Source organism: Apodemus sylvaticus, chromosome 1 (assembly GCF_947179515.1).
Source record: "Apodemus sylvaticus chromosome 1, mApoSyl1.1, whole genome shotgun sequence".
NCBI lineage: Eukaryota > Metazoa > Chordata > Mammalia > Rodentia > Muridae > Apodemus > Apodemus sylvaticus.
Genome location: NC_067472.1, coordinates 138,124,384 through 138,412,741, shown reverse-complemented (window position 1 = coordinate 138,412,741; position 288,358 = coordinate 138,124,384). Strand labels below are relative to the sequence as shown.

General features: G+C 42.2%; 1 protein-coding gene, 3 long non-coding RNA genes and 1 pseudogene across 7 annotated transcripts; 2 read left to right on the top strand and 3 right to left on the bottom strand.

The window, feature by feature from the left end:
* Positions 1–81,799: 81,799 nt before the first annotated feature.
* LOC127667646 (uncharacterized) lies at positions 81,800–112,123 on the bottom strand. Its single transcript, XR_007973910.1, has 4 exons — positions 111,986–112,123; positions 88,726–88,778; positions 83,043–83,157; positions 81,800–82,631 (listed from the first exon to the last, which is right to left on the bottom strand). It is a non-coding gene; the product is annotated as an uncharacterized LOC127667646 (long non-coding RNA).
* Positions 112,124–127,235: 15,112 nt separating this feature from the next.
* On the bottom strand, positions 127,236–141,452 carry Nr2f2 (nuclear receptor subfamily 2 group F member 2). 2 transcript variants are annotated; one of them, XM_052160774.1, is made up of 3 exons: positions 140,786–141,452; positions 132,414–132,941; positions 127,236–129,568 (listed from the first exon to the last, which is right to left on the bottom strand). In XM_052160774.1, the coding sequence occupies exons 1-3, from the start codon at positions 140,826–140,828 to the stop codon at positions 129,294–129,296; spliced, it is 846 nt and encodes a 281-aa protein (XP_052016734.1). In that variant the 5' UTR covers positions 140,829–141,452; the 3' UTR covers positions 127,236–129,293. The 2 variants fall into 2 exon arrangements, with proteins under 2 accessions (XP_052016734.1, XP_052016725.1); XM_052160765.1 differs by lacking the exon at positions 140,786–141,452 and adding an exon at positions 134,582–136,437.
* LOC127667629 (uncharacterized) lies at positions 139,950–275,809 on the top strand. 3 transcript variants are annotated; one of them, XR_007973905.1, is made up of 15 exons: positions 139,950–140,186; positions 160,622–160,842; positions 162,842–162,940; positions 164,083–164,205; positions 166,003–166,130; positions 174,554–174,688; positions 177,386–177,496; positions 181,716–181,847; positions 184,392–185,641; positions 187,435–187,548; positions 217,508–217,632; positions 224,824–224,928; positions 263,664–263,804; positions 268,609–268,724; positions 275,266–275,808. It is a non-coding gene; the product is annotated as an uncharacterized LOC127667629 (long non-coding RNA). The 3 variants fall into 3 exon arrangements; XR_007973904.1 differs by lacking the exon at positions 263,664–263,804 and having other exon boundaries at positions 181,716–185,641; positions 275,266–275,809; XR_007973907.1 differs by lacking the exons at positions 224,824–224,928; positions 263,664–263,804; positions 268,609–268,724; positions 275,266–275,808 and adding an exon at positions 223,791–223,939 and having other exon boundaries at positions 181,716–185,641.
* On the bottom strand, positions 141,892–150,751 carry LOC127667640 (uncharacterized). Its single transcript, XR_007973909.1, has 3 exons — positions 149,981–150,751; positions 147,998–148,073; positions 141,892–142,580 (listed from the first exon to the last, which is right to left on the bottom strand). It is a non-coding gene; the product is annotated as an uncharacterized LOC127667640 (long non-coding RNA).
* Positions 275,810–276,098: 289 nt separating the features above from the next.
* On the top strand, positions 276,099–277,472 carry LOC127688252 (glyceraldehyde-3-phosphate dehydrogenase-like; annotated as a pseudogene).
* Positions 277,473–288,358: the final 10,886 nt, after the last annotated feature.

Sequence of the window (288,358 nt, the reverse complement as noted above, 5' to 3'; positions counted from 1 at the left end):
ACTCAGACAGCATGGGGAATTCAACTAAGAGATGCAGCTGTTGGGAGCAGAACAGGAATGTGAGCCTAGATCGTATCTGCTCTGACGCCTGCTCACTGAGCAGCCACATTAAAGCCTTCTTCCTGCTCCATGGAAAAGGCTGCCATGGAAATGGAGGTGGGGCTGAGAAGACCTAGCGAGAGCTGATACTAATTGGGTCCATGGAGGTTGTGGAGGAAGCCAGTGACTCTCGTGGTAAGCTGGAAAAGAAAACAGCAGTCAGTTGAACATGAAGTGCTCTGATGAAGAAGAGACTGTGAAGTGGTTGGCTCATAAGGGAAGTCATGTGATCCAAACCAGATGCCACACTGTGAGAACTGGGGATTTAAGACCATCACCTAGTCTTTTGTTAGATCTAACTAATCCACATCTCAATACTGCCAACACCATGACAGATAAACTGACAGCACATCAAAGATGGTGATCTGTCTCACTTTGCTTTGAATCCAGGACAAGTCCTTGTAGTCTGAAGGAAATCCAAATATGATGAATAAGTTAATACCTGTATCATGAGATTAGCATGACAGAAACATACATATCCTAAACTATACATATAGTCACATATTACTAAAGCGCACATATACTGACACACATGTACTTAATTAACTACAGGTGTACTGAACTATACCTGTGCTGAACTGCACATATATTGAAAAACATACTACTGAAACACACATATTCTAATTTCACATGTCCTGGACCACACATTACATAACCATATATATATACTGATGCACATATGTATTGAACCACATGAACACTGACAAGCTCATATCCTGAACTCCACATATACTAAACTGCACATTACTGAACCACACATATAATGATACACACATGTATAGAACTATATGTGTGCTGAACCACTTGTTTACTGAATAGTAATGTGTACTGAACCACACATATCTGAGCAATATGAACACACACACACATCATCATCCTCATCATCATCATCATAATAATAATAATGAAAGGATTTAAAAAAGATAATCTCAACAAATACTATGGTAACAACTGGACAGCCATATGTGAAAAATGAATCCTTGACAATATTGACAAAAATTAGCTAAAATAAATTTAATTAGAACTAAAAAAAAATAGGATAGAGGCAGAAACTAGTTTTCTAAACACCAAATTAGACATCAAGGAAAATGTTTAAATATTCTTCAAAAGAATAAATAAATGAAAAAGCAAATATTAAAAATAGTTGGGCCAATATTTTACTAGGGTGAAGAAAGCATTTGCAAACTATATTTGAACATAGAACTTTTACCAAATAGACATAGGAACTTTACCATACAATTTAAACTGCATTCAAAATGCTACTGAAGACCTGTGTATTACAAACACACAAAAAGATGTCAAACATCATACAGCATAGGGATATGTATGTCAAAATCATAATACTGCACAATTAAATGGGAATAATTTAAAATTCTGACAATACCACATTAACAAGAGGGAGAAAAATTTAGAAATACTAGGTGCTGCTGGGGTGACATGAGACAATATTGTCACTGAAGAGTGTGGTGGTATTTCCTTGTGACTTGTGTGCACTCTAATTCTATGAGCCAGCAATAACTCTCTCTCTGTCATTCCATCTGCAGGAAATTATAAAAAGGGCAAAATGATAGTGACCAAAACTATTGTATCCAACAGGGGACATGCAAAGAAACCCCACAATGAGGTGGTGGCTGTCCCTGTAGGATAATGACTATCAAAAGGACAGGAGCTCACAGGAGCTGGTGAAGGCATGAGAAAAAGTGTGGCTGGAAGCGCATAGCAATGCAGCCATTGAAGAAAACAGTATGGCGAGTCTTCAGAAAGCCATAAGGGTTGTATGACCAGGCAGATGTTTATGTATGTATATGCTGAAGAAAGGGATTGCACTGCCCGATGACCTCTGCGTTCCTGGGGGAAGGGGGGGAGGTTGCAGCCCCATGGGAAGACCGACGATATTGGCCAACCAGACACCCCAGGGCTCTCAGGAACTAAGCCATCAACCAAGGGGTACATATGGTTCCAGCCCAAAGAGTGGCAGAGGAATGCCTTGTTGGGCATCAGTGGGAGGAGAGGTCCTTGGTTCTGTGAAAGCTCAATAGAGGCCTCAGTGTGGGGAAATCGAGTGGGGATCGTGGGAGTAGGTTGGGTTGAAGAGCATATTCTTGGAGGCAGAGGGTGGAAGGATGGGTTGGAGGTTTTCGGGGAGGGGGAAATTAGGAAGGCATATAACATTTGAAATGTAAATGAATAATATATTCAATAAAAGAAGAAAAAGAGAAAAGAAGCTGGTATAGACATGTAACAGGATACTATCTTGTTTTTATAAAGGAAATTCTGCCTCAGTGAGAGAAGACACACCTAACCCTCTAGAGACTTGAGGACCCAGTGATTTGGGGGGGGGGGTGAGGGGGTTGATGGCGTGGGAGGGAACATCCTCTTGGAGAAGGGGGAGGAGGAATGGGATGAGGAACAGTTGGAGGGCAGACTGGAAGAGAGATAACAACTGGTCTTTAAAAATGATTAAAGAATAATAATTTAAAAAGGAAAAAAAGCTACTGAGATAAAACAGAAAGTGTATGCTGTGAAATAACTAAGATTCAGAAATAAAAACATTGCATGATGCCTCTTAGATATAATGTCATTTTTTCAACGTCAAATACATAGAAATAAAGAGTAGAACAAAAAGAGAAATGTTGTGGTACACACTTTTCATCAGAGCACTAAGGAGGCAGAATCAGGTGAAGCCAGGCTGTTGTTCTACAGAGTGAGTTGTAGGACACTGAGAGCTACATAGTGAGGCTCTATCTCAAAATCTTAAAATTTAAAAGAGTAGACTAGGAGCTGAGTGGGAAGACTGCAAGCATGAGGAACCAAGTTCAAATCCCCAACACACAGGTAAAAAGCCAGGCATGTCTATGTCTGCCTACAACTTGACCAGTGAAGGTCAGACACTGGGGAATTACTTGTTGGACAGCCAGACTACAGGAAATAGCAAATGACCCTAGCTCAAGGCACTAGAAAGAAAGCAGCAGAGGAAGAAGCCCAATGCACACACACACACACACACACACACACACACACACAAACTTAGAATCGTGTTTACTGAAGGGAAGACCATAAAAAGGTAGGTCAAAGGGCACAAATCTGCTGTTATGACTAATGACAGGTCTACAGCTCTAATATGCAACATAAGAACTGTAATTAGCAATAGTGTTCTGTATACTGGAAACTTGCCAATGGGAGGTTTTACAACTCTTACACACAGCCCCGTGATTTTTTTTTAAGTAAGTAACTACATAATGTCTTGAATAAATTAATTGGTTTAACCACAGTCCTCATTTTAACTAGGCATGCCAATATCAAAAGATCATGTTATGTACCTTAAATGCATGCGATACAAATAAAAATCCATGCTTTCACAGCACACCAGTGTCTGTCACCATGTAAAAGCCGAGGACACTGATGACGTGGGAGCCTGAGGGGATTTTCTTGGTGTTATGGAAATGATCTAAATCCCAATGTTCTCCCAATGATCATGTAAATGCAAGCTTTGTCACAATTCATCAGGTTATCTCTTAAAATAATGTTTCATTTTCACATGCACAGAGTCACAGTCACACATTAGGCTGAGCTTGGCGAACCCCCACAGAAGAGGAAAAAGTACTATAGAAGCCAGAGAGGCTATAGATGCCACAAGGAAACCCACAGAATGAACCCATCTGGGATCATAGGGGCTCACAGAGGTGGAACTGACAACCAGGGAACCTGCATGAGACTGACCTAGGCCCTTCACACATATGTTACAGTTGTGTGGTTTATCTACTTGTGTTATTCCTAACAGTGGATGAAGGAGCGGTCTCTGATTCTATTGTCTGCCTTTTGGACCCTATTCTCTGACTGGGTTGACACATCTAGTCTGAATAGAACAGGAGGTGCCTGGTTATACTACAATTTAATATGCCAAAGCAGGTTGATAGCCATCCATCAAGGAGTGCCCTCTTCAAAAGAGAAACAGGGAAGTGTATGGGGTAGGGAGAGGGCAAGGGAGGGGAAGGGACCAAGAGGAGACTGTGGACCTAAGGGGTCAGGGGAGGGACCAGTATCAGGAGGAGGGGGGAGAAACTGAGGTAGGGATGTAAAATAAATATTTTTTAAATCAATATAAAGAAAATAAATAAGCCCCTTTGACATTTTGAATGAAAAGGGTTTCATTTGTTATATGGAGACAGGTAAATTATACTTCAAAAAAGTTTTTTAAAATGTTTTTAAAGAAAAACAGTATATACTTGCATATGCATACACATCAGACAAACATACCACATTAGGATTCTGTCTAAGCACCACCCCACAGCTACCTGGCAACAGCCAGGTAGGCCTGGCCTGCTGTAAAAGGGGCTGCTCGGCCCCTCCTCTCTCTCTTGCAGCTCTTATTGTCACTCTCAGCTTCTCTCTTGCCTTCTCTCCATGTGGTCATGGCCGGCCTCTGCTTCTCTACTCTCTTCCTCTCTGTGTCTCTCTCTGCCTCTACTACCCCCTTAGCTCTCCTCCCAATGCCCTGGATAAACTCTATTCTATAGTATACCATAGTGTGTCTGGTCCCTCAGGGGAAGGGATGCCTCGGCATGGGCCCGCTGAGGCACCCCCTTCCTGCACACCACTGTAGAACATATTCTCATAACTCTTTCTCTTTTTATGATCTCAACAACACATAGTCACCAATAGACTTCTTGCACCCATGAAGAATTGCTAATTGCCCCCAAATAATATAACAGGCTTAAGAAGACAAACCTTTGATAAAGTCTAAATGTGCCTACCACTGGACACAGTGTGATACACAGTAATAGTATACAGACCCATAGATGTGGTTTCTGTATATTTTGTTTATGTCAGTAGCATATAAAATAAGCTTGAATGGCAACCCACCCTTAGACTTACTCATACTTCCTCTCTATGGTAACCGTAGTAGTCATCTCCCTAGATCTTTTCTTAGAAGACAAAGCTAAGACTGTGGTTGGTAAGAAGCTTACTCTCCGTGCATACCCACACACATCATCTATCAAACTATTTCACCTGGCAATGTGGGAAGAGGTTTTCCATTGGTTTGAATAACTGTCTCCTAGAGAAAACCTCAAAGCCATGATGTTTCATTCCCTCATTGGGTTGTAGCAAGCACTTGCTTTTTTTTTTTTTTTTTTAAGATACTGGACAAGATTCAAGGTTAAGGATAGAATACAAAGATTGCTCCATGAGAAATTGTAAAGGCAAAAGAACCTTGACTTGGGTTTATTATATTACTTCAACTAAAACAGACCTTCAATGTAGGAAGCTCACGTTAAACAAATAAATGTCTGAGCTTAAATCTTTTATTAGACTCAGAAACAGTAATTAGCATAGATACTTTCAAGGCCACAATCTGTCTTTTAATTCAAGCTACAGATAGAGAAGGAACTGAAGTCAGGAAGATACCACAAGCCAAAGTAACCCTTGCTCCTTGGAAATATGAAACTATGCACTAAGGGATCCCTTTCTGCCACTCTCTGAAATGATCAAGGGTTATCAGATTTATCCTGTTAACAGGCTAGATTTATTGTCTGTGTATAATAATTTGGGGCCAAGCTGCATTGATGTGTTTTATGGCGTGTAGTCAACTCCGATATATTGCCGGTCTATAACAACGCCATAAACTACAGATGCCATCGTCGAAATGAACGAGCCAGAGGACATACTGAGCTGCTTTTAATTATATGTTTATCTTTCCTCATTTCTTTGACTTGCATTTTATTTATACCACATGTGGTATAGAAGCAATTTTCAGGGGTTTTGGAAAACCTTAAGCAATCATCTTATTTTACTGAGCAAAGCCACATTACTTACATTGACAGCAATTATATCTCTATATATCATAACATTCATACGATTTCTGGTCCTTTCTAACCACATGATTTCCATCTGAAATTCTCATGAGGACAGAAGACTTTCAGACCAAGCCTAGTCACCAGTTCTGAGTGTTTTAATTATTCTCTTAATTGTATTTGTTGTTGCAAGTAAGACAGGATATCTCAATACAATCATTTAATTAGTATGTTGTGTTACATTTAAAAATTATAAATATTTAGTGAACATTTTAAATTATTACAGGCAGAAATCACCTGTAGATCTGATTTAAACAGCTATCTTGTTGAACACATTTTCTCAATAGACCCACTGCCATTGCCTTGTCTGAAAATGACTCTGGCACCTAAAGCAATTCCACAGCCACAGATTCCATAAAGGAAACTACCAGTTCACACGGCCACCCTCAGCCCATGGTAGAAACAGTACTACACAGCTAAGCCGTACACCCTTGGCTGCATTTCATGCAGAGTGGATTACCGCCTTCCACTGCTTACTAGAAGTCCAGCTCAGCACCAGGTTGTTCCTCACGATGGATCTAACTACTAAGATTCCAACAAGAATGACAGTCCTGGGAGGATGGAGAGATGGCTTAGTACTTGTGAGAACCAGCTGCTCTCCCAGAGGAAATTGAACCATGGCTCAATTTCTAGCACCCACACAACAGCTTACAACTACCTGTAACTCCATTCCAGGGGAACACTCTTCTGTCCTCTGAGCACACCAGTTATATAAGTGGTGCATAGACATGCATACAGGCACAATACCTACACACATAAAACATTAAATTAAAATTAAGAGCTACAGTTGAGGCTTTGTCAGTCATGACAATACTCATCCTTGTCTTCCATCTGGTTCCAGGCTCCTCTGGCAGAAACTCCACTATAAACTCTACAGGCACAGCATTCTTGTCATATTTTGCATATGGTCAGCTGCTGCTATATACTCCCATCCCAACTTTCTGCTTCTCTCAAAGTATCTTGCTTTCAAGCCCACACTCACTTTGACAAATGGCTTTGAGATATCACACTGCCCTGTGTTTCCACTTTGCCTCAAGCACCTTACCTCTTTTCTTTACTTAAGCTGTTACTATCTCATTTATGGTTTCTTTATCCTAGACTAGTCTTACTGCTCAGTGTCATAGATGGACTATCGGTTATCAATTATTCTGGAAGTTCCGTTCACCGCTACACCACATGCTTAGCATACCCAAGGCCCCAAGTTTGATCAGCACACAGACGATAACATGAAAGGAAGAGAAATAAAACAAAATGTCACTTGAATGACTTTATTAAGGAAAGCAGGAATCCTTGCTATCTCCATAAGTCAGACTGGCCCTGTAGAGTGTCTGAGTTAAGAGAATGTTGAGACAGATTCTTATCATCGAGACAGAGTGCCTGAAAGAAAAAAAATCTAACAAATTGCTTAAAGACTGCCGAGATTAGGCAAGAGTGTCAAGATATTCGGAATAACCATCACCATAAGCCCAGTTACACAGCTGGCACTTTCAACAGGCAAAGCTAAAAGCTTGCCAAACAGTGGTGTCCAGTGTGTCCAGAGAGCTGGACATAGCCCAGCCTCCTGTGTGTAGTAGGGGCTTTGCCAGGTCACCTCCCTGTCCACTTCATGTTTACCTTCTTTCTTAGTCAGGGTTTCTATTCCTGCACAAAAAAAAATCATGACCAAGAAGCAAATTGGGGAGGAAAAGCTTTATTCAACTTACACATTGCTGTTCATCACCAAAAGACGCCAGGACAGAAACTCACACAGACTAGCAACTTGGTGGCAGGAGTGGATGCAGAAGCCATGGAGGGATGTTACTTACTGCCTTGCTTCCCCTGGCTTGCTCAGCTTGCTTTCTTATAGAACCCACGTCTACCAGCCCAGGGCTGGCACCACTCACAATGGGCTACACCCTCTCCTTAGATCACTAATTAAGAAAATGTCTTACAGCTAGACCTCATGGAGACATTTCCCTTGAGGAAATGTCCTCAAGGGAAGTGTGTCTTCTCTGTGATAGCTCCAGCTTATGACAAATTGACACACAAAACCAGTTAGTACACCTGCCATAACTCAAACACACCCAAAGAAACACACAGGGTAATGGCTCTTGCCTGGGTGCCTTTCACACCAACGGAACCCAAATCTCAAAAGGCATTGGCAGTGGAGCTGTTCAACTCGTGGTAGACAGCAAGTTCTGTGTCTTAAGAATTCAGGGAGTGCACATATCTGAATATATCCTTTTCTGAGTATGGTTTTTGGAAGAGTACACAGTGCTATTTTCATTGTTCAAAGCATTTCTTTAGGGAAGTGTATGTGTGTGTGTGTGTGTGTGTGTGTGTGTGTGTTTGTATACATGTTTGCATGTGTACATGTTTGTGTGTATACATATTTGTGTGTATACTTGTTTTGTGTGTGTGTGTTTGTATACATGTTTGCGTGTGTACATGTTTGTGTGTATACTTGCTTTGTGTGTGTGTGTGTGTGTGTGTGTGTGTGTGTGTACATGTAAAGGACAGAGGACAACTTTGGCTGTCATTCTTCAAGTGTCATTCATCTTGCGTTTGGAGACAGAGTCCCTCACTGGCAAGGAGTTTACCAACTTGGCTAGGATCTATCTGGCTCTCCATCAGGAGAACTGAGATTACAAGCATGTGCCATCACTCTCTACTCTTTTACACTTTACTTTTTCTAAACTGAGTTCAGGGAATCAAACTCGAGTCTTCATGGTCTCAAAGGAAGCAACTTTCCTGACTGAGCTATTTCCCAGCCTCATCCAAGGCATCCGTGAGAGCTAGTTTCAATCTTAGAAAAAGTAGCATCCGCACTTAAGCTTTGAGATGCATTCATTCATCTGCTCCCTGAGCACTCATCATATGTAGCAGGCTCTGAGGACACTGAAGGGCAAAGGAACCCCTTAGCTACCCTCTTCGGGATGTATAACACTGTGGTAGGGGAAAATTGAAAAAATGAAAGTGTGGTGGGTGACAATACATCTCACAAAAGAATGAAACTAGGAGGCAGACTAGAGAAGACAGGAGGGGCTGTATCACAGCACCACAGTGAGCAGAGTCGGGAATGGCCTCTGGGGAACTGGCAATCGAACAGAGACTCCAGGTCTGAGAAGTGACCCTGATAAAAGCTAGAGAGAAGTCATCCAGCAAGGAAACAGGAGGTCAGAAAGCCTTAGGGTAGGGAAAATAGCCCCTGTCTGTTCAAGGAGCAGCAAGCAGTCGGAGAGCCTGGAGCAGAGGCCGCATGGAAACAGGGTTCATCACCTCCAGCATGCTGAGCTCACAGCACATTAAACATTTTTTTTCCACAGCACTCCCAGTAATGCTGCTTTGAATCAAGACCTTTCTTTCTTTCCATTCTAACCCCCAACCTGACTGAGAAATCACCTTAGTATGAATTAATTATTTAATCGCTTTCATCGCACATGACTTCAAGAACTGCCCGGTGTTTAATTCAAGACAGTTGCCTCTCCCTTTGAAGACAGATTAAACACGAAGTGGCAGAATAGGGAGGTGTCAGCTGAGGCTGAGAGCTGCTTCAGAGCAGGGCCAGTGAGGGTGAGTGGTGCTTCTCTTTGATTTGCAAGAGCTGACCCAATGCTGTTTGTGATTAGTTCCAAATTTATCAAGTGGCATTATGTACTTCACATAAAGGGGATGAGAACCCCCAAGACAGACAACAGATAGACAGACAGACAGACAGACAGACAGACAGACAGACAGACAGAGAAGGGCAGGCAGGCAGAAAGATGTATGAAAAATAAATGAAACATTGATGAGTGATGGAGAGATGATCAGAGATAGATAGATAGATAGATAGATAGATAGATAGATAGATAGATAGAAAAAGAAATAGGTGATGGAGAGATGATCAGAGATTGATAGATAGATGAGAGAGAGAGACAGACAGAGAGACAGAGAGAGACAAAGACAGAGAAAAAGACAGAGAGACAAAGACGGAGAGAATGAGTTAGTCAGAATGCTCAGAATGCTTGCTAGGTACCTGGATTACAGCTGACAGCTTCCTGTATTAAAGATCTGAGATTTTGAAGAGGGAGAGTGGGCAGGGTCCAGCCCTGGGAGAGAGCCAGCAATACCTCATCACTCAACTTCCTTCTCAGTCTACTCTATAAGCTGCCCGTGACACCATTGGCTTTATCTGATTTCCTGTATTAGACAGCTGTGATCTCCTTCTTTCAAACCCTTGTCACCACCACTTGCAGGTACATAAGCGATATGATTAGAGACTGTGGCATCTTATATAATCGGTCATCATCACCATTTGAGGGGTTCGGGAACATGACCTGTGTTGCTTCCTTGGGCCAAGCTACAGCAGGTATGCTTGGTGACAAGACTGTGCACATCTCCACAAGCAAGAGTTGGCGCCTCATTGCCAGGACACTGCCTGAAGCCTTCAAGACTAGTGGGGATGGTGACCCACTGGAAAGGGGCCCCAGATTTCTAAGACATCCAGGTGTTTAGGAAGATTATCATTTTATTTATTGGATGAAACAGTTGCACGTTCGTTCATCAAATTATTCTGTGTTTTTCAGACAACTGAAGAATTTAGTTTGATGGTTGCAAAGAACTCACCTTTGAATGATTTTTTAAACCTCTTTGTACTTCTTTTTTCTTATTTCATTTTATTTATCCATTGGGGAGGGCCACCAGTGTGTCCCAGGGTACATGTGTAGGTCGGTGGACAACTTGTACCCAGTCAGCTCTTTCTTTCCAGCTTGGGGGCCCTGCTAATTAGACTCAGGTTCACAGGCTTGGCAGCAAACATCTTTTGCTGAGCCATCTTTCCAGACCCTGAAACCTCTTTAAATGTATTCTGCTCATAACTTAATGTCCCAAACCTCTCTCTTCTCTTTAAAATAAGTAGAGGATTATTAAGCATTACCTTGAGGGCAAAGGAGCTTCATTTCCTATTATAAAGCTGTATAAGGACATTCCCCCCAGGACTTTTGTAGTCCAAAATCTTTTTCTCCTTCCAAAATCTGTTTCTCCTGGCTCTGCCACCCCACCCTGCTTGCTCTGTAATTTCTGTCAAGTAATTTAAATCTCTCTGAATGCCTTTTTCCTGTCTGTAGTAGTGCACATGGGTAAACGTGTCTCTCTCGGAGCTGGCAGAGCATTTGCACTAGTCCTGAGTCCTAACTGCAAGTCAGAGAAGGTGATATAGGCTAATTTAATTAGAAATAAATGTTGGAAAGATATCTGATGACTGTGGAATTCAAGAAATTATGGGAAATGGGGGAAGTAGAATCAAGAACTTGGGGAACAACTCTCCTTTCTATCAGTACTGTGAGTCACGGTTACATTCTGTACCTACTACCCATGTGATTCTGTTGTCTTTTGTTATATTGTTCCAAACTAAATCAATGCCATATGCCACTCACACAACACAACCACAGTTCACCTATCCTGCTGCAAGAATCTGCAGAGAAAGGTTGTAGCTCTCAGTCAGTCTCCCTAAAAAAGTTCACTCTCTGTTTAACATTTCTGTGTAAGCCAACTTTCTGTTACTATGACACAATATCTAAGAAAAAAATTAAAAAGGAAGTTTGCTTTGACTTACAGTTATAAAGCATTCAGTCCATGGTTGGTTGGCTCTAGTAATTTCAGAATTTTGAAGAAGTAGAACATGATGACATGTGACAGAAGCAGACTAATTACTCCCTGACAGTCAGGACTCAGAGTGATAAGAGAAGAATATACAACCTTTGTAAACACGCACAGTCACATACCCCCCAATATCCCCAACTAATAGCCCATTCAGCTATGATCTCATCAATAGAATAATCCATTAATGAAGTTAGCACCTTGATGATCCCATCACTTTTCCTCTCAAAGTCACCATCAAGGAAACCAAGCCTTCAACTGATGAGCAATTGAGAATATTTTGTATCCAATTCTTAACAAGCACCCATTATTAACCCATCAGAGTTTTCACTTCCAATTACTATTCCACACACCCAAATTCCTAATTCTGATAGCTAAGGTCTTCATAATTTACAAAACTGCCACCTCCACTTGTGAGTATTCATTATCTGTCAATAGTTAATGATAATTTAGAGATACTAAATAATCCTTGAAATCTCTAGTTAGGCTTCTTTTGTTTCAGAATAAGTCACTGTCTTAGATTTGCAAAGTCACTAGCCTGTTCTAAGCACTCGCCATATACCAAGAGTCCTCAATTGTTTACAAGCATATGTTCACGTTAGAATACTGAGATTGAAGAGTTAACATGGTTCAGAAAGCGCTTGCAATGCAATGTGAGAGACAGAGATGAGACTAATAGATTCGGGGAGCACCCTGGCCAGTCAGCCTTGCTTACTTAGCAAGACTCGGACCAGTAAGAGACCCTATCTAAAAATACCAGAATCAATGGCACCTTAGGGAAAAGTTCCAAGGTTGTCCTATGGCCTCTACACATATGCATAAATTTGTGCTACATAGAAACACACACACACACAACTACTTTCTTCCATTTTGTTCAAGATTGGAACTTACCCCAAAGCCCCTTGCGTTTTGGAGACAGGAAGGAGCTAGAAGAGCTTCCTTTCATTTTTCTAATGAGGAAGTGGGTTAACTGCAAGTTTCATGGTCTTGCATGACAGAAATATCAGAGCAGGACAGCATCTACAGTTCAGATTCCATCACCTTCTGCCTACTTAGGTTATGACCTTGTTCACATGGAGGCCCATGGCCTCACTTGCCCTAAAGCTGCTGTAGCTACCTCCACAGCTTATTTCTCTTTTACCTAAATGGATCCAAAGCAATCATAGACCTCCCTCTTCTTACAAATCCATTCCAGCACTTCATTCTGCACTTCATTCTGCCAACTCCTAGTTTTCATTTCTGTCAACTTGCCTGCATTTACTATTTCACCATCTAATTAAAGTTTTTTTTTTCTGGTATAGTTTCCTGCTAGAGACTTTGTTCCCATCATGGGATTGTATGGACTTTCTCTGAGAACAACCAGTTCTTGTTGAGATCCCCCTCGCATCGTCTGTCCCAGAAGTCTCTTGAGGAACAAGCCAGGTACTCTGTAGACTTATGTTAAATTGTGGTGAATTGCCGCAATACTAACAATTATCCTTTGATCAGTGATGATGACTTCTCTCACCCTCTGCTGTAGTATATTTTCAATTGTTTTTGCATCTGGCAACATCTTGATATATAGAAAGATAATTTCAGTTTAAGATTCTGTGTTCACCCTTATTTTGGATGACCAGAGGCCAGATGATTTTCTTCAGTTCTCTTCCAACAATTGTTTTAAAATATTAATGCTCTTTCACTTTCAAATATAAGTACAGTACTTTTGTATCAATTCTAAGATGGGTGGTTTCAAATGCACTTTTCTGATTTGAGGCGATTTGGGTCAAAGCTTAATAGAAAGCTGTGTATATGGATAGAAATGAAGTCTGTAAATGCCCTGTCTTTTGCTAATGGATTGGGGTTTTTTTGTTTTGTTTTGCTGTTTTGTTTTGTCCCCCTCCTTCATTTTTTATTTAGATAAAAAGACTTGAACAATTCTTTAACATTTAGATACACAGTGCAACTGGGTATTAGTGCAACTGATCAATTAGAATAAGGAAATAGAACAGCAAGTCACGTAAGAATTATCAGATAATGTTGAATAAGAAAAAGACAAACTAGATGAAATTCTACATTCTCTGAAAAGGGGTATCATTTGCTTTATCTTTCTACATAGACAATAGCTTATTTCCTTGTTGTGTTTTTCTAGCTCTTCAAAATGAGGGATTAACTACCTGCCCCAAGCCTGTATTAAGAAATTAACATATGATATTTTTTACTTGACTGTGATCACAGGAAGCCCTCACTAATTTCATTTGGCACATTACCCATCATATTTATGGAAATTCTTCATGAACTCTGGCCCTGAACTATAACAGTTGCATAAAACAGTGTGCAAGATGTGGCTGTAGTGTTCACAAGGTATACCCTTGACCTTGGCTACTGGCTGAGTCTTTGCCTGGATCTACTAGCCACCCTGGAATCCCAAAATGAAGGAATGATGAAACAGCCTTCCAAACACATGGCATGGGCTGATTAGCAGTCAGAGATGTGAAAAGGAATTAGTAATGAGGGGAACAAAGATAGCCAGAAACTGCAACCAGCAGGGAGCCTATTTCCACAGAAGTTGAAAATAAAGTAACAATAGAAATAGTAGTCATCTAATTAAATAATAATTTTTCCTCTTTAATGATATGTCCATGCTAGTTAATGTCATGACTTCTTCAATCAGTAAGATGATAATTTAAGCATAGCTATCAAAAGGCAAGTTGTGAAACTTTAAAGAAGCCCATGAGCTAGCCATAGTAATATCTTACAAATGGGAAAAAAATCTTGAAGAATCAAGATACACCATAACAAGATGGGAATTTGAAATCCTGTTAGAGGCTTCAAACCAAAGCATGTTTTTGACCTTTGTCATCTCCTACTTCTGTGTAAACTAAACTTTATTAATACATCAATTGGATTGAAGAATAAAATTTTAGGGTAAAAGTAGACAGAGAAAATATAGAACAAGTAATTATGACGTTCTTTCAAACTTGGCAGTGTTGGCTGACGCAGAATATGTACTAATGTTTGGGATCTAATATATACAGTCAAAGATGTACTTCTTTGAGGCATGGAGTCACATAGTTCAGAGAACAAAGCCAGTCTTTCTGTTTCAGAGTCCCCTTCTGTTTGTGTCCCTAGGAGTATTGCTTAACCTTTCTGGACCTTCATTTTCTCTTCTCATAGACCTACCTATTCTCTTGGAGTGTACATGAAGACTAAAACTAATATCACATACTGAAAAGTGCTGGACACTGGGCCTGGAATGCAGTTAGGGCTCATATATTGTCGGCTTCCTTCTCCCTCTTCCTCCAGTTCTCCCTCCTCCTCTTCCTTCTTCTCCTCCCTAAACTCAACCTTTGTTTTAAAACCAGGACATTGCCTCTTGACCCTCTTCCAGTGTGTGCCTAGATAATGCAGCCAGTACAGCCACTACTTTACATCCTCCTTCACTTTTGACTGTTGTTGCTGTTGCTTTGAGACAGGGTCTTTATGTAGTGCAGAAAGCTCCCAACTCACTTGTTAGTCAACAGTGACCTGGAACTCCTGATATTCTTGCTAATGTCTTCTATGGGATTCTGGGATTATAGGTATGCACTGCTGTGCATTCCATTGTTTTTAAATAAATTATCAGAGACTTCTAGAACTATTGTTAGTTATTGTAAGAAAAAATGCCCTCACGACTGATAAAGAAACTACACCAATACAGTACCCCACCCCACCTCAAAAAATAGAAACCTTTTTTACTTAAAAGGTTTATCCAATGTGGAGCATCTTTTACATGCAGACCACCAGTTAGACCAGCACTTGTTTGGCTTCAGTGGGAAAGGATGTGCCTAATAGAGACTCGATGGAAGGTGGATTCCCGGAGAGGACAGGGGGCACTCTCAGAGATGAAGGGAAGAAAAGCAGGGCAACATTTGTAAATAAATAAAATGATTAATTCATAATATTAACCTTAAAAAGTTTTATCCTAGAAGCAACAACTTCAGCTGCTGTTTTCTCAAGCAAAGGAAGACATCTTTCACACCTAAATATTATATCAAGTCTGCTCTCATTAGCCACTGGTGGTTTACTCTGAAATTATGAGGACCTCGGAGGCTACCAAAAATGTCCGGTTAGGGACTAGGGAGATGGCTTATTTTTCAATGCACTTGCTTCCCAAGCTTGAGGATCTAAGTTTAGATCCCTGAAGCCTCATACAACTCTGAGTGTGATGGATCAAGCCTCAAAATGGCAAGAATCTAGATGAAGATGGGGCAGTCCCTGGAGATGCTGGCCAATTAGTTCTGCCTTCATGACAAAGTTTTAGCCCAATGAAAGACCCTGTGTCTCAGGGTTTTACTGCTATGAACAGACACCATGACCAAGGCAACTCTTATAATGGCAACATGAAGGGCCTTCATAGGCCCTTGAAGAAAATCTACTGATGCTGTTTTCTCTAAATGGCCACGTTGTCAAACTGCCTTCTAAATATGATTGTTTATAACCATAGACTTGTGCTTCTCCCAACCTTGGTCAAAGGAGTTTATTATTGTAGTGAGTGCTGGCTAACAGATACATTGCTGTTCAAAGTGACAATGAGAGCTCAGCTATAGATGGAAGATCTATATCAACTTCTCTACCAAAGACTCTGAGAACAGCACTGAAGAGAATTCAGAAGTCATCTAAGAGCCAGAATATGGGGAGGAGTGCTGTGAAATCTGTCCTCCTGATATGACAGGTTTTGCACAATAGCTGTGAATTCCTACACAAAACCAAGAGTTGATAATTCAGGATGGGGAAGGATCCCCAGAAGACCGGCTTCTAGCTGAGGAGCTATTAGCAGTTGGTGGCAGCTAGAACAGGAAACATCACTCTCTCCTGGAATGTGGCTACTAATTAGAGTCAGTGGGTTAAAAAATATCAGCTGTTATAAATTAAAAGTTATAAAAAGGGGGTCATGAAATTGGGAGAGAGATGTGATGGAAAGTCCTGAGGTGTGGGTGGGGATAATCAAAATTTAGAATATACATGTATGAAAAGAATAAGAATGATAAAGAACACTCATTTAATAAAAAAAAAAAAAAACAAGACCTGTGGTTGTTGAGCCCACCATTGGATCCATGTTGCTTTATAGCTTTTTAAGAAAATTAACTCTTCCTATTCTAGACACACACACACAAACACACACACATACACACACATACATACACACATACATACATACACACACACACACACAGAGAGAAAGAGAGAGAGAGAGAGTTTAAAAACAAAACCGTAATAAAAATTTTAATTAAAAAAGAAATTGTAACTTAATAAGCCATAATCTGGAAAAAGGAAGGGCCAAAATTAAGACTCTTTATCCTCTCAGTACAACTCCCTCAGAGATGCTTTGCTATATCTTCATGGTTCATACACCTTTTTAGCTGAATTTTTTGTCTGAACCTACCACTCTGGACTCATGAATTATAGAATATTAAAAGCAACCACTTGAATATTGGGTTTCATTATAAATACAAGGACTTGCTGGGGCTAGGACTATAAAAAGAACTCCATCTGATTGACCAACTTATCACTACCAGAAATGGTGACAGAAATAGTACAGGATATCGATTACTGGCATGGAAAGAGACTGAAGGTATTCTAAAAAAGAAAGGAAGAAAGAAAGAATAAAAGAAAGAAAGAAAGAAAGAAAGAAAGAAAGAAAGAAAGAAAGAAAGAAAGAAAGAAAGAAAGAAAGAAAAAATAAAAGAAAGAATAAAAGAAAGAAAGAATAAAAGAAAGAAAGAGACAGTGAGAGAAAGAGAGAAAGAAAGAAAGAGAGAAAGAAAGAGAGAAAGAAAGAAAGAAAGGAAGAAAGAAAAGAAAAGAAAAGAAAAGAAAAGAAAAGAAAAGAAAAGAAAAGAAAAGAAAAAGCAAGGAAACGTTCTGACAGCACTAAACTGGTTTTCCAGCTCTCTTCTCATCTAAGTTTCCACATGGTTCCTTAACTTGGAGACCATAACCTGTAGGAAAGAGCTTGATGAAAGACTTCCACAAGGTTTCAAGTAGTAATTATCAACAATTACTAATGCAAATGGTCCAGAGGTAGAGTCTGCCACATAGTAGTGTAGGAACCAGAAGCAGCTTTCTGGAAGCCATCTAGTCTTCAGTGGATGACCTGAGCTTGGACAACCTTAGGGCTTTAGAGGGATGCTTTTTGAGGAAGTGGGTTTTCAGCACCTGATCACCATTCAATAAAGCAGTAGTTTAAAGAAAAAATATTCAACAGTTAAACACTGTTCTGCATCCCGTTCCAATACTGTCCCATAAGCATAAGGGTTTCAGTATGTTAGGAAACTAAATGAAAAGAAAATTTCTGATGTTGGGATGCTCAATATATACCTTCATGCTTACAATAATGGGTAGTGGCACCCACCTTTAATCCCAGAACTCGGGAGGCAGAGGCAGGCAGATCTCTTCTGAGTTTGAGGCCAGCCTGGTCAACAAACAGAGTTCCAGGATAGCCAGGGCTACACAGAGAGATAAAATAAAATAAAATAAAATAAAATAAAATAAAATAAAATAAAATAAAATAAAATAAAATAAAATTTTTAAGGTAGGATATCAAGGCCAATAGACTGATTAGCTGGTCTTGCTGTAAACTTGGGTAGCTGCAAAAACCCAGTAGCTCAAGCAAAAGTAAAAAGATGATTGGTGTACCCAGTATTATAATTACTTAGTGGAGCTCAAGATAAAAAAAAAATGTGACAAAGGCATTTATGATGTCAATGTCATATGCACTTTGGCCTCCTGAGTTAAACAGGTTTGTTCAGGCTAAAATTTTACAACCCATATATTCTAATTACATCATTTAAACAGGACTATAATGATACTGAAAACGTTTTATAAATTATGTCATGATTGGCTTACATATTTTAGGAAACATGTGCTAAGCCAAGTTTGGGATAAATCCTCAGCTCACAAAGGTAAAAATGACCAAACTGCCTGGGCATATACCCAGAAGATTCCCCACCATGTAATCAGGATACATGTTCTACTATGTTCATAGCAGCCCTATTTGTAATTGCCAGATGCTGGAAAGAACCCAGGTATCCCTCAACAGAAGAGTGGATGCAAAAAATGTGGTATATCTACACAATGGAGTACTATTCAGCCATTAGAAACAATGAATTTATGAAATTCTTAGGCAAATGGATGGAGCTAGAGAATATCATACTAAGTGAGATAACCCAGACTCAAAAGGTGAATCATGGTATGCACTCACTAATAAGTGGATATTAACCTAGAAAACTGGAATACCCAAAACATAATCCACACATCAAATGAGGTACAAGAAGAAAGGAGGAGTGGCCCCTGGTTCTGGAAAGACTCAGTGAAACAGTATTCAGCAAAACCAGAACGGGGAAGTGGGAAGGGGTGGGTGGGAGGACAGGGGAAGAGAAGGGGGTTTGCGGGACTTTCGGGGAGTGGGGGGGCTAGAAAAGGGGAAATCATTTGAAATGTAAATAAATTATATCGAATAAAAAAAAAGTTAAAAAAAAATGACCAAATTGTTATTCCACAGAGTGTTCTTTAATATGTCTTAAATATCATATATCATATAATGTCCTGGGGGAAATTATGTCTAAAAAAGAATATCTGCAGTCCCTGGTAACATGAATAGAACTTTCCAGCACTGTGAGGGCTAGCCAGTAGAGATGAAGCTTTCGGGTTTTTATCAGCTTGATTTCTGCTGACAAAATAATAATAGTAGTGTTTGGAGGAGGCTAGGGTCTTAAAATCAGGAGTGGCCATAACTCCAAAAGTGGAGTTTTTGTTGTTATTGTTGTTGTTGTTGTTCAAGATTGTTTGTGGTATCTTGAATTTTATTTTTTTACAATTTCTATAAGAATTGCATTAAAATTCAAGATATATTTTTATTATTTTCTAATCCTGTATATATGAGAAATGCAAATAAATGCATATGCCATGGAGGCATCAGGTCCCCTGGAGCTGGAGTTACAGGAGTTGTGGGCCACCCAATGTAGGTGGTAGGAACTCCATTCCTCTGAAAGAGTGTGCCTATGTGTTCTTTACTACTAAGCAGTCTTCCCAGCGCCCTGCATTGGGGTGTTGTTGAATGATCTATAGATTGTTTTTGATAGGATGACACTGATTTTATTTAAGCATTGATCTTGGCTCTCAGTGTGTGTGATCTTTCCATCTACAGTATCATCTTCACTTTCTTCCTTCGGAGACCGTAAGTTTTTGTCATAACCACTCTTTCATTTACTTACTCCAAAGGGCTTTGGGTTTTGGTTTTGTTAGTTTGGATTTTGTTTTGTTTGGGGTTTATTTAGCATCTTGTGGAGAATTTTGTATTTCTTTTTTTTCCGTCAAAGGATAGACTAAATGGTGCATGGTCTAGAGAAACATCTTGGAAACAGTATATTGGGTTTTGCAGAGTAAGAAAGGGAATTCTAGGAAATAAAGCAGAACGGCCACCTGAGCAGAGACTGGCGCTGTCACAAGGGGCACAGAATGCCATGAGGCTAGAGGACAGGAGCCCTAGGCAAACCATTGCAACGCAAACCTGGAAAGACTGGCATGGGCTAGAGTCTCATCCTCAAAACACATTCAGCCGCTGATCAAAAAGCCAATTTCCATATATAAAGCTTCATTCCTCTATGCAGAGAAGCTATTACATCCATCAGAAGCACAGATACTAAAACGTATTTTTAAACTATCCAAACCTGAAGGTACTCTGAGGAACAATGGGCCAGATGCCCATCTTGAATCACATGTTTTCTTCTCATTAAAGCTCCTCACCGGAAGCTTTATATGTGTAAATAAAAAGCACAAGTAAGATCTTGTCATAAAAGTTAAGAATTGTTATTCAACCTCATAAATACCCCCAAACTTTTCAAAGCTGATTATGTTTTCTTTTATTTAAGCAGAATTTTCTCTATGTACCTAATAGAACAGAACGCTAATCAGCCCAGTTTATGTTTGGACATCATGGTGTGATGTGCATATAAAGCTTAGATAAAGATGGCTGATGCTGTACATAGTGATTAGAGATGGTGAGGGCATAGGCTGACGCCAGATGTCCAAAGCACCCGGATGTCAGTAATGACATAGTCTTTTATGTAACTATTGTTGGAAAAAGTCTACATTTATGTAAGTATGGTCTTGAGGTAAAAACACAATTCCTTTATTTCTTCGGCTTTGCCAGAGAGCCTATCTGCAACATATATACTAGTCTACATGTATATTTATGCCCACCGTTTGTGTGGCCAGCATGTGCTGTTGTGCATCTATGTGGCTGCGGGTGGCTGCCTGCCTAGCATCCTATGTTCCTGTGAATGAAGTCTGTCTTAGGTGTGCATGATTCTTCACATTCTCTGCCTTCCCAGTTTCCTGTGAGCCTCCTTCATTCTGACTTTGGAGTTAGGACTACATAAAGCCACTCTTGAGATCTTACTAGTTTTGTTAACATGGAGTTTGTATAATAGTGCTTTGTAAACTAGGGTTGGGAAGCTGGACATGGTACAGTATACCTATATACAGGAGGATTTTGAGTTTAAAGCCAGTCCGGGAAACTTGGCAAAAATCGTGTGCTGAAAAGATATGTATCAATGTTAGTTTGAAAACATAGTAAACCCAGTGGGGAAGACAAGTTGTTTTCTCGAACAACAGAGAAGTTGGTGGCCACAACCTGGGATCTGGGATGACCTGTGCGTAATGACCTCAGAAGAATACTGAGCCTTGGCCAGTTCAGTGTAGCAGACTGACCACTGCTCTTGCCAGGTTTGCAAGCCTTTGTGTTTCGCAAGCCATGCGTGAGGCATGTGACATCTCTAGGAAAACAAGTTTCTAAAAGTTTCCCAAATCCTCCTTCCATGGTGACTGTAACAGAGGAGGTTTTGAACCCCAAATGACAAGGAAAGGGCTTGAGAACTAGGTGTATCCCCAGGAAAGGAAAGAGGAGAGTTTCCAACAAGTAAGATCACCCAAGGAGGGTCTCCTCATAGCAACCCAAACTAACAAAGCTAAAGACTTACTCGGTCAAGCTAAGAAGTGAAGTTAAACGTCCAGGCCGTATATGCTCTTTGGTTGATGGTTCAGTTTCTGTGAGCCCCCATGGGCCGGAGATTGGGTGGCACTGTAGGTCTTCTTGTGGTGCCCTTAACACCTCCAGCTCATTCAATCCTATTCCCCACTCTTCAACAAGACTCCCTGAGCTCCACCTGATGATATTTGACTGTGGCTCTCTGCATCTGTTTCCATCTGCTGGGGGGGGTAAAGCCTCTCGGGAGACAGATATACTAGGTTCCTGTCTGCAAGCATAGCAGAGTATCATTAAGAGTGCCCAGAGTTGACTCTCTTACAGGCCAGGAGTCTCAAGTTCAGGCAGTCATTTTGTTTGGCTGTTCCCTCAGTTTCTGCTCCATCTTTATCTCTGTGCATCTTGTAGGGCAGACCATAGACTATACCTAGGCCCCCTATACATTTGTAGCAGATGTGCAGCTTGTTCTTCATGTGTGTCCCCTAACAACTGGAGTAGGAGCTCTCTCTGACTGTTGCCTACCATTAGATCCCCTTCCCCTACCTGGACTGCCTGGTTGGGTGTCAGCATCAGCAGGAGAGGATGGGCCTAGTCCTGATCCAATTTGATGTGACAGGGTGGAGTGGTACCCAAGAGGAGAAGGGGGGGCGGTAATAGAGGGATGGACTTCAATGGGCTGGACTGAGAGGAAAGGAGGGAGGGGCTGCTATCATGATGTAAAGTGAATAAAAGGAAGTTATTGAGAAAAAGTTGAAAACTGGATTGAGGGTTAACTTACAACTCGTGGTTAGTTGTAAATTGTGCCAAAGTCTTGCTTCTGCTATGACTATAGGTGCATTTTTACTCCAGGTGTTCATGGAAAGCAGCAAACAACTCCAGGAGACGGGTCAGAGCTGGACTGTAGAGTTAGGACTCTAGAACTGAGGTATCAGGAGCCATGTTACCTAAACTCTGACTGTCCGACTGCATGTATGCTGGCACTTTTCAGTGCCTTTCTCACAGGACAAACTGTAGACCAATGAAATAATAGCTGTCAGATTTGAGGCACAAGACAGGCCTCTGTAAGTGGACCGTTTATTTTTTTGGGTGATGTTCATCTATGTGAAAATGCCTGGAGATTAATTCAATGAGTATGTTTAGGCTTCCTAGAACTCCCAGTGTCACTCAAATGCACTGTACACATGTGTGAAGCTGTCAACGAACCAATTTAATAAAAATAATAATTTTTAAAAGGTATATCCAAAGTTCAGAAACAGGTTCTGAAATGTTATAAATACATGAAACTTTTCATTACACATATACTAGATGATATGAACTTTAAATTGATTAAAAATGTTCTCTTTGTGTAGATTGCATTTTCATTTGATTAACAGAAATAGATTAGAAAGGCAATGCTTTATAGTACCAGAGGTGCGTTGGATTGTACAACCAGAGAGAGAGAGGAAATGACTCAGGGCATGGACTAAACAAAACCCAGCAGCTACTAATGAGGCTTGTTAGCGATGCTAATCTATGTAAATATTATTAATTGAGAACATCTATCTTTTATCTGCAACTGTTTAGTAATCAGGCAATTAAAAAACAATGACAGTCCCACTGGTTGTTCCTCCTGGGTTGTTGGGTTTGTTTTGGTTTTTTGGGTTTTTTTCTTCCTTCCTTTCTTTTTTAAGTGATCAAAGAGTTTTAAAATAAGAAGAAAGAAAGTCCCTTATCGAGAGGTGGGCCTTGCCTTGGGCTACTTGGCCTCATTAAAGGCAGAAAAGCTCTGCTGATCACCAATTAACCTGATTTGTAGGAACGCTGATAGAGACCTTGAACAAGAGTTTTCTTAAGATGGTAAAAGGCACAGTTCGTTGACAAAAATAAAGGCAACTCATTGGAAAAAAAAAAAAAACTAAGAGAAGATGACAAAGGATCCACTGGAATTGCAAGGTTCTTCAGAGGTCCTGTAGCTTGAGTGAGAAGAGCTTTCTCCTAAGGTGGCCTCACCTTTGTCAGGTGGATCCAGCCCCCAGATATATCCCTCTGACCACACCGTGAAGTGAAATCTCTTCCTCCACCTACACTTACAGAAAAACCACTGATACTGCCAATTCTGTGAAGACTGCCTAGACCCCTGGGCTGAACCTTACCCTGAGATAATAGCATTTGAATCCAACGATTCAAGTTTCCAAATACTTGATTTTCCACTCATACCCAGATGGCATATATGTATTGTACTTGAAGGTATTGCTAAGTGTAGGAGTCACATTAAGCAATCTTGGGCAGTATTGCAAGGGACAATATTCAAATCTTTGAGCTCTTTGCAAGGCATCGTTCTCACCAAATCTTCCCAATAATTCCACCACTTACTGGTGAGATGATGCTATGGATGGGTGAATAGGTAGGGGAGGGAAACAGGGGAGGGAAGAAGAATGGAGAGAGAAGGAAGGAGAGAAAATGAAAACATGCGTATCTGTCTCTTATTCAAAGTGATAACTTGGCAAATACACTTCTGAAGCACTTACTCTGAAACACTGAGTCTTTTTTTGTTTCTTCTCTTCTCTTTTCTGATTTTCAGGCTGTGGAGGGCGGGGGTAGAAATTACCAGCAAAAATGTTAGTTCCCACAAAAGGCAGTTTTGTGGAAGAGAGAATTCAAATGTGCAAAGCTTCAGTGAAGATACAGGTACAATGTGACAGGAGACAGCTGTGAACATGGCTCCCTTTTATTTCTCGTGTCCCCTCCAGTGAGGTCATCTCCATCCTCTGCATAGCCCTAAATAACCCAACTCAGGCTAAAGAACCAGAGCATAGTGGTACCCCACATTCCTAACAATGCTATTGTATCCCACTGGGTAGCACAGAAAGAAATATTTTATTAGAACATAGAGATTCTCTATTTGTATCTACTTTATATTAATTCTTATGGTATTGTAGTTGTGAATGATTGTTTTGAGTCAGTGTGAATTTGGACCTATTGACATTTACAAATATCAGTGTTTGAATATAAACCCTCATAAGACAGAGAAGGTTAAAAGATTTGGCGGAGAAGAGGCTGTTTCCTTTCTTTCGTTTGATGGTCAAGGACAGCCTCAGAACTGAAAGAAAGCTATCTGAAAAACACACTTATTCACAAGTTGGACTGAGCTCAGACCAACTTTGATTGAATTTCTGTAATTTGATAAATGGGTGAAACTGAACAATCTTTAGGCATAAAATTGATTCCCTCCAGCCTTAGAGGTACAAGGTAGGAAACTAGGGTAGGTGGTTATATTTGTGTCAGGGTCTCTGGGAAGCAGGGTTTGGGGATGAGGGGGAAGGCATGGGGGCAGGGGGGAGATGACATCTTATGATCAGGGACTTAGTATACCAGAGCAGCTAGATCCTAAACTTTGGATGAAATTTAGAGCGGAGGGTTTCCAATTCAGAGAGTAGTGCTTCCCAAACTACTTCATATGAAAATCTTCTGGGAACTTGATAAATTTCAATAAATCTGCTCCAAATAACCTGAATTTTAACATGAAACTCCTTGCACACACACACATACACACTCACACACACACCACAGAAAACATACACACACTCAGAAGAGTCAGAGAGAGTGTGTATGTGTTTGCTACATATAGGCCTCTCAGTGTAAAATAAGAAGGGAGGGGCAAAAAGAATTATCTTTCCTTATCCAAAATACATCTATCTTAAACATTTATTATTTATAATGGAAAGTATCTGGAAACTCTGGAAGCTCCAAGAGATGGAAAATTAATTTTTCTTTCACTTTTATCTAGGGACAACTAGAAAATGAACTTCAAACAAGGGGACTTGGTGACCCATTGTAAATTGTATTTGGTAGCTAGAAGAATCCATCTCAGGAGATCTGGATTTGTGGAAAATAACAGTTTGGCTCTTGCATTCCTTCCTGACATATTTTGCAAAAAAGAAATTAATCACATTAGCCCTCACATCCCGTGTATTGGAATCGATTTCCATTTTAAGTACTTACTTAGTAATACTAAGGAAACACGAGGAAGAAAAAGGAGAAGATAATTGATTTATTGATTAATGATTTGGGAAAGCCACTAAGCAACCCTGATTGTGTGCACAGCATACAAATGGCACCCTTGGTTGTTTTTAAAGACTCTTCCTCTTCAGCATGTTAATATGGTTTGTGTGAAAACTGTCCCTCAACACTTGCCTGGGGACTTTGGCTTTGTCATGTAACAAACTATGGTTCTATAGCTATGTGTAGCTGGAAGTGACTGAGGCGTGTTGGCGCCTTAAACACCCAGTCGATGGGAGGCTGGAGTCAGGTGGGCATAATCAAGAACATATTATCTGATAGGTGAAAGGTAGCAGGGCTCAGAAGAGGGAGGGTTGCTTGGTGAAGACGATTCTGACAGCCGCAAAGGGAGCTAGAAGAGGAGAGATTAAAGGTGACATAAAAAGGGATTGCCTGACTAAAGGTCTTGAAACCAATAGGTAACAATTTGAATATGACCCAGGAGCTAATGGGAAGTCATTTGAGGGTCTTGAGAATGGGAGAATGGAAGCAGCAGGCATGAGAGATTATCTGAGCTGCAGAAGATTGGGCCAATTGGAGAGAGGAGAGGCCAAGGACTGAGGAAGGCTGGCAGGGAGCCCCAGATCACAGGGCTGGCCTACAGGAGACAGGACTTGATTATTACAATGAGGAAGCCAAGCCTGACAGGTTAAGTGGCTTGTCCCTGCCCTACTTCTAATAGCTTTGCTTGCTTATTGTTATCCTCAGGTACTTACAGAAGACCTGACTTGATCAATGTGTGGTTTACTTATTGGGTATATCTACTGTACCAGTTCTGAAATGGCTCATCAAAGAAGCTATAGAAAAAGAATTCCATCAGACTTTCTGAGAGTTGATAGCAGACTTCATAATAAATTTAAAAGTAGATTTTTGTTTGTTTGTTTTATTTTGTTTGTTTTCAGTGGCTACACACAGTTGGGGTTATAAACCACTTTCCCAGCTGCAGCTCTCCTGTCCTGAAATGCTCAATATCTGTGGAGAGTGAAGGGTGTCTCCAGCCACTGGAGGCCAGTCAGGAACACTGAACAGTGCCCCCTTCTGCAAAAGGAAACTGTTTCTCCTAATGAAACTTCAGGACAGAGAGTGGGATGCCTATGAGGGTTTTAGGAAAAGGTTGTAAATATCAGCCACTCTTGTTTTGTTTTGTTTTAAATCCACACAAATACTTTGTAACTGTGTTGTTACATTACCCTGGGAAAGCTGTTTCTGAAACAATAAAACCTTCTAGATATGTATGAGATATTTGAGCACACTTCTAGCAGATGCTGAATTGCCAAGAACTCATGAAATAACTCTTGAATAAGAACCTAGAGTTAAGAGTGCTCACGATCTTATTTAAGCTGAGAAGCTTATGCTCTAATCAGTAGACCCGAAGGAAGAGAGGTTATTAATCTGTGCAAATGATTTTTAAGAGCGAATTGAAGGATTTCTCCTTAAATTCTGGAGGAGCTACCCCACCCCCCATTTCAGCAAAACAACAACAGTGAAAGGTTTTTGTCCAGAGAAATTGAATATTTTCATTTGAACCCGAGTCACATTTCTTCTTTTCCGTGCAGATACTAGGTTGAGAATGAAATCCGTGGGCTCTCCCATTGTAGAGTAACTTACTAGCAATCCAGCCAGGGCTGCCACCTGCAGAGGTGTCATTCTGGACTTCCTGTCCGGAATACTGCCCCCATCTGCCTTCCAGCCTGCAATCCCTGTCAGATGTTAGGATTAGATCTGCAACATAAATACAGGGGAAGAAGGAAGAGAAGGAAACCAGAGAAAACAAGATCCAATTGTAGTGTGGAAGAAAGAGGAGACAATAAATACGGAAGGGTAAAATGTTGGAAACTGCCTGTGTTTATCTAAGGCCAAATGGAAACTGATTCTAAAAAAGTTAGCCATTTGAACACTTTGCTTCGCTTGTGACACTGAACGTCTGGTCACATGGGAGAGCTAGAAGACTGTATGAAATCTTAATATTTCATAGGAATTTTAGACATCTTTACTCATGGAGGATACGACAACAAACGACCTAAGAAGAGGAAAGACACTGACATAATTGTCAGAATTCAATTAATCCTATTGACCTGGCAGGGAAATTCTAAATAGGGTCTCTGGTTCAGTAGGGACCAACAGCAAATATGTTATAAAGGACCCTGTACAAAACGCAGCAGTAATTATGGCCACATCAGGACATGAACTGGAAGGACAGCAGCAAAGCAGAGACCGTGGCTCCCAGGCTGGTGAGATTGCTGCAGCCATATGAAGACGACTTAATTATATGATTGATGTGGGTTTCAAACCAAAGCTGGGAAGCTGTGGTGGCTCCAAGGGCGTGTCTGTGATAGAAAGGATAGAGACTGCTTCCGCGGAAGAGAAACACTCGAAGCCGAACGCCTCTGAGCGTCTCACGGCAGAACAAATCAATAACATCTCGGTTTTATCTACGTTAGATTTAATAAAATTGGATGACATCTGTGATGAAGGATCACACACACAATTATGGCAACATCAAAATTATTCTAGAGTGTATGTGCATCCCATCCCGTGAAGAATGCCAGTCAGAGCCTAAACATGTCTGCATGCTCGCTCTCCGTGAGAACACAGTTCCCTGAGAAGGACTTGCTAAGCACCCTGGCCTTTTCCGCTCATATAAAGCAGGCGCTGTCACCGACCTCGCGCCCCACCCTTGCCTCTTCCCACGGCTTGCTGAGCTCAAGGTTTTCAAGAAGTTAGAGCGAGTCTATAACAGTCATTCTAAACCGGACAAATGCAATGGGCCACCCTGCACCCATCTTCTCCTCATCTTTTAGTATGAAGCCTTCCCCACCACCCTCCACTCCACACCCCCAAAACTAGATCATTTCCAAGCAAGCACCAGGGTGGAACTGATAAGTATTTTTTTTTCACCTATTCCTTTGCAGAAAACAATGAATAAGTAAATAAATAAATAAGAAGTGGGGTGGGGTTGGGAATTAGATCATTGTTGTCAAATTTCATATGGGGCTCTACAGAACAAAAGAAGAAAACGAGACATGCAATTACCTCAGATTTGAGGCCTCAGTGTAAATCGCTTAAATCCCCTGGACTTTGTGTCGCTGTCATATTTTATTTTCTCTTCAACAGGTGTACAAATTGTTTGGACTGGAACTAAAAACAGCATCCAGGCCCTCTGGGCTGAACACAAGCTGCTTGTGTTTAGCTGCTCAGTCTCTGTTGACGGACTGGTTCTTTCTTTAAGAAAAGGGATTGAGGAGCTGGGGAGAAGGCTCTGCTGGTGAAGTGCTTGCCGCACAAACATGTGGACCTGATCTCTTAACCCTAGCACCCACATAAAAGTCTGAGTGCGGAGGCACATACAGACCTGTGAGGAAGAGATGGCTTTCTGGGCAGCCAGTCTGGCCACATAGACAAGTACCAGGTTCACTGAAAGACCCTGGATCACAAAATGATGATGATGATGATGATGATGATGACAATGACAATAGCAACAATGGTGGTGGTGGTGTTAATGATGGTGATGATGATGGTTGTGATGATAACGATGACGATCATGATGTGAGAAGTGACTAAGGAAGATACCTGACATTGACTTCTTGTCTCTACAGGAATACATGTGTACCTGCACACACACACACACTCACACATACTGCACACACACACACACACACACAGAGAGAGAGAGAGAGAGAGACGGGGAGAGGAATTTATTTGGCAGAGGTCTTTGATCAGCAATAGAGGGTGCTTTATTCAAACCCACAGACCCCTCTGAGTCACCACAACTGACCACCTGTCATCTCTTCTGCTCTTTCAATTTGCTTAGCCATAGACTGACGGATGCTCACGGTTGAAACAGTGGACAACTGAGTATTAAGGACAGCCCTCGTCTCTAAAACACCAAGACTGATTCTGAGGCAAAGACATCTTAGTTCTTCACTTTCTTTGACTGCCCCAAGTCGCATTGGAAAGGATCTCCCTTGCCTATGGGTGAACTGCCAGTGTTGACCCTGTTTCCCGTGTTGACCGTGTTGACTGTGTTGACCGTGTTGACTGTGTTGACCGTGTTGACCGTGTTGACCATGTTGCCTGTCCTTTAGCTGTTGATCCCAGCACTCAGGAAGCAGAGGCAGGTGAAGCCAGGCACAGGGACATAGCAAGTTCTAGGCCAGCCATGGCTTACACAGTGAATAGATAAATAGATAGATAGATAGATAGATAGATAGATAGATAGATAGATAGACAGATAGATAGATGTAGATAGCTATAGATATGGATATGGATATAGATTAGATATAGATATAGATATAGATATGGATATGGATATGGATATGGATATGAATATAGATATTTTCACAAAAGGATCCAGGAAGTAACAAGATCCCTGCCTTTGTCTCAGTGGTCTAAAGCAATTATCACATACTAATTGGTGTCTCAGACCTAAGCTGGGGTTCAAGGTCAGCATATGTAAAGCTCACTTCTAAGCCAGGTGCCTGAGTGTGAACTGACAGCACACATATAGAAGCTGGATTTCATTTTGTTTTGTTTTTTTAATTTTGTTAAGTTGTAGATCCTCCCTAAAGGTCATAAAGTCATTAAACAGTGTTTTACAGATATGGACCCAGTGGTAACAGGTATAGAAACCCGAAACAATACACTCTACCTCTGTTAGAGTCTGAACTGGACCTCTTCATCATCATCATCATCATCATCATTCCTAGCAGCTTAGGGTACTCCATGGAAGAGGGGGCAGAGAGAGAGAGGAGAGAGAGAGAGAGAGAGAGAGAGAGAGAGAGAGAGAGAGAGAGAGAGAGAGAAGAGGGGAGAAAGGGGAGAAAGAGGGGAAGGGAAGGAAAAAGACAGAAAGAGAGAGGGAGACAGAGAAAGAGAGAGAAGGGGAGGAAGGGAGGTAGAGAGAGGGAAGGAGAAAGGGGAGAAAAGAAAGGAAGGGGGAGGGAGAGAGAAAAGGAGAGGGAGAGAGAGAAAGAGTTTGAAGTAAGGTTTTAGACCTGCAAGTTGTATTCCATCATACAACAAAACCGTTCTTTTTATTTTATCTGTACAAAATCATACTTCAAAAAACACTCGATATTTGCAGCTTGTTTCATGAGACTTTCTATTACTTACTAGAAACTTTCTGAGGTGCCTCAGGCACCAAAATCAAGGGACCCACTCGTGGCAGAGTACAATGTCCAGCATTTGTATCCCTGCAGGTCCCCTGGTATGATTCGTCCTGCGGGAACCTCAACCGGTGAAGTTAGCACAGTTGGGGACTGCTCTGGAAGAAGTGCATCAGGGTATAATGGACGACCTGCGGAACACACTGCGGCCGGCCCGTTGGAGGGTTTACCTCGCTAAGAAGACGTCCCACCCTTGTGTTAGATGCCTTATACCTCCTCGCTGTGTTTGCAGACACTGTACACTGGGCTTTCGGGAGCCTCCGTTCCCAGTGAAGAGCCGTGTTATTAGTTCTGATTGACCAGGTCTGACGGTAAGAGAGTGGGAGTTCATGCTACAGGAATTACACAGCGCGCGTATCTAGATGAAAATAAGAGCGCCGAGGAGCAGACAGGAAGGGTGAAGGGTCCATTGAAAATCAGAGAGATTAGCAACTCATCACATTATTTGTGGGTTATCAGGAGACAGAGGTAATGAAAGTGAGACCTATATCCTTGATCAATAAGAGTTTGACTGCATTTTGAGTTCATTTTCCCCTGCCGAGAGAGAGACAGCAGGCTTGCTATTGATCACCGTGTTAATCCATAACCAGACTGGGCCTTAGCCTGGTAGAGCAGGCAGGAAAAATAAGATAATAAGCAGGAACTCTTGATCTTTTATTATGGTGTGCTAGATAAAGAGAGTGTGGGGGTTCAAGGTAGCCTGCTAAAGTTAACCCTTCCCTTCCCTCTTAATTTGGAATGTATGAGAAGAGGAATTGGGGGCCACCCCAGTCTGACTCTATTTGACCTAATTTTGCCAGTTTCCTAAGTAAAGTGTATCCAGGGCCCTCTATACTGATTAGAGACAGATAGTAACAGGACCAAGGGAGAGTCAAAAGTGGCAGTAGACCCACAGGGATGAAAGCATCTCCTCCAAATGCAACTCAAGACAAAGACTATGGAGACTTAATGGCATCTGCGTTTGAGTGCTTAGATAGGACACTATCTTTAATACCCGACAGTCCACTGCTGCAACAGTTAGCACCAGTTAGTTTATGGGCCAGCAAATAAACACATTGAAAGAAGATGACTGTAATTCAGAGGAGTGCGTGGGGTCACTAAGGCAGCCATTATCACGGAGCAAGGGTCATCTAGGAACAGTAGGCCATCAATTATTTGGAAACTTCCAGAATTATCAGAAGTTTGTCCAACCTAAACTCTCACTACAAATTACCTACTGAACGTTTAGAAGGTTAGATGGAAAAGACGTTCAGTCCTTATGATCTGGATTCATTTCCACGTACTCACATAGTAGACGATGAGTGCTAAATGTTGCCATAGTGTACACACACACACACACACACACACACACACTCCAATACATCTACCTACACAAAGACCAAGCAGACAGGAATTTCCATTCTCAACCTCGTTCCTTCTGGCACAGTTGGTCCTCAGTGGTCATCGAGATGTTGTCTACACAGCTGCAAAGCAGGCAGGGTGGTGCTGGCAGGAGCAGAGCCCTTGTACCTGACACAGACTTGCCGGACTCATTCTTCACTCTGCCGACTCAGCCCAAGCCAGCCACTTCTCATTGGCAGTTTCTGTACTTTTCCAAGTATGTTTCCACCTTAATCTGGGTGCGCTTAACCTTCCATTCCTTCCACTCCTAATTTCTCTTCCCTTCCCTCTTATGGCAATTTCTGTCACCTAGAGTCAGGGTGTGTATGAGTATAGCAGGTTGCATGTAAACAAGCAAAAATGACTGGTAGTGTGTCACTTTGGAAACATGTCACCTAAGCTGCCCTACTTAGAACAATTGGGAGATCCATGGAGAAACAATGAATTTTTCTAAAGCATTCTTGAATTAAATGTACATTTAACTGACCCACATAAACACAAATATTTAATAGAGTCACAAGGTACCATGGGACGATTTGATCTATATGTACCGTGGGTAAACAGGTCGTAGCTCAAACACTTATCACTGCTTTATCATGAAAACATGAACAATCCTTTATTCTAGCCTTTTGAGATAGTCAATGCACATTCCACATCTATGGCCAGCCTACTGCACAATAGCACACCAGAATTTCTTATTGCTATCTACCGGCAACCCATTTCCCATTGCTCAACTGATCTGTCATTAAATGACACATGTATACACTAAGCAATTTTTAATGAAATGCCTGTCGATCATTTAGCACCTTATCACTGGATAACCAGGGAAGTCAAACAATTTGAACAAGTTCATATCGTCATTTTGTGGAGAACTGGGCTTCAGTTCAAACTTCTGTAGCTAAGAATAATCAGAATGATTTTCAGAGAAGTCAGTTTGTAACAAGTACTAAAGCCCAAGTAATCTATTAAGGAATTCATCTCAGAAACAGCTAATACTGTCTTTGAAGTCCCACACTCCAGCTGATGGAAACTAAGCACCTCTTCAGTTAGGCATGTGGTGACTGTGGTCAAAGCTTATGTTTTTAAGCTAGGAGAGGGGTTGCTTGTATAATTTGTGAGGAAAATGTTGCTTAGGAAAAATAATTTTCCTGTACTTTAACATGGTAAAAGACAGCCCTTACTGGTCTGAAACCTCATAAGACACACAAATCAAGTCAAGGAATAACTTGAACAAATGATTTGGAATCAATTAGCAAGCCTTTCCTGTGATGTTGGGCTTGAGGTTTTTTCAATTAGAATAATGGCTGATGAGCCGGCTGAGCTGCGTTGACGAATAATACTTAGTTGTGCGTCCTCCTCAGCTGACTTCGCTAAGTTCTCAGGAGCTATACTCTTTCAAGTTTCGATCTTCTCTCGTCTTCTTTGGAGAAATGACCCTAGCAGCTTAGTATAACCACAGATTCTGGGTGCCACCAAAAGAAGAGAAGAAAAATGGCTTCTAGTCTGGTAAGGTGCTCCTATTCTGACTTGGGCTTGATCAAAAGTAAGTTAATAAGCAGCTGTCACTGGAGGAAAAAAAATCTACAATTAGGAGGAAACCTTAATGACATCTTGAAATCATTCACTGCTGCAGAGATGGATGAGGAGATAAGAGTGCTTGCTGTGCATGCTTGAGGGCCTAAGTTTGAGTCATGCCACACACATTTAAAAAGTATGTAAAGGCCCAGCATGACCTTTCTCATAACTTTCACAGCACCGTGGGGAGCTGGGACAGGAGTTTCTCTGGATCTTGCTAGACACTGGCCTAGCTCCAAGTTAGTGAGAGACTCTGTTACAAAGAAATTTTATTATATCACAAAATACACAACATCCTCCTCTTCTGGCCTGAGTATACATACGTATGTAGACACATGGAAACCTGCTGATGCATATGCACATTGTACTGGCTGGCTTTGAGTGTCAACTGGACACAGGATGGAGTTATCACAGAGAAGGGAATTTCAGTTGGGGAAATGCCTCCATGAGATCCAGCTGTGGGGCATTTTCTCAATTAGTGATCAAGGTGGCAGGGCCCCTTGTGGGTGGTGCCATCCCTGGGCTTGTAGTCTTGGATTCTATAAGAGAGCAGGCTGGGCAAGGCAGGGGAAGCAAGCCAGTAAGAAACATCCCTCCATGGCCTCTGCATCAGCTCCTGCTTCCTGACCTGCTTGAGTTCCAGTCCTGACTTCCTTTAGTGATGAACAGCAGCATGGAAGTGTAAGTTGAATAAACCCTTTCCTCCCCAACTTGCTTTGTGGTCATAATGTTTGTGCAGGAATGGAAACCCTGACTAAGACACACACACACACACACATATGCATACATGCATACACATACAAAATGAATATTCATTTCTAACTTGATTTTTTTTTTAAACTCAGAAGTTCATTTTAAGTGAATGGGGTGTTAAAGATTTCTGTGATTTAAATGTTGGTATCCCTCCAAAATTAATGCTGAAAATGAATCCTCAAAACAGCAAAATTAATGGGTACATCTTTTGAGAAAGAGAGTAACTCATCAGGGTTCTGCCCTTCTGAAGGGATTAATATCCTTATCAAAGAGGCTTCAAGGCTCTTCATGTCCCTTTTCTTCTACTGCCACTGAACACATGTAAAGCCCCTAGGGAATCTAGCAACCAGGCACCATCTTGAAAACAGAAAGTGAGCACTCTCCAGGCACTGACTTAGCCTCTAGGCTGACCTAGAACTTCCCAGACTCCAGAACTCAGAGAAACAAAGTTCTATAGGTATAAACTACCCAGGCAGTAGTATCTGTTAGGGAGATGGCTCCTCAGAAGAAAGCATTTGCTACAAAAGTTCGGTGATCAGAGTTTGGATTCTCAGATGCCACATAAGAGCCAAGCCTGCCTGGTAGGCCCCTGGTAATCCCTGAGGCAGGGGCAGGTTATCTCTTGGGTGAACTGATGAACTAGAGAAGCTGAATTGGTGAGATTTGAATTCATGGAGAGATACTGCTGAGAACTTTTGCCTCAATGGAGAGAAGCTTAGGGAAATATTTGTACTCAATTTCTTGTCTCCACACACATGCAAAAGCATACATACATGCATGAATCCACACCATACACACACAGATACACCCAGACACATAAAGACACACACACAGCATACATTACACAGCCAACACACATACAACACACACAAGAAAATAATAAAGGACAAAATAAAATCATTGTTGATATTTTGCAATATTAAGTCAACTTATTTTTATTCTTTGAAAAATTTATATGATACAGCTATACCACTCCTGGGCATATACCCAGAAGATGCTCCAACATGTAATAAGGACACATGTTCCACTATGTTCATAGCAGCCATATTTATAATACCCAGAAGCTGGAAACAACCCAGATGTCCCTCAACAGAGGATTGGATACAGAAAATGTGATACATTTACACAATGAAATACTTCTCAGCTATTAAAAAACAATGAAATTCACAGGCAAATGGATGGAACTTGGAAATAGTATCCTGAGTGAGGTGACTCAGTCACAAAGGAACAAACATGGTATGTACTCACTGATAAGTAGATATTAGACCCAAAACTCAGAATACCTAAGATTCAATTCGCAGACCTTATGAAGCCTATGAAGAAGAAAGACCAAAATGTCAATGCTTCAGTGCTTTTTAGAAGGGTTAACAAAATATTCACAGGAGGAAATATGGAGACAAAGTATGGAGCAGAGACTGAAGGAAAGGCCATCCAGAGATTGCCCCACCTTGGGATCCATCCCATATACAGCCACCAAACCTGGACATCATTGTGGACGCCTGGAAGTGCTTGCTGATGGAAGCCTGATATGGCTGTCTCCTGAGAGACTCTGACAGAGCCTGACAAATACAGAGACAGATTCTCACAGCCAGCCATTGGACTGAGCACGGGGATCCCAATTGTGGAGGTGAAGGGACTGAAGGGGCTGAGGATGTGTGTAGCCCCATGGAGGGAGCAGCAGTGTCAACAGGCCAGACCCCCAGGAGCTCCTGGGGACTGGACCACCAACCAAAGAATACACATGGAGCAACCCATGGCACTGGCCACATGTGTGGCAGAAGATGGCCTTGATGGACATCAGTGGGAGAAGAGGCTCTTGGGCCTGAGAGTGTTTGATGCTCCAGTGTAGAGGAATGCCAGGGTAGGAGGATGGCAGTGGGTGGACAGGAGAGCACCCTCATGGGGGGGGGGGGGGTGCGATGGGATGGGGGGTTCCAAAGAGGAGACCTGGAAAGGGGAAAACATTTGAAATGTAAATAAAGAAAAATATCCAATTAAAAAGAAAGAAAATTCCCTATGATACATTGTTATCATATCCTTTCCTGTGTCCTAACCCCTCCTAGATCCTCCACCCATTCTGACCCACCCAACTTTATTTCATTTCTCTCTCTCATTAAACAAATAAAGAAATAAAATTCATGTAGTCAATTTGTATTGGTCTTACCTCTGGATTATTAAACCAGCCCTGGAGTTTGATTGATATCTCCAGTGTCACTCCATTAATGAAAATTACTTTCCTCACCCAGTAGGCAAGTATAACATCTTGGCTAGTGATGAGACTGTCACCTTTCCCCATGCTGGGGTTTAGTCTGTGTCGAGCTCTTGTGTATTATCACAGTCTCTAAGCTCATGTGTGTATATAAAATCATCTACACCTCCAATTCTTATAACCAAACTTTCTGCTCCTTCCACATAAATTCTTGACCCTTGAGGGGAAGAGTGTGATAAAGATATCTCATTGACGATTGAGGAGTTAAAAATCTCTCATTCTCTGAATATTGTCCAATTGTGGATCTCTGTGTTAATTATATCTAAGTCAAGAAGCTTCACTAGTGACAGCTGAGTCATTCCCATGAGTATAGCAATACGTCCCTGGGATTCGTTTCATTGCTATTTGTTCAGCAGAACAATGGTAATAGTTTTCCTATGACTTACCTAGTCTCAGCTTCTTGACCTGAGTCAAGTATGGGTTGTCAGGTAAGAGTTCCATCTCAGTGGACCTTAAATCCAATTTTAAAAAGTGGTTGGTTACCCCCCTGACATCCATGCCATTATTGCACCAGTGTTCATTATTGTACTATGCTATAGTAGCACCAATGTAGACAGGTCATTATTCTTGCTTTTGGAGTTCATCACTGGGTGAGAATGAGGGTTACTTTTCTCCTTTGATAGCATGCACATCTTCCAGTTATGGAAGCATAACTGGGTAGCAGCTATGAATGCTACCCAGTAAGAGTGAAGTTTACAGCTGGCCACCAGCTAGGCTTCTCCGTTTTCTTTGCCACGTGCATGTGGTGTAATAGGATCCTGCCATCAAGTTGTGGGCAGGAATGAATAGAATTATCAACATGTTTTGAGTTTTGGAAGGTATCTATGGGACCCTTTTGGCCAACAGAAAGTCAACTTTTTGCTCTAAGCTCATCTATCCATATTATTGATGAAATTTAAATCATATTATATGTAAGCATTTTTATTATATATATGATTACCTCTCCACATTTTTTTTAATATTTAGAAAGCTTTTTAAGGCTATCCCCTTCTACATCAAGATTAAAAACTATTTTTCCTGCTCTAAATATATAGGTGTGGCTGGTTCAAATTTAGATAAACATAACAGGTTAATTTTCAATTAGTATCATTCATTATTTGGGACATTTATGTTTTTTATAAATATCAGATGGCCAGGCCTGGTGTTATAGGTAATTCCAGCTACTCAAGAGGCTGAAACAGGAAGGTTGTAAGTTTACTTGAAAGTAAACAAAATAGCAAATAAAAATGTAGCTCAGAGGCAAAACACTTGCCTTGAAACATGGAGGCTCTAGGTTCAACACCTGGTACAGCAAAAATAATGAGAAAATTAAATTATTTTAAAAATGAGCATTTCTAATTCACATGTATCTGACATTGTTTTCAAGCAATTGAAATTGTCAATTCCATACAACAAAGACTTATCACACTGGTCAGAATGTTCTTTCTAGTAACAATACAATAGTTATTGCTTTAAGATTCAGTTTGACCATATAAAATTATCCTTCTGATTGATTTTTGACCTCCATTTTTAACCAAGCTTTTTTTTTTCATGATACAGAGTAACGTGGTTTCTAGTTCCTGTTTGATAGGGGGAGGGTGGGTTATTGCATCTGTTCAGAAATTGTCTCAAGTTTGGTGCAATGCCGGCACTCTCTTAGTCACCCAGGACCTGCCATTTCTTGAAAACAGACCTTTGCCCACTGACATCCCACTGTGCTTTGACAGCAGGCCTCTTCCACCATGCTGCCTGTTACATTTGTGTTTTCTGAGAGCAGGTCAGTGATCCTGACCTCTTCTTCAGTCAACAGACTCATATCAATTTTGGTGAGTGGTGTTTTTTCTGCGGTGCACTACACTTTGAAAAGAGGAAGAAACTCATGCAGTAGAATCACAAGAAAGGGCCTAAGACCTTTAAGGATCTTTAGCACAAAAATTAGCAATTTTTAATTTGTTCTAACTCTTTAAATAAGTATTCAATGTAGGCAGCGATAGTTGGCAGATTGTCAAAAAAAACACCCGATTGAGTCATATGCAACCCATAAAGATATAACAATTTGCATTCTTATCTTTTGCATGGAAGGTTAAATTGATACCCAAAACCACAATAACAAAGCAAGAATGGTTACCTGGCATGTGAGACCTTGTGATTCCCAAAGACAGCCTCCATTTGAGTCCTCTCAGAGAGGCATCTACAACAGTAGTGCACAATCTCCACCCATCCCTGCCCTGACATCGAAGTACTATATAGTACCCAACAGGGCAACTTGGTTGGATGTTTTCTATTTTAACTCAGTCCTGTCCTAGCCTGGAACCAAAAATGCATTTGTCACCAAGATGATCAGTCCAGATATTAGGAAACCTACTCAATTCCTGAGCCTATGGCATTGCAAACACTGGGTTGTCTTTAAAAAATGGAACGTTGTAAGTACTCATGATGAAGGAGGAAGCAGTGGTGAGTCTATAGTTTATTATCTCGGTAAAGAAAGTGGTGTTACTACTGTATTTTCCATCATGGTAAGTTCTCCTTTTACTTAGATCCATAATTCAGGGCATCCATCCGAAGCAATGAGGCTTGCAAGTTCACAAACCATGGTCCTGAGAGGGAGGATAGGTAAAAATGGAATGATCTGTTCAGATGGGCCATACAACCAAAGGCAAACTCTCCAAGGCTAGAAGGATCTGACTTCATAGATGCCAACCCTTTTTATTCTAAGGCAGGAAGTAGCAAGAAAGAACGTGACCTAAAACGTTTATACTTAAAAATAGTTTACAATTTCCTCAAGAAAAATTATTTCAGTACACTTTTAAATTTAGATGACAAAATATTTACAATTGTAATATCACAAAAATTACCTCTAAAAAATACGGGGCTAATCTAATGTCTTATACAATCCTTTACCATGTGAGCAGCTACCTATCTTTAATACATATAAGCCTACAATGACAGAGAGAATGGTAGAGTTTATTAAAGCGGTAGCACAGTCCAGAAAATGCCACCACGGTATACTAGAAAACTAGATTCTCCTGGTTCCAAATGTTTTAAATAATATGATGATGAACCATGTCTTTAATTCCAGCACCAGGAGGGTAGAGAGTTCAAGACCAGGAAAGGTCCATTCTCAAAATGAGGAAAGGAGGAACAGGAACAAATAAAGGGGAGAAGAGAAGGGAAGGAAAGAGGGATGGGGAGAGGGAGAGAGGGTGGGAGGAAAGAAAGGAGAAAGGAAGAAGAAAGATTTCAAATATTTCACAGGAAATTATAATCACAATAATATTATACAGAGATTTTGTTTCCATTCCATCAAACATCAAGCAAGGATCTAAAAGGAATAAGTGAATGAAAAAATTGTTTAGCTCAATAATAAGGTCTAATAATTAATATCTAATAAAAGCTTCTATAATAACCACAACAGAATGGATATTAAATGAAGATCACACTCGCTGTCAGCAGTCACCTGTGTGACATTGACCAATCACTGAAACCCTCTTCATTTCCTTTGGGTTTTTTTCTTTATAAAAAGTAGTTGGAGTTAAATGTATTAAGTTCTTTTGCCACAAGATATCAGAAACTTTAATGATAATGTATCTCATAATTTTCAGTTGAGTCAAAAATACTAGTCTGAAGATCTCATGCATGATTGAAACAGAAAACTCAAAGGAGAAAAAAAATGTTTTCATCTTGTTCTGTCACCAAAATAACCTCCATAGAAATCGCATTATTAATGATTCCCTTCTACAAGATAGCAACTGCTGGCTTAAATTCAGATGGATGACTGTAGCTAATGTAAAATTTTCAGCATCATTTCACTTAAATTCAAAATTCAAATTCAACAAACACTTACTGTGCCAGAAGCTATTTCATGTGCAGAATATAAAACAATGACCCTGTCCCCAAGAAGCTGACAGCATAGTTAAGTCGTTTTCTCACAGTAGGTTTTCAACACAGAATGGTTCCAGCGTAAAATAATAGGACTGAGTAGAAAGACAGGAAATGCTCAATTCAAAGAACAGCATTTCCAAGCTGTCTCAGAACTGAGACTCAGTTTTAGAAGTTTCTTGCATGTTTTCCTTAATCTCAAATTATTATTAATTAATAATAAAATGTATCAATTTTACATGTATTGCAACAAATGATTTTAGATGACTTGAGCTGTGTGTGCTATGTATCTATGTGTATATAATATATATGAAGTCTTAGTAAAAGCCTTTATGAATTTTAGTTTAAGTTATGCTAAAATTAAATATACATTTATTCATGCCTGAGCCATATTTTCAAAGTTAACAGAGAAATCTGATTGACATTAGAATAGTCACGTTAGGAAATATAATTACTTAATTTTTAAAATTAATTCCATATAATTAACTAATACAGGAATAATTAAGAAATATGTAATTAAGTAAGTTATAGTCCCTGACACTTCACCATTTAATCATAAAAGGAGAGCATATTTTATAAACAAGTGAAATAAATATGAAATCTACATTAAATATGTGGTTGCAGCTAAGAATAAACATTAGGAATAAAAATTATCAATCTCTACAACCTGTGTAATCAGAAAGCATGTTTTACAGTGAAATGCATAATTATTACATTAGTATGGAATTGTTGGTGTGATTCACTCCCTCAGTTTGAACAGTGGTTCTACCATTTATCAGCTATGGTGTGCAGTTCAACATCTCCAAGCTTTTCCCAAGCTTGTCACATTTAAATAAGATAATACATGGCTAGCACTCACTCTAACTCTTGATGCCCAAAAGGCCTGTTCACAATCATTAGCTAGCCAGTTTGAGAAATGGAAAACTCCATATGGCCTAACAAAGAAGATCAAGAAGAAAGAAAGAAATTATGCGAGCAAAAGTATAGTGGGAAAAAACATGCTAGTAGAAACCTGTTTGCCAAACACAGGCATGTCAGACTTGGAAGAAACAGACCAAAGCACAAGTGGCCGTCTAGGGCCACCTGGAGTCTGTGTGGGCCACTCTACAGCAAAACGGAGCTAATCAGAAACACCCTCTATATAAAATCTTAGATTTTTCCCCTAAGGGGTCGTAAAGTGAGGACATGTGTTCATTCCTACCCAGAAGCAGAGAAAAGAAACAGCCATTCCACTGGACAGCCCTTCAATCCCAGAACCTGAGTCGGTGAGTGCTTTGAGATGTGGGAATGGACTCAGAGAACAACCTCAGAACATGGGGTTTCAGCCCTCAAATATATGAAGAATCTGTGTGCTATATATACAAGGCCCCTTGTTCACATTTTGGTTCCCAGTTAACGTCTATACTGGAAGGTGGTAGCAACTTTAAGAGGTAGGGTATCTCTAGAACTCCTAGGGTGTATTCCCTGGTGGGTTGTGGAACTCTGATTATTGCTTTGTTTTCATTTTAACTTCCAGAGCATGAAAGTCAGTGGCTTTGTTGTCCTGTCTCCCCGCGGTGATGTAATACTTTGTACCAAGCATAGACTGGAGCTTCCAAAACTGTGAGCCAGCTGTGAGTTGACTGCCTCTGCTCTCTGTTATAGTGGTGGGAAGCTAACTTGCTACAGAGCTTTGTGGAAGCATACATATCACTTGCTGGAGAAATGTCAATATAAGCTCCGATGTTACAAACTTTAAAAACTGACACCTTTTAGGATGAAAGAATACAATACCAACAAAATGGCATCATTAGTAAGTTGCATCACACCATGCGAGTATAGAGAAGGAGAATCATCTGTCGATATCTGTTAGACATGTAGACACATTTACAGAAAATTAATTGTAGATAAGACGTCTTCCATCCGGTGTTCCTCTATCTGCCAGCCTGCTTTCTCTTGACAGTATCATGCTTTAATCATAGGGGGAAAAAATAGATCCACACACATCCAACATTATAAAACTTCGCAGTGTGGCTTCCTTCCGGAGCTAATTGGCAGTGCTCGGGTGATGCAGAAACGGGGTCCAAGCACGGGAAATGAGTTCTAACGAAGCTTGTCACTGAAGAACTCATCAAGCAGGGATCCAGGAGCGTTTCTGACTTTGGTGTTAGGAAGACTCCCTTGTTTGCATCTGTTATGGTTTCAGTGCTTAACTTTTCAACGCCAAGACTGTCAAATTCCCAGGAAATGTTTTATTCACTCTGCTCCCTTTGTCTATGAAATGAAGCTATCACTGAAATATTTCCAAGGAAATCCCAGTAGAGATCTTTAGAGACGGAGAGGTAATTGCACAGACAGAATGAATTGGCTCAAAGACTTTGCACATGCAGAAAGACAGATAATATTCCAAGGAAACTGAAGTCAACAGATCTGGGGATTGAGATGCAAAATTCCCTGAGCAATGTTAGATTAGTGGTGGAAAGGGACGCTCAGGCAGGTCTAGTGAGCATAAATTAAGCCATGTAATCTGAAGGAAGGTTAAAAAAAATTGATACATTTTGCAAATATCAGATTCCAAATGATCCTAATTTTCTTAAAAGTGGAGAAAATCAAGCTGTATTTATTTTCTTCACACTAACTTATGTTTTTTATATTTAATTATTTCTTTCTTAGATAATCTGCCTATCATTTGTTCTTCACTGCTAGAAACAAATAATTTTCCATGGTCAATATTTAATTATTGTCTGTATATGAAATAGTCTAAAGGCTACATTTTCTCTTGGATACATATTTGTTATAGAACATTTATGGAGAATATTTTTCCTTCTTGTCATAAAATTATTCTTTGTCCTTGTTGGAAATTAATTGGCCATACTTAGGTAGGTCTCTTTCTATAATAATCTATTGGTTTCAATGACTTATTCATCTAGCTTTACCATGCCTAATTTTTTTTCTGTTTCAGTCTTTACATTTTAAAATATATTTCATGGGAGGTGGTGGTGATGCATGCCTTTAATCCCAACATTCATGAGGCAAAGGCAGGTGGATTTCTGAGTTCCAGGCCAGACTGATCGACAGACTGATTCCAGGACAGCCAGAGCTACACAGAGAGAATCCAGATCTATGATGATGATGATGATGATGATGATGATGATAATAATGCAGTAACTATGCTGAGAGATCTTTCCCTCAAAGCACATTTGGAGAGCAGCCGTAGAAAACACCCAACACTGACTCTTGGTCTCCACACTTACTTATGTTCATACATACAGGCACATCCATGAACATGCATGTATATGTGGCAGGAGAATGTAGAGAGAAAGGAGAGGCAGGAGGTGTGGACAAGAGCAATGAGTGCTAATGGGTCTTGAAGTCAACACATAGCTACCCCTCACCAACACAGCCCTAGAATTAAATAAACTTGTTATGCATGCCTTGAATTGTTTGTTTTGCTACTGTCTGATTTGAAAAGCAAAAACTCATTGGATAAACAATGTGTCTCTAGCTATGCATTTGTGTGCAGACTCCAGGAGGTGGCACCTGCAAAGGACAAAATGACACATTCCTAGCACCTGCTCTGCTGGAGAATAGGAACTCTGAGACAGGGCATTGGTTTGCTTTGTTGGCTTTTTTGGTGGTAAGTGGTTTATTTTTGTTTTACACTAGCCAAGCAACACGGTTAAGCAAAAAGGAAAAAGAAAATCTTTTCAGACTGGAAGTAGTTATTAAAAGAAACTGAGAAACAGTTGTTGGTAGGTGAGAAGTACCTAACATTTTCTGGAAGTCTGGGTAACATTCGGATGCTATGAATCTGCAGACAGCCAAAACCAGGCCAGTCTCCCTATGAACATCCGAAGACTCAGCATGAACACTGGGGTTGGAATGTGATGTTGAAAGATGACTCAAGTGATCCTGTTGGCAGAAGATCTGAATTCCTTGGACGTGCCTTCCAGCCTGGGCTGAGCCTCTGCTTGGAGCTGGATAGCTGATTTTCACAGCACGTGGCTGTGACCCCATCCCATGAGTCATAGGGCTGCTTCAGAAGCTGCTTGGCTGCTTCTCAGATGGAAGCTTGGCTCTGGTGCTTTGAGGATTACCCCTGTTCCTCCTTTCCCCATCTCTGAGTTCATCAAAATGCTAACTGACTAATGCTTTTGCAAGTATTCAAGACAGAAATGTTCAAATTTGGTAGAACACCAACCTGCTCATTTTCAGATAAGAAAGCTTATGTTCCTTGTGCTCTAGAAAACAAACAAACAAACAAACAAATAAATAAATAAATAAATAAATAAATAAATAAATAAATAAATAAATAAATAAATACGTGAAAGACATTTCTTTGCCCTTTATCAAGAATACTTCTTTTGTTATTGTCTTATCTCCATTTTTTTTTCCTCTTACTTGCTGGGGGTTTAGCCGATGACTCCTCTCAGGCTAAGTTCTACCTCCTTACTAAATTCTACCTAGATTCTATCTTTCCAAACTCCCTCACAGCTCCCCCAATCTTTTGTTTCTGAAAACATCTGTTTTAATGCCCATGTCCTGTTTGAACCAACCAAATGCACTGACCCTCTAAGTGAAACTGGAGAGTGAAGTGTCAAGGGGTATTCTAGAGTCTATCTTACAATTGGTTTAAGAAATGTATCTGAAACATTATGATCAGCCTGGTGTTATGGGTTTAATGACAAACTTATCTGTCTTTGGTGCTGTGACAGATAGCATCACAAGGAATTAAATGATAGAGAACCCTGACTTCAGATTTACAACTCCCATTTGTTGCCTTGGATCAACGGAGTGTTACTGGCTGGCATCCTGTTTTCCCCATCCCACAGATGCAGGGTGTGTCCATGAGCACCACCAGAGCCATCCTTGATAGTCCCAAGAGGACATTGTAAAACTGGAAATCAAGACAAGGATCTTTGGGGCTGTAACACAGCTCCATTCCCATTTGCATCTTCTTTGCTTTTGCTAACCTTGTCAACAGGATGTCACATGGAGCCCTTAACGCCTGCCTCCTCATCAGAAGTTTAGAATCAAGTTCAGTATAACTGGCAAGATAATAAAGCTTTGTGGATAAAATTTACACTCAATCTTCCTTTTCTTATTGTTATATCTCATGTCATATCTCGTATCTCTTAATCATTTTATTTGCCACTATAATTTAAATTTCTGTTGATCATGTTGAATCTTTTATAGAGCAATATATGACATATATTTTGTCAATGATTATGGTGTGTGTATGTGTGTGTGTATGTGTGAGTGTGTGTGTGTGTGTGTGTGTGTGTGTGTGTGTGTGTGTGGTGCAGAAAGAGAATGAAATCATTGGAATCATATCATCATCACGCTTCATTTTTTTTAAAAGATTTTTTGAGAAAGGAGTATTTCAAAATGTCCGGGTTAACCTTAAATTTGAGATCCTTTTACCTCAATCTACTATCTGAGTAATTGGATTACCTGCATGCACCACGACATACAATTCAGTCCTGTTGTAGTTTGTTCAGTGGTTAGTTGACTTGTTAGTTAGCTGGTTAGTTATTTGGTTAGTTAGTTATTTTGTGACAGAATCATGGTATGCATCCCTACCTGGCATGAAACTCTGTGATTGCTTTGAATTTGTGGTGATCTTCCAGACTCTGCCTCCTGAGTTCTGTAGTTACAGATGTGAGCCACCACAGCCTGCTTTCCATGCTGCTTCAGATCTCTCTTCTGCAACTTACTCACTTGGAAACCATGATGAACATTTTTGCCTGTAAGAGATTTGGTTTCTCAAATAATTTTTCAACTGAGGAATATTGAATGGCTGAGGAGCACCTAAAGAAATGTTCAACATCCTTAGTCATCAGGGAAATGCAAATCAAAACAACTGAGATTTCACCTCACACCAGTCAGAATGGCTAAGATCAAAAACTCAGGAGACAGCAAGTGCTGGCGAGAATGTAGAGAAAGAGAAACACTCCTCCACTGCTGGTGGGATTATCAACTGATACAACCACTCTGGAAATCAGTTTGGCAGTTCTTCAGAAAATTGGGCATAATACTAGCAAAGGACCTTACTATACCACTCCTGGGCATATACCTAGAGGATTCTCAAGCATGTAATAAGGACATATGTTCTTTATATATTCATAGCATATTCATAGCATATTCATAGCAGCCCTATTTATAATAGCCAGAAGCTGGAAAGGACCCAGATGTCCCTCAATGGAGGAATGGATACAGAAAATATGATACATTTGCATAATAGAATACTACTCAGCTTTAAAAAATGAATTCGTGAAATTCTTAGGCAAATGGGTGGGACTGGAAAATATCACCCTGAGTGAGGTGACCAATCACAAAAGGACACACATGGTATGCACTCACTGGTAAGTGGATATTAGCCCAGAAGTTTGGAATACCCAAGAAACCTTGAAGCTCAAGAGGAAGGAAGAACAAAGTGTGGATACTCTGGTCCTTCTTAGAAGGAGGAACAAAATACCCACAGAAGTAGATACAGAGACAGAGTATGGAGCAGACTCTGAGGGAAAGACCATTCAGAGACTGCCCCTTCTAGGGATCCATCCCATATACAATTACAAAACCCAGACACTATTGTGGATGCCCAAAAGTGCTTGCTGACCAGAGCCCGATATAGCTATCACCTGGAAGCTCTGCTAGTGCAGGACAAATACAGAGACAACACTCTCAGCCAGCCATTGGCTCCAGATATGTAGGCAGTGGAGAATGGCCTTGTTGGACATCAAAGGGATGAGAGGCCCTTGCTCCTGGGAAGGCTCGATGCTGCAGTGTAGAGGAATACCAGGACAGGGAAGTGGGAGTGGGTTGATTGGGGAACAGGGAGAGGGGAGATGGGTTATGGGATTTTTTTTGGGCGGGGGAGAACCAGAAAAGGGGTTAACATTTGAAATGTAAATAAAGAATATATCTAATTTTAAAAAAGATTTGGCTTCCTCATTGGTGACTTAGGAATTAAGAATGAATGACACCTGTGCTGTGTTATTAGCTGTAGTAATTCATGAAGCGTCTTCATTTTCAAAGTATTTAGGGATGAATAAATCTCACCAACAAGATAGAGAGTATTCATCCAATCAATGAAGCTGTGTCCAACAGTGTGATTCCCCCTACTACTTCCCAGTATAAATATGAACACTCTAATCATTAACCTGGGATGATATTGGTACAGGGTAGGAAGAGAGCCCCTTGAATCCTGAAATGGGTACAAGTGATTGACAAGCCAGAGCAGCTTGGTAGCAAGGTGGCTGGCTGCCTACTCTCATGCTTACTAACAGGTTAGTCTCAGCTCAAATGGAAAATGTACAAAATACTAACAGGAAGAGTCTGCAGTAACCCCTGGGTCTGTGATTCAATGAGCTCTCCAGGTAATATTTTGTTGGGGGTGGGGGGTTGGCAAGAACTTTACTCTACTGAGACACATCCTTAGTCATCTCCTGGTGACTGTTAGAGACTATGATCCTAGAGTGTTATCTTCCATTGTTGTCAACCTGACATATGAATAAAACTATGGACAGAACGAGCTTCTCATATTTATCCATCTAGATCAACAAAATAATTTTCTGAATGACTGCTTTCAAATTTTGAATGTCTTGTGATATTAAAACTGAAAGGATGAGCTGGAGAGATGGCTCTTTGGTAAAGGCACTTGTCTCAAGCTAGAGCCTTTATGTGCATCACCATGGTATGTACACACACACACACACACACACACACACACACACACACACACCACAGAAGAACAGAAGACAGGATTTGAATAAATTCAGTAAGCAAGTAAGGAACTGATAATCTACTGTATAAATGCTACCTGACATAATACTATTGACTAAAAAAGGAAAATAATTTGGACATGTGAGTGAGTTTTTTACTATTTTCTGTACAGAGGTTCTGCTGTTCTCAGTGCTCATTTTTATCTTGGCATGCGAGAATGTTACTTAAAGAAGGGATAGTGTGGTTTGCTGAGTTTCAGAGGGGACAATCAAAGAGCAAGCAATCCTGCTCTCCCAGTGACTGCTCTCATCTCAGGATAACATGGCTCATGAGATAACGGTGTCTCATTTCTAAGAAATACAAGACATTATAGTTGTAAATGGCATGTTTGCGTCTCCAAAGGAAGGCATTTCTTGGATGATTGTGATGCAGATATTTAAAAAGTTTCCAGGGTGGTTCCATTTGTGCAATCACTGTTGGAAAACAATGATTTGAGTGACTCTAGTACAATCTAAGTGTCCCTTCCCTCCCACCTCTGACAAACAGCAGCATGGTCTTGTTCAGTGCTGTCACTGCAGTAAATTATAAGGAAGTCCTCTTTGCCAGGTGTCATGGTGCATACTTTTAATCCCAGCACTCAGGCAGAGGCTAGCAGTCCCCTGTGAGCCCCAGGCCAGCCAATCAAGACAACATAGTGACTCTATCTAAAAACAAATGAGGATAAAATCCTCCTGGGATTGAGCTGATCTCCACTCAATAAAGATGCATTATGCTCTCCATATTCAGAAGACAGTATTAAGGGTGTTGTTGATTTGGTTGGTTGGTTGGTTGGTTGGTTGGTTGGTTGGTTGGTTGGTTGGGTTTATTTTAAATGCATTCTGTACCATATAGAGAGACTACAACTTTGGGTCCCATCTTGGTATAGAAGTAGATTGGATTCTTTAGCTGACAAAGATCAAGACTCGAAGTAGTTCTTTTAATAAAAACTGTGTAGGCTGGACAGGCTGCCTAATGATTAATATCAGCCAACATTCTCCCAGCAAATCTGGGTTCAATTCGAAAAAGCCACATGGTGGTTCACAACCGTAACTCCAGTTCCAAGGAATCTGAGGCACTCATCAGACATCTAAGAGTACCAGACATGCACATGGTACATAGACATGCATGCAGACAAAACACTCATACACGTAAAATATTAGAACAAAGTTAAAAGTTTTTGAAAGTTTTGTCAGTCAAGCACATTGGGTGGCTAAATATGAACATAACCATTTTAAAAGTAAAATTCTTCCATCTAGATCACTCTGCTTCCAGAATAAAAAACAATAAATAAATCTTTGCTTCATTTGCCTTAGACTCAACCTCCTCCCAGTGCATGCATTCCCAAAATGTGATGTATTGAGACAGAAGCAATTTGGCCATGTATAAGTATGTGTGTGTATGTATGTATGTATGTATGTTTGTATGTATGTATGTTTGTATGTATGTATGTTTGTTTGTATGTATATATGTATGTATGTCTGTATGTTTGTCTGTATGTTTGTATGTATGTATGTTTGTATGTATGTATGTTTGTATGTATGTATGTATTATGCATGTATATTGTTTGCTGAGCATGGAGGGGTGGTGCATGTATTTATTCCAGCACTTAGGTGGCTAAGGAGGTAGGTGGGTCTCTGTGAGTTCAAGGTCAGTTTGGTGTAAGTCTCAAGTTTCAGGTCAGTCAGGGATATGCAGTGAGAATTGTTTTTTTTTTTTTCTTGTTTGTTTTGTTGTTGTTGTTCCTTTTGGTTGTGTTTTTTGTGGGGGGAGAGTTGCTTTAGTTTAGTTTAGGTTTTAGTTTTTTGAAACAGGGTTTCTCATGCATGATGGCACATAATTGTCTGTTTATGGGGTAAAACTAATAAAACTAATGTATATCATGAATAGAATTTTATTTTGGGTAGTTCCTCCTCTTGCTGCATTTTTACCTCAATTTTCCACTTCAGAATAATAATGAAGATGTAAGTTAAAAAGCAATTGGGCCAGTGAGATGGTACTTGGGGAGATAAAGATATAGAAGGATTGTGAGTTTGAAGCCAGCCTGGTCTGTGCTTCACAAGACTGTATCTTAACAACAACAAAAAAAAGACAGGAGTGAGGAGTGGTATCTGAAACTCAGGGTTCTGGTGCATGTAACTGAGGCATGTAGTCTTTTATGTGGATAGTTTTCTGAGAGGGAAAACATAAGGACAATTTTACACTCCTACGTGTGTTGGGGCAGTATGGCCCTGCTCAAAGTGATGATATAATAATTCCAGCGTCTTCACGGGTCTGTAAAAAGATTTTATTACAAAATATGGTCCCTTCTGTGACAAGGATTGTACTCGAAAAGCATTTGGGAAAATACAGCTTTTATACTATGTAAGAAGATTCAAACAAACATGTTGAACATTACATGGTAGATACAGCCTGTGTGTAATCTCTCCAAATGTTTAGCCAACTTATATAATAATCAAAAGAAAATTAAATATGGAGTTCAATTTGTATTTTTATTTTTAAATGGCTGACACAAATTGATTCCTTTTTAATTGAAAGTTACATGGCTTGGTTATACAACCTCAGTAACAAAAACAAAATCAGTTGTAATCACTTGATTTATCTGAGTTTTGCTGCCCAGTAAGCACTAAATTACTTCACTTTCTAATAAAAATAATTCCTAATGTTGAGAAAATACAGACAAGTAGAGGAAAGCTTTATTAAGATCATCAGTATTAAAACTAAATCCTTTTTTCTCATTAAAGAAGATACTGTCAATTTAATTAATGCACATTAATCCCTAGTTGACATTAAATTCATCTAAAACTCTACATTCATATAGATAATTAATAACAAAGCACAAAAATGTATAAATTGATTCATATATGGAAAAAGCACAGGCCTAGAAATTCATGTGATCACATTTTTAAGTATTCTATAGATGAAGTAATCATTGAAGGTCATTTCCTCAGTTTATGAAATACTTTCTAATAAGAAAATCAGAAATAAATTTACCAGGATATTAAGTTAGAGTTGCTATTTCCTTATAAATTAACCATAAATCATTAAACTATAAAGGTTGAGCCTCAAAGTACAATAGCAATAATAAAAATAGCTGGATTTTTACTTCAAGAAATGGCTCTACTTGGTGACACATCTGATTTTCTTTATATTTTTCTTGAAAAGAAAAATTTGCATAAAGCAAAACATACATAGTTCACTCCCAGCCTTTAAACATTTTATTTCTTTTTTTTAATATTTTTATTTGCTATATTCTTTGTTTACATTCCAAGTGATTTCCCCTTTCCCGGATCCCCCCTCCCCATATGTCCCATAAACCTTCTCTCCATCCCTTCTCCAATCACCTCCCTCCTTTTTCTCTGGCCTTATATTCCCTTCCAATGTTAGATCAATCCTTTCCAGGATCAGGACCCTCTCCATACTTCTTCATGGGAGTCATTTGTTATGCAAAAGATTTATTTTTATTTAGGTGGGTTTCAAATGTGTGTGGATACCCTCACAGGCCAAAAGGGGGCATTGGGTTCCCTGGAGTTACAGGTGGTTTTAAGCCCCACAGTGGGAACAAAACTCAGGTCCTCTGAGCTCCCTGAGCTAGTTCTCCAGTCCAAATACCCAACATGTTAAAAATCATTTCTTGTTGTTTTTATTTGGTTTGTTGAGACTTGGTGGTGTCACATACTGATGCCAAATGCACTATGAAACTGAGAATGGCCTTGAGTTTTGGATCACCCCAGCCTCTGCCCTCTGAGGGTTAAGGTTATAGGTGTGCACCTGTTTGCCTAATTCATACAGTACAAAAAACAAACCCACAGCCTCATTTGTGCTAGGCATTTCCCTACCGACTTGGATGCAGCTCCATAGTCAATTATTTTTTTAATGCCTTTATTATGCATTTACATTACCTGGAGTTCTAGGACAAACCAAGCTCAAATTATTAAGTGTATGCCAGGTAGAGTATTTTTATTCCCAACCTTATCAATTGCTTTCATGCCATAGTCCTCTTTATAAAGTATGTCATTGACCATGTATTTTAAATAGTGTTCTATTCCAAGAACACAGAGCAGTCCTATAAGGATTAATTTGAGCTCAAGGGATCCTTCTTATGGACACTACGCTTTGCCATGGGGCAACACAGGGCGAGCAAAATAACTCTCTTTTCCATGTCTATGAACCTGAAGAACTTACCTCTCTTGCTAAATCACAACTAAAAGAAACAAACTTGTATGTTATCCAACTTTTCAACTTCATGATAAACTCTGGAGCTAATTAATTAAATAGACTACAGGATGCCAACTAACTTTATTTACCCTCTTTGTCTTGATAAACATGAGTAAGCTTGGACAGACACCTCTATTTTCCTTCATGTCTGAAAGCTTCCTTTCACGTGTGTGAAAAAATGGCTAACCATGTCAGGGTTTATCAAACAAAGCATTGTGTTTGTGGCCAGTCCCTTTCCCCTTATCTGGCAAACACATTACCCTCTCCATCAAAATGGGACAGAGCAAACACCACAGCCACCCTCCTGCATAACCAGGGCTAACTCAAAGAGCCTCAGAACTCTTTAAACTCAGCAAGAAAGGTGATTAGGCTCCAGATCTTTGGGCATTATCTTATTTTTGATAGCTCTGCTATGAAAAAAGGCAATAAAAAGCAAGCTGTCGACGATGAAAGCCTGCTAAAGTGTCTGCTTACTTATGAGCTGTGCTTAAAAGGAAGAGAGGAGAAAAAGAAATATGTAAACTAGTTTAGCTATTTAACAACTCTCAAAGGGAGCAATGTTTAGAAAAGAATTTATTTATGAATTAGAGAAGAGCTCTAGTACTTCCTTCAACCTCACATTCTGCACATAGGAAACAACAGATCTTGGGGATATGCCTTGGTGTTTCAAAGGGAACTTTAACACTGCTATTTGCCTGAATATGAGAAAGTCAAAGATTCATTTCAGGCTTGTGGAACAGTGGTGAAAGATGTAGGAAGAAGGGATGTATAGTTCAATGATGTCGCCTTCACCCTCTTCTTAGAGATAATTAGGGTGGGGCTGGAGAGATGGCTCAGCAGTTAAGAGCACTGGCTGCTCTTCCAGAGGTCCTGAGTTCAATTCCTAACCACACCATGGCTCACAACCATCTGTAATGGGATCTGATGCCCTCTTCTGGTGTGTCTGAAGACAGGTACAATGTACTTCTATACATAAAATATATAAATAATTCTTGTGTGTGTGTGTGTGAGAGAGAGAGAGAGAGAGAGAGAATTAGGGAAAAGTAGGAAATGCCCAACCCTAAAGCTGAGGTCAAACACCTCAACGCCATTGTCAGATCACACCAAGCAACAACAAACGCCATCTGGAAGAAAACATTTTTTCTGATGTACAAAGTCCATCCCAGGTTTGGATCAAGTTAACTGTCCACAAAGTCTGATGTCCCAGGACTTCCTGTTTTTCTGGTACACATACAGAATAGAAACAGACCTCCTTACGATGGTCAAGGCATTGTAAATAAAAGAACTGAGTAGGACACTGAACACCGACTGAAAGAGAAGAAGGGTGTGGTTCCAGGTGCGAGGTTAATGCTGGTGAGCCTGAGGACACCAGCTCCTGGTTCAGCTTGATCCAGGTGTTCATGGGAGGAGGGACAAAAAATGGAAGCTATTCATCCCTGAAGTCCTAGGACCTGACTGCAACAACAGAACGTCTTGTTCTGTAGTGGCCAAAGGTGACCCGAAGAGAGGGGAGGGCTTTGTCCACCACCTCCCAGGAACTCCATTTTCAGTTGAACTCTCAAATTACTGCTGCTAGAAGTGGCAATAGACCAGCTCACAAACAAAGAGACACCACAGTCAGATAATGTTACCACACTTTCCAGTTGACGCTGGTATCCTTAAAACCCCAAACTCAACATGTGGGTCAGGAAACAACAGAACTTAAATTTTTTTATTATTTAAACCTACATAGTTTTTACATTAATGTCCTAGTTTTTAATTGGTAGTCTAATGTGTTGCTAGAACATATCACTTTCTCCTAGGAATAAATTCGGCCTGGTATAACCTAATATGCATGTCTAAAACACATGTTACAAAAGGATGCTTTTAACAGAGAAAGCTGAAATGCCCCTGCGATGCTAGATATTAACAGAGAGACTTCAAGTATGCTACGGAGGACGTAGGTACCTAGCACACTGCAGGCGTGAGAAAGCATGCTGGTGTCCTTAAGGAATAACTGGAAACGGGCTGGAAACTGAGGACATAGCTAGTTGACTATTGAGGAGTTTCCGGCCAACTGTCTCTGACTCAGTGTGCATTTGGTGTGTAAACATTTTGGTGGCATTCCCACCACTTTCTGGGGTTGAAGTTTGTTCTTGCTACATAGAAGGCTATTTAGTGAGTCTTGAAATCTAAGATACATGACAGACAAAGATCACCTTGCCCTTTGGGGGTAGTTTTGTTCTGCTGACACTTGAGTACATACTGTACTTTTTTTTAAAATTTTAGCTGCTTAAACTAATTCATTATTAGTTTGAGTATTAGCATCTGGTCATACAGCATCACAGGTGACCAGGAAAAAAGAACATATTTTCAATAATGATATTAAAACATCAGTGTATACCATGGCCTATAGCAACAACTGCTGGGTGGCTAGGAGCTATTGCCTGCCAGTTCTGTTTTAAGAGCTTTTGGGAGTTAGTTCACATAAACCTTTTAACAATTCCTGATAACAGGTGTGATTAATATTTTGCTACATAAAGGAACTCAGGAGCAGAGAAATGGAGTAACCTGCCCAGAGCTATACAATTAAGAAGTAAGCCAAACTTCAAAGAGGTTAATTTGTATGTGTATGTATCAGCATGTATTTAAACTAATCAAAATATTCCTCAGGAAACAACATATGTGATGGTTTTATTCATTATTAAAGAATACTGGTAATAGGTATTTTTTTTTCAAAAAGTTTATCCACAGAGCCAAGATGTGGTTCAGTTTCTAGAGCTCTTGCTGATTATACACCAGATCCTGAGTTAAATCCCAGCACATGTCTGTCATCCCAGGAGGTAGGGGCAGGTCCCAGAAACTCATCCTCTGAACTACACATCAAGTTAGAAGTCAGCCAGTGCTACATGACACCCTGTTTCAGGAACACACACACAGAGGGGGGGGGGGGAGAAGGAAAGGGGAGGGGGAGGAAGGGAAGAAAAGAGGGAGGGTGAGGGAGAAAGGAAAAAAGAAAGATCATTCTCAATGTAAATCAATGATTTCTAAAAGCTTTGAAAAAATGAGCATGAATAGATTCATAGGTTACCTCTATTTTCTTAGCACGAGTGATTAAGTTGCACAGAATTTGTTTACTACAGACAAACCACTGTCCTTTCCTTCCATATACTGGGTCTGCCTTAGTGCCCCTGGCTGCCATGGAGGCATGGGTAAATATTTCCTTTGCCAGCCTGCCCTGTCTTTCTCTCTAGATACTGTGTCTGCACTTACATTTGATCATGACTGTTTCTCAGCAGAGAGATGCCTTTCCTGGAATTTTTCAAATATTCTGAGTTTTTCTTTTTCATTGAATATCATCTAAGGATAAATAGCAACATCTAGAGATAAAAAGAGTGGATGAACATGGTATTACTGGCAGAGAGAGGATACCACTGAGTTCTCTCAGACATGGCCTGAGTATGAGATGATAGAAGAGAGGCTCTAGTGGCAGCATTAAAAACAAGGGACATTTAATCAAAGAAATGTTGATTAGAAATGGGAGGATATAAAACTTGGCTAATGTTTTTATCTTTATTTAAAGGCATACATCAAGCCCAAAGATAGCCTCTATGAATAATATTCAAAAATGAAGAAGAAACGAATAAGGAAGTTTTAATGATTGCTACCATCAGTATCTTTTATCACTAGATTGACTTTTTTTTATTGTTTTGCCCCAACAATAACCCAAGGCGTGAAAGAGGGAACTGCATTAGGCATATTGACTTATAGGAGGGCAATAATTCCCTTAATGTATTTCTTTAATATCTACATATCTACACCCTGGAAATTCATGCCAATGACCATTTTGATAATGACCATCCCTTCCAGTTTAGAATGCCAAAATAAATTCCGGGGAGGGAGTTTGGTTAGATACACGATGCTGCCAGGGTGACCTTTCAGGTTTCAAGATTCTCTAAAAGACAAATGCAAGACCACCAGGCACACCAGGCAGCCTCAGTGTGTCACTGGAAACAACACACATTTCAAACTTCTTTTCTCACCCCTTAAAAAAAAAAATTTGCTAGCCAGAACAACAAAGATACAGGAATATGTGTCCCATTATTACCACAGCCAAAACAATTGTCTAAACGCACACGAGTTAAAGCATGAGCTTTTTCTGGGGCTCACAAAAATAAGTTTCCCCAACAAGCTGCCTTGTTAGAAATCCCTTAAGAGAAGATAGATTATTTGTTGGATTCTGCAGTAGTTATTACTAACTTCAGGTTACATTTTTGCAAGGCAGCTGGGGTGATTTGCTTTTTTTTTTTAAGTACACAAATATTTTTGGATGCTTCTTAGGTACACTGAAGAGTTTGTCCTCTGAAGGAAAACAAAAGAAGGAGCCTTTACTCGCTTGTGCAGTTAAACAATGGTGGCAATTCCAGCAAAAGACCTTATGAACTACATTCCAAAGCCACACAAGAGGAGCATCTGTGGGAAAGGTCCCTTCTTTTCTCTCTGCTCCTTCAGCACCCCAAGCCCGCTATTGGGAGAGAAAGAGAAAGAGGAAATAAAGCGGTGTCCTCACCACTTCACCCCTAGTTCAAGAAATACTAACTGGTCCAGCCACAGACACAAAATGAATTCTCTGATACCACTTGGGGGGGGGGATGGGGTAAATAGGAGTTGGATGTTCTGTGATTGTTAAGGTATTAAACTATTTGGGGGTTTCAGGTACAGAAAGGTTTCCTGCCAGTAGTTGTTCACTGAAATCTCTTACAGGATTCTTTTTTTTTTTCCCCTAGTCTGTGATGCAGAACCTGCTGTGCTAAATTATGAACCAAAGGCTTTGGGGTGGGAACAATCAATCAAAATACCTGGGGTAGTGTGTAATGTGCACGCTCTTGTCAGCGTGAACAGGCTGCCCCTGAACACGGTTCCCCAGCAGGTTAAATAAATATGATACTATAGACAAACCGACAGGATCACACGGGCATCAATCAGCTGTTGATAAAATACAATCTTCCTTTAATACACGCTGGGAAAGTTATTTAACGGTTACAAAACCTATATCCATTTCTTGTCTTTTTTTTTAAGTCCTCGTCGAAAGTGTAACTCTTTTATAGGGGCAAAAAAGAAAAAGTTGCAAGATCCTGGCGGGGTTCGGAGGGGTGCATTTAGTGGCGCCAAAGACTGTACTGAGGCTCAGCTCACTAAGGAGGAGGGACAGACTGGCCAAAGGTCTATGACCAGCAAAACACACCTGAAGCAATGAGGAGGATCTGGAATACAGGGTTAGCTTGTTGAAGCAATCTCCGCCTGGGAACCCCTGGAGCGTTTCAATCCCATTTTTATTTCCCTTCCTTTGGGTCCTGATGTTTGGGTACCCGGAGACCAAATGAGGGAATAGCAGCAGCGCTGCTTTGGATTGATTCCGGGAACGAAGAGAAACTGGGCAGAAAACAATTTAAAGAGGGAGGGGGGAGATGGAATAGGAACGGAACGTGTCCCCCGCTAAGCGAGTGGTAAAAGGGAGGGAGCCGCAGACTGCAGGCCGTGGCAGTGAAATGGGAGGACTCAGGACTCGGTGGCGAGCAAGCTGCGCCTGTAAGCCGAGCGTCGAGGCTTTAAAACCATCTTTGCCTTTCTTCCCTCTCTAAGAAATAAAAAATAAAAGGGGAACCCTTCGCCTACGGTCCTGGATTCCCTTAACCTCCTTCTCCCCCCTCCCCGCCCCCAGGATTCTCTTGACTGGCAGCAGGACCCGCCGTGTCGCCGCTTTGCTCCTGCGGTTTGCTCCCCGCCTTGCAGGTCCCCGCGGTCCAGGTAGCGGGTAACCGTCCAGGTAGCGGTAACGGAGCTCGGAAGACCATCGGCCTTCAGAAGTGGGAAGGCTCAAACAAGAGGAGATTAATGTCCCATCTAAAAACTAAGGTCTCCTAAGTGCTGTCGGTACAAAATAAATACTGCGAGCAGGCAGACCCGTCGCCTACCACTCAATTCTGGATCGTTCCCAGCGGGTAAGAAATTACTCGCAGCACAAGGTGTGGATGACCACGTTTGCCTGCGTGCGCAGACCTCCCCAGCGGGGACCCCTGATTTCCAAAAGGCCGGGTCTGCTCCTCCTGCTGCTGGAAGGACTACTGGGACTCCCCACAGTCTACGCAGCGCATCCCCCGACCCCCACCCCCAGTGGTTTCTGGAAGATTCCAGACTGAGAAAAGGCAGCGCTGGCGGCTCCAAGGCCTAAACTCAGAATTCGCACAGCGCTGTAAAAACACTGCCCTGATGGTTTAGGCTGGGGGCGGAGTGAACTGGCGCCCAAGGGCCAGTTTATGACTCGAGTACTGCTCCAAAACCCTGGAGGTGACCGCAGCTGTCGGCAAAAGGAGCCCAAGCCGAGGGCTTGGGTCTGGGGTTGGGGTAGGGCTTCAGGAAAGTGGGCATGGCTCTAAATGAGATTGGGAGCCTGACTTTTCAGAGTACCTCTTTCAACCCCAGGATGCCACTTGGAGTTCGTTAACTCTTTGCCCCTCCCCGGGTCCAGGGAGCGGTGACTGGAGGAGGCACCCGAACCACTGCAATCTTTTTGGAAACCTGGCACTCTCAAGAGCTCTGTGCCCGAAACTGACACCCGCAAGCACTCTCCAGGGGCCTGTTGAGCAGATGGAGTGGCAGGGCCAGGCGGGGCCTGTTGGCGAGACACGGGGACATTTGTCATGGGTGACCCTTACGCCTTGGCTTCTGAGCCCACGCCGGCGTGGGGAGGCCAGCGCTAATGTAATAAAGCGAGAGCGACAAGAGAAAAGGCCTCTTTCGCCCCGGGGCCGCCACATGCTCACTCCGTTTTACTGTCAGGGCTGGTCGAGGCTGTGGCTTCATTTCATATTCCATTAATATTTACAGCAGCTATTGAATTTCCCATTACAAAGTTCACCATACACAGTGCTAATATGAAATTTTAATAGTATTGTGCACATTATGAAAAGTCCCACCATTAAAAGGGGAGGGGGAGGATCTCAGGGAGAAGTTATCCTGAGAAGTTACTTGCCACTGACTGCTTGAAATGCTCCCTAGTCGAGGGGGGAGGAGGAGCGTCGGACTCATTTGCAACTATTATCATAAAGATGCGCAGCAGTGAGCTTGTTATCAATATTGAAATCAAAAGAGACAGAGGAAGTGGAATGTGAAAAGCAGGCTGGCTAAAATTGAGTTTTCCAAGTTGGGTGCGCTGAGCTTTGGCCTCACTTGGAGAAAATGATTCTGTTCTGCTTTGTAGGAAATGAGTGGGGACCGAGCCAGATGCTTTCCAGTTTGGGCCAGGGTCTAGGCGCGGTCAGTCCTCCCCGGTAGTCCTTGGGCTGTGTGCAGCTGCTGAGAAAAACCAGTCAGCTCCAAGATCCTCAAGTTCCCAAAACTGTAGTCCTGCCTGTAGCTCCAAGGGTGACTCAGAACTGTGAAAATATCCTATTTCTCTGTGTGATGGGCAGCTTCTCTGGATTGGTAACCTAGGGCAGTTATTTTCAGGAGCTTCATTTGGGCTGGTGAATGGCTTCCTAGGGGAAGACCAATAGTCAACTCCGGGTGAAAGGGAGTAGGGACACGGGTTGGAAGTGAGGCTGTACAAGAAAGTACTGTGGAAAGTGGGGAATAGGGACTTTGGAGCCCCAAGTCAGGATTCTCTCTTCTGCACGTCAAGGGGCTGCTTGGTGGGCAGGCCTGGTTCAGCAGCATCCAGCATACAATTCATAACTCACCTTCGGACACCCAGGGCCAGCTGGCAGAGCACGCCCTCAGCTTGAGGGCTCTGAACCAGTGCAAACCGTAAGTCCTCAAAGGCACATACCTATGTCCCCAACTCTCTGTTATAATGAAGAGATCCTTTTCTACCGCTGGTATCCCTAAGAGACTACCCCAAGTTTCTTTTTCCTACAGAGTGGGCAGATGAATACAAAAGTTTCTCTCTCTCTTTCTCAGTTTGGGGGGGGGGGGTCCGAGATGAACTGAGATTGCTCTGCACCAAGCTCTCTCAGCCTATCCACCCACCGTCACACTTTCCCTTCCCACACTCCTTCGGGTGTGAATTATGACAATACTCTGAGCACTACTTCAGTATCTTAATAGGCTGCTATTTCTGCAAGGAGAGGGCAATTTCTGACTCTTCAGATTACTTTACAGCTAAAGGAAGATGCCGGTGACAGAAGGTAAGGGTGGGTGGCAATTCCTCTGGAAGATCAGTCATTGACCGCCCCCCTCCCATGTAAAAATTATTAGTGCTATTACTATTCCCCATATCCTTGTGAGGTCTGCGTGTGTTAAAACCCCTAGATGTGTAGCACTTTGTCACACCCTCTGTGTGTGTTTTTAAAGAACATTTGAATGAAAGGCTCGATGCCAGGTATTGGTGACACAGGGGGTGGAATTTTCAGCCGCTCCACAAAGAGTTGGCCGCCTCTATTTGCATAAGGTCAGAGTAGGGCTTGTGATAGAACTTTACCAGCATCTCTGTCTCTTAGCAACACTCCTGCACTCTTGGTCCCTGCATTAAATTGACTGGTCCCTTCCTTTTCTTCCTTTCATTGGGAGGCTTACAATAAAATGTCACCCTTCCAACCTGTGCCTGTCACCCAGTAGGTCATCTGTATCTCCCCCACACACACACATTTTCCCTCCCTCCCTTTCCCTTCTCCTCCTCCTCCCCTTTCTCCAAAGCTCCAATTAGAGTCTGTGAGGATTCACTGGGTGAGATCCCAAAACTGTTTCATTTTATGGTGTTAATTAATATTAATACCACTTCTCCCTTTGTTATTAATTTTAAAAACTCCCTCATAAACAGGCAAGATAAGGAGTAAATTGCCAGCACCTGCCAAACAATGGGTCTGCAGAGGGGCACTAAGGCAGATGGAGATGGAGGGAATGGGTTTAGGTTAGGATCCTCGCCTATTCATTTGGTGGAGGGTTGAATGAGCTTAGAATCCTAGGACTCTAAGTGCTTGGACTATGCCAGGCAGCCTCTTGGCTCTGGGATGGGGACCAGTGACAGGATCCAGATGCTGATAGGTAGTGTTAATGGAGGGTCACGTTTGGACAATAGTATCCATCACTTGCCTCCTGGCTCTCCTGTCAGATGGAGTCATTTCTGACTACTCCATCACTCAGATTTAGGATAGATTCAATAATTACCTTTGCCTTGGCAACAGGACATACAAATTGGTACCCAAAGGGCTAAAGAGTAACAGTAACAGTAACTTGTCATTAGCTTACTGTACATCCCTTTCTTAATAATTTTGAAAGAACATCCTAGATATTTGATGAATCCTCCCTATTTTAGTACATCAATAGCTGCCCAGAAATACAAACCCAACGGATAATAATGGTTTGATTAGTGTAACACACACACACACACACACACACACACACACACTTTTGCCTGAAAACCTGAATAATTTTCGCTGATTATTTTTATCATTTTATTAGCAGAGCAAATTAAATACTCTCTGAGTTCTCCACAGTTTTACAAAGTTGTGACTTAGGAAGCATCATCTGTGGACCATGACCCATAGCAAAAAACAAAATTCCTCATCATTTGAGAAGTGCCTGTAACTGAATGAAGGTAGAAGTTGTATCCAAAAGGAGAGAAGATAGAAAAAGCCGCCTTGATATAGCTTTGGTTCCTGAAGCTAAGAACTGATTTAAGTGAACAGAGGGATGTTTTAAGCTTAAGAAACTCTGAGTGTCTGAGAGTCAGCGTGAAGATGCTGCACTTTCTTCAAATTCATCTCTTTCCCCTTGGACTTAGAATCCAACCCCCTTCTTAAAGGAGGAGCTAATTTTCTGAAATGTATTACTCATCCATTTAAGTGTTGAAAATGGTAAGATATACATCCTGCTTTCTCATCTCTCCTTTGTGGCTCACATAACCTGTAATTCGTCTCCGTAGAAATGCACAGGTAATGGCGTCTGAGCCGTGCACCCAGGGTTAAGAGTCAGCCAGCTGCTCTTTAATAATCCACGTGTCACGCTTCTTCTAGGATGTCAAGCTTGCTAAGGAAGATAGACAAGGGTGAGGGCAACCACTTGAGTTTGTTATTCCTAGTCTCAGAAGGGAGGAAAAGTGCAAACAACAAGTGTCCCCCAACTGTTTTACCTAGAGTGAGTGGTGTTCTTCCCTTGCTGGCCATTTTCCAGAACTTCAGCAAGATAGTTGAAATGTTTGCAAACGTTGGGACTGGAGGAGGGATCCTGGGATCCCATTCTCGTTGATAAGTTTGCTCACACTTCATGCCGCCATCATACAAGTTCTAAGGACCATTCCTGCCAATCTTCTTCCCACCGCACCGACCACCTAAGCCAGAGCAATTCCACTTACCGTGGTGCTCCTTCCTTCCTTCGACAGTCTGGAGGTGACCTTTCTCCGCGGTTCTTGTTCCACCGCCTTTGCCTCAAATCCTCCCCTCCCGTTCTTTCTAGAAGGATCAGGGGGAAATTCAAGATGTATGCTCTTTCTTTCAACAATTTGCCCTTTCCAGGAGAAGAGAAGGACATGGTGCGTAGACACAGATAAGAAAATGAGAGCTCAAGGACCGGAGTTATATTCTGGAGTGTAAATTAGAACAAGATTCCAGATTGAAAGAGAGAGGGGGGAAAGAGGGGAGAGAAGCTTGAATGTTAAGCTTTGCTTTGCTTTTCCTCAGATGCACACAGGGTTGGAGAGTACAATGCCCAACCTGGCCCCTGTTCCTCTAAGGCCCCTGTCACCCTCTCAGATATTTAAGGATACACATTTATGTAAACCATGCCGAGGACGTAATTTCGTTTACAAAGTCTTTCTCCCAACCGTTTCAAAATCAAAATATTGAAGCAACTTTTTAATAGGTTTTGAAAAATTATTTCATAGGCTACTTTCTAAATGAGAAGAACCACACCATTTCACAAAGCTCTTCCCACACACACACACACAAAGCAGATAGCCTTTTGGAGAACAACTTCTCTACATTTGTTTAGTTCTAAAATATTTCTTACAAAATAACACGCAAGAGGAGAGAGAGACAGAGTTTTCTCTTCATGGTCCAGTTATTGCTAAGGGTTCATCATGACAGAAGCAATAGCTCTCATTACATCCATCTCACAACCTCATTCTTAGTAAAAATCCTCTGTCTTGTGGAGTGTTTCCCCTCATGCTCTTAAGAGTTTTGAGGCTATCTAATTTTAATAACTATTTTTGCAGCTGTGATTCAGCACACAATAGGGACCCAGGGCATTGTTTCAGACTCAGTTCTAACCACATGAACTTTCTTTGACTTTTGTTAGACACTGGAGATGGGGGGTTGCTTGTACTCTGATGCAGGTGCTTAGGGAATGTAGCAGGGTTCCAGAGAGAACGAATATTTAATGTTTACCAAAATCAGACACGCTTTGACAGATAAAGAAGAGCCGGTTCTGAAAAGAAAGGGAAACAAGGACATAAAAGTGCGTGGGGAGGGGGGGCTGAGAAAACAAACTTAGGAAGTGCTGCTCTGTTGTGTGGTGGAGGGGACCTGGCAAATGGGTCCAAGATCTTGTCTGTTTGGAGCCACAATCTTTTTAAACATTGGATTTTTTTTTTTTTTTTACTATTTCTCCAATTAAACAAAAACCTAAAAGCTTCCAGCTATGTTTTGCTTTATTCTGTTTTGTTTTACCAAGGAGGACACAGGAAGTGGAGGAACGTTTGTGCCATAAGCTATGAATTTATAATGTATCCACTCTCTCTGCCTTGATTTCAGATTTAGACAAGATTGCTCCCATTTCACTTGCATTAAGTTTTGGGAAAGGAAGGGGAAAGGGGAACTGCGGGTTTTCTTTTAACCATTTGCACAGTGCCCTGAGTAATCACTGTCAAAACTCTTTCTACTTTGGGGCTTGGCTTGAGCTGGACCCTTCAAGCAAACAAGCTTGGTGTGGGGGCTAGCTTTGGCAACCACCAACTCTGACTCTCTCAGAAGGGATTCTGTCTAGAGCAGAAGGTGGGATAAACACATTTCACCTTGTGTATTACAGGCTTCCTCAGAAGCCCCTAGAGCCTTCAGCCTTCTCCAACTGAGCTGCCAGCCTCAGGCCAACCTGAATCCTACAAGGTCCACATCCAGCTGGGTGCTTATGTTCGGGGTGGCAGCTCCTACTCCACAGTGCGCTTTAAACAGAGAAAGTTCTACAGGTCTGGACAATTTTTCGCTGGATATAGGTGACTTAAAGCATTTACAGAACTGCTGGGAGAGGAGGGCAGAGAGAAGAACACACTCTCCAGCCCTCAGTACCTTGAAAAAAAAACCCTAAACCAGAAAAAAAATGGAGGAAAAAATATCTCTGCCCTGGAGTCTCTCTCTCTCTCTCTCTCTCTCTCTCTCTCTCTCTCTCTCTCTCTCTCTCTCTCTCTCTCTCTCTCTCTCTCTTCCCTAACTTCAGGAGAAGAGGAAACCTCAGAAGGTGTGGGGGGGGGGGGGGTAACGCGAATAAAATCTAAAAGAAGTTTGTAAAAGGCTGGTGGTGGACTACAGAAAGGCAACTTCTCTCAGAGGACCAGGAAGAAAACAGCCAGGGAGAGCGAAGCCTTCCATTTCCCTCCTGCGAATGAAAAACAAAGTTGCACATTTGGGGAGGGTATAGGACCAGCATTTTGTGGGACATCAGCTGCAGCCATGGCTACAGAGAGGGTGCTTTAGGCCATGGGCTCTGGGTGTTGGCTGCAAGGCCATCAAAGGCTCAAAGGAGCGATCTGATCCTCCTCAGCTAGCAGTGTCCGCCGCGCGCGCGGCTCCCACCCCGCCCAGCCTGCAGCCGCGACCCTGAGTCTAGCTCACACCTATCATTTGGAGCCATCTTCCTTCGCTCAGTCTTCCAAACATTCCGAACGTTTTTTGATTCCACTCGCCGCTACTTCTTATTGAGTTCTCCGCGGTCTCCCTGCAACTTGTCATAGCCTGTAATAAAATGCCCTTTCTGTCGGGAGTTAAAGTCCAGAGGGCAGCGGTTCTATTTGCAGCTGACAGCTGAGAAAAGGAGCCACGCCGGCCTAGCTTTTGTCTGTCTGGGGCTTTAACTCCTGCAGGGCCGGCTGCCGAGAACTAGCATCTCTAAAGCCCCTAGCACTCTAGGAGGCCTCTGGTAGGGGTGGCGTTCCTAGACACCCCAAGCCTGCATCTCTTGCCAGCATCAAGGCCCATCCCTCACCAAGGAGCTCGGTGGTGAGAAATGCTGGACCTATGTGAAGAAGCAATCCTCAAATAAAGGACCCTGATCACACTTTACTCTTTGGACAAAGTGAGCTTGAGGAAGAGAAATACTTTGTAGGGCAGGGAGGGAAGGGAAAAAGGATTTTAAGATACCCCACGGTCAACATCCCAGGAGTTTCACCCGGCTTAGTTATCAAATGCTTCATCTTTTTCCTCAGCCAAACTGTCCTATAAGTATTTCCATAACCCTGGCAATCAAAGTAGAAAGAATTATGCATGGTTTTCTGCGTCCCCCACCCCTCCCCCTCCACGCACATACGAACAGGTAAGGTGGACAGCGTTCTGAATCTCACCTGCTTGGGAAGTGCCCAGCCTCTGAGCTTGCATCCCCAGCTGACAGTGTGCTCCAAAGATACTTGGTGTGATGCCGGAGCTCTATTTTGGCTTCCCAGACTCCTGAGCAACACTAATGTGATGTATTTAGCAAGCTACATCACTTCTTACCTGCCCAACTCTTCCAGAAGGCACTATAAAATATTCTAAGTGAGGGTGTTGGTGGTACCTGAGTCTCCCAGACATTGTGCCCCTATCTTCAACCCTTGAGTGTAGGGAGTCAATGGTGGTGATACCACCTGGTTGGGGAGGCGAATTAGGAATTCAGGTCAGTGAGGGCAGCTGACTGGGAAAGGGGAAACAAGGCAGGGCTACTGAAACTACATTACTACTTTGTCTTTGAGACAAAGGAGATGCTAGCCATATTAGGAAATGATGTGACAGGCATTACCATATCATCAGCTCTTCTCCATTTATACATCTTCACTGTGATCCTAGAACTCCTTTTCTGAGTTCCCAAAGAGAGGAGGGTAGATGTGAGACAGTCTTCATCCAAGATAACAGCCCACCTTCCCCAGGATTTCCGGCTAGCCCTTATACCTTATCTAGTACACGTAAGTACATCTCTCACAGTGTGCATCTCACATACAATGTATATACGATATACTTGAGTACATCTCTCATGGGTGTCCCCAAGGAGATAGGCACCACCACCCCCATATCTGATTCCTGTGTGCCTCTCTCAGTTCACACACTACCCTCCTGTAGCACTGAGAAGCTACTAAGGCTTGAAATCAATACTGTCAACATGTGGGAAACCCGAGAGATCGACCAACTGAACTCTGCAGATGATTTCCTTCTAGAAGATGGAAAACTTTGTGCCCCAAACTGATAAAATAGAGAAACTGAACCGATTCTGTTTGAGAGTGGGGGCTCATACAATATTCCTCCACAGAGAGTCCATTGTGCACAGCTTGCAAAAAAGATATTTGAGCATTCTACAAAAGAAGTCAGTGGTGTGATGTAATGGGGAGATACAGTGGAGAAAAGTTTGTTATCTAGGAAAACTTATGCATGAGAGGTTTATTTTTAATCTCCTAAAGAAGAGAAAAAAATGAATCAATAGCAACACGGGAAAACACTTTACAGCACTCTACTACCTTGTCAGCCACGGTCCCCACTTCTCTCTGTTCACTTCTCAAGTTTGATCTGTGGGTCTCTAGCAAGACTCTTCACGCAAAACAAAAGTGATAGCTTGTCAGTTTTCTGCCTGCCTTGCCACCAGCTTTGTGAAGGTGGGTGCTTCTGTCCCTTTCCATCCTTAGAAAAAGGCCAGAATTTTCTCCTCTGCCCCTGCAGCCAACTTTTACAGAAATCACTGTTCATTTAAAATACTCATCAGAATACTCAGGTCGTATCTGACGATTTAGACAAGGATGTCCTCATTCTCCCAGTTAGCTGGTGGATTCTATTCAGAATGAAGCTGTTCAGGGACACATAAAAGTCAGTAAATTTCCTCATCTACAAAAGAAGATGATGCTTTCTGCCTTCTGCCTATTTCCACTCAAAAGTGAATAATGCCCCAGTTACCACCAGGCCTGACTTGATTTATCTTGGTTAATAGGATTAACGTGTCAGCCTCTCTCAAGAACTTCCAAGTGCATACCCAGAGTGTCACTGACGGGCTAGTGTCTTTTCTCCTCTCTGATGGGCATAATGACTCACCTACATGCAGAGGGTCTTTGTCCAGTGGGAGCAAGCAGATTATCTGTCTCCAGTGAAATAAGGCGTGTGGTGGCCTCCCTTGCCAAGACTCAAAGCCAGAAGCCAGTCACTACAAAATAATTGTGTCTCTACCTCACCAGCACACTGTCCCTGCTTCATTTGTCCCTTGACTGTAATTGAACGGTTGAAGAGCAGAAACGTAGACAAATTCCAGCTGTATGGAGATCTGTTTCTTCTTCCACTACCTCGGCCCATCATTAGATAGTTTCCCTTTCTGTGCAGGAGGTCAGAGTGTATAAATATAAATTGCATTTTGCATTACTTCTAGATGAGTGAAGCTGTCAAAGCAATAATATGAGCTTTCAGTCCCACATTCTACCACTTCTTTCCCATTTTTTTGGCCAGGAGGTCATGTGCAAATTGAACGTGACAACCCAGAAGACATGTCCAACAGACTCATATTGTTGCCCGTCTCAGCTGCCTGGCCTGTAACAACATTAAACCCACATTAGTCCCCAGTCTCTGCCAGGCAGGAAGCTCCCAAAGGCAGGGCCCAGGCTGCTCTGCAAGTTCATGTTAGTGGTGACTTATCATCTGCAAGTCACTGGCAGCAGCGACTAAAATATTTGCCACGTAAGATTTAGAAGGATGTTTCCCTCGCAAAGATAAAAATAGGAGAAATCACAAGGTGAAGTGTCAAAAGGGCCTTCAGTACTCAGATTCTCAAACACAGTACACACACACACACACACACACACACACACGGTGGGAGCAGTTAAGAGATATCCTTGACTCCATGGGAAAGTATGCGTGTTTTCAAGAATCTAACTGTAATGTGGTTGGACATCACTTTTGTGTTATCTCCTCAAGTAGAATGCCATTTTGAAAACCACCTGAAAATACCCATTGACTTTATCCTCTCACTAGCAAGTCTTGATAACGAAATCCAATTCCATAACCAAGACAAGTCTCAGTAGCTTATAAAACAGTCCTAAAATGGTGACTCTCCTCCTAACTGCACTATACTGACAGGACAGGAAAAGTTTTGATTTCGAGGACACTGGGAGAGTTGGAGGATCTGATCAGCAATTATCTGTCTGTGTGACCCATTCGTGTCTTGCCCATATTGCAGTTAAGAGAGAGCTGTTGTTCTCAGACAGGGTGTTTGATGGTTTCTAGGAAATGAGTAGCTGTTTTCATTCCTGTTCCAAATGGACAGGTGTCGACATCAGAATTGGCAACCTGGTTGGCAGACTCAGAGAACGGCCAACGGACAAATTGTTTATGCAGAATAAACTTCCATCTCTCCCATGATGACAGTGCATATGTGAGTACGGGTGGTAGGTAGGGAGGAGATATGGAGATGCTGGGGCAGAAAGATTGATTCAGGTCCACGAAGCATAAAGGGGCTTCAGCCTTTTGGCTCCAAGTGGTACCATGTGCAATGCACTTCTCCTGGACTTTAGTGTGCTTTTAATGCACTGAGGGAAAGTCACTTCACCTTCCATAAGATGCTCATATCAATCTCAACAAACAAAATTAATCGAGTCAAGGGTTTGTGCAGACATTGTTAAATGAGCCACATTGCCACACATCCTTTCTTTCTCAAAGAAAGTGTCCTTGTTTTTAATCCCCTTGAGTGAACTGGATGTGTTTATATGATGAGAACATGGGTACTGAGAAACACACCTGGGAATACCCAATTCCAAGATTTCCTTTGTCATCAATAGACACCATCATAGGCCATCACATGCTACCTAGGGTGACTACTGAATTTATGGAGGTATCCATGTCTCCTATCATTTGTACTGATAATTCTTGCAATCCTCTAATTTGTGCTGAATTTTGCTTCCTGGGTAATTCACAGTAGTTATATAATATCATACAGTATGATATTTGTGCATCAGTAAAATAATACTATACTACCCCAGGATCCAATGTCTTGCTCATTTTGGTTTGTTTTGGTTTTGCTTTGCTGTTTAGGATAGGGTCTGTGTAACACTAGCTAGTTTCAAACTCACTATGCAACTGAATCTGGCCCCGAACTCCTGGCCTTCCTGCCTCCACAGGCTGAGTACTAAGATTGAAGGTATGTGTATGGACCATTTTATTGCTGTGTGTAGCAGGTACATGTGTGTACTACATGTGTGCAGGTGTCCATAGAGGCCAGAGGAGGGCATCAGATTCCCCTGAAACTAGAGTTACAGATGGCTGTGAGCTGCCTTCTGGATGCTTGAAACCAAACTCAGGTCCTCTGCAAGAGCTCACTGTAGAGCCATCTCGCCAGCCCCTAATATACCCTTATTATCATGTTTTGCTATCACATAAATTATGGTTGTTTTAACTTGAAAAATGTTGGTAACAATATTGGAAACTCCATTGAACTGACTAAAGAACAGAAGGAGGCATGTGTTCACACACACATACACACACATATGTAAATACACATACCAACACAATCTGCATATAATTACAGACACTTTTTGTGGTGTGCAGAATTTAAATTACATTTATTTGTGTGTTCATGTGTAGTTCAGAAAACCACTTTGGGAGTTGGTTCTCTCTCCTTATAGCATGTAGATTTCCAGGAATCAAACAGGTTGTTTGATGTAGTCACCAGCCCTTTAACCCTCTGGACCATCTTGCAAGTACCTAACTATGGTTATTAAGAATGTCTAGCTGGAAAACCAGAACGGGGAAGTGGGAAGGGGTGGGTGGGAGGACAGGGGGAGAGAAGGGGGCTTACGGGACTTTCTGGGAGTGGGGGGGCTAGGAAAGGGGAAATCATTTGAAATGTAAATAAAAAATATATCGAATAAAAAAAAGAATGTCTAGCTGGGCACTATAGCACACACCTTTAATTCCAGCTCTTGGGGGGCATAGGAATGTGGGCTTCTTTGAGCTCCAAGTCAGCCTGGTCTATATAGTGAGTTTCAAAAGCACAGACTGGCCAGTGGTGATGCATACCTTTAATCTCAGCTCTTGAGAGGCAGGGTAGACAGATCTCTGGGGGTTTGAGGCCAGCTTACAGCTTGATCTACAGAGCAATTTTGAGGACAGCCAGAGCTACACACACACACACACACACACACACACACACACACACACACACACACACACACACACACCAGTCTCAAAAAGAAACAAAAAAATGTATAGATATTAAAAAATATAAAACATTAGTCTTTTTTTTCTTTTCTTTTTTTTTTTTTTTTTTTTTTTTTTTTTTTTTTTTTGGTTTTTTGAGACAGGGTTTCTCTGTGTAGCCCTGTCTGTCCTGGAACTCACTCTGTAGACCAGGCTGGCCTCGAACTCAGAAATCTGCCTGCCTCTGCCTCCCAAGTGCTGGGATTAAAGGTGTGTGCCACCACTGCCTGGCTACATTAGTCTTTTGATCACAAGTAGAATATAGGTCTTTTCCTTTATCCAAAGACTTTGATGGAGCTAACTCCTATATTTCAAAAAAAAATGTCCTATACTGCCTTGAATATACAACTTAACTTTCTAGTACAGGAATATCGATAGTTTTTAATTTATAAATGTATTCAGGGATTCTTGAAGTCATGTTTTACAGAAGAAGAGGATCTTCCTGGGGGCAGGTACAGTTATTGCTGCATTCATAACAGTCACAGCAAAGACATTGAAGGTGGTACCTCACTAATGTCATTCTCTTCCTCTGTGAAATGGAAGTATTGATGCCCAAAGTGTTGTTAAGAACAAAGAAGTTAGATAAACCACATAAAGCATCCATCCATTATGGTGAAGACACTGGGATTTGCTGGCCTAGCTCCAGATTCAGTGAGTGGTGCTATGTCAAAAAAAGGAGAGAATTGACAGAGAACACCCAAGTCTTCCCACTAGCCTCCACATGATGGGTGCACACACCACACTCATGTAACACACATACACACACACACAGGAACACACAAACGTCACATGCTCTGCCGACCCAAAACTGTGTCTTAGAATCTGAAGGAGAGTGCAGAGAGTCAGGGTATATTATTTACTCTCTGACGTTGCTGATTCATTTCTAGAAGCAGGGCTGACATTTCTAGCTGCACTTTTAAACTGAAGGATCATTTAGAGGCGTGCACTGAAGGAATGCTGAAGCGAGCAGCCTCCAGCACCTGCTAAGGTTTATGTCATCTGAAGAGATCACAGCACTTCTGGTGCTTGGAGAACTTCACGCTGAACCAACAACTCAATTTTGTGGGGAACTCTCCGGGACACTCCATATATGCTAAACAAAAGTTCATTTTGATAATAATGCCTCCTGGCTTAGTGAACTTCCCGGCAAGTCAGAGCTTATGGTTGTACTCTACTGTGGTGTGGATATGTGCCTTTCAGAGACACTTATGTTGAAGTTCTGGTGGCAGCTTGCTGTGAAGTTGAGAGATGCTCGGGCCCAGTGGGAGGAAGTCAGGTCAGGCTGCAGCTCTGTGTTTAAAACCAAACATCCATTAACCAATTAGGTGAAAACCAACTGTTCAAATAACTACTGATTGAATGGTGCGTGTGCGTGTGCGTGTGCGTGTGCGTGCACATGTGCATCTGTGTGTGTGTGTGTGTGTGTGAACATTGTCCCGTGGTATTTAAACCTTAGTTATATGAGTCCAAGAAAGCCAAAAGGAATGGACTTTGCTCCATTCTCCCCAAGCACAAATGTCTAATTCTATGACAGTAAATTGGATCCGGAGAACATTAACATGTAGGCAAAGAGAAGTCACTCCTCTCTCAGTCACCACTCAAGGCCCCAACAGCCAAGTGTCTGGCATTTGCCTGTCAGCTGCTATTCTGACCGTAGGGAGCAGCCCAGATGACAGCAACACAGATGGACATCCTGAATGATTAATGCGTCTCCCAGACCCAGTAGAGGGGACGCAGAAAATGGTGGCAGATAGGAGCTAGTCTCTTTGTGTGGTGCTCCTTCCAAGGTTGACGTGGAGAAGAACCAGGCAAAATTCCAGCTCTGTCCTTTGCTGGAAAATCTGATGGCAACCTTTCTTTTTCAAGACCCAGTTACCAAAACCTGGCTTTTCAGCGGAAGCTGTACCAGCTCCCCCTCACCCCCCCCACCCATCACAATGGTTGGCATTCCCTCTCTCTCCTCCCTCTCCCTCTCTCCTTTCTGTGTCTCTGTCTCTCTCTCATTTTCCTTTCTTCCTTTCTGCTGCCCTCTCTCCCTCGCTTTGTGAGATGATGTATCCTTCATATGCCCCTCTGCTCAAGCACAGACTCCATTCAGTGGCCTCTGAATGCTGACTAGACATCCAGGGCCAGCCTTCCAACGTGAGGAACAAAGGAAACCGTGTGATACTAGGAAGGGTAGGGGGCGTGGAGATGGGAAAAATCTCTGACCTCTTTGAGCACACCCACCACTTCCTACCCAAGTGGGCCATTCCTAAGCAAGGTGTTCCTAATGTAGCAGAAACACAGGACACAAAGAGTTCACCATTGGAAATAGGTCCCACATGAGCGCATAGCCTCGGGGCTTCCCCCACACTGGGGCCTCTTTCTTCTGTAGTGGTTTCCTTTGTCTTGTTTGGGTTCTGGATATTGAACTCGGGACCTTACACATGCTCAGCATGTATTCTACCACCGAGCCACACCCCCAGCCACATGGCTTTAATAGTCACAGCGTACTATGAATATGTAATAGAGACACTTACTTTTCTAAAATTGATTTGTTTTGAATAGGCAATAAAAACATGGAATAGGTAGAAAGGAGAGGGAAAGGTTCTGCTGGTCCTTCCTTTTCATTACTGCCTCTGCTTACCCACACTCTATTTCAAAAAGTTAATGAAGACTGAAGGGTTGTGCTGAGCATGTGTGAGAACATGCATGCGCGTATATGTATGTGTGTGTGTGTGTGTGTGTGTGTGTGTGTTCAGTTTTAGGTAGATAGAAAGCCTAAATGGGAAGGATTCAGAGGTCACGTTTTTCTCCTACCAGCTTCTCTTAATATGTATATTTTGCTTTGGTACAACGCATTTTATGATGGCCACATCATGATATGTGTGTGAGTGTGTGCCTGTTACAATACTTAAATATTATTTCAAACTGGTTATAGAAAAAAATTAAGTGACTGCAATTCAGCATAAACCTTTTTCCGCATTTAAATTCCTTTTCCAATACATAAACAATGTTCATTATATGCATAACAATCCACAACTTATTTTAATTTAGAAGTCCTAACATGTTAGAGCATATATATCACATGAAATTTTAAATATTTTTGGTATGGCATTGTGGTGGCTTAAGTAAGAATGCCCCCCCATAGACTCAAGTGTTTGAATGCGTGGCCTGTCATGAGTGGAGCTATTAGGAAGTGTGGTCTTGTCCTAGTAGATTTGGCCTTGTTGGAGGAAGTGTCTCACTGTTGGGGTGGCCTTTGAAGTCTCCAACGCTAAGCCTAGGCACACAGTTCTTTTCCTGTGACCTACATATTAAGTTGTGGAACTCTCAGCTCCTTCTCCTGCACACGGCCATGCTTCCCACCACGATGATAATGGAATAAACCTCTGAAAATACAAGCCAGCCTCAATTAAATGTTTTCCTTTGTAAGAGTTAGCATAGTCATGGTCTTTCTTCATAGTAATAGAAACCCTAAGACAGACGTGATATATTGTTGTTGAGAGGTTTTTTGTTTGTTTGTTTGTTTGTTTTGTTTTGTTTGGGTTTTTTGTTTTTGTTTGTTGTTTTGGTATTTTGAGACAGGGTTTGTCTGTGTAGTCCTGGATGTCCTGAAACTTGCTTTGTAGACCAGTCTGGCCTCAAACTCACGGAGATCCTATTGCCTCTGCTTTTCCAGTGCTGGGCTTAAAGGAGTGTGACTACCCTTGGAGAGAAATTTCTATAGCTTACGTTTGGATTCACTGACAGTGTAGTATAGTCTGTAGATGTTCACAGGCTGCAATGGCATGTATCTGCCATTACTGTAACATATAGAGTTCTTCCATCCCTCCCAGTATCCTGTGTTCTCTGCCTGTTTACCTGTCTCTCCCCATCAACCCATGGAAATAACTGACATTTTTCCTATCCCTATACTTTTGTCTTTTTGCATGAGAGTCTTACATTATGCTGCCTTTTCGGGTGGGCTTCTTTCACTTGGCGCCATGACTTTAAATTTCCTATGTCTGCTGATGGCTTGATGGCTCATCTCTTGATTGGTGAATAGCATCACCAATCAGAGTGTCCAGATTGACACAGTTTGTTCCCTCACCTGTGAAACACATTTTAATTGCATCCCTGTCTTAGCCATTAGGAACAATGTTACGGTATTGGCTACTTAGACAGTCATTGTGGCAAAATACATGATGGAAACTACTTGGAGGCAGGATTTATTCTGGTTTAGGGCTTCAGAGTGTTCAGCCCATTGAGGCGAGGGAGGAAAGTTTGGGTGGGTCATTTCTACCTCCAAGTCGTTGTGTTGGAGGCTGTTTCCACTAAGGTGGACCAGGAAGCAGAAGTGTAATTACTGAGGGTAAGTAAACCTTTCAAAGTTCACCCTTTAGTGACCTACTTCCGCTAGTTAAGCCCCACCCTGTAAAGGTTCTGTCTGTCATTGCCACCTCGATCTGTCACGCCAGTTTCAGATTGCACCTTTAGCAGGGGACAAGCATTTGTAACAGGAGCTCATTGGATACACTTCAAACTTAAACCATGACAGTTACTCTAAACCACAGAAGCATAAAGTTTTCCTGGAAGTGTAAGTTGTTCAAGGTGTCCAAGGTTATGACTGATAGAGCATGTGTTCATAGTGTATTCACGTGCCAAATTGTCTTCTGATCTAGTGCCTTTTGGCTTAAAGAAATGTAAGTGGGTGCTTCCTGAAGGCGGCAAACCAGACCTTGCCAATATCTCCTGGAACACTGAGACAAGAGCTGTTTGCCGTTGCAGAAATAAGGGATCACTTAAGGAAGTGACTTGATTGCCTACAGGAACTCTCCCTTAGCTTTGAAACCTACTAACCTGGTGACCTCTGGGGAGTTATAAAGAGTCCCATGTTAGGCTTTCTCAGCTGTAACTAGGCCTGGTAAGAGCACCCCAATATCAGGATCCCAAGAGTCACCTAAGAAGCCCCATACAGATCTTAGCACAACACTCAGTCTAAGTAAGTGCTCAATAAACATTAGATGCTTTAGTGTCTTATTACCTAATAATCCTCTTAAATCAAATAGCCGGCACATCTCTTAGGTATGCATTTGTGTGGCAATACATTCAGAAACACCGAAGACAGAATAATTAAATATGCTGAAAAAGTTTGATGGGGAAAACCAAAGCAGAAGGCAGGTAAGAAGAAGAAGAAGAAGAAGAAGAAGAAGAAGAAGAAGAAGAAGAAGAAGAAGAAGAAGAAGAAGAAGAAGAAGAAGAAGAAGAAGAAGAAGAAGAAGAAGAAGAGAAAGAAAAGAAAACCAGAAAGTAAGAATAAAAGTCAAGGAAAATTGCTTCCTCCTTTCGAGGTTTTGGTTCATGAAATAAACTTCCTTCTTGTACTCTGAGCCTTACTTGTCTATGCTTGGCTCAGAATCCTCTGGGCCAAAGCCTGAATTATGAAATACCATGCCGCTGGTGGCCTGCCAAAGCCTGCTCTGCAAGTACCCGGGTTGACTGGCATTCCCACATGTGAGTAGACTCCTCACCCTCAGGGCCTGAGTAAGGCTGGCACTGGTGCCGCTTCTCTCCTCAGACACCTCCTCAGGCAGGTGGGAGGAGATGAGTGTTAAGCAATCCACATGGCAATTTTGTTTTTTATTTCTTTGGGCAGTTCTTACATGATGATATAACGGAAGGCGCTGACAATGAGAGATGAATACACAGCAACTGTAGCTTCTGGTGATTAGATTTCTATTGGAAATTAACAAACAAAAGGCAAATTCTCTCCTGTGCATCCTAATTAATAATCTGTGGCTCTCTCTGCAGTGCTAATGCACCAGTGGGAACAGAACTATTCCAGTGTGTACCAGCTGATTTGTCATTGTAATATCAAATAACTAGTCTTCTTGTTTTACTTGTATGAGCAAGGTTTAAGTGTCATGAGGTCAGAACATATGGAAATTTTTTAACTAAGAGTCAACAATGAAACTTAATAGCTTAGGTGGGGTAAATGGCCGCAAGACAAGCAGACACTGGAGAAATCCTCAACCATTACCAAAGCACAAGACCAAAGCCATCTTTAGATCAAAATAAGTTTTGGGCAACTATAAGACTAAAACCTGTCAGCAGAGCTCATTATCTTCGCTCAGAATTACAGACAAACTAGTTTTGAAAGCTGCACCACACAAGTTGGGATGGCAACAGCCAGGTTCTAAAGCTGTCTAGCCCATGTCCTCTGCGAAGGAGACTAGAGGACGGAGGACTGCGAGGAACTGGGTTTGTCTTGTTCATCTCCTTCAACCCACAGGTGTAGCCACAATAGTTCCTGCTATGTAACTTGTAACGTGTTGTGAGGCTGGGCATGATTAATGTGTGCCTGAGATCCCAATGCATAAGAGACTGAGACAGGAAGATTCCTGCAAGTTCAAGGTCAACGTGAACAAAATAATGAGATCCAGGGTGTCCTAAGCTATAGAGTGAGGCCCTCAAAAGAAAGAAAGAAGAAAGAAAGAAAGAAAGAAAGAAAGAAAGAAAGAAAGAAAGAAAGAAAGAAAGAAAGAGAGAGAGAGAAAGAAAGAAAGAGAAAGAAAGAAAGAAAGAAAGAAAGAAAGAAAGAAAGAAACAAAGAAAGAAACAAAGAAAGAAACAAAGAAAGAAAGAAACAAAGAAAAAGAAAGAAAGAAAAAGAAAGAAAGAAGGGAGGAAGGGGAAGAGGAAATGAAGAACAAATGAAAAAAATGGAAAGATAAGCAAATCTCTCATTCTAAATTTGCATTAGATGTACAAGTGACTAAAGAAAGATTACTGTTTTTCTAAAATATTTTATATTGCCTGGTCCAGCCTGATGAGCCAGGGCACAGAACCCAGAATCAGACCCCTGAATTGAGCTCTGCCCCTCCCCAGCACTGCTCCTCTGAGTTACAATTTTCTTATGTAAAATAGAAGGTCTAGCAGGAATATGCCTTCCGTGTTTGCTGTATTGATTACCTAAGATAACAGTGCTTAGCAGAATCTCTTACCTACAGTAAATGTTCAGTCTGCTTTGGCATTGCAGTTTCTTATCTTTGTTGCTGTTATAAGTTGACTAGCTCCTTTATGGAATATTCCTCTACCTTGAAACAGGAAATGGCAGAAAAGAGGTCAATAACCAAGTTCAGGTGTAGACACTGGAACTGGGTATTTCAGCATTCTTTGATGTCACTAACTATGCTGGAGCATCCATTCAGTTCTGTGTTGTGAAACTCTCCATGGGAGACTCCATGAGGAGTTCTGGAGAATGTGTCAGCATGTGGGTAAACAGAATGTCCCTGCCTAGCAATCACATGACCTACACATGGAAAGTCCCAAAGGTAAGTTGTACAGTCAAATTTGCTGTCCTGTAAAATGCCCTTGCAAACAATATCACCAATGATATAACAACTGCTCAGCATAGAAGATTAGCTTCCAGCAGGGCAATGGTGGTGCACTCCTTTAAACTCAGCACTAGTGAGGCAGAGCCAGGTATATCTCTGTGAATTAGTTAAAGGCCAGCCTGATCTATAGAGGGAGTTATGAGAGAGAGAGAGAGAGAGAGAGAGAGAGAGAGCTCCTCTGAACATTTATCTGTTGGCGGTGACACGGTGAGAACTGGGGTACTCCTGTGGGGTCACACTTAGGCCTTGTGAGATCTGAGGTTCAAACTCAAGTAACCAAGCTTGGTACTTGCCGTTACCCAGTGAGCCATCTCAGCAGCCAAGATGAGCTTCTTCAAACATAAAAGAATTCTCAAGTTATCTGAAGCCTTGTGCTCGCTAAATTATATAGTATTGTAGTTTAATAAAAATAATATCAGTTTAAAATATTTTTAAATTCTTCTCTGAAACATCTTTGAAATGTCTAAGCATTATAACCTCCCTTGAATAAAAAAAAAAAGCACTGCTCCAAAAGTTCAGACTTTCTATTTTGCGTAAGCATGAAGGTATATCTGAGTGCAAAGTGAATGCATATCTGAATGGCATGTCTCACTTTGCATTCAGAATATGTATTTGCCACTGTATGGATGTGACTGAGCTATGACTACTTCATAACCTGACACAAGTCATCTGTTTCCTGAGCTTTGAATTGAATTGCTGAGCTAAGAAAAAGATGGTGACTGGCTGCAGGCCATTAAAAATCAATAGATTAAATTAAAATATATATTAAAAATTGAACCCAAAGTCTGCATAAGAACCCAGGACCTTATTATGATTCCCCCTACCAAGTTTTAGGTTATATGCTTCTTGTCTTTTTCATTCTTTCTCTCCATTTTAAAAAATGTATGTGTGTTTTCATATACATGTTTATGTGGCATGTGCACATGTGTTCACATGTATGTGAAGGTTGAAGATCAGGGCAGGATGACTTCTTCAATTGTTCTCCACATTTTTTGGAGACAGGGTCTCTCACTAAACCCTAAAGCTGGCTAGGGTATCTGGCCAATGACCTCCAAGGATCCACCCATTTCTGCCCTTCAACTGGATCCCACTGGGTATTCCAGGTAAGCCTTCAGTCTGCTGTTGCGGACTTCTCAGAGTTAGGATTGCAGGCCAGTGCCATCATGCCAGAGTAAGAGAATATATTCCTACATTTAAATAGAGACAACATATATGTTTCAATACCTTTTTGTTAGGCCAAACCAAAAAGAACATGCACCAAAGTTTCAACCAAAATGGTTAATCCCATCAACAGATAAGCCTATGAAAGTGTGAAGGTGAATGGTTGAACTGATCCTGAAGGATTTAGAATGCTTTGGGAGGAGGGTGTGGCTCACACTGCTGCATTCCTTGTGGATAGTGAGTCAGACCTCAGCCAGGCACATCTCAGCCTGACCCTGCAGAGGCATTTTCCAACAGAAGTTTCTTTCCTACTGGAAACCGCAGCAGGAGTGGGGCTTTTACTTCTAGCACAATAGGAGCTTGAAATTAATTTTCTGAACCAATAGGACAATAGGTAGAAGAAATATGAGCAACCTCTAAGTCCCCCTTATTGTGAAAAAAAATGACTCAGTGGGGTGTGGGGATCTCAAATTGCCTACGATTTTATTTGTATGTGTTTGATTACTCCCAAATAAAATAAATAAAAATAAACAAAACACACCAAAAAGGGGGTGCATGGGTGGGGACAGAAAGGGAAGAAAGAAGTTGGTTTTGTTGTTGTTGTTATTGTTGATAGCTGGTATTAAAAGTGTTAAGTGTCTGAGCCAGGGGTGGTATCACAAACATATGATTACAGCCTTGGGGTGTGTCGGGGTAAGGTGCCCATTCAAGCCCAGCCCATGCTACAGCATAAAACCAAGGACTAGGAACTTAACCTTTACGGCAGAACTCTTGCCTAGTGTGCACAAGGCATTGGGCTGAACTCCCAGTACTTAAAACAAAAGCATTAAGCATCTGGAAAGCGTTTTCTGTGGCATCTCGAAGCCATGAGTGTTGATGCTGAAAACTTGTAGGTTTGCCTTGGTGAACTGCACGCCTGTGGAGTCAGCTTTGCCAGTTCACAGGCACAACCATCTCTACTGCTTACAGTCAGCCTTCACTGACTGCCTTGTCAGTTTTAGGTCTTTGCTAAGGAAGGAGGATACAGATTCAGATATTTCACATAATCCGGAATTCATTGATACATAATGACTCAGGATCATGTGCAAACTCATTCTGTAATAAAGGGTGACCTTCCACTCCTTAACCTCAGCTTCCGCCTCTCAAGGCATTAGAGGTATGTACTCCCTTGACTATTCTTTGCAGCCCTGGGGATGGAACGCAGGGTTCTGTGCAGCCTGCAGGAGAACTTCAACAACTGAACCACCTGAATTTTAAACCTGCTCTTTGAGGTTCTATTCTAAAGCTACATCAAAAGAATTTTGTTTAATAATTTCCACTCTAACTAATCATTAGATTTAGGAATAAGTACACTATCTCTGTCCCAGCCTCCTCACTTCCTGTGATGGGGATCAATCATAGAGCCTCATACAAGTAGGACAAATACTCTACTACTATCAATGCACAGCATGGCAGCTCTTCATGGCTTTCTGAGTAGGGGCGGGGGCATTGTCTGTTCTAGCTTTGAAGCATACACTGATTCTCAAAGATTTAACAGCCTTGCTGGAGAACTTTCCACCTTCAGCCTTGCTCTTCAGGCTTCCTGGACTTCCTTCCCAGAAACCATTCTGTGTTCTCCCTCTCCCTCTCCCTCTCCCTCTCCCTCTCCCTCTCCCTCTCCCTCTCCCTCTCCCTCTCCCTCTCCCTCTCCCTCTCCCTCTCCCTCTCCCTCTCCCTCTCCCTCTCCCTCTCCCTCTCCCTCTCTCTCTCTCTCCTAGGCTGACACCAAGCACATTTGCTTTTTTGTTTGCCTGGTCCTACGTCTTTGCCTTATTTATCCATGAGTCCTCTTGCCTCGCCTAATATGTAAACATAGTAGCTATTGTGTCATCTTTCCTTAAAGTAGAAGGTAGACAGGGTTGAAGGAAAGAAGAAAAGGGGAGTAACAAAGACATGAAAGAGGAAGTGACGCTCTAGACCCACTTTCTAGCTATCTTCTCCCTAACACTGCGTCTTCCTTCTCTCCTCTTTCTTTCTCATTGTCTTCACAATTAACAAATGAATAATAATTTTAAAAACTAGCACGTAACCCTGCCTCAATATACACCCTCAATTTGATCCACATTTCTGCTTTTGCTTGTTATATGAGAATGTATACATTTTGCTTCTGTTATTCTACACCCTGACTCCACAAAGTTCCATGTATTTCCAAGCTCCATTGTCTCAACAAACAGAAAGAACCGGGATTTCAGCATATACATGTCAAATAATGATGAAATAGGTTTTATCAAAACACAACTTTTATTGAAGGTTTAAAATATTACAAAAGTTTTCTCGGGTAAACAAATGGTTCATCTTGATACTGACATTGTAAAACTAATGAAAGAACAATAGCAAGAATGATATTATTTGAGGGCAAAAAGAGAAGAGACTTATTTGGGAAATTCTGTTGAAAACAGAGTCCTTGGATGACTACATGTTTTGTTTGTATTTTGCTTCATTAGTAGCAATGCCTGAGGCATCTATTTCATAAGATAGAAAACCATTCTATTTAATTATAAAGAAGGTTTATTACTCTCCTCACGGAATGTAAAAATTAAAATCAAGATAATCCCAAGATCCCTGGCTGTATTTCCCAAACACATTTCCTGAAAGATGCTATGAATTCAGCTCAGCCTTTACGTGTTTGCCTGGCTCTGCTCAGCCGGTGGCTTCTGCATTTGCGCCACACACATACAAACCGTAAGGTATTTAATGCTATAAGGGGTCCTCTCACACTGTATATGAGGAATAAAGCAGATGTTTTCTTTTTTTTTTAAATAGGGTTTCTCTGTGTAGATCTAGCTTTCCTGGGACTCTCTCTGCAGACCAAGCTGGTCTCAATCCCAGAGATCTACCTGCCTTTACCTCCCAAGTGCTGGGCTTTAAGGTGTATACCACCACACCTGGCTAAGAATGAAGTAGAGTTTTTAAAAAAAAAATACTTTCAAAGAAAATTCCCTTTGCATTTAATGAATTTCCTCATTTTTATAGAGATATTTTCCTTTGTTTTCCGTGAAAAGGATGTGAACAAGGAAGATCTCACTCCAAGAGCATTCTGGGGGAAGCGATGCTTGTCCATTTAAATTGTTGTCTTCATTCTTTGCTCAAACAATGCTCTTCAAGATGAGCCATAGAGAGATCTCTGTGGGAAGAGATGCTTGCTATGCAAAAAGAATGACTGACCTCCAACTCCAGAACCCAATTGGAAGGAGGAAACCTACCCCTATCCAATTTTCTCCTGAACCAAACATACAGGTACATACACGGTAATAACAGTAAGTTAATTTAAAGATACAAGATCCATGTAGTGCAGGGATGACTGATTTCAGAACAGGGCAAGGACATGAATGGCACAGAGATATGATCACGATGGGAGTTTTTCAAAGTTAGAATGACTAAGTCCAGACTACACAGTATGAGAGATTTACTTAGGCATTAAAGATATGTACTAGGCAATAAAACTGATAGATTCTACTGTCTCTCCTTCCATGAGAGACCAGGTTGTTAGGAGACACTAATGCTAAGGAAATTTAAAGCAAGTTATAGAAAATACCTCTTCACCTGCTGGAATTCTTGCTGAGGAATTTGCAGTCATGGGCAGCTGTAAAATCAATCACTGAGTTGGATTTTTCAGATGGGGCAGGAAGATGTATGATCCATTCCTGTGGCTAATTGAGGAGGAGAGAGTCAATCAATTCGCTTGCCTCTAGGAGATCACAGTTGATTATAAGTAGGTCAGCAAAGGGATGCCTCCCATACTTGAGCAGGATAATAAAAGACTGTTTATCCATGCTTACAAGTCCTAGAAGAACAGTGGACATAGGATATGAAAACCAAATGACTGGCTCTGAGGTCGCAAATATTACTTGACAGGAACAACAACAAAAAAGTTAAATACCAAAAGCTCAATTCTAAGGATTAATGATTTTTCTAAAATATTTGTTTTGCAGTATAAACATCCTCTGGTAATATAGATAAGATGTGATATTTTGTTGTGTTTTGTGTTTTTGCCTCAGGATTGATCCCAGGGTCTTGTGCTTACAAGACAAGCCCTCACCCGCTGAGCCACGTCCCAAGCCCTGATTTGCATTTCTCCAATCTGATTCTCTGGCCATCGTTGTTGAAGTACACCCGACAAATATGAAAACAGTTAATACGTATGACATATTTCTCCTGAGGGAGTATACAGTCTGCTTGAAAGGCTGCAAGTGCAATACAGATGTTATTAGGAAGCCAACGTTAATTTTGAGGTTGTCATATTGAATGTCAGTAAAAAAGCCCTCTATAAAGTTATCAAGATTTGGGATTCAGCCTTTTTTTTTTTTTGGTTGGTTTATTTGGTTTGGTTTTGGAGGACAGGGTTTCTCTGTGTAGCCCCGGTTGTCCTGGAACTTGCTCTGTAGACCAGGCTGGCCCATCACAGACATCCACCTGCCTCTGCCTCCTGAGTGCTGGGATTAGATATACACTGCAATGCCCAACTGGATTCAGTCCTTTTTTTTTAAAGACATTATCTTGTTTAGCTCCTTCTCACTTTTCCCTTCCGTGAAAAGGAAATGCAGCTTGAAGGACTTCAATGCCCACTATTATAGATGGGTCAGAAGCAGTATTGTAACTTAGGCATGCTCCCAATGAACTTCTGAGAGAGCAGCAAAGACTGTGTTTATGCATGGGGTAAAAATACTGTAAATAATATACAGAGAAGAGAAACTTTACCAATACAGTACAATAAAGTCCTTAATACGTTATGGTAAAATCTAGTCTTAGAATAAAATCTAAAAAACATAATAGTTCTGAAAAGGCAAAGGTATCAGCTCTTGAGAACCAGGACATGTTACTGACTCTAAGGGACAATGGCATGTCCAGTTTTATCATGGGCAGTAAAGAAAAAGTCAAAGTAGAGATAGAAGGAGTCTGGAAGCACCTCAAAGCAAACTCTGTGGACCCATAATTTGGAGCTTAAGATCATCTTTCTCTCGGCATACAGCATATACCTATAATCTCATTACTCAAGAGGGTGAGACAGGATTGCCACAAGTTTGAAGCCAGCCTGTGCTACATTACCATCTAACAGACCAGCCAGGGCTACAAAAACAAGACTCTGTCTCAAAACCCAGATAAATAAATTCTTGTTTTATAAGACGTATTTAAACATCGTCTAGATTATCTCCACAAAAAGGAAATTAATACTAATAGATGTGTATGTATGTGTGTGTGTCTGTGTACTTACATGTGTGTATGATTTGGTTGTGTGTGGTGTGTTTATATGTAATGTGTATGGTGTGTGTATGTGTGGTATATGCATGTGTAATGCATATAGTGTGTGTATGTGTGGTGTGTATATGAGTGGCATGTGGTATGCATGTGTGTGTATGTGTGTATGTGTGAGTACTTACATGTGTGTATGATTTGGTTGTGTGTGGTGTGTATATGTGTGATGCATATAATGTGTGTATTGGGGTGTGCGCATAAGTGACGTGTGGTGTGCATGTGTGTGTGTGTATGTGTGTGTGTATGTGTACTTGTTTGTGTGTGTGGTGTAGGAGTAGGAGGTGTACTTGTGCATACTGATAGGTTTGTTATGGCCAGTATGTTCTCAAGCCAGGCATCAGTATGAGGTTCCTTCCTTGATTATTTGTCCGCTTTATTTTGGTTCTGTCATTGCATCTGGAGCCCACCATTTCAGCTTGACTGGCTTGTTAACAAACCCCTAAGATCTACCTAACCTATCTGGCAGGCACTGGGTTTACAGACATATGGCACTATGCCCAATTTGTATGTGGGTGCTAGCAATCCAAACCAAAGTCTTCCTGCTCATACAGCAAGCATTTTACTCCCTGAACCATCTCCCTGGCTCTAATAGTGTCAGATCTCTCAGTGCTAGGACTGTTTATATTTGGCATCATACTGTGTAGAAAATTCTAGAGGGCATTCCATCACGGAAGACTCCTAGATGCTTCAGACCTTTGTGGAGAAGGCAATCTGGAGCCAGAGTACCATGAATGTGTTGTGTTGTGCTCTACCTCCCATTAGCTTGGTTTCCCTGGGAAGGGAGAGGACAGCAGCCATTTTATTCATCAAGCATGCATACATTCATCTTTAACATGAACAGGGCCACATCTTCTACATCATAGGGCCATTGTAAGTTTACATGACTGGAAAGCAGCTGTCACTGTGCCCAACACATAATAGGTTCTCATTCTTGTTATTTGTATTCAGTCTCCAGAAAGCCTAGTTGTTCAAGAGGGAAAGTGGCAGTAGAGGGACAGCAGATTTTATGGATTTGAGCTTAGGAGTCAGAGGTTGTCATTGTGTTTGACTCTCAATCTGACTCCAACCACTTCTTACATCCCGTGCCTGACAGATTTGCCCCTGCAGAATCCATTCCATGACCCAGATGACTTCATTCCCTCCATTTGTTCTAGAATCCTCCTTAGGCCTGGGGTAATTGCCTCTTCTCTTTCTGCACCAAGTCCTGAACTGGATAGAGTCATCCCTCTGCTTAGTAATCAGTATCTTTAAGGAGAACTCCCCAAATCTTGGCTAGACACTTCCTCTACTTCTACTAACAGTGACCTTACTTTCATCTGTCATCTTTGGTTGTCTTTTCTGTACCTGCTGCTAGACTATAAGCTGCCATGTCTGAAAGCTGGCCTTGTTCTTGCACTGAACTCTATTTCTGTGATGTTCGGTGGTCCTGCATAAATGAAAGTAGCAATGGGTCACCAGGACAGACTTTGCCTCTTAGGAACATGCATTTCCTCTTCATCTGCCTTTACTCTACAAGGCCTCTTGCTGACCAGAGTCTAATCCAATGAAGCTGATGCCTTGACCATTACATTCAAAGTTAGCATTATAAAAAGCACCAAAATCGGATGTGTACAGAAATAACTGGTCTCTCTTTCTTGTGAAATCAAAACTGAGAAAATCTAATTGTAGTATGATTTGGGAAAAGTTCAAAGCAAGGCAAAAGCAAGAAAAATTATTTGCATAGAGTTTCTTTAGTACATAAAGACAAATTCCAATAAACTCGTATAAGTTTTTATACCTGTTTAAATTTAATTAATCAAGCCTCAGAATTTCTATTTGTCTTGTAGAATGATCAAAATAGTCTTGATCTTCTAATCAGGAGAGTGCATGTAGTAAATACTTGGATTTGAGGCAGATGATCAGAATGAAGTAAAACACAATTAGAAGGTAAGGTGGTGAGGTAAGCAGGCCCCACGAGGCAGCCTAGCCTCCCATGGCGCCCAGGCTTGAAAGATGTGGCTGGCAGAATCAGAAGCATGGTACAATCCAGTACAATTCAGTACAATCCAGTGAGTCAGCCCTTTATTTCTCTTTGGCAATACAAGTTGGGTCTGGATTTCCAGATACATGATAATAACAGGAACAATAACTGGCCTATGTAAAGCAAAGGCAGCGATCAGAGCCACGGACGAGCACCTGCCCAGCATTATTTCACTTAACCATGTAGACTCTCATGAGCTACGGAATGCTCCAACAGTGTAGACAAGTAACCTGAGGTTAGATAAGAAATCTGGCCAAGGTTGCATGGCGAACAGTCAACCGTGCCTGGCTTCAAGCTCTTCCTCAATGATTTGATTGCAAAGTTTTTCTGTTAGCTCCTAGTTAACCCTACTGGCCTTACACAAAATAAGATACTGATGAGCTTTGAGGAAAACTGGAGATTTGAATCTAGAGACCAACTTTAGTTATTGCTTATACCAGCTTGAGTAAGTCATCTCATTTCTCCAAATCTCTAGTCTGCCATCTAGCCTAGCATATGAGAAGATAATATTATCTGCCCTTCCAAAGCCTCCAAGATAATTAAGTGATATAGCTCATGTACAAGAAGTTAGGAAATAGGAATGTGCTACATAAATATCAGCTAATAAGATTTATTTAGAAGCACAGCCTCTTGTTGGCATTATATGATCATAGTTGTTATTTGTGATAATATCACCTTAATTTCCTCTTAAATGCCATCACCTCCTTTTTTTTTCCATTCTCAATCCTTAAAATTTAAAAGACTTTACTGTATCTAACTTTTGGCAAATGACTGAAGCTAAATCAGTCAAAATGAGTGTTGTTTGTTTGTTTTTCAAGTCTGGATATGTAATGTAATCAAGTTCTACAGATGCAAACAGTGGACTGTCTGAGGCAGCTATTGGGAAAGAGCTTTAAAAGGGAAGACAGAATGTTTGAGATGCTGGTAGACGTCTCCACTGACAGGTGAAAGGAATCTACTTGGCAATAAGTTAGCCCAGAAGGACCAGGTGAAGAGGAAGAGTTTCCTAGTATCATCATCAACCCATTCAGATCTTCTCCTGGGCCTTTTAACCACATAACTAGTCTGTTCTCCTTTAAAAAAAAATATTCATTTATTTATTATATGTAAGTACACTGTAACTGTCTTCAGACACACCAGAAGAGGGCATCAGATCTCATCACAGATGGTTGTGAGCCACCATGTGGTTGCTGGGATTTGAACTCAGGACCATCTGGAAGAGCAGTCAGTGCTTTTAACCACTGAGCCATCTCTCCAGCCCCCCTCCTTCTCCTTTTTATTGTACCAGTCCCTACTGAGGTTCCATTTCTTGCAACCGAAATTAGTCTTGCTCCTTTAACGAAGATTTCCAGATATAGCAATCAATGCTCCATATAGTATGTGCATCATCTGTTGGGGTGGGGCCTCAGTGGCTGCCCAGATTCAGGAAACAGAAATAGTAAAATTTTAAGAGTTGCTTCCTTTTCCATCTCCCCCTTGGTTATTCCAAAATGTTGAAAATTAATGACAGAACTCACCAGAAAGCACACAGGGTAGGACAGAAACTTTTCCAGTGGCTAGTTTTTGGTACAGTCTTTAACTATATCTCACAAACAAAGGCGATCAAAACGTTTATTGCATTTTAAAGACAATCCAAACACTGGAGAGGATTAGTTAGGTGTCGATTAGCACCTTGGAGATATTAACAGGGATTTTATTCTTATCAATGTTAAAATATAAAGAGACTGGTGAGATGGGCTCCTTGCTTGTTACATGAGCATGAGGACCTCACTTTAGCTTGCCGCCCATGTACAAACTGGGCTTGGCATCAAGCTGTGGGGCAGAGACAGAAAGATGCTGAGGACTTGCTGGCCAGCCAGTCTAGAATGTAGCCTGAGCCACATAGTGAGATCCCTCAACTCAGATGAATGTCAACAACAAAAAGGAGTCAGATAGCCATACTCACCTCTACCTCAGGAAAGTGCTAATTACCCCTCTCACATTGGAAATCTATGGTCTCTGGAAAAAGAAGAACATGATTAGCCTACGCCTTGGGATCTGGTTCGAGTGTCATCCTTAACTGGCTGTGTAAGCTTGGCATGTCACATCATTTCCCTATGTATCTGTAAAATTAAGATAATGACACTGATTTTGTGTCACTCAGATAAATCATGCACAGAACTCAGGAAAGACATTTGAAAGTGCTTTGAGAAATTCAAGGCTCTAGGTATCTGAAAGATATTGTTACTATGACTACCCATTAGCAGTAATGCCAAACATTCACATTCGCTTGTGTATGAGAAACTTCTCACTTCACGGCATTGGAGGAGATGACCTAGAAGTCACTGTAAGGGGATGATTCCTTTATTTATGCTTAATGCCATGTATTATATAGCTTTGCAATATTTCTGAGCTATCATTCCCATGAAGAAACAAGCTAATGCCTGTCAAACAATGAAGCAATACTTTGTAGCAGGAGACCCAGATTCTACACCTGGCTCTGCCTCAGTTTATTTCATACCCTGTATTCCAGTTTTTTTTTTTTTTAGGCCTCAGTTTTCTTATCTACCCAATGCTGATGACATCATGTGATGTGGAACATAGTGGCCACCTCTGATACTCATAAACAGGTAGGTCACCTACCTTTCTAGACAGACAACTGACTCTCTTTCTCAGGCCATTTAAGTTTATGATTAACCAGACAGCAGTCCAAGTCAACAGGACATACTCATATGTCACCACTGAAGAGAGAGTTTTCTTCCCTTGCTAGGAACTAGAGGACATTGCTAATATGAAATGATCTAGTCACTGGAGACAGTCTCCTTTTCCTCGGCTCCCTGAGGGTGTGTGGATCAGAGTCACCCTGCAGACCCAAAATTAATATGTGTTGTGCATGAGAACAATCCTGTGTTGTGATAAGTCATAGACATTTTAATGTTTCATTCCTAGGAATATCTTGAGCATGTCAGCTATAAAACTGACATTCCCTCTACTTCCTTGGTCAGCGATATTTACTGAACACAACATCTGGGTTTTAACCTTTATCGGCAGAGAGGCTTAAAGTGAGAGACTCATAAATATCCCATCCACAAAAGCATGGCAGATGCTCAATTAAACTCACAAGTATTTCATAACTGAAGACACTGATTCACTGACAAATAGAGGCAACAATAAATATTTGTCAACTGAGTTAACTTTTAATAATTAAAGACATCTTGCCCCAGAAAACTCTTTTGTGAAGCCACTTTTAAAGAGGCTATCAAAATAGAGAAAATTATGGAAGGATATAACTCAAACCTTGTACTTGTGCATCTTAATTCAAATGTCAACAAATGTTTAGTAAGTGCCTTTTGTAATCAATGCCAGGTAGCATATGAGTTCCTTCCTAGGGGTTTACTAGTTATCTGTTCCTGCCACAAATTAACCAGAAACATAGTTAAGTTCAAACAATGGGCATTTTATTCCCCCATAATTTTTAAAGGTCAAAAATGTACAGTCAATGTTCCTGAGTGGTCTCTTTTTAAAGTCTCTCCTGAGGCTGTCAGCAAGCTGTTGTGTAGAGTTGGCATGATTTTAAGTCTTAATGAAGATGTAGAATCTGCTTTAAAGTTCACTCTCTCAGTTGGTGGGCCATCAGTTCCTTGCTAGCCACAGATGATGCACAAGTTGCTCGCTCCTTAAGTCTTCCCTTAAGGCATCCCCAAGCCAGTGATGCAAGAGAGAGACAGAGACAGAGACACACACAAGGAATCCCCCAACATAGATGCCACAGCTGAATTTTTAGTCTCTGGAGTCATGCAAACCACTTCCAGAAATTAGATAACCCTTCTTAAGGGGTGGACAAATCAGAGAATTCATGGAAATGATTTTAAAACTACAAGGGGGGCTGAATAGAAAGACACAAAATGTTAACATAGTCTTCATTCATATTCCATATTTTTGCTAATATTAATCAGCATGTGTTGTTTTGAAACTCGACTTTTTTTGTCCATAGACAATATATATTGTTATACGCTTGAAATAGGATGAGAATGAGTTCGACATAGACCAAGGATAAATCTGCTCTCTCACGGCCCTTCTAGAAGAAACCAGAAAGCATCAATGCCTCATGAAGATGCTGCCAATCTTTCCAAGAGAGCTGTTCTTTTCCGTTCACGTGTCAGCACACTGCACATATGCAGAATTCTAGTAGGGGTGGGTAGATCAGTGCCTCAAAGATACTAAGGAAAATTAAAATGTCTCGGAATCTTAATTTCACATTTTGTTTCCTTATGGGGGACAGTAGGTGCATGCCACAGTACCTATGTAGATCAGAAGACAATTAATATGAATTGGCTCTTTGCTTCCACTATGTGGTCCCAGGACTGAAGTCAGCATGTCAACCTTGTCAAGCTTGATGGCAACTACCTTACCCACTGCTCCGTCACAGCAGCCCAGAGAAACTTAAGATCACTGGAGAACCCGGAAACTTCCACTAAAAATATACTTTCCAGTGAATATTAACTCCCCAGTTTATTTAACTTCTAGTGGCCTAACTCTATTTTGATCTGCTGAACTATCTAGTAGACTCAACTCTTCACCATTGTCCTTCACCTCCTGTAATGAATTCTGAAGCAGAAATTCCATCTGTCACTTTAGAGGATGCAGCATCTCATCTCCGAATTGAAATCAAGTTCAACAGCCGAAGTACCACTTCATCATGAGCAGTGTGGGAAGCTGCAAATCAGTTAAACTCCCCTTGCATCCAGAAGAACCTGAGAATTGCACCCACAATGACTTTACAAGAAGGGGTGAGGGCTCATGGTTCTCAGCAGTGACAGAGGGGTCAGGTCAGGGTTCAGTGGGAGTCAGGGCCTCCTCCTCATTTGTAACACTGCACTGCCACTGCCACACCAACACTGTAATATTCCTCCTCGTTACTCTAGTTACTCTATTTAAATCTAAGAAGGAAACCACATGCAGGTTTCTGAAGAGCTTCGTGTGGCTAAGAAAGCCTGGGGTTGGAATGCAGCCCCGTAATCCCCTCACAGGGGTGGAGAGGAAACAAATCCAGAGAGGACTCCAAATGCCACCAAGACCCCTTCCAGCTAAATTTTGCATTTCAGGTTTTTTTTCTTCTTCTTCTTTAAAACCTCTACTGGCTACACATCTGAGAAGGCTTAAGAACATAATCTATTCCATATAAGGTTCCCAGTAATTTATGCTTACTAAATTGGCAACATAGGAAGAATTTTTTTCATTGACTACCACGGAAGATTATTAAAGACGGTCTTGCACAAGTAAAGCCTGCTTGAAGCAGCCATACGAGTCACATAAGGAAATCGCCTGGCATCTTAGGTTTGAATGAAAATCATTTTTTAACTTTAGAATTTATAAATTGATAATGTAATTTTTTTAAACAATTGTCCCTTCATACATAACCCTTTTCTACATAGTCGAGTTCAGGGATACACTTCATATTCCCCAGACAGAGTAAATACAAGAAAATCTTTTCTCTATAACTCACTCTATTTCTGTATTTTTTTTTCAATTTCAGATTTATACCAAGATAATAGCTCAGTGCCCTGCAATGCTTGCTTTCTGACAGGTAAATATTAACTATTTGCTCTCAGCTTTGCCTTTCTCAGCAAGAGATAGAATTAGTACCAGCTATTTCGTTGTTTTGCCTTTAGATGAAAAACAGATTGGATCTATGTGTACAAGGTCAAACCTATGCTTGCAAAGTAGGAACTTGGCTCCATTATTTAAACAGGAAATCTCGAACATTTAGATATTTATAGTTTATACTCAATGATTAATGCATTTTTAAATTTCCCTCCTGGTTTTTTTGCATCCAGAAAATATAATCCAGGGTCAAAGAACATTATATGTAATTATTAAATAACAAAGTCATATATTTTCCTTTCCTGTTGTCTAGTAGGACTCTATGCATTGATAATACCAAACTGACAAATTTGTTGAAGTAATCATTAGGATTCCTTGCTCATTTCTGTGAGGGCAGATTTCTCCAAGCTAGTAGGGGGAAAATAACACTATTGGCTTTGTATGACTATAACAGATACCTGAAATAATCAATCTATAAAGAGAAAACGTTAGCTGGGTTCACAGTTTTGAAGTTTATAGTTATCAGTGGTCCCTATTGCTTTGGAGCCCTTAGTGGTGCTGTCCCGTGGAGGGAGACTATTGACAGAACATATCCCAGGTCCAAGAAGGAAAATAGCCAGGATGGGGACTGAGGCCAGCATCCCCCTTAGGGGTATGCCCCAGTGACTTAGGACTTGCTCCTAAATCCATTCTCTTAATGATTCTGCTACTGGAACAGGGTGTATTAATGCTGGGAGACTTTGGAGGGTACTTGAGATAGAACCACAGGAAGTTCATATCAGAACCATAAAAGTAAAGTCAGTCCACGTGGCAAAGCCTATATGGACAAGAGAGTTGGGGTAAAATGATCTGCTGGATGTATGTATGCCCGTGTCATCTACTTCCACCTGAATCTCTTAGAATAGGCTACGTAGAACTATATTGTAGTATTGATAGCCAGAGTTTGATTCTGTCCTGTGAGAGCTCCTAAGTCTCACAATTTTGCCTGTCTTTGAGTCATGTGTGAGTGGCTAGATATTCATACATTTCCTCAATCATCCAGATACCAAGACGCAGGCAAGTACCTGGATGATGATTATTAAGACTACACAGACTTTTCAACTTAAAACGAACAAAAGCCAGAAATTTCTTTATTGAAAATTTCAACTGTTCCCTAGAGCTGTGAACACCAGAAGGCACACTGTCCCCCCCCCAAAAAAAATTACCCTGCTTCTCTCCTGAAGCCCTTTGCAATGTGAGTTCTTAAAACTCTTAAAAAGCCCCATGAGAGATGAGGCGGTGTAGGAAATTTTAAAGGAGGATAGTGTCTACAGAAGAATAAGAAGATCTCTTGCCACTAAGCCAGTGGGAATTTGAATTTACTCCAAGCCAGCCAGCCAGTAGAGTAACTAAACATAAGGTAGAATTCAGAGGAAGCTGATCATGTTTTGATTTAATTTAATGCTTTTCTCTATGCTTGTTTCTGAGCTCTAATTGATGCCTGTGTTAGAAAATGTTAACACGGGCAGTGTTATAAAACAAAGGGCATTAATGCATCTTAGGTACATGGGTCTTCCCCTGCATCAATCTCGCCCTCTGCCCATGACACTGGCCACAAGACATTAGCTCTGAAGAATCTAGGTTATTGCCATTTTCTAGGCCATTCAAAGTCATAAGGAAACTATGTGAGAAAAAAAAGTCTTCTTCCACTCACTTTTTATCTCAACTAAGAAAGTGTCTTCGACGTTGCCAAGGCTATACATAAAGTGATAGACATATACAAGATCAGACTGTGGTCTTGTGAGGTTTTAGAGATACCAGTATGGAAACCATGGTTGAACTCTGACACTGAGCTAAGGCCTGACTCCAGCCACAGATCAGAAGGCCTGGATTTGACATGAGTTACTTGGAAGTGCTTGTCCTAGGTGAGGTCAAGTGTACAGTTCAATGTTTCTACTCAGACTCTTCCATTCCTCCATGCTGGCCCCACCATAAATAATAACCAGTTGACAATGACTATTTTATGCAATTGTAATTACAAATCCCAAATGGCAAATGTACAATGATATTCAGATGCTCCCACCCTCATTACACAAATAAAAAATCTATGTTCTTCAACTTCTACCATTCATTCATTTGTTCATTCATTCATTCATTCATTCATAGTATACTGAGCTTTAATTATGAGACTGGCACAATGCCAATAGCTGGTGATATAAGTGAAATCAGGTAGCCTCCCAGCCTCCAAGGAGCTTGATTCCCTGAGGGAGAGACCCACTGAGAACTAACCAAAACAGTGCATTTCATCTGTTCTGGTGGAGGCACAAGCTCTGAAGAGGAAGCCAAAAGCACCAACATTTTTTTGGCACCTGGGCCAAGTTAATAATCCATTCTGGCAGGATTGTTTTTGGACACTGTTGCCTCCTGTACTAACCTCCTCTGTGGCTTCTACATTGTGTCTAGTTTGATGTGTTCTTCTTGCTGCCTTAATCTCACATATCAGTATCCAGGACACAAAGAACCAAATTGATCCTATCTAAATTTGATGAAAACAGAAACTTCAATTTCTAGGTTACAATTTTAACTCTTTGCACACTAAGAAATGACAGAGAGAAGACACATTGTGAGTCAAAATGGTGTAGAATCTGGTAGTTTCTTTACACAAAACCCAGTGATCTAAGGAACGATGCTTTTGACCACTTCCCCCTCCCAGAGAGGAAGAGGAACATGGCTGTTCCCAGCCTTTGCTCTGTGCCTCCGGGCCGCAGGACCCTCAGACTTGTCTGACATCCTTATCTTTGGTCTGTCCCCCCCCCCACAACTTCTGAGTCCCAAGTCAAAGCCACTTCTACCATGTCACTTTCCTCCATGTGGTTGTGTCAGAAGGAACTCCTGTTCCAAGTTTCTTGGCATTAGCTGTAAAAGTACATTATAGTGCTATGTTTTCTTCCTCTCTTTTTGGCATCACGAGATACATCTCTTATCCAATAAGTACATAACAGTAAGTGAGCATGTTCCCCTGAAAAAAAAAGTAATCATTCTTTCTCTGCTACTAGATCCTTACCCTCTCTGCCCCAGTTACAGTCCCACACTCTTCAGATGTTCAAATTCAGGGTAGCCTTGAAGAACCAATTTCATCTTGACTTTGAATATTTTCCTGACATGTCCTGACCTTGAATTCAGTGGATAAATAAAGAATACAAGCAGGGGTGGGTTCTTCCTACAACTTGAAATTTTGAGTACTATCTCATTTTGCTATTTTGAATCAATAAATCAATAACTAGATACCCTGAGTTTTCTTTCATGAAAGCTTTATAAACAAAACCTTCAAGGATGTGTTATACTGCTCTTGTACAGGAAACAAATTTGACTCTGAATCACTACTCGTCTTTGTCCAGTTATCCCTTATGTTTGGGTGAACACGCCCATTCAATGTGCTTCTAGTCCCATCACTGATCAGTCACACAGGCCAATTAGAGGAGGCTAGAGTTATCCCAAGTTGGTGAAGCAAGGTTTGAAATTTTTCTGGGCACCTCAGTATGTAGACTTAGCTTGAGGCTGACTCTCCAGTGGACAAGGTAGTGACTGCCTAGCTTTTGGGGGGGGGCACATTCATTTATACATCTCCCCAAACAATCCTTTGTCAAGTACTGCATAGTGCCATTTCACAGATTTTCTTCTTTCTTTCCCATTGCCTTGTGAATGCAAGGCTCATCTAATGTGCTCTCACAAAGAATAGGTATCCTAATTTTTTTGAAAAAAAATCACAACTACTAGTTCATCTCTAAAATATGTATAAAAAATGGGGTCACAGTGGCCCAGCCCTGAGAACAATCATCACCCATCTGTGTTCTGCTTTACAGCTGAGCAGTCTAAGTGCTTAGCTTTGACTGTCTTCACTTCCTGCAGCCTAGCACAGATTTCTTGATATGAGTAGTGCTCTGTTCCCTGTGAGACGCTTTCCCTTAGCATCTACAAGAACTGAATTCTCTCCTGAACCCCTCTGAAAATGAAGTTGGCTCCTGGCAGGGTGAGCATGACTATATTCGGGATAAGTTTTATCCTAGACAGTTCATCTTGATAGTGAGTTATTTACCTCCCTATACAAGTTTTCCTAGCAGGCATAGGATGCAGATGCAGCTTGCTGTGGAGTGCTTGTTTTGCATGCATGAAGTCCTGAGTTCAAGTCCTACTACTGGGGATGGAGAAAAATCATTGGGGGCTATAGGTGTAGCTCAGGCAACAGAGTGCTTGCCTAGCAAGCCTTGCATTTGATTTCCCTCTATGCTAATGCACCATGTACAGTCAGGCCTGGTGGTACATGCCTATACTCCCAACACTCAAGAGGTAGAGGCAAATGGGATCAGAAGTTCAAGGTTAACATCAGTTATAATTTTGACACAAAAACAAAAAGGAGTAGTGGGTGGAGAAAGGGAAGGAAAAGAAGAAAAGAAAGAAGGGGAGGAGGGGCAGGTAAGGGGCTTAGCTGCACAGGGCTCAGAACTCCATTTGGCTCTTCTCCTTCCTGTTTTCTTAAATGTCTTTTCAAAAAAGGCTTGGCAGTGCAGGACAATGGTTTTTATTACGAACATTAAACTGTGAATAAGTCAGGGGATATGGCACAGCAAAGCCCAGAGATGAGCCATGGTCAAGACTGAAAGAATATGGCAGGGGCCAGAACAGACCAGAGTAGTGAAGCCAGAGCAGGTGACAAGAGTGCTGTTGCTTTCCCAGAGTGTCTGAATACTCAGCCCATACAAGAGGGTTTTCTCTGGACCCTTAAGGGAAAAAGGGAAGCCCTTTCTCCCTTGAATACCTCCCTGTACTTGCAAGGGAACCTAGAACCCCCCCCCCTGGTGGGGTGGAGTTGGGAGTGTCAATTGTGTAGCATATCCATTCTCTCTGGACTCAGAGGCACACACTCACTTTATAGGATGCTTTCAAGAGGGGTGGACCTGGGAAGCTCAACTGAAGGGTTCCCAACACACTGGCCTGTGAAAGGAGCCAAAACCTGCCATGGTTTGCATACTTCTCCCCAACCTTGACCCTTGAATCCTTCCAAGACGGCGGCCCTTGCCCCACACACAGTCAGGTACTGAGGTCCATTGTTGGCTGGAAATGTTTGTGTAAGACTGAAGATGATTAAGCTAGTTTGTACCTCCCAGCTTCTTTGGCTGTTCCCAACCACCATCCCAGGAAGCTTCCCAGGATCCTCTTGCTGCCTTTTCCATGGAGTCTACCAAAACCCACCATAAGGACCCTGAGACTGCATGGTGGACGAAAGGCATCCTAGGCACCTTTGTACCTGAAGCTGTGAGGGAGCCCAAAGCTACACTGAAGACTGGGAGGATCCTAGCTGTCCTGATAGAGGGAAAACTCCAAGGTGTGCTATGTACCCAGAAAACTCTACATTGTGAGGGTGGGGGGAGTCGTGGAGAGTGAGAGGTGGCAGAGAAAAGGGTGTGTCCTTTCCATTAAAGAACAGACAGCAGAGGAGAGGGCAGTATTGGGGAAGAGTGTGAAAGTTGAGTAAGGGCTGGGTGCAGTGGTGGGAATGCACCGGAAGTTGAGAATCAAGGTAGTCAGTCTCTGGCAAAACAGGAGGAAAGTGGAGTTTGGGAGGTGGATTCAGTGAATGAGGTGGTGTAGGGCACTGTATGAAGCAAATAGTTCAGCGCTTGGGAGGTGGGGGTAGCTATCTCGGGCCCCTGACCAATTGACAAGCAACCTTATTATCGGAAAGTGGGTGCGACGCTCTTCAACTCCTGTGGCACCAAATAGCTCTCGAGTTCAAATTAAATCGAGACGGAAAGGCAAAAGCCTATGTGGATGGAACTCCAACTAAAATAGATTTCTTTCCCTTTGCTGTCTGCCTTACCACGTCTCACGTTGGACACTTCTAAAGTTCAGCTTTGGATTCCAGTTTGAGAGGGGCATCTACCTTCCCAGGAGAACAAAGGCATTCGTGGCTCAGCATGAATTCTCCTGGGACCCGCTTGAGACTTTCACACAGGGTCTGCCAAGCGGTGCCCCATCCCTGTGAGTCAGCTCTGCCTGGAGTGTGGTCTGCTACTCCAGCAGGGGCACAGGCAGCCTCAGGCCGCAAACACAACTTTTTTTTTTTTTTTAAGGCATTACTGTCCCCTGAAAGGTGTTATAACAGCAATTCAATTACAGTAAATGGCGCGCATGGTCCGCACAGCTGGGAAGTCGGTAACTAACTGCAACTGAATCTGGCTAGACACAAGTCACCCTTTTTAAATCCCCACCCTTAGGATTAACTCCAAAAACACTTAGTCTATCTGGACGAAAATCAAACAAACAAAAAGTTAGCACGAGGAATCAGAAAGATCTCCTGAAGTTTCCCCTTTCTTCCTCAGCTCCGAGTGGAAGAAGTCGGTAGAGTCTGTGGTCAGGTCACTTGGGGTGGTCCCTGAAGCTGCCCTGAACTCACTCACCTGCCAACTGGTGCAATTAACTGATAGAGTTTCCTATGATCCCCAATGAACCCCAGCCAGCATGGTCTGCTGGTCCCTGAGGAGGAGCCCAGTTCACTCCTGCTGGGTTTTTAGGTCTAGATTCTCTGCAGATCACAGACATCACGGATTCTTGGAAAAATCAAGAGTCATGGCTTCCTCCACGAAATGAGTATCAATAGAAATGAAGCAGGGAGAGAGGCGCTGGAGGAGGAAGAGACGACACGCTCCGGTCGCTCCAGTCGGCCACAGCACGCTTTTAAGAAGAAGATAAAATTAGTGTTCCTCCCTTTGAAGTTGATGTGAGGATAGCTTGAAAGAGGATTTTGTTTACTAGGTGTCATACCACTCACCCACCAGAGAAAAAGAGAAAGGAAGAAAGAAAAAGAAAGAAAGAAAGAAAGAAAGAAAGAAAGAAAGAAAGAAAGAAAGAAAGAAAGAAAGAAGAAAGAAGAGAGAAAGAAAGAAGGAAAGAAAAAAGAAAGAAAAAAGAAAGAAGGAAGGAAAGAAAAAAGAAAGAAAGAAAGAGAGAAAGAAAGAGAGAGAAGAGAGAGAGAGAGAGAGAGAGAGAGAGAGAGAGAGAGAGAGAGTGGGTTTGGGGGGTCTTCATACTTTAAAAAATAGATAAACAAAACATTCTTGGGATGCCCAAATGATCACTCGGGAACTAGCACGTTGTCCCCAATTCAGCAGGACAGCAGGGCCAGGGGTGAGAGAAGCTTTCCTGTGAGAGGTGTGATAAAGCTTCAAATAGTTTGGAGTTACTCTCTTCTCACCCATCTCACGGTTACCGCCCGCCAAGGCTTTCGGTGTTTGCCTTTCGGGAGGGTGCCCTTTATGGTGAGGCCACGCAGCGGCTGCCTAGCCTCAGGTGCCCCTTACTGAGTTCTCTTGAGCCAGCTCTGTTCTGCTATGGGCTGTGCCCTTCTTTGGCAGCCAGCTTGTTGAGAGGGTGAACAGTCTGTGCTCAGGGTCCCCTGATTCCGGAGCCACTGGGCAGAGCAGAGCCAAGGCCAAGCCTGAGACTTTGGATTCCTAAAGTGTCCCGCCTTCGCCTTCGTCCTGCCCCAAAGGCAACAAGGGAACCCAGGTCCGCGCAACAGCGTTTGGGCTGATTTCGGGCTTTGTTTGCTTTAAAATGTAGGGACAGTGTTTCACCCCAAGCTCAGAGAAGACTCTGACCTCCTGTATAAGATCTCTTTCTAAGTTCTTGTTTTAGGGGGTTTTGTTTGGTTGGTTGGTTTGGTTTTGTGTGTGTGTGTGTGTGTGTGTGTGTGTGTGTGTGTGTGTGTGTGTGTGCGCGCGCGCGCGCGCGCACGCGCGCGCGTTGTTTTATTTTATTTAAAGAGAGAATGGAATAGTGGAGAAAAGGTTTTCCTAAGCTGGCGGTGGTTTTAAAAAAAAAATGTTAACTATCATCAGAGTCTCTGGTTGCCTGTGATCTAGGTTTGCTGCCCTCCAGGGTTCTTGCCCCTGGAGACCTTGGTTAAGAAGTAGTCAAAGGGACATCCCGCGCCAGTCCTTCGCAAAGCCCGGGTCGCGTGGGTCTCTTTTCCACCCAGGATGAGAACACTCCTGTTTTATGAACAAAGTGGGTTGGCTACTAAATCGATACACTGAAGTGTTTTTGTTGTTGTTTTTAAAGAGAGTCAGGCAAGCTCTAAACACTGTAGGACTTGCGTCTAAGACCTCATTCTGCGTGAAATCTCTCCGGCCTGTTTCGGCAAAACTCTGGGGCTCTAGGCCAGCCTGCCGCTTCCCTGCTCTACCCAGATCCTCACAGAGACTTGGTTCCTTCTCTTGCTACACTCTCCAGGGCAGGGCAGAAGCCCCTCTGCCGCTCATTCCCGTAAATTTTTGCTTCCTGCCCATTTTCTAACGCAAGCGCCCATCCAGAACTCCAGGAGAAACCCCTGCAAATTCAAGGGGCAAAATCTTTCTTTCAAAGCTCAATTGAGTACCTCCATTCTTCCCAGCGGGAGCTGGGGAGCCTGGACGCCTTATAGGAAGGTGGACCCTCTCCGAACACACTATATACTGCCCCTCACCGATTTGCATCTCTGTTCAAGCGTTTTACAGTGTGCTTAGAGCTTCTTTTTGTCCTCTAGCGTGGATTTGACTTGAGAGTAACAGCAGCTCCCACAGATATCCGACCAGTCTTCTAAACTCCCAGAAAGCAGAAGTTTCCTGGCTCAGACATGCTACTCAGACATGCCTTTGGTGGTCTCTGGATTGAATTGCGACCGACCCGGGGCCAAATTTTTTTCTACTTTGCACATGGGACCTGAGCAGTCTGTCAGGTTCAGCCTTTGCACCCCAACCCTACAGTGTCTCCCTTGACCAGGACAAGATTCAAATCTTCAAAGATTTGAATTTAGGAAACCTATCAGAACAATATCTGCATGTTTCTTTTTTTGTCCAATTAAGTACATTATTGTGTTCAAAACGCAGGGAACCTCCCCCTCCCTGCGACCATCTTCTCTTCCACACTTCTCAACACATAATATGTGCACTGCAGGGACACGCACAAAAATCTCTTTTCTCCTGGTCATAGTTTGGGGCTCAAGAAGATTCTGTTCTAATTCACTATATATATATATATATATATATATATATATATATATATATATATATATGTATTCACTATATACATATATACATGTATATAATTCACTATATATATATAATTCACTATATATATTCACTATATACATACATATATACATGTATATATATATGTATATATATATATATATATATATACACACATATATCCTACCTGTTTCCCACAGTTAAAGTTAACAGTCAATGTTAAATCAGTTCCCTTTTCTGTTCCTAAAGTTTGCCCAATTATATATAATAATTGTTTTTCTGGTTCTCATTTTTGCTTCTTTGCAAATTTTGTTGTTGTTGTTGTTGATGATGATGATGTTGTTGTTTTTCCCAGAGTAGTGTCTGGATGCTCTCCTGGCTGTATACCCCTTGCTTCTCCTTTCAGAGTTTCTTAAATCGTTCTATTCACATATAAGTCATCTTATCGGGATTCTCTTATTGTTTTCCCCCTGGTGGGCCAATCATTGGGACAATTGATTTATTTGATCCAGGAAGTGCTGATATCTTGGAAAGAGGGAGCAAAATTTGAGTGAGCATTTACCTCTGATTTTTTCTTTTAAAAAAACGAGACTGCTGGGTCAATCTTTTAAGGATTGAAGGGGGCGCCTGTGTTTAAGTGTATATTCATGCAATAATTCCTGTAGATGCTGATATATATAGAGTTGACAATGTTGACAAGTTGTCTAATATCGACGTGGATGCTAGTCTTAGAGTGTAAACTAAATGAAGTATTATCCCATTGAGGGGAATTGAGAAGCAAAAATCTAAGCATGTAGAAGTCAGTCATTAATTATGAAATCCAAACCTCTTTTGAACCTACTATGCTTGCTAGAAATGAACTCTTCAGGGTAGTTTTGTTGTTGTTGTTGCTTTTGTTGTTTTTGTTTGTTTATTTTTTCTCTCTTTTATTGGAAACAAGAACCTAAATTCTTGCTGACTAAATGGAAGTTTTAGTACTAGGATGTAGTTCTCTTCTCTCTCTCTCTCTCTCTCTCTCTCTCTCTCTCTCTCTCTCTCTCTCTCTTTCTCTCTCTCTCTCTCTCTCCCCAGCTTTGTCATCCACAGGATCACAGTCATGTCAAAATATCTAGAGAGAAACAGAGACAGACAGACAGACACAGACAGAAGGAGTGGGAGAGACAGACAGACAGACAGACAGACAGAGAAACCCAAGGAGAGAAGCCCTACAGCCATGGCCATCTTTGCATCAAAATTTTCCTCTATTTTTATTGTGGTCCCACTGATCTGAGTCTGAAATGCGAGCGCAGTGAAGCCCCTAAGCCTTCAATCCTGTGAAATTTTCAAAAGATCTCTAGAAGCAATCTCAAGCTGCCTGACCCCTGACAGGCACCGATCTCTTTATTCCTCCGGCTGCCAGCACTTCATTTGTTGGAATATCTTTCAGATTTGCACCTCCAGATGACAAACCTGAGTGTTTATTATGTGAACATGAATCGGAAATCTCCACGCCCGTACAAAAGCACCATCTTAAACATAATATTTAATTTCTCAGCCTAAGTGCCGGCTTCTCTATTTGCTTTCATTAGCTTAAATATTTTTCCAGGTCTCTCCGTGTGTCACTTTGATATTTAGATGATTCTCTCTCTTTTTTTTAATCATCATTTCCCCTTGAAAAAAAAAACTTCTGTCTCCAGTGTCTGCAAGTGCTCATACAATGTCAGTGCTGCAGCTGGCCAGGACTCACTGCCTGACATCTATCTAGCCCTGGGAACGGGGACATGGGACATTTCTTCAAGCAAGATGAGAGATTAGTAGTGCTGGCTAATGATGACCCTCTGTTTGATTCCACTTTATTTTCTTCCTGGCCTTTCAGATTCATTTTATTTTCATTTAAAACAAAACAAAATCTCAGAAAGTGTGGGGGCGGGGAACCTTCCATGTTTCAAACATGCCCAGTTTGGGGGTGATGCATCCCTGAGTGTATCGAGTTTAAATTTTCTTTCTAAATCAGTGACTCCTGCCCTGGGCATTCATTCATTCCTGCCCTCCTGCAGTGGGGATAGAGGGTACTGGGGGGGGGGGAGAAGAAAATGGGCATATTTCCTAAGTTAGAATTGCTGCATTTAAATGTCCTCTGCCAAATAAATATTCCACCTACAAGGCAATAGGGGTGGAGACATTGGAGGCCCTTGTCCTGGTTTCAGCCTCTGGCAGGAGTTAGAGCCCAACAGGTCGCCCTGTTGAATGAGTTAAGACAGAGACAAAACTGCACCCAAGCGGACCCTGGGGATGAGTCACCAATGTAAGGCAGTCCCGGGTCCAGAGAAGGTGGGCTGACACCCCCGCTACGTGTTTGGATGCCGTGTTGCTATGATTAACTTATTAAACCCCCTCGTAATTATTTTAATTTGACTGGAAAAAATACTTTGGGCAGAGATAGGACGTGTTTGTATTTATCTCCCCCCACACCACACACACCCATAAAACCTGTGTTAAAACAAATGTTACTTTCCTCTCTGGGTACATGGGCCCTCCCTTTTTGAAATAGACCAGAGGAACTGCCATTAGATCGAATGGCAAGTCTTTATGGAAAGTGTTTTGCATAATTACATACCAAAGCCAGAACAGTCACCTCCACATTTTATGGGTCACAAACCATCAACAATTGCCACATTATTGTCCACGAAACCTTCGTCCCTTCATTGATGGAGCAGACTCCACTGCCTAATCTAGAACGGGAAAGGATGGAAATTTCTTCTAATAAGAACCCAAGAAGATTATGTCCTCAGTGACGCCGTGTTTACATATAGTTATAAAGTTCAGAGAACCGAAGGGGAGAGGAAAGGAAATCGGACTAGGCCTGATTAAGAACATGCATCCGTGTAATATAGATAGCGCATCAAAAGAGAAGGCTGAATACCTCTCTCCTTTCAGTTTCGACCCCTTTTCTACCTTTGTGATGCTGTAATTAAGATATTCTTATTTAGACAGACAGCTTCTCTGGTAACTGAATAATATTAGCCCCTTTGATGTCAAACTTTTGACAGTTATCACACCAGCACTGGGTAATTTAGCACAAATGCCCTCCTTTAAAAAGAGAGAGAGAGAGATAGAAACCCCCAGCGTCTTTGAAGAAATCTAATAAGTGTGATCCTTATCACCAGACGATTTAAATCGCGGACGACAGCCCGCCTAGCTATGAATTACATTCGGTTATACATAATAAAGCCGAATTTGGGTTTCAGTTCATTACTGCGGTACTTGGGTGGAAGAACCCCTAACTACACCACCTCTCGTCTGAATCCCTAAGTAGTCGCTCAGATGAAGAGAAAGCACCCAAGATTACCAGGCCAGGCAAGGATGTTGGGGAGATGGGGACTAGTGAGGGCAGATCCAAACGCCCTTTCCCCAGTTCCGGGGAGTGGGGCAGGGCCAGACACCCACTCTCCGGATGAGAAGTCGCTGTTGCTTTCCTAGCCTGACCGCCAAATTTGGGATTTGCCAGATGGTGGGATTATCTTCGCGTCTGTTATAGTGTGTGTGTGTGTGTGTGTGTGTGTGAGAGAGAGAGAGAGAGAGAGAGAGAGAGAGAGAGAGAGAGAGAGAGACCGCGGGTGCAGGGTAGAAAATAAGAATCAAGACAGAAATTTAGAGACTGAGCTGACTCCTTTAAAATGCTCACTCGTTTTCCCTTTACCCGCTTTGGACCCTGCCACCTCCTGGACCCTCACCCGAGCCTTTGGCATCTCTGATTGGCCTCGCCTCAGGCACAAACAACACCAGCGCCATCCGGGTCCCTCCACGTCGGCTCCCTGTCTAAGCCTCGGGACCTGAAGCCTAGTGCCCAGATGCAGAGCATGGAGTTGGGGGGAGAGGGCGGAGAGGGGGAGGGTGTACGAACAAGTCTCCGGGAAAGAAGAGTGGGGTGGGTAGGAGAGTTGTTAAGGGAAAGGAGCAAAGAGGGCGGATTGGGAGGGGTGGGACTGGAATAATGACACCTGGAAGGCATTGTCTTTGCTAGAGACACCTGTCAATCTCTGCTCAGGGGTCTTGGGGCCAGGGGCGGGGAGGCCGCGGTTCTCCTTGGTGATGTCATCTAGGAGTCTAGTCCCTAAGGACGGTGGGAATGGCTCCGAGGGCGCAGAGCCCAGAGGGCTTAGGGAAGCGTGGGGGGGGGGGGAGGAAAAGGGAAAATAAACAGAAGTAGCTCTCTGGGCTGGCAATTTACATGGAAATCAATAATCCAACTTTAATGTTATTTTTAATCTTCCCTGACCGTCTTGCCTTTTCACTGGGGGAGGGGATGGGGTTACAGCAGCCCATCCCCTCAACCCACACAATCGCTGGGGAAGTCTTGTTATCTCAAATCCCGATGCAACCGACCCTTCCCCCAGATCCACACCCCGCCCCCCCCTTTTCTGCGGGTCGTTCCAAACGCTGCCTTCAGGCTTTGAGAAGGAAACACTTGGGGACGAGTTTTGAAAGTCTTCCGATACTGCACTGGGTGAAGGGGGAGTTAATTAACGCCAGGCATGCTCGGCGAGTGGGAGAGGGGGTCTCGGCGTGGGTGGGCGGGCCAGGTCGAATGCGGAGGTGCACGCAGTGTGGGAGGCGCGGGATCTGGAGGCCCGAACTTGCAGGCCTTTGCTGGCAGGAGGTGATCGGAGGTGGCTCGGGCAGGGAGCGCTGAGATGCCCCCAAGGAGTCCCTTGGTTAATCCTGGGGAATTCTGATCTCCCACCTACTGGGCCCTCACACCCAACCCACCGTGTGCTACAGAACTCTCATTCTTTTCGGTCGGAGCTAATTAGCAGCCTGCCAGCGGCCTGATTTATGGAAACGCTCGGGCGGGCGGAGACGCTCCGTTTGCGGAGCTCTGGCTGCCTCCGGGCGGAGCGAAGGAGGAGTCTCCACCGACCTCCTCCGACGAATTTCCCTCCTCCCTGCCGAGGGAAAAAAAAAAAAAAAGAAGTTGCTGTTTCGTTGCTTCGACCTAGCTGGTCCAGGAGCCTACCCCTCGCCCTAACCACCTTAGCCGAGGGCTCGAGGATGTTTAGGTTCCTGTGGGTAAGGCGGGGACTGTGGCCCAGCAGCAGCTCCCCGCAAGGGTTGAGGCCACCAGGTTCCAGCTCCAGCTGACCAGAGGCTCAGCTAAAATCGGAGTCTTCAATCCCTGGGTTGAATCTCAGTCCAAGGTCCCCAGTGAAGGGACATCGGATCTGAAGGCTCTTAGGGCGCCAAAGGAGCACCAAAACGGAGGCGCCAGGAAGACCAAATCAGATTTCTAGGCTGGATGGGCGTCTGCAAGGGGACAGACTCAGATGTCTTTGTCTGGATCCTAGAGGCCACTGGCCGTGGTCCTTTCCACTTTCTAGTTGTTTCTTATTGGTGGTGTTCTCCAGTGAGATCCTCTCTTCGGTCCAAGCGAGTGTCCAGCGAACGGCCACTCTTTGCTAGAAGCATTTCGCCAGGCCTTTAACCAAAGAAAGAGTGCGGAAATCTGATGCTTGCCTTCCTGGGTTGGCGTGGGTGACCCAGGAGGAAGGGAGAAGTTGATCTCCCCCTTTCCCGTGGGACCCCAGTAGCGAGGGTGGAGGGGAGGGGGCCTTAAAGGACAGAGGAATCTCAGCATGTACCTGTTGCTGGCCCTTAAGCAGTCCTTCTGCTGTCAGAAAGGCACTGTTTGCCAGTGTTTCTCCAAGATGCACCAGAGGGATAAGACCGTGAGAGCATCTGTGTCCGCTAGAAGCCTTTGGAAGGGACAAAACAGGCAGACCCAGAGGCCAAAGGCTTAGGCAGCCTCTCTGGCTCAGGGTTGAACTAGAAACTGGGCAGCGCGAGTGGGAAGCATGGAGGAAGCTGAAGTTCCTGGCAAGATTGTCCTGTAAGCTTGTTTCTCTCTCAAACCCTATCCCAGCACCCCAGGCCTTTCTGTGTCTGAAATGGAAGTGGTAGAGAGCTGATTATCTCTACAAGCTCGTGATAACTTAAAAATACCATCTTGTTCTGCCCTTTTCAGAAGTCGTTTTTTTTTTTTTTTTTTTTGAGCTCCTGGCTGACACAAGAGCAGCATCAGCAACCTTCACCTCAAACCTGCAGACACCTGTCATTTCCTACCTTTAGGCCCTCAGTTCCCCCTCTCTTTGAGGAGACCAGTCTGTGTCATAGAGAGCTTCCTCTTAGACTGAGAAAAAATTCCCCACTGTCCTAAGGCCTGTCATTTGCCTGGCCTGGACATATTACCGTAAGCCAAATCTATCACTGGCATGCGAGTGCAAGTGGGGACCCACAGGCCCCCCAGCAGGCTCACCTGGGCCCTTTGTAGGACTTGATCATCCCCTCGTTCCCAGCCCACTGCCATTCTCCAGACCAAAGCCTCATTGCCTGGGTTGCTGAAGGGCCAAGTGCAGCCCAGCGAATGCAGGCGGGTTAGGTGCCCCCTCCCCGCCCCGCCCCATTTGTCTTTCTCAGCTCTGATTTATAGCAATCGACAGGTTAAAGGCTCCTCTGACATTATTATTTTTAAAAGCTGTCTATTTCTCAACTGTCACCTTTCATCACTTAGCACAAATAAATACTTAAAGAAATGAATTGGAAGAGACTTTCAGATCATACGTATAATTCTTGGTTGTCCGTTAACATTCCTAATGACCTGGCCCTCTGAGTTTGTGTGGATTCCAAAGCAGGGTTTGAAATCCTGCCATTTCTACTTTGAAATGTCCAGGAAAGTGGGTGAAGTGGGGGGCTATAAGAGACACAGCTAAGCGGCAAGTTTGCAATGGGGTGAGGAGGAAAAAGTTTCCTGGCAGGCTGAAGGTACAGGCCTGTAAGGAAGGGCACTGGGAAAGGGGCATCGCAGGAGTCAGGGGGCTCAGTAGAACCGGAAGTTGAAAAGAGACCCTCAGAGCATGAGCACACGTTTTGCATGATTGTTGGTCCTCCGAGCCCTAGTGCAGAAACCACGGTGATATCCCCATTATACAGGAGTACTGCTCAGAGGGACTGCGCCACTATTCTATCATCGTTGCCAAAGGGGTCTAAGGAGCATTTCCTCTCCTGCATCTTTAACTTGGCGTTTATGAGCCTGAGACCCTAGAATGTAGAAGCGAGGAAACGAAACCGCATGGATTGAAATCCACGCAAAAAGTAGAAATCGTTTCTTCACCTTTACTGCCATTTATTCGGTTCTCTCTCTCTCTCCATCTCTCTCTCTTCAGCATTGGGGTGCAAAACTAACGAAATAGGGGAAGGAAAGAAAATGTACAGGAAGCAGAAGGGAAGAAATGGCAGTAAAGAAAAAAAGAGAAAAAAGAAAAACTAGAAAAAAGATCCAGTTTGGGAAACAAAACGAAGGACATGGGATGCACACACTCCATACTTCTTATTTCTCCTCATCCTCCTTTTCTTTCTTGTTTCTTCTTCTTCTTTTTATTTTTATTCATTTTTATTATTTTTTTTGGATGGGGTGTATGTGGGGGTGAGAGGCTGAGGGTCTGAATCAATAGAGCTGGGTGGATGGGAAAGAAACTTCGGTGATTTTTAGCCAGTCCACCGCAGATAGGGAAAGAGGAAAGATGACTCCGGCCCGGCCGAGGACCCTCTGCAGCATTCTAGACCCGGCTCCAGTACCTCCAAGAGTTGGAACCAGGAAGATCCAACACAGAGCCTGCCCGGGCCTTGGCGGGGCTGTCCTGCCTGCAGCCACCCTCTTTCCCCGTCAGCCCGGCGAAGGGGTTCTCTCACTCATGTAGGCCACTGGGCCTGGGAGGGTCTGAGTACCCCTGGACTCTGCACAGAACGTTTAGGAACTCTACGTTTACATCGCTCCGGGACTGCTGCCTTCCAGAGCAAACTCTACGAAGCCAGCCGGTAATCTGCTGCGGAAACCCGGACGCAGTGCAGTGCCCTGGAGCGCCACCTCGCTTCGGAAACTGGAATAACGCGACCAAGCCTTCCACTCTCCCTGCAGCCTAACACGTTCTTTTTCCTTTATTACAATCTCCAAAGAAGCCGAAACGCACAGGCCTCTTTCCCCACTGGTGCAAAAAACAAAAAAACAAAAAAAACAAACAAACAAAAAAACAAAAAAAACAAAAACAAAAACAAACAAACAACAACAAAAAAAACATCATCTGTGACCCACACATTTCAAAGTAGATGCGCAATGGAAGAAAACTACAGAAGCATACTTTCACTAATAAACGGTGGTCACTTAAGCTGCATTCAGAAAAATAAATAAATAAAATGAATGATACACGTAGTTAGGAGGCCACCAGTTCAGACTGCGTTGTGTTTAAGCCCTTCCGCTGTGGCCAATGCAAATGTCTTCTATGATGCGGGGCCTATGAAGTTAGAACCTCCCAGTTATGATTTCCACAGAAATCCATTCATTCTGACCCCAGTGGTGTCACAGAAGCTTTGCCAGGACGGTGGCTGGCTTTTTGGAGCCTGGTTCCTCTCCATTCTCAGCCTTGACGAGACATAATCAGCAAACGCAGAAACAGTCCTCAGCACGTCTGCCTTTCGACCAATGAAAGTAGCAACGGCCGGGAATTATGAATTACACAGCATTATTTTCCTCCAGTGTGCAACTGACTACTTGCTTTTGTTTGAACCAGTTGGTCAGTTAAGATGTTTATCTTCCATTAAGTATATCCACTGTGTATAAAATACACAGAAAATGAACTCACTGCTATGCTATGGTGAGTCTTTGTTTGATTTTCTTTTCACCCCAAAGCTAAGTGTAATAAGAAACAACACCCTTTCCAAGCTAAAAATACATTTTGAATGTGGAACATCTTGCTTTTGGACCAGTGAAGAGTTGTGTGGTTTATCTGTTTTGAAAGGAACATGAAACTTCCATCTAATCATCTAATGTAGTTTTCACTTTTGTGTTTGACTCTCTCTCTCTCTCTCTCTCTCTCTCTCTCTCTCTCTCTCTCTCTCTCTCTCTCTCTCTGTGTGTGTGTATGTGTGTGTGTGTAGGATGTTCAATAGATTCCACAGGTAAAACAGTGGTCAGCCTGAGGACTGTGGCTAAAGGGAGAGATAAGGTGATGGAATCTAAGTCCCTTTATTTTCTACCTGAGCAAGCCAAGCTAAGCCTTTTAGGAAACCTTGTGCTTCTTGGTAGGGTGGAGTTGGTAGGGTGGAGTTGGTAGGGTGATCCCTGGGCAGCCCAGGAGAGAGAGACCATGAGTGCTCTGTGTCTCTACAACCCGTGCTCCATGCATGGCAGATTAGAAGGCTCTCAGGGCTCCTGCTCAGAAATTATAGGGCTGCACCAGGAAAATAGGCAGTTTAGTTTTCTGGCTGGCTTGTCCCTTTTCCACTGAGTTAAAGCAGGTTCCTGAGAGATCATACTAGAGAGAGATCTCAGATTCCTAGCAGGACATAGCGGACCCTCCAAGGGGCCAGCTGCGCAGGGATAGCCAGGTTCCGGGGAGTTCCTACGCTGCTATGGGGTGAGAGTGCTAACTTGAGGAAAAGATGGTTGCTGACAGATTCTGGGAGTTAAGAGGCATGTCCTGAGAGGGCCCTAGCATCCATTGAGGAGTGGCAATAGGGTTCAGAGACAAAAACAGAAGGAAGAAAGTTCATGAGAACTTCAAGCCACAAGGCTCCAAGTTGAAGAAGGTTCTGAATTCTAAATCGGAAACTTTTACTCTTCCCTCTTTCCCCGTCCTCTCCATTTCTTTCTCTTCCACACGCCTCTTTGCCTCTTCTCATGACATATTTTCTGAGATCAGTCAACCCCCCACTCCCACCCCACCCTCACATACAGGCATACACACACAAAATAAAGACCGGGTATTAAAAAAAAAAAAAAAAAAAAAAAAAAAACGATCTTCTTGCTATTACACTTCCTACCGCAAGATGCGGAGCGGAGCAAGAGTTAGTGTAACAGCTACACCAAAATGTTTCCCCATGCAAGCCATGCATGTGTGGCTAATAACTCCTAAATTAGAGTGAGCCTGGGCCTGGGAAAAGGAGGAGAGAAGAGGGGAGACAGAACTACCAAGGAGAGGAATAATTTTCATTAGAGAACTGGGGTGGGGGCGAATCACCATTTAATCAAGTCTAATAATCTCATCAGCATATCAGATTTCAAGCTTCTCTCTGCTTAAAAGTGTGAGCTAGAGAGAATCCAGTATCCTTTTAACCACCACTTTTTTGGGCATATTAATATCAATTATGTTTACAGTTATATGAAAAAATTCTCCTTTGGGAGGGATCAAACATTAGAAATTGTTTAGTACTAGATTCAAGGCTACTCCAGGACTCAGGCCCTTTGAAGGTTGTAGGGGCCTGGTCATCAATTACCCAAGGGCCTATATGCAAGACAGGGAGACCAAAGAAACTCAAGGCTCACTCCTCTATTGGGGCACACAAATGAACAAACGCCTGTAAAGTAGTGGGGGGGACCCAGGGTGACCCCTTCAGGCTCTGGAGCAGCCGGCAGGTGCAGTAGCCAGCGGTCGCCTGCCTGCCCTGCGCTAGATGTTGGCGAAATGTCCCTCCAGGCTCGGAACTCCCCTGTGCCCTCCCTTGGGACCAGCTATTTAGGGGTGCATGAGGTTTCAAGATTCCTACCGTGGCCCAGGCTGGTCCCACCGCCCTGCAGTCTGCTTCTGCACCCCGGGGCACACGAGGAGGGCATCCCCTCGGGGCTGCGGCCCTTTGAACCAGGGAGCCCTTAGCTCCCTCTTGGACGCGCGGAGCTCGCTGGAGGCCCGGCAGCGGAGCGGAGTGTGGGTGGCGGGTGGGGTTGAAGGGGAGTGGGGGAGGCGGGAGGGACAGAGGGGCGGAGGCGGGAGCGGGGCGTTAAGCCTGGAAGCTTGGCTGTTTACCCAAATGATTTTCTTTTCAGGCCGGAGACGCCAATGAGACAAGATCAAACTGCCCTCCAAGCAGTGCGTGTGGGGCGTGTGTGTGTGTGTGTGTGTGTGTGTGTGTGTGTGTGTGTCCCCTTTGCAAGCGGGGCTTTGTGAATGGGGGCTCCAGAACTCTGGCTGGGAAGAAGGAGCCGCGCGACCCGGCCACCAGCGCCTCCTCCCGGGAGCTGGGAAAAGCTTGGTGTGGAGCACGCCTTAATACGTGGAAGGACAGCCCAGGAGTGCATTAGTCCGAAGAGAGTAAGAAAGAAGGAATTACAGAGGCGAGCTGCGGAGAGCTAAGGCCTGCATCCTTAAAAATCAAGACGGGAGATTCAAGGTCATGTGAGGGTAGAAGGACAGAATACAAACCCCATCCTCCTGCCAACCCGCTGATTTTTGACCCATCTAACTCCTTGGACCATTGGTTCTTCCTGAATCCCTGGCTGGCTGCATATCTGTTGCCTAAAAATTGGGGCAAGGTTTTGGCGATTTAGGTTCAATGCAGACTGTGAAGTGCACTGTTAGGATGACGCCTGGGTTTTTGCACCACAAATTGGTTAAGGATCAATAGGGCAAAGGTTGTCTATCTTAACAAAATTTTTGATTTTTAAAGGAACCTAGATCCCAAAATTATCCATTAGCTGGGCAGAAAGGAAGGAAGGAAGGGAGGAAGAAAGGAAGGGAGAAAGGAAGGAAGGAAGGAAGGAAGGAAGGAAGGAAGGAAGGAAGGAAGGGAGGGAGGGAGGGAGGGAGGGAGGGAGGGAGGGAGGAAGGAAGGAAGGAGGGAAGGAAGGAACGAAGGAAGGAGGGAAGGAAGGAACGAAGGAAGGAAGGAAGGAAGGAAGGGAGAAAGGAAGGAAGGAAGGAAGGAAGGAAGGAAGGAAGGAAGGAAGGAAGGGGGAAGGAGAGGAATGGATGAATCTGGTTACGTTTGAGCTACAGTCCTGTCATCCTGGATGTGACTCCTGCACTTGACCCAAGGAGCTGCAGGGGCTAAAAGGTCCTTTGAAATAATAATGGCATGATATATGTGCCAATAAAAAGAACGGTAAGACAGAATTGTATTTCTTGAGGTCGAACTACAATTAAAATACGGCAATATGGCCATTGTACCAATATTTTTTTACTTCTCATAGTTGATTCTCTAGAAAGGGCCACTCTGAAAGCTTACCAAGGAATCTGGAAGAAAACTTCATCTGGAAGAAAGCTTCATTTCAATATGGTTAAGGTCTCAGTCTCATTGCTCCATGATGGCCTCATACTTCTCCCTCATCTACTTTGCCACTGGATTCCTTTGGATGATTGGGGCTAGACTGGAAGCCAGGTTCTGTTTCTTCTTCTTCTTCTTCTTCATCATCATCATCATCAAGAGTAGCACCCTGTTCCCCCCCCCTTTTGAACAGAAACTTCATTGCCCCATTCTCAGAAAGCTCTTATTTAACTAAAACCCTCCTTTCTTGGTGCTGACCCAAGGTGGGGCCCATTGGGGACCTGCTAAGATTTGCTTCAGCCTCCTATGGACTCCACTGTGGCAGCACAGGTCTACACCAGCAGAGAGAGAGAGAGAGAGAGAGAGAGAGAGAGAGAGAGAGAGAGAGAGAGCTCTACCTTTCTACCTTCCTGCCTTTCTTACAGAATGCTTCAGCTGTAGATTGTAAGTCTAGGTCTGAAGGAACAGAGGCAGCCAATACCCCAGTCACCCCAAGACAAAGCAAAGATTGGTCTGAGGACCTGCCTGTATGGTGGCTGGTCTGAAGTGTGTGTGTGTGTGTGTGTGTGTGTGTGTGTGTGTGTGTGTGTGAGAGAGAGAGAGAGAGAGAGAGAGAGAGAGAGAGTGAAGTAGTAGTAGTAGTAGTTGTTGTTGTTGTTGTAGTAGTAGAAGGAGGAGAAGGAGGAGGAGGAGGTTGCTTATAAAGAAAGATGGCTGCCTAATTTTGGCATGAAAAACAGCTACATTTATTGAGGCTAGTCTCTCAGCGTACCCATCACTGACCTTTATCTGGGGTGGTTTCCAGACCTGACAACAAATGGTTCTACCTAAAGAAGGGCAGGCCTTGAAGCAAGGCAGCCAGGCCAGGGAAGCAAGCAACCAGAAAAATGAGATTACATTGGCTAGGGTCTAGATCATGGTTTCTATGCTGGACATACTTCCCAATTCAAGGCAGCAGGGTACTGTGGGACATCAATGAGGTTCCAAACCCAAGGCATGTCCATATGGAATCCCAATTCTTTCCTAACAATCTTGACTCCTGTGGCTCCCAGTCTCTGGCCTGGGGAGAAAGAAAGGCAGTACTATATCTCCATTTCTTCTTTGTGCTGAAATCCTGAGAGGAAAGTCTGGTGTGGACTTGTCCAGGTGTGGTCAGGTGCCAATTGCTGGTCACCCAGGGGCCATTCCACATCTTGGGCTTCCAAGTGCCCAAGTGTCTGCTCCGAGCTAGATGGTCTTCTCCTGAGGGCGCTGGACTGACTCCAGTGTATGACCAGCCAGAGAGAGGTCTCCAGTGTTGGCTTCTGGGTACATGCCCAAGCAAGGGTCCAGGGAGAAGGGACTAGGACAACACACAAGACACTGCTCTGGCAACACACAGGTCTTTCGAGGTCCCACCCTGCTGGACTTCTCCAGCTTCCGGCCACAAGGAGAGTCTCCCCCATTTTCCTAAAGCTGAGGGCCTGAGACTAGATGGTAACCCGGTACCTTGGCATGTCCCCTGAGTATGGAAAACACCAAGCGCTGCGCTGTCTGGAGACAAAAGATCTGAGCTGGCTGGCTCCAGCAGGCCCAGACACTGTCTTTCGCACCCGCCTCCACCTTTGCAGAGAGAGCAGGAGCAGGGGCGCTAAGGAGCAGAGAACTTTTATTGATTCCCTAAATTGAACACCTCCGAGTCCACAGGCAGAGGCAGGGCCAGGCATCTGTTCAAGAAAAATAAAATCTGCCCCCGGAACCCATCCATCCATCCTCCTATAAAGGCTGCTCACTGCTGGTTTTTTCCTCCTACACGTCTCACAGAAAATCACCTGGCAGCTAGGAAATGCTCTCCCCTGGTATCGACCTGCAGGCGTTACTTCTTTCCTAAAAATGGCTCTGTCTTCTCTTTCTCTACTAGCCCCCAGGGAGAATTCACTGGCTCTAGTATTAAGGAGTGGGGAAAAAAATCTTTACATCCTCTCTGGGTGTAAGATGCTATAAGAATTCAGGAGGGCTACTGGTGCTCCGTGCCTCTCTCTCCCTGCTGCACCTGGAAAGCCAGCTTTGAGAAGAAGAAATAGTCTTTTCCTGCAGTCTATCATTCTGCTACCACAAATAACCCAATGTGAGAAATACCCCAGGCTTGAGAATATTGATAGATGATAGTAGCGATATTCGCAATCGATCCTTTAATAGGCAGACGTCATAAATCATGTTCAGTGCCCTGACAGAATGGTACTTCACTTAATAATATAATTAAGATTAAAACTCCAGAGGTACTGAGGCAGCAGCTATTGATAGCTTTTAAAAAATGCATTCTGGATAGCATTGTGGGATACAATAGGACTTTGGGAAAATACAACCTCTTTCCCAAAAGATAGAGTCTTATGTTGTTCCATCTCTGAGCAACTTTGGCCATGGTTACCAACCCCACCCCCAACACATCTTTCCCCTTCAGTCATACAGATAAGGATAAACCTTCTAACCTTGAACGTGAAGTTTGAAGAATTCTCAAGAGACTTAAGAAAAATGGTTCATTGTTGTTTTCAATACACTTAAATCCCTTAATAAAGTATTGTTTTTCAAATGGCACATACAGACAGACCAGGCATCTCCTGAGCCCAAGCCTGTGCACTCTCCTGTACATGGCCCTCAGGATAGGTAGCAAGGTCCTGAAAAATATCCTGAAGTGGTAGACTCCTATCTGCATCTGCAGGTGGGAGTCTGCCATCTGTATCATGGGTAGAGTTGATTGGAAATATAGTTCGAAGGAATTCTAAAGAGGGGAACATTAATCAAATCAATCAGAGCTGACAAATGAGAAATATCTTATAGTTAGTAGCAATTTACAACTTTGTTATTAGTTAAGAATCACCTGCCTTGTAATAGTAATTAATAACACAGAAAGGAGCCATTTGGAAATCCCCTGCTATTCTTCCCATTTCCCTCTGTCTCATAAGGAAGGAAAAAGCAAGGGAGCAAATGAATGATCAGCAGAAACAGGGGAAAAAAAGAGAAAAAACTTGCTGCATTTGTGGGAGAACAAAGCTGGAAAATATGAAAGGGGGGGTAGGGAAAGGAGATTAATCCCATGGTAAGCTATCAGGAAATAGAGAAAATAGAGAGGGAGGGCTAATAAATTGAAAAATAAATTCTGTAACCATATACCATGAGCTGGCTAAAGGTTGAGTTTCAAATGGCCCAGAAATGCCATCAAAATGAACAGTGTTGCAGCAAGCACTTTATCCCCACAGCCTAACTCAGCCCTGAATTCCGGGCTGAGCTCAGGGCATTGTCTGTCTTGCTGTCCTTAACAATGTATTTCTTTACAGCCCAGGAGCAGACATAGGCAGGCTCTTTCCCAAATTCCATCCCTGGAGACCCAACAGGCTTTCTGGTATCGAGCACCACCTCTCTTCTAGGTCCTAGATCATCCCCCCCCCCCATTCCAGCACACTCTCTGTCTCTCTGTCTCTGTCTCTGTCTCTCTCTCTGTCACACACACACACACACACACACACACACACACACACACACACGCTTTACATTGATTATTGGATGGTTTCAGCACCCACCAAAATCACATTCCAAAATGAAGACTTGTTGAGAAACTATAACCCTATAACCTTTTTTAGCATTGTTGTCTGAGAAACCATTTCAATCAATAAGACTCCTGTTTTTTGTTTTATTTTGTTTTTTTTTAAGACTCAAGAAATACCCAGATTTCTGCACACAGGAGAGGGAACTACTACTCTGTAGATTTTATTGTTGCTGTTGTTGTTTTTTAAAAAAAAAAATGGGTAAATTTTTCAGATTTTTTTTTTGATGAAAGGAAAGAAAAATAATCTTAACTTTGGAAAACTTTATCTGGTCATTACTATAAGCCTCTATCCAGCCTCACTAAGTCCAGGCTGGATCAACAATAGGTAGCTAGGAATTGAGATTTATTGGTCTGTAAATGAAAAGATTCATTTGATATAAGAGGTTAACTCTGGGTTCCTTCACTGTGACTGGCTTCCGCAAGTGCCTTAGTAGAATCAGCATCAAAGCAGTTCAGAGAAGCCTTCAAAAGACACAAGGAAGAGACATATAAACACACTCATTCACTTAAACCACACGCACCCCTTTCTTTGTCCTTTCTACTGTGGCTACAAAACTCCAGTTTCTCTCCAGGTAGTGAGGATCATCTCCACCCCACCCACCACTTTGCCATTTTGTCTGTTTTGCTTTTCCTAGCAATTATTGAAAGAAGGGGAGGGGGAAGTGGGGAAAGTAGAAAAGGGAGAAAAGAATGAACTCAGATCAACCAGAATATGTTTGTAAATAATGTGTACGGTGAAGAAAGATGGACGGTGGAAGGTGGCTCCTGGATAAAAATAGGCAAATTGGTTGGAAACTGATGAAATGGGCTTTCAGGAAATGGAGTTGGTGGTGGGGAGGAAGGGAGAGAGAGAGGGAGAGGGAGGGAGGGAGGGAAAGAGAATATGAATATGAATATACCAGTAATACCAAGCTTAGAGAAAACTGCAAACTGCAGCCTGAATCCGAGCAGACTATGGAGATGCTAATGAGAGGAAATTAACCTTCGGGTTGGGTCCCTGACATGGGCTCTCCACTGAAAGTCTGACCCAGAGGCTGCCAGCAGCTTCTCTCTGCACCAGGGAAATGAGATAATCACTCTGAAACCCACCAGCCTTGGTACAAAGTAGCTCTGAGCTACTGATACGGACAGCAGAGAGCGGACTAGCAGCTCTTTGCAATGAAAAGAAAAACAAATACGCGGCTACCAGTTATGCAGTCAGGAGCAGAGAGCAAACCAAACCTGTCTGTGTTCTAGCTCGATCCTTTCCTGGATGGTGGGAGGCACAAAGCCAAGGAAATTCGAAGTCACTTTACCCTTTTAGCTCTAGTCAGTCACCAAAGGATTCAGAGAACAGGGCCTCGGCGGCGAAACCACATAAGGAACAAAATGGATTTTTGTGTCTAGGAGCACTACCACTGGGGCCAGAGAATTTCTGCCTGGTCAGAGGAACTTAGTGGGTCAGGGTGGTGTTGGTAAAGAAGAGAAAGGACATAGAAACAAACAAACTGGAATACAATGGAAAATTCTTAAAAGTGGTTCTCTGTTTTACACACGCATACACACACGGGGGGGGGGGGGGCATGGATTTTATTAAACAAATAAGCCAACAACTAAACATTTCTACTTCAATCATAGGCTAAGAGACATTGGCATCGTGGGCCTCCGACTGTCTTTACTACCTTGTTCATTCTTTCCCTCTCCCCTTCCTTTTTTCTCTGCATCATCACAATACCCCAGAAGTTCCAGGCTGTTGGCTAAGCCAGGGACGACTCCTTATTGGAGGCGAGGAGGTCGTGTTTCCAAGTAGAGACATCAGCAAACCGCAATCTCAGTGACACTGACAGCACAAAATTATGTTTAATGTTGAAAGGGGGAAAGGGGAAATATAAAATTAGCGCAGAGAAAATGTTTCCCAGACCTTCTAGCAATTAGGGCAGAAGTTTTTCATGGTCATATCAGCGGGGAGTCTACTGGGGCAGGGAGCTGTGACCTGCCAAGCTCGTGCCCTAGGTCTAAGCAGTCGCCCCACCTGCCACGGAGTCTTCACTTCCTGGGAAGAAAAGCGACACTTCTGAAGGGCATTAGGGGCACTCCACCCTGCCCAGACACTTCACTGGGTTCTGAACCATTTTGGAGAGGAAGGGATGTTCTAAATACCCCGTGCTGGAGGAGGTGATAGTTTAGCCATTGGCTGGTGAAGGGGACAGGGGTGTAGTTGTCCTTTCTGTCCTAGACCCCACCCCTAAAAGCCTAGGGGAGTGAGAACATGCTGAGGGCAAAGGTTTTTAAAATGTATCAGCACCCCTCTTTCCAGAACTATCTCTTTGCCTTTGCAGTCACTTATGGGCTATGGAGACCCCATAGACTCCCCCTCTGTGTCTTCTGGACTAGTTATTCACCCCTCTATTCTCATGAAGGGGGGAGGCCGAAAAAAATACCAATAGCCTAAGGGACTGCCCATGAGACAGGCAAGGAAATAGAAATGGCGTCACTTTGACAGGAGCAGCAGTTTCTGGTTAATGTAGATGATTACTAATGAAATGGTGAGGGGTTTTGTTGTTGTTGTTGTTTTGTTTTGTGTTTGAAAGAAAAGGGAAGAAATGCGAGAGAGACCCTCCCTTTGCTGTAAAGAACACATTTTGCCTTTGTTGGGAAAGCAGTGTTATTTTGGTGCATAGAAAGCAGTTCTCCTTCTTGGTGTAAGGCAAAAGAGGAAGATTAAACAAAGTAATGGATGAAAAATTCACTTGCCAATAAGACAATTAAAAAGTAAATTTATTAAGAAAATCCTAAAGCAGGAGCTAAAAACAGGAGACAAGAAACTGTTGTGAAGCCAGGAAGGGAAAAAAAAATCTGAATATCACTGAAGAATTCAAAGGATAAACTAGAGGCAGAGCAACTGCTGTTCCTTATGACATTCCTAACTAGCCTGCTTTCTTGTTAAAAGGAAGGGAGCCGCTAGCCCTGGAGGTTGTAGTTTTATACTTGTATTTTATCAACAAGTATCAAAAGATCTAAACTAATTGATTGCCGAGTTCCTTGGCCTTCCTCCAAACAGCAATATAGATTTAATTGTATGTTGCTTAAAACTCCATTTCTTGAACAGTGTGAAACGTGTAATAAAAGCCATACGCCGTATCGAAGATTTCCCCCCTCTGCAAAAGCATAAATACTCAACTGACACTTGGAAGGGAAAAAAATAGCTAATACTTCTAATGGGTTAAAATTGAGGGGGGGCATCTGAAAGGGTTAGCTACATAATAAAATTTAAACTGTTAATCCATTTTAACTCATTCAAAATAACCTGCGGTTGTGGGTGGTTTTACTCCGGAGGGGTCATGGCGAGGAGACCCCACACCATACACCTGACTTGTTCAGATGCGTTCCATCAAAACCGCATTCCACTTAAGGAAAGAAGTTCTGCCCTTTCTCGAACAGGACTAGAACAAATTTGAAAGTTGTATCCCAACTAGGGGCCAGGAGTTCTCTGGCCAAGAGCTGTGGGGAGTCAGTCAGCCACCCTCGCTCTCCTCCGGCCTCAGTCAGTCTCCATGCAGACGTTGCTGAGAGCTCTTAAACAGCGTGGCGACAGCCTCCTTCTGCCCCTCCCGGACAGGCCCTGTATGCTTCATTGTCCTCTGTTATCCGTGACCCGTAGTGGCTGTCCCAGTCTACAGCCAACCCAGGTGCCTTCTCGGGCAACAGCATCACGAAGAAGGGAAGAGCCCCGGCGCCACGCCTGCGATTTGGTCCGGGATCAAGCGCTGCAGCCAAGTTCCTGGCCGCCATAAAGCAGGAGGCTCCGCGCAGCGCGGGCCGTGCCCTGTCGCGGCCACGAGGGCTGGCTGCAGGCGGAGAGCTGTAAAAATCCACGTGAGCTGCCCCTCCTCCTGCTCCCCGCAGCGGCCCCTGACACTGCAGCATTGAAGCCAGTCCGGAGGTCCCCAAGGTCTCCAAGTGTGACAGTACTCAGCATAGCGGGTAGATGGCACAATTTTCTAACATTTAGAGAGAGGAACCCACGCTGGGAGCAATAAGTCCATTTAAAAGCCCTTTATTTAAGAGGAACAAAGATAACTGACAAGCGAAGTACAGAGACATCTCAATGAAATTTCCAAAGAAGAAAGAGAATTCAGAAGCCAAAGCAAATGCGAACTGGGCTTGATGGGACAGGCCGGCTCTTTCTCCACCCCCACTCCCACCCTGCCTCAGAAAAAAAAAAAGGGGGGGGGGAGATGGGGTAGAAAGAGAAAAGACAAAAAAGAAAAGAAAAAAAAAGGTGGTAGTTCACGGGACAGTGGGTGTTAAAGATCACAACTCAAGCCGATTTCTGAAAACCCATGGTCCAGAGAACTTCGGGTCAGGTGGGACAAGGCAGGGTCAGGTTTGAGAGAAACAGGATCAGGCTAGGGGGAAAGGTCTGGGAAGTTTTTGGCTCCACTCCTGAAGGCTCCCTCTGGTTGGTCATAGTAGGATTGAGGTAAGGTGGGTAGGCATACTCGAGCCTCTCCGAAGGCCTGAAGACCAGAATCCTCTCTCCTAGAGCTGTGGCCGGTAAAGCCCTCCCCGTCTCCCCCCCCCCCCCCCCCCAGTCAGCATCCCAGGCCTCTAGAATCTGGTCAAAGCCAGAACATTCAAGATCCACAATTGCAGATTCAGGAACAATTGCTATCTCTGCCAAACTAAGAAGGATGTTGGGCCACTCACTGACGTCTCCGAGCAAAGACAAGATGCGTTATCCTGCACCTAGAACCTTTGCTCCCCACTCCCCAGTAAGCCAGGTACCCCCACACTCTCCAAGAGAGAAAGATCGAAGGCCTTTGACAGAGAAGGAGGGGTTTAGACACCAGGAGATAGATGAGACCTTCCCCGGTCGGGAGTTGGCCCCGACGACCCTGACCTGCCTGCCTAGCTTTGGGTAGGGGCACCAGTGGCTAACGCCCGCAGGGGGGTCAAATGATTGTATTTGGGTGGGTGCTCGCCGACATATTTGCTGAGTAAACCTCCCTCGCTGTGCTGACGGCGAATCCCCGTTGATAAATCCATCATTACCGTTTGGATTCAGGGAGGCAGCCGCGCCACTAAATTCATCTTACATTTGTAGCGCTTTAATAGACATTTATTAAATGCTTTTAGAGAGAGGCATGGGGCGCGTGATTACATCCTAGTTATAGACAGAACATAAAGACCCACGTTAACACCCATTTGCAGGAAGGAAGGAAGAGGTGGGGAGGGGGGTGGTAAGGCAGAGGGATGAAGCGTGGAGAGATGGGGGGCGGGGGCCATCGAGCCTGGGCGTTATTAACAAGGCTTGCCTGACGAGGCGAGGCGCAAGGCGAGAGAGCCACAGGAAGTCTCAGGCTGTGGAGAGAAGCATCCGCTCCACTAGCAGTTCGGGGTTTCCCTTTCCTCGTCCCCATCAATTTGCCCATGAGGGTCTCCTATTCTCTCTGCCAGGGCATAGGGGATGCCCACGCTGCCCCCGCCCCTCTCTACCCTTTCTATCAGGTCTCTTCAGCTAAACTAGGAAGAAATAGGAGGGACTTACCAAACGTCGGAGTCCTAAGGCCCTGTTTAGGACACCCTTTGCTTCACATCTCCCAACAAAATAAGTACAGAGCTAGGCCAGGCCTTTAGCCGGATAAGCAGATGTTTCTACCACCCAGCAGGGCATCCCCGCTGGCTTAGAGGACTCCTAGACCTGGCAAGTTGGATGGCAGGAATTCCTCCTCTATCCATCGCCAAAACTCCGGATAGCCCCTATAAATAAGCCCCGGACATCTCTTAACTGAGAACTTGTCCTGGGCTAGCCACCGCCCCCCCTCCGCCCACTCCCACTCTGAATGCTGAGCCTGAAGGGGTGCCCAAGACATTAAAAGGCCTGAGACTTTCTAGAAAGCCCCAAAGGCCTCTTTCCCTAAGGCTCACTGCCTCTACTCGGACGGCCTCACGATGACTCTCAGCCTCTCCTCACTCCCTGGGGACACAGCTGCCGACCCATAGCTGCCCATAGCAGCGGACCGAACTATCCTATCGGCCCTTCCTGGCTCCTGGTAAGGAGCACTTCCGCTATCTCAAAGTTACCATAAGAAAATAAATACAAGTGACATTGTACTGGGCCAAAGCTCATTAGTTCGTTGTCCAGGCCTAATAAAGGAACAGAAGCGCAAATTATAGAGTTCAGCTTCAACACACGCTCTGTCACCCGAGATCAACGTACCGCGAGCCTGATTCCAATTGCTCCGAACTTACTGTGCAGTTCGCCCCCAACCCCCTCCTCATGAGCAGGAGGTTGGGTGGAAAAATATAGTTCCAAAGGGAGTAATGATCAAGCTTTTCCTCTCGGAAGCCTGCGCCACCTCATTTCCCATCAGTAATCCCAATAAAATTAACGTCGTGGCTGCAATTGAAAAGAGGAGAGCCTGCGACACTCCTGAAATAACACACTCTTCCCAGCAAAAGGTATAAAGCAAAACGGCCCTTTGTTCGGCTAATTAACGAAGGCCCAACTCCGAAAGCACATGTGTTTGCTTAGCTAATCACAAGCATGTTTCTTTCAAGGAATGTCATTTTCAGGGGCCAGTGGGGTGGGGGGCTTGGAGAGATGGACACCACCTTCATAGGGCCTTTTTGCCTTGGGCATCTCTCACCAGGCCTAAGATCCCGAGGTGGAGTCCAGGAACCTATGTCTGACACCTTTCTTCTCCTCTGCTCAAACCCAGAAGCCCAGTAGTAAGGGACCTCCCAGTTAACCCCAAAGCCAGACCTGCAAGTCACTAAGCAGGGTGGGGAGGGGAGTTTAATGGCACAGATGCCATATTAAATGAGGCAGTTTTACAATTCACATTGAATGGGACGCTAACTTATTACAAGTGTGTTATCAGAAGGACGATAAGATTTATAACTCCGAGAGTCAGCTTTGCGCCTTAATGACAATGGATGCTGGGGAGGAAATCTGTTCTGGATTAGAGGAGTTGGGAGTCCCTTCCCAGTTTTCAAGCCTGTATGGATGCATCCAAGAGGGCCAATACCAGTCTAGCCCTTTGTGTCTCCAAAGGATAGATTCTCCCTTTCCTGTTTCATCAGGAGACTGGGGCTGCCTGAAGACTTAGCACCTCGCTCAGCCTTTTAGCCGGAGCATGAAAGAGAAAAACAAGAGAAGCGAGAAAGGAGACTGAATAGGACTTAGGGATGAGGGTGGGATGGCAAACAGTCCTGAGCCCTCCCCTTCAGAGCAGGAAAACCCTTCCCCATCTTTCTTTACGGTACAAAAGATAGCTTTCCCCTAAACCAATACAGTCAACAAACTTTAAAAAACCAGGGTCCTATTACAAACCAACGCCCAGCACTAACTGCTTTAAAATTACTGCATAATTAGATTTAGTTGAATTTCACCATTAATTAGGCAGCCGCACTGCGGGGAGCCTTTGAAATCTGAGAAAATGGGAAAAATCATCTGAAGCACGTTTTTTAAAACCCAACTTCAATAAATCTTGACGGGGCCTGGAATTCGGAGTACCTCACTCCCCACCCAGGTGGTTGATAGGGCTCCCCAGGCTCAGGCTAGGTTTGGAACTGGACAGGGAAGACGATTTTCCCCATCTAACCAGAGAGGATGAGTCCCGATCTAGGGCCTCTGAAGAGGCCTGGGGAGACTTTCTGGGAGGCCAATCTGTGCTCCTGCCGTCCTTGCCTGCTCTCAAACCTACTAGAAAAAGAGATTCTCTTTCTGAAGATGCTCTCCACCCAGGGGCTCAGGCTAGAAGAGCTCCCACAGAACTGGGCCCTGCGACCACCTTCAAGTAAGCAGGCCTAGGCCCCTTTTCGGTTCTACCCACCAGTCTCATCTCTATCAAATCTCCATCAAAGCCACCTTTCTCACAACTTTGACGAGTAAGCAGCAAGTTGTAGGAACGTCAAGGGAGGTTCTTAGCTCTTCTCCCCCTCCCCCACCAAGCGGGTCCCCGGCCCTCTAGAAGTCCAGCGCAGCGTCTGCTTTAATGAGCGCGGGGAACTGACCCAGGTCTGTAAATACTGGCCTCTTCCCCTCCCCCTATACCATTCAAACACTTAAGATCGTTTGTGGATACCGATTTTTATTCTTCGCATTTGATTCTGGAAGGAGAGGGTGCATGAAATCAACTCTCCAGAATATATGGAAGGGGGTGGGGACCTCAAAAAAGAGGGGTTAGGGTCCCGGGTCACCAACATTTTCTCTGCAAACGCTATTGCTTTAATTACACAATAATCGAGGGCTGCTCTCACTTGCCAGCCAGAGTTTAAAAGAGGGATTTCTGCCTGCAGACCGAATGGCCCTTAGTCCTCCCCCTACCCCCTTTTTTTTCTTCCTTTTTGGTAACCAATGTGTTTTCTATTACTCGGCCGTGCGGTGCCTGGCAGCCGGCGCTCGCGGTGCAATGGGAGACGCCATGTTGGCTCAGCTCATAGGACCAAGTCAAAAGCGAGCTTACAGGCAGAGTTTTCACACGCTCAAGCTCCCCCCTGACCGCCCCTCGCCCCCACCCCCCGCCCGCCGCCGCTCGGTGCACGTCCCGGGAGAGCAGCTGGGCGCTCTCGGCACCCCGGACTTTCCCGGGCTAGGGCGGAACTCTGCGGCGCAGGCGTTGGGGGCGGGGGCGGGGGGGCCAGGCACTTTCCCGCAGCCACTGCCAACTCCCGACCCTGTCCCTGCCGCCGGCCCGATGCTACACATCAGGCCGTCACCGCGGACCCAGCCCTGGACATCTCCAGCTAACTTTGAGCCCCAGCCCCTCGCCCCCCTCCCCCCTCCCCCGGCCCGGCCAATATGTGAAAGGCCGAGGTAGGGCAATCGTGAGCCAAGCGAACTGGCTAGAACCCCCCTCCTTCTACTCCGAAGCTCAATCTTCTCCCAGGTTTGTTTGAAAGTGCCTAGAAGAAGCGATCGCCTCCTTTCTCTCTCTCTCTCTCTCTCTCTCTCTCTCTCTCTCTCTCTCTCTCTCTCTCTCTCTCTCTCTCTCTCTCTCTCTCTCTCTCTCTCTCTCTCTCTCTCTCTCTCTCTCTCTCTCCTCTCTCTCTCCTCGGACCTTTGTTGCATTTCGCGTCTAACTGGGTTCTCTCACACCACCGAGCGCCAGGAGGAGGGGGAGAGTGGGGTTGGGAAAAGAAATAAAGCGAGCTCAGATCAGATGGAGGAGGGAGAAAAAAAATCCAGCAAGGAAAAAGAGACACTTAAAGGGAAAGAGTCGCCATGTTTAGCAGCTTTTTAAAAAGATCTCGTCAATTTCACACAGAACGCACTCGCTGGGTCCCAGCCCTCGTCTTTTGTCTAATTCAGTCGCAGCAAAGATCTTTTGTTCTAACTCAGCGTGAAAAGAAAAACTTTCTTTAAATGCAATAAACTTAAACCGAACTCAAGACTCTAAACAGATCCTCCTCCGGCCACTCTAAACGTATACAAGGGGTTTTATTTTAACCCGTTGAAAAATTTTGAGTCCTGTTTTTTTCTGCCTCGAAGACTCCCAAGCTCATCGCTGAAACTTAGAGTCAGAGATTTTTTTTTCAACGTCTAGAACACATACTTAAAAGCATAATAAAACAGGGACTGTCTTTTGCTTTGAAAATCATAAATTATAATTTAATGCCAATAATAATTTACAACAAATGGCTGTTTACAATAAGCTAACACAAAGCAAACAAGGAAAAGGGCCTGTGTTTTACTTAGTAGAGAAACTTCACACACTCACATGGGTAGCACTTGCAAGAGGGGAAAATAAACAACCAACAAAACCTCCATCTACAGGTCAGATGCTGTGCTGTAAAACATACTTATATTCATATTTATATTTATATATCTATATATCTACAGAGGGAAGCTGAGGGTCAGATAGAGATCTCTGCCTAAATCAGGCAGAGTTTTCAGGTCTGCATGTATGAACCAGAACTGAGCATCAAAGTCTAGTGCACTTGGCAGACGGCTCTCCTCTTGCACCTCTGTCACCAGGGCCCCTCCCTTGTTTTAAGATTAAACCACAACATGGTAAAAGTATTGGGGGGGGGGCACAGATTGGAAAGTCTAAATAAGAACAAACTGCAAGTTCCCAGCACTGAGCCCTCTCCAAACCAGGAAAAGAGAATAAGGATCTGAGGGACTGAACCAAATACTTGACTTCCCAAATCTGCACACCCTGTAAAGTTTTCTTTATTTCTCTCTCTCTCTCTCTCTCTCTCTCTCTCTCTCTCTCTCTCTCTCTCTCAAAAATTGGTTTCTAAGATCAAAGGATCCCAGAGCAGTGTAGATTGCTTTTCTACAATCTGAAATGTCCAAATGTTCATGTTTTTTTTTAATGTACACAACTCCAATAGTAAAGATTCCCTTGACCTGTGGCCAAGCTCTCAGACTAAAGAGGGAGGGGGAGGGGAAAGGCAGGGCAACTGCAGGTTATCATGTATATACAAGAAAACAGACCCTTCATCACTAGTAGCTACATCACTATATTCAAAACCCTCTCAACAGCCACACTAGATGAGAACCACAGGATATTTAAAAAAAGAAAAAAAATCACACTTACTTAAGGAAAAACTCATTGCAAACAACTGCCCTCTATTTACAGTTCTGTGATTAGCTTGCTTGAACAGTCCTCTGCATAACTGTCAGAAATGTACAAAAGAGCATTTTTTTCTGATCATAAAATAGATACTGATCTCAAGATTTCTAATACTTTTCACAATACCTTCCCTAAGCAGGCACTTAAGTGTGACAAATATAAGGGCCTTTTTTTTTTCCTGGAAAATCCATTTTTAATTAAAAGGAGGATTAGGTGAATGGGGGTGGCTTTACTATATCAGTGTGGCACTTCCTAAACCATAGATAAACCATTAACTTCAGCTCCCCCCCCACACACACCCAAATTAAACAGTCAAATACACTAGTCTACCTTTGAACCAACTGACTGAGGGAGTGGACAAATGGGACCCCCGCTGGTTCAGAGAGAACTCACAGGGGTTCACCTCGATGGAAAGACAGTGAGTGGGGACAGCCAAGCAGATTTCAGATATCAAATAATATTTTAATTTCTGAATACTTTCAATTTTCCTTGGAATATAACACACAAAGACTCGACCAAACAGTTCAGTTATTATAACTTTTACAGTATACAGAAATGTTGCACTTAAAAAAAAAAAACCTTCAGTTTTTTAAAAACACAAACTGTAAACTCTAAGATACTGAATCAATCACGTTACCTATAAGTGCCAACAGTGTTATTTTGTCATGCTGATTTCAATGGTATTTTTTAAAAAGGGGAAATATCAACAATTATAATACAAAGGGCTTGCAAATATACAAACAGATATAGGATTCATAACAATTCAAGAACTAAGGGGGGTGGGGACCCAATTCAAATTACAAAAGTTCACTTTTTATTCAAAACCTCAGCTTGTGTCTTGGACACATTCCTTGGCTGCCAATAAATGCCACAGTTCCTTCTCTTTCTTAAAATATTTTTTTTTTTTTAAAAAGCTAGGTTTGTCGTGGTATGGGGTAGGGGTAGGGAAGCTAAGTGTTGATGTGATTCCTCCAGCTTGCTAATGAGAGTGCTCAACTTCACCTAAAAAATTTTGGCCACCACTTGTAAGTGCGTTTTCACCATCTCTGCGTTGCTTTTTAAAGTTTTATGTCTTCCTATGCTATTTTCATGGACTCAGTTTTAATTCTTGCAGAACATATATTTTAATGATACACAGTTTTTAAGAAGCCAAGATTATATCAAAACTTATTATAGAACCACAGAATAAACTGGTTTGGAACCAGAAAAGTTAAAAAAAAAAAAAAAAAAAAAAGAACAGCTAGAGGTACATAGACACAGGACAATTAATAATTTGGAAAAAAAATGACTTACTTTGTCCATTCTGCTAATTTTCTCCCAATCTCCTTAAATGCACTTTTAGCAATATTTTTCAAAAATTTACCAAAAAGAAAAAAAGACTAATTTCTTTTTTATACAAAAATGATAAGTAGCATGTTGTTCTGCCCAACACAGGAGTTGTTTTCTTTTTCTTTTTTTTTTTAATGCATTCTGTAAAAGTTCATTTGGCAGTCTCTTTCTCTCTCTCTCTCTTTTTGAAATTCACAGTCCATTAAATTCTTCCCCTCTCTTCTTTTAGCAAACTTGTAACATCCTTTCTTAACAGAAGGAAATTAAGCAAACAAAATCAGTCTTTTGCCTTTTTCTTTCTCTGTTTCGCTCCCCCTTATTTTGATTTATTTATTTATTGAATTGCCATATATGGCCAGTTAAAACTGCTGCCGGACAGTAACATATCCCGGATGAGGGTTTCGATGGGGGTTTTACCTACCAAACGGACGAAAAACAATTGCTCTATGACTGAGGAGGAGACCGTGCGGAGGGAAGGGAGGCGAAGCAAAAGCTTCCCGAACCGTGTGGGCTGGTTGGGGTACTGGCTTCTAACGTACTCTTCCAAAGCACACTGGGACTTTTCCTGCAAGCTTTCCACATGGGCTACATCAGACAGACCACAGGCATCTGGAAGAAAGTTTAAAAAAAAAAAGTGGGAAAAGGGGTGGGGGGGGGAGAGAATTCATCAGATTAAGAGGTTTGAAATGGGTCACCTGAGGTGTGCCTACAGTGCTCTGTCAAATTGCCCCATCCAGGGTTGGAGGAAATGCTTATATGCTGAAAACTTCAAGGGGGAGGGGGAGGTGACAAAGCTTGAGATGGTCCTGGAGTGTTTACTTTAAAATAAAACACGCTTGGGTGATGCAGGCTTTCACTGCTCCAGTCCTCAGGCTGGGTCACTGGGAGGCCCAAGAAAGAGTGTATTGGTGCAACGTACCCAGACAGACAGAACCCAACCATCAATACTTCCCTCCCCCCCTTCTCTGAATTTGGCTTATTATATAGTGTGCATGGGGATGGGGGTGTGTGTGACAACCTGGCCCAGCTTTCAGTAATGGCGTCCAAGACCCTGCCTCAGATTCTCCCCAAAGAGGGCGACTCATTTTTCCCCAGTCTTTGAAACTGATTTAAGTGGCCCTTTAAAACTGATCTTGTCAGTTTAGCCTATTGAAGGGCAGCCATGCAAACTGTGATCTCTCTGTTCATTTGAGCTGTTTCTTTCCCCTCCCTTTCTTCTCTCTCCCTTTTCTCCCACCCCCCTTTATTTTTTTTTAAAGCCCAGGTCTCTCCAAGAAGCATCCCCCCTCCCTGTTATCTTCAGGAAAACACATTTCTTTCTTTCTTTCTTTCTTTCTTTCTTTCTTTCTTTCTTTCTTTCTTTCTTTCTTTCTTTCTTTTCTTTTCTTTTCTTTTCTTTCTTTTCTGATATGTGAAATTACAATAAGTGCCTTTGAAATGAGAGGCTTTCTTGGTGAAGGCAGTTCAGGTTGTGACCTGACCTTTCAGAGCTCCCTAGACAAGACTGGGGTTAAGACATGCATATTGTGAATCGTTAAAACAGATATTCAAAAACAGTCACCACCACCAGAACACACATGTAACCTCCTCCACTGTGTCCTGGACTTCATGTGTCTGTAGAATGCTTAGGTGTTTGTGGTCAGGAATGAAAGATCTGTTTGTCTAGGACTCCTTCCCTCCTGTTTGGAACTGTGTGTCTCCCTCTGGATCAGATAACAGGGACCTTTATCTCTTTGTGAGGCCATCTGCATTCTCCACACAGGCCTCCACATCTTGCAAACAGTAATAAATTAAACTGTTTCGTCAGTGCCAGGCATGTCTTCCCTTGAAAGACCAAGGGGAAAGGGGAAGAAATAACAATGATATTAAGAAACTAAGAGCACCTCCATCATCTGAGAACGTAGACCCAGTATCAGGTTATAAGAAGGGGTGAAGGTGGCTAATGGGCAGGACTAGCCTGCTACTACATTTGTGTCAAGCAAACACTCTAGATAGGACAGGCTCATGAGAAGAATAAACCAGATTCAATTCTCTGCATACAGCTCTAGCCTGGCCAGAGTGGTGCCCTCTGATTGATTATCTGAGGACTTTGGATGGCAGGGTTTGGGGTGACCTGGTGTGTGAGTGTGTATGCGTGTGTGTGTGTGTGTGTGTGTGTGTGTGTGTGTATGTGTATGTGTAAGAGTAACTCTCATACAAGACAGCAGGTTGAGAATGAGTCTGCAGGACACTCAGCTAATGATTTGGTTCCCAGACCTCTTTAAACAATAAGGAAGAGACTGTGGTCCTCCTATCTGTTTGTCCCATAAACTCACAGTCTCTTCCAGTTTTCTGACTATAAGATTAAAGATCTGTAGTGACTAGGTTCCAGGCCTTGCCACTGTCCAAGTGTTTGTTATTCCTAGTCAGGGACTCCTTTAGCTTTTCATCCGAAGGAATCAGCTGGGAACTTAGTATGTGAAGGGTGGGAAAAATTTCCACCCACCTGGGTTGTGACTGAACTGAGACTGAGGCAGCCAAAGGCTCAGGTGTGCCCCAAAATGGAAAGCCAGACACTTTTCAAACATCATTTGGCCTCAAGAGTTAATGAATATCAGATCTGTTACTCACACAGGTTAAACTACGTGCAAACTAATTAGATTTCCTAATGCAGTCAGTGATGGTTTTATATCTCCAACAACTTTCTGATCCAGCCCAAGCTGGCACACACTTTGGGTTGCTTCAAAATTGCCCGAAGTGTTTGCCTGAACAGGGGAAGCCAGAGGCCAGCTTTGAGCCCCCCCCAGACATTCTGAAATTATGGTAGCCCCCCGCTCCTGCCCCATTCTGACAGCACCCTCCTTTCTCCTGACAGTCTGCATTATTTTTAATGAGATTGTGATTTTGAAAATTGCTGCTCTCAGGTTGGAGTTGCCTGGAGCCCCAACTCCTACTGAGTTCACAGGCAAACTTTCTCCCTGCAGGGACAAAGTTTCTCCTACAGAGATGATGCCAGGGCTGCTATATGCCCAGGGTCATCTTCTTGAGGTCCCAGCCAGGGTGCCCCCCAACTCAAATCCCAGAACTTGAGATTCCCTGGGGACTAACTAGGCCCAGAGGGCCTGGGCTTAGGGAGGAGCAACAGAGTACATTCTAGGTTGACTATTGAATGAGAGGAAGGGGCCTGTGAGGCAGTAAGGCCCAGTAAGTATGTATGTATGTATGTATGTATGTATGTGCGTGTGTATGTATGTATGTGCGTGTGTATGTATGTATGTATGTATGACTCCATACATAAAGATGCATGGAGCATCCTTCTGCATCCCAAGATAAGCCAGCAGTTATATCATGTTCCCACATCAAAATGCACTCTACAGTTTAATCTTTTAAGGGGGAAGTTGGGTTGGCCATTTTTCCAAGGCCCTAACTCTGCCCTGGGAGTTCTTGGGTACTTGAGAACAGGTCTCCTTCCTACCTGAGGTGAACAGGACTATGGCCTTGAGGCAGCTGTACTCCGCGGAGTCGACGTGCAGTGCCTTGAGTTTCTCCACTTGCTCTTGGAAGATCCGTATGTGGTCCATAAAGGCGACCACCCGGTCGGCTGACATGGGTGAAGCGTGCAGGCCAGCAGCGGCAAGGAGCGGGGCGACATGGAGGGGCATGGAGCACTGTGCTGCATTCAACACGAACAGCTCGCTCCAGGTGAGGCGAAGGAGGGCCACCTGGTCCGTGATCTGCAGGTCTGGGAAGAAGGGGATGTTTCGGGCCCACTCAACGGCGCTGAAGAGCATCCGTGCGGCCAGTTCGCAAATGTTCTCGATGCCCATGATGTTGTTAGGCTGCATGCACTGACTGCCGAAACGCGACGTGGGGTAGGGCTCTGCGCGCAGCAGCAGGGAAATATATCCGGACAGGTACGAGTGGCAGTTGAGGGGGTCCCCGTTGGTCAGCGCGAACTGCCCGTGGGTAGGCTGGGTGGGCGGCATCCTGCCCCTCTGAACAGCTGCAGGAGGAAAGGAGAAACTCCACTGTTAATGATCAGCCTTGATCCCGCATCTTTCTAATAAGACACCAACCAACCTGTCCCAGGCCCTAGAACAGCGCCAAGAAACCGGCAGGCCTGCTACAGACAGACCCAAGATTGCCTGCCGGCCCGGCAATCACTCCTCACGAATAACCTCCCAAGCCAGCTCCAATCGCCAAAGACCAACACTTGCCTGCGAGGCCCATCTAGGCTTGGACCACCGAGGACCCAGAATTGGTCACTTTGAGGGGGTCCCTAGAGCTGTGAGCGGGATGTAGCATATTCTGAGGGCACCTTTCATTTCATTTTCTTTCTTTTTTAAAACTGCTGAACAGCTGATATTTCTTATTGATTGGAAAAGGAACAAGGGGGGAGTGTAGGGGGAGGGTGAGACGCTTTTGCACAAGACATCAAGGTTAACCCCAGATGGCCTGTGGCCACCTCCGAACGACTGTCCCCAAACCTTGTAACCTCAACCCCAGTCCAGGAGGGAAACCCCGGCGAGAGACAGTCTAGGTCTGGCTTCTTTGCCTGATCCGAGAGCTCAGCTCGGAGGAGGAGAGAGACAAGGGAGAAGAGGGCGGAGAGAGAAAGAGAGAGAGAGAGGCCGTCAGAGAGGAGAGGAAGCCGGAGAGAGGCTGGGAGCAGGCGTGGGGCGCTGGCGGAGCCCAGACAAGGCCCGTGCCGACCGGAGAAAGCCAGCGAGGCTCAAGCACCCGCTGTTATCTGACTCAGGGCCGGGAGAGTCGCTCTCGCAGAAACACAAAGAAACCCCGGCATTGGCTTGCTCCAGCCCGGAGCCCGCGCCCGACGCGGAGCGCGCCATTGGTAGAGCACTGTTCCCGGCTCTGGGATAATTTTATATCACAAAGACCCAACTGGCGCAGAAGGAAAGCAGCGGCCCAAGGCCCCTTGCCCACACTTTCCTACTCCCTACAGTACTCTCAAGGTTTCAAAAGTGAAAGGAAAAAAAAAAAAGAAAGAAAAGAAAACAAGAGGTATTTCTTTTTTTAAGCAGAATGTTAATCCATAGAGGGGGTCACATGAGCTCTGCCCAGGCGGCAGCGTTAATACGGCGAAGTGCATAAAATTGCCATTTGTAATTTGAACCTCCTGTACAAAAGTACAATCTCAGGTTGTTTTTTTTTTTTTTTTTTTTTTTTGAGAAGGTGGGGGTTGGGGAGAGGGGTAAGTAGGAGGGACATATGTTGAACATGCAGGAAAAACAAGGAAAGAGAGAAAGGGAAGAGAGAGAGAGGGGGGGACTTTAAAACAACAACAAACAACATCCCATTCCTTGCAGAAAGGTGAACTCGAATGAACTCACAATCAAAGCAAAAGAAAGGAAAAGCTTTCCGAAGAGAGAGAGAGAGAGAGAGAGGGAGAGAGAGAGAGGAGGGAGAAAGAGCAGAGAAGGAAGTCTGCTAAAGCATGCGGACTGTAGGGGTGGGGGCTGATCTGGGTGGCAGTGCAGACCCCGCTCCTAGTACCAAATCCCCTCCGACCGACTGCAGCACGGAGAGCTCGGGGCTTCTGTGTCCTTACCCAGAGCAGACTAGCCAAACGCACCCAGGGCCCCGGGACCGCGGGCGAAGGGGGAAGAAATGAGAGGCCGATACCTTCCCGTCTCATGCCCACTTTGAGGCACTTTTTGAGGCGGCAGTACTGGCACTGGTTGCGGTGGTGCTGGTCGATGGGACAGTTCCGGTTGGCGCGACACGTGTAGCTCAGGTTCCTCCGCACGCTGCGCTTGAAGAAGCTCTTGCAGCCCTCGCACGTGAACTGGCCGTAGTGCTTGCCGCTCGACTTGTCCCCGCACACCACGCACTCGATGTGCTGCTGCTGCTGCTGCTTGTCGCTGCCGGGGCCGCCAGGGCCGCCCTGGCCACCAGCCGCTGTCTGGGCCGGCGTGCTGGCCGGGCCCCCTTGGCCCGGCGTCTGTGGCGTGTGCGGGGCGCCAGGCGGCGGGCCCGGCACGGGCGGCGCCTGCGAGGCCTGGCTGCCCTGAGAACCGGGCACCTCGTCCTGGGGGTCGCGCCACGTGCTGACTACCATTGCCATATCTATGGGGGCCGCGTCCGGACTTCTGCTCCCCTGGCTGCGGGCGGCGGCGGGGTGGCGGCGGCTCCCGGGTCTCGGGCTCCGGCGCGCCGCCTTTTGTGTGTGCGAGGGTGCGAGAGGGCGCGGGAGGGCGCCCCGGGTTTCTCAGGGCTAGTTGATTTGAGGTTGGTTAGTTTTTCCTTTTTTGTTTTTTGTTTTTGCTTTTGCAAAGTTTTGTCGATTGCTTGTCTGGCCCGGTGTGTTTGTTTTGTTTGTTTCCCTCGGCTCAGCTTTGTTGGTTTCGAGGGGGCTTTCCGTCAAGAAGGGAGGGCAAGGGGACAGGGGAAAGAGAGTGGGAGCAGAGCGTGGAGAGAGGGAGGGGAGGGAGAGCTGCAAGTCGATTGTCTGGCTTCAAGACAGAAGTAAGAGGCAAAAAAAAAAAAAAAAAATCTAAAGATCTCGCTCGCTCTCACTCTCCCTCCCTCTCTCCCTCTCTCGTTCACTCTCTCGCTCTCAGATCTAGTGTGCAGCGAAGGAGTTAGAGGAGGAGAAGGAGGAGGAGGAGGAAGAGGAGGAGGAGGAAGAGGAGAAGGAGAGGCGACTGTCCGGGGGCCAAGTCCAGGGCAGCCCACAGTCAGCCATTCAGGAAAGCCATCGAAATCAGGAGGACTAGGAGAGCGGAGGCGCCGGGCACGGGCGCGCCCTGGGAGCCAGGCAGGCCGGGGCTGAGGCCGGCGGCCCGCGGAGTGGCCGGAGCTCTGCCCGGGTCCGGGGGAATCAGCATGAAAGTGGTCCGCGTCCGGCGCTGCGCGGCGTCGTCCTGGCGCTGGGCCGCCGCCGCCGCCTCCTGCCCCGGGCGCCTGGCGCGCGCCGCGCTCGCTCCGGACGCCGCTGCTGCCGCCGCTCTCGGAGGCCGCTCGCCGCTCCCCGCGGGCCGCCCTGGCCGCTGCCGCCGCCCGCCGCCGCCGAAGCCTCCGGGTCGGGCCCGGAGCCGCTGCGTCTAGCGCCGCCTCCGCCGGTGGAGTCGCTGCTGCTGCTGCCGCTGCTGCCGCCGCCGGTGGAGCCGCCGCTGCTGCTGCTGCCGCCGCCGCCTCACACACATAGGGAAAGAGTCAACTCGCCGGCGGCGGGGGAGAGATGATAAGAGAGAAAGGAGGGCAGATCAGCACCTAGAAGCGCATCCTTCGTGCGCAGAGGGGGGGAGAAACGGAGAGAAAGAATGAAAGAGGGAAGAGCAGCGCGGCACCCGGAGAAAGGAGGCAACTCCGGCAGAGGAGGAGGAGGAGAAGAAAACACACACGCGCGCACGCACGCACACACCGCGGAGAGAAAAGAGCAGAATCAAAGTGATCAAATATGCTAAAAAGGGGGGCGCGGGAGGGAATGCGATTTATAGGCGCCGGGGCTGGCAGAAGTGGCTTCTCCGCGATCAGCTCACTGAGCTCTCTATATAGTGAACTTTGACACGACTGCTGCAACTTAGCGCACGTTGCCATGGCGACGGCGCGCCTTATAAGGCAGCCGCCGGGGTTGGCCTGGCCCGGCGCGCGCGCGCCGCCCCCTCGTCGTCATTGGCCGGAGCGCGGCGGCCCCGCCATGGCGGCAGAGGGAGCAGCCCGGTCCTAGCGCGAGCGGCGTCGCGACAGCCGCGCGGGGCGCGCGGGGACGGAGGGGGGCGGGGACGGGTGGCCGCGCCGTCCTGGCCACAGAGAGGGGGATGGGCCCGGGCGGGCCCCGGAGCGCGGACCCCGGCCGCCCCGCACCCGGCACCCGAGCTTTCTGCCCTGGCGGCAAGACTAGCGCGCGGCGCACACACTACGCCTCTTAAAGGCTCCGCGAGTAGTTGAGGATGGAGCCAAAGACTTAGTCTCTCGCAACTTGGCGATGCCTCTAAATCCGCGGCTCGCGGTCCACCCGGGACTCCCGGGGCGCATTATGTAGAGCCCACGATGCCAAAGACTGAATAATGGTCTCCCCTTCTTTGTATAGGGGTAGGCAGCGGAGGTGGCAAGGTGCCGGGATCTGGGCTTGCAAACGAAAGATTTGGCTAGATCCGAGGAGTGGAAAATCCTTTGCTTAATGAACTCTCATCACTTGCTCGGTTTGGTAGCTCTTTTTTATGTGTTTGTTTGTTTATAGGGAAAGAAAGCGTTCGATATCTGCCTTTTTCTTTGGAGGGTTAATATTTTATAGATTTGTGGCCTGACATTTTAATTGCTCAAATGAAGCATCTCGGATGCTGAGAAACACCAGTAGACTTCACCTCATTGTTATGACGCAATTAAAATAAATTCTTCTCAACTTTATCCTCTCTTATTGGTTTTAGCTAACTGACCAGCCAGTGACCTGTCACACACCCGGTCATGAAAGAGGGAGAAAGACCTTTCTGTCCGCTGATGGACAGGCAGAGGCAGCCGCTCAGCCTCGCCTGTGCACACCCTCTGTACATACATGTAAACGCACATGTATCAGATGCACATTTGTCAATGTACACAGACAAAGACATCCAAGACGACGCTTCTAGGTCATAGAACAGTTGAATATGGACTTCATTGTTCAAATTCTCTTTAAATAACCATATAGTCATTAAAACACATCCAGAGAGCCTGCTCCAAATGGCAGGAATATCAGCATAATTCACAAGAGCCACAAACACGCCATAGATTCACTGCAGAAAAAAAAAACAAACAAACAACCCCCACTATCCCTGCCATTCTCAAGATGCTCAAACCATTGATAGTGATGTGTTTTTGACTTGGTGCCTCCGTTTTAACTATAAAATATACAGAACCAACCTCCAGGACACATTATATTTCACTGACTAAACTTGCTGCTTGATTAGGACCAGTTAGTTGAGTGTGAGAATTCTATAAATGTATGAGAAATTTGTTTGTAATAGGGAATACTTTGAACCAAGGCAAAACAAAATCCATAAGTCAAACAGGCTTACCAACAATTAAATTATGGATTTTTTTTTTAGCATAAAAGATACTGAGCTACAAGAGGGAAAAGAGGAGACTACAAAGAGTAAATCAACAACTTTAGAAAGCATCCTTGGTAGCATAGAAATTTGGCAGTGTCACATTATTTTAATAAAATGCACTGAACATGTAATTGACATGAGAAAACCAAGCTTTGGGGCAGTTCCTTTTACACATCCAGACAGAGTGTGAGACAAGGAGGGCATAAAGATACGGCGAGGCAGAGGCTGACTTTTTGGCAAAGGCAAAAAAAAAAAAAAAAAAAAAATCCTATTTAAGGTTTCCCTTGAAATCTTTCTCAGCCTTCTCTTTCTCTACAGAAATCACATATTGCACTAAAGCGGCAGGTGCTGTGATTATTTGAATGTTTTAAGAAATAACAAGCTATAGCAGGTATTAGCCTATCATAAACCTGGTGTGTAATAAGGTGGCCACCGAGTAAAGCGAGGCTAAGCACTCCTGGCTGATTAGAGACACCATATAACTTTCTCCTACAGAGAACAAGAAAGATAGAAAATAAGTCATTTCAGAGAAGTGTGGGGTTTTTTTTGTTTGTTTGTTTAACATCTCTGATTTAAGGAATCATTTGATACTGCAAATGTCAGGTTAGAGGGAAGCTCAGCATAGAGTGAGACTAAGGTTGACACAGAAAATCTAATAGGCATCCCCATCCTCGACTTAATAGATGAGCATAATTGATTATGGAGAAATGTTAATCTTGCCTCTCCAGTGCAGCCATTTCCATGGCAAGATTACTTTTTACACACACACACACACACACACACACACACACACGAAGAGATGACTTTTGAGAAGCTTCATGTGTGTGTTGTTCATTTTTCTAGCTAAAGAAATTATAGCCTTCAGATTTCACACACACACACACACACACACACACACACACACACACACACAAATTGTAGAATTACAGCCAGCTAGGCACATAGCCACACAACTACCACCGAGTCAGAGGTGCTTCACTTTGTATTTTAGGACTCATTTAGCTTTAAAAATGCTGTTTAGAAAAGGAAGACAAAATCACCATATGAATTGTAATTAATTTTACTGAGAGGATGAAGAGACAAGACAGCCGAATTGGGGGTGGGGAGGAGCAAAAATATTTTTAAATGCCCTTCTTAAAGATACTCGGCTGTCTAACTCTAAGATTTAAAAGTCCTAAGACTAAAAGATACAAATCTATGTATTATTATTTTTAAAAACTCAGCCAAGCCCTTTACTGCAAATGTAAATTTATTATAATGAGAATGGTGGCAAGCTTTATTTGACTGGTCAAAGTTAGGGAAAAGCATTTGTCTTAATCTGAAAAAAAAAAAAAAAACCCTCAACTCCCAGGAATATGGTTTCCTTGCAGAAAGTGGTTGGCTGGTCTGTAATTCTTTACAGATTAAATCACAATATGAATACAGACCCCAGCAATGCCGAGTTTAACTCTGAGCTCAGTAGAATCCAGGATCCATTGAATTTCTCCTTTCCCTCAATCTAGTCATGTGTGGTTTTCTCTTCCACCACACTGGAGCTCCGTGAATAGGGAAGGGGCTTCCATTGTGTCCCTCTGAACTTGCAAGTCAATGCAATTTTTAACCACTGGCTTGTGGTACTTTGAAAATCACCAGGGGCTGTCAGAGTTGGGTCCTCTGAAAAATTTACAGTGCTAAATCAGAGCATATGCTGGGAGGGAAAATTGCTTAAGATTGGAGTAAGTACAGTATCTGTCTGCCCCCTAGTGTAAGAGTCCTCGCTGCCTAAAATCCAACTTTAAAAGAAAAGGAGCCCTTAAAGGGAAACGACTTGGGGCTCACGTAGGCATAGGAGAATGAAACTTCTGTACATTTTAATCTGAATAATTCTTCAGGATTGAAAATTATTTGGCTGTGGCTTGGTTGGACTGCATTGGGATCTCGCTGCCTCTACATTTCCGGAGTCTCTAGTGAAGAGGTGATTTTTTTTTTTTTTTGAACTGGGTTTATGTGCGCCCCCCTCACCCCTCCTCTCTTTTTCTTTCTGCCTCTGTCGTCCTTCTCGCTGGCTTTTTTTTTTTTTTTTAAATGAGGAACCGTTCCATGAACATTTTGCACAGAGCACAGAATTGCTTCTAAAGTCAGCCCGGCGAGGTTGCAATAGACAGCAAAAAGGTAAACGTTTGCCTGAAATCCGCACGCCAGCTCCACCACCCCGCCCGATGGTGAGTACCCTTCTCCTTGATTCTCCTAGCTTAACAGAGCGCTCTCCTTCCGGAACCGCGGCCGAGGGCGCCAGGCAAGGCTTTGGTCCCTGCCCGCCTGCCTGCTTGCCTGCATGTCAGCTGCACAAGGTTGCAAAATAAAGCGCAGAGGCAAATCGAACAGGAAATTCTGATACCCAAAGCCAGCCTAGCAGCCCCTTCGCTACCAAACCCAGTCAATCTGCTGCTTGGAAAACCAGGCATATAGGATTGGTTTTCAGTCAGTTCTATGGAAGGAAATGAGTTTGAGAAGACAGGACAAGGAGATGGGAGGTAACCGCAGTCTTTATGCTTCGTTTTAATCATATTTTGGCAGCTTTGCAATTGTATTCCCCCCTCTACCACCTCTGCTACCACACACATGTAATAAAATATGGCAACGCACTGAATTGACTGCCCCCACCCTCCCACAGACCCCTTCAACCACAGTCCGAGGCATTGCATACACGTTAGCAAAGCGATTTTCTGAAAAGCCCCAAGTCGTCCCCAACCCCACACAGTACAAGGAGAAAAGTGAGAAAGAAGAGAAAGAGACAAAAAATTACAGTAAGCAAACATACCAAAACCATATTTGCCTTGTTCAAGGTCCCAAACCGCTTGCATCTTCCTTCTAAACTGGAATAACTCTCCTTTAGTTTGGCGGGTGAAACAAACGCTTTGCTGGCCCCCTGAAAAGATGTGTCTTTGATAATTAAAGAGACTCTCCTCCTCGGTGTTTATCTAAGCGATTGTGCAAACTGATAAAAAAGTAGGCATTAGTCTGCAGGGAAAAAGAAAGGTGAAAGGAGAGATCTTCCACCTCGAAGAAGTGCTTCCCTGTGTACCAGGCGCTCTCAGCCGCTGGAAAAGCCTGCACACTAACTTTAGAGAGAGAGAGCCGGCTTCAGGGAGCTTTGTACATAGCTGCTGAGGAATGCAAGCCTCGCCTTTAAGAAAAAAAACCCCAAACCGTAGGTAGGAGATGTCTGGAGTGATCCTTGTCTCTCATCTGATGCCTTAGAAGGAAGAGTGCGTTGTTACACCTTGTTTGGGGCTGGAAAGAGGAGACTTTAAAAACACCCTTCCAATTGAAAAAAAAAAAAAATCTCCCAACTTAATGAGTTTAGTCGGAGGCTGGAGCAACCCCGCTCAGCCTTAGCAGAAAACCGAAAACAACTATAGGCAATATTTGCAAAGCAGGACAACCCGAGGCACAGCCAAATTCCACTGTTTGGGGTCGAGAGGGATGGAGGCTAATCCTAAAGCAAGTTGGGAAAAAAAAAACAGAGGTGGGAGAAGGGGGGGGAGCTGCAGCCTAAGACTGGCAGACAGGGTCCTCTCACCCTGGATCAAAGATAGAACTTGAAACATGAGGCCAACATTTTTTCCTAGGAATCAGTTGGAATCCTCATTTTCTACTCAAGTGCCCCCCCCCCAATGATTTTTCTCCCTCTCCCCTGTGGATTAGTGCCTCCCTCCCCTTTCTACTGACCATTCTAGAACTTTCCTGAAGAGGAAATCTATTTCTTTTGGGGGGAGGGGTTCCCCATTTCATGCCTTCAAATAATGAATACTTAATTCATTCCCTCCCTTTATCAATTCCCCCAAACGAATAAAAGAAGCAGAGATACAATAACTGGCAAAAATTGGGAAGACACTGAGCTGTCTCTTGCGTTTTAGTACAGCTTTAACTAATGGATTTTTGTTGTTGTTTTGGTTTGTTTTAAGGGGAGAATAATGGGGAAACATGGATCTTTTATTTTAGGAAACTGTTATGGTAAGATGTATGTCAGACTTGACAAATGGAACTAACGCTCTTCACTGCTTCTTGTCCTTGTCTTAAACAGGAATTAAGTTAAACACAGTGCTGAATGTTAATTACATGTTTACTGGCTAATGAAAATTACAAATGGTTTTGCCACCTCAAACAATGATGAAACTCTGAAGACACTGTAATTATATACTTTGAGGGAAATAACTCAGAATATTGATCATAAGAAGTGTAAATCTTTTTTTAACTATTCATTAATACCATAAATATGGGCTACAGAAGTTTTTCCTTGCGGTTTGTCTCATCAGTTACAATGAGTGGATGGCTGGTGGGGCTCCTCCGGAGAGGAGGTGAACTCGGTCTCTTAGAAGGAGGCCACGTGTGTAATTCAGTAGTGCCCCCTCCCTTCTGCCCCGCCCCCTTCATCCTAGTTGAAGGTCGAAGGATCTCCAACAGGGAGGCCGGGCTCTGGGCAGGTGAAGGTGATCTCAGTCCAGGCCTCTCTCCTCCCCTCCTCTGGTCCTCTCCTCTTCTCCCGCCTCCTTTTCTTTTCATGCCAGGTCTGATCGATGACCACCTTCCCCAGCCTGGGCGCCTGGGATAACCTAATGAAAGACCAATTAGACCTGGCAACTCATCGCCACCCAGAGACATAGTCCTGATCATTTCAGTTCCCTCTTTCAGAGGTGGCTAGGGAAGTCCTTGCCAGAGAAGAAGGTGTGTGTGTGGGAGGGGGGGGGGACGATAGGCATGGAGGTGGCTGTTGGGTAAGGTGGTTCAGCCGCTAAACCAGAACTGGGCTTTGGAGTAATTATTTTGTGGTCATTTTTTTTTTCAACTTTGGCCAAATTTAGAACACTGGTAGCCATTCCAATCTGGAGGGTCAAAGGTGAGAGATGCACTAACCCTAAAAGGCAGGCCTGACGCGACGGAAAGGCCATGCTCTGGCAGTGGTATGGGGTGGGGGTGAGGGGTGGTGAAATTCCATGGCTCCTCCCGGGTGGGGCCAGGGTGGGGACTGGAAGCCTGTATGCAGGGGTCCATCACCAAGTGCAGGTTTAAAGTGAAATATTGAAGATTTAAAAAGAAGTGTTCAAGGCTTGTGGGACTGGACTCCTCCTTTTCCCTGTGAATTCCCAAGGCTCTGGTCTTTGTCTTAGAAGGAATGGAGTTTCTGAATGGTGTGAAAAGGACAGAGAGGGTCGCTTCCAATCGATTTTACTTGTCCTTTCTGCCTTTTCGGATCAACGCCCTTCAATGGACACAGAGGTGCTCTTTCAACCAAAAACTTGTGCTACATTTTCTGCCTGTATTGGTGCTAAATACAATAAGCGTCGGGCAGATTTTCTTCTTTTTGCTCTCCAAAGGGGGGGGGGGGGGAGGATCATGCAACCAAAAAAAAAAAAAAAAAAAAAACCCAAAAAGAAAAAACAAAAAAACAAAAACAAAAAAGCAAACCCCACCCTAATTAAATTGTTTTATATGGACGGTCAAGACAGAGCAATTAAGTATGCATTAGTATAAAGATAGACTCTGCAGATATGGCGTTTTAGAAAGCCATGGCTATGACAACAGCGTGGGTATTAGGCTATGGGGAGGGGTGCGTAGACACAGCCGGTTGCACCTTCTTCTCTGGGCCCCAATGGGCAAAGGCCCAGGACTCAGGTGAGGGGAAACAGGTCAGCTAACAACAGGTGGGTGGTTGAAGACTTGTAGACCTCAAGTTTAAGAGCAAAGAAGCCCCCACCCCTAGAAAGGAATGGCTGGATAGTCCTCACTGCCTACAGCCAACCCTGGTCATTTAGCAGTTCCAGGTGGTGAGAATCATAGGACAAGGTAAGGCTGTGCAGCGTCCAACTCTGCATGGAGCCCACTTCCTGAGGTCCCCCGGGACAAGGTGGAGCTGTGTAATCATGAAGTTGTCCTGTGAGCAAGCCCTGGGTAAGCGCTGCCACCGTAGCCACCTGAATCTCAGCGCTCTAGCAGCCAAGAGTAGGCCCCCTCTCCACACTTGACAGCTAAGCGCCTTTTTTGCTTCTAAGGAAAGGGGCGTCTGGTGGAGAAGAACGTGAAGTTCCCACCCGACAACCTGCGCGGTCCGACTGGCAGCAGGAACAAGATGCTGGAGGAGCAGAAAGGGGGTGGGGTGGGGGATAGCAGAAAGGGTGCTGGGGGAGCAGATCTCTTAACTGGGGCTGCAGCTCCGAGCTTCTCCACCTCTTTTCGGCCTTAGGAGGTGTGGGAGGGTGAGGAGCTTCGTGCCCCGAAGGGGACGACCCTCAAAGCAAGGGGCTGGGGCCTCCCTGCGTGCCTACGCAGGACTCTGATGAGTGGTCCTGGGCCACAGGGTTGCTAGCGCGTCTCACGAGCTCCGGAAAGGGCTCTGGGGTGCACCGCGCATCCTAGGGAAGGAGCGGGGGCGGTGTGAAGGAGAAATTGGCAAAGTGGGGAAGTGACTGAATGTCAAAAGTAAAAAGGTTGAAAAGGCAATTTTCCTGACGCGCTTTGCCCCCCTTTCTTCTTCTCTCCCTGGACCTCCCGCCCGGGCTGTAAATCTGCGGCTGGTGGCCAGGACACTAGAAGTCCCCTCGGCGGACCCAAAGCGGCCCCGCCCGCAGAGCGCACACCTCCCGGTGGGTCCCCGCATCGATCCGAAGCCTAGCTGAGGATGTCACCGCACTAAATATTTACTGATCACACACAAATAGCCAGAGCTCGAACGATTTTCCTCTGTGAGGAGAGCGCAGAGAGCAGGGTAAATCATTTTATTAGTGTGGATAAAGCCCAGAGCACACTCCGGGCTGGAGTGTTTTAAGATGTGTCTTCAACGGGATGAAAAGAGTTAGGGAAATCGATACGGAGTGATTAGAAGCCCCCGGGGTGACGAAGGGGGACCTGACTTGCAGGGGTTTGGCGGGGCCGAGAGGGAGGAAGCCAGCTCCGAGGGGGGACCGCCGGACCATCGCCTGGGAGCTCAAGCGCAGGCCTCGGCCCCTCTGCCGTCGACGACGGAAAAGGTGGCAGCGCAGCCTGAGATAGGACTCTGCCGCCTGGCTTTGCAAATTGGGCTGAGCCGGCCGCCGCGGGCCGAAGGCTTGGGAGTCATCCGCCGCACGCCAGGTGGCCACCGGAGTTGATGGTCTACGCGAAGCGAGGACAAGGACAAGGCCGCCTAGGTAGCCAAGGTGCGGGACCCAATGGACTGCTTTCTTTCCTTGCCATTTTGAAGACTCTTTTAGGTGCCACTCCAGGCTTTTTCAACTTTCTTCTTGATCAATCTCCATCTCTCGTCTTATTTAGCATCTCTAAGGACCCAGTAGCCCAGTTCCATCAACGGCTTGGCTTTCCCTGCTATCCGCCCAGTGTTCGGGGCGGCCACCGGGTGGCGAGACAAGCCTCCCCGCCCCCCACCCCCTGGAATCTGTAGAACAGTGGATTCCAGGTTCGTGGCTCGGTTTCCAGGCAGGTGGATCGAAGTCTAAGGCCAAGGATTAAGTAAGGCAGGGGCACCAAAGAGAGCCGAAGGGCTGCGGGTTTTTCGGCTAGAGGGAAACAGCTTTAGCAGGATCAGGTCCCACTCCAGCTAGTGGGGACCTGTCTAGGACCCAAAGATTAGATGCTGGGGGCTAAAGTGCAGTTCACGGGGCGTTGGGTAAAACTACTATTACTAGAAGGAAGAAAAAAAAAAAAAAAAAAAAAAAAAAAAACCAACCCTCCGCAAAGCCAAGCAGCAGTGTTCTGGCTTGAGAATGTCTTTTCACTCTGAAGCGGGAGTCTCGCTGCTGTGAACAAACCCAGAGCTTCGAAACAGCTGTAAACAACCTAGTAGGCTCTAATTTCTTGGAGGTGGAGGGTTAGGGCACAAGGTGAGAAAAGAGAACAAGTCTTTGCCTTTTTCCTGCTTCTGAGCTTCAAAGGTGGCGAAATCTTTTGAAAGAAACGTATAGCTCCCTACTATGTGCATGCATGTACATTTTTTAAAAATGTGCAACTGGGTGTCAAAGGTGTACCTTTCCTTTGCCCAATTTTCTTAGTAGCTTGGGCTATTAAATTCAGGCTACTCTGCGTCCTTCGGTGCAACAGGAAACATAACTGAAGATCCAATTAACCGTTTTCCAGAAGGGAGATTTTTTTTTTTTAAATATGAATCCCAGTGGATTAGAATGGTGTGTTCAGGTGTGAGGGGATCAGCCTCCCGCTCCTTCCTTAGTAATCTTCTCTAGGTCCTACAGTGGAAGTCAGCCACACCGCTGACCTGGAGGAGTGTCAGCCTAGTTAGTCTCCATTAACCCTTCTTGGTCTTGGCCACAGAATGAAGATTAACTACACTAAATGGCCCAAAGATTGATTTAAGAAGGGATGAATGGAAGGACATAGTAGAAGAAGAAGAAGAAGAAGAAGAAGAAGAAGAAGAAGAAGAAGAAGAAGAAGAAGAAGAAGAAGAAGAAGAAAGGAAGACAGGGAGGGAAAGAAAGAAAGGAAGTGAGAACAAATGTAAACGTTAGCCATTTAGCTATAATGGCCTTAGAGCACTTCGCCCTTCCCATATGCCCACCCATCTTCACGCCAATGCCCTGCAAGCAGGGGTTTCTATTCAAAGACAACAGTCTCATCTATCAAGGCATACTCCAGGAAGTTGGACTTAGGGGAATAAGAAAATACGATGGAGTAAATTCCCCCTCCCCTGTTTAACTGATCACCCAAATCGCTTTAACAATATTTTACAATTTGTATATTATTATAACATATATATGTATATATGATTTTTGTGTTAGAGGTTTAAAAAAAAAAAACCCAAGACATGGTTTACCTTCTTTCATTGAAGCAAGAGCTAATTTAAAATTGTGTCAGCAGCCAAATTATAGCCATAAAGTGTGGATGAGGTTAGGAAATATATTCAGCTGGCTTCAAATGTGGTGGCATTTCTGTGGGTCCCAAGATGCTGGGTTTGTGCAGGAAGGCATAAGCACACACTGGAGGTGCTCTCTCAGTTTTAGAAGCGGCTGGATGGATTAAAGGTTCATATACCCAAACACTAGATAGAGGCTGTCATTCATGTGTACCGGCCTGGAGGCTGGCAGAAGGCAGTGCAAAAAGACTTTTGAATGAGCTCTCTAGAATCACCAGTGCTGGAAGACAAGCAGAAGCAACTCAGCCAGTGCAATGCTATTATGGCTTGCAAAAATCACAGAAAGACACTTCAAAGTGCAAGCTTCAGATTTCCAGTCGGTAGCTTTGGCAGGATATTTAAGCAAACAGTGAACATCTTTTGCCTGATGTGTTTATTTTAAAATTCAAGGCTATGTAACATGGGCATGAACACACATTGTGTGTGTATATGTGTGTGTGCTGTGTGCTGTGTGCTGTGTGTGTGTGTGTGTGTACTTTTTAGCTCATTGATGACTTAAATCTTAAATATTGGACTATAGATGATGTCACTGCCCATTTTACCAAGCCTGGTATGAGCTATTTATGATTTTAATATTAACATTACATTATAAGTTAGCTCCTGCTGAGAAAGTTCCAAAGTCATCTGAGATCATGTGGACAGCAGTTCTTACTTAGACCTGGACAATGTCAAGAACAGTGGTTGGACACTGTATGTTTTCATTCTCAAGAGCCTGAAATGAAATCTTTAAAACAAGAGTTAATTTTTACTATGTAAAATAAAAAATACTAATTGATAGCAACAAGGTCTGCATGAAAGTTTTAGAAAGAAAATATCTAGAAAAATTAATATTGTTAATTAGCTGCATGAGTGAACTTCAGGCAAATACCAGCAGCACAACAAACGAGGATTCATTTGATTAAATTCCTTTAACTACACACTCAAAGTCAACTTTAGAAGGGGAAATGGAATGTATAGATTCACTGTTCTTTGTTTAGTTGTTTTTTAGGACATTTACCTACCCCACTTTCAGTATAAAGATATAACTTAAGAATAAGATAATAGCCAGAAATTGGTAAGCTGCTATAGTAGAGGAATAATATGTGTTAATTTAGAGAACATTCGGGTACTTACATTATCAGCTTCATTTGTCCTCTTCAAAGGCTGCTTCCTTGAAAATGAGTAGGTGCATGCTAAAAATAAATAAATCCTGCACAGAATGTAAAAGGGATTTTTTTTTAAATCACATTTAGTTTCTTGGTTATGGAAAGTATTATCTTGAGGGCTTGCAAACTGTATTGTTTGAAAACACACACTCACATTGACAATTGCATTAGCCTTGTTATTTGAAGTACAAGGTAGGGAACAGTAATTTTCCTACCCAATTATTAGAATTTATTATACATTGGTTAATTTTATTTAAGAGATTCCTAAATACATGACTATGGTAAATTGATTGAGATACTGCCCTTTAAACATTCAAAGGAAATCTGAAACCACTAAAGGAAAGAAATATTGATTTCAATGACAGATTTCACACAGGGTATTTCTTGACAGGACCAGATCATCTCATATGTCAAATGTCAAAGACAAGAAGTTAAAAAATTAAGGCAGCCTATATCTGTGCCTATTACATGTTGACTTATTTAGTCCCAGTGATGCTGCAGTAATCTGTTGCATAGTTTCTTGTTGGTTGCATTTCCAAACACTCAAAAGAATGTAAGGCCTTGAAACTTCAGCACTGGGAGATTTTTAAAGTTAGTTGTTTGGTTTTTGTTTTTGATAGTCTTTTTTGATAATAAAGACTTAGCTTATTTACCCATTGATTTTTTTCCCTCAAGTGATTTTGGTTAACATATTGGCCTTCAAAATCGTATGTTATCTTGAAAACAAATCTGTATTTCTTATATAAGTTGAAGTCAAATAAAAGATGGCTGATCTTTCAAAGAATGTACAGTTCAGTGTTCTTCAGTTACTGAAGAACTACTGTTTCATCCTCATGGTTTGATCAACCCAAAGGACACCCTCATCTGCATATTTATATTTATATACATGTATGCATTTTTGTGCTTATGTGTTTAAGTGCCTGCAGAGGCTATAAGAGGGGATCCAGGACCCTGGAACCAGAGTTATAGGAAGTTTCAAACAACCCACCTTGGGTGCTGGGAATCGAACTCTAATCCTCTGCAAAAGCAGCAAGTGTTCTTAACAACTGAACTATCTTTCCAGTCCCTACTTCTTTCTAAATAAGTCTTGAAATTAACACTGATGTGGTGTGGATGAATGTATAATAGGAAAGCCGTGGACTATCCCTATTTATTCTGCAAATGTCTTTTATTCTTATATACTTTAAAGATCAGAGTTATTGAGTCCCTTGAAGGAGCAGCAAATAAAATTTCTACTTATGGACAAGAGATATGACGTTTCCTTTGAGGCTTCAGTAACACAAAAAAGTTTTCCTAATAAATTTGAGGCAACTCTATTCTAGATACTTAAAATAGGGCATATCTCAGACATGACTTGAGTTTATGAACTTCTACCCTATTGTTTCTGATAATTAGTAGATGGCCTTTTATCTTTAGTTACTGTCTTATTTGTTAACAAAGTAAATGTTTAAAATTAAAAATGTTTCCAGTGTTCTTGCTTATAGAAGGAAAAACATTATATAAATTATATTATTTACTTTAATAATTTACTTTATTTTATTAATAATTAAATTAATAATATAGATTTGGGTTTGTAACCATTTAAATTATGTTGTTTATATAAATTATATTAAATAATTAAATAAAATATTAAGTAAGATTTTTATTCAGACTTGTATGTCCAGTCAGTAGTGAGTACTTTATAGCCTCTTCAAACAAAATAAACAAAGTAATACTACATAAAATAGCTAAAAAGAAACCCTCCCAAAACAAACAAACAGAAACCCTTAGAATTCAATCTCTGGGAAATATAGGCACACTGTTTTTACAATTGAATACTTTTTTAAATTTAATTATGTTTTTTACTTATTCACTTTACGTCTCCCTCACTGCCCCATCCCAGTCACCCCCTCCCACAATTCTTCCCCACAATTGAATTGTTAATAAGGTTTTGTTTCATCTATCTACTTACCAATATGGTACAGTTCTGCATTATGCAATTTCTGCCTTGAAGATCAAATTGTAACAACATGCCATCATAGGCTTTTCTGATGTGAAGGCAGCTTTGAAAACTATATCTCCAAAATTTAAAAAAAAAAAAAAGTGACAATTAGCAGGGCAGGTCGGTGCTCCTCACTTTTTTAGTGATGTCAGAAAGGTTTTCTTTTAAGAAATTACTATAGTGTTTTGCTCATCAAATGCGAAATGTGAAATAATAAGAGGAAAAGCACCAAAGGAAAGATTCTCTTCCATTCTTTACCACTCAGGACCCAACAACAAGAAACAAAACAAAACCTAATCCCCACCTACCTCCAAAAGTGGCCCCCAACACTTGGGAAGAGTTTCTGTGAAACTAGCTGGATAACTTCCAGTACCCTCAGTTCCTGAACTTTTCAAAGGCACCAGGCAATGGCCAGTGTGAGTCAGGAACGGCCAGCGTGGAGGAGGAAGCAGGGACCCCACTTAGCTGCAAACTTGAGAAAATAACTGTTGAAAGTTTCCAAAGGAGGTTTGAAGAGGCAGGACAGTAAGAGCTGATAGAACCAATGTTACTCTTTTCCGGGCATTTCTATCTTTTATGACTATGCCCCCCTCGAACCCAATCCCCCGTTTACTGTCTGTCTTTGTGCCTCCAGGGCCAGTGAAGGAGCAGGGCAGATTCGAGATTGCTTTCAGAGTTTGCCTTCTCTGATGATGGATTACCATGTCAATTTAAACGGCATAGGATTAATTTGTTTCAATGATTTCTCTTTAGGCTGAATGCCAGCCGTTTTCTATCTCTCCCCTTGCTCTTCAGAACTACAACGAGAGAGAGAGAGAGAGAGAGAGAGAGAGAGAGAGAGAGAGAGAGAGAGAGAGAGAAGTGTTTCCATATTTTAAGTTGAGAGACAGTAATAGAAATAGACAAGTTGTGTGTACTGTTGCAACAGTTATAGGTTTGAGCCCTTTTATCTCAAAAACATAAGTCACTCACATGAAAATGAAATTGGTCCCAACATTTATTCAATAAGCACTTGTCTTGTAGATAATCCACTGCAGAGTGCTTTTGACATATAAGGATTTAATTTCTGTTGGACAAGTTATTAGTACAACACATTTAAGCTAACCACCTACGATGAGGTTCCTGAGATCTCTAACAACCTTAAATGCTCATTGCAAAAAAGAGTCTGTCTGAGAGAGGGGGACACTTTTTGAGAATTCATAGTTTGCATGTGCATACACAAGCAGCACAGGCAGCAAGCATGTTTGTGCATGCACACAGACAACTCCCTCCTTCATATGACCACATTCTTCAGTGCTGCTGAAAAGAACTCTCCCATTACACAGATGTATCTTAACTTTCCAAAAATGAGAATATACAGACTTTTCATTTCAGAAAGATTTTTAAAGTACACAAGAAAAGAAAAAGCCACTCAGATTCATTTTCTCTGTGAGACCAAGTCTATAATGAAGCAGAAAGTAATTCTAGAAAACACTTAGGTACCATCCAAAATCAAGCCCCCCCACCCCAATACGTCACAGGAACACTAAACTCGCAGGTAGCTACAGGATGTTGTCAGAGAGTAAATGCAATTTAAGTAAGTTGGTGTACCTTAAAATGATCATTTTTATTTCCCAGTTTGAAGGGTGCTCTTTCAGCAGACTCAGAGAAAGGAGGGGGATTCCAATCTAAGGACTGACTAACCATCTTGGGAAAAGATGACTGTTCTCACTTCTTTTTCCTAATGGTCTCTCCTTATTCCAGACTCCCCCCACCCCACACACACACATGAAATTTAGCATCATAGTTCAGAATAATAAATTGCATCTGAAATCTGAATACAAATAGATTGTATAGCCTTCCCCCTTTCTCTCACCCTCTCAATGCACAGCCACTCTTTATTTGTATAGCTTCCACTTTCTAAGGACAGACACAATCAGAGTCCAATCAATGGCTGTCAGAACTGAATCTATGCAATTTTAATTTGTAAAAAAAAAAAAAAAAAAAAGTTGTTGGTGGCTAACCTTATGGGGAGACTGGGTATCCCTGAGCAAAACAAAATCTTGGAGAGTTCTCCCTGAGAAATGATCTTACACATGAGCAGGAAATTCAAGCAAGAAAGGCTAATTGAATAGAGAGAGAGAGAATTAGGTTAAAAAATAGAGTACAATCTAGTATCACGTTCTCACTAGTGTAACTTGAAATGAAGGTGTCTTCGAGTCGCCAGCGATGCCAGAGCGTTTAGATGTCGGCCACAGATGGGAACACCTATTGAAATGTGTCTGAGGAAGATTAATAGGGCTTGTCACTGTTGGGAAAGCACTGCCTGCCTGTAACTTTCCACAAGCCCAAGATGAATTACCGATGAATGCTCACTTATCAACCCCATCACTACCGTTCGACACTAAATCAAATTGAGAAGTTATCTGCAATCAGAAAATTTCTTTTTAAAATAGACGTATACCTTTAAGCCCCAACTCCTTAATAATCCCACTCACAAAACAACCCCCGCAACCCCCAGCCCTAGGTGCTTCTTCCTTGGCTTATGCTGAATTATAGCTCAATAATGAATATATTTTTAAAGTTCACACACAAACGGACATCTGGTCAGACTGAAAAGTTTGACAGCATTTTAATGAGTATGAAGGCTTCTTGGAAATCATCGTTTAATATTTCGGCAAATGCGTTCTCTTTTACTTTTTAGATTCCCCCAGCACCCTTAATGGAAAATAAACATGAGAGTGGATTTGACGTTGTAAACCCTGTGACTGCACGGTTATCTAATGATCTCCAATAATGAAATTATGAGAATTTTGAGTTTAGGAAGATAACAGAAGAACAAGATTAAATGGATAATGGTGAGAGATAGTCATGCATGGGTTTTTAATGGTTTAGTGATGCTGCATATAGCTCATTTGGGGGATATGGTGAGACCTCTATTGGTTTACACATGTAGTCTATGATTGAGCTAAACTCAGTCCCCACCCACACAGCCGTATCACCTCTCTTCTTAAGCAGCATCTCACTAGGCCACTATGCAGTCCTGGCTGGCCTGAAACTCAGAGACCCTCCTGCCTCTGTCTTACTGCTGCTGTGATTAAAGGTCTGAGCCACCACTCCCAACCTCCAGGTCTCATTTTTAAGGCGATTTATTTCAGAAGCAAGGGAGAGTCATTATCCCCTTTTATTATTTATCAATTCTGAGCATCTAGAGTCTTTCCAACCTCGGACTCATTATATTTTAATAAAACCACTCACTGTTGTATTTTGTAGGGCCCTTCCTATTTGCAGAGTGCCTTCTTACTCACGCGGGGTTCATTTCATGTCTATTGAGATTCCATGCTGGCAGAATTTTTTTTTTTTTAAGTTTCCATTTTGCTGATGAATAAACTGAGGCTGGGTTGTTTAAAGTCGGGGGAGGGGCAGTCGATGGAAACAGAATTGGAAGTTATGTCACTGTGTCTTTTAGTTTTCATTGTTTTTTTTTTCCCCATTCTGAGTCATTATGTAGAGATCAAAAATGGTGACAGTGCTAATTGTAGCTAACATCCAATACATACTACACCAATACATACATGAACACTAACATGCTATTTTATCTCTGCACAATTTTCTTCTTTGATATACTGGTATTATTTCAATAACCCAAGAGAACAAAATGAGGCTTCTGGATTTTAGGACTTGTCTAAAACTCACATTGCAGGAAACTGGGGACGGTGCGAAGGTCCTTATGGTAACCTATCCTAAGTCCTGGTGTTTAGTTGTGAGAAGCCTTGAATTACACTAAGTGGGACCAAAACATCTCCATTCTTATCCAAATATGCAAATGTCTCAGATTCCAAGGCAGTGCAGAACAGTTCATGGGCTGGTTTCTTTGTCTTTACTTACTATTCATTTATGTATTTCATCTCAGTGTTTGGGATCAAACCCTAGGGCTTCACACTTGCAGAGAAAGGGATTTACCCCTGCCCAGCCCAGCCCAGGTAAAGTCCGGTTTTGCCAGTTACTCAGTATGTGGCTTCCATCCATTACATTGACCTTTATTGTCCTCTCAAAATTGGAATGATTAGATTCAATGTACCAGACTATGATGTACCAGACTTTCCTCTTTCCTGAGAGCGAGGAGAGGAACCAAGAAGCAGGAATCATGTCTGAGGTGAGGCCTAGGCCAGAGTGGCAGTTTTGCCATCCTGGACACTGTCAGTAAATAGCTCAGCTCTTTAAGAAGTTCTGCTTGTGTCTCTGTCTCTGTCTCTGTTATCTTTCTCTATCTATCTATCTATCTATCTATCTATCTATCTATCTATCTATCTATCTATTTGTCTATCTATCTATCTATCTATCTATCTGTCTGTCTGTCTGTCTGTCTGTCTATCTATCTGTCTATCTATCTATCTATCTATCTATCTATCTATCTATCTATCTATCTGTTTGTCTATCTATCTGTCTGTCTATCTATCTATCTATCTGTCTATCTATCTATCTATCTGTCTGTCTGTCTGTCTGTCTGTCTATCTATCTGTCTATCTGTCTGTCTGTCTATCTATCTATCTATCTATCTATCTATCTATGTACCTCGCCTCTAAAGAACACGGAATAGCCATTCCTCCATACCTTCTGGAGATGGACCAAGACCCATGCATGCTCAGGTGCCTTTCCCAAAAGAGCATGGTATTTGTCTGCAATTTACACATAGCCTCTGCTTATTTGGAATCAGCTCCAAATTCTTCATGATCCTTAATCCAATAAAATTCTTCAGCAGAGAGTTATACTATATAGTTTAGGAAATAAACATGTTGTCCTTCCTTCTTTCCTCCCCTTCCTCCTTCCCTCCCTCCCCTCTTCCTATCTGTCTTTATTTTCAGACAAGGAGTCAGTTTCAGACTGGCCTCTAATTCATGATCCTCTGCCCTGGGCCCCCTGAATGTACCAGACTTAATATGTTAAAGTTACATTTTGAACTTTGGTTGTTTGAACTCTGTGCTAGAGTGGGTTAACAAACTCTAAGCAGGGAAGTTTGCTTAGAGCACCACATCATTTAAAATGGTAAGGAAAACCTTTGGCTGCTTTATTTTCCAGACAGAATTAAGAAGACTCCAGGTCTGGACAAGGGTGGGGGAATTTACTCATCTAATTGGTTACAACACTGACATGAACCCCTTTTCTCTTGGTCCCCAAACCATAAAGCAGTATGTCTCTGTAAATATCATTCCCCACTATGCTTCCTGTTCAACCAGTACCCATGGTTATTTCTGTATTATAACGTGTTTGTGAATGTCGAGAGAGAGAGGGAGAGAGAGAGAGAGAGGGGATACTTTTAAGTTGTTACTGATTGTAAGAAGAAGAAAAATTTCTAAGTCTCTGTCACAATCATTTCTTGCAAAACTTACAAAGCTAACAAGCTAGATAGCTGGAGCCTTGGTAAGAAATTCTACAGAAAGAAAGCTTTGTCAACAAGGTGTGGCAGTACATTCCTGCCAATCCAGCAAGGCTCCTGAAGTGGAGAGAGAGAGATCAGCAGATCAAGGTCACCTCCTCAGCCATACTGCAAGCTCCTAGCCAACCGGGCTACCTGAGACCTTTGTGTGCAAAAGCAAATAAGTAAGTAAAAAATAATCTCTAATTTCTATTAGATCTCAAAACTGCTCCATCCATTTGGCATTTGTTGCAGCTCTCCTCTGTTCCCCAGGAAGACAAGCATACCTTTTACGTTTTCCCTTTTCCCTGTCCCACGTTGTCTTTGCTTGGTCATTGCTTGCTTTGGGAAAACCTGTCTGGGTTTAATCAGAAGTTACAAGACAAAATGTGCATTATTAAGAAATATAAATATTTTCAGAAGCAATTAAAGGGATGAAAGATTGATTCAGCCTGTAGATTAGAAGTAATTTGAAGCGTCTTGTTCTAAGGAGAGCTACTGGGATCTAAAGTCAGGAGCGGCCTGGCTGCCGATTAGAAACCCCAAAGCTTTCCAGTAATCTGTCAGTGATTCTCATTCATGACATATCCAGACACCTTTTTTTTTTTTTTTTTTTTTTTTTTTTTTTTTTTTTTTTGCTTGCCAATCTTTGGGTTAAAATTCCTTCCTTACTCCCCTTAGGGACTTGTAATAGTCACCTTTGAGAGATCATGACTAATTCTTTCTCCTCTTGAGCTTTTAGAAGGGAGTATCTCCCTTTTCACAACTCGGAAGTTGGCTTAGCATTAACTTTCATAAGAACATGTTGGCCTGGAGGCGTCTGTATTACAATTTCTTTCTTGGCTTAATAAAAGGTATCACATTATCTACCTGGTCAATCTCTATTGGCTTTCAAAATTGAGACATGGAAAAACCTAATAAGCCTCATTAAGATATCTGCTTTTTTAAAAAAGGCAGTCTCATTTAGCGCATTACTCAACAGAGCTGGGTGGCTGGGATTCGATACAGGTATTCCTAATTTGGTAGTTCTAAAGAAAAGAAAACGGTGGGGGAGGGGAGGACTGGTGCCTAATAAGTACGTGGAATTTTAATACGCAAGGGATCAAAACCTGATTGTTGTATTTTGTTTTTATTTTCTTTCTTTCTTCCTTTTAATCCCACCTTTTGTCTCCATGGCTTGATTTCCTTGAGATGCTTCACCCATCCACAGCTGGAAGTCCAGAGAGGACCAAAAATGTCTTTAAAATCAACACAAGTCCGGGAGCCTGAGAGAACAAGTTTTCCTTTGTAGTGGGGATAGTATTATTTGCTGTAGGTTTTTTGATATACATTCTAAATTAGGCCTGCAAAGGCATGCTTCATCTTTAATTCATCACTCTCAGCTGAAAGAGATTAGCAATGTCTAGCACGCACCCCTCGTATGGTGCTGACCTCATCAAGTATGGCCTGAAATTAATTAGCCTCATTCATTCCAAATGGAAAAGGATAATGGAGCAGCGTCTTAGCGATGACCATCACACATTGTATGCAGCATATTTAAAAGGCCTCTATTTTCAAACCATGTAGATTAAAATTCTTTCCAGAGCTCACAATATGCCTGCGTTATCAAGGACCTAGAAGAGAACCCAGTTGGTTTTGTGCATAGCACCGTGTGCCTGTGGAGTGGTGCATGTGGGCTTGTGAGTTATGTGAGTCTTTTCCCTGTTCTTCTTAGCTATGTCCCCTCTCAGCTGGTTTGTTCTCCAGAATCACACCTGGAGTACTTGACTAGCAAACAAACAAACAAAAAAATTGACATTCAATCCTGTGTTAAAGGATCTGGTAGCCCAGAATGCTACATGCACATTTTTTGATTGCCAGTAAGAAGAAAATTCCAGAAGAAAGGCTGCAGCTATTTTTTCACCAAGATTCTAGTTGGTTTCCAATTTGGACACAGAAGAGCCCCTTAAAGAGATAGTCAACTCTTATGAGTTATTTTTGAGCTTTCAATGTCTTTTCCCAGTCTTTACTGTTTTGATCGTATTTTAAAATATGACCGAGGATCATGCTAGAAGACTAAATCCCTTCAATTTACCATCTTACTAAGATTAGCTGATTTTATTTTCCCTTCTGGGGATTGACTAAGAGAGGCCAAATTTTTGAATATCAAAACTGCTTTCTTTTAGAGCCAAAAAAAGTCTTGACTAGAGTTCTTTGGGATCCTCAAAGACACTGTAAAATTTATTTTTATGAAGAGTAGTTTGGGAGTATAGATCAGAAGAAGAAGGAGGAGCCCGTGATTTTTGTGTTTTGAGTTTTTAATTTTTAAATAGTATAAAATACAGTCAGTTTCTGAAAAGGTATCAGTGGTATTTCAGGGGCTAGCATCTTTATACAATGCACATTTCTTAAGAAAAGAATTATCCCAGAATAACTTTGGTGAAGGAGAGAAATAGATCTTCACTGTAATTTAGCAGCAAAGCTTCCATTCAACTTCAGGAATCAAACATGTAGGGCTGGAGAGATGGCTCAGCTGTCAAGAGCACTGCTCTTCCGAAGGTCCTGAGTTCAAATCCCAGCAACCACATGGTGGCTCACAACTGTCTGAAACAAGATCTGACACCCTCTTCTGGTGTGTCTGAAGACATCTACAGTGTATTTACATAAAATAAATAAATACATCTTTTAAAAAAAAGAATCAAAATTGTAGTTTTAGGGAAATAATCTTTTCAGGGCTCTTTGATGTTCTAAAGCTTTGTACATGTCGTTTAAGATTAGTTTATCTTACGATACAGAAAACATTGGAAGTAGGCTTCGCTTCTGTTTATAGACAGAAGAGGAGTTGTTGCTCATCGCTACACAAGAAGCTCCCGTTATGTCATGGTCAGTGCGCAGTCTCTGTGCAGAAGCTCACCAACTAGGAACTGTGAACCTATCATTCGGATGTAAAGGATTTACCCTTATATATTCCCAATCGTCTAGTGTATGATTGGAGGAAATTTGCCAGCGTAAAATCTAGGGGGGATGAGACGTGAAAAACAAAGATGGAGTAACTCATACACATTTGATTCTAACTCATACACATTTGATTTTAAAGGCACAGTTAAACAGAACCTGGGATGAGCAGTGATATACTATGGAACCTCAAAGGGTGAGCTCATTGGACAAATTACAAATTATCCTCTAGTCCATTTGGAAATGCCTGGGCAAATAAATGTGATTGTAAATAAAAGGAGATGTTCTCCAGCCGTAGTGAGTCATTGAAACATATGCTCTATGCTGTGTTTTCTGAACAGTAGAACTGGTGTTATACTTACTATTGAGCCGAGGGGATTGGAGCATTCTGTACACTGTAGTTTGTGTACATAAAGCATCTCTCATACTTCTTTTAAGAGAGTATATTTTTTTAGTCAACAGAGGTAAAGATAGCAGCCACGCTCTAAACATAAGGACTGGCTATGTGAAATGTGAGTCCCTTCCAATGAAAAACTCACAGTAGGCTTCAGGCTGAAGATCCATGCGGAACCACACATTGTTACTGTTCAGGCATTTGAAAGTGGAAGAGAGGGCCATTAAAATTCAAGTGAGCTTTTCCAATCCACAGGTGCACTCAGTAATGTGGGGGTAAGCTGCAGTTGTTGTCTGGGTTCACGATGAAACTTTGAGGTTGCTTTAGCTATTGATGTCTACAGGATAGGTTAGGCTAGCCAGAACTGGACTGGTGTTTTGTGAATATGCCTTATTTTGTCTTCCTTGACACTCATTGGGAGATGGTGGCTAGAAGAATGGTATATATGAAGAGACTGTCAGTGACAGATGTGGGAACAGCCAAAGAGGAGCACCCAGAGAGAAAGTCATAGTCTTTGGGTTGCTAAATATCATGTCATTTTGTGTCTGAACCCAGGACTTTGCACATGCCTTGGTGATTGCTCTGCCACAGAGCAGAGTCTCCAGTCCGCAGAACATTTTTTTAGTAAGGGGAACATGGATGACAAATTATCGGCTACCATCTCCAGGGTACTAAATAAGCAAAGGCTCTCCACTAAGCTGTGGAGTAAGGTAACTCAGTTTCTCACCACAGTGCGAGGCAGGCATTCCTGTTTGCACTCCTCAGGTGAAGGCGATAGAGCACAGGGATGCTATACAAGTCGTTCAAGATCACACTTATAAAAATGACCTACTTCAGCAATGTCCTGTTTTGTCTCTCAGTGCTTATGTCCAATGCTAGACTGCTCATCAAAATAAAATGTAGTTGTGGTGTTTGCAAAACAGACTGCAATGGACTATGTATGAGGGAATTAACTTCCCATTTCTGGACAACCAAAGGCAGTAGGAAGAATTGAGGAGAATTTGGGGGTCGTCGGGGACCTTAGCAAAAAGAAAGTGTCCCATCTCATCATCTCATCTTCTTATCCCTCAGGTCAGAAGGACTTGGCTTCCCAATCCTCCAATGAACCTTGATCTTCCACCTAGCAAGCTGGATTAGTTAGATACATGATTTGAGAGAGAGCAGTTGGGGGGAGGAAGGGGGTGAAAGAGAGGGAGGTAGGAAGAGAGAGAGAGACAGACAGACAGACAGACAGACAGACAGACAGACAAAGAAGACTGGAAAGTGTAATGGCATTTAAAGAAAAAGGTTTAAAAAGGTCACAGCAAGAGATTGACTTGGAAGGAAAGATCAGAAGGAGAGAATCGGCAGACTGTCTAAACAATATTCAACAGAGTTTGGCTACACACTCTGGTGAGATTCAGAAGAAAATGTGACCAGGGAAGTTTTGAAGAAGCAGGAAGGAGAGACTAAGAGGGGAAAAAAGAAAAGAACAAGCAATCAAGCAAACAAACAAGCAAACAAACAAGCAAACAAACAAATTAAAAGCACTCTGAGTCTGAGATTTTATCACTGCTTTTTTTGTCACAAAGAAAGCTGTCCTTCCTCCTACCCACCCATCCCCGCCCCCTTTTCCTACTGAAGTTTAAGCTAATGGATTTCCTAGTATAAAGAAGTTTCATCCCTTGTGCTGTGTAGGTTGCAGCTTTAGCTGGCCTATCAAATGTGCTTTACAAAATGCTTTCTCTCTTATAGTGATAGGTTGCACTGAATTTGCAAGGTGTATGTAATTACCTCTGCAGATATGGAACTAGGGCTCAGAGCTTATGGAGTCAGCCCTCCACCTGACAGCCCAAATCATTTTAAAAAGTCCTTCCCAGTCTTTTCCCACACTGTCTTCCTCACACAGTGATGCCGCTGAAACCTGAAAATGACGCCACAGAACAACCAGCTAAAGTCCAAGTCAAGATGGCGCACACTGGTCTAACATGCTGGGCTGGAGTTCCGGCTTGCTGTGAACCTTGCTGTTGTCTTGCCACTGTCGGTGTTCTTCAGTCTGCACAGCTTAGGCAAAAACTATTTGGATACACACTTCTTGTCTGCCGGGACTGGGGGAACAACGAGAGAAAGGTAGGCGACCTTAAGGAAAGAAAGTGGAGCAAGGAGCAAGGAGGCTCCAACAGCCACCTGAGTCTTCGCTTCACCAGGGGTCGTAGTGCTGGCGAAAAGGTTGAATTAACACCCCAAACTGTTCCTCTGCCACTTGAGGCCAAATTCCAGATTCCTTCAAAAGCATGAAAAGCCCCTATCTGGAAAGGGGCAACTGCATTTGGGAGCAATTACCCAGATTAGGAGGCCACAGCGATCTGTTTACACTCTGTAGCCCAGGGCCCCTTGGCTCTGCTCCATAAGCAGGAGATTGTAAATGGCAAGGAATTTCAGCCTAACGTTGACTTCCCTCTTGACCTGTGTGTCCGAGCCAGAGACAAGCAGATAGAAAGCCCGGTTGTCACTTGCAAGCAAGTGTCCAAGCAAGTAGGACAGAGAACATTGTGTTCCAGGTAAAAGAGTTGACACAGGGGTCCCCCTGAAGTGAAGATACGGGTAAGGTCCCGCTGTAACTGTTGTGTCAGGATGCAGTTATTCAGGTGGATGCTCCTCAAAATGATTTTTTGGGGAACAAATTAGGAAGTAACATTTCCCTGACATCTTCTGCTTAATTACTACAATTCCATTTAACTTTGCTTTTGAATACGTTACAGGTCACCATGCAAACTGTGCCAATGTAAGTGTTTTTAAAAATAGGTGGCAAACCATGGGGCTCATTGCACCGGCTGGCAGGCCAGGGCATCTTTCCTTGGCTTCTGGAATAAATGAAAAAATCTCAGTTAGTTATTGCCCTGAGTGCCAGTGTAGTGTTTCTTTCTCTGGTTCTGGATTATCGCTTTTGTTTCTGATTTTTAAATAAACTAGATAGGTGACAAGCTAAATTTGTGCACAGCTACTAGCTGTCCCCAATGGTGGTGGCAGTGTCCATGCTTCTGGCTTTTACTCTGGCCATTGGTTTACTGTTGCTAAGACTAGAATCCAGCCTTAAACAATTGAGAGATGGCAGACTGTGTCTTTGCAGTTGTTATTTGTTTGTTTTTGTTTTTGTTCTTTGTTTTTTTGTTTTGTTTTGTTTTGTTTTTTTGTTTTGGTTTATCGAGACAGGGTTTCTCTGTGTAGCCTTGGCTGTCCTGGAACTCACTCTGTAGACCAGGCTGGCCTTGAACTCAGAAATCTGCCTGCCTCTGCCTCCCAAGTGCTGGGATTAAAGGCGTGCGCCACCACTGCCCGGCTGCAGTTGCTATTTGTAATTCGTTTTTTTCCGAGGAATGTATTTTTGTGTGTGTGTCAAATAAAAGAACACTAGGCCTTAAAAAAAAAAAAAGCAGGTGGCAAATACGAAGATTTTAATTTTCATTACTTTTTTTTTTTTTTTTTTTTTTTTTTTTGGAGACAAGGTCTCATCTCGCGTGGCACTGGCTCTCCTAGAACTTGCTCTGCAGACCGAGAAGACTTGAACTCACAGAGCTAGGCCTGCTTCCGCCTCCCAAGTGCCCAGACTAAGGGTGTACACCACAGTGCTTGGCAAATACATATATCTTGGCCAAAATAGAACCAAAATAGAACAGTTGATCTAAACTCTGAAGTCAGCAGTGGTTAAACTGTATGAGACTGAGACGCAGGTTCCTCCCCCTTTAGAGGACAAACTGTACTCATTTTTCATATCTTTGGTAATTTTAAAATTGTTTGAAGGTACTTACCTTTTCTTAATGTAATCCTGAGGCTAGTGCCTTGACCTTGCTTGTTGAGATATGCACAGAGGTAAAGAACCCAGAAGAATATCCATCCTAGAAGAGCAGGCCTGCCAACCGGGGCAGGGCTGAGGAGACAGGAAGCGTCACCTGTGCCCAGGATATTTTAAAACCAGACCATACTAAATACCACTGGTAGACTGAGAAAATGGAAATAGTCCAGGAAGAGGCTGGATTCTTTTTTCTAAAGCTCCTTTCCCCTTCACCCCGGTAATTTTAAAAATCAGTAGCTTTTCTGCTGATATTTAAACATTTATTTTTTGTTCCAGGCATGGTGGTGTGTACCTTCAATCCCCAGCATTTGGAAGGCAGAGGCAGGCAGATCTCTGTGATTTCAAAGCCTGTCTAGTCCACACAGAAAGTTCCAGGTTAGCCATGCTTACAGAGGGTGAGTCTCAAACTGTGTGTGTGTGTGTGTGTGTGTGTGTTTCAGACAGAGGGGCAGGGGGAGGGGGTGAGGGTAGGAAAGGGGAGGGAGAGGGAGAGGGAATGAGGGTTAGAGGAGAGGGAACTTTTGGGACAGGCTTTCGCTTTCCACCTCATTGAATCCGCATCTCTCTTGTTTCTGTTACTACATTACGCACTGCTGGCTACATGGCTTCTGGGTGATTCTCCTGTCTCTGTTTTCCATCTCCCAGCAAGAGTGTTTGGGTTACAGTCCTATGCACATAGATTTTTACTCAGGGACTGAAATTAGATAGCCAAGCTTGCATGGCTAACAATTTTATCTGCTGAACCATCTCCCCAGCCTTCTAAAATCCTTTAAAGATGGACTTAGATGAGAAACTGGAGAGAGTGTGTGGCAAATAAGAGAGCTTCTTGCTCTGCACCTTCAACTTTTGGATCCAAGTTTAGTTCCAGCACCTATGAGCTCACAACTGCCTGCCACTGCGGCTCTAGGAGTAGCTTCTGATGCTGCTAACCTCCGCAGGCACTTGCACGCAAGTGCACGTATCCTCACACAGACACACATGCGTACACACAATTAAAAACCATAAAAATAGAACCTGAGCGAAGGAACTTAGAGTGAAGCTGTGATGTGGACTCTGAAGCATTTTGATCCCATCATCAGCGACACCGAAGGTAACTAAGAATGTATCACTCTAGTCCGACGTACAACTGCTCACAAACTCCTAATTTCTTCCATGTTGGATTTTTCTGATCCTGGCTTATCTCAACAATTTACTTTTTCTTTTCTTCTTCTTCTTCTTCTTTTTTTTTTACAAGGTCAGAGCCCCTGACATTCACAATTAGCTTCCAAATTAGCTTAGAAATGATAGTAAGCTCGCAGCTAAATGATACGGTGGCCACTGGGGACCAGACCAATTTCCTAGAATAAGGTTAGGACTGAGTTGTTGTGTGGTGATGTGTGGATGGCATCAAAGTGTGAGCAGGAATTCCTTGTGATACCAAAGATATGACCTACAGTTCTGCATGCTTATTGGCATGCTGACCTTCTTTTACCTGCAAATCAGATAATCTTTAATTAATGTTTTTGTTTGCATTTAAGGTTCTGTAACAATCAAGAGCACGTGGACACCTTCCAGTGGGAGGAGGCTTGTGGAGGGATATTGTTTCTGGTTCCTGCTGAAGCCAGAGTTCTGGAGATGAACAGCTGTTCAAGGAAATGAAGGTAGATTTTGTAAATTGACGATTCTAAGCAGGTAACATACGTGAGTGAAGGCCTGGACCAAGCCCACTAGATAGAGGGGAAGGCTTCCTCCCCCCACAGGCACCATTCTTAGAAAGGTTGTTTATTGATGGCTTTGGTTGCAAATGGGAGCAGAAATCATACTGGGTTGGATTCCATCCTCAGAGGCATCATTTTTATACTATTAGAGAAAATTTTCAATACTTACAGAAAACGGACATATTTCCTAACCCACTGTTTTTGTTTTACTGGATCCGTTTTCTGGATTCCCCCACACGACAAGGGCTGTTGCTTCTGTGAGTTGGTCTGCTATGCCACAGTATCTTAAAAGGTCTCCTGTAACAAATAAAATACTCAGAACTTCTGTGACTGTCACAGACAGTGTCCTGTTACTGGCTTTAAACAGAGCCCCTCATGCGGAAGAAGCCCTGTATCCTGGAGTCAGATGTCAATCATCCTGGGTATGTACAGGGGATTTAATGCTTTTAAGAATGTTTCATGTTTATCCCCATTAAATTTCAGTTTGCTTTGGATTTTTTGGGAGCTTTAAGAATCTATCACTCTCAACTTTTGTTGTTTTATAGACTGACTAGCACTCAGTTTTCCCTCCATAGTTTCACTCAATTACTGAACTAAATTTCGACCATATTGGGGATTCTGGAGTTTCTGAGACTATTATGGCAAAAATAAGTGTATACTTATTCTGTCAGCTCAGCTCATAAGTAGTGGTTAATAGAATCGTCTCCAACGTGAGATTTACTTCTGCTCAAGCTCCAGGCTTGCCAATGTGCCATGCATGTAGGCATCTTACTTTATTTGTGCCTCAGTTTCTTACCTGTAAAATGGAAACTTAGCAGAACTACCTCATGCTACCTTTATGGCATTATTATTATGATTAAATGAATTAACACATGCAAAGCACTTACATTAGTGCCTGAGACAGCATATGCATTATTTATTATAAGGATAAGATAGATTGAGACTGGTTCCGAAAAAGAAAGCAATGCCTTGTTTATAACTCTGTCCTCTGAAAGAAAAAGAAATGTATTTGCTGTCATTATGCTGAGGTTTTGAATGAATATATTTCCATAGGAGAAGCAGGAGGTAATATAATCAACTCTGTAGTTTCTAACCATAACAGATATTATGTGTTATAAACCAAGAAATCTTTGGCCAGAGGGACAGCTCAGTAGGGTAAAGGTTTTGTCTGTTAAGCCTGGTGAGCTGAGTTTGCTCCCTGAAACCAACATGGTGAAAGGAGAAAATAGATTCCCATGGCTTGTTTGACATTTTCCACACATGTACTATGGCACATGTGCGAATGCCTCCCCCCTCCCCCCCACCACACACACACACACACACACACACAGGAGAGGGAAAAAAAACTAACAATAAAGATGCAATTTTTGCCAAGAATGGAGAAGAGTGTTGAACATTAAGACCACCAGCAGGGACTCAGATATGCTAGGCAAGTCCTCTCCCATTGAGCTACAGCCCCAAAGCAAGTCCAAGGTGTTTCTACTGTGTTTCTATTCTGATGAGGAAACCAAAAAAGTCCCACATTCAAGTCTAGTCTAAACTCTGAGAAGGAGAACACATTCTGCTGAGCCTTTGCCCATAGCAAGCTGAGAAAACAAAAACAACAACAACAAAAGAGACGAACTAACAATTTAGGTATTTTTAATACAACAACAACAACAACAAAAAGAGCCGAATGAACATGCTTGTGTTTCATAGATCTTCACTTTGCATAAACTTCTGTACATTTCTTGGTCATAGGAAGACTCATTAAAGAATACATGCTTAGAAGGAAACTGTTTTAAGCATCGTCATCTATGTGATGCCTCTGCACAGTCCTCCCTTTCCACAGACACCAACGCTGAAGCCCCAACACTGGGAGTCCCTAAGTGAGTTCATGGCTATATGATTCCCGCCTCACTTTACTGCTCTATGTTAAATCAAGTTCTCATGAGGCTAGAAATTTCAGTCTTTTAGAAACATCTTTTGCAAGTGATCCTCTTTGAATGGTACATGCTTATTTAGATAGGTTGGGTATTTCCCCCGTTCTGTATCAGCACAGGGGAGCTCAACTAAAGTCAGCAGCCTTTGTTCCTTTGTGCGTGTTCAATAAGTACCCCCCTGGTGCACTCACCTGCTGCCCAACATGGGAGGAGCTTTTTCTGTGGGAGCAGAGGCCACAGGTAATGTGATCTGCAGTTGTTGTGTGGGTAACGTGCTAAGACTTTTGACAGCAGCCGTCTGAAAGGGGTGTAGCAAGTCATTTGAAATGTGTACACAGACGGCCCTATCCATTACACTCACCCATATCATACCCATAATCTCCAAGGGCAGAGATGCTATTACACTCGGCAGGCCAAGATCTTCTGTGCTTATGCACACACAGCTCCCACCGACTGTGCCGAGGAGGAGGAGGAGGAGTTACTTCAATGGGAGTTTTCAGCAGCATAAATTTAGCCCAGTTCAGTCGTGACCACAGCAGGCCTGGCTAGACAGAGAGACCTGGCTGTGTGTTAAAAAGGCTGAAGAAGAACAAAAAGGCTGCCAGGTTTCATAAGAAATGTTATCCTCAGAGCTTCGAGAACTGTAGCCGGATACTCAATACCCTGCTTCTCCTCCTCCTCCACCAGTCGGTTGGTATTCGAAGCACCTGAAACAGAGTGGACATTAAAAGAAAATGTCTACCATGCAGCAAGACTATACTGTAGCCTAGCTCATGATGTGTGGGTGGTGGTGGGGGAAGAACATTTATTTATCTATCAAATATAAAGAAAGAGACACCTTGGAAGCAATCACTTTTTTGGTTTTGTTTGTTTGAATCCATAAAACAAAAGCACAAAGCCTACAACCTCCACATTGCTTTGGGTGTTATATAGTATAAGTACTCTATAACACTCTATATAGTATAGGCTGCTCTCATGCTGATATGAGCCTAGGGGTTTCCAGTGTGCTTCCTGGGAAGTGTTTTAGGGCCTCAGATCGTATTGTCAAAATGATCAGACATTCCTGACCTCAAGCTTTGGTTGCAATAATATCAGGATGTAGCCCTAAGCCCTTGCCATTGCAACCCTCTAGGCTGTAAACATTCAAGTCCCATTTATTCCTGACCATATGAAAGTGGTACTTTGACAAGCAGAGCCTGGGTTTAAATCCCTGCTTTGTCCTCTGATAATTATATATCTTGGAGATGTTGCTTGACATCTGGAAGCCCCATTTTTTTTTCTCATCTGCATTCAGAAGTTGACAATAACTTATTCATGGTGGCACTGTGTGGAAGCCCTCAGAGGAAGGGACATGCTTTGGTGAATGGCTGCAGGCCACTGTTGAACATGTGTTGGGATACTTAGTAGACGTTCAGCAAAACTTCCCTTCTACACATCTGGAATTGGTACTCCTCCAGCTCTGTGGATAATAAGGAGAACACCACTTTAAAAACATATCCTAATTAGCAGTTAGACGCAGTGGGTACATACCTGTAATCTGAGCACTGGGGAGGCTGAAGCAGGAGCATCACTTTGAGTAACAGTGAGACCTTGTTTCAAAACACACAAGGCATCAAAAACAAACCACATAGTGAGGCAGGTGGTGCACTTAATCCTAGCACTGGAGAGGCAGGGGCAGATGGATCTCAGTGAGGCTGGTCTATAGAGTGAGTTTTAGGACAGCCAGAGCTACATAGTAAGCCTCTGGAAACAACATCAAATCAAACCAACACGCACTTCACACACACACACACACACACACACACACACACACACACACACACACAGGACAATTATTAAAGTTCATATGCAACTTTCTTCCTCTCTTCATTTTGATGAGATCAAAACCAGGAACAATTCTTTCAATCTTACAAAACTAGAATGCTTCATTATAATTAGTTTAGTAGTCAAAAACTACATCACTCCTTTTTCAACTTATGTTTTGCTCATTAAAAGCAAACCAAAGCAAATCAAAAGAGAGTCAACAATATGAATACCTTAGCTTGGAATCAGATTAATCACATGGTTAAAAAAATTCATTACTCTGGATGAAAATGTCCAAAAGGTACTCTAAACACATTAAAAAAAATGTGTTCTTGACTCAAAAGAAGGACAATAGGTTAATTTAAAAGATATGAATAATTCAACATAGAATCATGGGCTTCTTGCATAGTTTCTTATATCCAAGCCTTGCGTTATCATGGTCAGGGGAAACTGGTGTATGTAACTGAAACCTCTTTTCATAGATGCAGCCATGTATTCATGTATTTCTTTTAAAGAAGAAAGTAACAGCTAAAATGTTTGCAGAGAGCACTTTCAATGTGTGTGTGTGTGTGTGTGTGTGTGTGTGTGAGAGAGAGAGAGAGAGAGAGAGAGAGAGAGAGAGAGAGAGATATTTGTGATTGCAATGTAACAATTTCTATTTGTATAATAAAGTCAGAAGAAATGGGACAATTTGGACCTGCATGGTGGTTTAGCAGGTAAAACCTCCAAACCTAATGACCACGTGATGCGAGCTCTATCCCCAGGATCCCCCTGGTGGGAGGAAAGAACTGACTCCTGAGAACTGTCCACTTACCTCCCCACGAGTGTATGGTGTGAATGCCCCATACACACAACACTCACAAAATGAATAAATAAAATGTGCTTTTTTTTTAAAAAAAAAAGAAAAATGTTTACTATTAACATCAATTCAGGAGATCAATCAATCTCTAAATGGAAGATAAAGTGGATGTACTATATCCAAAACTAAGACTATGCATGTGATCCTAACACCAAGTTTACAGGCTACACATGTGATGCTAAGTTTAGTATTTCTATATTATAAACCAAGTATAAAAATATTAAAGTAGAAATCTGTATTTTATCTCTCACCTCACATCTATTCATTTCATGTTGCCTCTCAAGTTCTGGCTGAGTTTGTGATTGGTATCTTTAGTCTAAAAGAAACTCTTGACTATAGAGAAAGACAAGGCACTGTCCTGCTTTTCTGGTCACATTTTGCCCCGATTTGGGGTAGCACTTCCTTCTCCCTTGCCTGTGTGTAATATCACAGGACTGTGCTGGCTGTATCAAATTGATGTAGGACACTAAGCATTTTCTTAAAAATCAAATTTCCCGTGCAAACGGAACAGGACTAGCAATGTCAAAAAAGCATTATGGGAAAAGCGCCAGAGGTTGAGCTAAAATGCAGGCTGAACGCTTTGTGTCAGGGAGGAGGGGAAAGGGGTCAGGGAGGAGGGCTGAAGGAGAAAGCAGGGCAGCAGGAGAGGCATGGCGGAGAGGAGGGACCAAAATTAGAACAAGAGGCACTGTTTATTAATAACCTTACTGACCCACAGGCCCCTGACACAAAATACATTAAGGATTCTTGGGACACTCTGGCCTGTCACTCACAGGAGGAGCCAATAAAATGGTGCTGGAGACTGCAAACGTTCCGAGAACACATAAAGGAATAAGAAGAGGCACAGAGTTAGAAGCATAAAAATATCCTTGTGGTGCTTCACGATCGCCTTTCTTCCCCTCCAGCACCCTACTGGAGTCAGGACGTAGCCCAGGCTGGCCTTGAACTTTCCGCAGCCCTCTGACATGAGCCTCACGTTCCTGGGGTTGCAGTATCGCACCTGTGTGCCCAGTTTTCTTTGCATCACTTGTTTTTTTTTTTTTTTTTTACCTTGCTTTGTATGTACGAAGTGATTTCCATGCATTGAAACTTTTTATTTATGTAACTTTTGCCTGGCAGCTCTTTGGAGTTTTAAATCACACATTTAAAAATGCAATCTTGGGTTTATTATTAATATCTAACATTACTATGTAATCCCAGTGCTCAGGAGGCTGAGGTAGGAAGATTGCTCACAATTCAAGGCCAGCCTCACAGACAGTCAGTTCCAGGTCTCAAAAAATTCAACCAATTGATCATATATATCCATGGCACAATTTTAAATCTTTTAGCCCTTCTCTGTCTAATGTTGGGAACCCTGTCCTGTCTGAGCATTTAGCTGTTGACACACCTATGCGTACTCATGAATGTTAACAGCCTTCTGCTCTTCTCTCTGTTTTGGGGGCTGACTAGGCTCTGTGGGTCTCAGGGTGAGGTCATGTGAACCTGTTTTTTCTTTTTAGCATGTTTAGAGCAGGTCTTTTTTTTTTTTTTTTTTTTTTTTTTTTTTTTTTTTTTTTTTTTTTGTCTTTGGGAGCCTTTTGAGTCTCCTAGTTCTCCAATGTCCGTTTGTTATGGTCCTGAAGTAAGAGTCCATTTAATAAAATGACTTCTCTAAGAGCTGTGTGCTAGTGGTTCTCTTTCTGTCTCTATATTTCATCTTCTCATCTTTTTCCCTTCACATTCCCCCAGCACTTCCCTTTTTGTTAAGTACCCTTTCCTATCTGGTAAGGTTCTCCTCACTGAGCAGTTTCCTGAGAGTTATGCCCCTGTGTGTTACTCTTTAAGACCATGCTAAACTCAAAATGTGAGAGAATACATTTGTACATTTGTGTTGGCAGTCTAAGGTTTCCAATTTTGAGTTCTCTTGTGCAGAAATAAATCACATTCTTATTTATCTTTTGATATGACCTTCTATACATTTAGTTTCTTCTTCTTCTTCTTCTTCTTCTTCTTCTTCTTCTTCTTCTTCTTCTTCTTCTTCTTCTTCTTCCTCTTCCTCTTCCTCTTCCTCCTCCTCCTCCTCTTCTTCTTTCTTCTCCTCCTTCTCTTCTACCGTCTTTTTCATAAGATGGTCTTACATTCCATGCTTTCCCATATGTAATTTTTCTATTATATTTTCTGGAAAAAGTTATTTGTTTACATATTTGCCATTTGACTGGTTCCTTACGCAAATAATTAGCTAATTTTGGTTCTTTTTAAGTTGTCTAGACAGACAATATTACCCATAGACAGTGATTTTTCTGTTCTTCCTACTCCCTAAAAAATGTACTTTCCTTATTTGTTTCCTATCTTACTTCAAGGCAAGAACCCCTATGCTATTTAAAGTATTCCTTATTGGAAGTGCCTCTAAGAGTTGCATATTTCACTAGCAAGAATGCAGTCCCAAACACATTGTGCTTTGGGCTGGTCTTGTGTTGGATATTTCCCCCCCACGCACACCATTTAACTTTACATCTCCCTTCCTTAGTCTTCAGTTTGTCGGTCTTCACATTGGAAGCCTCCTGGGACATTTTTCTAAATATTGAATAAGTGTGCCCTTTTCTACTTGAGTGTTCTCTGGATATGGGGATAGATGTCTCCTGCATGGATCATCCACTCTACTTTCAGGCCTACACAGCCATCGTTCCCCGGCAGCAGAGCGCTCCTTTAATTCTCAGGCAGTAAAGATCTGAGCTGCTCGTGTTTTATTTCATGCAACACCACCAGGCTATTTTCTGCCAACTGAAAAGTTAGTGTCTTGCATAAGATTTTTTATATTTTCACATTTTAAGGAAATGCTAAACTATTTTTTCTCACTTAGAAATTATCATTTCATTTGAATTTGCTGACTTTTTGCCAGAGGGAAGTAAAAATAACCCAGTTTTGCATATGCCAAGCAAAAAGAATTGGTTCCATGGATTTAGGTTGGTTAAAACAATAACCGAGAAGAGGCCGAGGGAGGAAATAGACTCCTACAGCATCAGCTTCTGACAAAGCTGGAGTACCTATGTCAAAACAGGTTGTTGGATGCCTCTTGAGTGGGCAGGGCCTAATGATGGGGGGGGGGGACCTTGAGCATGTCATGGTGTCACCCTCTGCCTGCATGTCTTCACCTACAAATTGTGAGATAATGCAAGAACTCCCATTAAGCATTTAGTTTGACACATGTCACCCAGCACACACTTACTACAGTGACTGTTAAGACTATTGGATTTGAAGGCAGGTACGTGGATGGTATTTTAGTGAACAAATGGAAAGTGAAGACCCTTCTCCTTCATGACCCCTCCCTTCATAGAGCCAATTCCACATATACTCAAGAGTTTTACCATTTAGGTAACAGAAAGAGATGTAGTGAGGGTTTGACTTAAACTTCTACCCAACATAGGAGGTAGTTTTATTCCTTCTCTGCAGCCTGTCCATTTTCCTTGGGCCTAGCTCATTGTTTCATATTGCCAAAGCAAGCCTTTTTTGCTCATGGAGACACAGCTTTCCTCCAAAGAAGACATTTTGATAATGGCTGAGGCGGGGTGGGGTGGGGGTTGGGTGTCTATTAAATCACTGTGCCCATGTGCCTAGAGTTTAAGAAACTTGTCAGCATGCCTTAATCTCTCCAATTTGTTAGCCCAGGGAAACACCCCTATTAGTAATGAAACTTAGACCCTAAGGAGAAAGGATATGACCTTTTTCCTGTCTTTCCCTACATAAAGATCGAAATCTACATTAAAAAAAAAACGTGGTGGGAGGTAACTGTATTATTATTGTTTAAAATTAATTATCCTTTGCTCCATATTTTACCTTGTTTATTTTATCTGTCCTGCTTTCCCCGAGGGGTAGACTCGAGGCCCCCATTTGGTTTTTATTAGTGTAATCAGTTAATAGCTGTTCTATAATGCTTTACTTATTGTGCTAATTTTCTGTAGTTATGTCCTGAGGCAGTTTCCTGGAAGACCACATTTTAAAAAAAAAATCAAAACAAAACAACCCCCAAACCCCTAGCTTCTTCTTTAATGGGTTTGGTTACCACTTATAACTTCAGCTCAGATTATTGAACACTGTTGGTCTACAAAGGTCCTGAAAATACATTTAGATTGTAGCTAGTATTTTAAAAGTACGTCTGTGCATAAATGTATGAATGTGCAGCCTATGTAAACCCTAATGTCTGCACTGACTTCGGTATGATATATCAGCTCCTTGAATTCAATTATACACATATGTGTCTCACTTCCAGGGCCTAGGACAAGAGTGTTCACTGCTATTCTGAGATTTTTGCGGCAATGTGCCCCGTGTGAGTTTTGATATTTACAGGACTAGTCCTTAAATATAAATGGATCTTCATAGCAGACTACGTTGACAAACTCACCTGAAGGATAACTCAGGAAATATTTTCCTATATGCAATAGATTATGCCCTCCCATTACTCACATCCTGAGTTAGATAAAAATCATCCTCAAAGTGAATACCACACATTCTAGGTCTACGGCAAGGATCTCAGATGAGTAAATTTGCTGCCTCTGGCTCTGGTTGCTCTGTGTAGTGGCCCAGTGCAGATGATAGGGTCTATATCAGATACTTAGGGTTCAGTCTCTGGCAATGATCAGAAATCCACACAAAACACGCTTTCATCAAGGCTTTAAAGTGTCCAATCAGTCTTTATGTGACATGCTGGTTATGAAAACTGAATCATGTTTTGTTTCTATCTTGGAACATTTGTGCATACAAGATGAACTGTGTTCTGGATGAGTCTAAAGGGAGCTTGGTTTGTTTGTTGTATACCTTGGACCACATATTTACCACAGCTGTGTTTTGTTTGTGACTTGCCACATGAAATTAAGTGTAGGACTTTTCACCTGTGGCATCACATCAGTGCTCAAAACGTTCTGGAGTTTGGAGCAATCCAGACTTTAGATTTTTGAGTAATAGAGGTGCAATCTGAAGTAAATCTGTGCTTAAGTTAAATCCAAAGTAAAATTCTAGGTTAAGAACTGTGCTGACTAGACATTTGCTAGCTTGACCCAAGCTATGGTCATCATGGAAGAAAGAACTTCACTTGGGATAATGCCTCCACTTGTCGGCAAATCTGTAGGATGTTTTCTTGATAAATGATTGAGGTAGGAAGTTCCCAGTCCACTGTGGGTGGTGTCTCCCTAGGCAAGCAGTCCTGGGCTGTATAAAATGCAACCTGAGGGGCTGGAAAGAGAGCTCGGCAGTTTAGTGAACTTGTTGCTTTTGCAGAGGACCCAGATTCAACTTCTATCACTCACATGGTAGCTCACAGTTTCAGGGCATCTAGTGCCCTCTACCGACCTCTTCAGACACCAGGCACATACATGGTGCATATAATGGTGCATCTACATACATGCAGGTAAAGCAGCTAGCCAGTAAGCAGCTCTCCTCCATAGCCTCTGCTTCAGTTCCTTCCTCTAGGTTCCTGCCTTGAGTTCCTGTCAGAATTGTCTCAGTGGTGAATGGTGACTGAGGCATGTAAAGCAAATAAACCTTTTCCTCCCCACGTTGTTCTGGTCATGGTGTTTTATCACAGTAATAGAAAAAAACCTAACCAAGATAAAAACTGTTGTAAGTAATGGCTATGGGAGAAGAAGAAAAGAATGCAGGACCACAAATGACAGGGGAGAGCTATATGCCTGGGTAAGTCACTTCTTTCTCAATCTTTTTGCCTTTCCTCTTTCAGATAAGGACCCTGGAGAAGAATTGCCAAAGGGAATTTTAAGGAAGCCTGTGATCCTATAAGAATGATCATCAGTGTAAATCAAGTCAAAAGACTTAGATGGTTTCTCCAGCACTCAATCTCCAGCATCCAGAACAGGTAGGGTATGTAACTGATGACTGACTGAATGGCCCTGGGGAGAAGTTTACAAGGTTACTATGGGGGTGGGCAGAAGGGAAGTAAGGACAGGGAGCTATGTGCAAAGGTGTTGCTGGCAATGTTGTGTGGAAAAAAAATAAGATCTCTTGTCATTGACTGTTGTTAAGATAGAAGATGAATGAAATGTTGGGTACAAGTGAGCCCACCTGAGTGTAGCACTGTCATTGATCCGCTCCTTCCAAGTCCCTACACACGGTAGTGTAGTTTGAGAGGTTTGCCTTTAGGTAATGCCCTCAGAGGCCCTCAGAAGAGGTAACTAATAGATTTGCAAGGAAAAAAGAAAAAAAAAAAAAAGAACAGGGAACCCACGTGCAATTCAGGGGAAGTACTTTGAGGCATTTCAAGGAAGACTCTGAGAAATAATCATAAAGTTTAATGAGAAGGAATCTTAACTGTGATATGATTTTCTTCCAAGAAGCAATTTTGGATATATACTATTTCAAGCTCTAAGTTACAAACTCAGTGGCTAGACCTTGAATGCTTTTATTTGTGTCTTGGGGCTTCTATTCCTTCAATTGAAAAAGAAAATTATTAAGATGAATTTTTTCCAGAAAGATTAATGGGTGCAGCATTGGCTGGCCAGCTCCCATGAAAACTATGCAGCATAGAATCACTGAGATTAAGAACTAGGTTTAAATCATGGGACAACCTATTAATACCAGTGCTTAATTAAGAAATCTGTAGCATTGATTTGATAAAGAAAAACATCATCATGGTATGACTTCAACTTTACCTTCCAGTTGTTGTTGGAGACATTAATGGGAGGATGTCCAATACAAACTTTAGCAGTAATAGGACCAATTCTCAAATTAATTAAGCTTGAAGTTTCAAATCCAAGCATAGGAACAAACTAATTTATGTGAAGGGTAACAAAAGAGGTTCTTTCCTAAAAATAAATGTGATAGATTTGGCTTCAATGTTAGGTCATACTTTTAAAAAAATTTTTATAAACCCGAAATCCTTCATATTTCATATAGATATAAATTCCAGCCTCTTGAAGGTAAAAAATGGGTAATGTATTTTATTTTACATTCTCAATGTCTAGCACCTGTTTCTTGGTATGTCACAATCTCCTTAACTGTTTTTGAAACAGCACACTAAAACTACTTTGTGTCTGTGTGTGTGTGTGTATGTATGTGTGTGTGTGTGTGTGTATGTGTGTGTGTATGTATGGTATATGCATGCATGGTGTATATGCACATGTGTACCAGATGCAGAGACCAAAGGAGGACATTGGGTGTCATCTTTTGAGACAGGGTCTTTCACTGAACGTGGGGCTAGGCTGCCAGTCATCAAGCCCTATCTGAGCACGGTCTTTCTCTCTCCCACTGCATTGGGGCTATAGTTCCTCATGCTTGTGAAGCAAGCACTCACACACAGCACACACCAAGCTCTTGCTTCTGCTCCAACTTGTTAATTTTTGACAGAACTACAGAATGTGATGTCTTCCTCTGTACATCCTTCCAATAACTGGATGGATCTACCACTTGTGCACCAACAAGAAAGCAGGCAGAAGCAGGTTGCATTTGGCGAGCATGGGTCTAATGCTGAAAACCAGAGAAACCTTGATGGTATAACATTATACATTTCTTGTTCTTTTCAAAATATCCGAAGGTGTGGTCCCATGATTTATGGACCCCTGGGACCCAGGAATAGCTGCTCTTATTACACAACACTTCTTCACTGGATGACAACTTTAATAAGTGTAAATGGTGGACTAGAAATAATGGTGCATGCCTGTAACCTATGCACTAGGGTGGCCGAGGCAGGAGGACTAGGAGATGGAGGCCAACCTAGGTTATATAGTTTCACACTAGTCTTGGCTATAAAGTGAAACTCTGTCTTTAAAAATGTGACTGGCATTATTCCTGGAGTTAGAGTCATATTCCATATTCTAGGATCTTAGAATCCCTAACAAATCAAGATCAATCACCTCTCCTCGATAGACCAATTGAAGAGACAATTTAGTAGGGAAATGCAATAAAAAGAGATTTGTTTGCTGTCACACTAGGAGAAGAACAAGGAGGTGACATCCCCAAGAACCCCGAGGTTCTGCTATGAGATTTAGGTTTAAACAGAAGGCAGGAGCTGTGTGTGACTAATCAGTCCTGGTCAAGAGGTGGTCCTGCTTATGATCACCATTTTCTCTCCAGTTCCTTCCATAAGGTAGTCTGCAATGGTGAAATCTCTCCTGGGGAGACATGCTGCTTGCTTGGTTGACACCAAGCTGAGAGCCTTTTCCTTCTTGGTGAATAAGATTCCTGGAGAAATTTCAGTTACTAGAGGGTGCTTTGAGCTTGACTGCCAAAGGAGTAACAAGTGTTCTTAGAATGTCTTCATTATATCCCGTCCATTGGGTCACAAGCTACATTCGTGCATGGGGGCATTCCCTTGTTCATGGCCTCAGGCTGACTTCAGGGTCTTGCTTACTAGCCTTGCATATGGGACACTGCCCTTCTCTGCTGTGGTTTGAATCTGGAGTGTTTTCCTAAGGCCCACCTTGCAGTGCTCGTGTGGTTTTCCAGAAGTGCTAGTGCACTTCTCAAAAGAGATCCAACCTACCGGAAGGAGGTTAGGTCATCTGGAGGCTTGTCTCAGAAGGGGATATTCAGACCCTCCATCTTTCTTTGTTTTTAGGTGCCATATGAGGTTTTTCCTCTGCCACGTCTTCCAACTATGATGTTGGCTATCATCAAAAAAACCCAGATCAATGAGATCACGGCATGGAAGACAGATACCACTGTAACTGTAAGCCAAACTAAAACTTTCTTTCTTAAAAGTTAATTTTCTCAATACTTTAAAAAATTAATTGATTTTTTTTTTAGAGTAGTGCAAAATAAGAACTTTTTAAATTCTTTTAGAATAGGGAAGAGCTGAGCAGCAGTGGCCCTCAGGAACAGAAGACAGTGTTGGGTGCCTTGCATTGACTTCAGCAAGCTAAAAGTCTAAATGTGAGCGTAATCATGTCTTCCAGCCCAGCATAAAGAGAAAGCCTGATCCTAGACGTAGAATGAACGAAGTGTGCAGGTTCCTACGAGTTCACTGTGGCTCCAGTGGGGATTGGGCAGGCTCCAAGCACTAAATAACCCTAATGATATCAGGTAGGGGCTCACCAGGGAGCTGTTTCAGAGTTTGTCAGAGCATATTAAAATACGATACATCCCCATCATCTGAAATGGAACATCAGTCCATCTGTCCATACATTCTTTCCTGATATTAAATTAGTCCAGGGGCTTTTAAAAATTACATCATCTACTCAGACCCCCTTCTTCCTCGAATGGAAATGTGGTGAGAAAGGAGAGAAAATCGGAATAACGCACGGGGGATGGAAGTTCCATAATTGAAATCATTATTGCTTCAGACACCAGTGCTTTAATCAGCAGAATCATAAATCAATGCTTCTCGCATGTGAAGGTTGAAAAATAAAGGGATGTTAAACAAATTGCTCCTCTTAAAAGGCATGATGCAATTGGAAGCCACTGGAAATGGATAAAAAAGTGCTTTCTGAAGGGATACGTTGCTCTACCATTTTATCTTCCACTTAATTAAAAAAAATATATTACCTGGTCCTTTCTTAGAAATTACATATTGGAGGTCTATAATGGCTGAGCCTTTAACCCATTTAAAAAATTTACTCCTAGGAACAGTTAATATTTGACGTTTAATTGCTTTTAGTTGTTGGAGAAGAAAATACGTTTCTTTCCTTCCTTTCTTGATTGACTTTTCCAAAAATCACCTTGTGGGCTGTGAAGATGGTAAGGAGAAATTGATTTTAAGAAATGCTTAGTACAGATATATGTATAGGCATCCATATACACATACACATATACATACACGTATACACACACATATACACACATATACACAATATATGATTCCTCATATGAGAGGACCTGGTATTTCTCTCTGGACAACTCTGCTAAGTAGGTGATATTATCCCCACTGAATGGCTGAGGTGCAAAGGAGAGGTTTAGAAAGTGTATGAGCTTGCACAGGGTTACTAGGTAGTAAATCACAGGCGTCCTTAATCCATCCACCATGACCAAGTTGCATGCTTCTAGACATATTTTTTTTGGTAGATGCAAGGGGTTCAGTGGAGACAGGACAAAATGCCATGTTGGAGTAGCTGATTCTCACAAGCTATTAGCTAGTGCCTGATTCTGGGACATTCACCATATTATCTGCAAAAAGAAAAGGCAAGACCTGTGCCTTTCCTGAGAGTCCTTCATGGTGATGAACCCAAAGGAGCTGCCAAATGAACTGTATCAATCATATTGATGTGGAAGAGATTCTAATCAGAGTCTTTGCGGAGACGATCGTGAAGGTTGTGCTTGCTGTAGAAGGCCTGTGCAGAGTCTGTGTGAATGTGCCGGCCTTGGTGTACAAAGGCGGAAAGAAACCGTTTATTTGGTTTCCACAAGTTGGAAGAGTTCCATTTATGTGCTGTTTGCTTTCCTCCATTTCTAGGCAACAAATTTATCACCACAGACCAAAGTGCTTTTGCTTCCTTTTCTTTCTCCCTCATCCCTCCCCAAAGCCCGGCATTAGTGAAGACACAAAGTAACTGCTTCTCCACATTCTCCCTCTGGAGCTCGGGTGACAGGTCTCATCAGGTTTCACCTTCTGTGGCTTGTGGTCACAGATGGGCTGTGCCTCTTCCACCTCCTAGGAAAATATTTGTGTGTTGGTCTTATCAGGTTCCTTTTCTCCTAGGACTGGTCCTGCTCCCTGCTCACTCCATCCCCACACTGCTAGTTAACAGTGGACTCTCTGACTCTCATGAGGATGACTGGACATGTGACAGAAGACTGGGAGGCCAGGAGGGTTGCCCTTCCCTGCTTTGACTTTGTTCTGTCAGAATTGGGGAAGGGAGAGAGGGAGGAAGGGACACACACACACACACACACACACACAGAGAGAGAGAGAAGAGAGAGAGAGAGAGAGAGAGAGAGAGAGAGAGAGAGAGAGAGAGAGAGAGAGAGAGAGAGAGAGAGAGAGAGAGAGAGAGAACTCTGTTAGCCAGAAGCCAGAGAAAGTCATTATTAGGTGTCCTCTTGTATATTCTCCATCTCAAGCTCCAGGGATTCACCTGAGCCCTCCACCCCCATCCCTGGGCTAGGATTACAAGCTGGAAAGGCCACACCTGGGATTTTTACTGAGGGCTCTGAACTGAGGTCCTCATACTTCTTCAGCAGGCATTCTTACCCACTGAGCTATCTTCCTACCCCTGAGCTGTTTCTGAGATGGGGTGGTACAACGCTGTGAGACAGCTTCAGGAAGGAACCTGGCTTGGGACCTGAGACTAGGAACCCATATGATTTACCAGTTTGTTCCCATAGACAGGGGACACACAGAAGCCAACATGCACTTTTTCAAAAGTTGATACTTTTCCTTTCTTATTCCTTTTTTCTTTGTTTTTTACTGTTTCTTTTTTTTTGTTTTTGTTTATTACTACTAATTCTCATTGCCTAATGAAGAATAGTGACATGGCTGTTGGCAAAACCCAAGAACTACACTAACAAATATCTCCCCTCTCTCCTCCTCCCTCGCCAACCCCAGGATCTCTTCTGTCTTAGGCTGTCCTTAGACTGTATGTAACTAAGGAATATCCTAATGCCCTCCACTGAGTCCTAGGAGTACACGACTCTTATACCCAATTTATACAAGGATGTGGAATGAACCTAGGATTTCCTGAATGCAAAACAAGCAGTTTGTAAACTTGAGATACATCTCAGCCCTTAAATCTTTATGAAAACATGTTTTGGAGGCTACCTATGATCTGATAATAATAAGATTATATAATAATCATGTGAAAGAAATAACAGAAAAGTTTATATCCAGGGAAAACAGGCAAATTTGTAAGGGCTTATCTGTAACTAATTAACAAAATGTTCAGTGGTATCAGCAGCAAGGCTTAAAGCTTTCCTCTGGATAAGATGTAGGCTCCATGTGAATAATCTTCAGCTAAGAGAATCTAATTGATATTCTGCCAGTTTAAGGGAGGCCCAAAGAAACAACTCTTACATGGCAGGTCCAAAGGTCACAGAAAGGAAAGCATCTAGATCCATTTGAGACTTTTGTCTTGGACTAGGGCCCAGAACAGTGTTTTTAAAAACTTGCTTTATGTGAGAACATATCTGAAAATACTAATGGAATTTGTGGCTACTTTCTCCAGAAAAAACACATCCATCAATAACATCTTTGGTGTATCTATTTACTTTATGATTTGGCCTGCAAATTTTCTTTTATCTTTACATCTATCTATCTATCTATCTATCTATCTATCTATCTATCTAATCTATCTTATTTACCTATCAATCTTATTAATTTATCTATCATCTATCTATTTGTGTGGTATGTAACAGAGAGAGGGGGAAGGGAGAGAGAGGGAAGGGGGAGAGAAAGAGAGAGAGAGAGAGAGAGAGAGAGAGAGAGAGAGAGAGAGAGAGAGAGAGAGAGAGAGAGAGAGTTTAGTGTGGGGATCCTTTTCTAAAGCTCCAAATATAGACAGTTTCTTCAGAAGGCATTTCACCCTTGGATGACTGAAGACTGTAATGATAATGGATAATTCAGGCTTCTCTCCACCCTGTCCCCAAGACAGGGTTTTTCTGTGTATCCCTGACTGTCCAGAAACTCACTCTGTAGACCAAGCTAGTCTCGAACTCACAGTTGTCTGCTTGCCTCCGGCTCCCGCATGCTGGGATTAAAGGCATGCACCACAATTGCCCACAATTGCCCAGCAGGTTTCAGTATTTTCAACTATATCATGTTTTTTAATTTTAATTCCTATTTGTTTATCTATCTCCCCCCACCACATTGTTCATGTATGAGTCAAAGGAATCAGTTGTCTCCTGTGGGTTCCAAGGATCAGACTCAGACTGTGAGGTTTTGGGGCAAGGCCTGACCCTGGTAGGCTATCTCTCTGGTCCTTCAGCATTCTGTTTAATATGATACTTTGTCTTTGTAGATTTTGACTTCCAGTTAAAACCTGCCATCGTGTGTTCAGCAGGAGAGTGAAAGAATGTCTAGCACACTGTACCAACAATCAGAGGCTGAACCTGCCAGCAGCGCTGACTCTGATGGACAAACGCTTCCTAGGGTGAGTGGACAGGATTAAGAGCTGCTTTTGTCAGGACACCCACAAAACGTAGTTTTGTTCAATGCGTTTGTCATCAGTGCACATGTGTAAGACAGTACAGTCTTAGATATAACAAGTGGGATAGATGATGCCCAAGTGTGAGTCTCCATGAGGATACTGAGGCACAAGGCTCTTGAAGTAGGCAGCCAGTTCTCATACCTGTGCCTCTAATGAGATTATGGCTACCCCATGACTACTCCACCTCATAAAACATTTTCATCATCTGAAAGACAGAAATTACTTTTTACTCTTTCCATTTTCTGAAATTGAAAAAAAAAAAAAAACCCTCTCAGGTGAAATCCCTGAAGACTGAGCTCCCTCTCTATCATGCTTAGAGGTCACTGGGCTGCCATCTTCCTCGACCCCAGCAATGTGTCCCCCAGCAGTGTTCTCTGCCTCTGTTACCAAAGACGGCCAAATTATGAGCACTCATGCATCTGGTCAATTACACAATGCTCCACCAACGAGGGAAATTCCTTCTCCACTTCAGCTGGTGCACAGTTATGCCCCGGAGCCCAGGACGGACATGCCTTGTAACTTTTTAACCTAGTTAGCATAACTGCCAATATTATTCCCGTTCATATAAATGTCTAATCCTTTCTTGAATCTTGCTAGACTATTTCCCTCAATAATATCCTGCAGCAGTGAATTCCAAAGGTGCATTATACGCTGCTTTAAAAATATTTCCTTTATTCGTTTTAAATTTGTTGCCTTTTAACATCGAAACGTGGCCAGAGCTCTTGCCTTAAGTGGAACAGGGTAACGAAAGAACTTCACGTCTCCCTAGCACTTTCTTACCTTTTACTAAATCCCTTCTTCTCTCAATATTTTCTGTCTTGTCACTTATAATAGTGATTAAGTGAGATGATTTGACTAAGTGGTTTTATGCTACCTGGGATACAGAGCAGGCATTGGCCCAAAAGCTTTCCTTGATATTCAGTGTGATTTATTAGATAAATATTTACCCAGTACCTATTTGTGTAGGAACTGTTTCAATTTTTGGAGAGACAGCTTTGAATAAGACTAGGCCATTGTTCAGAAGGACCTGACTTTTCTTGAGAGGAAATGGGCACTAACATAGTGTGTAAATTATAAGGTGCCATTTCGAGGTCAAAAAAGATCTATCCATCCTCCACATCCTCAAAGTCTACCAGACTTGGCCTGGTTTCTTGCTGTTTTTTCCCCCTCTCTAAAATCTGTAGCACTAGAATTATTTACATAGCATTTACATTGCATTAAGTATTACAAGCTATCTACAAATGATTAACTTGCATGCAAGTATGTGCATAAATTATATCAAGTTCCATAACATGCAAAAGAAGGGACTTGAACATCTTGTGATTTCAGGGTCCTTAGGTGAGGGAGTGTTTTTTTGAAAATGGGGTAGTTGGGCCGGGCCACCTATCAGTCATCTATGTGACATCCCAGAGGACGACTCTGTGGCTCTGTATTATTTGTTGAGTATGTGAATGAATCAAGATTAAGAGAGGGTCATTTTATGATGTCATACTAGGTCTGTGAGGAACAGTTTTCTAATGCTTCCCATAACTCCCAAGAGTGTTGGAGGAGACAAAGGAAGGGATTTAGCCAGAAGGATTCCAGTTGCAAGACCCAAGGTGCTCTGTCTCAGCAGCTATGTGACCTTGGTCAGGTCACTTTATTGCTTGAACTCAAAGCATTCTTTTTCATAAAAATAGGAAGGAAGTTTTCTTCTTTCTTGGGACTTTGAATATTTAGGCACCATTCTCTGGAAGTTTTTTTTTTTTTCTTTATCTTTAATCTTTTTTGATAGTCTAGTCATTCTCCCCTGTCTCCAAGAGGATTCTCACCCTCCCACCCCACCCCATCCCACCCCACCCCATCTTACCCCATAAGTCTTCCACTCCCTGGGGACTTGGAAGTTCTTTAAAAACTGCCAAATGGTGTAAATGCTATAGAACTTGGGACTTTATTTTATTTAAAAATTTGTTTCTAGATAAGGTCTTGAGTAGTCCAGGCTCACCTTTAAGTCACTAAAAAGCTGGGGATGTCCGTGAACTCCTGATTGCCCTTATCACCCTCTGTGTACTTCCATGTCCCTCTATACAGTGCTGGGAGTCGAAGCCAGGACTTTCTGAATCCTAGGCAAACACTTTTCCGACTAAGCTACATCTCACAGCTGAAAGATCTGGTTATCATTGCAATCATTCTTCCACAGGATATACTTCAGGCGTGTGCCGCAAGCCACACCCACAGCTGCATCAAATATCTGGTCTTTCCTTCTTCCTTTTTTCTCTTCCTTGTTTTCTCAGTTCCCTAACTTATCCCTGCCTCTCCTGACAGCCCATCAATGACCCCTTGGAAGTGCCCACCCTCAGAGCTAGCTTTGAACCTCTTCCTGAGCTTGTGATTTGTTACTTGAGGATTTCAAAAAATGGAATCATGTGGCGTTCTTACTCATTGATTCAGTGGACTGAGGTGATTACTTGCTTTGATTTTGTTTGATGCTTCTCCGTCTGGGGTCAGGCTATCCAGCCGTCTACACATGAAGGCAGAGCCCTTGACTGAATTTCTGAGTGAATCCCTCCCGAGAAACCACACTTTGACCCAATTACCTGTCTTTAGCTTTCCCAGGACAACATTCCAATGTGGTAAGTATATATACCATTTCCTTGTGTAGTCTCCTCCCATGATTCTTTCTAATCGTTTCTTAATGCACCTCTCCCTTACTGAGTAGAGTCATGCACAACCCTGCATAATCATGTATTTAAAAGGCATCTTAATAAATTATTAGGATTGTTTACACGCATGGTTCGAATTTACTGGCAGCTTGCTTGGGCCTTGGTTTTAGGATGTAGCTGCTGGCCAGGCTCCTTCTGGGTGAAAGTCTGAAATAGGAGAGGTTGCCCTTTACTGTCCCTCACCGGCACTTCCTCTGCCTGGTTCCTGGCCTTTCAACACCTCCTTCCTTTCCCTGCCCTGAATAACTCTGAGGGGCTGACAGGCGTTTTGCACCTTCATGTGAAGACGTTTTGTGGGTCCCTTCCTAGATCTGCCCCCAACCAAGGTGAGGTACGCAAAGAAATAAATCTTCAATGGTATAATTTTAGATGCTCTGGCAGCTGGAGAGGGCAGCTATTTTGGGCTGTAGGGCTTTCTCCTTGACCCGAGGTGACACGGTTTTGCCTGTTGCTAGAGTAGCCAGCCAACCCTGCAGAGTGTCCTTTTGGCTGCGTGCTTGCAGTTCCTGGGGTGGCTTCTTCATGCCCTCCACTGAGATCTGTGATCATCCAGAATTTTGTGTCCTCACCTCGTGCAGGGGCAAGCATCTGCTGACAGGTGCCATGCTCCAGCACAGCCTTCGGAGTCAATAAAGATGGAGCTGACCCGCTCTGTGGCCGAAGATAGAGGAAAACCGATGGTCCAGTTTCTGTGTGTTCCTCAGTTCCCATGGTTTATCGGCTGCTTGGCCACCATTGTATGAATCACCCCTACTTGGATCCAGGCAGGTCTCCAGACCACAGTGTCTCTGCCTCACCTCCTACACTGCCTGGCTGGAAGCTGTGTGTTCATGATGTCTCTTCTGACCACCCTGCTTGCTGTCTTCCCCAGGATCCTGATGCAGCTGCTATCTGCAGACCTCCTGGACTGCCCTGGGAAGGGAGTAGGAGGTCCTGCCACAGATGGGTGGAACGTGGACAAGAAGGGCTAAAGGTGGCCAAAAATAACAGTGCCTTCCAGATGATGAGGTGACCTCAGGGCCAAAGCATCATGGGGTAGAGTATCTTGTTCCCAGTTTTATGACCTAAAAAGTACACACAAGATGCAAAGATACGACAGAGAGAAGGAACAAAGTCTGCAGAGAACAGGAAAAGGCAATTAGGTATTTTTTTTTTAAAGTAGGATTTTGTTGTACATGAACACAAAAGAAAACATAGCCTTTTATACAGGTTTGAAGAGATAGCTAGAGCTGTAGATAGATAAATGATAAATAGGTGATAGATGATCAATAGATAGATAGATGATAAATAGATAAGCAGGTAGGTAGATAGATGATAGATAGACAGAACAAAACACAATAGAAGACCAAAAGGAGAAAAAGGTAGAGACAATGTTCCCTTCCTTTGTTTGCTATTGAAACAAATTTAATAAATCCTCCTTGAGACTCAAGTATGTCTGGTCCTATTACCTTTCTGCACAACATGTCACCTTAAAACGTGCTTATATAAAAACATGATCTTCACTGTATCACAACCAGGGGTGGTTCTGAGTGTCCACTGGGATGAGCTGGCTGACCTTAGAGGCTTTCCTGACATTGAGGCTGGCAGGTAGTTGAGGCTGTGTTTTTAATGTGGCTTACTTACTGTTACACTTCTGGTGCTTGATGCTGGGCAGCCATGTTTGCCCCCTCAGATGAGGGATGCTGGAGCAGGGTCATTCCATGCAGTCTGAGCCTCATTGCCATCTCGATGTTAGCCTTCTTGCAGCTGCTCAGTGGTCAAAAAGTCCCAAGACAAACTAGAAACGCAATCATGCCTTTGGTGTAACTGAATCACATACTGGGTTGGTTCACCACTCCCAAGGTCAGCTCAGGTTCAAGAGGTGTGTACAGAGATCGTCTCTGGAGTTTCAAAGTGTTATGGCACCTGTAAACATCTTAAACCTTCTTAGGTTTGGCCCGATGCCAATCCTCTAAAGGCATGTATCTAGTTGAAGCTGTAAAACTTCAGTAAAGGACTAGGAATGTAGTCCAATAATACAGATCTTACCCTACATACAAGAAGCACCACCTCTGCAAAGAAAGAAAGGAATCAGGGTATGCTCAGTGGAAAGGAATAAAATATCCTCTGGCCAGAGCTATGTGGCAACAGATGAGTGTATCTAAGAAATACACTCAAATAGAGGATTCTTGGAAGAGCTGTGTGTGTGTGTGTGAATCTTTAAGTCTGAGGCCAGACTGGGCCATATAGAGCAAAACCCTCACTTAGACAAATAAATAAATGCAATAAACAAAAAAAATCTCCCAAAGTTTGCATCCATGGAGATCATACGCCCACAGCCATAAGGGAGACCTGTGGCCACTCCTACAATTGAAGAGACTTGAAAGGCCGATGGAAGGACACTGGGCCGTTCGGCCAGCATCTTTAAAATGTGGAGTGGGTGTTTTTGCCAGGCGTGCTCAGGCCTGTGCTTTTGCTTGCAGTAACTTCGATGTTTGTTTCCGGCCTTCTGCTGCCCCGCCTCACCTGGCTCCCGCCAGCTGTCCTGTGTTTTGAGCACATTATTCTGCTCCGGTTGTAAAACTCTTCCCGATCTTTGAGTGTTGTGGAGCGGAGACTGTCCTTTACGTATGTGAAGGGCCAGCCTTTTGTCTCTCTGCCTGCTTACTGAAGCACAGTGAGCATCTCCTGGCCCTTTCATGTCTCATCCATTCCTCAAGGTCATTGCTTGTACTGTCTATTTTTATTTTGCTTCCCCCTTCGTGGCCCCTGTGTCCTCTAGAATCCTGCCTTGTTTTCCACATGTCTCACTCTTTTCCTCTCTGCTCTGGTCTGTCTTAACCTAGCAGCTAGTGGCCTGCCAATCACAGGACATCAGTATGCACAGTGCCCAGCGTCTCCTCCTCCAGGTTCAGCATCGACATCTTCCTTCAGAGGACCTACTCCAATCTCAGGACTTTCAGGTGAGGTTCTATCTTTGGCAAGCATTTCTACCATCCAGTCACCCCTAAAAGCTCTTTTCCTCTGGACCTTTAGTCTCTGAATACCCACCAGCGTGGAATTCACCTTTAATCCTCACACAGGTTGGGTTTCTTTTCTCTTAGTGCAAAGCCACCTATATCCACCGTGGAGAATTTAGAACACACAGAAAAGCAAAATTATATTTATACGCACCATTACTACCCTTTGATGTGGGCCCCACTCGATATGATGATTTTTATAGACAAAACCCAGCAGCACTTAGATGGGAAATACTTTCTTCTGTGCTACTTGCTGGCTGGTAGAACCAGTTCTATGGAACATTAGTGCCAGGCCCCAGCTGATTGGAATAGGGCTGGCTATCTGGCCCTGGTTGGGCGTGTGTCTGTTCTTTCCTTGAGGTTAAATCAGATGGTATCTGAGACTGGACCTATAATATCTCTCTGAGGTAGGACTAGTGACTGTGCCCGGAAACTTGAAGCTTTGCTGGGGAAAGTGGTTTGTAGGAGAGAATGAAGGAGACCATGAGACGCTGAGGAAAAGTCAGAGTTAACGGAGCAAGAATGCCTTAAACCTGGCCCCAGTGTTTTCAGTGACTGTTCTCAGGTGGCCTTGTATCTGGATCTTGATTCTGTCCTCGAGCCATGTCTATGAGATCCTGATACCTCATCTAACAATGCCTGCCCAAGATGGTTGGTTTTTTTTTTTTGGGAAACTCCGTTCGCAACGATTAAGATGCTAGAATTCTTCTGTGTATCGTACGGTCATCCAAATTATAACTTTCAGTGCGGCTGGTCAAGTGCTATGGGGGAGGGGCACTGCACTTAACATGAGCGGCTTGATCTCTGGTGTGGAGGAACACTCAGTCCACAGGCCTTTCTCATCTCCTTTGCTGTGTGATTTGGCTGATGAACGCTATTCATCTTAGTATTTTCATCTGTAAAATGGTGGCCCCTGTGGAATCTTCAAGTTTCTACTTGAAGTTTAGACTTGCCATATAGCAGGGGGTGACCTTACACTCCTGAATCTCTGGCCTTCATGCCGATGTGCTGGGTGACCTGACCCGGCGCCCTTGTTAACAATGGCAAACCGGTTCTCTATCAGCAGACCTATTTCTAGCATGTTAAAACACAGCTGCAAGAATCCTTTCAGAGCTGAGCATTTAGGGGTTGGTACTCCTCAGGCTGAGTGCCGCCATGCTGAAATTCTGGACCAGAGAGTAGGAGCAGGCAAGCCATGGTTCGGCATCGCTGCCGTCTGTAGAGTGTCTGCTACCCGAGCCTTCGCCATCCTTATCTTCGCTGTTTTGCGGCTTTGGACATAGTGCATTTTCTTCTATGTCTGTGGTGTGATCTATACTCAACCTCCAACAAAATGAAGATACTGTCAACATCTGACTTGTGGGACTCTTTCAGGTGAAATTCAACACCACTCAGCTAGTCACCACGTCATGTATAGATTAGGTGCAGAGATACATGGGGCCTATGGGGACTTTGCAACCCTTGTGTGGAAAGTTCCAGATGGTTCTAACAAAGTCAAATATCGACAGAATTTTGATAATATCTATAAACTTTTTAGATTTTACAAAGTGATCTGAGAAATAGGATCATTCAGATCGTGAATGCTTTCATTCTTTGTTGTGTCTAGAGATACCTGCAGACCCTACCACAGGTTCATAGCTTGGGAGAACATGGGTATGGGACTTAGTGATCTGCTTTTATTTATTTTCTTTGTTTATGTTTATTTTGTTTTTATTTTTTTAGAGATTTATTTATTTATATATTTTTTATGTGTGACTATACTTTCAATCTCTTCAGACACACCAGAAGAGGGCATCCGATCCCATTACAGATGGCTGTGAGCCACCATGTGGTTGCAGGGAGTTGAACTCGGGACCTCTGGAAGAGCAGTTAGTGCTCTTAACCACTGACCCCTCTCTCCAGTCCTTACGCTTATTTTTAAGAAAGACAATATCTCATTATGCCACCTGGAATTTTCCATGCATTCCAGACTGGTCTTAAGCTCTTGGAGACCTGCCTGCCTCTGCCAATCAGTGTTGGGGCTAAGGGCATGCACCACCACTCTTGGCTTGTGGCCTACTTTTCAAGGTCTACATTGTGCTGTGGCACTCAGAGGAAGGAAAAGACTACCCACGTGACCCTGGTACTTATGGGGCAGAGCATATTGGGGAAGTAGATATGCCGACAACTATAAGGGAAAGGAATCCTATCAGGATGGCGCCATGCGTCTTTGAGAAAGTCCAGAATTAAGTATTTCAAGAGTCCAAGTCTACACATTTAGTCATTCAGCCCTTATACTTTTTTATTTGGTTCAAAGTGATAGAATTCAGGTTGGTGTTTTTGTTAGTTTGCTTATTTTAATTTAATGTGAAACAGTGACCAACAGGAAATCTTTAGGCAAAGATTTTTGTCTTTGGAAACATGGGCAAATTAGCAATATTGAGACCCGGTCTACTAGCTAGTAGGCAGAGGGAGTGTCAGTAGCAAAAGAGGGGTTGATGTTTTAGTTAATAAAGGGGTTTTCCATTGTTGTTGTCCCAAACCACTGACCCTACTACCCTCTGTGGTCCTAGACCTTATTCATTTCTGCTAGCTGTATGTGAGCTGCAGCCAGAGTGTAAGGGAGAAGCCCTTGTTCTCTTACAAGGTGTCAGGGAAGGCTTAGTGGGTTCTGTCAGAGAAGAGGCATTTGAAAATGGGTTAGGCGGGATTTGAAAAGTATGGGATTAGTACAGAAGCGCCTTTGAACAATAGAAGAGAGACTCAGACAGCATGGATATATACTGATGACTGAGAGGATGACAGCTAAGGATCCTCCACAAGCCTCGTGTGCTACACAACATCTGTATGCAGGGCTGGGTGAAAGCTGGATCCACAGCGCAGGTGATGTAGGCGAGATGCAGGTGGGAGGAATGGATGAAGAGATGGCTCACAGCCATTAGCAACAAAGCTGAATGGGAATCCCCAGCCTTTGCTAACTATGGAGCTTACAACCACCCATTAGGATGCAGTGCTTTCAAGGGCTTCAGAGCAGTTCCCAAGGCACATTTGGAGCATCCCTGAGAGTCACTGAATGGATGCTGGGAGAGCCGAGTGGTTAGAGGCAACTGTCATGGCCATGCAAGAAAGCTGGTGGTTCTTCCCTGAGATAGCCTCACTGCTCTTTTAGAGAAAGGTCTTGAAGTGGGAAGTCTTGGTCTCATGGACCAGTAAGAGCCTTTCCCATGGAACCCTCTAGCCGCAGGGTTTCTCCTCCTTCCTTTAATTCTCAGATACTTTGTGTCTGGTTAGGCTGTACACCCAAACAGCTGCATGCAAGGTATTGCAACCAGTATATTTTAAGTTCCTTAGGAGCAGGAGGAATTATGCTTTATTTACATATGTGTATATGTATATACATATGCTATATATATGTATGTATGTTTTAAACATATACATTTGTGTATGTGTGTGTTGTGTGTGTGTTACAAATAGCTTTGTTGAGTCCAGTACTTTGGTAAATGAATAAATTTCAGAATTATTTTTTTCCAGATCATTCCTCCTTCAGCATGTAATTTGGAAGTTAGTGACAAGTTAAATACTCTTTCTTTCAAAATATGAAAATAATTTCCTTAAACAATCTACTTGAAACTATCTTGAAATATAAAGAAAAGGAAGACTGGGAAGTTGTTTCGAAACAGCAAAGCCTTTAAGAGTCAATGTCACATTTATTGCTATAAAATATTTTTCTCTCTCTGTTAGACATCTGGATCCCATTACATACAGTATTGGGTACTTGAGCTCACCAGCCATTTTGCATACTAAGCAGGGTGCACACAAAATCCCCACAGACATAACCAGTACACATTTGCTCCGTGTAATCCTGACTTAACATTCACAGGCGACACCTCTGTCACCGACTCAATGCTTACCGTGACATTTTTGAAGTTCTTTTTTCCTTACTTACCTTAAGGACCAAATTCTGTACATATGAAAGACAAAGAGCTTCAAAACCATGGTGCCTTTTGCTTTCTATTTTGTATGGTCCAACTATCTATAATCTAATGCTGAAGTCAAGGAAACAGCTAAGTCTTAAGTCTATATTTACTAGTAACGTTGACCCAGAAATGAGAAACACAATATGGAATGTTTGCTAATGAGTCATGAATTTCCTTATAATTGCTTCCACATTCGGGATAGTTCCCTTAAACCGTGTAATCTCGACATATCCTGAAACAATCCCATGTGTTGTAAATGATTTTGTTTTATTTCTTGGGTTACTGTTAAGGGCTTATTTTCTGGTTCATTTCATTTTCTTAAAGAAAACCACACACTCATGTGCTCACACACATGCAGCAAGAGGAACATACATGCTCCTGTCAATTTTTTTTTGATTCAGTCTCCACTTATGAGACAAAAAAAAAAAAAGAATCCCTCATTATTTGGTCTGGAAATCAAAATAATCACATTGGTATAGACTATATTGGGGGTCCCAATTCAAGCCTGTGAGAATTAAAGCCAGTGTCGAGTGACCTGGCAGCCAACAGGCATCTGTCCCTTCACTAGGCTTCAGTATCCGTAATTGGAGAGACAGATACAACCGGCATTCACTACAGTAATAATGGAAAATTAAATACGACTTTAAAAAACTGCTCACATTATAAAGTGATCTATTAGCATTCTGTGACTGGAGCACTTAACGTGACTGATTCTAATTGCAAGACGAGGCCCATAGCAAGCCTTAAAGAGCTGCAAGGGTGTGAAGGCATTTTATCTCTTTGGAGATATTTTAAAGTGGGTTTTCTTTGGAATAAAGCTTCATTCCTGCTTCACAAAAAGGATGTGTGGCTGGAATCTCTCAGCTCAGATGGAACCAGAGGTAATTATCGTTTCTTCTTTGATTCAGTCAGTCAATAAACCAAGTAGCAGAGGCATCTTTGCACGCATCCTCCTTTGCATTCAGAGCTCATGGATGTCATGCAGAGGATGTAGAACTTGATGCCCACCCCTGAGGAGCTTTGCCAGGGAGCAGAGAGCTTCTCTTATCAGGCTGTTGCCTTAAGACAGTCTTTAAGCCATGATGGCCAGTCTGTGAGATGAAACTACTGTGTAACATGTTGAGGTGAGCCTAATATATATAAATCATCACAAGAGTGGGGATTCTGAGCATACACACACATACACATTCTAGGTATAGCTACTGAGGAGTTTATAGGTTTCAGAAAAAGTACAAAAATAGAGGAATGCCACTCAGTTTTGGATGCGATTGTGTTTATGATGGTTAGGTTAGGTTTGTTTTGTTTTGTTTTTTGCTTTCATCCCTGTAGACTTTGCACTGAGGGCATCCTTGTTGTACGTTCATGTTTAAATAAGTTAAGCTATGCTGAAATATTTCCTTGATCTGCATGCATAGGGATTTCTGGTTGGTGGTTTTCAGATCTCCCAGATAATGAAAAAAATTTCGAACCTAGACTTCCCAATTTTAAAGTGATGACCCATATAGTTACCCAAGTAGCCAACAGCAAGCTGTTGAATAATTGATTAAAAACCCCAGTGAAACTGTTAGGCTATGAATATCAACTTTATTTTTAATGTATTAGTCTGACTATTGTCCTGAGCAGTAAACCCAGGGCCTCAGGCATGCTGGGCGGGTGTTCAACCATTCAGCTACAGCCCCAGTCATCAGCTTTGTTTATTTAAAAGGTCTACTTTTAAAAAATTGACATTATTTTGCAAAGCGCAGCACTTGGCAGAAAAATTTAAAGGCAGTTGGACTTGCTGTAAAGTGGTTTTTGTTTGTTTGTTTTGTTTTTATGTAAAGTTTTTGTTAAATGATCCCTGTAGCTTCTAATTGTTTTTTGTCTTCCAAAGCCTTGAATCTATAGAAAGGAACAGGCATTTGTATCATTGGCCTGAATTAGGAAAGCAGGCAATGAGAAGAAGCTCAGGACCACTGGCACTTAGTTAACAGAAACACCATTTTAAGGATGTGCTTGGATCCGGCAACAATAATGCTTCCCCTTTGTCTTCTAGTATATCTTAAATGCCAACGTGGCTGAACGTAAAGAATAGTGGCCAGTATCTGGCCATTTCCTTTCTCACATAGAGTCTAGTACATGAATAGATGAGTCTAAAAATTGCTTGTTTGAGAATGGCAAAATGGCCTAGTAGGTGAAATGCATGATGAACAAATGTGAGGACCCCAGTCTGGAACCTACGTAAATCTGGTCACAATATCCCATCTGTAATCCCATGGCTCTGATGATGAAATGGGAGCTAGAGAATTCTTGGAAGCTCACGAGTGAGCTAGTCTCGTATACTCAGAGGAGAACAAAACTAGAGTGTTTTAAATAAGGTAGGAGGCAAGGACGAACATCCAAGATTACTGTCTGACCTCCCCATATGTGCCTTGGTGTGTGCACATATGACCCCCCCATATCACACATACAACATACTATTTTATTTATTGATCTTATTGATAGTGGTGGTGTGAACCAGAAGACAGGGCCTTGTGCATGATGCTCCCTACACCCAATGCCCCAACATGAAGAACATCTCATACTAGTCAATATTAGCAATATGCAGGATTTTCCAAAGATGCGGTTTTATGCATCTTGTGGTGGGCTAATGAGTCAGAGTTGGCCCCATTAAGGAAGATCTTTTATATCTTGTTATTTCAATAAACCGACCAGACTTACATCAAAGACCAAGCATGGAACAGCCCCTTTACAAACGTATGATACGGGGATGAAAATGGGCATGTTTCCTTCTAGAAATTCACAGGGATAGATAGGAGGAAGCCACAATTAAAACAGAGGGTCATGTATCATGGCACGTACCCACCCAGTCACACCCATGAGCATCTACAAATGCTTGGACCTATCTATGTCAAGCATTAAGGGTACAATGGGAAAATGAGATGAGAGATATTTTTCTTTCTTCTTTCCCTTTTCCCCACAGATTCACAGTCACATGATGTGCAGGGGTCAAGACTATGAACAGGCAATGCCAACCATGCACTCACATAGGGAGCTGGGATTTCCTAGTCAGATCAAAGGCTGCAAGAATGTGACTAAGGGGCATGCCATGTGCTCAAGATGAGTGTGTAAGGATGTGGAGACTGGATCTTATGAGATCCAAGGCTCCATCCCAACATGTGGGTCACAACTCCTTTCCGGAGTGGGGTGGGGTGGGTCAAAGGCCCTTTCACAGCGATCACCTAAGACCATGGAAAACACAGATATTTACCTCACGATTCATAACAGGAGCAAAATTGCAGTTGTGAAGTAGTCATGAAAATAGTTTTATGGTTGGGGGGGTCATCACAACATAAGGAACTGTATTAAACGGTCACAGTATTGGGAAGGTTGAGAACCACTGACCTAGTCCATTTCCAAAGACCCTCTATAGCAGAAGTGAGCTTCTGCATTTTCTCTGATGGCTTTTAGTCACAAGGACAGCTGTTGTTTCCTGGACCTGACTGCACAGTTCTTTGATAGCACATCTTTTATTCTGTGCTGACAGGCCTGGTGCTAGGTTCACACAGGAGACAGGACTGCTTCATCTCCACCTCATCTTATTCCTCTCTACTAGCAGGTCCTGGAGGTCTAGCCCTGCTTGTCTGCTAAGGCCCCTTTAATCTTCCGGGTTCTTACCTACTCACCTGGACCTTTGTAGATTCTGTTCTCATAAGTGCTTTCCCCTTCAGCACACCTCCATCTCTCCTCTTACTCTTCACTCTTGTCTTGTACAGATTTTCTACTCAGAAGCACTTGTTTAAATTACCTTTCCACCATGAGTCCCACTATACTGCTACTATGTTCTATGTGCAAATTATCATATGCTATTTCACATTCACTGGAGTGACTGTAGAATATTTGTCTCTGTCATTAAACTGAAAGTAACCTCAGGAGTGGGGTATGATGCCTACCTTTTGATTATTTAACATAGATGCATTATTAGTCATGTTTCTGTAGAGAAACATAACTGGTATGGGTTATGGTTCAGTTAGTTCAATAATGGTTTCTACTAATGAAAAATGGAAAGTCTAGAAATCCAGTAATTGTTTAGTCCATAAGACTTGAATGTCTATGCTGGTCTTTAGTATATGTTGAACTCCTGAAAAAGTAGGTTCTAATGCCTATAAAGGAATGAACTTGCCAGAGAGAGTGAAGACAAACAGACAGAGAGACAAACAGAGAGAGAGAGAGAGAGAGAGAGAGAGAGAGAGAGAGAGAGGAGAGAATCTCCTTTTTCCATGTCTCTTTATGTAGGCTTCCAATGGAAGGTGTGGCCCAGATTTAAAGTGGATCTTCCCATTCCAAAATATTTCAATTTAGTGTGGGTCCTCCCAGCTCAAGGAAGTCTCTCACAGGTGTACCCAGCCATTTGGGTTTTAGTTTATTTTACATGCAGTAGAGTTGACATGCAAGAGGACCATCACAATAGATAATCTGCAACACACTGTTGAACTAATGAATGAGAAATCTAAAGAAGCATGCCTCATTATTACTGTAAGTACTGTAAGGTCCCATCTGACCTCAGGCAATATTTACATCCTATTCTGGCCTCATTTGTTACAGGCTTATTTCTGGGGTCTCGTTCTCTACTTGTTCAGGCATCTGTACCTTCTCTTAGGGAATCACAGTTTATTGATTTTCTTACCCCAGTCATTTCTGCTTTGGATGTATTATTTAATACCATTATTATCTCAAGACCCTTCCAAAATGGAACCAGGCATTTATTGAGTGCCTGACTCTGGTTGAAGCTGTGCCATCCATTCCTTTGCCAGGATTACTGCTCATGCCTACTTGGCACACTGGCAGTCCTGAACATGGGAGGGTCATTGAAGCTGACAAGTCCAGCATATCCTAGAAAAATATATGTGTGTTGGATTCCAGATCTAAGTCATGTCACCATGACTTCAGGAAGGGAAAGACCATTGATGGAAGGGAGGAGGCTTATAGATGGAGATGATAAAAGCGAAGAGGTATTTAGGTCAAGGATAAGGAGACATCTCTGAAAAGAAGCGATCTCTGAGCTGACTTCATTGGTGATGAGGACTGAGTCACGTAGCAGGGAATATGGAATACAGGGTAGAAGCTGGCAGAGATGTTTGGTGAAAAAACTCAGTCAGGTTTCTGACCATACATATTCACATTACTTGGAAAATCCAATTTCTTAATTGTGTAAACAGTTACCATCCTTATGGTGCTCAAATATGAGTTGTCTATATAACAGCTTTCAGCTTTCAATTCTGCGTCTAAGGTGCACACATTCTTTTTATTGTTGTTGTTGTTTTGTTTTGATTTTTAGATTTTTGAGTCAGGGTTTCTTTGTGTAGCCCTGGCTGTCCTGGAACTCACTCTGTAGTCCAGGCTGTCCTCAAACTCAGAAATCTGCCTGCCTCTGCCTCCCAAGTGCTGGGATTAAAGGCGTGTGCCACCACTGCCCGGCAGGTGCACCCGTTCTAAGTGTCTGTTTAGAACATACCATAAGTTACTTACCTGAAATATAAGTAGATGGGTAACAGTGCAGCAAGACTGATGACTTTCTAGTTTTTATTGAAGTATCTTCGTATGGGTGCACACATGTGTGTAACATGTACGTGCACATGTGTGTATTTGCATGCATACCATATACATCTTAATCTCACTTGTTAATATTACCCACATATACATTAGGATGATTAGATTAATTTGTACTGAGAGCTGTACTCTCCTACCCCAGGGAGCATCTAGCTATGAAGAGGCAGGAGGGCACACCAGAGAAGGCCAAGATTTCAGAGTTGCTAACCTGAGGATGAGGCTTGCCTTTCCATTGACTAGTGTGTGGCTTTGGGCAAGTCGCATCACCTTTCTGATTGTCAGTTTACTAATCTTACTTTTAGATGATAACAAAGTTGTTAGAGGCTTGCTAATGCAGATTTACATCATTCCAGCTACCCAGAATACCGAGGCAGGAAGATCTCAAGTTGCCCAGCAATGCTTGATCTGTCCAACAAACAAACAGTAAATCAAACAAGGGTGAATCAGGAGGGTGACCACAAATCTGAGACTATTTTGAGCTAAATGGGAAGTACCTGAACAGCTAGGCTCTGTACATAGCCAGGCCCTGTCTAAAAAAATGCATAGGAAAAGTCTTTTGTTTTGTTTTTAAAAAAGACCAAAACAATTGCTCTCAGAAAACAGCAAATCTAATACTATTAAAATTGTTGAGATCATTTTCTCAATGGTGAAAATAATTTTGTAGAGGTTCAAATAGGATTCATTTTATGAAGACAAGGATTAGATTATTTTCCCATATAATATCAGTCCAGTGAGTACTGACTGACAGGGAACAAAAATGTACTTTTGAAATACAGGCTCACCATAAATATAGATTACTGAGATCAAGATAGATTTTTTCCTTTTCTTTTTCATTTATTGATTTCCTTGCTATCTTTTTTCTTGGGGCATATTTATTTTATTTTGTTACTATGTTTTTAGAGGTTATCTTGGACATGAAAGTGACTATATAGACCAGGCTGGTCTTGAGCCCACAGACATCAATTTATTTCTTCTAAAACAGTCCTGGGACCAAAGGTGTGTGCCATCACACCCAGCAAGGGAATTTAGGGAATGTTCTTTTCCCTTTTAAATCTATAATCTCAAAAATAAAAAGAATCAGGAAAGGATTGCATACAAAGAATACTCCAAATGGTGTTGGGCATGCTCTACTGCAAGGAACTGGTTGGATGTCTGCTTGAAACTTCTGTCTCCTGATACATGTAAGAAGGTGAACAATGCTTTCTTGCTATGAGAAGCTTGGAAAACACTTTTGGATTTTGCAAGAGACAAGATTTCTTTTGAGATGGGGGTGTATAATCCATTAAAAATGTACAACTGCCCATCCAAGATTAGAGATCATCCCACAGCTAACTGGGACGATGAAGGTCACAACACAGACCACTTGTATCTTGCTTGCCACAGTCACCTCTTGATGCCTGGTGCCTTCACTATGCTGAGTATTGCCATGTTTGTTCTGGTATGATTTTTATTCATAGTAGTCCCCATGAGCAGGTGCCACTTCCATGTCAGAATCCTGCTTTCCACAGCACCTGGGGACTTTCCACACCTTGAATGGTAAGATGGCTGCTTTGGAAAGTCAGCTTGCCACAATTTGGAATCACCTGAAGGGAGAGCTTAGTTGAGGAAGTATCTTAATTCAGTTAACCTGTGTGCATTTCTGTGAGGAAATGTCTTGACTGTAACTTACTTTAAGAAGACTTAATCCATTGTGGGTGGCACCATTCCCTAGGCAAATGGGTCCTGAACTATAAATAGGACAGGGAAAAATCTCGATGAAAGCAAACAAGCAAGCAGGCAGCATGGGTACCTGTCCTTTGCTTTTGAATGCAGGTGTTGAGTGACTGCCTAACAGCTGTACACCCTTGCCCTGCCTTCCTCTCAGCGATGGACGGCAACCTGGAATTGTAAGCCCCAGAAACCCTTTCCACCCCTAAGCTACTTTTTGTTTGTGTATTTGTCACCACAGCAGAAACGAAATTAGAAAGAGACCTTTGCGTGGATGTTCACTCCCAGAGTTTGCTTAACTCAGACTCAGAAAGCACACACTGTATCTTTAAGAAATAGTTTACTTGTGAATCAGTAAACGTACTAGACAAAGCAGCCATTACTTATGCATTCTTGCATACCCGGCAAGGTGAAAATAATAGAATAAACATCATATACTTCATTATGATATCGGTTTACACTTCCAGGGTATACAAAAAGAGGCCATTTCATCAAGCTAATTGCCTGAAAGTAAAAGAGAGAGAACTTTGGCTATTAGTCTATTATGGGGCTTTTTTCTTAATCACAAATAGGGGCCGTGTGTCCCTGGGGAGATGTGTATTCTAATTTACAATTGAACTACAGATCAGAGCAATCAATCTTGGGCAGCACTTTCACTGTGTAATTGCTGCAACATAACAAATAATAATAATATAAAAAAAAAAGCCAAAGAAAGAAAAGAAGAAGAAGAAGAAGGCCGGAGCTCAGCTTCTGCTTGAGGTAGAGATATTTGCAGGCACTGGTTCAGAGAGGGAGGGGGAGAACTACCATGGCCATGAATATGCAATGAGGGCTCATTAGCGGCCTAGTGTTGCCATGACGAATGGCATTATCCCCGGCCTGGTGCTGCCTAAACATGAATTTTATAAGGACTCATTTATCATGACTTGTCATGGGCTTCTGTACAGTTCTTTCTCCAGCTCACACACCTTTCCCTATTAGAGCACTAGAAATCTTTCCTTATTATTATTGTTTCCTTTTGTATTGATTTCTGGCACTTTGAAGCAAGTGTTCAAATATAGTAACATACTAATGAGAGGTTTGTGACTTCAAAGTTGGAGAACTAAAACTTGATTATTCTCATATCTTCGGTGTAGTTGTGGCATAGAGAAGAAAGTTGGGCTACACTTTGGAAGAAATTTCCCAATGTGTGAGCTTTTATGGAAAAAAGCAAAACAAAACCAAAACTCAAACCTTTTTAAGTGCAACAGTTACACACAACAGACTTTTAAATTTTAAAATGAACTAAGTAGCATGTTCTTTGTATCTTTGCTTGCACCTCTCAGACCTTTTTGAAGATTTTCTTTTTTCCAAAATATTTGGAGCTAAGACAACAAAGTTTAAGGTTAAAATGTTTGATAGAGTTTATAGCTCTTTAATGTTTTACAAGTGTCTAAGCTTATTTCTTACCCAGAAGCATCTTTCTATAGCAGAAAATAGAGAGAAAGGATGCTAAAAAGCTTGGTCATTGATAACAACTTATTAATAGCTAAATAAAAACATGGAAGTGATCTCCCATGGCAAACACCAAGAGTTTGGTTGGGTTGCCCTGTGGCCACACAACTGCTACAAAGGCTTAATCTTTTGCCTTAGGAGGGCTAGAGGGAGATGCAAAAGTGAGGTCATCGAATTGAAGTCCACCAGCTGGCCAAGAACATGGTCCTAGGTTGTCAGTATGCCCTGCTGTAGCCAGAGACACCATGGTTGTTGTGATTAGTCAGTTTAGTCACCATAGAAGAGAGAGGTCTTAGTCACCATAGAAGAGAGAGGTGCAAGGCCTGTCGCAGGGTCAGCTAAGCAAAGCACAGAGAAACTAAGGTGGACTCAGGTCAAGCCTGTGACTGTAGTCATTGTTCTGTAGAATTTATGCCTGGAGAGTAGTTGTGTGGGTCTTTTTAGCATGACTTTCTCTCCTATGCTACCTTAGATTCTGTATTCACAGCAAGTACTTTTTTTAATGGAGTGATAGTGTTTATGTAATAAGATAGACAATGAACCATTATATTCATGATAATTTTATATCAATGAAGAATCTTGGCCATTCTAAGTTCTTATTCTTAAGATTCATGTGTCAGCCTGAAGCAAACTTATGATTATCTTCTCCTTTGGGGTGGAGTGCTGGGGACCAAACCTAGAGTTTCAGGTGTGTTAGGTTCAAGTGCTTTATTCCTAATCTCAGTTAGCTCTTATTTCCATGTCAAAGATGAGAAACATTCAGACTCAGAATTGAAAGGAACCAGTGAGGGTCACACAGAAAGTGTAAATACTGGGTCCATCATCAAGTCTGTAGATTCTTAGGTGGGTACTTTATTGTACTCAAAGTCATAGAACAGAAATCATTCTTTATGTGTCAAGGACGGCTGAACTTCATAATCTACAGGGGACTGCTTCCAGTCACTTCATCCTGATACAAAGATATGAGAATCCCCATATCTCTTGTATAAAAGTCTAATATTAGCATATAACCTATACACAACCTCATGCATACATTATATGATCATTAGCTGCCTTATTACACCCCTTACAATGTAAATACTAGACAAATATTTGTTACACTGTACTGATTAGGGACAAATGACAAGAAAAAAACATTTATTACACATTCAGTACAACACGGTGTTTTAAAATATACTTTTCTATCCACAGTTTGTAGAATCTGCAGATACAGAAGCCATAGATATGAAGGGCCAAGGGAATGTATGTTGAGATTTAGTTAATTTGTTTAATTAGTATGTCGGGAAAGTAGTCCATTGAAAAGATGGCCATCAAGGATGTGGAGAAAGAGGAACACTCCTCCACTGCTGGTGGGGCTGTAAGGTGGTACAACCACTGTGGAAATCAGTCTGGAGGCTCCTCAGAATACTGGACATGAGACTTCCAGAGGACCCTGCTATACCTCTCCTGGGCATATACCCAAAGGATTCCCTGGCATGCAATAAAGACACATGCTCTATTATGTTCATAGCAGCCTTATTTATAATAGCCAGAATCTGGAAAGAACCCAGATGCCCCTCAAAGGAGGAATGGATACAGAAAATGTGGTATATTTACACAACGGAATACTACTCAGCAATTAGAAACAATGAATTCACAAAATTTTAGGCAAATGGTTTGATCTGGAAAATATCATCCTAAGTGAGGTAACCTAATCACAAAAGAATACACATGGAATGCAATCTCTGATAAGTGGATATTAATTAGCCCAGAAGCTCTGAATACCCAAGGCACAAATTGCATAACAAATGACTCCCATGAAGAAGTATGAAGAGGGTCCTGATCCTGGAAAGGATTGATCTAGCATGGGAAGGGAATATAAGGACAGAGAAAAAGGTGGGAGGTGATTGGAGAAGGAATGGAGAGAAGAAGGTTTATGGGACATATGGGGAGGGGGGATCCAGGAAAGGGGAAATCATTTGGAATGTAAACAAAGAATATAGAAAATAAGAATATTAAAAAAAAACAAAGTACAAAGAAAGCCGTAAGATTAAAAAAAAAAAAAGAAAAAAAAAAGAAAAGAAAAAAGAAAAGATGGCCATCACTGATGTTTAAAGGCTTTTTAGTTCTTCAAAGCTACTTATTAGAGTTCAAATTAGCTCCTGCACCCCAACTAGTATTAAGTTTTTCCCCAATAGGGGCTGGAGATCTGGCTCAGCAGTTAGGATAACTTGTTGTTCTCGCAGAGATCCTGTGTTTGGTTTTCAGTGCCACATGGTGGCTCACTACCATCTATAACTTTTTCCTGGGAATTTAATGCCTTCTTCTGACATCTTTGGGCATTAGACATGCATGTAGTACATATACATAAAGGCAGGAAAAACACTCATACACATTAAATAACATCAATAAAAATGTAAAAGTAGAGATATGCAGTGTGTTCAGTATATACATGGGTGCCTCCTGGGTGGTCCCTTTATGTTGGAAGTCTACTGGATAGTGCAGTTTTGTTTCCAAAGAAGTTAGCCCTATCCCCTTTCCTTTAGGTAATGGCTTAGTAGGTAACATGTATGCCATTAAAGAATGAGAACTTGAATTTGGGTCCAAGAACCCATGTAAAGCTTAATATGGTATTGTAGCCTATAATTCCAGTGCTTCGATTGTAAGACAGGAGGCTGAGGCAGGCAATCCGAAGAAGCTCAAACCCTCACTAGCCTGGCACACACAGAGAGAGTCTGTTTTCAGTGAGGTGGTTCTCTGACCTCTATACATATACCACAGCACACATACCCACATTTCCACACACGGACATGTACAATCTATGCACATGCACAAAGATTGAACAACAACAAAAAAAGATAGCCTTGTGTTTTCTCCATGAATGAATTCAGTAAAGCCTTTGGAGATAATTTTGTGACGAAGGAATTAAAATATTGGCAAAGGAGATTTTCTTTAAAATTTGTTGAGACAAAACAGACCATGATACCAAACATCTGAATAAAAAAGAAAAAAATAGTTTGGAAAAAGTTTAGTGGTTTGTTTACTTGACATCATACATCTGGATCTGACACACATCTGGATTTCAACTCTCCCCCCTACCCCACTGGGCTTCACTGAGTGTGCAGGATTGTGAAGTGAAAGATGAAAGAAGAGGCTTACTATTAATATTAGTACATTTAATGATGAAACTATCAAGCTCAATTAATCTCCAAATACTACTTACTCTACTTAGCATATCACGTAATGAAAAAAATCCTTTCCCATGCAAATAAATACAGAAAGATACAGTCACTCAATTTAAGACTAAAATTTGTCCAGCTGTGGTGGCACACACCTTTTGGTGCCAGCTCTTGGGGAGGGAGAGCCAAGTGGATCTCCGAGCACCGTCGTGTACAGAGTGAGTTCCAGGACAGTCAGAGCTACACAGTGGGACCCTGTCTCAACATGATAACAACAACAACAACAACAACAAATAAAAATTGCCTTAAAACATATTTAAATCTTGACCACAGTTTGCTGACATCAGTTTCCGTGTTTCAGTTTTTGAAGCTTCAGCAAAGTTTCAAAACTCTTTAAAGCGCTCAACTATTTTTTTTTTTTTAATTCCTGGGAATGCTTCTCTGTGTTTTATGATGGTCTGTTGATTCACAATGTGTTTTGACAAAAGTAAAATTTAGTAAACACTTAGTAACACATGAAATACATCTAGTAATAGATGTCTCCTTTGCCAAGTGAATTATCTGAGCTGATAAAAATCAGTGTAAGCCTGCTCTCTTAGCTGCCTTCTTCATGCCCGAGGCTGAACCCAGAAGAGGAGTCCAACTCAATTTGAACTTCAAAGAGTCCAAGTCAGTGAACAGCAGCTTCTGTAACTGTGGATGGTTTTCTGTGTGAGGGTGTGCACTGGAACAAGCCCGTCTGAAGAAGTTAGCACAAGGACTGGACATTACCTCTCTAGCTTATGCTCAATCCAATCAGTTATAATGACAATAGGCTGCTTGCTTTTTATATTCTTCTCAAAATGATTAGTGCTTCCTTGAGATACGCCTTTAATCGGCCACACAATCCAGACTGAAAAAGCTGAAGCCCGAGAATATATGGAAAATATATTTGCATATGGTTGCAATTTAAGGGTCCTCAAAAGATCTAATTTGATATTTTTTTTTATTTTTTTTTGGATCGTTTTTTTGTTGTTGTTGTTGTTGTTGTTGTTGTTGTTGTTGTTTTTGAGCCAGGGTTTCTCTGTATAGCCCTGGCTGTCCTGGAACTCACTCTGTAAACCAGGCTGGCCTTGAACTCAGAAATCCACCTTCCAGAGTGCTGGGATTACAGGCATGCACCACCACCGCCTGGCCTAATTTGATTTTTAAGAGTGATCTTGAAGATGGGAAAAATTAAAGGTGCTCAGAAACAAGATCTGATTTAATGATAGTGTAGGTTCAAAAGCATTTAAAGGTTTTAGGATCTTTGTGCCGAGTTCTCTTTTTATTTAGCTGTTAGTTTGGGTTGACTAGGCCCACAATGGGAGAGAATTGTGTGCTGGGTTTTATGGGCAGTTATGCCCTTGACCAAATCATCCCATTCTTCTCCAACTTATTTCTGAAGTGAGTTGCTGTTTCTCTGTGTAGATTTTCAATCCCAGCAATCATTAGTTAGATCTCAGATATTAATAAAATAGGTCTCCCAGCTTGGTTTGTCTTAACTATTTGATTATTGAGCTGATTCTCACCTTTCCACCAAATGGTACATTTATTCCCACTTAGAAAAAGAAAGAAAGAAAGAAAAAGAAAGAAAGAAAGAAAAAGAAAGAAAGAAGGACCCAAAAACAAAAACAAAACTTCCCCTCCATCCTAATGACATCTTCAGTCATTAATGGGTTAATAAAAAAAATAATCTCAAAATCATCTGAGCTAGATAAGGGGGAGAAAAGAAAGCATTGTTCAGCGCCAGGCTTTTGGGGCAGCCCTTCCAGATGTCATGGGTCAGTCATGTTAAGAATGTGTGTGTCCAATCATCTGCTGATTTTTATCAGCAGGCTCTCTAGCAGGAGCTGACAAGGGCCAGTTTGGAAATCCTGATGAATAAACAATGGCTTTTTGGATTGTTGAGGGCTGTGTAATAGAGCGAGGGGTTTATGTCTACTAAAGCACGATGATACTAGCAATCAATGTGCCAATTACCAGACAAGTTATTGGAGGAGGCACTCACGTGTCTTCAGCCTCCTCCTGCTATGATGGAGCCTCTCGAAGGGAGAGTCCCTGTTCTCAGAGACAGGCGGGGTACAGGTCTCAGAGTTCAGATCTGGATGATGAGTCACTCTGGGAGTTGAGTGAAAAGCCACAAGATAGCCTGTTCTTAGAAATTCCATCTGGGTGTGTGTGGGAGGTGGGGTTTGGGCTAGGTGTTTAACTTGGGGTTTGTGTACGTGTATTTGTGTGTGTGTGTGTGCCGTGTGTGTATGTCATGCAGTGTATATGTTTGTGCCTGTACTTGTGCTTGTATGTGGCAGGCAGTGGTTAATGTTATACAGCTTCCTCTAGGGCAGTCGTTCTCAACCTGAGGGTTTCAACCCCCTTCGTGGGTGTGGACAACCCTTTCAGTAGAAAACACAGATATTTGCATTACTATTCATAGCAGTAGCAAAATTACAGTTATGAAGTAGTAATAAAACAATTTTATGGTTGGGAGGGAGTCACCACAACTGAAGAACTATCTTAGCAGGTGAAGCATTAGGAACGTTGAGAACCCCTGCCCCGCTGTCCAGTCTTGCCTTCTCTCTTATTTCTTGAGACAGAGCTTTCATGATATCTGGAGCTTACCTTTACAAATGCACTGGCTGGCTAGCACTCTCTGAGGGCCCACCTCTTTCTGCTTTCTTCCCCTGCCTCACAGTGTTAGGGTTATATATATATATGTATATATCCTAGCAAAAGGGTTGTTCATACACATGAAGTAGTTGGAACCCTCAGATAGAGAACCACTGCCCTAGAGGAAGCTGTGTATATATATATATATATATATATATATATATATATATATATATATATATATATATATATATGTGTGTGTGTGTGTGTGTGTGTGTGTGTGTGTGTGTGTGTGTATGTATATATATGTATATGTGTTGGGCTCCCAAACTCAGATCTTCACATTTTTGTTTTGATTTGTTTTTTGTGGGGTTTTTTTGTGTTTCGTTTTGTTTTTGTTTTTGCAAGAAATTCGAGCCATTTCCCTAGTCCTGGGGTTTGGTGTGGTAATGCTGATCTGACAGGTAATGTGGATTGTTATACAGTGTATCTTCTCAGGGTTGTCCCTTGACCAGGAATGACAGTGTCACTTGAGAGCTCATTAGAAATGCAGGATCTCTCTGAATTATCTTCTCTAAATCTCCTAAAAGTGACCATAAGCCATGGCGGTACATATGATGTCTGCACTCTACTTACTGCACTCAACAGTCGAGCCCCCCAAAAGATGGCTGCATTGTTGCTTGTACTCAACAGGATGCTAACATTCGCAGATGCTTTACTTAAAACATGAGGGCCAATTCCTGAGATTATCTTCAAAGTCGCTAAGGGCACTCTCACTAAATGACTAGAGGTATTTGTTTTCTGTTTTTGTTTTCCCCCCAAAGGGGAGCTCCCGTAATCCACAAGGACCTGGAGCAAGCTTCTATGTTGCTAGGAATGCTTGTGAATGTCTGGTTTCTACTTTCACCTTCCAGTGATTGGGGTTTACAGATCTGCACTAACATAGCCGGTCTATGGTGAGCTAGGGATAAGATACAGGCCTTTGGGCCTGTGAGCCCAGTGTTCTACCAATGGAGTCACATCCCCACTAGCTAGCTTTTCCTGAAGAAGCCTGATATGAATGACTTCGATTTAAGAAAGAGAAGAATAGAATAGATTTTTGTCTGTTATTTGAAGTAGAGAAAGTGAGTGGATTTGTAAATCATTTTTTAAAAAAAATACCTGTTTAGTGTATGTGTGTGTGTGTATGTGTGTGTGTGTGTGTGTGAGAGAGAGAGAGAGAGAGAGAGAGAGAGAGAGAGAGAGAAAGAGTGAGAGCTATAAAAATATAAATATAAATAGGCCAGGATCAACTTTCAGGTGTCATGGGTTCAGATCCTTAAGATGGCAAATACCTATAGGCAGCAGCTCAGCCTATGTGTTGTACAGGAAAGAACATCAGTATGATAAATCATTAAACCCTCTGCATATGACATCAGGATTACTTAAGTGGTGGCTTCATGCCAACAAGAAGGGTCATGTAACCATCACCAAAGAGTTAAATAAATTGTCTAGCTGTTGATGGTCTGCTTAAATCATCCCTGAATTGCTGGCATCTTTCCCAGAATAGGTACTCATTTAAAAAGGGAAAATGAAAAGAGAAAAGGAAAGAGAAAAGCATGGTGTGTTTCCTCCTGTTTGTGGACCTTAGATCGTATATATATATAAGCATATACATGTATACATATAGAGTTGCATAAGATCATGTATGCATATAGGACATGAGAGCCAAGTGAGGTGGCTGAGAGAGCAGATCAGTTGGTAACATACTTGCTTTGACAGTAGGAGGACATGTATTCTATCCCTGGAAGTCACACCAAAAAACCTAGGTATGGTGGCACATGCTTATATTCCTGACCCTAAGGCAGTGGAGATCCTGGATTTGCTGACTAGCTAGCCAACCCTACTTGAAAAATTGTAGGCAAATGAGAGTCTGTCTTAGAAGCAAGCAAGCAAGCAAGCAAGCAAGCAAACAAAAAAACCCAACACACTTTCCTTAGGAAAGTGCCTTCAAGTCTGAGCAGTGGCACCTGAGGTTGTTCTATGACACCCCCCCCATGCACACATATGTGTTGTACTGCATCATAGGAACATGTGCAGATAAATGTACACACGTGTCTACTCATGCACATACACATTATACAAAGAAGGAATCGAATTTGTAGGGTATAAAGGGAATTAATGGGAAGGGGAGAGAAATGACAGAAGTACGAAGAAGAATATACTCAAAAAGTATGCTATATACTTGAAAATATCCTTATATCTAGTACCATGTGTAATGAACATATGCCAACTAAAAGAAAAAAATAAACAAACAGGTTTGACTAGTAAGATTACAAGATGGTAGATCACTGAGAGTGACTACACTCTGCAGAGGAAGCAGGCTTGCCTCAGGCTAGGCCTGGCATTGAAAAGTTTCTACTGACAATTCCCACCTCACTGCGCTTTGGCCTGCCCTAGCAATGGTGGCCTTCTTTGCCCTTGCCCTTATTGTTTCTGAACATGGTGGATGTTGGGCTTACTCCACAGACACGAGAGCAGTAGGGGTTTTACCCCTATCCCTGATTGTAAACCTTCTTCTCTTGAAATTCCTGCCAGAACCATGCATTAATGCCAAATGTTAATTCTTGCTTAGGACATGATGTCCTATAAATGTTATGAAGGAATATCATTTTTCCTGTAGAAGTTAAGGTATTTCGCAGGCCATGTTACAGAAGGTTAGTTTCCCTAGTAACATCTGCGGGTCACCTGCTTGCCTGTAAATTGTTTCTAGGCTAACCCCCAGCCCCGTGCGTTATATAATCCTTAGAAAGAATTCTCACGTGCAAGAGAGACTAGAACATCATTGACATCTGAAAGATGCATAAAGATTTAAATCAAAACAAAGTCTCCTAAATAAAATGATCCCACCCACCCCTGCTAATACTTGTCATCTTCTCTACATGGTCCTACCAGTGTGTTCAGGACTCCTACACCCTAGGATGCGCCCTTCTGAACTAAAAATAAGAGAACAGACTCAGCTTTTGGGAGGTCTCAATGGCTTTGTTTCATCTCCTTTGTAAATATATCCCTGTTGACACGACATGTGCTTCCCAGCTTTCAGAGTGCAGGCATTTGTATGGGAAGTATCCCTCTGCCCCGAGCAGACAACAAGACGTTGAACAGCCTGAGCTGAAGTCTACCCAGTTAGGCTGGTTTGTTATGTCGTTGAATATTTCTCCCCTTTATAGTCTTTGAAATGTTTTGAATTAAAATAGCTTACTCAAGGTCACTGAAGGCATATGGTCCTGCTCAAAACTTTAAACAAAACATTAGTTTTTACAACCTTTTGTAATTTGGTATTGTATACAACATGGTCATATGCGGAGTTTCTGTAATCTTTTCAGTGGGTGATAGAAATATGAGAAGCAAATTTATAAGCCATTTAGCGAAGCATTTAATCAATTTCATGCATAGGAAACAACTCTGATGCCGTGGCTTTATCAATCTTTCTCTCCAGCAGAACCACTAACCCACTCGGTCTCCAAATGTAGCCTGGATGGGGGATGGGTGGAGCCCAAGGAGGAACCTTTTCCTGTAGCAGAATGGAAATGTCAGGGCTTCTGAAGCTGGCCTGACGCACTTAGCAGTGTCTCAAAACCTTCTGGAGGCTGTTAACATATTTTAGACAGGGAGCTGGGATCTAGTGTTTGGAGGAAGTTTTCAAGGCCTTTTACTGCAAAGTTATTCATTAAACACCCTTTACCAGAGCGACTCTCACGTGCTCAGCCGTACAGATTGGACTCAGCTTTGGGCTCCAAGAAATATTTTTAACAAATCCATTGCTTTCAAATGCACAAAAAGAAAGAAAAAAATATTTACATTACAAGGTAACTTCCAAATCACGGAGTCAGAACAATTGTTTCGGAGTGACTGAAACCCACCCGAGTACTAGGGTTTCCTCAGTACTTTGCAGAACTTTCTGTCTTACATGGTTTGTGTTCTGAGGTGCCCCTGACTTGGTTAAAGAATGAATTCTTCTCTAGGGCAACATAATGGGTTACTATTTTCCTTGCTGCTATGTTAGAATCTCCTTTATAACGCTTTACTGCAAATCATCATGTTCTTCAGTGAAGATGTCTTGAGGGAGCAGAAGGTGATTTGCTGATAATCATTATCTTCTAAACTCTATTAAAATTGCATTAGGTCCATCCTGTCCTCTGAAATTGGAACTGGTACAAAGGTATACCATTTTCTTCCCTCCCTCCCTCCTTCCCTCCCTCCCTCTCTTCCTTCTTTCCTTCCTTCCTTCCTTCCTTCCTTCCTTCCTTCCTTCCTTCCTTCCTTCTTTCCTTCCTTCCTTCCTTCCTCCCTCCCTTCCTTCCTTCTTGAGACACAGCCTTGACCTAACCCTGAATGTCCTATAATTCTCTGCAAACCAGGATGATTTCAAATTCTGCCTCCCAAGTGCTGGGATTAAAGGTATGCACTTCCATATCTGGCTATCATTTGTAATTTAGAAAATGATTTTTTGCTACTAATTCTGGAGCCTTAAAAAGTAATTGTATGAATAATTTCAATTGAAATGAGTTTACTCTGGTTTTAAGAGAGCTCCATTCTTGTGTCTCCTACAGCTTACTAATGTCTCATACTCCTGAAAACTGACATATGCAAGGATCTTCTCACCTTGTCAGTTCATTGGCATGTGTGCACACACATACATACACACACATGCACACACACACACAGGCACACACATATGCACATACAGGTGCATATGTTTCTTCACACCATTTGAGTTGCAAATGTCCCATGACTATAACAAACTACGTTGCCTTGGCAATCTTCTGTAAAGATGATGCTTTTCATGGAGACTTGGAGTCTCTGGTCAGGAGATTGGAGTTCTCTTAGGTTAATCTGCTATCTATCTATCTACCTATCTATCTATCTATCTATCTATCTATCATCCCCCTCTCCCTCCCTCCCTTTCTCTCTACCTTCTGAAAATTGCATCTATCCATCTATGCATCTGTCATCTATTATCTATCAATCTGTTTGGCATCTATTGTCTATTAATCACTTATCTGCCTATTAATCAACTTTCTACTATCTATTGCTAGATAGTAGATCAACCTTTACCTTCTGGCCTAAGCTAACACCTTATTGACATTATCCCCTAATCAATCATTTTAGAGTAAAAATTTATGGCATAAGATCCTAGAAGTAAAGAGATAATAATCAACATTTTAGAACCAAGGGTTTTAAAATTCTCAAAAAAAATCTGAAGAATAAACCATTTGTCTTATTTTCATTCACCTCATTATCCTGAAGATGGTAGGAGATAGAGCTGGGGTATTTGCCATTGCTTTCAATTTCAGTTGCCTTTCCACTTTGGGGATGTGACCCATCAATGATGTATATCTTGGCAGTCCTCTGTTCCTTCAGAGGAATTTAGAGGACAAGTATCATATCATATCACTGTGCAGTTGAAACTTCCTTCATTGAATTCTTGGTAATCTTATCTTGTTAGCAGACATAGATGCTCTCCTCTCTGCATGCTTCATAGTTGTCTGGGCCAACTGTTCTGTTGTATGTCCCAGGTTTATACCACCTTTGGGTTATTACAACAGTGTTTTCCTAAGCCTCTATGTAATGGTTTGTATATGCTAGACCCAGGGAGTAGCAGTATTAGGAGGTGTGGCCCTGTTGAAGTCGGTGTAGCCTTGTTGGAGTAGGTGTGTCACTGTGGGCATGGGCTTTAAGACCTTCATCCTAGCTGTCTGGAAGCCAGTATTGGCAAGCCTTCAGATGAAGATGAATAACTCTCAGATCCTCCTGTACCATGCCTGCCTAGATGATTCCATGCTCAGATCTTGATGATAATGGACTGAACCTCTGAACCTGCAAGCCAGCCCTAATTACATGTTCTTTCAAGAGTTGCCTTGGTCATGGTGTCTGTTTACAGTAGTAAAACCCTAACTAAGACACTCTACATAGGTACATTCTTTGAGTTTTCTCATAAGTCAGTATGTGTCACACACAGTGTCCACTCATTATGAGTGCTTGATGTGAAGTTGTGAGTCCTAAGTATATAACATTATATTTTACTACCAATTTAATAATGACTCAGAAGTTGTCTTTTTTTAGATGAAAGTTTTTCCATAGTCTCACATACATTTTCAGCTCCGTTTAATCCACAAGTCATCTTCTGTTGATAGGCTCTCTACGAAGGTGGAGACCATAGCCAGAGCCTTCCTCTTTGGGTTTCCTAGAGCAAGCTGAGGTCAGGAACCTGACTGACTAATCACAGGAATGTAGCCAGATGATCGAAAACTGGCTTGTCCTGGACCACATCCTGCGATTGGGGGAAGCATTTAGTCAAAAAGAAACAAATAGAATATGTTCATCTTTGTAGTATGTACTGTTGATATCACTGACTTGTTCTCATTCAATAATGCTAATGGTGCCAGCACTAAAAGACTGATGTTCCATCTAGTTTATACCTGGACCTATATGTTCATATTTACCTCCTCTCTTTTTTAGACAGGACTTGTTTTATAGGTTATGCTGGCCTCAAACTCACGTTGATCCTCCTGCCTCAATCTGACATGTGCTAGAAGTGCATTGATCCCTCTCCTGTGCTCTGCTCCCTTCTCCCCTCTTTCCCCTCCCTTCCCCCTCATTTTATTTCCCCTCCTCTCTTCTCCCTTCCCCTCCTCCTTCCCTCTCTATCTCTCTCTTTTTCTTTTTGGTTTCTAGAACTGATCCCAAGGTCTCATGCATACCATCATTGAACTATACATTTGTTTCTTTACTGTTTTGATGATAAAGAGTCTGATTATAAAGTATGATCTACCGAGGATTTAGGACTCTGGAAGAGGAGTGTTTTGGGCACTACGTGCAAAAAACACCCAACAACAACAACAACAACAACAACAAACCAAAACAACTTTCTTTGTAGCAGTCACCTAGTGTACAAGTTCTGTCCCTCTTTTAACACCCTCCTTGCACTTCCTTCAGACCCGCCATTGCTACCACTCTGGAAGTTCTGTATTTCCTTTGCTTCACCAGGCAAAGGTGAAGCAAATATTCATTTGGGACCCAATATTCATTTGGACCCAATATTCATGGGACCCAATATTCATTTGGATTTGCTATTGTTTAGGATGACTACTTCATAGCCTGACTCTTGCCATTTAATACCCTCTAAGATTTCTTCCCAAATTCATCTTTTGTAATTTATATCCCCCCTTTCTTCTGTTTTTATTTTCCTTTAGGAAAATTACATGGTGCCATCCCTTTGACATTTCTATCTCTCTGCAGTGTTCTCTGTTTATTCAGAACAGCCCTTCCCTTGCAAGTAAGGCTACACCAGGAGGTTTCAACTGCCTTTCTGATCTGTAAAATTGGTGAGACATTTACTAGGCTGGTAAGGGCACAAGTCAGAACATGGTGGAAGATACAACTGTTAGCTGTTACCCAAATTATAATAAAAATTGTTGGCATCCATATAGTCTAGATAAAGGTTAGGCAGTTTCTAACTGCTGGGTGTATTTTCACATCTACAGGATAAAATAGAATGTGTGAGTGTCATCCACCAGTTACATTAACTAAGGCATTAGGTAGCAACTCCATTCTATTCTGCTCTAGTATGGTCACTTGGTCAGAAAGTATGTGATTCTAGCATCATAACTCATTACGTGTAGGAGCAGTGAAATGACCACATCCATAATCTCTTTAGAATATGTTGTGTCTAAATTCAGTGCTGACAGCGACACTCCCAGCACATCAACACACCCTGTCAGTTGGTTTTTCAGATAAGAAAAATTGGTTTTACCCAATTTCCTTTGCACACTTTTTGTCTGTTCTTTCTTGTGACTCATAGATACTTTTACAAGCACCTTAAGGAAAGTTAATAATGCAATTCTGCCATGACCAGGATGGCTTTGTTGAAGATAACTGTCAAGGATTTGAAACAAATCTCTAGACTCTTTCTCAAACTCAGTTTTTAGAGTTTATTTCTAGTGATGAAAATCAGAAGCCAACTATATGTCCAAGAGTAGATTGATTGCACACTTTTAACCAGGTACTATTGAGACATTATTATGGATGTTAACATGCCATGAAGCTTATGATCATATTGGGAAACATTTTTCTTTAAATTATTACATCTATTAACACGTATTAGCTGTACAGATTAATGTGTTTCACCATGATATTTCCACATGTGTGCATATCATTCACTCATCACAGCTCCCCTTCCTTCTCTCTGCCAACTTTATTTCTTTTCAGTTCCTCCTTCCCAGATTCTAATTAACTTAAGGGGGTGGAGACTAACACATTCCAATGTGGTCTTAAGGAAAGCTAAGAAGCAAACTTCTATTTGAGAACTGCTTCTATGTACACAGACCATGAGTTTGTGAGTTATTTACTTTTTAAGGTTTCTTTTAATCTTCTACTATTGGATGGATGGTGGAATCCAAGCCTTACCCTGTCCTAATGCTCCTGGTTGCACACTGAGAGTTGAACAGAAGAAGAATTCCATTGGCAGTGGAGAGAAGCTGAAAGAACTTGCACTGCCACAGCTCTCACTAACAAGAAGTCCAGGATGAAAAACTTAGGAATTATCCCTGTTTTCCTAAAAGCAAACATAAGAATGCTCAAAGCTTCTGCACTGTAGCAGAACTCACCATAGGGGTTTCTGCTGCTGGAAATGTATCTCCTGACATGGGCAGGCTCATCTTGTGATGAGAGAGTGAGGACAACTAGCAGATGAGGTGACCAAAGTATTTTACTCATCCCTGGAGAACTGTGACTTAGGGAAATGACTGGAAACTAAGGGCTATGCAAATACTGCTGTACTTACACACGTTTTAAAGGTAAATGTTGGAAACAGATGGAATACCTTATAGCCTACTGAATTAGATTGTGAACCTTGGCAAAATTTAGGAGCTGTTTAGAATGGGATCTTTTGCCATTCCATAGTGGAGGCTGATGGAGACATAGATTGAGGAGGAAACAGTGGGTAGGAGTAGAAACATTTAGATTGTTCATGGTTCTTAAGGATGCCTTGTCTACTCACTTCTTGCTTTCTAGGGTGAGCGAGTAGCTAGGAAGAGATGATGTAAGCCAGGCTTTTAAAGTGGTAGGTGCTCAGGGACTCAGGAGCTCTTGCTAGCGTTCTGATTCACTATTTCTGGGCTCGATCCTGAGACAGCATTGCTAAGAGGCTCTTTGATGGTGTTCTTGTTCCTTGAGCCACACATTGATTTCAGACTATGGCTTGTTAAAAACCAGTGTTATAAGTTTTTGAATCAGTAATTGTGGTGGTTTGAATATGGTTGGCCCAGGGAGTGGCACTATTGGGAGGCGTGGCCTTGTTGGAGTAGGCGTGGCCTTGTTGGAGGAAGTGTGTCACTGTGGGGGCAGGTTTTGAGACCCTCCTCCTAGCTCACTGGGGGACAGCCAGTCTTCTCCTTGCTGCAGTCAGATTAAGATGCAGAACTCTCAGCTTCTTCTGTAGCAGTGTGGGCCTGGACACTGCCATACTCCTACCTTGATGATAATGGACTGAATTCTGAACCTGTAAGCCAGCCCCAATTAAATGCTGTCCTTTGTAAGAGTTGTCTTGGTCATTGTATCTCTTCACAGCAAGGGAAACACTAAGACAGTAAACACAATATTTACCTAAGAATTCAAAGTAATAGTATTGTACATACTCATAAGAAACTACAGAATTAGAAACTGCAGGATTGGGACCACAGAGATAAGTCAGTAAAATGCAAACATGAGGATCTGAGTTCAGATCTCCCAAAGCTGCACAAAAACAAAACAAACAAACAAACAGGCATGGAAACACATGCCTGTAGTTCTAGCCTTGGGGGAGGAGGTAGAGGGGAGGGGACAGAGGGGAGAAGATAGCTCATTAGATGGCTAGCCTAGAGAAATCAATGAGTTTCAGATACAATGAAAGTCACTGTCTCAAATAAAAGATGTGGAAAATACTTGCTATTTGAATCCTTGAACCTCCACTTGCAGAAGCCATCACACACACACACACACACACACGCACAATTTACCATAATATCATTTCCACTTAGTTTTACAGTCAATTTTATGTGTAAGCAGTTAGACATTTTCTCCATCTGACATAAAATTAATGACATTTTCCTCTATGTACTGTATCTCCCTTGTATACTGCTGCAGAGTTCATTTTCTGCTCTGACATGCTCATGCTTAACCTGGTAGCATCTCCATACCAGTGTGTCCACCAACATATCCCTGATCTTCTTATGAGACTGTGTTTCTTTCTTTTAAAAAAGTAGATCTTCCTTTCTTGTCTCCCTAGATTTTATTTCATTATTTTGTGTGTATGAATGTTTTATCTGCATATATGTTTGTGTACCCCATGCATGCTTGGTGCCTGTGGAAGTGGTAAGTCTCCATGTGGGTGGGGGAATTGAATGTGGGCCCTTTGCAAGAACAAGACAAGTGTTTTCAATCATTGAGCCAACTCTCCAGCCCCTCAAAATATGTTTCAAATTCGTTTTATGAATGGACTTAAGTCCTGGATTGTTCTGTATTCCTGAGCTTTGGAGTGCCATCCCATCCTCTTTCCACACGTATTTTAGTGCAGATGTTGAGGTCAGAGGATGCATTGTAGGTATCTGCTCTTTCTTTCAACCATGAGTTCTAGGGATCAAATTAAGTTGTTCGGACTCATTTGCGAGCACCTGTTACCTGATGAGTTATCTTTGTGGCCCTTAAAACACCTTTAAAAGTGTAAAATGCTAAGCATATAACATTTTGTTGCTGTGGAGTTGCTTTATAAACAACACTAAAAAGCTTTTTAAATCAGTAAAAAATAATATCCTAGATTACTTCTATGTTATTCAGCTAATTAATATTATTTAGCCATGGCTTTCCCCTATTAGTAGAGTGTCTCATAAGTGTCTACCGGAGGGAGTGACACATGGCCTTGCTCTCTGTCTGGTCACCTGTTCTTGAAGCACAGGCTGCACTTTCATCTTCTTGCATGGTTCTCCATTTCTCCATCTCTAGTTGCCTTGGAGGTCTGTGGGAGTTTTTCACCTCTGGGTTGTGCAAGCCCATCGCAAATGGTATCACTTTGTGTTTGTGCCTGGCTATGGTAATAATTTCCCACCCGTGTTTTCGTTTGGCCAGAGACAAATCTGTGACAGCACAGACTTGCCTCTTGTTTGCAGGCCACTTGGTCCTTTTGGGCTGGGAAAGCAGCAGTCTTACGAAGCTTGTCTCATCTGAGCCTTTCTTTGCTAGCCTTTCTTTGTGTGTGTGTGTGTGTGTGTGTGTGTGTTTTGTTGTTGTTGGTTTTCTATAGTAAATTTCTTGGAAGAGAAATACAACTAATCTTTTATTGATTCGTCTTTTAAGAAGTTTTCCTTTTAAAAAGATGAAGACCTCTACAGAAAAGCGGTCTAGCTGCTTGGACACGGTGGCACACGCCTCTACTGCTGGTGCCCTGCAGGAGGACCACAGCAGTTCCTGGCACCTAGTAGGTATGAAACCAAGAAACCCTGTCTCTAAGCAAACAAATAAGCAAAGGAAAAGGTCAGGGTCCTGTGATTACATATAAACTTTTTATATTTATATTTATTTTATGTATGTATTTTGCCTGTATGAAGGTATGTGCACCATATATGTGCCGTGTCTAGAGAGGCTAGAAGAAGGTGTTAAGTGCCCTGGAACAAGAGTTATAGATGGCTGTGAACTACCCTGTGGGTTCTAGCTGAGGAAGGTCCCCCATAATAGAGAGCACCGAGTGCTCCTAACCACTGAACCATCCAGCCAATTAAATATAAACTCTTAAGGATGCAAATTAATAGACAGGTGAGTTAGAAATGAAGAGACCAATTGAAATACACTGACTTAAGTCCATGGGACTGGAGGAAAGGGGGCTGAGGTTGTCCTGGACTTCTTTCCCGTCTCTGGGAAATCCTCGGCTAGTTATCTCACCCGAGAGCTCTCTTCCCCACTGCTAAGGGATTCATGGAGTCAGCTTGCTAGAATCATACACTACAGCAACAAGAGATCTTTATTTTTTATGCCCAAAGTACAAAAGATGCCTAAAACAGTTCCTGGCACTTAGTAGGTACTTGTTTTGTATTTGTTGAGTGAATAGCTTTCTTCCAGAATGACTGAAATGCCCAAGCCTTTTCTAATGCTTTGCACTGTTTCTCTGCATGGTTCTTGGAAGGTATGGGTTCATTGGGATCTTCCCATTGTTCTTTAGCATCAATAGTTAATGGGCCCTGCCAGACAAGCAACCCAATCAATACCAACAACAGAAACCAAGTCCCATGTTAAACATCCCCAGTCTGTGGGCTGTTACATATAAAATACTTACTAGCTTGAATTGAAGCAGATGCAGCCATTTGAAGCTTCAGCCAAGTTTAGTCTTTCTTTAAATTGTTTGCAAAACAAGATAGTTTATGAATATACCATATCCACTGAAAACAAGAATTCCAAAGATTACTTCCACTTTCCTCCCATAAATACCAAATAATGCCAATATTTGATGTGACTATTTTCATTTCTTTTCTGTGTGTGTGTGTGTGTGTGTGTGTGTGCGCGCGCGCGCGCGGGATGTGTATACATCACAGTGAGATTATTGAGGTCAAAGGACAACTTCGCAGGAACTAGGTTTTTTCTTTCCACCATGTGAGTCCGGGGGATTGAACTCAGGTTTCCAGGCTTGCTGGCAGATGTCCTTACCGCCTGAGTCTCCTTGTCCATCCTGTAATAGGTTTGGACAGAGTTTATGTGTTGTGTGCCATGCTAATGAAGTTAGTAGGAAGTAATGCTCTGACTTCCAAGGACAGAGGCCAGGATCAGTGCTGTTTGGCTTTGTTAACTAGAAAAGGAAATATCCTACTGGATTTGTAGTTTTTATTACATTGAAGAAATGAATTCTCATAAATAAAATTGCTTAGACCAGCTTCTAATCAGAAAGTTGAAATTATCTATAGCTTCCTAACCACTAAAACCTTGTATACTATGAAAGCATTTCAATAATTAATGCATGCTTCATCTAGAGTAATTGACAGTGAGGTCATAAATGTAATGGGCCATCTGTATTTGATTTGTACATGAGAATCCTTAAAGGGACAGGCAGGTAGTGCTTTATTTTTTTAGACAAGGAAGATTTCTTCCAAGTTCTCTAACTAGCAGAGACACTTATAAGATTTTTTTGGAAGGCCTATCCATATTTTTATACAGTCTCCATTCTTCTCATTGCCTCTCATTTTTATGCCATAATCACCTTTGGAGTTTGATATATATGTATACATAAAGTAAACTAAAAATATAAAAATGAGTGTATATATATATATATATATATATTCACACATTAAACAGTGTATGTATATACATATATAACGGTGAACATATACATACATATATGTATATATGTAATACACAATACATATACATTTATGTATATGTATATACACATGTACATGTATATATGTTGTATATGTATATATACGTGTAGACATGTATATGTATATATACTGTTTATATATAATGTATAAAATACTGTTTACTGTATATTGAATGTATATACTCATTTTTATGTTTTTAGTTATTTTATACATATATGCATACATATCAAACTCCAACGGCATATATAAGTGTATATAGATATAAACATATATGTACATATATATTTTGTGTATATGTATGTATATTTGTGTATACATGTATATATTCATGTATCTATATATCTACTTATCTAGGTATCTATATATTCATGTATACATGTATATATGTTATGATGACTATTCCTGATTGCCAAGTTGACTATATCTGGCATGAACTACAATCCAGAAATGGAGGGCACATCTGTGATCCAGATCTTGAGGCTGGAAGACCCAAGCTTCTGACTTGAATCTTGACATGAAGATATTGAGACATAGTGGCCATGAAAAACTTAGGCCCAGGCAAGGTAGTACACACCTTTAATCTCAGGAGCCTGAAGCAAGCAAATCTCTGAGTTCAAGATCAACCTGGGATAAAGCAAGTTCCAAATCCAGCACAGTGTGGTGTACCTTTAATCTGAGCCACACCTTCTGCTGGAGGCCTACCTATGGACATTGGAAGAAGGAAAACTCACGCTTTACTTGCCAGCACATCTGTTGGAACTTAATTGCTTTGGGATTTTAGCTTATTCAGAGGACCAGGTGAAACAACTTGTCTCATGGACTGAGTAAATACTAGACTTTTGAATTTTCCATTCACAGCTGCCCATTGTTGGGTTAGTTGGACTACAGACTGTAAGTCATTACAATAAATTTCCTTAATATATAGAGATGTTCCTTAAGTTCTGTGACTCTAGAGAACCCTGATTAATACATATGTGTGTGTGTATGTATATGTGTACATATATACATATACACAGTTTTTAGTCTTCCTATATCATGAGTTCTGACATCCTAAGCATTTAAATCATAATTTGAAAGCCACCTGTCTAATGTCAGTATGTCAAAAGTTCCTTCCAGTGTCATGATTTATTCATTTCCCCCAGTTCCACCACTTTAAACATTTAATATAACATAAACATTTAAAACATTCTTGCAGGTTTTGCTCTTTTGTGAGTCAATCTACCTTGCATATATTTGTTAACAAGAATAATAGCATTCAGGTCTTAATGAGATCCTTGTAATTGCATCCATTTTGGTATGAATACAATATTCATATTTCTGGATATAACATGGACATGAGAAATATTAAAAGATATATAAGAATTTCTGGGCAATAAAGCCTAAAAGGGCATTGCTTTGTTTTCTAGAACATAGTTCTCACTTCAGACCCATAAATGCATCTAAAAACGACTTTTATCCACATTGCACTGACCATTTATCATTGGCTAGGATACAACTCCCCCCCCCCAAAACAAAAACCCAACAGAGCCTCTACCTGGCTCTTGTGTTTAATATCTAACATGTGGATATGTATATGGCATATGTATATGGTATATGTTTATGTATAAGGCATCTTATACATAATGCAAACCTTACAAATATAAAACTGTATGGCTATGTAGGGATACCACATAACCTCCTCCCCTACCTCTACCGATCTATTTTCCGTTTTAGGAAAGTGTACTACAGTCTATCCAGTCATAAAAACAAGGACGTAAAGTTAGCCATGCTGAGTCTTTTCCTCTTTCCTCTTCATTCCAACCACCCAAAAGTTCTTCAGTACTAACTGCTTACCCCTGCCCAGCTCTGATTTCCTGTCTCCATCCCTATGTTCATAATCTTTTCCCTAGTAATTTGAGGATGAAGGCTGGTACATTGAGACAGCACCTACCATCATTTCTTTATTAGATATACTCTCCATACTGTTTTCAGAATGATTTCTTAATCATTAAAATGCTACTCAAATGATATAATTTCTTTTATTTCTTATAAACATTCTTCTGTGACATTTCCATAATGGCCATGCAGGCAAAACTTCTAACATGGTATATATAAGGAAGACCTTTGTCAGCATGGGCTGTGCCTGGCTTAGCAATGACAAATTCTTGCCATGTACCTCACGTTTAAATATAAAAAAATAAGAATAGCATCCTATGCTATACATGCCCAGTAACCAGCATTTTCTACTTACATATCATTAAGCATGCCTTTATTACCAGACGTATTTAGATTTATGTACTGGAGTATAAAACTACTGTTGGTCAAGAAGGCATGTTGTCTGCTAAAAGTCAGTTTACACACTATACTTTGATTCTAAATGTAGTTATGTTTATAACTGAGAATAACATTAATATATAAGCTAAATAAATATTTTAAATGTTGGGTGATGGGCTTTGCAAACAAGTAAGTTCAGTGTTTAAGATGGATAAAAGATTTTTGGATGCTGTGATGCATATTTTAATAGGTTTGTTATAAAGAATAGATCTTAGGTTTGGAGACAAGAGAATAGATATCTGAGGACCAGCCTTTCACTTGGGACTTGCCCTGATCTTCCAGGCCTGAGGTGATGTAGAGATGGGGATGCCCAGTAATGTCCTTGTGAGATTGTTTGCCTGAGTAGAGTTGGAACCCATTAAATTGGCTAGAAGATTCAGTGATGCAGAACAGAAGGATGGTAACAGAGCCATTTGGAGAGTCAAGGATGGTAAACATACAACGACAACAACAACAACAACAACAAAAAGCAAAAACAAACCTGTGCTGAGAAATTCAAGAAGACTTCTTGATGGAACTAGAAGAGAAAAAGTACCTCAGGATGTTATAAGAGTACACATAAAAAGGAAGATGATGATGAAGATGATGGTAGTAGCACCTGACACAAGTATTTATAAGAATAATGGTAAGCACCAGATCACAGATGCATAGAATTAACTATAAGGCAAACAAGAACCTTAAAACATTTTCCTGAATTAATTAACCATTTAGTTAATTATTATGTTCCATCTGACCTATCTCTTATGGCTATACTTAAAATTGTGTTATATAAATGTTTGCTAGTACAAATTCCCTTTTACTACTAATAAAATAACAATTAACGAAAAAAATCCCAAACCCCCAATTAATAATAAATGCCCTAGAGAGACCAACAGCTTGCCTGAGGCCTCATGGTTTGTCAGTGACAAAAATGGGGTTAGAGCATGATTATCTAGAATTCACATGCTCTCTGAGAGGTCTGTGGTCAAGATGGAAAGGGATGGAGTTATGGTTCCTTCTGTTGGAACCTGCAAAGGCATGTCATGAAGTTGACAAATGACCTTCAAAGAAGAAGAATTTCAACAAAGGACACTAGAACACCAGCGAGGGGCTGTGTTACTGCCTGATCCAGATTGTTCCTACACATACACAACTTCTTTAGCTCTCTCCACTGTGACTGGATGGGAAAATTAATTTTCAAAGAGGTTTGGGGTAATAGAATTTAGCCAAAGAGAAGCAATTAAAAGCCCAGCCTGTAGAAATGGAATTATTGTGGAAGGATTAAAAACATCTTTGATACTTAGAATCTTCAAGGTCACTAGATTAAGATTCAGGACTGAGGTTCTACTTCCTTGTCTTTCTCCTGGTTTGTTTCCCTTTCCTTTCTTATGGAAATGTTCTGCATATGTTTTAGATGTTCTGCTTATGCTTTAGATGTTTATAATACCAATAATGCTTGTGACTAGAAGAAAATAATTAAAGGTGTTCAACATATAATGTGATAATATTTGAGGAGATGGGAATGGTAATTACCTTGATTTAATCATCACATATTTTTAATTTATTGAATTATAACACTATGCCCTAAAAATAAATACACATAACTTGGCAACCAAGAAATGCAATTAAAAATAATGCTGTTAGCTCATAGTTATGAGCTTTTATTTTGTCAGGTACATTGATGTGTTATCTCATTTAAGACTATTGACTATTTTATGAAGATAAGAAGTTTTAAAACATATCTTATTGGTGAAGAAATGGAGAGTTGAAGAACAGGAATCATTTAATTAGTAAGTGGGGAAATGGGTGAAGTTTCAGACCCATCTTGATTACATTCAGTGTCACATTTTGGCTTCTTATCTCTGTCTCTATTCAGCATTTAATTCTTGAAAGTTAAGTTGTACATGCATTTCCCTGAATTAGATACTTGGAAGAAAATTGCTAAAAGAATTCCAGCCATTTGTAATATGATTTTTTTTCAGCCATGGGGATGATGACATGTGTAAATTAAGATTATGAGATTGGCCGGGTGGTGGTGGCACACGCCTGTAATCCCAGTACTCTGGGAGGCAGAGGCAGGCGGATTTCTGAGTTGGAGGCCAGCCTGGTCTACAGAGTGAGTTCCAGGACAGCCAGGGCTACACAGAGAAACCCTGTCTCGACAAAACCAAATCAAAAGCCAAAAAAAAAAAGATCATGAGATTGATGTTGCCAAGGCTTGTACCTAGTAAATGAATAGCTACAATGAATGCACTGGACCGTATGTGATAGCCACAAAGGAAAAATTAGAATCATAGAAAACATGATTGCTGATTGCAAGAAACTCACCTTTTGAAAATCAAGCCAGGACAACTTACTTGTAAATGGAAATTAGACTATTATTCCTGGTGACTGAATACCACTGTCTCTTCCTGCCTCCCAGACCATTCAAGCTTGGATCATCATAGTTACCAAGGGAAGAGTGAATTTGATGGTGATGTAGGTCCTGTATGTTAAGGGAGGGCTGAAGGACCAAGGACAGAGAAAATGAATCTCATTTCAAGGCTTGGAGAAGGCAATATATTTTGTGACCTTGCAGGAAGAGCTTTCATGTTTTTATCATAATGTGATACTGTAAGGACCATCTGCTTCTCCTAACTACAGCTGCCCTGGATGAGGCAGCTTGAAACCTGATGGGCTTCTGCCTCTGGAAGTTTAGGTTTCGCGTCTGCCATTCCAGTGCTTCAGCATATAGTGATAGGGGCACACCCTTCTGTTCCTTATATCACTTTAAGTCTTCCCAAGTTTCAAACCAAAGAGTTGACTCTCAAGGAACTTCAGGAGATACTACAACTTCTTTACTATGACTCAGACACCAAAGGCTATGACCCTGAGGGAGTACCCACAAGGAGGGGGGGGGGAGAAGGAAAGGGAGAGGGAGAGAGAGGGGTGAATGAGACACTAATAGAAACATTACAACACCACGAAGATCTTTAAGTCCCAAAATACTAATCTCTGAATTATTATATCTACCAGGTGAATCAGAAGATATAATTCACACTGGCAAATGATTTACATATCTGGAAGAGGAAATAGATGGAAGCACAATGTACCACAGCCACCAAGACCTAGGAGGGTAAGGTAAGTGATTAGGAACATGGATTCTGGAAGTTTAACTGGCCTAAATGGGCTCAGAGAAAAATGGAGAAACAGCAGAAGCAATTCAAAACCTAAGTTAAAGTAGCGATCTCTGAACTGTGATACAGTAGTTTTCTGGTAAGAAGAGTTGAATCTGAGACAGGATTTAGGCTACAAATTTATCAAAACTAAATAAAAACACAGAACCAGACATGCTCAGGAAGCGAAAGTGACACTGGATTTCCTGCAGGGTCTCCTCTTTCAGTTGCTACACCATCTAGGATGACCTAGCTACCATCATCCATGTTCAATGATACTCACTGATAAGGGGGTGCCAAGGACTAGACTTCTTGTCCCAGCATTTCAAACCCAGCTGCCATGAGACCAACTGTGGCATCGGGAATGCTGTATGTCAGCCCTGCACTTCCCTCTGCATGGTCTTGCTCGCTCACCCCTTATGGGCAACAATCCCAAGAGCGCCACTCAGTGCAACCCCTGCAGGCAAATTCCCATCTCAGGATACCAAGGAAACCAGATCTAAATGTGAAGTTTTCAGAATCCCTAAACCAAACCAAAGGCCAAAACTTCCCCCTTAAGCCCCGATACCCCTAAACCAGTGCTGTTTTCTGATGGAGACACGGGATTAGTGAGTAGGGATGTTAGATAGATTTTATACTTGGGTATGACTTTACAAAAAGACAGTAAAACCACATGCAACGAAAACTAAAAGTAGTACAATAAAAAGTCTCATGAGAAAAGATTTGACGACAAAGAACTATGTAAATACTAATAGACTTATTCAGTTCAAAGGAAAATGATTTGGAGTAGGTGAGAATTAATAGTGTCTGCTACATATATGGTAGAAACACCACAAGACATTTTCATGAGACCTAAATAAATGAACACCTACAGGAGTAGAAACCATGAACTGTGATGAGAATTCAGAGTTCTAGAGCAAGGGTAGATTACTGGACACAAGACTGCTTTTTTGGAGTTAAAGGTTATGAGATCTGTAGGGATGTAGGGGGATATGGAAGCAGGTGCTGTAAAAGTAAAGTCATTTGCTAATTATTGTTCTGATAAGGGGAGTGGAAATTAACTTTAATAGCTAATGGAGGGAGAACAAGCCAAAATGATTCTTCTGTCAAATTGCCAGACAGAATAAAAGAATAGCAAAATAACCAACCAACCAGTAAAAACAGTAGAAAAATATGAAGGGAGTAGAAATGGGATGATAGGTTGGAGAAATGAAATAGTCATTATATTTAATGTGAACAGATATATTTCCAAAGAAATGTCAGATTGGGTTGAAAACAGAATTTAGCTCTATGCACTAGATTCATAGCTGTGACAAAATGAAATGTGAGGAAGAAGCATTGGAGAAAAGTTTCCTCCATGATTGTGCCCGATGACAAAAGTGAAGCAAGAAACATTCCAATTCAAAAGAACCTGGACATAGATTCTAATTCTTTTAAAATGTTTACAAAAGCCATGCTATTATGGTAAAAGGAATAACTCATTAAGGATGTTTGGTAATCACAGAATATTGAATAATATGGCAACCCAATATGAAAAGTTACGTGACAAGAACAATAATAACTGATTATAATTCTGTTGGGATTATTTCATCAGCCATTTTCTGAACTGGAGAGACTAAGCAAACCTTGGTGAACATGGACTTACTGAATTTGAGCACAATGGTCAATTCACTGGGCTACATACAAGACATAAGTATATGCAAGCCTGTGTACACATCACTACACAGAGAATTAAGATTATTACCTTGTATTCATGAAGCATTTGTAGAAGTTAATAGGTACTTTGATATGCATAAAAACCTAAATAAAAAATTAAGAGCAGAACTTTTATAGGATGAATTTCTGATCATGCTCCAGTAAAACTAGAGATGCATATAAAAATCTGACAAATATTTCATAAAGATAAGAAGTATGCTTTTAAAGAATCCTTGGATCAAAGAAGAAAATTCAAGTTATAAATTAGTGTCTGGGGAACTAGTTTAGAGGTAAGAGCCCTGGCTGCTCTTTCTTGTAAAAGACTGGGATTTGGTTCCCAGCACCCAGAGCCAACAACCCTCTGTAACTCCAGTTCCAGGAAATCTGATGATCTTGTCCCCACAGGGCCTGGGGAAATGCACACCCCACCCCAAGACACAGACATATACACACAATTAATTTAAAAATAAAATAATATTTTTAAATGCCCACTGCAAATTTAAAGATAACCAAATAAAGCAGGAATGTTGATGATGAAATTAACAAAGACACTAGTTAAGACTAGAAGGCAAACGTAAAAAGAAGCAAAATTAAAATTGGATTTTCTGAAAGAGTTAATGAACTACATATAACCCGGTAGAGCTTGATTAAGGAGAAAGAGAAAGAAACTAAAATAAATACCACATTAATATGGAAAATATAATCCCAGGTAAAGAGAAAATAAGAACCTTTATGTTGGATAGTACATGCAACTCTCTAGACATAATTGTAAAAATAAAGAAGCACTGGATGAATTCTGAGTAGAAACATAAATGCTTAAAGTTATTTAAAAAAAAACAGAGGGGAAGCATGAACAGATCCACTATTGCAGAGCGATGGTAAGTTCAAAGTCTCTCAGTGAAGGGCATCAGACCACAATACTCGATAGATGATGCTATAGTCTTTTAAGAATTAAGTTTCAGTGCTATATAAACTCTATATCACCAAAAAAGGAAGTTATTAAAAGTACTTGGAAATGTAGCTCCTAAAGGTAGTGAGAAGCCTTATAACTAATTTCAGTAGGGAGCTATAAGCAGAGGACAGCCATACCCCCCATAACAATGCCAGACCAGGTGGATGACCATGGTCCCCTAAGATTGCCATTACCCCCCATAACAATGTCAGATCAGGTGGATGACCATGGTCCCCTAAGATTGCCATTACCCCCCATAACAATGTCAGACCAGATGGATGACCATGGTCCCCTAAGATTCAAATTGAGCTGAAAAGTTCCCATGATCTAGTGACATCATAGCTGTCCTCACATTATAACACAAAGCATGACTTCTGGGTTTGCTAGATGCTGTAAATGAACCTGGGCTACCAGTTGCGTGAAGTATAAGCATACAGTTATGAACTGGGCATAAAATTTGGATATGGTCACTAAACAACTATGCTACTGGTTTATGTTTTCTTTTAGTAGTAAGTATCAATTGCAGATGGCTCCTAGCTTAAGGGTTGGAGCCCATTCCCAATTTCCCTCTCAGTGCTAGGACCCCATCTACCTAGAACCTAAGCAGGCCTTGTATGTGCTGCCACAATCTCTGTGAGTTTATATGTGCATCAATCCTTTTGTACCTGGAAAGCACACTGTTTCTTTGGAGTCACCTACCACCTCTGGCTCTTAGAATCTATCCACTGCCTCTTCCTTGTAGATCCCTGATCCTTAAGGCAATGGCTTTGCTGAAGACATTCCATTTAGAACTCAGTGCTCCAAAGTTTCTCGCTCTCTGCATTTTTTCTACTTATGGGTCTCTGTGTTTGTTTTCAAAAAGCTCCTTCTCTGATGTAAGCTGGGTGAGGCATTGATCTATAGGTATAACAAAATGTCATTAAGAGCCATTTAATTATTATGTTCTTTTGCAGAATAATAGGATTAGGCTTTCCTCTAGACCCATGACCTATTAGGCTCAAGTTCTTGGCCTCCCTATCAGTATCAGATATGGGCTCCATATCATGGAGAGGGCCTTAAATTGAATCACAAATTCATTGGTTACTTCCATAATGTTTGTGCCACTACTGCACTAGTTTGACTTGCAGGCAGGTCACTGTTGTAGGTTGCAGGTTGATGGACCTGGGAGATATTGATGACTTATCTTTCTTTTCTGGGAGCATGCAGAGTACCTTTCAGTATCCATGAGTACTAGTCAATAGGGGTGAGACGTCTAGTTAGGCACCCACTCAATTTCTCTGCTAACAGCACACTATTAAGGTAATGTTTTATTATTAAGCAATACATGGCCATATTAGCAAACTACACCCATTGGCATATGTATAATGTAAGCATGTTATAGGACCACTAGATAAGGTTTATTACTAGTATACAAGAGTGTATTCTAACCATTACAGCTAGCTGTATATATACAAATTAGTTAATTATAATATGTATAAATAATGGACAGATTTTCTGGTTGGTTGTAATTTTGGTGATGGTGGTTAATGGGTGTTAAAATTCAGGTTTCTTGCAGCTTGGAGATTTCAGTGGTTTGAAGGAATCAAGGGTAGACATGGGGTTGGGAATGGAATAATCTAACATAGGCCAAGACTGTAGGTCTCTGGGTTTATTGATTGATTTCCTGGTTTTTAAGAATGTTTCTCTTTTAAAAATGCTTTGAGGAATTCTTATAATGTATTTTTAACATATTCATCCTTCAGTTCCTATAAGATCCACTTTTGCCTCCCTCCCTAAACACACACACACACACACACACACACACACACACACACAGAGAGAGAGAGAGAGAGAGAGAGAGAGAGAGAGAGAGAGTTCAATGTCTGCTGTCCATATATTTGCCTACAAATGTCCATCCATTGGAACATTGTCAATCTACCAACAACCATACCCTTAACTCTCCCTCTTCTAGGATATATCAATTCCCACATCTCCTCTATCCAACTCCTCTCTTCATGCTGAGATTTTTTTTTCTGGCTTGAGATTTCACAGGCCCTGAACATACTAACAAATGGTTGAGAAATATCTTTTAAAATGTTCACCATTATACTTTTTTTTACTTGTAGGGTGCAGCTGAAGAGAGAAGTGGTAAATAAGAAGCACTGACAGGGATGTCACTAGGTGCTGTGAGGACAGTGCACCTGAGAGTTTTAATTAGCATGGTGTTAATATAGGGACACACATTTGTACTACATCAGTAGATGCTGTTTATTCCATCCTTGGTCAAAGAGCAAAATATATATATATATTTAAAGGTAATTTTGTAACCTTACTTAGAGAATATGATTGTTTAAATTGGTTGCAAATAGCCTTCTCAAATGCTGATGGATTTCACCCATGGGACAAGACCTCCTGGTAATTTTAGGCTCCCTCATGAGCCTATAGCTGCAGTCACTATTTTATAGGTCAGTAGAATGGTTTTGCTGGTGGTAATCCCAGAGGCACACATACAAATGCTGGGAAGATATCTGTGACTCCTGATTTTCTCAGCTGTCTTAGCTGGACACTTATCTGCAGGGTGTACCATCTCTGAGTGAAAAATATCTTCTAACCTCATCAAGGGGGAGGCATTTTCTTTCCTAGTGAGCACAGCTCTATTTGAGTCCCTAGGAATCCTGTAGGATTCCAGTGGTGTCAGAGCAGGGAGCAGCTTTCTGGTTTGGTTTTTGTCACAGGCAGCCTTTGACCCTATTCTAAGGATGCTTTCTGCTTCCTCCCTGTCTGGCATAGCTCGAAAGTTACTTTAAAGTATTTTCCCTTGGTTTAGCTTGAGAAAGTGGATTCTCGAGTCTACTCCTGGAGCCTTGAAAGCCTGACACCTTTCCTCTAATTAGGAGAGTCATCTTTGACTACAGGAGAGCAACAGTGTAGAGCTCTGTCTAAAAGATTCTGTTAAGAAAATTTAAACAAAGCAAATCATGGGCATCTCAGACACAGGACTCTGTTACTTAAGTCGGAATGATGGCTATTAGGTCAGTGACTGTAAGTCTATCCTATAAACATAGATTATAAGATTTAAACAGGGCTTTGCTTCACACAGCAGTGATGTCAGCGGCCAATGGTGGGAGCTGCCCTGCCATTTCTGTTTTATCATTTAAAGAGACAGAATCCAGCCTTCTAGTCTACATCTATCACATAGACATATTGATTTCCTTTCTAGAGAAACACATATTTCTTCCCTCGTGCTGAAAAGATAAATCTGACAGATTTAATCAAACGTAGTTGTTCACAACTATAGAAATGTGTGTAGTGCCTCATGTGAAAACAAAACAGAGTAGCTTCTCAGGGAAGAATTCTGTGCACTGGATTACTTGTAGATAAAAAAATTGTACTAGCACAAGTCTAGATGTATGTGTACATACATACACACACAGAGGCAGTAATGAAAGCTAAGTGTAATGTTAATATTCTTTTAGATACTATGTTTGTTTATAGCACTATCAACAAGTGTTGGCTTACTTAACATTTCTACTGAAACTGGGCTCTTGGGATAGGGATATGGCTCAGATGGCCAAGCAGTTGCCAGGCATGCGTGGTTCCTAGTTCAATCCCCAGAAGGACATAAAAGCAGTATACTTGTACATGCCTGCAATTGCCATGCTCATGAGGTGGGAGCAGGAAACTAGAAGTTCAAGGTCATTCTCAACTAGTTCAAGTTCATTCTCAACTCTTCATGAGTTAAGGCTTGGGACAGAGGAGACCCTCTCTAAACCAAAGCAAAACAATTACCATCAAATAAAACAAGACAAAATTATTAAAAGCTATAACTCCAAACTACTTCCAGATTCTTTATGAGTCTGAGAGTCAGTAGTAATGTGTAATAGTTCTTGACAATGAATGTTTTTCCAAGATGTAACATGGCTTTCTGGGGAGCATTATGAAAATGTGACATGGGATCCTGAAGTGTCACCATGCCTCTTGCTCATCTAGCTCCTCTCCATATTGAGTTCAGTCCTTGACTGTCATTTGAACAAATGTGGTGTATAGCATTTTCATTGTTTTCCTTAGCAACTCTGAGTAGCTCTTATTGTAGTTTTCAACACAGTTGAGGAGAGTTAAGACAGTTTTCTTTAGAATGTAGATGGACATTTAAGCTGATGACATTAAGATGATGTTCAAGAGTCTGTTGAACAGAGACTCAAAATGAACAGGCTTGGTGCTTTTTATCTTTTTCATTAATTAGTTTGGTTCCCAACATTTTAGGCTGAGTTGGTCTTAAAAGCTGGCATTAGATATATCTGTGTCTTCTTTTCTATGAAGTATAGATGTGATTGCATATTCAATAGAATTTTCCATTTTGGATGCCTCGTGTTTGCATCTACTAGTAATCTCCTGCCTTAGGATCTTGGCACATATCTTGTGCCAGCTAATTTTAAAGGTAAAATTAAAAAAAACTCATCCAAACAGAATTTGTATCATGAATAGAAGTGTGGAAAAGCCACCCGAAGCCTTTCTTAAGCATTTCATCACTTAACAAGCTCCATTTTTTACATTTTATTCTTATTACTTTGATATTATATTAAAATATGTAATTTAAGAAGAATCACATATTAGAAAGAGATGTTATAGAAAAAAATAATGCATATATAGTAATTTATTGTGTGGGAACAGTTATAGTTGGTTTCATTGGACAAAACCAGAAAACAATTTCCCTTTTAGGATGGGAGGTTTAGAAGTCTAACCACAGTATGCTGACATTGTAATTTCTAAATCTCTAAAACACACACATTGTCTGTCTGTCTGTCTGTCTGTCTGTCTGTCTGCCTGTGTATCTGGCTTTTACACACACACACACACACACACACACACACACACACACACACACACACAAATCATTATGTCTTGTCAGCCAATCATCCTGTAAGGAATTATTGATATTCTACCAACCACTTTGGCTGTAAATTGAGTGTCTGAACTCAGTGCTTGTTCTCATGTTCCATCTAGACAAGGTCCTTCTGAGAGGTGTAGAGTGAGAACAGAAAGTATAGACACAGTTTCTGATGGCTAATCCATAGGTGCCTTGCCAGAAGTGGTGTGTTGTTGTGTGTTTAGGAGAGGCTGACATTGAAACTGTAAGAGAAATAGATGAAGAGGTTAAGGTAAAAGCAAGAGAAGTCTGCGAAATGGGCAGGTTCCTTCTGTTAGTCAATGTGATGCCTTCTGTAACCTCCAACCATGAACTCAGTAACTAAACATTGGTCTCAAGTTCTGCCTGACTGGTAGAGTTTGAAATTTTAGCCCCAAATGAAAGGCCTTTCTGACCCAGAGAGTATGTGATTTTTTTTCCTTAAAGAATGTTTGTGATTCTCCAAACCATGGTTTTGAGACAACGTGAAGAGGAGACACAAAATATGCCTTAGAAGATGATTTAAACAAACTGCTCAAACAGTAAACTAGCTCTTCCCTGCCCTGTGTGGGCCAGCTATAACCCAGAGCAGACAGGGTTCTGAAGCATTATTTTACAAACTTACCAAGGTTTCTTTCTTTCTTTCTTTCTTTCTTTCTTTCTTTCTTTCTTTCTTTCTTTCTTTCTTTCTTTCTTTCTTTCTTTCTTTCTTTCTTTCTTCCTTCCTTCCTTCCTTCCTTCCTTCCTTCCTTTCTACCTTCTCATCTACAAAAGAAGTAATTTATCTTGTAGGACATTTCAAACTGGTAAATAGTTAGCAACTATCTGTACCAAACACAGGTGTAAAAGGTATTGCAAATCACAAAGTGAAAGAATATTCTGGAAAGAGGAAAACAAAAAGGAAGATTATTCATCTTCCTATATGGATTTTTTAAAAAGTTACTTACAATTACCTGTTGTTTACAGGGATTTCTGTAATGTTTCTTTGTTGAGGAGGCAGAAGATGGAGGCATTCATGAATGATTCACAGTGGGACCGAAGGGATTCCAAGTGACAGTGGGGTTCAGCTGATTGTTTACAAGTCTTGGGGTGATAGTGATACAGGTAACCAGGAGAGTGGGAGACTGATATATTTTGCTTCTCCAGAGAGGGGATGTGAAGAACTTCACTGATGATGAAAGCTGCCATTGGTGTGAAATGCAAGCTGTCTTATCTCAGTCATGCCTCTGATTGGAGTGGGTGGATATCTCACAGCAGAAGTCTCAACACCAAAAATTTGCTTACCTGTCTCATAGGCATGGAAATGTATTTCAAGAGAAAGGAGGGTGTGTGGGAGCCCTCACCAAGTACTTATATCAGGATTCTCAACCTTCCTAATATTGTCACCTCTTAATACAGTTCCTCGTGCTGGGATGGCTCCCCCAAATGTAAAATTATTTTTGTTGCTACTCATAGCTGTAATTCTACAGGTATCTTATAGCTGTAATTTTGCTACTGTAATGAATTCTAATGTAAATATCTGATATGATGGATATCTGATAGGAGACCCCTCTAAAACATTCAATCACTATGGGATCATGATATACAAGTTGAGAATCAGTCACACACCCACACACCCACACACATTTTATTTTATGCATTACACAATTTTACCAGGTGTGCCATACTACCAAGTCCTTGGTGTCATGTGATTAAATTGTGTAAGGCACCCAGACATTCAGGGGCTAATTGTGATCCCAGTGTTTCCACGTTCCATTCCACAGTTGCCAAGCAAAGTCTTTCTCACACAGCTCCAGCTACACCATCGACATTTTATCTAACAGATTATTATTATTTTACCAATAGTCACTAACAACCCCAAACTCCGGCATCATTAAGTAAACCCTATTTTGTATCTTAAAAAAGAAGAAATTGTCATCATTTTCTTTTTGGGGGCTGGTGATCCACTTAGGAATTAATTCTTGGAACTTTCTCAAAGTTCTCTGTAGCTGCCTTCAACCTATTTCAAACCATGACATTTCCTTTAGCCCTCACCAACCCTGGAAAACAACAGACCTAGGTTTATCCTCAGCTTGGCTTCTACTAGATATTCAACCTTAGAGAAGTCTCTAGCACATTTAAGCCCAGATTTAGAAATTAAGTCTGTAAAGAAGAGTCACTTCTAAGACAGAAGAAGCCATTCCAGGGTGTTGTTTAGTAAAATCCTACTCTAATAGAGTGGCATCCATTGCTTGCCGAAGCACCAGGTCTTCCCCAGGATTAGGTACTTGGCTAGTTCTCGATGCAGCTAGTAATTCAGAGATAATCATGTTACCAAGTTGCCATTTAATCTCTGTTTGGCATATCTTGAGTTTTCATCTTCATTAATAGAGCCATCAAAGTGCAGGACAGACCAGTGAGTGATTCCTGGGGTGAGAGCTGCAACTTGCATGAGGAGCCTCTGGCTGCCAGATGGCAGGTGCTAATCTTCTTGCTGCAGGGATGGGGTAAGGGGGGGGGGGGCTAAGCTTGCCTGGTTCCCAGCCAATGGGGCGAGATCTCCCCTCAGATTATACAGCAGTCTCGGGGCTGGTATCTGCTCTTCACTGACTAAAGGTTCTAGGGGAAGGGATTCCTATCAAAAGGAAGCAATTGCTTTCTAGTCTCCACTATGAAAGAGATCCTTAAAGGTGTCCTTGCTGCCTCTGCTCCAGGTTATTGGAGAATAAGATCCCTAGGCAAGAATGTAAGCCTGGGAATCAGGGAAAATGTGGCCTTGAATCCAAACTCCACCAGTTAACTACTATGTTAATTCATTTTCTCTTCCTATAATGAAATAAGCAAGTTTTTTTTTTTTTCTATTAAGCTCAGTATTAGAGGAATCCAGACATCTTAGCACCAGCTCTATTGAGAGCTCCTGGCTGCATCACCCATGAGACAGGTCATCAGAGCAAAGAAGCACTTTTGAGAAGGGGGGGATCATGTGACAGACAAGAGGCCAGAATGAGGGAAGGAGACCATTCTGATGTCTCTCTAGGCCCTATTTCTTGTCTTTTAGATTTCTATTCTTCTCATTTATTACATCCTCACTACATTTTCCCCTCTCCTTCCTCCAGTCTTTGCCCCCCATTTTTCTCCCCAAGATGCATCCCTGCCCCACCTCCTCTCAGATAAGAGCAGACCTTCCAGAGATATCAACCAAATATGATATAACAAGCCACAATAAGACCAGGCACATATCTTCCCATCAGAGTAGGATGAGGCAACTCGGTAAAAGGAATAGGAGCCTGTAAGCAGGCCAAAGAGTCAGTGATATAGGCTACACTTCTTAAAGCCTACCACAGCCCAGCATCACCCCATTGAAGACACACCCACAGCACATACCTGCATATTCATAATAGTCAACAGTAACTACATGAATGGACGTTGTCCCTTTCTCTCTTTGAGCTTCATATCCCCCTTTTGCATTACGATATTACTTTGATTATATCATCACAATGGGTATGCCACAGACTGGTCAAGAAGGCTGCCAAATGAAGACCACTTCATGGGCCACTAGTTACACTGTGCCATCAGGAGAGGCAAGAGAAGCTCTTTCTCAGATCCCCGCAGACCCTGAGAACATGTAACCCACAGTTGTATGTGGTCCTGGGGATGGAGACCCATGATTGGTAAGATGGATTCTGGGATGTTACATGGACGACTACTCAATTTTATGCATTAATTTGAAGGAGTATGCTAAAACTCCAAACCTATTCTGATGTCTAGTACTAGTTGTCAACCTGACAGAATCTAGAGTTACATGGTAGAGGGGCTTCTCGGTATACCCATGGTTTATTATCTTGAGTAGATGAATCAAGAGGGTAGGGCACATATAAATGGGTGGTACAATCCCTGGACTGGGATCCCAGATAGTTTAACATGGAGAAAGGGAGCCAAGCCTGAATTCATCTGTGGCTCTGTGCTTCTTTGTTCTTCATTATGTGACTAACTGCCTTGGACTCTTGCCACCATGACTTCTGACAATGATGGACTGGATCAGTCATCTCTGAGCAGAAATAAACCTTTTCCTCCTTTAAGTTGCTTTCGTCAAAGTATATTATCACAGCAACAGGAAAGGGGACCTAGGTACTTGTGTTAGGTAAGAGGAAGATAAAAGGAAACAGAAGATAGTCAGTGCAACATGTACATCCAGGATGAGGAAATCCTGTTTTCCAAGGATGTGTACAGATGGACAGTTTATCATTCTTTAGTAGCTCTAGCATTCATAGGCTGAGAGAGATAGGAATGGTGGGGGGGGGAAGGGAGGGGATGGGAGGAGGTGGGCATATTACTTTGATTACATCATCACAATGGGTATGCCACAGACTGGTCAAGAAGGTTGTCTGATGATCAGTGCCATGGCAAGGCATCATTGAGTACAGAGTCCATACTGAGCTGTCCCTGGATCAAAAAGAAAAAGAGTAATTCTCGTGAGGAGGAATCCAAAGAGGAGGCTCGAATTTACAGAAGTGCAGTGATGGGGGAAGGGCTTTAAGCTCAGGGCACCACAACTGGCACATGTTGTCTTGGGTGTGTCTCCCACTCTTGTTTCTTTCTCTCCTCTGGTTAAGATGATGCACACAGCCTGAACACCTCAGTTCATCATACCTGAACGATCTCTCTCTCTCTCTCTCTCTCTCTCTCTCTCTCTCTCTCTCTCTCTCTCTCTCTTCCTCTTTCTCTCTCATTTTTCAAAACAGGATTTCTCTATGTAACAGCCCTGGCTGTCCTGGAACTCGATCTATAGACTAGGCTGGCCTAGAACTTACAGACATCCAACTGCCTCTGCCTCCCAAGTGCTGAAATTAACAGTGTGCGCCACCACTCCTGGCTTCAAAAATTTAAAAACATTTTTTTTATATTATGTGCATTGGTGTTTTGCCTGCATGCCTGTCTGTGTGAGGGTGTCAAGTACCCTGGGACTGCAGTTACAAATAGGTGTAAGCTGCCATGTGGATGCTGGGAATTGATGCCTGAACTCTTAATCTTTCAGACTCTGGTTGCCTGAAGACATTTCCCCAGTTTTTTTCTCATTGGTCATAGCACACAGTTAAAAAAATATTTATAACTTTCTTTATTTGGGACTTGATCCCCATGGATTGATCCCTCAAGGTGTGATTCCCCTTTTTGTTCAATCAGTTGAGAAGTTTCTGGGTTCTCAGATGTTTGGCCTTGCAATGAAGTAGAGCCATGCTTGCAGCTAATGGGAGCTATGTATGTAGGAGGGCAGGGAGCACAGAGGACTCTGAACACTTCAGAGTCTCCAAGAAATTATCAGTATGCAGTGAGACACACTCTGTAGTATCCATTTGCTGATTTATGGTTTTAACTATAGGTGTAGGTTTATTGGAATGATGGCTTTGTCACCATGACGTTGATAATTATCACCAGTTACAATGAAGAAGAAAGTTTCCACCAAATGATATCACCCACAAAGGCCTTGTCTTGTTGGAAAAAAACCCCAATAAATAAGTAGACAAAAACAAAGAGCATAGCCGGAGGAGGAAAGAATGATCTACTCACTTCTCATTTTAGAAACTACACCTTGGAACATTGAAGATAAGAATCTGTTGGAAACTTCTGGGCTAATGTAATTACTCTTCTGTTTATATGAATACCTTCTGTATGTATGTATGTGTGTAAGTATGTATATGTATAAATATACACATATGTATAAATACACACACACACACACACACACACATTCCCTTTTTTTCTCTTTTCCTTTTTCTCCTTCTTGGCTGACCTACAAGATGTGTCATCTGAGTGATTGATTCTGGGATGAGGGAAGATACTGGCCACACCAATGCTGGTTAATGTTATGAGGGAAGAAGACTTCTCAGTTCTAGAATAGCCACACAGAGTCTGTAACTGATGCTAACAGGAAGATCCTGACCCAGAAGGAACTTCATGAATAGAGAAAACAGCAGGACCCAGAGCAAGAAAAATGGTGAGCTGTCCATATGACATTGCCAAATGCCTGGATTCAGTCATACCTAATGCAAGTATACTCTAGACTCCTCTCTGATAAAAACGAGTTTATTTCTCCTTTTGGTTTTAGTTGGTTTGAGTTGACTTTATCACTTTCTTTTTTTTTTTTTTTTTTTTTTTTTGTCTTTTTTTTTTATTTGATATAATTTATTTACATTTCAAATGATTTCCCCTTTTCTAGCCCCCCCCCCCACTCCCCGAAAGTCCCGTAAGCCCCCTTCTCTTCCCCTGTCCTCCCTCCCACCCCTTCCCAGTTCCCCGTTCTGGTTTTGCCAAATACTGTTTCACTGAGTCTTTCCAGAACCAGGGACCACTCCTGCTTTCTTCTTGTATCTCATTTGATGTGTGGATTATGTTTTGGGTATTCCAGTTTTCTAGGTTAATAACCACTTATTAGTGAGTGCATACCATGATTCACCTTTTGAGTCTGGGTTACCTCACTTAGTATGATGTTCTCTAGCTCCATCCATTTGCCTAAGAATTTCATGAATTCATTGTTTCTAATGGCTGAATAGTACTCCATTGTGTAGATATACCACATTTTTTGTATCCACTCTTCTGTTGAGGGATACCTGGGTTCTTTCCAGCATCTGGCAATTATAAATAGGGCTGCTATGAACATAGTAGAGCATGTATCCTTATTACATGGTGGGGAATCCTCTGGGTATATGCCCAGGAGTGGTATAGCAGGATCTTCTGGAAGTGAGGTGCCCAGTTTTCGGAGGAACCGCCAGACTGCTTTCCAGAGTGGTTGTACCAATTTGCAACCCCACCAGCAGTGGAGGAGTGTTCCTCTTTCTCCGCACCCTCTCCAACACCTGCTGTCTCCTGAATTTTTAATCTTAGCCATTCTGACTGGTGTAAGATGAAATCTTAGGGTTGTTTTGATTTGCATTTCCCTAATGACTAATGAAGTGGAGCATTTTTTAAGATGCTTCTCCGCCATCCGAAGTTCTTCAGGTGAGAATTCTTTGTTTAACTCTGTACCCCATTTTTTAATAGGGTTGTTCGGTTTTCTGGAGTCTAACTTCTTGAGTTCTTTATATATATTGGATATTAGCCCTCTATCTGATGTAGGATTGGTGAAGATCTTTTCCCAATTTGTTGGTTGCCGATCTGTCCTCTTGACGGTGTCCTTTGCCTTACAGAAACTCTGTAACCTTATGAGGTCCCATTTGTCAATTCTTGCTCTTAGAGCATACGCTATTGGTGTTCTGTTCAGAAACTTTCTCCCTGTACCGATGTCCTCAAGGGTCTTCCCCAGTTTCTTTTCTATTAGCTTCAGAGTGTCTGGCTTTATGTGGAGGTCCTTGATCCATTTGGATTTGAGCTTAGTACAAGGAGACAAGGATGGATCGATTCGCATTCTTCTGCATGCTGACCTCCAGTTGAACCAGCACCATTTGTTGAAAAGGCTATCTTTTTTCCATTGGATGTTTTCAGCCTCTTTGTCGAGGATCAAGTGGCCATAGGTGTGTGGGTTCATTTCTGGATCTTCAATCCTGTTCCATTGATCCTCCTGCCTGTCACTGTACCAATACCATGCAGTTTTTAACACTATTGCTCTGTAGTATTGCTTGAGGTCAGGGATACTGATTCCCCCAGATTTTCTTTTGTTGCTGAGAATAGTTTTAGCTATCCTGGGTTTTTTGTTGTTCCAGATGAATTTGATAATTGCTCTTTCTAACTCTGTGAAGAATTGAGTTGGGATTTTGATGGGTATTGCATTGAATCTGTATAGTGCTTTAGGCAAAATGGCCATTTTAACTATATTGATTCTACCGATCCATGAGCATGGGAGGTTTTCCCATTTTTTGAGGTCTTCTTCCATTTCCTTCTTCAGAGTCTTGAAGTTCTTGCCATACAGATCTCTCGCATGTTTGGTAAGAGTCACCCCAAGATACTTTATACTGTTTGTGGCTATTGTGAAGGGGGTCATTTCCCTAATTTCTTTCTCAGCCTGCTTATCCTTTGAGTATAGGAAGGCCACTGATTTGCTTGAGTTGATTTTGTAACCTGCCACTTTGCTGAAGTTGTTTATCAGCTGTAGGAGCTCTCTAGTGGAGTTCTTTGGGTCACTTAGGTAGACGATCATGTCGTCTGCAAATAATGATAGTTTGACTTCCTCCTTTCCAATTTGTATCCCTTTGACCTCCTTATGTTGTCGAATTGCCCGAGCTAGTACCTCAAGTACAATATTGAAAAGATAAGGAGAAAGGGGGCAGCCTTGTCTGGTCCCTGATTTCAGTGGGATTGCTTCAAGTTTCTCTCCGTTTAGTTTGATGCTGGCTACCGGTTTGCTGTATATTGCTTTTACTATGTTTAGGTATGGGCCTTGAATTCCTGTTCTCTCCAAGACTTTAAGCATGAAAGGATGCTGAATTTTGTCAAATGCTTTTTCAGCATCCAATGAAATGACCATATGATTTTGTTCTTTGAGTTTGTTTATGTAGTGGATTGTATTGATGGATTTCCGTATATTGAACCAACCCTGCATTCCCGGGATAAAGCCTACTTGATCATGGTGGATGATCGTTTTGATGTGTTCTTGGATTCGGTTGGCAAGAATTTTGTTGAGTATTTTTGCATCGATGTTCATAAGGGAAATAGGTCTGAAGTTCTCTTTCTTTGTTGGATCTTTGTGTGGCTTTGGTATCAGCGTAATTGTGGCTTCGTAGAAGGAATTGGGTAGTGTTCCTTCTGTTTCTATTTTGTGGAATAGTTTGAAGAGTATTGGTGTTAACTCTTCTTTGAAGGTCTGGTAGAATTCTGCACTGAAACCATCTGGTCCTGTGCTTTTTTTGGTTGGAAGACTTTCTATGACTCCTTCTATTTCTTTAGGCTTTATGGGACTGTTTAGATGGTCTAGTTGGTCCTGATTTAATTTTGGTATTTGGTATCTGTCAAGGAAATTGTCCATTTCCTCCAGATTCTCCAGTTGTGTTGAGTACAGGCTCTTGTAGTAGGATCTGATGATTTTTTGGATTTCCTCAGTTTCCGTTGTTATGTCTCCCTTTTCATTTCTAAGTTTGTTAATTTGGATACTTTCTCTGTGCCCTTTGGTCAGTCTGGCTAAGGGTTTATCTATCTTGTTGATTTTCTCAAAGAACCAGCTCCTAGTTTTGTTGATTTTTTGTATGGTTCTCTTTGTTTCTACTTGATTGATTTCGGCCCTGAGTTTGATGATTTCCTGCCTTCTACTCCTCCTGGGTGAAATAGCTTCTTTTTGTTCTAGGGCTTTCAGGTGTGTCATTAAGTTGGTAATGTATGCTCTCTCCATTTTCTTTTTGGAGGCACTCAGGGCTATGAGTTTTCCTCTTAGCACTGCTTTCATTGTGTCCCATAGATTTGGGTATGTTGTGTTTTCATTTTCATTGTGTTCTAAAAAGTCTTTAGTTTCTTTCTTTATTTCTTCCTTGACCAAGGTGTCATTGAGTAGAGTATTGTTCAATCTCCACGTGTTTGTGGGTTTTCTGTTGTTTCTGTTGCTATTGAAGACCACTTTTATTCCATAGTGATCAGATAGGAGGCATGGGATTAGTTCTATCTTTTTATATTTGTTGAGGTCTGTCTTGTGACCAATTATATGGTCGATTTTGGAGAAGGTACCATGAGGTGCTGAAAAAAAGGTATATTCTTTTGTTTTAGGATAGAATGTTCTATATATATCAGTTAAATCTAATTGGTCCAAAGCTTCAATTAGTTTCATTGTGTCCTTGTTTAGTTTCTGTTTTCCTGATCGGTCCATTGAGGAAAGTGCAGTGTTGAAGTCACCAACAATTATTGTGTTAGGTGCAATGTGTGCTTTGAGTTTTAATAAAGTTTCTTTTATGAAAGAGGGTGCCCTTGCATTTGGAGCATAGATGTTCAGGATTGAGAGTTCTTCTTGTTGTATTTTTCCTTTGACCAGCAAGAAGTGTCCCTCAGAGTCTCTTTTGATGACTTTGGGTTGAAAGTCAATTTTATCTGATATTAAAATGGCTACTCCAGCTTGTTTCCTGAGACCATTTGCTTGTAAAATTGTCTTCCAGCCTTTTACTCTAAGGTAGTGTTTGTCTTTGACCCTTAGGTGTGTTTCCTGTAAGCAGCAAAATGTAGGGTCCTGTTTACGTATCCAGTCAGTTAGTCTGTGTCTTTTTATTGGGGCATTGAGTCCATTGATGTTAAGAGATATTAAGGAATAGTGATTGTTACTTCCTATCATTTTTGACGTTATTTTTTAAATTTGATTGCTTAACTTATTTGGGTTTGATGAAAGGTTACTATCTTGCTTTTTTCAGGGTGGAGTTTCCCTCCTTGTATTGGTGTTGTCCTCCTATTATCCTTTTTAGGGCTGGGTTTGTGGATAGATATTGGGTGAACTTGGTTTTGTCGTGAAATATCTTAGTTTCTCCATCTATGGTGATTGAGAGTTTTGCTGGATATAGTAGTTTTGGTTGGCATTTGTGTTCTCTTAGAGTCTGCATGAGATCTGCCCAGGACCTTCTAGCCTTCATAGTCTCAGGTGAAAAGTCTGCTGTGATTCTGATAGGTCTTCCTTTATATGTTACTTGGCCTTTTTCTCTTACTGCCTTTAGTATTCTTTCTTTGTTTAGAACATTTGGTGTTTTGATTATTATGTGACGGGAAGTATTTCTGTTCTGGTCCAGTCTGTTTGGAGTTCTGTAGGCTTCTTGTATATTCATGGGCATCTCTCTCTTTAGGTTAGGGAAGTTTTCTTCCATAATTTTATTGAAGATATTTGCTGGCCCTTTAAGTTGTAAATCTTCACTCTCATCTATGCCTATAATCCTTAGGTTTGGTCTTCTCATTGTGTCCTGGATTTCCTGGATATTTTGGGTTACAAGCTTTTTGCACTTTGCATTTTCTTTAACTGTTGAGTCCATGGTTTCTATGGAATCTTCAGCATCTGAGATTCTTTCTTCTATCTCTTGTATTCTGTTGTTGATATTTGCATCTCTGTCCCCTGATTTCTTCCCAAGGCTTTCTATCTCCAAAGTTGTCTCCCTTTGAGTTTTCTTAGTTGTTTCTACTTCTGATTTTAGATCCTGGATGGTTTTGCTTAGCTCCTTCCCTTGCATGTTTGTGTTTTCCTGTAATTCTTTAAGAGATTTTTGTGTTTCCTCTTTCATGAGCTCAGCCTGTTGACCAAAGTTCTCCTGTATTTCTTTAAGAGATTTTTGTGTTTCGTCTTTCATGACCTCAGCCTGTTGAGCAAAGTTCTCCTGTATTTCTTTAAGTGTTTTTTGCATTTCCTCCTTGTTGGCTTTTGTATTCTCCTGGATTTCTTTCAATGATTTTTGTGTTTCCCTTGCAAGGGCTTCTAACTTTTGATCCATTTTCTCCTCAATGACCTTCATGTGTTCCTGTACCAGCATCATGACCAGTGATTTTAAATCCAAATCTTGTTTTACTGGTGTGATGGGGTATCCAGGACTTGCTGGTAGAGGAGAATTTGGTTCAGATGTTGCCATATTGCCTTGATTTCTGTTAGTGACGTTTCTGCGTTTGCCTTTTGCCATCTAGCTCTCACTGGTGTTACTTGGTCTTGTCAGTGCTGGACTCACCAGTGCAAGCTGCCCCTTCCCCGTTGGCCTCTGGTGCACAGCTTACACTCTGCACTGCCTATAGACAGGGTGCTGTTTTCCAGGCTGTTCAGATCCCAAAGCAGGCACCTGAAGGCTCCCGCTGGGGCCCGCAGGATTTATAGGAGCACACCGACTTTTCCCAGCTGGCCGCCCGGAAGCCCCCACTAGCCTCTTGAGGGACCTGGAGATGTGGCGGCCACCCAGGCTGATCTGAAGCGGAGAGATTTGAGCTGGGGGCTTCTGCCTGAGGCCTTGCCCCAGATTGTGTCTGTGGACCAGGTGGAACCCGTGTGCACCCCCAGGGAGCTCCGAAGGTGAATGTTGCTGTGACCTCCCCTGTGCTCCGCTCACTCCGCTGGGCAGCCGATTTCCCCAACCGGGCTGGCGCACACTAGGTTAGCCTTGTCGCCTGGGCCCTGAGTCCAGGCAAACGCCTGGGAGGCCAAGGTCCGAGCAAAGTTCCCCTAGGGCTATGTCTGTTATTTGGGTCCGCCAGGTGACCCGGATGGCGGGCGTGCGCGTCCGCGCTCCGCGAAAGCACCGGGAGAGTCTGTTGTGCTAATAACCTCCTGGGCTGGTTGACACACAGATGGCCCACCAAGCCGCCCAGTTCTTGGGGTCAGTCCTGTGCCTTTTGGGGCCTAGACCCCCGTTTTGTTAGCCTCAGGCTACGCTTGTTAGCAGTCTCTGCCCTCCCGAGCACTCTGGCTCCTGTAGGCAAAATGGCGGCGCGTGCACCGGCCGGGGCAAAAAAAAAACTCCTGGCTGGGTTGGCGCCCCGATGGCCACTCGAACAGCCCAGGGCCTGGGTGCAGGCCAACGCCCGTCTGGCTCAGACCCCTGCGGTGTTGGGCCTAGGATTATGTTTGTGTACCTCAGTCTGACCGATCTCTGGAGCCCGGGATCAAGATGGCGGTGAGTCTCTCCTGACTGGCGGGCAGCCGAGTTCTGAAGTGGCTTCCCTGCAGCGAAAGGCTCCGCAGAACCGCAGTTGCTTGCCGCCCGGCTGGTCAGCGAAGGTCAGTGGTCGTGGGCGCAGGGCCTAACTGGACCCTGTGTCGCCTTGGTTCCACTGCTGATGGCCCTTCAGCTGGAGCAGCCACTGCTACCGCCGCCCACGGGTCTTTTTCTGTGGAAAAGCCGACTTTATCACTTTCTAATGAAAGATTTACGAATAATAGTCTATGCTAGGGACATAAACATCGACATATTAGCGTATGCATATAGCCATTAAACATTTAGAACATGGTTGCTTTATAGAAGGGATAGCCGCTGGCACAAAATCACATGACAAATGCCTTTAGATTATTTCAGATACAGAAGATCAATCTCTGTGAAAATTTAAGAATATTTGCTACATGGGGTAGCTGAGTTTATATGTGATATTCATACTTATATAGGTGTATGCCTATGGTTAGATAAATTACATTTATTGATATTGGGGATACGCTTTTGTTTCAATGACTTAAACTAATATGGCCGTGTGTGAGGTCACATGTATCACATGCTATCACCAGACAAAAGTAACTCATGAATTCTCTGCCAGAATTTTGTTTTGTTTTGTTTTTTGGCTTTTTGAGACAGGGTTTCTCTGTGTAGCCCTGGCTATCCTGGAACTCACTTTGTGGACCATGCTGGCCTCGAACTCAGAAGTCTATCTGCCTCTGCCTCCAAGTGCTGGGATTAAAGGCGTGTTCCACCACTGCCTGGCCAGAATTTTTATTTATGACTACATTTGCCCCATGGCTGTGGGAACTTCTTTCATGGCCCTAGGCTGATATCTCTGACCTTAGACAATTTGCTTAGCCTCTCTGTGTTTTTCAGTTTTTATTGGTAAAATGGAGATAATAATAGTAAATGCTTCAACCAATTGTTACTAAGTAATAAATAAGGAAATCCATGCCCGGGACCTAGCACAGGTGACTGAGCAATGGCCACGTTTGTGATCAACCTTGTTCTTGCTAGTACTCTTCTAATGGAGGACTCCAGCAATAATGGGGTACCCTTGCATGCACACAGTGCTCCATTTGCATATGTGGAAAATTAAGCTAACAGTGCACACAGTCACACTCTCAAATATTCAAGCCACCATTCTCCCTACTTGGAGGCCAGTGAGAGTGGAGAACGTTTTTCTCCCCACTTCGAAGATGTCTTTTCAACATCAACCTCTGAATCCAGTAGCACATATGAGTGCCTGGGAAACACATTTGTTTCTGCCGAAGAGTTAAAAAACATTTAAAAAAAAACCATAAATGTGGTCTGGTCTTCTGAATGCCTTTAATGAAGATGGGAAGCATCACAATTTAAAACTCTGGTTACAGCTGTTATCCTTGTGAGCAGACCTAATTACAGGAGATGGAAGGGTTTTTTGATAAGTTTCTCTCTCTTTAACTTCATATATTCCTTAAACTCAAAAAAAAGAAAGAAAGAAAAAGAAAAAAGAAAGAAGAAAAGAAAAGTCTGAAGCCAACCTAGTTTTCTGTGACACTGGTCATTTAATTTTTTTTTAATGAAAGACAATGTGTTCCATGTTGCTGACATACACAGAATGTTGTCTCTAAAACATCTAAAATTTTCTTTGTTTATCATTTTTTTCATGAAGTCATGCTTTTCAAATGCTAAAAATATCTATAGGAAGTTCTTTTCCTTGCATAGGAAAATTCTTCTGGATTGACAGCTAAGCAGTCCTTGATAGCAACATGTGATCCTTTACAACCTTGTGTAGAACCAGGAAAGGACTTGACTTGCTAATTCTCAAGGTTTGCTGGCAGTGTATCTTTAAACATTAGATCTCTGTGTTGTTTTATCCAATTCTGGGAAAATGTGCCTTTATCAAGTGCTCAGGGATGGGGACAGCAATAGAGAACAGATTTCTTTAATTTTACAGGTGAAACTTTTAAACATTTTTTTTTTTCATAGCTAAAGAAAAACAAAGACAAAGTGTAGGAAACCAAGCTTCTTCCCTTAAAACTCAGATTTTGTCACCCAGAATCTGAAAGATTCCCAGTCTGCATTTTTCTCTTCTCTTTATGATTCCATCATTGATTTCTGTTGTTTTAACATTAAACAAGCAAAGTTCTTCATTTTACATCATTCCCTGACAGATTTATTCCCCACCATTGATGGATGGAGAATATTTCTTTGTTGCTCACTGGACTCTAAGACAACTCCCAAAGCTTCAGTTTATAGTCTAACAACTATAATTATGGATCCTGGGCATTATAGAAGGATGAACCACAGGTTTTATGTTTTTGTACATATCAAATACATTTTTTAAAAATGGGGATGTGTGTTGCTGGTGAGATGGCATATCCGATAAAGGTACCAAGCCTGCCCACCTGATCTACATGAGATTTCCTGGGGTTAATGTAGTGGAATAAGAACATCAGGTCCTACAAGTTGTCCCCTGACCTGTCCATGTCCAACATGACATATCTGCCCTGCCTCCTCTAAGTAAATGTTGCTCAATTTTTAAGTAAACAAAAGATAAGGCGTTAACTTTACTAGTGTCTAGGAAGCGTCCTGTGTGACTTAGGTACCTCTAGAAGGTGTAATAGAATACTCTTCATTTGTTGACACATGCAAGTGTTGGTAACCAATGAATGGCCTCGAAGTCATTGTTATAACTACAGATGACTTTGATCTTCTTGCTTCTACCCTTGGAATCCTGGGATTATAGGCCTACATCACCATGTCTTGTTTGATGTGGTGCCAGGCATGTATCTGATCTAGGGCCTTGTGTATGCTGGGGAAACCTTCCACTGACTGAGCTACATCCCCCACCTCTCTGAGAACACTTGTGACTTCCAAGCAGTTCTCCAGAGTAAAGCTCAAACTTTACATTTAGATTCAGCAGATGTTTTGCAATGAGAAGTATTACCACACTCAAAACACTACCCCCCGGGTAATGCTTTTCATCCCACGGAACCGCCTTCTACTTGCCCATTCTGCTTATGCTTCTGTCTCTCCTGTCATCCTCTTGGCCTCCGTTGGGCATGGTCATTTGTTGTCTGTTTTTTCTATGGGTGAGGCTGAGTTGCTGTGAGTTCTGTGGTGGAATCTATCAGGCAGGTCTCTGTGAACTTTTCGGCATTCAAGCCTGCACACCACATAGGCCAGATCCTACTTTTACAGAAATGCTCTTTACAATACCTGCCCAATCTAAAAACCCCACCCTGAAGTTTTTCTTTCTAGAACATCACAATAAATCTATGGCATCCTCTTCTAGCTCCCTGCTCTCACATACTTGTCTATAAACGTTCCGTTCAAAACTTCAAAAGTGTTAAATAAACTCATCATACAAATACATGCCTTTAGGGTAGAAGGATGGGGGTGTTGTTTTAGCACATTGTCTTACAACTACATTTGAAACTACATTTTATTCTTAATTTTTGTCATGCCAAGGATTGACGATTGAACCTAGGATCTTGAGAATGCTAGGCAAATGTGTCCCTATTGAATGCCAACCCCGGGCCAGTAAGTTTCCTTTCAACGGATAGCTTTGGATAATGACCTAAGCATAGCGATGGGGAGTCTCATGAGATGAACATGAATGGATCCACTTGCTCCCTAAGAAGATTCTTTTGTAAATTTTGTGATTATAACTTGGTGGCATTCTTGAGAAACTGACTACCTAGAAATGAAGACTGGACATCCAGCAGCCGTCACTGAAGGAGAGGGCTCACAGATCTGTGGGGGATCAAACCAAGCCTCCGTGATGTGCTCCAGAGGGTGGTTCAGATATTGGAGAAGCGTGGGAACATTCAGTAGTCAGTGGCTTCTGCATGGTATTTGCATGCGGGGAACTTTGAAAAGGTTACGTTTCTGTTCTGTGTTCATATTTACTTTGTGTTAAGGTTATAGGACGTCTTTGGCGATCTTACTGTTGCTATTTTTATGAACTCCAAATCAGTGTTCAAGTGGAATAGAGCGAATTTTTGAGTTCAGGCAACAAAAACCATATTCGATGTTCCCGGAACATTCAAGCTGCAGTATGTCTGAGAGTTAGAAAAAAACTCGTTCTTCGCCTCAAACTCTACAGTAAAACAGAAACTTTGGTTATACATTTCAGAGATTCTTTTCCCCCTTTATACTTACAGCAAAGTCAAATGTAGATCTAACCTGCTTTAAGCAACCTTGGCAAAATATCAAATATTTGCCTGGTTTTTGAGAGGGAGGAAAACCATAACTTTTCACGAACCCACATCCTTTCCATGACTTACAGATGTAAGCCATGTATTAGTGCTGCTTTTAATCTTGGGGGCCTGCTGAATACAGGTTCTGGGCAGGAAGTGGGAGGAAAATATGAAATTGGAATATTGTTCTGACCCATGTTCTTGAGTGATCCTGCATAGGTAGAATGTTACATAAAAGAATTCTACTTATAAAAGATTTATTCCTCCCTTTTAAAGAGGCAAAATTTTATATGGTGATTTTGGTGAAATGGTCTGAGAATATTCAAAATCAACCCCCCAAACTGTGTATTAAGTAACTTAAAGGGATCAGCTCTCTTCTAGGCATGTTTACATCATAGAGAAACTGTGCATATGCTGTGTATGTATATATATGATATACAATATGATATATGATATATAATATATGATATATGATATGCGACATGTAACATGTGACATATGACATATGAATATGACGTGTGACATGTAACATGTGACATGTGACATGTGATATGTGATATGTGATATATGATATATGACATGACATATGACATATGATATATGTATATATGAGATATATGTATATGTTGTACGTGTACATATGTGTGTATGTGTCATTTATCTGTCTACCAATCTATCTCCAATCTACTTACATGTTTTTGATTCACTCTGTTTCAAAATATGGACTAGATTATATATTCTTTGACAGATAGGGCTCAGACTCTCAAGAAATAAACACCTGTTCACAATGACATATATTTATATTCTAGACATCTTGTTAGTGACCATATGTTGCAGTAAACTGGAAAGTTCTTTTGGTAATTTTTTGATGGACGCTGAATTTGAGCCTCAGATTCTATGAGTCATTGACCACTTCCTCTGTGCCTGCTGTCCCATCAAATTCCTTCATACTAGACTTGAGGGTGGGGCAGATCATGCTTAGAAAGGGCGATATAAGCCAGGCAAAAATAAGACTTCCAACAGATGATACATGTAAATGCGTGGATCAGGTCAGTGGCAGCTAATGGCAATCTCTTCATGGAGACTAGAGTATTGTCTATCACTGCTTGCACTTCCCTTTGGGATCAGAGGTATATCAGATGACACCTAGGGCAGTGACGAGTGATAGTAGAAATGTATCTGACGCTCGAAGGTGGTCACCGAGTTGTGATAGCCTCAACCTTGTATCCTGGATTACCCCTTGATTAAATTGCTGGACCATTTTACCTGAGTGCTGCCTATCTGACTCATTGTAGACCAAGTTCTCTCTGTCAAGTGGGACCCTGCCTCGAGACGGGGCCAGCTCCAGCAAGTCTGACTACCTGGAAAAGTGCTACCTTGTGTCTTTGGGTGTCATATTATTATATAACAGAACTTTATCTCTAAGAGTCATAGCGAGGGCCTTACCATTAATCTCAAGTCCTACACAGAATCCTGGGATGGATGTTACAGAAGTTCTGTTTATCCCTTGACATTGTGAGAACTTAATTTCCTTGTAATTCAGAGATTCCATGTTCATTTATTGAGCACATAGTATGTGCTTAGAGGTTGTACTGAGTCTGGGAACTGAGCACACACATGTGGCCCCAGAGGGATCTCTGTAGGCGTTGCCCTTCCCCTTCTAAGCCACAAGTGTTTTTTTTTATGTTAAAGAGGCTAAAAATTGGGGTAAAATATTTACCTTGGGCTAGAGAGGTGACTCAGTGGGTCAAAGTCCTAGAAGCTTATGTGTGAGGATTTACCTTTAAATCATCATAGACATGTGAAACTGCTTTCATTCATGGTATGAGTGTATCTAATACTAGTGCTCCTATGGGCGATCAAAGGTGGACACAGGAGAAACCATGGAAGCTCCAGGCCTTACATACTCCTGTGCTCTCTTTCTCTCCCTGTCTCTCCTTATCCTCACATACACACTATTCACTTTGTACATGTGTTTTAGGGTTTCTATGGCTGTGACTAAACACTGTTACTGAAGAGCAAGTTGCAGAGGGAAGGGTTTATTTGGTTTATACTTCCATATTGCTGTTGATCATGGAAGGAAGTCAGGGCAGGGACTCAAGCAGGGCAGGAACCTGGAGGCAGGAGCTGATGCAGAAGCCATTGGGGAAGTGCTGTTCAATGGCTTGCTTCCTATAGCTTGGATAGCCTGCTTTCTTATAGAACCTAGAGCTACCAGCCCAGGGATGGCGTCACCCCCAGTGGGCTGTGCACCCCAGTCGCCATCAATCACTAATTAAGAGAATGCTCTGCAGATAGATGCTAGATGTTTTATATATATATATATATATATATATATATATATATATATATATATATATATATATATATTCAATTAAAGTTCCTTCCTTTCAGATAACTCCACTTTATGTGATAAGATAACATAAGACTGGCCAGTACAACATGTATACACATATGTAAATTACTACCTTGAAGTGATATTAGAAAGACTGTAGACCATAAATCACACATGTCCATTCAGTGCAAGTTGAGTACCAAATGGCTGTCACCCAGTGAGTAGCAGGAAATCTTTTCATCAGTAGTCAATCCTTTCATCATATACCTAGAAATCAGCCTCCTACCTTCCTGCAGCTGTTCAATACAACTATTGCCTAGAGGCTGGGCCTCTGTGCAGGTGTCACCAGTTCTAGATTAGCTGATCTCCCTCTGTGTGACTTCATCTCATTCCTCCCGTGGGCCAAATGTCACCCTTCTACCTCAGGGACTTTGAACCTCTAATTTTGGCTAAAAACCAACCAAATCAAATCAAACCAAACCCAAACTCAAACTAAGATAAACCCTACCTAACCCAACCCAACTCAACTCAAACCAAAGTAAGCCAAACCCAAACAACTCTTTAATCCTTATATTCTCTTTCTCAAGGCCTCAACTTAAATGTCACTTCCCATAGGTTGTTATTTATGAATGTTTTCAAATATTAGCCTCTCTTCTGTCTTCTTAGCACTCTCCCACTTGGGAGACTCCTCCCAGGCCTGCTAATACTCTCTGTGTATCACTGAGTATCTGCCTCTCCATCACATGTCTGCACCTCACAGCTACATCCTGTGCTCAGCTCCTGGTGTAGGGCATCAGCTGATGCTCAATAAATACAGAATGAAGAAATATTTCCTAGTTTCTTTTTTGCTGCTGTGATAAACATCAAGATCAAAAGCAACCTTGGAAGGAAGGGGCTTATTCCCTTCTAGGCTAAATGGTCCACCATGAGAGCAAGTCAGAGCCAAATCTCAAGGCAGGAACCTAGAAGTAAGAATGGAAGCAGAGACCATGGGCGAGTAGCGATTACTGGCTTGCATTCTGTGGCTTGCTCAGCTTGCTTTCTTATACCTTGCACTCCCAACCATCCAGACATAGCATGGCTCACAGAGGGCTGGCTCCTCCCACACCAATCATCAGCCAGTAGAAACTTGCCTATAGGAAGGGTTTTCTTAATTGAGGTTTCTCTTCTCAGGTGACTCTACTTTGTGTCAAACTGTCAACAAACAAACAAACAAACAAACAAACAAAAAACCAAAGAGAACAGAAAACAACAACTAACCAGGACAAAATGAATTATTGAATGGAATGCCTTACTTCAATAATTCCCTTTTACATTTCCTGACCTGTTTATGTAGGAAAAACACTGTTCGATGTGAGCCATAAAATCTTTTCCCAAAGCTATAGAACTTCAGCCAGACTTATGCCTTGTCCACTCCTGAAGTGAACCACATATCCTCAGGGATCATCCGCTCTCCGTGGCACAGCAGCCTTGCTTAGCCAGTGAGCTGTATCCAGTCAGTGTAGAGAGACATTCTGGGTCATAAAAACGATACTGCCTCTCCGAGACAGACGCTGCAGTCTATGATGGAAGCCGCCTGCAGGTGCTGGCTGACACGTGCACTGTGGAGAATCACTGGAGTTCTTTAGAAGAGGGCGCGATTACTGGACCCTAGGCAGAAGAAATGGCTTCCTTTCAGCTTTACAGGAAGCATATCATGAAAGGAAGACAGATGACCAAGAGGCCTCATCACTGGAAGCATAGTGTCTTAATCTGAAGGAACTGCCATGCAAATTACTAAGGAAGCACGACATAGCTGGAACAGAGGACTGGCTAGCTCATCTTGCCAGTGTGGCCCCTTCATTGAGCTGAGACGCTCTCAAGGGAGTTCTTAGCTAATATTGTGAGGAAAGAGAGAACCATGGGACACACAACTGCAGCCCTTTGGAAGTTTCCCCCACCTGGAACTTAGGTTGCTTTAGGGAGGACTTTTCTTATCTGAAAAGTCTGAATCTTAGTCTACCGAAGAACTTGGAGCCAATTTGTGTGGAGGCTTGGGGATGGCAATGAACCTGCTGGCTGCCTTTGAGGTGCAGTGCTGACCAAGTGTACCAGCAGCTACTAACGGACCCCACCACACACATTGTGGGGGTGCTTCCTGGTCCTGTGCAGTATGTGTGGGGTTCTTTCAAGAACTCAGGGTTCCACCCTCTCGAGCACACTCCAAGCCCACTTTATAGATGTGCACAGAGTGGAGTTTTTCTCTTATATTATTTACTTACTTCATCTTCTCTGTGAGAAGGAGTCTACCCTCTCAAGCACACTCCCAGCCCATTTTCTAGATGTAATGCACAGAGTGGAGTTTTCTCTTATATTCTTTAATTACCTCATCTTCTCTGTGAGAAGAGAATGTTTAGGACCTACGATACTGGTTCAGTGAGGTAGCTCAGTGAGTAAAACTCTTGCCACATGAGTCTGAGGCTCTAAGTGTGATTCCCGGAACGCCCATAAAGGTGGAAGGGGAGAATTGACTTTAGAAAGCACAGTGGATCTTCTGAAGTCTACATACATGCAATGGTACTCTCATGCTTACACAATACATATCATATGCCCACATGTACATATCATATGCATTAATAATAATAATAATGATAATGATAATGTATTTTTTGATTAAAAGAAGATCTGATTTCTTAAGAAAATTTCAAGTATATAATATTAGTATTTCTATTGATTATTTGGGGTTGTGATGTGATGGGAAAGAAATCTCTGGGGCTTCACATATCCTAGGCACGTGCTCTACCACTGAACTGTATGTCCAGACAGATATACTATAACACACTACAGTTGCCATGGGAGGCTTCAGGCCTCCAAAACATACTGATAGCTGAAGTTTCCTACCCTTCAGCAGCACCTCCGGTGTCACCTTCCATTCATCCTCTGGGAGCCACCATGTCCTATCTGTTTCTCTGTTGCTATATAATAGTCTTTGAGCTCTGTCCTTGATGAGACATTCACTCTACATGAAGTTTCCCAATAGCCAAACACTGTTAAAAAGAGTGATAGAAAGCCTTCATGATCCTAACACCCCTTCTTCTCTGAACTCAATGAACTTACCAGACCCCTCACATTAGGAACCAAAGCCGCTAATCGGTAGCGTGGGCATTTGTAAACAAGAAGGTGGTTTAGAGTCATTTAAACCATCACACATGTGTCGTTAGCCATGTTTTCCTTCTATGCATGGAGTCTCTGTACAGAGAGACTTCCCAGCCCTCCCCACCCCAGTTACTCTTTTCCAGATGTTCTGAAACAATATCAAGTGACCCAGTTTACCCCTGAGAGGTTTATAGAGGTGCATTTATGGAAAGGCTGGCTGAGAGAGGCCGACACATTCCCTCAGCAGCTTAGTCCTAGATAATCTCCCCCAACACAGTATCGTATCTGACTTTCCCTACGGCACATTGGTAAGGTTTTCAGAAAACGAGATGCTAAATGCTACTGAAGTGAAGAAGAAACTTAAGAGGCTTAACAATGGCTGTCGAAATATTATCACCAGCTATCGGCGTAACAGTATCCAGTCATTCCCCACCTACAGGCACAGAAGTTAGGCTTAAGCAGATGAAGACAATCCTGAGGAAGTGTGTGGTCTTAAGTGTTTAAGTATCAACAAGTCAAGGGGAAAAGCTTCGTTAGTGTAAAACCTCAACATGGGCCATTGGCCTTTTATGTCGAATATTATGAAGACAAATGACAGTAGCCAAATTTAATATGCCCAAGAGGCATGCCAAGGTTTACACTGAAATCATGGAGAAGTAATTCCACTGAAATTTGCGAGTGGAGATTGTTTTGTTCTTTGCATGCGGGCCGCAAATACCAGAGCAATCTCTAGGATCAAAGCAGAGCTCTTGTAACAGAGGTGAGCTGCTGCTTCATTTTTTTTTTTTTTTTGAAGAGAAACACCATGTGGCCTTATATTCAGTCATAGCAAAAGACTCTACAATTCCACAAACACAGGTTAGAATCTGTCAAGGAAGTGGGCTAATTCCTCCTCAGTACATATCCTCTATTGTGTCCAGGACATTGAATGGAATAGGTACATCCCTCCCTCAAAGTAAGCAGCAAGGCAAAGGCTGGATGTGGGGGTGTTCTACAGCATGCCAGTCATCCAAGGGCTATCAAAGTGGAATGAGAAACCTTCCTGGAATTCCCAGCAATTACCCTATTGAAATCCTATGCACGAAAGGGAACATGAGCTTCACACCCCAGATTGTCTGCTGATAGGCTCCATTTGGAGTCATTTATAGGAACTACTATCACACATCCCCAGCAAATTGCCGAATAGACCACAGTCCTTATGCTGAGTTCTGTAATATTTGGGCCTTTGTCTCTAAGGAGACTGGAAAACTTGTACAGCATGGACCTCTCTGGCTAGCTCAGACGCTACGAAAGAAGTGCAACTTTATGTGCAATGAATGCTCACTTGAGATGAAAGATCCATGCTTGGCTTGAAAACAGGTGTTGTGGAATACTCAAGATTGAGTGTTCTAAGTCAGCTGCCATTCCTGGTCCCTGACCTGCTCACAGTTAGAAATGTGAGTTAAATTACCCTTATCTCAGCATCCTTAACTCTCAGTGGTGTTACTGGACATAAACTTAGCTGCTTCCTCTCCTTTCAAAGCCAGTGACAGGTTTGGGTGGTTTGAGTTGAGTGGGTTGGACAGGGGGAAATGGGTAATTTTCTGTGCTTCTGGTAGAGTTAATCTCTCAACTAGACAGCACTTGTGCTCCACTTTCAACCGCAGCTCCCAGGTTAGCAGTGCAACAGTAAGAGCTACATTTTTTAGAATGTTCCAGTTCAAAGTCCAAATGATAGATGATTTCCACATCCTGAAGCAAACACCTAAGCACTTGTATTTCTTGCAACAATTGATTCCAGTTTGAACAAGACAGTCCATTTCTCACCATGAAACAGAACCAGCAGGTTATACATTTGCAAACAAAAACATCTGATATCTGATCTGATTCATTTATTGAGTTTTTTTTTTTAAAAGAGAGTCCTACAAAGGATGTTATAGTAGAGATATTGTTTTATAGTGTGCTTCATTCTGTATTGGGGGATTACTCCCTGCCTGTACAGATCTCTGTTCTTAGATGTTCTGTTTAGGAAGCTTTCCTAACAGTAATCTTTGCATATTCTTGGTCAACACTGGTCACACCAAGAAGACTCACTTCAACTTCAAGTGCATTTAGAACCCTCATTTTGCCAAATAGCTGACAGGGCTATTGTGAAGTCAAGTTGGTTTCAAACCTAGAAAGTATCCCTCACCACTATTCTGACCTATTTCCTTTTTGCCATAGTGAGATACTTATTTTAGCCAATATGCTTTGTTCAAGATGGAACAGGGAAATGGCGAAGTATGTGGAAACGCTTTCTGGAAAGCCTGACAACATGAGTTCTATACCCAAATCCTACAGGAGATTAGCCCCAGAAAGATGTCCTCTGATCTCTATGGGTACACCGTGGAGATGGGACAGTGTGTGTGTGTGTGTGTGTGTGTGTGTGTGTGTGTGTGTGTGTACATGGGGAAATGGGTGTGCTGTGTGTACATGGGACAGTGTATGTGTGTGTACACATGGGACAGTACATGTGTATGCATGAGAAAATCTGTGTGTACATGGAAGAGTATGTGTGTATATGAGACAGTGTGTGTGTGTGTGTGTGTGTACACATGGGAAAATGTATGTGTGTGTGTACATGGAACAGTGTGTGGGTGTATACATTGGAAAATATATGTGTGTGTATACATAGAACTGTGTGTGTTTGTGCACATGCACATACACGAGTATGCACAAATCTGGAGACTGAAACCAGGTGCTCACACTTCCTGGATAAGTGCTGTTCCATGGATCTACAATTCCAGTCTTGGGTCCATTTTAACTGTGCAAATACTTACATACATCTTCAGTCTTCAACAGCGAAGGAGCCTCCTTATGCAGTGAATGGAAACTAACACAGAGACCCACAGCTGGATAGTGTATAGAGGCTAAGAAACTTGAGAACACTCTGTCCTAAATGGGATGTCTTCACAAAACCGCTCCCCTCAGGGCTCAAGCAGCTATGCGGAAGAGGAGGTGAAAAGATTGTAAAAGCCAGAGGGGATGGATGACTTCAAGGAAGCACTGTCTTCCAGACACACAGAACTGACGCACATATGAACTCACAGAATACTTGGTGACATGCATGGGGCCTGTGTGTTCAAACCAGAGTCCCAGAGCTGAGAGGGAGAAGTGGAAATGAGCTCCCAACCCTAATCCACAAACTATCTCCAGTTCACAAATATTTGGATAGGAAAAAAATTAGTTTTTTCCAGTGGAGTCACACTGGGTATATAAATCACACTTAGAGGCAGGTCCTGTGCCTAGTAGTGGAGCACCTTAGTGATATTTTTGTAGATTTTTGTCTCATATTGCTTTGTTTGGGCATTTAAAAAATCTTATGCACACATACACACACACACACACACACACACACACACACACACATATATATATATATATATATATATATAAAATGGTTTCTAATTTTGTCTTTTTGTGGGTTTTGATTTGTATGTCTGTGTGTGCCCATATGTGTCTGTGTATGTGTGTGTGTGTTGTTCTTGTTTGGGTTACCTGTGCTTTTCCTTTTATTTTTACTCTGGGTTATTATTTATTTATTTATTTATTTAATTTGCCTGATTGGATTTTAACAACAGACAAAGAAGGCTTGGAGTTAGATGGAGAGGGGTATGGGAAGTACCTGGGAGGAGATGGGCTGGGAGACCCATGATCAGAATTTTTGTAGGAAACAGTATTTTCAATTAACAAGAACAAAATGAGTCCTTAAAGCTTACACTTCTGACCCCATGAAAGTGGCCCCACTTCTTCCAACCAGAAGGAAAAGTTATAATGCCCATGTTCCCTGCTAAAGTGAGAAACATTCTCTAATTTTGCCAAGTATACTTAGTAATCTGTATTTGATCCACAGAGACCCAAGGGAGCCGTGTACCTTCAAACATGATGGTGGGTTTATTCATTGTCTGATAAATCTCCCAACTAGCAAGTCCTTGGGGAATTGAAGTCTGTCTCCCATGGGTACTTCTCAGGGTGTCAATAATGAAAAGTGGTCTGTGCTTTTCTCTCATATTTGTGGCCTGTACTAAGGAAATTCATGTCCACAATTCTCCCTGATGTGAAATCTTCCAAGAGGGCCAATCCTACTGCAAGTCCAGGGAGGAGCTACTGACTTTCAGACATGACTATCAGTTTCCTCCCATGTTCGTATTCCTAATACTCACCTCGGTACAGTTATGAAAACACCACAGCCACTAACTTTAGAAAGAAGTTAAAGATGGCTACACATTTGAAACCAGTTCCTCTTCAGATCTAATACCATAGCGTCTCCTCCTGGTCCTCTAAGTATCCCCTTGTCCGAGTGACCAGGGCTAGTAATTTATGGCTCCCATTAAGAGGGTTGGCAAAATGTGCAGACATGTCAATAATTATTTCTGCTGGAGCTCAAACAACAGAGGAGGTCTCTGTCGAATGCCTTGTTTTAACAGAAGACAGAACTGCCTGACCTGGGTTTTATGACAGATGTCAAATACATCGACATGTGTTGTGAAGCAGATCACCTTATTGGCAAAGAAATGAAAGCCCACCAAGAAGACAAATGGGACGCTTCCCTCAGGCACTTCCTCATGTCTGTGCAGGTTTGGCAGTGACCCTGAAGAAGGACCAGTGAGGAGATGAGAGTGGACACCCTGGAGACAGTCCTCTATCATGGGACCTGAATACTAATAATGTCTCCACGCCCCAGAGGGCTGGTGAGAGAGTGCAGGGGAGGAGTGCGGGGGGGGGGGGCACCTTGAAGAAGAGCACTATTGTGATCAGGAGAAACCAAGTCCCCCCACTGCAGAGGATACAGATTTATGTGCTTGCCCTGGGGGTCCCTGGGACCTGCTCAGGAATTGTTTTCTCCAGCCTTCTTTTTGTAATTCATCTCTACACATATTTCCTGAGAGCCTACCACACATCAGGTACTGATTCCAGGCACTGGGCATGAGTAGTGAGTATCAATGATTGTGCTCCAGCCTGCATTCTACTTCTTGGGTCTGCAAATTCTGGGTTACGGGAGGAGAGCACATGAGGTCTTGGGGTCACCTTTCTACTCCTTGTTTTTCTTAACTGAGAAAATAGGCTCAGGACTGGTGCTTATGCAGTTGCGAGGGTTGAACGCAGTGCCATTTCTATGCTTCATGCATAATAGGCATGAGAAGACAGGAGACATGAGAGACAGGAAGCTGTCCATGCTCAGTGGTTAGTGTGCCACTTCCTCAGTACTCCCAAGACTCCTCTGAGCTGATGCCCCAAACAGTAGGAAGCAAGCCATCACAAGCAATACAATGGCATTATGTCAATGATGAATCACATATGTGACAATGGCCATCTCTATGGCTTTATGATGGAGTGGAAAAATTCCTCTGGCCTGACAACATTGTAGTCATTGTAAAATCAAAGTGTAGCCATCACTTTGCCTATGGAGGGATGCTGCTCTGAACCAGCCCTCTGTACTGCCATTCTAATAAAAATATAGCCATGCAGTTATGCATATCACACAACATATAATAATCTATGTTCATATACTATAGGATGTATATGCATATGTGTATATGTATATATATGAGATATTTGTCTATGTATCTATATGTGTATGTTATATATGTGTATGCATATATATGTGAGATGGAGTCTTCCTATGTATCTATCCTGGTGCATTGATACGTTGTTTTGTTTGTTTGTTGTTTTTCATTGACTTGACACAAACTAAAGCCCTCTGGGAAGAGGAAATCTCTCATTTGACAAAGTGTCTCCATTGGATTGGCCTTTCGAGAAGCCTGAGGGGAAATTCTCTTAGTTTCTGATTGATACTGGAAGGCACAACCCATTGTGGAGTCATCCTGGGCAGATGCACCTGGGAGGGAAGAATAAGAAAGATAGTGGATTGTGAGCTCTCAGAGCAAGTCAGGAGTTTCCTCCATGGCTACTCTTTCACTCCCTTCTATGCATTCCTGCCCCGAGGTGGACTCTAAGTTGAAATCAACCTTTTTCTTTTTCTCAAAATGTCTTTTGGTTGTGGTGCTTATCAGATGACTAGAAAACAAATCAGGACACCCAGGTTGGCCTCAAACTTTCAGTATCCCTTCTTCTACCTCTTCAATGATGAGACTATAGTTGTGTACCTCAAAACTTGGTTTATAGTGTATGTTTTATCACTTTAGAGTATATTCCTTCTATTGATTCATTTTTAATTGAAAATACTTTTTTCATACAATATATTCCGATCATCTGATATTTCCTCACCCTTATGTCCTCTCAGGTCTCCTCCTATTTGTTAGAAAACAGTTGACTATAGATGATGCTGTCATCGGTGCTGGCACCCTTCAGGTTCTGTTTATCACCCCCTTGACTGCATCTTGCGTGGTGTTGTCATATGTCTTAAGTGACCTGCGCCGTGTCGGGTATCTGGATGCACACCGTCATGTTTACCCAGTCACAAAGCCATGTGGCAGTGCAGTTTGATATCGTCTGTCCACTGTCAAGTGGCATTCAGTTCTTACAAGTCTATTGGAATGGAGAAGACAGAAGTAGGGATGGTGGAGAAAGGAACTTTCATGTTTGGAAAGAGGCTGCCCACAAGTTAAGTGGGTAGACACGATAATATGGGACGCAATGGCCACCCATTGTCTGCCTAAGGATGCTGAGATCCAGCTCACTCATATGATCTTTCACCAAAACAATCTTCTGTTCCACTCTGACCTCTTTGCATCCCTCAGTAGGATGGAAGAACAAGGAGGTTATGACAAATGAACCTTCTTGTGGGAAGGTGTCATTTGCAGCCATTCGCTGTACCCAGTGGGACAGGACATGATGATGTTCAGTGGTTCCTTCAACCAGGCACCTGGCTACCCCCCCCCCCCCCCCAGGCCCTACTTGACAGTTTGTACTGGCCTCTCTGTGCTATGGTGCAGTGATTGGCCTGATGCACATGCTCAGTGAATGTTTCCAGATTTATTCCAGTTGCTACTCTGCATTCAATGATGGCATTATATTTTTGAACAGATGCTTAAGTCACTAGAAAGGCATAAGGGATACATTATAGATGAAGTGTAAGAAAGTTAACATAACTGGACTTTTAATTCTTTTAAAAACATTCCTTCTTGTGAGATAGATGATCACAGAAGGGAACAGTTTATTCTTTCTGGGTGGGCCAGATACAAGCATTGAGTTCTTTTTCTCTATGTCTCTTCCTTCCCTATCTCTCCTCCCTCCCTTCCTTTCTCCCTCATTTCTTTTACCTCTCTCTCTCTCTCTCTCTCTCTCTCTCTCTCTCTCTCTCTCTCTCGTGTGAATTCACATACCTTTGAATAGAAGAAAATTACAGTAAAACTGAGGCAGCACAAATAAGAACATTCAAGATTGTTTTAATCCAAGTGTTGTTGGTGTGTGTTCATTTGTGTGTGTAGATCAGAAGACAACCATGAGTGTCAGTCCTATCCTTCTACCTTCTTTGAGGCAGGGTCTTTTTGTTACTGCAGCAATGTAAGCCCACCTAGTTGACCCATGACCTCTGAGAGATTCTCCTGTCTCTGTCTCCCATCTCACCAAAGGAGTGTTTGGATTATAGACCTGACCTAACACATCTGTCTTTATATGGGTTTTGAGGATGCCAACTTGGATCCTCACACTTAGTTACGAAGCACCTTTCCACTGAGCCATCTCCCTAGCCTTTCAAGGCTTTATACTTAATGATGTTCTACAAAATTGAGGGAGATGAAACAGAAACCAAAGAACTAATGTGAAGGGAGGGTAGAGTAGAGGAGGAGATATGGTCAACTAACACTAAAGTATATTTGAAAAGTTTATGTGGAAACCTACTACAATAGAGGCTTCCTTTACTTGTTTTTTAAAAAACATAATTGTTAGATGCTAGCACTAAAACCCTCTGCAAATGAGAGAGCTGAGCAGCCTGTTGCATTGAATCTTCTTTGTGAAATTATGGAGCCAAATTTGTATAGGAGAGGTTCTGGCTCTGTGTGTAGCATAACACATGAAGAAGAATGGGGTATAAGCTGATCCCACAGGTTTCAGTCTTCAATCCTATTGCCAGATGATTTCTGCAGGGAGCAGGACTGCAAAGCCCCTTGAGTTTTGTGTGAGAAGCAAAGGGGATGGGAAGGAAATTGGTACTCAAAGGAGGCATTGCCGTTGCTTTCATAGGATCCTAGGTAGATCTGTCCATCCTGCAGAAGGTGGTTGCCACCTGGAGACCTTTCTCTCTCAGGCTGTGAGGAAGTAAGTACAGAAAAAGGAAAGAGAAAGATTTTCCATTAACAATTTAGGCAATGTAGGCTCTTAGAAATGTAGGTCCCTGGGCATGCAGAGGAGAACGAAGTCTTCCAATCTCATGTGAGGTGTGTAAATTCCTGTTCTCTCTCCTTCATTCATTCTGACTCCATTATGCCCCCTTGTTCTTTTATTTCCCCTTTGAGTTTGCATTAAATTCATTATCTGCTCTTAAGGAGAGAATTCTCCAGAGTTTAATTGAGATGTAAGACACCACCAATAAAAAGATGGAGAAGGGGGAGGAGCTCTCCATTACATGTGGGACTATACCTATTTCTTTAAAATTTTTAAGTGTTTTCTTCTTCCTCCTCCTCCTCCTTCTCATATTTATTTATTTATTTATTTATTTATTTATTTTGAGAAAACATACTCATCTCTTCCAGGAAGCTCTAGTCTTGGAGACCTTTATTAACTTGATCCTTGGAAATGCTGTTTTAATTTTTTTCCATAATCATCATACAAATTGATCATGATAATCTCTGGGAAGAAAAGAAGTGAACCAGTGGCCTCATTAACTGGGGTGCCAGGGGACTGGTGTTCAACAGAGTTGGTGCCCTTACCCCATGGTGGCCCAGACCTCTTTGTGTGTGACTTGATCCAGTCCCCTGTGGGAAATGGGCATTGTTTCCTGCCTAGCCTGTTTAAATTGCCTCCTATATTTTGTTCCCTTACAGAATAAGAGAAGAATGTGAAAGGTCTCAACCTTAGCAGAGGAACTCTCTGATAGATGGGTCTTTTCCACCCATTCCTTGATGACATCAAGGCTTCAAACTGCTAAGCTTTGGGCACTATCTGGGGTCAGTCTGCATTAAAATGTAAGGCTCCAATGTGTAATTGTAAGTACTGTTTTGCTGAGCTGGAAGGGCTCCTTTGAAGCCCACATTTTCATTTTAATTTAGCACACAGAGTGGCAAAGATAAATAGATTTATCCAAAATACATTTGGTAACAGATTTTTTTGAGTCAGTTATTAATTTTATTTGAGCGGTTCCTTTTTTATTTTTTATAAACTGTGAAACTCAAGAGGAAGCAGAGTCCCTTGCAATGCCTTTTATTGATGGCCTGCTATGTGCCAAGAAAGGTGTTAAATGTTTTCCAATGCTGCCTCATTTATCCTGATCTTACAGACAAGCAAAAGGAGGTGTGAAGAGGTGAAGTTTCTCACCCAGCTGGAAAGTGGCAAAGTCATTCACAGATCTGCCTCCGCTAAAAATTTGCTTTATGCAACTCTTTGAAAACTAACTTCTTGGGAGCTACATGCAGCTTCTCAATGAACCTTGTTTTGCTAGCCTGGAGCTAATAAGTCACTGTTTCTTTTGGAGATGTGACAGGTTCCTGGGCAAGGACTGTCCTCGATGGTGCCCAGTATCAAATCTGGTTCACATGAATGTGTCTTCAGCTTGTGTCTGTGGTGTTCAGTGGTAGTTGCTTGGGAAAGCAATTAAGATCACATAAAGTGATTAGGGTGGATATCCCATGATTCTATGCCTGTAGCTCTATAAGAGGGAGACAGCCCCCTCCCCAGGCACACTCTATGGCCTCCTCCCTGTGAAGCTCCATTCTGCTTCAGATCTCTGTCTACAATAATGCTGTTATCACCAGATAAGCTCCACAGACCTTGCATATGCCGATCTGTAAGATAACTTAAACTTATTTTCTTTAGAAAGTATTTCATTATTATGAAAGAAGGACTCATTCAACTTCTCTTTGGAAATCTGTCAGCTACAGTGATGGAAGGGGTTGCATATTTTTAAAATTACATATTTGTAACTCTTGGGAATTTTATATGAATCTGCACTGACACCTACACTCTGACCTTGAATGTAGTGCAGCACATTGCCTATCAATATATGTGGGGTCTCCGATGCATGCTGGGTAGTATGACCTATGCTTCAGGTTCACAAAGCCAAGGCCACACACAGTCCTATAGGCAAGGAGAACTCTGGAACAAAAGTCTATGAGACCTGACAATCCACAGCAGAGCAAGCACAAAGGAGAGACTCAAGTAGAGCTTTAGATGGGCAGGAGTAGTCACTGAAACCAAGGCTTAAAGCTTTTCATAGGAGCTGTTCACACTGAAAAGTCAGGGAGCAGCACTATTCAGAAGAAAATAATATGATTTGACCAGAGAGTATTATTACTTGGGAAAAAGTAACAACCATGATATGATTGATTGAAGAAGATGGCACTCAGTGGCAAAGCTTTAAGACCAAATAAGATGCGAGAAATGGTAGGAGCCCTAGAGTATATGCTGTTCCCCGTGGATCTTCTCGGAGCCCTTAATGTGGCCCTTGGCAGCATGAATTTCCAAGGGTTCTGATCCTGTGATGAAAAAAATGTTTCTTTTAGGGTTGAGGCACATGGCAGCAGGCCTCAGCACTTTGGATGTGTTCTGTGTCAGACGGTAATTACAAGCCCTGAAGGCAGAATACCACTGTTGAGAGATGAAGCCCGAGGCAACCTGTAACTAGGCATTTCCAGTCTTCTAGGCAAAGGAGGGCAAGGGTCATAATTCAGGCAGTGAACGAGGAAAGCAGGATGGGCGGAGAGCATTATGAGCTGTAGTGGAACCCCATGACTGTTAATGGAGCTCGAGAGAAGGAAAGGATTTAAAGGGGACCCTGCAATTTTAGAGCAGAAGCTTGGGCAGCGAAATGTTGGGAATGTGAGGAATTTAATTATGCATGAAGCATGTTATGACTTAAGTATATGAGTTTCACACATATGTTTCTTGTGTGTTGAGTGTGTCTTTTCTTACTCTGTCCCCTATAGGCCTTGTTCCCTTAGTTCTCCTTCATTTCCTCTTATGCTGGATACTTAGCTTGTTCCATATTTTATATACTACCATGATGTGTAAGCTGCAAGACAAACCATCAGATCTGGTTAACAAGCAGCCAACAACTAAAAATACCTGCAGTTAGACATACATCGTCTTAACTTTATTTCAATGTGATGCGTCGAGGGGGTCCTCGTTATCTTGCAATAGATGAGGTATCATCTCAGTTAATATCAAATGTGGCTTAACCACAAGTGCATAACATGGCAGATTATAGAGAGCTGTGTTTAAATGAAAGCAAGATACAAAATAGTTATTGGTCACATACATTGGGAAAATGTACCTAGCACAGCCTCCACCCACTGAAAGAAACAGCTAAAAGAACAAAAATGAAAACAACTCTCACTCCCTTTGCTTATTATACTTTGTAACTCTTTTCAATGAAACACTGTGTATGTGTGTGTGTGTGTGTGTGTGTATACTTGCCAAAGGGCTCATATGGAGGTCAGAAGACAACTTGTGGGAGTCTGTTCTATTCTTCCATGATGTAGGACCCAGAGACCAAACTCAGGCTGTCAGGTTTGGCAGCAAACAGCTTTATCTACTGAGCCATCCTGCACACTCTCTTTTAGGGTTTTTGATGCAGGATTTCTCTACGTACCACAAGGTAGCCTAGAACTTTCTATGTAACCCAGGCAGACCTCAAACTCTTTCTCCTCCTACATTGCCCTAGTGCTAGGTTTCCAGTTGTGCGTCCCCATGCTTGGCTCAGTTTGCTTATCTTAAACTCCCTGAAGACCTTACACAGGGACAGAGTAACTACTGATGCTGGCCTTTTCTTTGCGGTGTGATCCAAGACAAGTAACAGAACTTTCGAAGGATCCCCTTCCCAACTTCTAAAACTAACTCAAGCAGATATTTTGTGCTGCATGAGTATCTTCATCATTAGGGTGTTGAAAGGATTAGCTAGGGTTAAAAGTTACCATAATTTGAATGTATGAAATAAATTTCTTTAGGAAATAATGTATGCATTGTAATCTGTTAATAAATTTTAGTATTTGTTTATTTGGTTTCCAGTTAATGGCACAAAAAAAATCTATCTATTTGAATTGCAAAAATCAAGCTGGTTTGAATTAAGAAGGTGTGAAAAAATCTTGGGTAGAGAAAATACGTAACACTTCCATCAATTAAAAGTCAGTAAAATGTGTTAAAAATAATGGAAAGTTCATGTTGAATTGAACTGGTTTTCTTCATGAGCTTATATTTTTATAAAGCTCTGTGAAACAGATTTGAAACAGTGCCTGTTATGGAATCTGTGTTAATTGTTATTATCCCCATAAAGTTAAGATGATTAAGAAAAGTTTGCAATTATGCCAACCAGAAATGCACAGTACCTGCCTTTCATTCTCCCCCCCACCCTCCCAGCCCCTAGACTTATTTTTGGTACTGAAGACCAATCTCCACCTTGGCAAACAGAATGTGTGCTAAATTGAAAATTTCCTCCCAGTGCCCTGGAGACTTCAGACAGCAGATTTCCAAAATTGCGGGGTATTTTCACATATTGGACACAATGATCTTTGTTCCTCTTACCTTTATCACGAGTGAAGACTGTTTCTGTACTTACCCTCACGGCCGTCACAATCTTAAATATCACTGTGCTAGAAGGCACTGCGATCTTAATTAAAAGAGCAGTCTAATTATTTACCCTGGTTGGTTCACACAAACCTCTACAGTATAATCAGTGGACTCCCTGAAGGGGCTTCATAATATTTCAGAACCGAGTGGGAAAGTTTGGTACGGACTTGAGCTCGGCTAACGTGTAATGAAGTCTGACCTACAATCCACCTTTAGGTCACCCGATCAAATAGAACTTATCTGGGCAATGTCTGAAGGTATGCGCTGATATTGACTGAGGACTGGTGGGTGGCACACTGACAACACTTTGCAGTTACCTCCCTGAGCCTCAGAGAACCTTCCGCGTGTTTCTGAGGGACAGAGGGAAAGCAGACGGTGGCCAGATAGGTCGTTCCCTTTTTGACGGTTTCCAAGACAAGCCCATGAGGCAAGTTTGAGGACAGCTCAGATGGCTAGAGGTGTTTTGTGACGTTCTCTTCCTGCACCTGGCCTGAGCACTAACTGCTGTTGCAGGGTGCGCCTGGGGCCGAGTCATCAAGCAAGATGGCTCTTTGGGAGTGAATTTCTAGGCTAAATTCAGGGGTCAGTTGTGTCCTTAAAACCTTTGTCTTTGGGCTTCTCTGGCATAATGACATAAAGGTACCTTACTGAAGGACACCCAAATGGACCTGGGGTCTCCTCTGCAAGTATAGTTTTGAAAAGCAGACCCTAAAAACATTGGTTTAAAGACAGAAAATGACCTGACTCCACCTTAAAACATACATTGGTGCCAAAGGTCTACTCAGCTTGCATCATGGCCTTGGTGAGCCTGAGAAAGAAGCAAAAAACATCCATGTAACCCTCCTATATCACAGCAAAAGGGCTTGGGTAGTGGGGGAAAATAATAGATATAAAATAATAAAAGGCACTAAATAGAGAAAGCTATTAGAACTGTACATTTCCTGAGAGGTGTTGTGAGGCTTAAGAAGTGAAGGGTAGTTATGGAACAGAGCTTTGAATGTGTTGCCTATTCCTTTGACATGAGGAGATGTGACAACGTATTTTTACTTACATAGATGATTCTACAGCAAGATGGCAATTCATCCAGGTAACAAGGCAAGAAAAGAGATTTGATCTGACCTTCCAGATCTAATTCCATCTGCAGTCCTAGCTGAGTAAAGGCAGGACCTCAGAGTGGAAATTGACTAACTCTGTTTCATAATCCCACAGGAACTGGGAGTCAGGAAGGTCAACGGAGATGCAAAACGAGTGGAGAAGGCATCGATGGAGCCTCCCTTGGGTGGTGTAAGCAGGACGGAGACCACATTAGGTATTCCCTGCTGCAGGTAACAAGTAGAATCTAGGCAGCTCGTGGTTCTGACTCACAGGCATAGGCATGGTAGTGTAGGCCATAAAGTCAAAGAGAAAAGCTTTATTTCGTAATGCGTTAATGTTCATATTGGAGAATTGGATGGGATGTTCATAAAAGCAACTAGAAAGCATCCTCAAATATATCTTCTTATCTCAGTAGGGAATTAGTCATCTATTTCCTCACCGCAATATATAGCACTGTTTTTACTAGTCACCCTTTGCTGGGGATTTCAAAGCCAGACATACTCTGGACCCTACAGAGATTATAGTCAAATGAAGTATCCCAGGAGTGACTCTTGCTGCCAAATACCTGGAGATATGACCAAAGGGGATACAGGTTCTTGAATATTTATTCATTCATTCATTCATTCATTCATTCATTTATTTATTTAACATTAAGAGGACAATGTCTCTCTGGAAGAGCCTGCTGGGTGGGCTCTGTGGATTTTGTTTGTATCACTTCACATATCCACAGTTCAATAATTTACAAGCTAAACCCAATGTATACTACATTTCTTGCCCCTGTCCCTCCCCCCCAACCCCTGCACTGAAATTGACTGAAGTCTCCAGGAAATCCTGAAAAATTATTTGTTTAACCCAACACTTCCCAAGTAGGGCCAAGGTCAAACTCCTTTGTACAGGTAACAGGCTGGTCAACTTGCTGAACATCTTGTTTGGGAAACACCCTTTGAACAAAGTCCAAAGCCCCTGCCACACTTGTATCTTTTACCAAAATACACCTTTTGAACTCTGCCTATCATCATTACTAATGCTTGCCCTCCCTTTTGGACACATCATATTATTTTTTCTCTCTTTCCAACTTTTTACCCAACTCTGATGCCAACTCCTTCCTGAAGTCCACGCCAACCACTCCTGACGAGCAGACTCATGTTGCTATTTTCCAACCTTCAAAGGCAAATTTTGGCTAGGTCACTCAGAGTTATTTAATTATGACACAACACTTATTTTGTACTCTCCTTTCAACATTGGTGCTTGTAGCATTACTGTTTTCACCTCTAGGGCCATTGTATTAGCTTATAAACCTTCTGAAGGGAATTTCATGTCAAAAGGGAGTATATTCATTTCTTGTTGTGACCAAACAGCTAGCCTGAAATAACTTACTACAGGTAGGCTTCATTGGGCTTAACATTTACAGCTTCCAGATCCTTTCTGACAAATGTTAGGTTAGGTACATAACTTTGCAGGACTTCCTGAAGCCCTTAGTGAAATTCAGCCAGAGGAAGGGGTGTCATTAATCATGATGACAAGGGTGTTGGGTGTTGGTCACATTGTATCCTCAGTCAGGGAATGGTGTTAGGCAATAAAATCTCAAAGCTGTCCTTCAATGACTCACTTATTTCTAGGAGGTTTCATGTCTGAAAGGCATGCAACCTTCTAAACTAGGGCCACTGGCCAGGACCAAGTGTCCCAGCTTCTGGGGCCATATTTCACATCCAGTCCACAGAATGGAATTGTGAAAGGGCTCAGGAGATGGCTCCATCTATCAAGGGCTTTTGGCTTTCAAAGATACTGCCCTTGTCTTGAAAAAGCTAGGCGGTATGTCAAATGAATTCACCCATCCATACTGTAATTGTAAAACTAGCCAGCAAGCAAAGAATTCGTCTGAAGCAACGTGACTTCCCCGATCAGAATGTTGGGTTATATGGGAAGAGGTGCCTGGTTCCTGTTGTGGCTGGTGTATGCACCAGGTGTGCATAGCCTGGATGTCTCAAACATGCAGTCATAGCTCAAGAATCTGAGAAGACTCAGATGTCTAGTAGGTCAGCTCAGACTTCAATCCACATGGTTGTCTATGGTTAGCAAAAGAGTCTAGAAAAAGAAACTGATTTTTCTTATATTTTATATAATTTCCATATCAATTAAGGAAAATGAGTGTTAATTCATTAAGCATTTGTTGAGTGCTTATTATCTGCTGGACAGTTACTGAAAGCTGTAAAAGACAGACACAGCGGTGTTGTGATGGAGGAGATAGGAAACAGGGAGACAAATTAGCAGATAATATCAGCAATATATCCTAAAGAGTGAAATGCTAGTAGAGAGTTAAAGCTGGGTATGGGAGAGTAAGGGTGGGATGGTCAGGGAAGACTCCCCTGTTAGGATGACATTTGAGCAGGGGTGTAAAGGGAATGCGGTAGCTAAGAGTCACCTCATAGGCAAGAGAAGAAAGAAGAAAGTGACTTGAAGCAAGCCAAACAAATGTGCCAAGTATTTTACCTGTAAGGGAATCAGGAGGCCATAGTGGAGTCCAAGAGGACTGCATTAGTGTTTGCAAAGGATCACTCTGGGTATGTGAGATGGAGAACATGTTGAGGATCCCAAGAGAGGGGAATGTTGGTAGAAGGACATAGCTTAGGTCATAGGAGATGTAAGATACTATGGCTCAGAACAGGATTTCTTAGTACTGCAGTATTTGGTGCTGGATAATTAGTGGCAGGGATTTCTCATTGGCTCCAGATCAGAGGTTCTCAATCTGTGGGTCATGACCATTTTGGGGGAAGTGTCAAAAGACCCTTTCACAGGGGTCACATATCAGATATCCTGCTTATCAGATATTTACATTAGGATTCATAGCAGTAGCAAAGTTACAGTTATGAAGTAGCAATGAGAATATGGTTGGAGATCACCACAACATGTGGAAACTGTATCAAAGGGTCGCAGTAATAGGAAGGTTGAGAACCTCTTCTCTAAGGTCTTTATCAGCAATCCCCAGTGTATACCAACTAGATGCCAATCCTTGCTTGAGTTGTGAGAACTCTAGAACAATTGTTGAACTGTTGCATTATTGGTTGAGGGCTGGAGGACAGATTTGAACCTTTAGGATGGACACTCAGTGAGAAGTGCTGTAATCAGTCTGACAAGGGAGAAGGGAGAGGCCAGATGAGAGGCTGGGTTTCCAATAGGACTATCTTTGGGTAGTGCTGGAGAAAGGACAGGCTTGTCTGGAAAGATTCCTGGTTAGCTTATGCTCATGGGGGCAGCTCATGAGATACCTGCAGTACAGATTGGAGAAAGAATTGAATTTCCAGTTCTGGAGTACAGGAAAGGAGAACTGTTTTGACGGACACTTGATGGCCCGTGCATGATGACTGGGGCCGTCCTGGAGAAGGGTGGCAGGATCGGTTACAAAAGGAGAGAAGAGAGTTGAAGAAACAACCATAACAAATCTAAAGAGCTGAACCCTAAAGTAGGGGCTCTACCCCCAAGAAGGTAAGAAGACCCACCAAAGGACCTATATGGTCCTACATGCAAGACATCATAGTGATAAAGATGTATAGCTCTGGAATCTGTGACACTAGATTCCCTTGCTTATACTTCCATTGCCTTATACATATGCATAGACTTATACATATGCATAGACTTTCTTTTCATTTTTTTTGTCTATGTGTGTGCAGAGCACCATTAAAGGGTATGTACCTACCTTATATTGTTATTCATTTATTTATATTTTATTTTTTGAGACAGGGTCTCACTGGTCCTATTGTCAAGTAAACTTAGTTGGCTAGCCAGTGAGCCCCAAGGTTCTGCTTGTCTTCCTTCACCCTCTGTTCTCCCATTCCAGATATGGAACTAACCTCATGGACACCATGCTCAGCTATCCATGAGTTTTTTTGTTTGTTTGTTTGTTTTTGTTTTTTAGTAGGTTCTAAGGACTGAACTCAGGTCCTCATCTTTACAAAGCAAGCATTTTACTGACTTGGTTGTCTCCTCAGCTCTACGTTAGCCTTTCTAAATAAACAGTTTGGATTGTTGAAGGGATTATATTAATGCTGTACTCAAAATCTCTAGCACTGTACCTCAGACTTTAGTAGGTGCTGGGTAATATGGTAACTACAGGGAGAGATGTGGAGAGACACTTGGCTGTGGGGGCTAAGAGAGCTGGAGACAGTCTTTAAGGCAGCACTTAACTTGGAGCCCTTGGCAGTGTGAACAGAGGGAGCCACATCTCAACTAGCAAGCATGAATAGGATCTGCTGTAACCCTACACAGCCCAAAGCTCGCCATGCCCCTGGGTAATGTAATGAAAGGTGTTTTCCTCCTTCTCCTCCAGGACAGGTGCTCAACTGATACAATTTAGGGTCTCAAATTCCACTGCTTAATTGTTTGCTCTACACACAAGTTAGCCCTTCTCAGAACACCTGTGGACTAAGTTCTTTTGATGCACCAAAGCCTGTCTTTTATTAAGCTCTTTGCAAGCAGTCAAAATAAGACCAAATGTCCATATGTCCCCTCCTAACCTCATATCCACATGGGCAAGAAATAAGCCCTCACGGGGGTTGCACAGTTAGTACTTATAATAGCCATCAGATCCTTGGGCTTTGGAAAATAAGGTTGTGCAGTTAATTTAACCAGAGTTAGATATGAAATAAAATGAAATCTTTTATATATATAGAAACTTGCCCACCCCCCCCCACATACATGTAAAATTCCCAGTTAGTTGTACTTGAGGTTTATCCATGTTGAATCGATAAAAAATGATTTAGACCGGACAGCTTCCAACAGCTGGTTGCACTTTCAGTCTTCCATAAAGAAGTTAAAATTAATTTTAATATGTTGATGGTGCTTATTGATGATAATATTCATAATAAATATCCATCGGTAAAATCCTCTGGCATATGTATGTGACAGAAAGGTCAGGAGTGTTAATGACGATCACCACACAAAATGCAATTCAGTCAATTACTTTAATTAAATCTAAAACTACTTTATGTCTTCTCATTTATATAGTAAACTGATAGAGGGGGAAAGGGCAGCATCTTCATCTGGCTCCTTTTAGAGCCCAAAGTTGGGGGGTTGTCCCTCAGATGGTACTGTAAGATTTGTAGCTCTTGTATTCATTTTGGAGTATTTAAAGTAATTATGGGTCTTACAAGTAACATTCTTGCTATAATAAGAGGAAGAAAAGGTGGCGATTTCCTCTTGAATGCATTTTACAGAAAGGGAGCTTTGCCTCTACAGACACTAATCTTGTATTTAACACATTGGGTGATACAGGCTACAGCCAACATTCCAGAGTAAATGGTAGAAATGTCTATATTTCTTTCATTACAGAGTTAGGGATCAGAAGAGAAAGAATGTAGTTATATGAATTCTTTACAACCTCATAGGCCCAATAGCTTAACATTCACTTGGCAATTTCACTACACAGAATGTTCTTTCATTAATGGTGCTGTCCTACAGAACATTATATTTCTTATTATGTTGTTACCTTTGGAAACTGGAAAACTAGACTTTTTTTTTTTTTAAGGTACCAGGCCTGCCTAGGGAAATGTCCCAATGGTTAATCCTCCCCAAATATCCTAGGGTGGGGAAGGTGTGGCAGCCATCTGTAATCTCAGCCTCTGGGAGACAAAGGCAAGACATTACCCAAAACAGGCTGTCTAACTAGACCAGCTGGAATCAGTGAATTCCTGGTTCAGTGAGAGACCCTGTCTCAATAAGTGAGGGGGAGAGCAATGAAGTTGGCGATTCTACTTCAACTGCAGGCACACACACACACACACACACACACACACATGCACCCATACATGCTCCCACACATATAGATATCACATTTGTTTACACATGTAAACAAATACAAAGGACTCAGTCAACTAATAAAAAATTCACTTGAGTTTCAACAGTTACTTAGTGCTTACAATTTAGCACTATAATCATATAATACAAAGTCTTGTCTAGACCCTCATAGGGATTTTATTCTAGACCATAGGACGTGATCAATAAACACACACAAAGCAAACTGAAAGTTATCAGTTAGTAAAGACTTTGGGGGAGGAGAGGCAAGACGATGAATGAAAATCCCGTGTTTCCCAGACTGTCCTGGGTTTAGATAGAAAACACTACATCTTAGAATTCCCCAGTCCAAGATGAACTTGTACTTGTGTGGACCATTGTCATTTAAGTATATCTTTGGATAATAGAATATCCAAAATGCTGCAGAATTTGAAACCTTTGGAGCACCATCATGGTACCACCAACAGAATCTTTTATTCTGACTTCATATAATAGAGTAGAGGCAAGAGTCATTTGCACTAAAAGTATTATGTAAAATTGTCTCTAATTTGTGTGGATAAAGTATATGTGAAACATAAATGAATTTCATGTTTACAGCTGGGTCCCACTGTGTATATGCCCATATTACAAAACGGAAGCAAATTGTAAATCTGAAAGATTACTGGTTCCAGGCATGTGGTCAGGTGATACTCAATCTACAATGGGAAAGAGATTGACTAGTGGAAGGGTTCTTTGGGGGTGTCAAAGAATGACTCCTTAGGAAGGTCCTGTTTGAGATGAGGGGAGAGCACACAGAGGCTCTGCCTGTGCACAGACAGAAACAGCAAGGCAAGCAGTGTCCTCTTCCAATATATTACCTCAAAGGGGTCCATGCTTTAAGAAAAAACATGTGACATGTTTTTCACTAGCCAGAAAAATGTATTTTTTGTATTTCATTTTCTAACTCTAAGTGGTAAGCACTATTATTTTTATTTTGCACACCAGATACATGCCTGAATGAGTTCAAAGCCTACACTGCCAGAAGGAGTTAGCTGAAACAACCTTTGGAAGGAGAGAATCGCTCAATCATAGTCAAACTACTCAAAGGCAAAGGAAAAGAAGGAATGTTGGAAGCAGCAAGGGGACTACACATTCCTCAGTAGGATCAACAAACTGCCTTCCTACCAGAGGTTCAGAGACCAGAAGGGCAACTGTTCCCACAGTGGACAGGAAGACAGAAAGACAATGGATAAAGAATTATAATCCAGGCAAAAATTATCCTGCAAAATTAGACAAGAAATAAAGTCAAAGCCAATAAAGGAAGAAAAAGGAGGGAAGAAAAGAAAAAGAGTCATTGTGGCAATAGACTTTCTCTGAAAGAAGTATTAAAGTAAGTCCTTCATGTAGAGATAAAAGGATAACAGGAAGTAACAGTAATGGGCAAATGAAGCTATACAGGTAAGTATGAAAATGAGAAACATTAGTGACTCTGTATAAATCTTTTATTTATAAGCCAACATCATAAGCAAGAATTAATCAACTAGCATATATGCATAGTTGATTATGAATATAAATATGTAGGTTATAACTATAATTGCTTAAAGACAGTAGAGGAGATGGAGGCCTAGTGTAGTAATGTTGTTATATATGATTACAATCAGGGTGGTATTAGTATAAACTACATTATTTTAAGTTATTATTTATAATACTTAGGGTCACCACTAGGAAAATAACTAAAGCCAGTGATGAGATTTTTAAAATATCATACTATAAAGTATCCTCACAAAAGGAGTAGAAATTAAGGAAAATGAAAATAATATAAAATACATATAGCAGAAATGACAGATGGAAATGTGAACTTATAAATAGTCAATATGCATGTGATAACTATTCCAGTTAAGATTCAGTGATCATTAAATGTATTAAAAAGGTAGTTCAGGCTATCTGCTCCTCCCAGTTTCAGAGGCAGCTGCATCTTCTCAGGCAGTGCTAGCCTCATCATCCCTTAGACACAAAGGTTAGGGTGAACAGATTTGGCTGTATTAGACACCTGGTTACCAGGGCTGCCTGCTCATCTGGCAATGGAGATATTGTTGCCATCAATAACCCCTTCTTTGACCTCAGCTACATGCTCTACATGTTCCAGTATGACTCTACTCATGGCAAATTCAACATCACAGGCAAGACTGAGAATGTTGCTTATCAGCAACAAGAAGTCCATTACCATCTTCCAGGAGCAAGATCCCACTAACAGCAATTGGGTTGGTATTCTTGCTGAGTATGTTGTGGAGTCTACTGGCATCTTCACCACCATAGAGAAGACCATGGCCCACTTGAAGTGTGGGGCCAACAAGGTTATCATCTCTGCCTCTTATGTTGATGCCCTGATGTTCGTAATGGGAGTGAACCTTGAAAAGTATGACAACTCTTTCAAGATTGTGAGCAATGCTTCCTGCACCACTAACTGCTTAGTATCCATGACTATTGTCATCCATGACAACTTTGGCTTTGTGGAAGGACTCATGACCACAGTCTATGCTATCACTCTACCCAAAAGACTGTGGATAACACCTATGGAAAGCTGTAGTGTTGTGTCCATTGGACTGACCAGAATACCATCTCTGAATTCCACTAGTGCTACCAAAGCTGTGGGCAAGGTCATGCCAGAGATGAACAGGAAGCTCACTAGAATGGCCTTCCATGTTCCCACCCCCAATATGTCTGCTGTGGATCTGACATGCTGCCTGGAGAAAGCTGTCAAATATGATAACATCAAGAATGTGGTGAAGCAGGCATCCGAGGGCTACACTGAGGATAAGAATATCTCTTGTAACACTCATTCCTCTACTCTTGATGCTGGGGCTAACATTGCTCTGAATGACAACCTCGTAAAATTCATTTCCTGGTATGACAATGAATACAGCTATAGCAACAGGGTGGTGGACCTCATGGCCAACATGGCCTCCAAGGAGTAAGAAACCCTGGACCACCCACCCCAGCAAGGACACTGAAAATGAGAGGCCCTTGGCAGCTGAGGGGTCTGGGTCCAAACTAAGCCTCTGAGCATCTTCTCTCCAACTTCTATCCCAGACCTCCAGGACTATGGAATGGGCCCATGAAGTCCTACTCTCCTGAGTGTCATTAATAAAGTTCACTGTACCCACAAAAGCATAAAAAAAGAAAGGTATGGGGTGGGGGTAGGGGACTGTGACTGGAATGTAAAGTAAATTTAAAAAGTTAAAATGTCAAAATGTTGAAAATAAACTAAAGAAAATCCAGAAAGAAACAAAAAGTTGTAGGGCTGGTGATCTAGCTTCATGGGAGAACACTTGTCTAACAAGTATAAGGTCCTAGGTTTAGTTCCCAGTTTCAGGAAATAAAAATAAAAATACCTCTGTCTTTTCTATAACATACAAACTTTACAATAGAGGAAAACATTAGATCAAAATCAGAAACACAGAAAAATTTACCAGGCAAATAATAACCAAAGCCAGTGAGAGTGGTTCTATAATTCAGAGGATATAGATGTCAAGACAAAAATTGTTACTGAAGAAGAGGTTAGAAGTTTTATGATGATGAAAAAGGTCAACCAGGAAGCTATCATAATTATAAACATATATGTATCAAGGCTGGAAAAGAAAAATAACATTATTTCCACTTAATGTAATATTACCATCTTTAAGTGGAGATAATGTTATTTTTCCGGGACAGTCAGGGCTACACAGAGAAAACCTGTCTCAAAAACAAACAAGCAAACAAACAAACAAAAAAAGATACTATCTCATTCATAGAAAATTTTGAGGAATCAATTCAAATTGTCTTGGAGATAATAGATGAATTACCAAGGTTACAGAATACAAGATCAATGTACAAAGATTATTTTATTTTGACACATTAGCAATAAGTCATTGGGAAATACAATTAAAAAGACAATTCAGTTTACTGACATCAAAAATAGTAAAACGCTTTAGAAGAAGTTCAAGAAAATATGTACCATTTAGACCCTGAAGACCACCAAACTCATAGAAACAAGTTGTAGCTCTAGATAGCTGCAAAGACATCCTATCCTGAGTTCATGAACTGGAAGACTCAACATTCACCTGCAGTGTCAATGCAAATCTTTTCCAAATTCCTGCTGACTTTTTCTTGCAGTAATAGGCTTATACTAAAAATGCAACAGCATCTAAGGGATTCCGTGTAGGCAAAAGAAAACAATCCTGAAAACAAGCAAAATGTGAAATTAACTATATAGTTAGGTGAATATTTGGATCAATGGAATTGAACTAAGCATCCAGAAATAAACCATTTTCCAGTCAACTGATTTTGGACCAGCATGCCAAAACGAGTTGGTAAAAAAAAACCCAACCAACAAACAAAAACAAAAACAAAAAACACCAATCTTCTCAAAATATGATAATGGGTAACTGAGTGTCTTTTGCAAAAGAATAAAATTAGACCACGTGTCTCATGTCATGTTCAAAAATAGCCTCAAGATGGATCGTGGAATTAAATGTAAGAGCTAAAACAGAATTAAGCAATAGTTTTCTAAATATGGTACCAAAATCAAAGACAATTGGAAAACATAATATAAATCCAACTTTATCAAAGTTAGTAAGAAACTTTTATGCTTCAAAACACCATCAAGAAAGTAAAAACCAGGTTCAAAGGGCAGAAAGGTTTTTTCAAGTCATATATATGATGAAGAACTTGCAGGCAGAATATAAACTCTCTGCCTAAATTGAACAACAAGAAGACAAATATTTTATGAAAAATGGGCTGATCTCTAGAACCCATGTAAAAAGTCAGGCATGGTGGCAGGTACTCAGTGCTTGGGGTGCTCAGATAGGAGGCAGAACTCCGGAGCTCACTGGGCTGCCAATCTGGCCTAACTGACAAGCTCTCGACGCATGAGAGATCCTGTGTCAACAAAACAAATAAAATAAAACTAAAACCCAAAAATCCCAAAACAACAACAGCAGAGAAAAAGACAAAAACCAAGGTGGCTGGTGCCTGGGTAAGATGGCAACAACCTGAGGTTGACATAAGGGCATATGCACTTACACACATGTGTACCCTATCCCACCCCACACACAGGGGCTTTGTGTACTAGGATTTGAGTAGATCCTTTGCTCCGAAGAAAGTGTACAAATTACCAACAAGTATTTAAAAAGATGTCCAGTATCTGTAGTTCTTAGGAAAATGCAAGTAAAAAGCCCAGTGACATTCCATTGTATATATTCACTAAGATGGTAAAAGAAGAAGACAGATGATAACAAGAATTAATGAGGAGAGAAAGTGACTTCCCATGCACTGTGGATGGGGGTAAGAAACACTGCAGCCACTTTGGGAGACAGCATATCAGTTTCTCAAAATGTAAACCACAGAGTTTTCATAGGATGTGACGATTTCACACTTAGGCATGTAAGGGGGGGGGGGACAGAAAACCTATGTACGCAATAAAAGTTTCACGAATTTTGTTACCCACATTATTCAAAGTACCAAAAGTGGAAGGCACTCCTACACTGACCAACTGGTGATCACATAAAATATGAGACATCCCTGCACTGAATCATATTGGGACATATAGAGAAATGAGGCACTTGTATGATATATAGATAAACCTTGAAAGCATTATCCACTTAGCAAGAGAAGCTAGACACTTAAGACGACACCAGTATACATCTTTATGTATATGAAATATGAAGAGCAGGCAAATCCAGAGAGATAAAAAATTCTGGGATTAGAGGCACAGTACCCTGTTCTGAGTGGTTAATTTCTTTAAGTCATGATAATTGGCCCAGTTCAAAATTTCCCGCTAATACCCCATTTCCTCCTGTCTTTTTTTAGATGACTAGAAAACTTTGTCACTGGAATGTATTTCCCGGCATCCCTTGCAGGTAGGTGTAGTCATCTGCCTTTGGTATATATTAACTTAAAAGGAAATTGCTGGCTCTTTACCTCTTCCTACCATTTTCGGTTGGCTGAAGCACGTGCATGGGGTACCAACGACTGGGCTGTGAAGAACAACAGACCAGAGGCATGCTGTAGTGCCCTTTTAGTGTCTCTAATGCCAAGGAAAAACAAACTCTCTGGGATCTGTTAGTTATTGGCACTGTAAAGTAGTCCAACCAATCTAATTTAAAGGATGACATCTTTGCTGTTGTGGTCCTTAAAAATATATGCAGTCTCTTTCTTTCTTTGGGTCTGTGCTCAGATGGTTTCAGAAGAGCGGCTAAGCACAGTCCGTTCCTTCTGGGACTTGAACGTATGGTGGAGAAGCTCGTTATGTGTGTAAACAGAAGAAAGGGCAATAGAGGATAAGAACAGAGATCTTTGTGGTGTGTGTGGAGCTGCATGTGACTATCAGAGAGCACAGACAGGCAAGGCTAGAGGAAGTGGTAGTTCTCATCTACAAAGCACAGGGAAGAACCGCAGTAGACAGGAGGCCCAGGGCCATGTGGGCAGGAGAGAGGAGTTCAGTAGCCTAGGTAGGAGGCAGGTGTTCGGAGTGAAGCACAGGGCAGATGTCCAAGCTAGAAGCCTGCACTTGGAAATCGTGGAGGAGATGGCAACTGAAGCTCTGCTCTGTTCTCCAGTCATAATGAGCTTCTCACACCAACTCTCCATGGGTGCTTCGACTTTTTCCCTTTATAAATAATCATTTAGTTTTTGAAATCAAACAATTCAAAATTAGTTTCAATGTTAATAATTCTATAAGTAAGAAAAACAGTAGCAATGATTTCATTTCACTTCATTTCTTTGTGTTGTGCATGTGTATGTGTGTGCAGGTACACGTGTGCAGATGCATGTCCAAGTGTGTGTATATGTAGGTCTGAAGTTTTCTTCTTCAGGGGGATGTCCACACTGCTTTTTAAGACAGTCTTTCACTGTGGCTAAGAGGTTAGGCAGTACTGACTCAGGGGTTCCCCCATCTCTGCCTCCTCAGTGCTGAGAGTGGTGGAGAGTCAGTTTAGACCCTCAGACCTGGAAAGCATACACCTTACCCACCTACCTTACCCACCCAACAATCCTTCTAACTCCTGATTTCATTTCTTCTACCTGTAAGGAAACAGCATAGCCCTGAACAGCACAAAAGGAAGTCAGGGCCCAGATTCAAACATAAGAGCTTACAAACTAGAATGAGAAGTTATGTCATCTTTACCTGCTGCAAATGGTTCTTCTGGCTAGCTGATAATCACTTAGTCGAGTGCTATGCCTTTCCTCCAGTAATATTTATTTAGAATCATGAGTGCTGGCTTGGCACAAAGGTGTACTTATCTTTGTTGTAGCAGAGTGGTTATTTTCAAAAGCTTTTTAAAAAAATCTTCAGGATGGTATTAGAATTATAGAAAAATGCAAAACAGCACTGAAAATTCCCATTTCCTTCTAGTTTGCCTCAAAGTGAGCCTTTTTTGATATCATGGTACTAAGAAAATAAATACAGTTAAGAACAGTACTGTCAATTAAGCCCCAGTCTTCTCTTCTCAGTTTTGTTGTCTTCTCCCCCTTCTTCTTCATATCTTCCCTTTGCTGTTTTAAGATTTCATCCACCATCTAGAGCTGTCTGTAAACTTTAACTTTCTTTGTCAGGGTTGGCAAACATGAAGAAGGCTGGAGTGGGGTTTACAGAGTGGCCATCTGTGGCCAGGTGGGTGATTAATGAAACCCTAGGTTTGTTATAGAGCCGATTGTAGGGAGCTAACCTTAAAAGACCCCGGAAAACATGAAAAATCCACCCTATGTAAGGATATTATTTATTTAATCATCAGTTGTGAAAAAACTTTGAGCACAGGCCATGCTGTTGACACAGTATCCAGCACTGAGGTGTGACAAGCCTCTCTATTCAACTTTGGCTTCCTGGCACGTCCATCCTCATAAGTCTCATCCTGAAACCCTAACATTGGCCCTAGAATGCTAGCTTCTGTCTTCCATTAGTTCTCCCCAGTGAGGATCCCATCACGGGCTTGAAAGGGTTAATGTGGTGAGGCCACTTTCCTCCCTCCCCCTCCAGGCCTGGGAGCCCTGCACTAGCTCTGTCCAGCCTGGCGTGCATTTAGGTTCCTCGTCTGTATTTTCTTTTCCCTCTGTTTATATCTCTGTTTTCTGTAAAATCGCCTAAACTTTAGCCGTGTCTTCCAAGATCTTTGACAGTGTTATAAATTTCATTAAGAAGATGGAGCCTTCTGGGGCAATTAACTCCAAGAGTGGCACAAAGCAAGAGCCAGAGAGATAGTGGCCCGTGGTACTTAGCGCTGAGCTCTGAAATTGAGATAAGCCCTATCCACCCAGGGTTGTGTTTAATGTTTGCTGCCGCTTCCACACCACCGCTACAACCTCGCGGTCATCGTGCTAACACTCCCCAATATCTATTACAATTAGTTTTTGATTAAGAGGCCTAACATGGCTTTTGAAGCTTTTTATGTTGTGTCAAATGGTCGGTGATGGAGTGAGCCTTGCAGACACCTCCCTGTAACAAAGTGTATTGTAAAAGGTTTCAAGTGAACTATTTTATCATCCTAATGGAAACCAGATGACTTGGACTCTCCCCTTAATTTCAACTATTTACTGAAGAGTCCTTGTTTTGAATTACTGAAAGATTTATTCTGAAATGACGACCTCATGCATTAAGAATCGCTAATAACAGCCATTGGAAAATTTGGGAAAGCTTTTAAAGATAGCCCAGGAGGTTTTTCACAGCAGGTTTATCCTCGTTTATTTCTCCTAAGGTTTTTAAGAGAGATCATGCCTTTGCCCTTTTCTGGCATTTAATTATTATTCTAATTATTGTTTATGAGAATTTTCCTTGTCTAACCCCTCGGTTTTCCTGCTAGGGTTTCAGTCCATACTCTTGGTCTCTTAACCTAAGAAAGATCATGGGTATTTTGTAAAGAAAGAGAAACTTTGTTTAGTTATGTAAGATATAATCCCATGTGCACTGAAAATGCCTGCTTATTTTAAAAAGATTTTGATGAAACAGAGAAAAATGACCAAAACAAATTCAGTAGCCCTGGAAATGGCTCTGCAAGTATGGTGCTTGTCATGCAAGCATGAAGACCCAAGTTCGATCCCCTAGGATCCTCAAGTATAAAAGATGGGTGGTTTATAGCTGTAATCAAAACACTGGGAAGAGAGAGACTAGATCCCTTGGGCTTGCTGGCCCATCTGGCTTTAACGAAATTGGTGTGCTCTAGACTATGTGAAACACTTGTCTCTCTCAATTAGCTAGAAAGCAATTGAAGAAGACACATGATTTCAACTTCTGGCCTCTACACACATTGCATATACGTATACAAACGCATACAGGCATATAATTGTGGACTAAAAGAGGTATTTGCAAACAGAATGAAGATGATTTGTAAATGGGAAATAACAAACCTGTGAAGTAGATAAGAGCTGCTTAAACATTTTGTGTAAAATAATTTCGTTGGGGAAATAGCTGTGTACACTTAGGGTTACAGTGTAGTGTTTCAGTCCATCTAGCAAATGTTCTCTCATTAGATCACTGCATCAACACCCTGTGTACTTGCCATTTCTTTGTGTAAGAACACTCATCTTTCTTTGAGCTATTCTCAATTACACAATGAGTTGTTGTTGTTTACCACACTGATAAACTTGGGTGTTCATTACCACCCCCCTCTGAAGTCCATTTGTTAAATATTTGGTCCCCAGGGTGGTGCTGTTTGTTAGGAGGTGGGGATGAATGGGAGGTTCTTAGACCTTTGGGGTATCCCAATGAAAAAGATCTGTGCCATTTCTTCTTTAGCTTTCTAGCCATGAGGTTTACTCTGCCATGCTCTTCCCGTCATTGCCATCTGGCCTCCCCACTGGACACCCCACGACAGTGATTATGCGTGCTTATGGGGCAGGGCTTCCAAAAATGTGATTCATAGATGCTACTCCTGTTTAGAAGTCAGTTATCATACATGGAATGCAGTCACTGATAAAGTGGATATTAGCCCAGAAGCTCTGAATACCCAAGACACAATTCACATATCAAATCATTCCCAAGAAGAAGGAAAAAGAGGGCCCTGGTCCTGGAAAGGCTTGATGCAGCAATGTAGGGGATTACCAGGACAGAGAAGTGGGAGGGGGTTAATTGGGGAATGGGTGGAGGGAAGAGGGCTTATGGGACTTATGGGGAGGGGGGTACCGGGAAAGGGGAAATCATTTAAAATGTAAAAAAAGAATATAAAAAATAAAAAAATTAAAAAAAAGAAGTCAGTTATCTTGGGTATCTCATTCTAGTGATGGAAAGATGACTAAAGCCATTATCTTGTTGAGCTATAGAAGGCCAGAAGTTATTTCTGCTCCTCAGACGCACCCTTGTACTCAGTAAGCAACCTCTGTACATCTTCCTCCTTTCCCTCCTTCCTAGTCTGTGGGGTTCATCCTCTACTCTCTACTTTCCTAAGATTCTGCATGGCTGACATGTTATGGTTTCTGTCTTCTAGTGTCTGCTTATTACACTGAGAGCATAATGCTCTAGATTATCCTTGCTGCCACAAATGACAGGGTCTCATGGCTTTAGGGCTTGAATAGCATGTGTGTGTGTGTGTGTGTGTGTGTGTAGTATCATTTATATCATAGCATATATTAATACATATTAATATTACTTTATCCAACCTTTCACCAATGAATACCTCTGTCAATTCCTTATGTCTCTCTTGAATACTGAGGTATTTCCACAGCCTGCAATTTTCTCACATACATATTGTTACTCTCGTTCTCTGGCTTTGATGATGTCCTTTTCCTTGTAGACCAGGCTAGCCTCAAACTCAAACAGATCTGCCTGCCTTTTTTCTCATCTATAGTCTAGAGGTTAGACTAATATCACAGCCATTGATTCTGGAATGTCAGAGATGACGGAGATGCTCTGCTCCGGGAGTGTAGGTCTTGATATAGGAAGGTAATTTGGAGTTCTGGCTTGGAATTCTGGGTAAGAATGCTGGCTCTTTCTGTGATGAACTGTGTATCCTTTGCATGATAACAAATTCAATGAGACTGTATTCCTTCCACAGAAAAATAAAGAACAGTATGAGTTATTTCATAGGCTTATAGGACATCTCCTAGTAAAATAAATAAAATTAGTTATCTAGAAAGCAGGGCTAAACCAGCCTGTTAGTAGGCTCATGTTTTTCTTCCTTTCCTGTCCTGTCCTGGTTTTGTTTTGTTTGAGAAAACCTTTCAGTATGTAGTCCTGGTTTACCAGGAACTCTTTATGTAGACCAGGCTAGCCTCAAACTCAAACAGATCTGCCTGCCTCTGCCTCCTGAATGCAGGGACTAAAGGGGTATGCTACTACTCCCAGCCTGTCTAATGTGTCTAGTATTTGAGTGCATGAGGTCACTATGATGCTTTTCAGGTCACTATCACAAACATTCAGTGAATGTTGGCTCTGCAGAGCGTAATGTTAGAAGTTTGGAAATCTTAAGACTTAGAGCCAGAGTACTGCCTCTGAACCAAGTAAGTCAAAGACTATAGGCAAAGAGAGTTGATAGAATTAGACAGAGATGGGCAGAGAAGGCAATTTTGATGCAAGGGGCAGGGGTTTGACCTCTTACTACACACTGTAACCCTAGGTTTGTCGAGGAGCTGATTGTTAGCCTTTATTGAATGACTCTTTTCAAACATAATAACATCATCTCTTTATACACTCTCCTTGATCATAACTGTGCCTAGCAAAGCACATGACATGATGCCATTATCTATGTGGAAGCGAGGAAGCTGAAGACCTAAATCATTATGATTTTGCTGCTATAATCCGCCAGATCCACTCAAAAGTTGCAGAGAATATGTACACAAGTTTCAATAAAAAAGCAGCAAAGAATTTTGTCTATTACTACTTACCAGTGTCTCTTTTCTAAACAGTATTTGTTGGATGCTGTATTAGTTCCATTTCTCCTTTCTGTAACTAAGTACCTGAGAGAAGCAACACATGGGAGGAAGAACAGGATTTGATCTGTGTATTGCTTGTCATAGTGAAGAAGGTGTGGTAGTGGGAGTGGCTGCCGCCAGGGTAACAAGAATGTTGCTCACCCAGCATCCTCAGTGTTAGTATTCAACTTTCCTGCTTTTTCTCTTTCTTCAGTGCATAGTCCCAGCCCATGGGATGGTAGCGCCTACTTTCAACATTAGTTTTCTTCTTTATTAAATCACTGGGGAAAAACCCTCAGACAAGCTTAGAGGTGTGTCTCTTAGGTCTAGTCCAGATTAAGATCTAGTCATTCTGTTCCTTTCTGTTGGCATTCAATATTAAAGGCTATTAATGTTTTTTCTTCCTTTCTTGTCCTGTCCTGGTTTTGTTTTGTTTGAGAAAGCATTTCAGTATGTAGTCCTGGTTTACCAGGAACTCTTTATGTAGACCAGGCTAGCTTCAAACTCTAAGAGAGGTATTCAGGAGAGAATCTGGTGTTAACCTCACCGAAGCTCACACTGAAATGTGGTCATATGGCCATGGGGACCAGTGGGAGGACACTAAGTCATGGGGATTCATCTCAATGAATAGATTGGAATGTTCTTCACAGTACTATGTTGGCTGATCTATGTCATGGGAGTTCAGCTCTGTTGCCTTTCTTCTCTTCATGTCCACTTGGCTTGCTGCTTTCAACCGCACAGTGAAGTACCCTGAATTTTTACCAGACATGGCCTCCTGACCTTGGACTTTTCAGACTTCCAAAACCCTGTTCCCAAATATACCTATGCTGTTTGTAAATGTCTCAGATTCACAACAGAAAACAGACTAGTACATGTGCTCCAATGATGCAAACTACCTCCTGCCTTCACAAAGGAAGCCAGTCATCCGGGGAGTCACAAAAGAGGGTTCTCAACCCAGTGGAGAAGGCTCAGTAGAGGTGATCTGCAAGAAGAGATGTGCAGAGACAGCTAAACTTTATAGATGCCCATGCCAAAAACAAGGGTGATGTAGAGAAGACTCTGTGAAGCCAGATGAGATAGCCCATCTTATTGGACCTATGGTTCATGATGAGAAGGATTCACAATGTGGGCTATGGATGAAGTAGAGAGGGAGCGGATTATAAAGCCATTAGACCCTTGCAGGCACTTCAGTGGCAGGCTCAGAAGCATTGTCCACAATCCCTCCTCTACTCAGCTACCCTAGTTTTATTCCACTTGCCATCAGGAAGCAAGTTTGTGTCTTACTTCATGCCATGTCTCATTTGTGCTGCCTTTGGCTTGCTTGGCTTTATAGTCCACCTTAGCAGATGGTTAGTGGCTGTTATTAGAATAACCAACCTTAAATAATTTGATTTTCAGGTTGGGCACATAACCATTTCTCCTATGGGCTTAATAGTCAAGCGATACATTTATGGGAAAAGTGGTTTCTTCACATTTTATGAGAAAGCGGTGCTGGTCATTCATCTGTAAGCCACACATTAAAAATATCACAGTGGAAATTTTACTCCTAGTCTCTGAGTGTTTTTAGATCTTCACTGATACTCTTTTTCCTTATTATATGAATTGACTTATACATATATACTCTAATATATATTATAAATCCTATATCTGTAGTCTTATAGACTGCTATAGTTACACATTAAAACTAAAAGTAAAAAAGAAGAAAAACGTGGACTAAGTGTCTTATGTCTGTAACTACAGCATGTTAGTTTAAGAGAGAAGACTGACATGAGATTCAGGTGAGCCTGGGCTGTATAAGGAACCTGTCTCAGAAAAGGAAAGCAGGGGAGGAAGGGATGAGGATAAGGAGGGGGAGAGAGGAGGGGAAGGGAAGGGAAGAAGAAAGAAAGCTCTGTAATCATTTTTAAAGATTTCCCCCCTCTTGCTTTGTCTTGGTCAAGTTTTGAGAACTTCATTATTTATTTGTGTATTCATTCATTTTTTAAAAATGTGAACAGATTTCAATTGGCCTCATATGTCTTATAGATGCTATCTAGTATTTAGCTTTTGCAGGGTTTCCATGAAGTCAGAACATTTAAACGTCTAGAGGTTTCTCAAACTATGGGTTTCCCTAAAACAGTTCCACAGGTCTCAGGCCTTTGCTTCCAGTGAGTCTTTGGGGACTCAGGTACCTCTGTTCTCAGGTTCCTCTATACCCATAGGAGACATGCCCCAGCCGCTTGTT

Excerpts from the sequence above, each read along its gene's own strand:
- Nr2f2 (XM_052160765.1), bottom strand. The coding sequence starts at position 135,023 with ATGGCAATGGTAGTCAGCACGTGGCGCGACCCCCAGGACGAGGTGCCC. Across the intron at positions 132,942-134,581 it reads AGTGGGCATGAGACGGGAAG|CTGTTCAGAGGGGCAGGATG; the intron begins GTATCGGCCTCT and ends TTCCTCCTGCAG. Across the intron at positions 129,569-132,413 it reads CATAGTCCTGTTCACCTCAG|ATGCCTGTGGTCTGTCTGAT; the intron begins GTAGGAAGGAGA and ends ACTTTCTTCCAG.